At 41.5% G+C, this 287,026-nt stretch overlaps 1 protein-coding gene across 1 annotated transcript; it reads right to left on the bottom strand.

The window, feature by feature from the left end:
- Positions 1–72,607: 72,607 nt before the first annotated feature.
- On the bottom strand, positions 72,608–211,704 carry LOC124605896 (arylsulfatase I-like). The gene is made up of 9 exons (XM_047137843.1): positions 211,652–211,704; positions 206,305–206,437; positions 190,121–190,280; positions 188,537–188,772; positions 174,560–174,809; positions 164,787–164,944; positions 146,582–146,717; positions 142,177–142,335; positions 72,608–73,083 (listed from the first exon to the last, which is right to left on the bottom strand). Exons 2-9 carry the CDS (start codon positions 206,422–206,424, stop codon positions 72,608–72,610), a joined length of 1,695 nt encoding a protein of 564 aa, XP_046993799.1. The 5' UTR covers positions 206,425–206,437; positions 211,652–211,704.
- Positions 211,705–287,026: the final 75,322 nt, after the last annotated feature.

The following is a 287,026-nucleotide window of genomic DNA, read 5'->3' on the forward strand; positions in this document are numbered from 1 at the left end:
ATAATGATGCAAACCGAACTTGGCCGCAGAACCAGAGGCCCAGTCCGGACCGGCAAAACAGTGATAGGTATGACAATAACCGACCGCCACCACAAAATTCGCCAATTGCGCAACCGTGGCGGCCGACGCAACACAACGTGCACATAGTGGAGGTCAGTGACACAGAGCAGCCACGCCCATCCACTAGCAATAATTCAACAAACTAGATGCAGCCGAGATACGCTCTCCATCGTCGGCTGAGGTTTGGAGTGAGAGCAGCCCGACACAGAACAAAACACCGAACAAAATCTGTATCCTTAGGTATAATGACGGGGTACAGATGGGAGATGAATTAATAACTGAACCATCCACGTGCATAAAGGAGCACAAAGACAAAGTACAAGCGATAATAGAGATCAAAATTAACAATATTGATGTGCAAGCGGTCGTAGATACAGGTGCTACTGTCAGTGTTATGAGTATGGACTTATTCAAAGTACTGGGGAAGGAAAGGCGTATGCTGACTTTTCCCGTGAATAATTGTAAAGTCACTGGAGCCATAAGTGCACAGCGACAAATAATTAAACTCCAAGTGCGGGTAGAGATGTATGTAGGGGATGAAGCCATAGCGTGCTCATTCCTGGTAGTAAAGGGTTTAAAGGTAGCCTGCATTTTGGGGGTAGATTTTTTAAGAGAAAGGGACGCAATAATCGACCTTTCTCGGGGAAAATTAAGCTTGATGAATGCTGGTAGGAGAATAGAATTGTCCATGCTCAGATCTGAAGAGGTACCTGTACCTAATTGTAACGCTATTAACATAAGGTGTAGGAATCAGTGGATACTACATTTAGACAATCATTGTCTAGGTCAGAATCTCTATTATCCTGACGTACAAGATGATCAATTAAAAGCAAATGTGGACGCACTTGTGAACAAAGTATCACAGTCCGAAAATTTGAACTCTATGCAACAGCAGGATTTGGTACAGTTATTATCTAATTATGCAGATGTATTTTCAGAACGACCAGGAATTGTTAAGGGATATCAGTACAATATCGAGGTAAAGCCTCACAAAACTTACTGTCGAGCCTCATACTCCATTCCTTGGTCCAAGAAGGAAATAGTAGCTAAAGAAATAAGAAAACTGATCGAGTGGGGAATAATAGAACCGTCTTTGTCCCCTTATAGTAGTCCTTTGGTGGCGGTAGCAAAAGCAGACGGACAGGTAAGGTTAGTACTAGATGCGAGAGACATAAATGAAATTATTGTACCTGTTAGGACTCATCCGGAAAATCTTGATGAGCAAATTCAAAAATTTCATGGAGTGCAATATTTGACATCTATTGATATGAGAAGTTCTTTCTGGCAAATCCTGCTCACACCCGAGTCGAGGAAATATACTGCATTTATATTTGGGGGAAGGAGCTACCAATTCAGGGTACTACCTTTCGGCCTAAATGTAAGTGCAGGAGTTTTTATAACAGCCCTCGACGCGGTTTTAGGTCCGGATTTGCTGCAAAGGGTAACAGTGTATGTAGACGATCTAGTGATTGCCACTGCCACCTGGGAGGAGCACGTAGAACTACTGAGTAAAGTCTTAGAAAGGTTTAAGCAAGCGGGAGTAACAGCGAATCTTGATAAATCCAAATTTGGACGTAATCAGATTAAATTTCTAGGTCACATAATAACACCACAAGGCATCAAGCCTGACAGCAAAAAACTTGATGTAATTCGTGGGTTTCCTAGTCCGAGAACTAAGAAACAGCTCAAAGCATTTATAGGTCTAGCATCTTTTTTTAGACGGTTTGTTCCAAACCAATTAATGAATAACGAATCTTTATTGACCCTGTTGCGTAAAAATGCGCACTGGGTGTGGACAGAAGAATGTCAACGCGCATTTGACGCTATCAAAAATGCCTTGGTGAACGCCAACATACTGCGACACCCAGACATGACAAAAGATTTTTGTATAGCGACAGATTCGTGTTCATACGGTCTGGGCGCGTGTTTATTTCAGTGGGACAGGAGCAACGACCCCACAACAATCAATGTAATCGGATTTGCCAGCCGCACACTAAACAGCTGCGAGAGAGCATATTCCGCTACCGAATTAGAGGCTCTTGCAGTGGTTTGGGCGGTAAAGAAATTTAACTATTACATCTATGGTAAAGAAGTCAAAGTATTCAGTGACCACCAGGCTTTGAGCTATTTAATGACTTGCAAATTATACCATACCCGCTTGCTAAGATGGAGGTTAGCATTACAGGAATATAAAATTAAAATCATGTACCTTAAAGGACAAGATAATGTTGTAGCAGACGCCTTGTCGAGGCTTCCACTAGGGCAATCCTCAATGTCAAATATTTTGGGACAATCGGAGGAATATCGAATACTATTAGTACAAGATAAGGTACATAGGAGGGACTTTTTACATATGTGTAAAAATATGTCCATATTGCAGGAAACTGATCCGATTTGGCGAGATATCATTAGTAAAATTAAAGAAGGAACCAATCTTAAAAGTGTTCAGAATTTCAAAATAGTAGATAATATTCTGTATTATAAAACAGGTGTGTCAAATGACCATGGAGTCGTGTGTATACCACAACAGGGTATCCCAGCTGTAGTGTGGCACACACATTTAGCATGGGGTCACGCTGGGATAGGCAAGACAATAAGGATTTTGTCCAAATTCTGTTATTTTAAGGGGATAAGCCAGCAGACTCGCACCATTATCAGGACTTGTCCTCTGTGCCAAAAAGCTACGTTTCAAAATAAGTCCACAAGGTTTGAACTGCATCCTATAGTGCCTCATCGACCACTTCAGTTAGTATCTATAGACATAGCAGGACCCTACCCACGAGCCAGGGGTGGATTGAAGTACATTTTAGCGGTGTATGACCTTTTCTCTAAATATTCAAAAATATACTGCCTTAAATCAGCCACTGCTCGTGGAATAGTTAAATGGTTAGGGAAGGAATATTTTACACAAGTGGGTAAGCCTGAAGCGATAATATCGGATAATGCTTCCTATTTTACAGGCCATACCTGGAAAAACTATTTACATGAACAAGATATAAAGCATATACTAATTTCCCGTTTTCACCCACAAGCAAGTTTAGTAGAGAGAACATTTGGAGAGTTAAATAAATTTTTCAGGTTATACATTGCATATAAACACACAAGATGGCCAGATCTGATACCTAAGTTTGTAGAAGTTCACAACGCAACCCCGCATGCTTCTACGGGGTATCCACCAAACGAGATTATAATGAATAATAATAGAGTTTTGAATGAGTGGCTGGCACCTTTGCCTAAGGTCCCAGTCATTCCTGAGCCTAAGGAAGAGAAGATAAGAAAAGCAGGGTGCAACCTTACCAGGTGCGCTCAGAAAAGGAAAGAAAAATATAATCGACATGTGACGAATAACCAAAAATTTAGTGTTGGAGACTTGGTACTCTTACGCAATCATCCTAAGTCCTCGGCATCCTTGAAACAGAATAGCAAGTGGCAATTGGTGTACAATGGACCTTTTAGAGTAGTAAGTGTGCCACATGCGTGTAGCTATCTCTTAGCAGATCCCCACTCAGGGAGAGTACGGGGACTGTATCCGTGTAAGGATGTAAAAGAATTCCTACAGTAAAAGACTAATAGTCCTATGTGGACACCACTCTTTTGTAGATAATGAACATTAATGATGTGTGATCTTTAGAGATAATGTACTAGTGTAGAAGTGTTTAGTTATAAGAATATGATTGACTTTCTCATGTGTATGGATATTTGTGTTATGTACTCTTTTAATTTGTGTTATCTAGAACATGCTCTAAATGTTTGCACAGATAATCTGATTAGTGCAATTATTTGTAGTGTTAAGCTGTGACAGAGTTCAATCAAAAAGAACATTTTAGTAATGATTAGTTAGTGTACTACATAATTTTCTATGTGCCCAAATTTGAAATATTTCTTGGCACAATCTTCTCTATTATGTGTATGTATGTATATATGTGTAGCTGTCAGATTGACAGATTCGAACCCAGAATAATATCAATAATATGAGGCCCTGAGAACTTTATTATCTAACCAATGTTATTAGAGAAAATAATGCACCCAGTAGTGACCCGAGGGCACCACGGGAGGCAAACTTGTTGCAAATTTATGTAATGCAAAGTTACGCACAAAGAAGCTTCAATTGAAGCATGTGCAGATTCAAACAGTAAAAGAAGAGCTAACCAGATACAGTCCAAGTCAATTTTTGCCTACAGAGACTACACTGTAGTTACGTAGGACGTTGATAGTAAAGTGTGACATGAGTCCAAAGGAGTTATTGAACAATATGCCTGAATCCGGCTGGAATGCACAAATAAAATCTACTCCAACACGAATATAGATGACCTTTGGGCAAACTAATACCAAATTTTAATACTTTGTTACCATGTACGCAAATATCACACCTTGGTAAAGAGTTACGAATGTGCTATTACAAAAAAAAAAAAAAAAAAAAAAAAAAAAAAAAAAAAAAAAAAAATTGCACAGCGGACATTGTAAATAAAAATAAAGGAACTTAAACAAAAGTGCAGTATTGTGCGGCAGAGACAGACAGTGACTGTTAAACCTGCAGCAATACGTCACGGAGTAGTTGTGTATAAGTGATAAAAAAATGTATCATCGCCGTGTGTGCAAATGGACAAGGAACTAGCACAACACGAACAGTGAACCGATAACGGACGGTGGATCAAGCTAGTGTCAAACTTTAACTCTTTGTGTGTCAAGGGACGCTAGGAAAGCGCATTGACTACAGAGATACATTTTGTCCTAAGGTGAAAACTTGCGTGTGACTAATGACAAGTCATGACATGGTGAAAAATATTGTGTGCCCATAAAACGTGTTACTGTGACAACGAAATATTGTGCAAACCTGACTAGTGAAGGCCTACTGAGTAATAACTGCCACTAACTGTGTGCGTTCTTTCCCACAGCAGGAAAAATGCCTATAAGGATAGTACACTGTTTCTGAACTTGTTGCATGTTTCCCGGAGCACTGCAAGAAGACGTCGCACGGGCGAGCGGATATCCAACGCGCATCCGGCTACATCAGCTATGCAGCGGCCGCAGCAGCCCGTAGCAGACCAGACAGACAGCCACGCCCCTCCGCGCCGTAGCTGTCAACGCCGGGGGCGGTGACCTACACGGAGTCAGCGCGCCGCGCCGAGCGCCGCTCAACAATCACTCCGCACCGCTCACCAAATACAGCATTATTGATTTTTTTTTATGTTCACATAAACTGAATAACATGTCAATGACTTCATTTCGATAAACATTGAACATTTACTACGTAGGACAAGTGACCTTGTAGTGTATCACACGAATAATAGTATCACACACAAAAAAACTTCAGTCGAACTGTATGTGACTGTGATATTGTGTAATTGTGTAACCGTTTGTGACGAACTGAATTTAATTCAAATGAATAACTGCATTTAATTCAAATGACCATGAACCAACTGGGATGGCTGGGCTCCGGCACAGTTTTGCCCAGGTTTCCTGTTTGCCTACGCCCAAATGGGGGAGCCATGAACTTATATAATCCTGGGACTAAATAAAAGAGCCATTCCGTAAAATATACAAGTGTAAAGAACGTTACTGGCACCATTGTGTCAAAGTGTAAAAACTCTTTGCCAAATGCTGCCAGGGGGCAATGTAACGTTCCCTGGCAAACTCACGTTATTAAAAAAAAAAAAAAAAGAGTTTATTTGTACCATATACGCCGCTCTGGGCAAGTTGTATATATCGTAATTATTGAACAAAAATATTACTGAATGTGGTGTAAAAGACATTTGGTATTCTCCTTATATTTTTTGTTGTAATATTTTTCTGTATTTAGGATAGGAATTTTTTCTGTATTTATTATGTGATTGTAAAATGTGTCAGTATTTGCGATAGCAGAGATATGTTGCCAGAAGAGAATAATATCGTCAATTTGCAAAGAAATGTTAATAGTCAGCAATACTATTTAAGCACAATGCATTATGTATTCTTTGGTCTTCTCTGTTCAGAAGTCATTGCGGTAGGACACTGTGAAAGAGTTTTTTACGAATGGGTAGACTTCTTTTGTCTCTGTCTGGACTTAGCCGCCATTAGACGATGCGTTACGAATTAATGTGAGTTGTATTGTTGTTTGATCTAAATATATTAGAGTTTATCAAAAGTGTGAATTATTTATGTAAATTAGCTTGCCCACGTCATCTATAAAATTTCTTTAAGAATTTTTCAGCATTTTTTAGCGGTGTTGCTGGGCTGTGCCGCGACCAACAATAGCAAACCCGTAAATCGGGAACAGATGCATAAAAATCAATGGTGAATTAAGAAATTGTTCTTCTTTTTCCGTGATCCTGTGGCTGATAAAATTTGAATTAATTATACGTTTGTGCATTCGTAGGCGGATAGCTAATGTTAGTTAACATTGAAATTTAAACAGTTTGGTTCTTTCAAAATATCTTAAATGTGTAATGAAGTAGGTTTGATCAGTGATAAATGTCGGCTTGGCAATAATTAAAACATTTTCTGCTAATAGAGGTAATCTTGTGTTCTATGGCTAGTGCCGGGATAAAATTCAGTAAAAATATTTAACAAAAAATCCACTGCATCGGGAAAGTGTATGCCAAGGCCGAATGATTTAAAGGACCCAATTCTCAACCTAATATTCTTAACCAGTTCATATGAGTTCACGTAAATATTATTTTTTCCTTAGATGTACGTAATAATTAAGTAAGTAAAAATTTTTTATTACCACACGAAAATAAGAGAGTGGTCCTACAACAAAGTTCGCACGAAAGAAAATTAACTTAAAAACAACAGATAAATTTTATTATTCTTCTTTAACGAAATTTCAAATCAATCCCATTCATTACGACCGATTTCGTTAAAAGGCGTACACATTTTCCAGGAAATTGAAGAAGATGACTCAACAGTAATTAAAAACATCGCATTTTCAAGCCGCATTCTGTCACCTGCTGAGCGAAATTATTCTGTTACAGAACTTGAAACATTATGTGTTGTATGGGCTTTTACGAGATTTCGGCACTTTCTTTATGGCAGACATACCACCGTCTACACAGACCACAGAGCGATACAATTTTTACTTTCGGCTAAGTTCACTCACGACAGGTTAAGTAGATGGAAACTGTACTTACAGGAATTTAATTTTACGATTGTTCACATTCCCGGAACACAAAATGTTATAGCAGACGCACTATCGCGTTCTCTGAGCAACAATCAGCAAGACGTGGCAACCAACTTCTGCAAAGCAATTTTCAGTGTCATGTACATTCAGCAAGTTGCATTTGAAAACTTTATTTCACCGTCACTACAGGACATAGCACAAGAACAAAATAAAGACAACGTGTGAAAGGAAATTAAACACCTTTGGCAAGATAAGAATAATGTTACGATTAGAAACCATTACACTGTACGCAATGACATTCTGTTTCGCCGCTCTCATCCTGACAGCAACAATTGGTTATTATGCATTCCTGACGAACTGGTTAACTAATTAATCTGGTACACTCATTTAAGTTACGCACATTACGGAGCACGAAAATGTTTTCTTATACTGAGACAGAACTGTTATTTTACCAACATGGAGAAACGTATACGACGAGTTTTAGCGTCTTGTAAAATTTGCCAGAAAGCTAAATCAGACACCACCTCATATATTCCTCCTTTATATCCCACTGTACCTGTTAAATTAAGACATATGGCCGCAGTAGACATTTTTGGTCCAATTCCGAGAACTAACAGAGGTTTTTGCTACATCTTTGTCGCTGTTGAGCTCACTTCAAAATTTGTTACTTTCACTCCGTTACGCAAAGCTACTGCTAAAACTGTTTCGAAAGCATTTGTAAAACATTTTCTATTTGATGTAGGGCATGTGATGAAAGTAATTTCTGACAATGGATCACAGTTTCGTTGTGGCATATGGACACGCATGTTACGAGCTAGAAACATTTCTCCGATTTACATATCCAAGTACCATGGTTCTTCGAACCCTTGTGAACGGTTAATGAAAGAAATTGGTAAGCTGTGCCGAATATACTGCCACAAAAGACATATTGATTGGGATACACACATATTCTCATTCCAAGATGTAATTAATTCCATTCCAAATGAATTCACTATGCTAACTCCGTCTGTTATACTGAAAAACGTTGAACCACCAAACAAAATTAAAGAATTAGTAAACTTCCCTAAATGTCGTCGACTAAGACACCACGAAATAATTGACATTGCGCTGAGCAACATCAAACGTGCCGCAGAGCGCCGGAGAAGACAGCAAAAACAGGTTTGGACACGCCGAGACTTTCACGTTGGACAGAAGATATTAGTGGGTACACACTATTTATCCAGCAAATTTAAAGGTAAGTGCAGTAAATTTGAACTTCTATACGCAGGTCCATATCGGATTCGCAGCATCCCTCACCCCAATGTTGTACACGTCGAAACTTTGAGAACCAGAAAATCGAAAGGCAACCACCATTGGTCAAATATTAAACCCTTTATTGAATGAAGACACTTTATGATTCGACACACTATGATGCCATTTACTAATGCAATTATATTCACATGACTAATTACTGATAATTATCGTATTTTTTCTTGGCAAGTGCCCGGCAAGGTAAGGTTAGCAGGTCGCTTTTCTTGTCGTTACACATTAGACCATGCACATTTTCCATTTTTTGTGTGTATATGATTGTATTCCAGTTTTGTTTGTATGCACTGTGAAATAGTTAAGATATAACACACACCAGTTGACTTTGACATTTTTGTTGCCCTATGATATCTCAACATCGTGACTGTTTTACATTTTTCTTTTTGCTGCTGCATTGTGATATTCTCTGTACATTTTGCCTCTGAACACTGTCAATGTCTTTGACATATTACGTTTTCTGTCATGTTATGCTGTATGGTTAATTATGTCACCATAAACCAGTCATTATTTAGTGGGTATGTGATTTAAATGCAAGACATTAATCTTTGTTCATCAATTTCAGAAAGAAATGATGCGTGTAAGAAATAAATTCAACAGAAACGGGAATTTCACCTACGGAACAAACGAAAGAAGATGCAATAACTTTATGAGGAAGAGTAAATGGATCAGGATTAACAAGCATTAACAAGAATATACTATACTCATCGTAGAATAGCAGTCTTAACTAATTTTTCTTTCAGAATACAAGGCGATTGATGCAGGCTGTCCACCACCGTGAGCGATGAAGACGTTATTATGGTCGCACTGTTTGGTGTACCTAGTGTACTGCCAAAATGAAAACATGGAACATTACTACGACAGTTCAATGTCTTGGCTACGCTGATAAATTCTGATGGGAAAAGAACTTCAAATTGTGTCACTTGGTGTTGTACTTCTGCGGAAAGATATGTACTTTCAGAACAGCTGTGTGCAATCTAAAGTGCTACAACCATGATGCAATCCTTCCCTTTCCTATCCTAATTCTTGTCACATAGTGAAGATCATTTTTTGCTAACATCATTTATGTTCATGGGTTATACATTTTTTCGATTTGCTGAACTCCAGTGCGAGTACACTTATGTCACTTGTCGACATGATTTTTTTTTTGTGATTATGTTTATTTGTTGTGAAAATGCTAAAGACATTTGTTCGATTTGTTCTGAAGTACAGTATATGTGCACTCTTGTCTTTTATATTGTATATACATTTTTATTTTGATGATATGTTGTGAACTACAGTGCATGTGCACTTATGTTATGTGTTAATATGTTTTCTACTGAACTTCAGACCTTGTGCGCTTTTCTCATTTTCCAATATGATTTGTACTCATTCTGTATGTTCAATACTTCAGTGCGTGTGCACTTATGTCATTTGTTACTCATTGTATATACATTTCGTCATTTGCTGATATGTTCTCAACTCCAGTGCAAGTACACTCATGTCACTTGTCAACATGATTTTCTGCCATTCTGTTTATTTGTTCTGAAAATGCTAAAGAATTTTTTCAGTGCGTGTGCACTTTGTTATCTGTTAATAATTTGTATATACAGTTTTCTGATTTGCTACTATGTTTTGTACTCATATCTTGTCTTTGTCTGAAATGTTTTGTACTTGGTGCGTGTGCACCACATTTAATTTATGTACTACATTTGAATATTCTGTAAATTGTAAAAATTTCTTGCGATGGCAAGTCCAAATGACTCACCATCGCTACCAAATTTTTGCTCCCCCCAGTGGAGGGTTATGAAACACGTATGTAACGTAGCAGCGATGGTGAGGCATGATAAAATCTTTGACCAGAGAGCCTTTTATCGTGGTTAGTCTGCGCTTGACCGCGCGAGAGTTGCGAGCAGCACTCTGTCGGTAGCAGTAGCTCAGTTCAGTTGCGTCTAGTAGTCGGTCGGTAGTAGTCGTGCAGTACAGTTGCGAGCAGTCTGTCAGTGGGCAGTCTGTGAGCAGTGCAGTATGTCGGTAGTAGCAGTCGAGGGCAGTTGTGTGTGAGGAGTCGGCGGGCGTCGACATGGCATTCTGGTCAAGATTCAGGATGAGGTATATTATTTTAAAATGCGCTCAGCTAATAATGTAAATTAACTGTAACTAATTTGTGCAATAATCGCCCCAATAATAATTTTTTACTTCAAAGCAATTTTTATAAAAGAACCTTTTAATTGAACTAACGATCTCCTTCCATTTCCTTTAAAGAAAAGTTTCAGTTAATTTAAAAAAAAAAATATTATTTGCGATGCAGTTCCTCCAAGCAGTGGCTAACAGTAAGAGCAGAAACCTGACATGCAGTTATACTGAGGTAAGAAATTAATTCTGATTTTTGCGCAGGGCCAAAGACCGATATTTCGGTTTAATTGAGTTATCATTATCACTGAGATTTTCTTATCACTGAATTGACTTTCGTTATTTTCGTGAGAGTTTACACCTTGAGTCAGATTGCGATACTCATTTTTATTGTCATTAAATTTAATTGCTAGGGAGGTTACTGTGTTTCAAAATTTCTCTGGGGAGCTTACACTTAACTTCAATGACCATTAGCATTCATAAATAATATTGTCTTAAAAATTCTTCGGAAAGGTTACAAGTTTCACAGGATTTTAACTGTGGTTTTAATTTCACGAACGACTGGGGTTGAAAAAAAATTGCCCAGGTAATTAAAAAGTGTTTTTCACCAGACGCATTTCACTTTTCTTCGTACAGTGTCTTATGCAGTCATTCTGGAAATCTGGATTAGCAGCCACAGTCTTCCGATGGAAGTTTTGTACCGAAGAGCCGCTTTTAACATCCGGTAAGTTTCAAGCACGGTAAATAGTTCCTGTAACAACGGGTTTAGTGACATGATCTCATTACTGCTTGAACTGCTTCCATACACCGATCGCTGCCGTTTCCATCAATGTTCCTTGAGTCTTTCAACAGCGAGACAATTCGTTGTATTCTGGTCAATGTAACACGCATAGAACTGTATTTACCCTTTTATCGAATCGTCACTAATACTTCGACACTCGAAATGGTGTGCTGTCCACTAACGAGACGATTGCAACTCTGAACTGACTTCTGCCAACGCTTACCTGTCGTATGCGTTGTCCCTCACCCCCAACTACAAAGAGACTTCCCCAGGACGAGGACGGCACTCAACTGGCTGTGACCTTCATCTTCCCTCATTGCATCTCGTAGATTTCATTCAATTAATGTTATTTTGGACATCCACAGTGCTCATTAGAGCCAACAGTTATTTAAAATTATTATCACATTTTTACTGATGTTTTACACTTATGCATTATTTTTATTTCTCACTTTACATTTAAGAATATTTTAGAATCTGAGAGCGCCTCAGCCGTATCTCTGGCAATCATCACACACACCGAAATGTGACATTATAGTATGAGTACTAGAAAGCGTTCAGCTGAAGTGTCACACTGCATCATACTTCGACACTGAAGCAACTTAATAACTGTTACTTATGCCCGCAGATTTATTCATGTATTTATTGATATAATAACGAAAAGAAAGTTATTCATGACATGACAAGTAAACCGATCCTTTAGTTTCTACTTTCAAAAAGTACAGAAAATTAACCCTTCTCATTGAATAGCTATATGAAAACTCTCAGTCTGACTTACTTACATTCGTTCTACTGTTCTTACAGAGAAACTGATGTTTCTAAAGAAATAATGCTTCTACCCTGGACAACGCACCATTATGAAGTTTTTAATTCTCTGGTAAGAAATGAGTTCATTTTGAACAAGAACCTTACAAAAACAAGCACAGCCAACAATTTTTCAAAGCAGAGAATCCTCACTTTTGCAAAGATGATGAACTTACTGTTCCTTGAAACTACAGAAGTACGTTATATAACATACACGGATGTCCTAAGAAAGTTGTGGGTATCGGTTACAACACAAAGAAAAGAAAAAACTGAAAAGTTCAGTATTAATTAGTCCCAAAGAGTAAAATGATATCATTACCATTAATTACACCGCAAACATAGACAAATCATGATATTAAGTAGAAACAAATCTGTAGAAAAAATAACCAGTATCACTTTGTACCAAAATTAGTTAAGCCTAAATTAGCAGATGCTAGGTGAAATAGGTGTCAGATAACGCCGAATAACAATTTAAAAAAATAATTGAAAGTGAATATTTTTATTTTGTTTTCCTCAAATAATGTAAAGGCGTTGTTAATGTGATGTTGCTAGTGAGATATTATGTAAGGTGTAATACTTCAGTATTTAACAAAGAATGAGACAATCAAGGAGTCAAGAAGTGTTTTAGATACACTTCATATGTCAACAGCCAAGAAATGCTCATATGTAATTATTTATTTACAACCAGCTTTTAGCTTCATATTGTAAGGGTGCACCACTCTAACATATTGTATGGCATCAGATATTTCAACAGTCTGTGAGAGGAAACGTTATTCTACAGGATATGAATAAAATGTAACCTTTATTCAGCGTAAGTTGCCTAAAGAAACTACTAAAATTCATCGCTCACTCTAACAATGCCATGCAAATAGCGCAGCTAACAACGAAGCGACGTAATGGTTATAATGTAAATGTACTTTCAGTCCACATTCCTAGTTTCAGAGTGTAGTTGCTGCACACAGAAATAGTCAGAGTGTATTTTGTATATGTGATGCATGAACGGAAGTTGGACGCTTCATTAACAAATAGCGTCTAAGTTAAAATTTTACTTCATTAAGATGACCTAGGCATTGTTCGAGCGCAATGTACGTAATCCATCAACGTATACGAGAAACACTTATAGTCACTATAGGGGATAAAGTGTAAGAGGAAGATGCACTAGCCGGCCGCAGTGGCAGAGCGGTTCCAGACACTTCGGTCTGGAACCGTGTGACATGGATGTGTGTGAGCACCTTAGGTTAGTTGGGTTTAAGTAGTTCTAAGTTTAAGGGGACTGATGTCCTCAGATGTTAAGTCCCATAGTGCTCACAGGCATTTGAAGCATTTGAAGAAGCACTAGAAAGTTAATAGCTCTTCTAAGATCATCATGAGGTACCTCAAAGTCCTTTATCACGTCTTGGAGCTTATGTGCTAATCTACAGGACGGCGAGTGGAGAATGGGCATATGGAAGTTTCGGTTGTGAGGGACGGTTTATAGTCGTACAGTGAAAGAATGTATCTGCGTTTGCTTCAGTCTGGGGCTACGGACGGTCCCTCCAGAATTTCTGTCTCTTTCTGTAGGTCAGTCACATAGAAAGCAGGTGATGGTGGTCAAAAGTTAAAACATGTTGAAAAACGAACAGTAAAATTTCAGGGCGGATACGGGGTAACATAAAGAGACTGAGGCAAGCGCAAGTTAGGCACGGGTAGGCGATAGGGTAGAATGTAAAACAGTTGGGTCCAGCCTAACTTGCAAGTGAGCCAAAAAAAAAAAAAAAGAGAGAGAGAAATTCACGTGTGACATGTGTCTCTCTGCAGACGTGCGTGGAAGGGAGACAGGTGGCCTCTCTCCCAAGCCTCCTGATTGGTTATCGTAAGAAATCTGGGCTATGTTGCGTCCTAATACGTGGTATGCACTGCCCTACCTTTTTGGCTCAGCTCGTGTAGCGGTGCTTGTACCTCACTACACTGTCCACTCACGTTAACATGACCATAATTCGGAAGCCTGGAGAGCAACCTTTTGCAGTGCGGAGCGGTGCCAAACGTGCAGAGAGAGAGAGTCACTAGGTTCTGGAAGGTACAAACAGGGTTGTGGAGCCGAGCCGGCTCCACTGCCGTGGTCAACAGCGATAGGTTGTAAGTAGGCTGTTTAGGTTTTTATGTTGGTAACGCCACGTAGCGCTCTGTACGAAAATCATTGACTGTGCTGTGTGCAATCTGTGGCTGGTTGACGATGCTGAAATATTCGCTATTGCAGTGCTGGGCAGTTGGATGCGAGCAGCGCGTAGCGTTGCGCAGTTGGGGTGAGCCGCCAGCAGTGCTGGATGTGGGGAGAGAGATGGCAGATTTGGAGAGCGGACGGTCTGGACGTGTGTCCGTCGAAAAAAGGAAATTTGTAAGACTGGATGTCCTGAACTGATATACGTGGCGCTACCAACATAAAAACCTAAACACCCTACTTACCAGGTTTCTCGGTTGACGGTCCATGGCGCAAACAGCCCTATCGACGCAGTCTCACAGATTTTCGATTGAGCTAAAATTTGGGGAACTTGGTAGCCAGGGGAGTATACTAATCCTGGTGCTCTTCAGACCGAGCGAGGTGGCGCAGTGGTTAGCACACTGGGCTCGCATTCTGGACGACGACGGTTCAATCCCGCGTCCGGCCGTCCTGATTTAGGTTTTCCGAGATTTCCCTAAATCGCTCCAGGCAAATGCCGGGATGGTTCCTCTGAAAGGGCACGGTCGACTCCTTTCCCCCTTATTCCCTAATCAAAAATGGTTTAAATGGCTCTGAGCACTATGGGACTTAACTTGTGAGGTCATCAGCCACCTAGAACGTAGAACTACTTAAACCTAACTGACCTAAGGACATCACAAACATCCATGCACGAGGCGGGATTCGAACCTGCGACCGTAGCGGCCACGCGGCTCTGGACTGAAGCGCCTAGAACCGCTCGGCCACACAGGCCGGCTGTAAGGGCATAATCACAGGTTTTTTCGACGCCATTCGAGAACTCATAGGAGAAGAAGAATTGAAAAACGAGGCAGAATTTTTCCCACTTGTACTTGTGATAAATGTTACATTCCAAGTTCACTACTGGTCATTAAAATTCCTACACCACGAAGATGGCGGGCTATAGACGCGAAATTTAACCGACACGAAGAAGATGCTGTGATATGAAAATGATTAGCTTTCCAGAGCATTAACACAAGGTTGGTGCCGGTGGCGACACCTACAACGTGCTGACATGAGGAAAGTTTCCAACAGATTTATTTTACACAATCAGCAGTTGACCGGCGTTGCCTGGTGAAACGTTGTTGTGATGCCTCGTGTAAGAAGGAGAAATCGATACTATCACGTTTCCGACTTTGATAAAGGTCGGATTGTAGCCTATCGCGATTGCGGTTTACCGTATCGCGACATTGCTGCTCGCGTTGGTCGAGATCCAATGACTATTAGCAGAATATGGAATCGGTGGGTTAAGGAGGGTAATACGGAACGCCCTGCTGGATCCCAACGGCCTCGTATCACTAGCAGGCGAGATGACAGACATCTTATCCGCATGGCTGTAACGGATCGTGCAGCTACGTCTCTATCCCTGAGTCAACATATGGGGACCTTTGCAAGACAACAACCATCTACACGAACAGTTCGACGACGTTTACAGCAGCATGGACTATCAGCTCGGAGACCATGGCTGCGGTTACCTTTGACGCTGCATCGCAGACAGGAGCACCTGCGATGGTGTACTCAACGACGAACCTGGGTGCACTGATGACAAATCGTCTTTTTTCAAATGAATCCATGTTCTGTTTACAGCATCATGATAGTCGCATCCGTGTTTGGCGACATCGCGGTGAGCGCACATGGGAAGCGTGTATTCGTCGTCGCCATACTGGCGTATCACCCAGCGTGATTGTATGCAGTGCAATTGGTTACAAGTCTCGGTCACCTTTTGTTCGCATTGACGGCACTTTGAGCAGTGGACGTTACATTTCAGATGTGTTACGACCCGTGGCTCTACCCTTCGTTCGATCCCTACAATACCCTACATTTCAGCAGGATATTGCAGAACCGCATGTTGCAAAGTCCTGTACGGGCCTTTCTGGATACAGAAAATGTTCGACTGCTGCCCTGGCCAGCACAATCTCTAAATCTCTTACCAATTGAAAACGCCTGGTCAATGGTGGGCGAGCAACTGGCTCGTCACAATACGCCAGTCACTACTCTTGATGAGCTGTGATATCGTGTTGAAGCTGCATGGGCAGCTGTACCTGTACACGCCATCCAAGCCCTGTTTGACTCAATGCTCAGGCGGATCAAGGGCTTTATTACGGGTACTGATTTCTCAGGACCTATGCACCCAAACCGCGTGAAAATGTAATCACATGTCAGTTATAGTATAATATATTTCTCCAATAAATACCAGTTTATCATCTGCATTTCGTCTTGTTGTGGCAGTTTTAATGGCCAGTAGTGTAAAACCCAAACGTCATTACAGTATTTTCTTTCATTGGACGATTCCCACTTACCATTAAAATAACAGCGTATTGCCTGTGACACAAAGTTCAATAATTTAGCGGTTAACAATTGGCTTCGAACACACAGTAAAATAATGGAGTCTACATGTCTAAGGCCTTCTTTCTTTGTCTTGAACTCTGTCAGAAGTATCCTACATTAATGATTTACATCATTCTTCTCTAACAGACTAGTAAGAACGACAGCTATATCTAGCACTCTTTAAACTGTTCAGTAGAGAAAAAGTTAGAACTACGAATGATGGGTAAGAGATGCTGGCGATTTTTTTAGTAAGACTGCTGGTTGACGCCTAAGACGTCGAATAAAATGGTACATTTAAGTGCATGGCTCACACCTAATTATGCAACCACATGCCACACAACACTGTCCTGTGGATTACCGCCGTGTCAGACGCCTGCAGTCGACTCAACTCCCCTTAACTGTGACATCCACTGTAGTAATAAGGGCATCAATATCACAGTATATAGCCGGCACTAGCTTTCTTCCGCGACCCGCGTGACTCTCATCAACTTCCTGGTAATTATACAGCAGGCACCCTTTGTATGACCAACGCCTAACGCTCTTGGCCAATGCCAATCTGGCCTCTACCATGATGTGTTTTTTAGTACAGCGTATCAGAGCCTTGACAACAATAGTGAGACCGATTTCGACCTTCATGACACTGTAATGCGTGTGTGACGCTTCTTTTAATAAATCAAAACGATCTTTAAGGTCCTTCCACTGAGAAACTCTGTTTTGTTTATGTTCTTGTTCGCTTCTTTCTGGAAATAATGTATTGCTGTTCATGTCTTCTGCGCACATTCTTGCTTTCAGCATGCACCATCCCTCAACGGGGTGCTATAAGCCGATGGTACCTATGACGCTCTGTGCACCTACCGTGGAATCTACAAGTCGTCTGCCCGATGTATGAAAGGTCACACCCGCAGGGTATCTTCGAAACCCGAACTGTGATGCTGTCTTCTGTGGAAGGCGGAAAATCACTTTTAATTTCGATGAGTATCCGTTCCGTTTTTGACGATAGGCTTCCCGCGTATGGCAGGAAAGCCATGCGTGTAAACCTCTTTATATTTTCTTCAGCACTCCTTATTCGTAGTTTTTTTTCATAGTGGCATACGTATTTGCTGTGGAGAATATACGTTTTCTTCAAAAGCTCTCTGTAAGTGTAGAAGCTCGTCTTGTAAACTGCTCGCGTCACCAATGATGTGTGCTCTGTGAACCAAAGTTCTGAGTACAGTCATCTTCTGGGACTGGTGGTAGTAGCTATTTTCACATAAATGTAAATCCACATGCGTCAATATCTGTTGTACCGCATGTCCCAAAGTGCCATAATATTTGCACTAAAGTATGACATCAAAAAATTGGAGTCATTCCTCTTTCTCGACTCCCTTTGTAAATTGCGTTTTTCCATGGATGGTTTTTCAGATAACTTATAAATTCTTGTACATCATCTACATGTAGTAGGCACACTGCAAAAGTGGCGTCAACATACCTCCAAACTACTGGGGGTTTCAAGCTAGCAGATTCCAGCACTTTTCCTTAGGTCCTACATAAACGAATCGGCCACCAACGGCAAGAAGCGACTATCCATGGGACGCCATTAGTCCATTAAAGAAATTCAGTATTAAATAAATTAGTATGTCGATGTCATAAAGTGTTTGTGCTAAACTAAAATCTCTTCCTGAAAACGTTTGACAGTAAGACATAGAGATTCCGATGGAGGAAACAGTGACTAAGGACATCACTTCAGGTCTGACAAATAAATCAGAACGGTTCATTTTTAGTGATTTAAGGTTTTCAGTGAAGTCCGCTGAGTTGCATATGTGACGAGCATATTTTCCCACCGGAGGTCTTAATAACGCGAGTAAGTCGTAATTTAGAGAGTCAGTGTTACTCACTGTTGGTCGCTTAGGAACATCTTTCTTTGGACCTTTGAAGCCCATAAAGCCTCAGAGGAGCTGCACAACTTGATTTCAGCCTTCGCCAACTTCTGGTGGAAAGGGGAAGGCACTCAGAAGCAAAGGACTCAGCCTTACCACTTGATTGGTGACTTAACAAGGATTCAGCAGATTAAGTAAGACATGAAACTTAACAGGCTGTTATGAATGCTCGCATAGGCACAACACAAAAAAGAGTTAAAATACGTAAACTGATTCTTTCGTCACTTTTTGGTAGATCAATTTCATAATTATAAGTGTCCTACAGTATTTATTTCTCTCGTTTTCCTGTTTACAGTTTAGTTTTGGAAGCTCGGGAAATGAATAAACAAGTAGCACATAGACCACATTTAATAATTAATGATCAAATATAGCTCAGCACTTCTCAGATTCCAAACTTCACATAATGCTCAGATTTTTACAGTTCTGCCTTTACTGTCTACCCCATTCTACTCCACCATTTTCCCTATATTTATTTATTTTATTGTGATTGCCTATGTACTCCGGATATTCGGTTGTTTTATTATATGTACACATTCAATACAATAGAAGAAATTCTGCTCACCATTGATATATAACTAAGCTTATTTTTTCGATGTACAGTTTCAAATCCACCTTTTACACTGCTTTTGTTTCTACTTCCCCTGTAATACCTAATAATTATCCAGTACTCTTGTCTTGATATTAATTTTATTTTATTTCGACTGTCAGTTTAATTCAAATTATGGTACAGGGTATTACGTTGTTTTGGTACGTGCACATTTTCTGTTCTCTCGAACTTAAAACACTCACTCACTCACTCACACACACACACACACACACACACACACACACACACACACACACTGCTGCTTCGGAGTTTAGTCTTAATGTTTTTCTCTGGTTTGTTCGCTTCACAGTTATGTACCTTTTAAACTGTAACATTTTCAAATACAATCACTATTGCACTGCCAATGATGTAATTTATTCCACATTTTCATTTCATTTTCCATGTTTATCTTTCGCGATGTTGTGCATCGGTATTACAATCTTATTGACAAAAATAGCTCAAATCTGACGATGGAATCGTAAGCCGAAACTTATTTGTACTGCAGAACCGCCATGATTACTTCCAGCGACAAACGTATGCTGTAAACTGTATCCATCTGTGTAATTCTTGTGAGGTGTTTTCGTGTTGCTTTTTGGTGGACGTCACGAGGGAATCCCGGAGTAATGGCTGCTCAGACTCTAATGGAGTGCCTGTGGAGACTCATCTCGTGCTAGACATTATGTAAAGAGCTATTTCGTCGAGCTTAACAGGAAGCAAGTAAGACGCCGAATGTCGTCAGACGCTGAAGTGCTGAGACCACTACAGCCGCCAAGGTAACACCAACTTATCCTGTGGCCACATGCTCTTCTGTAAGTCGCCACGAGACATTCGCTGAGTGTGGAAGAGACCCCACAACAGCAAAGCGCTGTTGCATGTTGGATGTCTCACGGATCTTGATGCGTAGTTAGCTCCTCGTGTTGGAACTGCAAGGCACAGAGTAGCTGTCGTACAGGTGAAGCATTATCACCTCCATGGAAGAACAATTAATTATTTTTCGTAACTCTTTTGTCCTGTTTTGTATCGCGAAACGGAAGTAAACCGATGCAGTTACTGAGGATGTCTAAACAGATTTGCTAATGGAAGTAACGCAGAATACACTGAGGACGTAGGTGACATAAGTGGTAAAAATGATGAGTAACACGTACTTCTATTCTGCGAATATAAGTAAAGAAGATTCGTTTTTATCACTTTCTCATGTTTTGTAGCACCAACAATAGTCACGTAGTTGTAGTCTGTAATAAAGGTACTTTTCTGCAACACTTTTGTACTACCATCACCAATTAAAAAAAAAACAAGAAACCCGTTAAATAGCACTTCCGAAATAAATATATTCCTGCATTGACGTCTGTGGTAGTCGGCTCAGTAGATTTAATTATTGGAAAGGACGGTACGAGAGACAACTTTTGTAATTTTCATAGAAAGTTAGAAACTTGAATTTCAACACAAATTTCATTATTTTGTTTTGGATGAGTAGTAGCTTTGAATCCTAAGACTTTTACGTAGGAAAAGACAGTCCTGCTTCACACAGACAAGAAAAAAATTACCATGTAAAACGTTAGAATTTCACTTACATTACTGGTTAATATCGTATGGAGGTATAAAGGGACATAATTCTGTTCTTTATGGCACTGTCCCTACAAAACTGAGTAAACTAGAAATTGATTAGACAGTGTCTCTAGGTATTCCTGTAGACTAACATGCATTATGAGGAATTATCTCACTTAAATTTTCAATTAGACTTGAATTATCTTGAATCTAGTGAATTTGTGACTGACTCGTATTATCAGAATGATAACTAAATTATACTGAACGTTTCTAAAGTGGTATGGTGTTTAATATCAGAATGTACCATCAAAAATGACTTAGTTTCCTTGCCAGTGTATTTACGTATTTCATTAGTAACACAAACAGCAGAATTCTTAGAGACAACCATCAGTTAATGGATAAATAATAATGATGACACATTAAATTTATTTACTCGTAAGCACATACTGCTACAGTAAGAAAAGTCAGCATATAATAGTTAGGAATACTTTCATGTGTAATAGCAAACCTTTTCTAAGGAATATGTATCAGGATCATATTTTGCACAAATAGCAAATAAAGGACATAGTCATCAGTTGTTCTAAAACAACAGCAATCTATTCAGTCGATGCGAGACATACAAGTTAAACTGCAATTGATAGCAAGATATATACATACCCCCATTTACGAAAAAAGCCTAGATGTTCTTCACTTAAAAAATCTAAGCAAATCCGCCTTTGCTTAACATACTGCTGAAGATGATCATGAAATAACCGATACAGCACACGAGCTGCAATTTTTGCATCTGGCTAACAAAGACAAAACAATTTACGTACTACAAGACATACATATCTATTGCTACATGTTTTTTTCGCGTAATGACGTCCTAAATGAACAAACAGAGTTACATAATAAAAATTTTCTAAGGAATTTCCATAGTTCTTCTCACAACCTACAACCTACATCAATTATAGGGGTGGTTAAAATACAATAATAATATTGACAGCAGTAATAATAATACAATATTCCCTTCTGCTTCCCTATATGACGGCTTAATAATGGCGGATAATGTAAGTCACTTACTTCATTAGCCCAGTATAAAATGTTAGTCCAAAGTGTCAATCAGTTAAAATATTTATGGTAGTACTTACAGTGAAAAAATCTGCATCAAATTAGAAACTTTCAGTACAATTAAGTTACCATTCGCTCAGTGCTTGTTAGATACTGTTGCCCTGGGCTGCATTGTAATGCTAATTCTAAAAATTATTTTCATTTTCTTGTATCACGTCAAGCTGTTTATGAAAATAACATCTCATTCTCAATGACTCAAAACACTGCAGCACATACATTACAAAAAATTTGAATTAGTGCCTATATTTTTTAAACTATTGTTTTATTTTTCAAGTAAATACCAAAAATATTACAAACAGTTCTAATAGCGACGTCTTCTGCACTCAGTTACATTTAAGTTTCTATTTTTTCTGTGCCTCGCAGAACCATCATGTTCTTCTTCAGTATCTAAGGATAGACGTCCATGACACTTTCTTCCAGTCTTCCGTAGCACCTTTGCTCCATCTCTTTAACGTCGTGGTAGAAAAGTTCACCATGCATTTCACTATAACGTCTCTGATTTTCGTGGAAGTAGTCAACGTGTGAGTGTCTAGTAATTATTGAGTTTGAAGACCTACAAAAATTCTGTCTTTCAAATTTTCTCGAGTAATGAAGGAACATTTCATAGAAATGCTTGTGGTTGAGGTCTTACAAACAGCATCAAAATAGCTCGCTTGATACACAACTTCGGCAAAAAATGGTGTTTGTGCTCTAAAAGCGGCTCATGCAAGATGTTTTTATTACCAATCTCAAACGTTTACGTTTCAGTACTTATTCTCTGCCCCGTACACTAGTCACATGAAAAAGAAGGTATTTTAGTGTACACAGCTTGCAATCATAATAAAATTGCTCTAACTATAATTAAAGTAAACGTTATTGCATTATGAAAGAACTCTAAAGATGATACAATAAAATTAAGAATCTTTTTGAAATCAGCAGTTACTCAAGAATGTATACTTATTTTAAATCATCTGGTATGATGCAAACAAATGTTACCAACACTGTGGAATTACCCAAAAACCACTGATAGCATGAACGAATCTACATAGTCGGGTACTGGTACTGGTTTAATGTGGCTCTCCTGTCCTGCAGGTTGCCAGTTAGTCCCTTCATGTCAGCGTAACTGCTACAGAACACACATCATCATAGCTGCGCCTTGTGCACTAACGGACCATTCCTGCGGTTCTTGCTCAGTACCAGTCATTCAACTACTGTTGTCACCAACAACTAATGTCGTAATAAAGGGTGGCGAAAATAAAACTGGACCGGAAAATGTTGCACTTTAAGACAGGCAAACCATCTTATGCCATGTGCTTTTAACTTCCTGGGTTACGAAATATCCGGCTACAATTTATCTTTCTAGTTATACTTCTCGAACGAAATACCGAGATATTTCGGTGCATTGAGAACATCTTACTTGTTTTGTTGTCAAAATGTGCATCTAAATTTTCTTATTGTGAAATAATTTAATAATTGCCCCTAGACAATACTGTTTTCAGTTGATACATTCAGGAAGCAGGAAACCAGTAAGTTTGGAAAGGATGTTGAAGTTGAAGAGCAAAAAAAGTCTTGAGGTTAACATTTGTCAGATATGGCGAGGGCGATGGTAGTTACATTAAAATGGATAGTGTCTTGGAAAGAGTGTTTAAGACGAATATTAACAAAATGAAAAGAATGATACTGAAATGCAGTTAAATTTAAACGCGCGTTTCTGAGGGAATTAGCGTAGGCAATTAGGCACTAAGTGTAGTAGGTGAACGTTCCATTCAGGTAATACACTACTGGCCATTAAAATTGCTACACCAAGAAGCAATGCAGATGACAAACGGGTGTTCATTGGACAAATATATTATACTAGAACTGACATGTGATTACATTTTCACGCAATTTGGGTACGTAGATCCTGAGAAATCAGTACCCAGAACAACCACCTCTGGCCATAATAACTGCCTTGATACGCGTGGGCATTGAGTCAAACAGGGCTTGGATGGCGTCTACAGGTACAGCTGCCCATGCAGGTTCAACACGATACCACAGTTCATCAAGAGTAGTGACTGGCTTATTGTGACGAGCCAGTTACTCGTCCCCCATTAACCATTTCAATTGGTGAGAGATCTGGAGAATGTGCTAGCCAGGGTAGCAATCGAGCATTTTCTGTATCCAGGAAGGCCCCTACAGGACCTCCACCATGCGGTCGTGCATTATCTTGCTGAAATGTAGGGTTTCGCAGGGTTCGAACGAAGGGTAGAGCCCCGGGTCGTAACGTCCACTGTTCAAAGTGCCTTCAATGCGAACAAGAGGAGGCACGTGGCACGTGGCACCGCATACCATCACGCCGGGTGATACGCCAGTATGGCGATGACGAATACACGCTTCCAATGTGCGTCCACCGCGATGTCGCCAAACACGGATACAATCATCATGATGTTGTAAACAGAACCAGGATTCATCTGAAACGATGATGATTTGCCATTCGGTCACCCAGGTTCGTTGTTGAGTACACCATCTTAGGCGCTCCTGTGTGTGATGCAGCATCAAGGGTAACCGCAGCCATGGTCTCCGAGATGATAGGCCATGCTGCTGCAAACGTCGTCGAACCGTTCGTGCCGATGGTTGTTGTCTTGCATACGTCCCCATCTGTTGACTCATGGATCGAGACGTGGCTGCACGATCCGTTACAGCCGTCCGGATAAGATGCCTGTCATCTCGACTGCTAGTGATACGAGGCCGTTGGGATCCAGCACTGTGTTCCGTATTACCCTCCTGAACCCACCGATTCCATAAACTGCTAACAGTCATTGGATCTCGACCAACGCGAGCAGCAATGTCACGGTACGATAAACCGCAATCGCGATAGGCTACAATCCGACCTTTATCAAAGAGGGAAACGTGATGGTACGCATTTCTCCTCGTTACAGGAAGCACTACAACAGCGTTTCACCAGGAAACGCCGGTCAATTGCTGTTTGTGTATGATAAGTCGGTTGGAGACTTTCCTCATGTCAGCACGTTGTAGGTGTCGCCACCGGTGCCAATCTTGTGTGAATTCTCTGAAAAGCTGATCAGTTGCATATTACAGCATCTTCTTCCTGTTGGTTAAATTACGCGTCTCTAGCACGTCATCTTCGTGGTGTAGCAATTTTAATGGCCAGTAGTGTACTTACATAATTCTAATACAATACAATATTCACACTTTGCATGTGTCCTTCTTTCATCCTTCAGTCTCTCCAAAAGACTCACACAACCAAAACAGGAAGAAATAATGATTTCCGAAGAGTTTTTAAGTGCGTCACAAATTTGTGGTAATGAAACTATAAGAAATTCCAGAAAATTAGATTATCTGAACCTATACTCTTGATTTTACTTTCAGTTGATACTATAGATGAATAAATTGTGCTCATTAACTCAGATTTCACAATGCTAGGACGGTTGTTATGTGTTTCAGGTAAATATTTATATCTTCAAGTGTATTGAAAGCATGGACTATCAGCTCAGAGACCATGGCTGCGGTTACCCTTGACGCTGCATCACAGACAGGAGCGCCTGCGTTGGTGTACTCAACGAAGAACCTGGGTGCACGAATGGCAAACGTCATTTTTATGGATGAATCCAGGTACTGTTTACAGCATCATGATGGTCGCATTCGTGTTTGGCGACATCGTGGTGAACGCACATTGGAATCGTGTATTCGTCGTCGCCATACTAGCGTATCACCCGGCGTGATGGTATGGGGTGGCATTGGTTACACGTCTCGGTCACCTCTTGTTCGCATTGACGGCACTTTGAACAGTGGACGTTACATTTCAGATGTGTTACGACCCGTGGCTCTACCCTCCATTCGAACCCTGTGAAACCCTACATTTCAGCAGGATAATGCACGACCGCATGTTGCAGGTCCTCTACGGGCCTTTGTGGATACAGAAAATGTTCGACTGCTGCCCTGGCCAGCAAATTCTCCAGATCTCTCACCAATTGAAAACGTCTGGTCAATGGTTGCCGAGAAACTGGCTCGTCACAATACGCCAGTCACTACTCTTGATGAACTGTGGTATCGTTTTGAAGCTGCATGGGCAGCTGTACCTGTATACGCCATCCAAGCTCTGTTTGCCTCAATGACCAGGCGTATAAAAACCGTTATTACGGCCAGAGGTGGTTGTTCTGGGCACTGATTTCTCAGGATCTATGCACCCAAACTGCGTGAAAATGTAATCACATGTTATATGTAGTATAATAATAAAGCATGGGCAGCTTTACCTGTACACACCATCCAAGCTCTGTTTGACTCAATGCCCAGGTGTATCAAGGCCGTTATTACGGCCAGCGGTGTTTGTTCTGGGTACTGATTTCTCAGGATCTACGCACTCAAATTGCGTGAAAATGTTATCACATGTCAGTTCTAGTATAATATATTTGTCCAATGAATACCCGTTTATCATCTGCATTTCTTTTTGGTGTAGCAATTTTAATGGCCAGTGGTGTATATTCGTGATTCAAGTTGTTGAAATGGCTCTAAGTGCTATTGGACTTAACTTCTGAGGTCATCAGTCCCCTAGACTTAGGACATAACACAGCCATGCCCGAGGCAGGACTCGAACCAGCGACCGCAGCAGCAGCGCTGTTCCGGACTGTAGCGCCTTGATCCTCTCGGCCACAATGTGCGGCTATATATGCATGTGGAAGTTGTTATGCAGTAGGGGATTTTTTTACGTATGTCCAAGTGAGACTGATTTCGTAAAAGGCAACAAGAAAGGGCGTTGAGTATAAAATTTATTTGTAATTGCTTTTGTGCAAAGGAATCTATTCTATTTAGGTTAAATTCTATTTAATTTCAGGATTACGAATTAGGGTAAATTACTTTTGGTAATGTGATTGGCTGACATGGATATACCGCGAGTATAGAAGTACTCGAGATGATTTGATTGTCTGCTTAACATAATACCCAACACGAATTCAGGATTTCCAGGGCGTCTGAGTAGGGCTCGCGCCCCAGTTCTATGAGTCGATATAGAGTCGCTCGGGAGCCGTCTTCTGGCAATCTGGTAATCGATCACGCTGATCGAATTTGTATAAAAATGGAGAAATTCGTGCGTTTCATCGGTTCTTGTAACGTTGGCGAAACGCGGCTACAATACTGAGTATTTTGTGAAAGTTTGAGGTCGGGGAGTGGTTTATTTTAGTAGATATTTGCGTGTAAAAATTTCGTATCGTAGATAAACTCTGCGTAGCGCGTTTCGTGTAGATTACGAGACATCATGGGGAGCGCTTCTTTAAGAAGAAGCCTATAAAACGACTCGCAAGGTGTCGTGGGTCAGTGGCCGTTTAGCATGTTCAAAATATCGGATCGGACTAAACATCTTGTGGCTGCCTTCGGGTGTGAACCAGAGACAGTCTGAAACATTGCATAATGATGTCGGGATATTAAATACTGGCTTGATAACTATTGTACGTGTTTTAAAGACGATAAACCAACTTAAAAGGAAATGTTTTCAAACTAATTATGCAAGGCTCGATGGTTTAACTAACTTTCAGCTACTACCCATGGACTGAATTTATGTGGCCTTTGTGTGGTAGGTATTTAGTAGAATTTTCGTCAAAGCTGCTTTTATCAGCTAAACCAGTATCTACCATAGCAGAGTGAAGGAGCAGACAATCTGAAGGCTATTCAGGTTGCTGGAGACATATTGCTTAAAGAATATTAGGATACCGACCCGTCCAGCCGCAGCTTTTTCACCAGATCTTAGGTGAAATCTTTCCAGACAGATGGATAGGCAGGCGAGGTCCAACACCGTGGTCGCCACGTTCGCTAACAACACCGTGGTCGCCACGTTCGCTAACATAATCCCTCCTGACTTACGGTAAGAAACAGGTGTTGAGTTCACCAGTTCCTGATGTACAGACTCTTACGGCACACGAATGCAAGATGCCGTGGAGGCGGTGACGGAAGAGATGTTAACAAAGACAATTACTTTCGCTCACATCTACATCTACAAGACACCGCGAGCTGTGTTCTGAGGGTGCTTTATGTGCCATTCTCATTTCCCCTTTCTACTGTTCGACACACAAATAGTACAAATGTAGTGTTGCGATATGACTGACGTTATTCCTTCGATCGCATGATGCATTATTGTGAGATATGTCCTTCTGTTAACGGTTATCGGATGTCTGGTAACCATTATAGGCCTACCAATCATTAAGAAGGATTTTTATGGTTATCCGTCTTATGTATGGGGATTTGGCTCTAGCTTGTGTTGAATCTCGTATATTTGGATTGATTCTCTTGGTGTGAAGATTTTTCCTTTTAGTGTTGATTACCAGACAAGTAGTTCATGTTTCTGTACTCGTTTATATGTACTACGGAGGTCCCCATGTTGTCACTTCGATGAAGGAACAAGCCTCCCTTAGGCAGAATCTATACTTGACACATTATCATCTTTCATTTATACGAGTCAGTACTATCATCCAGTTTCGTCCTAACCATTTGATGGGCCTTTTATTCAAAGTTTTACCTCCCACTCTCATTAATGTCCGTAGTATGAACAGTAATTGACCCGTCGATTTGAATTTGTTTCTTCGTTAATATGGATAAATAATATCATAGATCGTTCTCGTAAGTGAGTATATTTAAAATAGTAATTTTATACAAGAACACGTTTATAAGGATAGGAGAAATGAGAGAGTGCTTTTGGTATAGTGATGATATAAATGTTAGACTTTAGTCGTCTAAGTAAGTGGGTGATTAGGCGTTTCATTGGTTGTTGTTGACTTATGTCAAACCTTGACTAGATTATGTACAACAATATGAGAGCTATACTTTGTATATCTTACTGTGTACTCTTCTTTAGTAATTAGTTATTAGAGGAACTACAAGTGTTTTACATAGCGATGAAGTGTTTTGACTGGAAACACCCTGTTTACTTCTATTTGGAGCACTGTTACGTACTTGATTGTTTTTCTTACTAATGCAGGCCTATTACAATTAGATTGTTTTAGACCTTGGTTACGACGTTAAATGAGGCACCGACATTGAAATGTTACGTTTTGGTGGCATGTTAGCTTAAGTTTCTACTGTTGGAACGAGTAGATTCATGAAATGGCTGTTTTTGATGAATGCCGATATGAAGAAATAGTTCACTAGTTGCGTTAAAAATTGTTTTTTAATGCAACAGGTGTGCTGATTCTTCACATGAGACATCTTGTCTATTTGGAATCAAAATTCATTAATCAGTAGGCGTCTTTGCAATTTGAACCACTATTTCAGGTAGCCTTTGATATAGACTACAGAACATTGCGCGAGATGAACGATTGGCGGTAAGCCTGCGTGTGGGCTCGAATCTCGCTAGTTTTATCTTGATGTATTTTTCGCTAGATATGCGTATGAAGAAGTTCTCGAAACTTCAAGAATAAACCATATCGCAATGCAGAACTCCTGTTTTGCAACGTCTGCCACTTGAGAATGTTGATCATCTCTGTGACACTTCCGTGCTGATTAAATGAACCCGTCAAGAAACGCGTCACTGGTCTTTGTATATTCTCCATTTCATTTATCAGTCCTATCTGGTAAGGATCCCATACTGACGAGCAGTTTCCTAATGTTGGTCGAACGAGTGTTTTGCAAGCCACATCTTTTTTTGTATGTATCCAGATGATTCTTTCATTGAATTTCAGTCTGGCATCTGCCTTAATCAAGATTCATTGTATGTGGTCGTTCCTTTTCAAATAGTCTGTATGCACATTTCTAGGTACTTTATGGCAGTAACTGCTTGCAGTAATTATTGTGTAATTTTGTTATCAAACGATAAGAGTCTTTCTTACTATGTATTCATAATACCTTAGTTTGTGTTGAGGGTCAGTCACCATTCCGTTCACCAAGTGACGATTCTCTGCATGTTTCCCTGCATTTTGCTACAGTCTTCTACCGTCTGGACGTCTCTGTACACAATAGAATCATCCACAAAAAGCCTTATCGAATATCCGACATTGTCTGCTAAGTCAGTTACATACTTATGGTGAAAAGTAATGAACCTATAACACTCGCGTGTGACACGGCCGCAGTTACTTTTACGTCCGAAACTTCTCTCCATTCAGAATTACATGCTGTGGTCTGGTTGCTAGGAACTCCTCAGTCCAGTCACAGAGGTGGTCTGATATTCCATACGCTCGTCTATTGTTCATCTGGCGGCAAAGCGGGGCAGTATCAATTACCATGCAGAAGTCAAAGAGCCCGGCATCTACCTAGTAATCCGTACCTACTGCTTTCTGGATCTCGTGGGCGAACAGCGCGAGCTCGGTTTCACAAGATCGTTGTTTTCGGAACCTGTGTTGGTTCATACAGAGGAGATTTTCGGGCTCCATAAATGCGCGATCATAAAAGGACTTCCAGATTTCTGCAAGTGACTGACATCACGGATATAGGGCTATAGTTTTGTGCGTGTCTTTGACGATCCTTCTCGAAGACAGCAATGATCTGTATTCTTTCCCGTTAATCAGGAACGCTTCGCTCCTCCAAAGTCATACGGCACACTGCTGCCAGAACAGGAGCTATTTTTCTTTCGCATACTCTAAAGGGAATCGTATTGCTATCCCGCCAGACTCAGTGATCTTCCTTTTATTCAGTTTCTTTAGTATCACATGGTCACCTGTTTGGATATTAGCCATTTTGGCTTTTGTGCGACGATTTAATAGAGGTTCTACAGTGCGGTCTCCCTTTGTGAAACAGTTTCGAAAAGAGACATTTAGTATTATGACTTTTTCTGTTTTGGCCTCCTTTTCACTGACCTAGACTTTCTAAGGGTAACAAACAGAACACATCCATGAAAAGGTTTATGAGTTAGGTCACCATTTGCAGCACACCACAGGGTTATACCTATCATAGGCCCTCAGAAATAAATTACGACCAGGGAAATACTTTGCGCTCCCTGTATATAGCCTAACCTACTTGTTTTTCGTCAAAGCGAGGACGTAATTGGCGTTAGCGGGCTCAGCGTGTGGCTGGGGACCCGTATGGACCGTCTGCGCTCCACCGCCGGTGCAGTGCCAGCACAGTGGAGCAGAGTAGAGTGGAGTAGAGTAGGCTACAGTAATGCGCTTACCCGCGGCCGGCCCGCTGACGGGCTGCTGAGTGCTGCCCCACTGTGCGGTGTCGGCTGGATCAATCATGGCGGCGCCGGCCGCCGACCGCCGGCGGTTGACCGCCTCATCCGATTTGGCTGCGTTTCCAGCCCTCGTGGCCCGACCGCGCACCCTGTATACAAAGTCTGGCAGCACGTATTTTGGTGGTGTGACGCACTGCGGGCAGAGCAGCAACAAAACACTGTCCTCGTTTCTCTATAACCGTGGCAACAATTCTGTTCAGTTTCCAGAGTTTAAAATCCACATTTATGTGCATACTGCGCAAGTTACGGTACCGTGAATAGCTGAGTGTACCATGGACTACGACTGCTGATTTCCTTACATGCCACACTCGAAAAAGGAGTGAGGTCAGAACGAGTCCCTGTTTGCCCCCGCTGACGGCAGTAGAATCGTTCAGCAGTCAGTCGCAGCGCTCGTGTGTGGTCTGGCACTATCAAGTCGAAGGAGAGGGTGATCAATGTCTGGGTGAAATCTTAAGATTCGATACTCGATTAAAGCAAGTGCTTTATCACGCACCGACATAGTTACATTACGTACCACCATGGCTACAGTTCGGAGCCCTCAAGCGGAAGAGGGCTGCCAAAACGCATGGGTGAAAAGCAAAGATGTAGAATGTTAGTAAGATTCGTTTCATTTAAAAAATTATAAGAGTTTTCGTATAGTAAATCGGGAGGCATTGTTTCCCAGCACGCTCTCGTATGTAGGTAACACTAGCTATTTCCACGAAACACCTGTCTCTGGTGGACTCTCACCGTCGAGGACAACGTACTGCGTACTGTTACATAAGAAGTCTCAGAGCCTATCTGAGAATTTATTCCATATAGTACAGTCGGTAGTGGGACACCTGTCAAGCGTTGTGGAAACAGCTTGTTGTTAAGCTCCATTTTGGCTGAATGAGATTTTCACTCTGCAGCGGAGTGTGTGCTGATATGAAACTTCCTGGCAGATTAAAACTGTGTGCCGGACCGAGAATCGTACTCAGGACCTTTGCCTTTCGCGGGCAAGTGCTCTACCAACTGAGCTACCCAAGCACGACTCACGCCCCGCGCTCACAGCTTTACTTCCACCAGTACCTTGCCTCCTACCTTCCAAACTTTACAGAAGCTCTCCTGCGAACCTTGCAGATCTAGCACTCCTGAAAGAAAGGATATTGCGTACACATGGCTTAGCCACAGCCTGGGGGATGTTTCCAGAATGAGATTTTCACTCTGCAGCGGAGTGTGCGCTGATATGAAACTTCCTGGCAGATTAAAACTGTGTGCCAGACAGACAGCACTTTCCCGCGAAAGGCAAAGGTCCCGAGTTCGAGTATCGGTCCGGCGCACAGTTTCCATTTTGGATGTTCAGCAGGGTTTAGAAAATCAGTTCTACTTTTTCCCCGTCCCAGACACCCAATTCACCTGGAAATGCAAACTGAGCTTCGTACAACTGCAGAATTACTTGGTCCTACTGAGCAAGGTGGTAGGAGAATCTCATGTCAAGAGCCGCAAAATAAGAGAGCGATTAGCATTTGAAATGTAAATCATCTTAGGAACGCCGTTCTCGAGCATATCGCTTCTGGAAGAATCTTGAGGGGCTCAGTTGGTCATTTACTGTAAAAGCTCTCCCTTCGGCCTCCAATTTAGGTGTAACTGCCTGTTCTGATACCATCCACCAGCGACGCATCAGACAATCTCACTTTGAGTATTCTAATAAACGTGTGGCAAAGATATCGCCATTTAAACACGTATTAGTTCGATAGTTTCCTTGAGGGCCCTCCATCTGTTTGCACCAAATTGACGTCAGTCGTAATAGCATGGTAAGGAAAGACGTCCCTACCACTGTAAATAGTTTCTCATGTTAGGTGGCTTGGTTGCACGGAGGAACATTAGAGGTTCATCACAGAGCCAAGTAGCGTCAGGCAACAGCTACTTAAAAATGATGACGTCACACGCCAGCAACTATTTACAACAATTTATTAAGTTACTGATATACGATTCACAAGTGCTTAGCATCAGTGTGAAGATGATGCGTGGCGATAGTTCGTTCTTCACTTGAACAGGTCTGCCTCCACCTCTAGTCCAGCCCAGTGAACGATAACTCCAATCACTTGCAGAACGCTCGGTGTGGCCCGCCGTTGTGGCCGAGCGGTTCTAGGCGCTTCAGTATGGAACCGCGCGACCGTTACGGTGACAGGTTCGAATCCTGCCTTGGGCATGGATGTGTGTGATGACCTTACGTTAGGTTTAACTAGTTCTATGTTCTAGGGGACTGATGATCTCAGATTTATCCCATAGTGTTCAGACCCATTTGAACCATTTTGCTCGGTGTGTCTCTCTTTGCTGCGACAAGTCCTGATGCTGCCTTGATGTATTGCTCTCGCTGTCTTTATACCACATCTTCTATTATCTGCGTCTGGCGGTTGGATGTCCACGTGGGACGTATATATGTGACGTCAGCCGGCTGCATCAAATAGTGCTTGTCTTGAGACGCCCTCTCTGGAGAGTAGCCGTAACTCATTTCCTGCAGATCTGGAAGCATCTGGGCGCGTTGCTATGCAAGGCTGTGTCTCGTGTCCTATATAGGACACAGCACTCCACAGCTGGTGAAGTGTTTTTGGAGTCAGTCCATATCGTCTTCAGCAGTCACCTTCTGGTGTTTTGTTCGTACTACATGTCAGTTTCCACTGCGGGCCATTTTCAGTCACTTAGGTACAATTACTGACTAAAACGCCAAATAAATAAATAAATAAAACAAAAATAAAAGTCTATGACGTATCGTTGGTCTCAAGGTTCCGTTTCTCAAATGGTAAATATGGAATCCTCATGGGATAACTTTGTTGTCTATTCGTCTGTTATGACTCCTTTTTCTCAGGAACGGGTAGAGGCATCAAGGTAAAATTTATGTCAAATACTAACGTCTAAACTCGCTTGGTGGCATACAAACCTTAACCTTCTAAGTTAATCCAATGAAAAGACACATTCATTTGTGTCACATAGTTTGATAGTTTGATACTCGCAAACTCTCTCATCAAAATCTTTAGGTGAACTATACATACACATAATTAATTTCTAAAAAATCAGTCCTAATGCAATAGTCGGTTTTTTTCTATGTTTTTATTTATTCCATACCCCTACAGACTGAACGAGCTACGTAGTTCTCACGCAGTATTCAGACAGGGACTTTTCAAATATCAGGTGAGGTGGCAGATGGATGGACTGAGTCACAGTTCACAATATTTCGGGGAGTACATTCAGTTCCGACATTTTCCTCAAAAAATAAGCGCAGCACCCTGAAAACGTACGTGAAAATCAGTGGATGGAAGCTCTTTTCTCTTCAATTTTAGGACAGTATATCTCAGGTAGAAACATCTGAAACTAGTGTACGTGTATTTTTTTATCCTTAAAACAATAATGTTGATGTCTTTCTCAATGCGGATATTGTACCGGCGTTATTCTTTCTTACCCTACAGTTCTTAGCCTACACTTTCTATAGTACAATGTAGGTTATTCCCCGACGCCTTAAAACATGTATCATCGATAGGGGATCTCAAATTGATTCCATACTTGTACGTTTCCAGAAGCCTTTTGACAACTTTCTTCACAACAGACATCCCATCAAATTGCATCCCTGCGCAGTTGTGCGACTGTATTTGTGATTTACTGTCAAGAAGTTCACAGTTAGCAGTAATCGACGGAAAGACGCCGACGAAAATAGAATTGATATATGGCGTTCTCCAATGGAGTCTTATAGGCCTTCTACTGCTACTAATCTGTATAAAAGATTTAAGAGACTATGTGAGGAGCCCTGTTATACTGTTTCAGATGATGGCATCATTTACCGTCTAGTACAGACATCGGAAGAATCAATTACAGAGTGACTTAGACAGGATATCTCTATGGTGCGAAAAGTGGAAAGTCACTCTAAATAAGAAAAAGGGTGAGGTCATCAGCATGCATGCAAAAATAAATCCGTTACATTTTAGTTACATCATAAATAACAGAAATCGGTGAATTCAACTAAATACCTAACAATTAATGTTACGAAGAACGTACATTGGAAAGATCGCATAGTGTTGCGGGGAAGGCAAACGAAAGACTGCATTTTTTTTTTCGTAGATAACTTAGAAGATGCCCCAAATGAGCTACGGAGACTGCCTGCGCTATGCTTGTCCATTGTCTGCTAGAGTACTGCTGTGCAGTAAAGGATACTTAACGGAGAATGTCGAGAAAGTGCAAAGAAGGGCGTCTCCTTTTAGTATTATCACAAAATAGGGGGTAGGGTGCCACGGATACGATCCCTATAAAGAACTTGTTGTCTGAATACCAAAACATTTTATTGACGCCAACCTACTTGTGGAGCAGTGATCATCGTGAGAAAGCAAGCGAAGTCAGAGATCACACGGAAAGATTTTTTGTGTCCTCCTTGCTTCGTCCATCATACGCTGATCAGCCAGAAAATTATGACCACCTACCCAACAGCCGGTATGTCAACGGATAACAATGGCGAAGCGTCGTGGCATGGAAGCCGTGAGGCTTCGGTAGGTCGTTGGAGGGAGTTGGCGCCACATTTGCCCACACAATTCACCTAATTCCTGTAAATTCCGGGGAGGGCCGAGGAACTCTGACGACACGTTTAATTACTCCGCAGATGTGGTCGATCGGGATCAGATTAGGTGAGATGGGGGCCAGCATATCAACTGGAACTCGTCGCTGTGTTCCTCAAACCACTGCATTACACTACTGGCCTTGTGACATGGCTGAAAAATCTCGCTGCCATCGGGAACCATGGTCGTCATGAAGGAGTGTACGTCGACTAAATCAGAATGCTTTACTGATACGACGTCATGGTATCTTGCACGAGCCCCATTTGACCCATGGATGTCCACATGAGTGTTCCACAGCGCATGATGGACCGCCGTCAGCTTCTCTCCGTCCTGCAGTAAACGTGTCAAGAAGCTGTTCCCCTAAAAGACGAGGAATTCGCGTCCTCCCATCGGCATGATGGAGAAGTTATCGGGATTCATCAGACAATGGAACACTCTGCCACTGCGCCAACGTCCAATGCCGATGGTCCAGTGCCTGTTCCAGTCGCCGGCCGGTGTGGCCGAGCGGTTCTAGGCGCTTCAGTCTGGAACCGCGCCACCGCTACGGTCGCAGGTTCGAATCCTGCCTCGGGCATGGATGTATGTGATGTCCTTATGTTAGTTAGGTTTAAGTAGTTCAAAGTTCTAGGGGACTGATGACCTCAGATGTTAAGTCCCATAGTGCTCAGAGCCGTTTGAACCATTTGAACCTGTTCCAGTCGTACCTGTCGACGTCGTGGTGTTCACGTTGACTCATGGGTAGGTCGTCAGTTGCGGATCACATCGGTAAGAGTGTTCAGTGCACTGTGTGCTCAGATACACTTGTACTCTGCGCAGCATTAAAGTCTGATATTAGTTCCGCCGCAGTTCGACGTCTGTCGAGTTTTACCAGCCCACCCTACGACGTCCGACATCTGTAATGAGCGGTGGCTGCCCAACCCCAAGAGGTTTATACCAAATAAATTGACAAACGAAGGAGCTGATCCTTCTTGGCACACAAAATGGGTTTCAACACTGTTGCAGAAACAACGAAACAAACATGCCAACCTTAAATAGAAGCAAAATCCCCAAGATTGGCGATCATTTACAGAAGCTCGAAATTTAGCGGGAACTTCAATGCGAGATGCGTATAACAGTTTCCACAACGAAACTTTGTTTCCAAACCTGGCAGAAAATCCGAAGAGACTCTGGTGTTATTTGAAGTATGTTAGCGGCAAGAAACTATCAATACTTTCTCTACACGATGGCAATGGAAATACTATCGATGACAGTGCTGCCAAAGCAGAGTTACTAAACACGGCCATCCAAAATGCCTTTACAAAAGTAGACGCAGTAAATATTCCAGAATTCGAGTCGAGAACAGCTGCCAACATGAGTAACGTAGAAGTAAATATCCTCGGAGTAGTGAAGCAACTTAAATCACTTAATAGAAGCAGTTCTTCTGGTCCAGACTGTATACCAATTAGATTCCTTTCGGAGTATGCTGATGCATTAGCTCCATACTTAACAATCATATACAATCATTCACTCGACGATAGATCCGTACCCAAAGACTGGAAAGTTGCATAGGTCACACCAACATTCAACAAAGGTAGCAGGAGTAATCCACTAAATTACAGGCCCATATTGTTAACGTCGATATGCAACAGGATTCTGGAATATATATTGTGTTCGAACATTATGAAGTGCCTCGAAGAAAACAGTTTATTGACATACTGTCAACATGGGTTTAGAAAACATCGTTCCTGTGAAACTAGCTCTTTATTCACATGAGGTGCTGAGTGTTATTGACGAGGGATTTCAGATTGATTCCGTATTTCTGGATTTCCGGAAGGCTTTTGACACTGTACCACACAAGCGGCTCGTAGTAAAATTGCGTGCATATGGAATATCGTTTCAGTTATGTGACTGGATTTGCGATTTCCTGTCAGAGAGGCCACAGTTCGTAGTAATTGACGGAAAGTCGTCGAGTAAAACAGAAGTGATTTCTGGCGTGCCCCAAGGTAGTGTTATAGGCAGTTTGCTGTTCCTTATCTATAATCGATTTTGGAGACACTCTGATAAGCCGTCTTCGGTTGTTTGCAGATTACGCTGTCGTTTATCCACAAATAAAGTCACTAGAAGATCAAAACAAACTGCAAAACTATTTAGAAAAGATATCTAAATGGTGCGAAAAGTGGAAGCTGACCCTAAATAACGAAAAGTGTGAGGTCATCGACATGAGTGCTAAAACGAACTCCTTAAACTTCGGTTGCACTATAAATATGTCCAATCTAAAAGCCATAAACTCAACTAAATAGCTAGGTATTACAATTACGAACAACTTAAATTGGAAGGAACACATAAAAAAAGGTTGTGGGAAAGGGTAACCAAGGACTGCGTTTTATTGGCAGGACACTTAGAAAATGTAACAGACCTATTAAGGAGATTGCTGCACTAGCTTGTCCGTCCTGTTTTGGAATACTGCTGCGCGGTGTGGGAACCTTACCAGAGAGGACTGACGGAGTACACCGAAAAAGTTCAAAGAAAGGCAGCACGTTTTGTACTATCGCGCAATATGGGAGAGAGTGTCACAGAAATGATACAGGATTTGGGCTGGAAATCATTTAAAGAAAGGCGTTTTTCGTTGCGACGGAATCTTCTCACGAAAATCCAGTCACCAACTTTCTCCTCCGAATGTGAAAATATTTTTTTGACACCGACGTACATAGCGAGGAACGATCACCACGCGATAAAATAAGGGAAGTCAGAGCTCGTACGGAAAGATGTAGGTGTTCATTCATTCCGCGCGCTATACGAGATTGGAATAATAGAAAATTGTGAAGGTGGTTCAATGAAACCGCTGCCAGGCACTTAAACGTGATTTTAAGAGTATCCATGTAGATGTAGATGTAACAGAAGTGGCCCATATTCGATTCCTGGGCGGGTCGGAGATTTCTCCGCTAGGGTACAAGGTGTTGTGTTATCCTTCTCATAACTGGCATTGGTTGATCCTGGGGAGGGGCCAAAAAGCGAGGCCATCGGTCCAATCGTATTAGGGACGGACGGGGAAGGAAGTCGACCGTACTCCTTCAATGGAACCATCCCGGGATTTGCCTGAAGCGATTTAGGGGAATCATGGGAAACAATCACGATGACCGGACGCGGGTATGAACCATCGTCCTTACGAGCACGAGTCCAGTGTGCTAACCACTGCGCCACCACAATGGATACAGTAATGTAAAAGATATATACCTTCCGCTTTTTGCTTCCACCCTACCTTGTGTCCTGAAGTAGGGATGATTAAATCTTCATCCGACCATTCATATTTGGGCTAACGGTGGGTGTAAGTGAATACTGGGGTTCTTCCTTTGAAAGGTTCGGTGACGATTTCATCCCTTGCCCCGTTATAATTTGAATAATGTGTGTAATGAACCTGTCATTGACGGCACATTAAACTTTACATTTTCCTTACTTCTGTAAGCAGAAAACACCTCACCGCGGCTCTCATACATTCCTTGTCGCGTCCGGTAACGTAGTGCTGGCGGTCGTTGCTTTTACAATATACAGGTTTACGATAGCCGTATCTATGCCAGGCGACTGACACGGAGCACGTCTGTGTACAGCAAAACACGAACTAAATGCTGGGACGTGCCCTGATCAACTCCACTTTGCAGACACTTACAAAGTTGGCTGTGTTGAGAAGAACACACTGCATTCCTCGCGTAACAGCGCAACGCGTCCTATACGGACGATGTCTCAAACTTTCACAGCTGTCGTAGACGTGTCTCAATAATTAACAAATGACGCTCTGGTGTATTCGACCGCCGCGTCTGTGTCATGTATTCTCGCACTTGGACAGAAATCTATAGCAATAGAGCACAATTTGAATTCTAAAATTTGCCTTGCGCATCTCTTCGGCATCGATCGAGGTCTCTCACTACGCGATTCGAATCCATTCTCAGGATTCGCAGCATGTTACATTATCCCGACCGTTGTAACAGCTCGAAAGTGGTAGTCACCACGCATCCTCGTACAACAAGCTGAATCACACAGAATTTTTTTCCATATCCTGTGCGCAGTGTCTATCAGATCGAGAAGAGGGAGAGCACCAGATACACCTCTCTCTTCATATTTCGCAGAACCTTTGCAACTTCTCTCATATCGAGAGGATATGTCGTGTAGTGTAACAGCATAAATTTAAAGAAATGTGGGCGCGTGACCTGGAGCACAACCACCTATCATCTACGAAACATTTATACTGACAGTTAACGTTCAACTTGTCGTATGTCTTACGTAGTCTTTTGTTATACTTTGCAATGGAAAAATGTGTTTTCAGTTCTTAAACAGTGTGGTATCGTCTACAGGACTAGTTAGGCCACCCTCTGTCTTATGCGAAGCTGTCTGTACTAAACAGCACACGACAGATCAAAGCCAGGCGGGGGTTAAGGTTTGGTTGCTCAAAGGCACAACTGAAAATTAAATTGTGTGTTTCGGGTGAAATAAACTGCTACCTTTATTTGAGAGTTCTTTTGCCGTGAACACCGAATACATATGTTATGGTTTGCTAACGACAGAGGAATAGTTCTGTCAACACGCTGTCGACCGGTGACACCACATTGATGTCGTGTACATAGTACCGCTCATTGGCCGGCGACACCACAGTGGTCTCCTGAGCATAGTGTCGCGCAGTGGCCGGTGACAGCACTTTGGTATCTTTGTCATTCTATTGGTGTTTTGTTTAGGTAACAATAACTTACATAGGTCAACAAGTATTTTGTTTTTATAAGTACTTGTGCACTTTCGTCGTGGCAGATGAAAGAGACGATACGACTTTTTACGATGAATGCGCGGGTGTCATGTTTGACGTTCCGGACGACTTCGACGATTGGGTAGAAGACATTGGATATCAAAAGTGGAGCGGAATCGTCGGAAGACAGTGAAATACGTCCAAGAAGAATTCGGTGAAAGCTACGGTTGCCAACTGATTCGGATGAATTAGACGAAGAAGACAGACTATGCTTTATTGAGGACCAATAATAAATTTGAAGGATCTCCGGGTCCACACATACTTTCCAAAGATACTCACAGCGTCGAGGATATCGTAGAATTACACATCGGGAACGATCTATTTCAATATATTAGCAACGAAACCAACAATTACTACTGTCAAAATTGCACTTGAAGGAAAATGGAAAAAAATGCCAAATTTGTCGACGTTACGGGATCCGAACAAAGAAAATGGTTTGAGCTTGCTATCCATATGAGAACTGCAAAAAAGCAAGGATCGTTGGTTACTGGTCAACAAATCCGTTGATAGACACAACGATATTTCGTAAAACGATGTCCCGCAACCAATTCAGGCAAATATTATCATTTTTACATTTTTCCGACAACAACAATAAACCGGATAATGCCGACCGGCTTTTCAAAATGCCATTTGTAATTGATTAGTTTTCCAAAAAGTTTGAAGAAACGTTTAATCTAAGTCAAAACATCTCAATTGATGAAAGAATGATACCGTGGCGTGGACAGTTAAATTTTAAAGTTTACACTGCGTCGAAAATTACGAAATATGGCATACTCATTCGGATGCTGTGTGATTCGAGTACGGGATACATTTCCTCATTCAAGATATATTCTAGCGCTGGATAACCTTTAGCAAAAGCATTGGTGCAACTATTGACATCTTCTTATGGGAAGTGCCATCTCCTCTACATGGATACTTTTTATAACGGTGTAGAACTTGGAGAGAAGTTATTTGAAAGGAAAAGTCGAGTTTGTGGTATGATACGGAAAAATAGAGTATTTCCGTAAAAATTAAAGCGGGCAAAAGTCAATGTGTTTGAAGCTTGTCATCAACTCGCACTGAGGACCCAGATAGGCAGATCTGGAGTTGCGTTTGATAATATAATCAAGCCATATGAAGAATTGAGAGATATTTATAGCACTGGTCGACCTGTAAAAAGCGTTCGACCATGTGAAATTGTACAATTCTGAGGATAATAGGGGTTAGCTCTAGATGACATTGCTATCCACGGTGAGACTGAAGAGGAATTACTGGACTTCTTGAATAAAATGGACAGTATAACGATAACAGAAAAAAGGGCTGAGAATACACTGGAGAAAGACGAAAGCAGTGAGATGAATTTGTATTAGTTATAAACTTAACATCAAAATTGGAGACAACGAAGTTGTCTAAATTGAGGTATTCTACTATCTTGGAAGCGAAATGACGCAGGACGTACGAAGACTTGACGACACAGAAAGTCGAGCAGCACTAGGGCATTCCTGAGCAAGATAAGTCTGCTCGCATTAAACATTAGGCCTTAATCTGGGGAAGGCATTTCTGATAATGTAAGCTTGCAGCACGGCATTGAATGGTAGTGAAACATGGACTGTGGGAAAAACGGAACTGAAGAGAATGGAGGCGTTGGAAATGTGGAGCTATAGCAACGCGCTGAAAGTAGGTAGACTCATTTCCTTCAGAAACAGCGAGGAGAGAGACATGCCGGAAAGAAGTGGCACGATATGACTTCCATGGTTGTTGGAAATGCAGAACGTAAAAGCTGCAGGGGAAGACAGAGATTATAATATATCCAGCAGATAATTGTGGATATAGGGTGTAAGTGCTACTCTGAGGTCGCGCTAGCTGATTCCTTCAATACGCAGCAGATGGGGGACAAAACTTGGAATCAGTATTTAGAAGAGGCGAACAAATTTTGCTGTCTCGGATGTAAAAGTGGACAAAGAAGGAAGGTGTACGGAAGATATGGTGAGTACCGCAGAAAATAAAAGTACCGTCTGTAAAATTAAATAGCTGGTAACTTGCAAAATTGTAAACCTTTACGCTGGCTCCATCTTCCAGCATGATCAGTTACCTTCATGCAGCACTTTTGTTGTTATGGTCTTCAGTCCAAAAACTGATTTGATGCAGCTGTCAGTGCTACTATAGCCTATGCAAACCTCTTCATCTCTAAATAACTGCTGCAGCCTACATCCTTCTGAATCTGCTTACTGTTTTCACCTCTTGGTCTCCCTCTATAATTTAACTCCCACACTTCCTTCAACACTAGATTAGTCACCCCTTGATGATGTCTCAGAATGTGTCCTGTCAACCTATCCCTTATTGCAATCAAGTTGTGCCACAGATTTGTTGTCCCCCACCCCCTCGCAACCCCTTTTCTGGTCAGTGAATAATTAATAGTGATCAGTTCTGATCAGTGAATAATTAATATTAAAAGGATTTACCCACCTAATCATCGGCATTCTTTTATAGCACCGCACTTCAAAAGCTTCTATTGTCTTCTTGTCTATAGTGTTTATTGTTCATGTTTCACTTCCATACATTGCTACAATTCACATAGATACCCCCAGAAATGACTTCCTAACACTTAAATCTGTAATCAGTGTTAGCAAGTTTCTCTTCTTCAGAAATACTACACACACATACACACACACATACATACATACATACATTAATTCTTGTTCCATAGATCATGAATACCACATTTCATAACGTTGTGGAACATGTCACTTTAACATAAGTTTTCTTTACACAAAATACTTAATTAATTTTTTTCCAGTCACTACTTCATATTTAAGAATTCAACTATTGAGTAGTAGGAGTTTTCATTCAGAAATTCTTTTAATTTGCCTTTAAGTGTTGTTGGCTATCTGTTACACTTTTAATACTATTTGGCAAATGACCAAAGATTTTTTTTTGTGGCAGCATATTTCACCCCTTTCTGTGCCAAAGTGAGATTTAATCCAGAATAGTGAATATAATTCTTTCTTCTAGTATTGTAGCTATGCACTTCGCTGTTATTTTTGAATTGGGATGGGTTATTGATGACAAATTTCATAAGTGAATATATAAATTGCGAAGGTACTGTTCCTTAAGTAAATGTCTGCAAGGTGATCTTGATTGGGATCTAGCTATTATTCTGATTAGACCTTGCCGTTGGTGGGGAGGCTTCCGTTCCTCAATGATACAGATAGCCGTACCGTAGATGCAACCACAACGGAGGGGTATCTGTTGAGAGGCCAGACAAATGTGTGGTTCCTGAAGAGGAGAAGCAGCCTTTTCAGTAGTTGCAGGTGCAATAGTCTGGATGATTGACTGATCTGGTCTTGTAACATTAACCAAAACGGCCTTGCTGTTGTGGTACTGTTACGGCTGAAAGCAAGGGGAAACTACAGCCGTAATTTTTCCCGAGGGCATGCAGCTATACTGTATGGTTAAATGATGATGGCGTCCTCTTAGGTAAAATATTCCGAAGGTAAAATAGTCCCCCATTCGGATCTCCGGGAGGGGACTACTCAAGAGTACGTCGTTATCAGGAGAAAGAAAACTGGCATTCTACGGATCGGAGCGTGGAATGTCAGATCCCTTAATCGGGCAGGTAGGTTAGAAAATTTAAAAAGGGAAATGGATAGGTTAAAGTTAGATATAGTGGGAATTAGTGAAGTTCGGTGGCAGGAGGAACAAGACTTCTGGTCAGGTGAATAAAGGATTATAAATACAAAAACAAATAGGGGTAATGCAGGAGTAGTTTTAATAATGAATAAAAAATAGGAGTGCGGGTAAGCTACTACAAACAGCATAGTGAACGTATTATAGTGGCCAAGTAGACACGAAGCCCATGCCTACTACAGTAGTACAAGTTTATATGCCAACTAGCTATGCAGATGACAAAGAAATTGAAGAAATGTATGATGAGATAAAAGAAATTATTCAGGTAGTGAAGGGAGACGAGAATTTAGTAGTCATGGGTGACTGGAATTCGACAGTAGGAAAAGGGAGAGAAGTGAACGTAGTGGGTGAATATGGATTGGGGCTAAGAAATGAAAGAGGAAGCCACCTGGTAGAATTTTGCGCAGAGCATAACTTAATCATAGCTAACACCTGGTTCAAGAATCATAAAAGAAGGTTGTATACACGGAAGAATCCTGGAGATACTAAAAGGTATCAGATAGATTATATAATGGTAAGACAGAGATGCAGGATCCAGGTTTTAAATTGTAGGACATTTCCAGGGGCAGATGTGGACTCTGACCACAATCTATTGGTTATGAACTGCAGATTAAAACTGAAGGAACTGCAAAAGGTGGGAATTTAAGGAGATGGGACCTGGATAAACTGACTAAACCAGACGTTGTATAGAGTTTCAGGGACAGCATAAGGGAACAATTGCCAGGAATGGGGGAAAGAAATACAGTAGAAGACGAATGGGTAGCTCTGAGGGATGAAGTGGTGAAGGCTGCAGAGGATCAAGTAGCTAAAAAGACGAGGGCTAGTAGAAATCCTTGGGTAACAGAAGAAATATTGAATGTAATTGATGAAAGGAGAAAATATAAAAATGCAGTAAATGAAGCAGGCAAAAAGGAATACAAACGTCTCAAAAATGAGATCGACAGGAAGTGCAAAATGGCTAAGCAGGCATGGCTAGAGGACAAATGTAAGGATGTAGAGGCTTATCTCACTAGGGGTAAGATAGATACAGCCTACAGAAAAATTAAAGAGACCTTTGGAGAAAAGAGAACCACTTGTATGAATATCAAGAGCTCAGATGGAAACTCAGTTCTAAGCAAAGAGGGGAAAGCAGAAGGGTGGAAGGAGTATATAGAGGGTCTATACAAGGGCGATGTACTTGAGGACAATATTATGGAAATGGAAGAGGATGTAGATGAAGATGAAATGGGAGATACGATACTGCGTGAAGAGTTTGACAGAGCACTGAAAGACCTGAGTCGAAACAAGGCCCCGGGAGTAGACAACATTCCGTTAGAACTACTGACGGCCTTGGGAGAGCCAGTCCTGGCAAAACTCTACAATCTGGTGAGCAATATGTACGAGACAGACGAAATACTCACAGACTTCAAGAGGAATATAATAATTCCAATCCCAAAGAAAGCAGGTGTTGACAGATGTGAAAATTACCGAACAATCAGTTTAATAAGTCACAGCTGCAAAATACTAACGCGAATTATTTACAGACGAATGGAAAAACAGGTCGAAGCCGACCTCGGGGAAGATCAGTTTGGATTCCGTTGAAATGTTGGAACACGTGAGGCAATACTGACTTACGACTTATCTTAGAAGAAAGATTACGGAAAGGCAGACTTACGTTTCTAGCATTTGTAGACTTAGAGAAAGCTTTTGACAATGTTGACTGGAATACTCTCTTTCAAATTCTAAAGGTGGCAGGGGTAAAATACAGGGATCGAAAGGCTATTTACAATTTGTAAAGAAAGCAGATGGCAGTAAGAGTCGAGGGACATGAAAGGGAAGCAGCGGTTGGGAAGCGAGTGAGACAAGGTTGTAGCCTCTCCCCGACGCTATTCAATCTGTTTATTGAGCAAGCGGTAAAGGAAACAAAAGAAAAGTTCGGAATACGCATTAAAATCCATGGAGAAGAAATAAAAACTTTGAGGTTCGCTGATGACGTCGTAATTCTGTCAGAGACAGCAAAGGACTTGGAAGAGCAGTTGAATGGAATAGGCAGTGTCTTGAACGGAGGGTATAAGACGAACATCAACAAAAACGAAACGAGGATAATGGAATGTAGTCGAATTAAGTGGGGTGATGCTGAGGTAATTGGATTAGGAAATGAGACACTTAAAGTAGTAAAGGAGTTTTGCTATTTGGGGAGAAAAATAACTGATGATGGTCGAAGTAGAGAGGATATAAAATGTAGACTGGCAATGGCAAGGAAAGCGTTTCTGAAGAAGAGAAATTTGTTAACATCGAGTACAGATTTGAGTGTCAGGAAGTTGTTTTTGAAAGTAGTTGTATGGAGTGTAGCCATGTATGGAAGTGAAACATGGACAATAAATTGTTTATACAAGAAGAGAACAGAATCTTTCGAAATGTGGTGCTACAGAAGAATGTTGAAGATTAGGTGGGTATATCACGTAACTAATGAGGAGGTACTGAATAGGATTGGGGAGAAGAGAAGTTTGTGGCACAACTTGACTAGAAGAAGGGATCGTTTGGTAGGACATGTCCTGAGGCATCAAGGGATCACAAATGTAGCATTGGAGGGCAGGGTGGAGGGAAAAAATCGTAGAGGGGGACCAAGAGATGAATACACTAAGCAGATTCAGAAGGATGTAGGTTGCAGTAGGTACTGGGAGGTGAAGGAGCTTGCACAGGATAGATTAGCTTGGAGAGCTGCATCAAACCAGTCTCAGGACTATAGACCATAACAACAACAATACGTTAGAAAGAGTTTCGTGAATATCTATGCTTGCAGCACAGTTCTGTATGTATGTGAAACATAGAGTGTGGGGAGATTATTAGTCAACTGATTTGAAATTTTCAGTTGTGGGGTAACAGATGTCTGATTCTTAGCTACGCCATGGAGAAGTATGGGAATCAACTCCGAAAAACTCTCTCCGAAATTCAGTGACAAAATGCAGGTAATGCTGAGGTAACAAACATTTTTTGTCAGTCGGGTCACAAAGGAACGCGCAAATATAGGCAGGTAAAAGTTGCTAGAAATTCTTGTGTCGATAAAAGAAATCCAATGAGGGGAGTATACAACAGTTACCACCGCATTACGTGGTGGAAACATGCCGAGAACCCGAGAAAATGCTGATTCTAGATAAAATCGATAAGGGATGAAGTTTATATTTAGTCAGTCGGCGACCATTATGTTGTGGTAACAGAATGTGTCACCGTCGCACTTACACTGAAATAGGCATCCCTGTCACTGATAAGTAACTGAAAAAATTAAAAATAAATAAGTCACCGGTTCATATTCCATTTCGGGTTTACAGCGAGTACTCTTCAGTATGGCCCCTTACATAGCTTCCATTTACTAAGAATCTCTCGCCCAGCACAAGTTCCAAGCAACTGGAGAAAAGCGCGGGTGACTCCGCTCCAAGAATTCTGTAGCCTTCAGATAATTTTCGGGATCGAGGAATAAGTGAAACACGAAGCAGAAAGCTCTGAAATATACAGCGAGTCAAGGGATGTCTATCAAAAAGGTTGATCAGACGTCATAGCATGGAGAGTGTTCATTGCAGTCGGCCAAAACATTGCCTCTAGTGAGGTTGTCCTTGAGCACGACTCTGAAGTTATCTGGATGCGACTGACAGGCCTAGCTGAAATGAAGTTATCGTTGGATGTTTTCACCAACCACCCGATTCCGTCATGACAGTTTTAGAATCATTCAAAGAAGTCTACGCAGAGTAGAACGTAATCACCCAGATCGTGCAGTATTTGTTAGAGGTGACTTCAACGTACCAGGTGTAGACTGGGACATCTACAGATTCATAGTAAGCAGTACGGAGACAGTCTTGCGAAGCACTTCTGAACATGTTTTCCGAAAACTGGCGTGAGCAGTATGTTCGACATCCCACACGCACTGTAAACATCACAGACCTTGCAGCTGCAAACATACGTGGCCTTATGACAGTGTCGTATCCAAACATGGATGAGTGATCATCATCATGTCGTCATAGCGACGATGGTTACTAAAGATAACAAATCAGTCAAGAAGACCAGGAGAGCACATCTGCTAGAAGTGTAGATAAGGAGTTGTCAGCACTCATTTACACTATGAACGGACATAATTTACTTCCAGTGTGATGAAAGTAGAGGATTTTAGGGGAAACGTTAAAACGGATTATAAATCGCATTCTCCACAAAAATGTGCCGAGTAAGTGGATTAAGGACAGAAAAGACCCATCGTGATTTAATTACAAAATCTGGAAAATACTGACGGAAAATAGACTGTTCAAAAGAGAACGCACAAATGACGACAGTAGAAAGTAAGTAGATTTTCGCGCGTTTGTAGCAAGATCGATGTGCGAAGTACACAACTATCAAATCTTAGGTGAGAACCAGAGAAAATACTGATCCTACGTAAAATCGCTAATCTATTCGACAGCTTCTACTCAGTAGTTCGTTGAAGAATTTGGTATGGTAACAGGAGACAGTAAATGGAAAGCTGAAATTTAAAATTTCGTGTTTAAAAATCGTTCACTCAGGAAGATCGTACAAATTTATCGTCTTTCTACCATCACACAGACTTCCGTATGGAGGACTTAGTAATAGGCGTCCCTGGCGTAAGGAAGCAACTGAAAGGGATCAAAACAGATAAGTCGCCAGGTCTGATCTTATTCTACAGTACGTTTGTTTGCACGGCCACCCTCCGCAGCAACTTTTAAAATCGGTTATTATTGGTTTTCCGTTTTGAGCTTACCGCAATTTAATTAAAGACAGTTACACCGCGCGCATTTCGCTTTTATTTATAAAGCGTCTTCCGTGTTTTTTATGGAAATTTGGTGTACTTGTTTGTACATTTATAGTTGTTTTAGGTTTAAAACAGTGTTTTATTTATAAAGTTTGTGTGCAAGTTACTTTCGGTGTTTCTTTACACATTCACCAAACCAGTGCATCTTCTGTCACTGCTAGCAGCGGCTGACGTCGAAAAACTTCAATTCAGGTATGCACTTGTCAGTTTTGGTCTTTCTGTAGTATCTCTTGCACTGCAATATTTACGCTTCACGTTCGTAAATTGCACTAAAGTTATGTGGGTCAAGGGTCAAGGTGGTTGGTAGAGGTAGCACCTTTGCTTGGGGTTGACTCAGTACTGGTCCTCACCACCCCAGGGATGAGCAGAGGAGGTATGCAAGACCTTTGCCTCTGAGGAAGCTACGTCCAAGACCGTCCGTGCGTGGTGAAGAGCCACATCCTACACGAGGTGACCCTGTTAACGCAGAACACGGCGGATCTATAGGAGAAAACCTTGAAAAAAAATCTCACATTCCAAATCCTCAATGCGTCTGTACTCGAGTCGAGCGGCAGCGAGGTCAGCGTCTGTCCATCCAGTAGGTGCGGCTGTATTATATGCTCCAGGAACTGACAATCCCTGATTCTAAACACCCAGTGGAAACACTGGACCAAAACTTACAAGCTATCATGATTCGTGAGAGTAATGACAGAATTACCCCAGGTGGTAACCAATCCACTCGTCGACAGACGACAACTGGGTTTTCGGATTCTGGGGAACCCGGGCCATCACGATCAGAGTTCTCAAGCAAACTTCGTCCCAAGGTTCCCATGTACATTGGTACCTTTAACATTCAGACCCTAATTCAACCTGGAAAATTACACAACTTAGTAACAGAGCTAGACCAACAAAAAATTAAGATCTTAGCGTTACAAGAAACTAGATTCACGGATGAAAATACAATAGACTATGGAAACTATCGCATCTTCAAGAGCAAGACTGACAAACGAATTGCCAATGGTACGCCACTCCTGGGCATGGCATTTGCGGTGCACAGAAATATATTAGGCTCAATTAGAGAGGTCTCTTCCATAAATAATCGCCTCATGACCATGCGTATCCAATGCGCCAACAAGAAATACACATTGATAAATGTTCATGCACCCACAAACATAGACAACAAAAAACGCCAACTACAAACTGAAAAATTCTGGACTAAACTTGAAGATGTCATGGCCAAAATTCCCCGGGATGATATCAAAATCTTAATGGGAGATTTCAATGCACAAATTGGCAGAGAGAAAGAACACCAAAAAACTGTAGGAAAATATCCAGCACACAGATTCACCAACAGAAATGGACTGAGATTTATTGAACTATGCCACCAAAATAATCTAAAAATAATGTCTACATGTTTGAGAAAAAAACCTAGAAAACAAAAGACCTGGAGGTCCCCCATACAAGAGATCGGCGAATATCAGATTGACCACATTGCCATCTCCTATTTCGTACAGAAAGAGATCCATGATGTCCTAGTCCGCAGAGGGGCGAACATTGACTCAGACCATTACTTAACACGCATTAAAGTGAAATTCACCCCAAAAAAATTCTATCCGAAGAAAACACACATGATGAAATTTGACACACGAACAATGAAAGAAACCAATCTGAAGGAGGAGTGGGAAAAGGAACCAGCTGACTCTTGGGAAAAATTTCGAACAAAAATTACAAAGAAGGCAAAAGAACTGATCCCATTGAAAAAGAACACAAAACACCCCTGGTGGGACTCTGGATGTGAAAAAGCGCTGGAAGAAAGAAAGAAAGCCTTTCTGAAGTATAACAGTAAAAATTCCCCAGAAAATCTAGATCACTTCCACAACACCAGAAGACAAGTGGCAAAAACAATCAGACAAGTCAAGAGGAAGTACCTCAAGGAACAGTGTGAGTCTATTGAAGAAAATTTCCGTAACTATAATGTACGAGACTTCTGTAAGACCTTTGCTGGGAGAATCAATGGATACGGCTCACGAAATCTATGTTTCAGAAAACCAAATGGAAAACAAGCGCTCACAAATTGGGAAAATTGTGAGGAGCTGGCGAGATACTTTTCCGGACACCTCAATTGCCCTGAACCTTCTTCAAGATTCCCTCAAGAAACTGCTGTCTACACAAATCCAGAATCCCCACCACCTACACTAGAGGAGATCCAAAGACATATTCATAGACTGAAAAACAACAAGGCATCCGGAGAAGATAATATCACTGCAGAACTACTTAAAAATCTTGGACCAAATTCCCTCAAAGAACTCACTCAAATCATCACAGACATTTGGCAGACAGGAAAACTACCAGAAGATTGGAAATGCGCCCTAATTCATCCACTGCATAAAAAGGGAGACATGGCAGATATAAACAACTATCGAGGAATCTCCCTTCTCCAAGTCACTTATAAAATCCTCTCAGCTTGTCTTCTTCAACGAACACAAGAACAACTCGAACACAGTATTGGTGAATACCAAGCTGGCTTTCGTCCTCACCGATCCTGTGCAGAACAAATTTTCAATTTGAAGACAACACTAAAATACAAAGCAGTCAGAAACAGTCCGATCATTTGTTCCTTTGTTGATTTCGCAAAGGCTTATGATTCAATCGATAGGCAATCTCTCTTTATTATCCTTGAGGAGCTAGGACTCGATCCGAAAACCCTAAACCTTATCAAAGAAACGCTCACAAACACAACTTCTAAGATAAAATTCCTGGGTGAAATATCAGAGCCCTTCCTGATCAAATCCGGCGTCAGACAAGGTGACGGCTTGTCTCCACTCCTCTTCAACCTTGTCTTAGACAAAGTCATCCGAGAAGGGGGAAAAGAACTGAAGAATCAAAATTACTGGAAGCCTATACAACTAGGAAGATCGAAAGATGGTATTAAAATTTCATGCTTGGCATTTGCAGATGACGTGGCCATTCTAGCAGAAAACGAGACCACAGCAATTAAACAGATAGACATTCTCAAAGAATGTGCCGAAAAAGTTGAGCTACAAATTTCCTTCCAAAAAACCAAATTCATCAGCTCAAAATTTGAAACTCAAAAACTGACTACAAAATATGGACAAATTGAGAGAGTTCCATTCTTTAAATACTTAGGCGAGGTCCTAGAACCCACAGGGGGAGAGAAAACTGCACAAAAAGTTCGACTGCAAAAATTGAAAAGAGCATACTGGAAAACCCACAACATCTACAATAAAAAGTGTCTCTCCATTCACTCAAAAATACCACACTACAATACAGTAATCAAGCCCGAAGCACTATATGCCAGCGAAACACTCACACTCCATAGAAAACGCGACCTGGAAGGCATCCTGAAAGAGGAACGCAAAATTATCAGAAAGATTCTTGGCCCAAAAAGAACTGAAAATGGATGCAGGTTACAGTCTCGGAAAACTACAGAAAAATTATCTAACCTCGCCGCAGACATCCGGAAAAGAAGACTAAAATTTTACGGTCATATCCACAGACTCCCAACACCCAGACTCTCCCACAAAATTTTAATATACATTGAAAAATTGAAAACCATACCCTGGATAAAAGAAACCAAAACAGATCTAGCAAATGCACAAATAAATTCTTCAGAAATTATAAACAGAAATGTATACAGGCAAAAAATCAATAGTTGGAAAGTACAACCCGAGAATGAAGTTTGCAAGAGACAGGGGACAAAATGGACAGAGGAAAGAAAGAGAATTCATGGGGAAAGAATGAGAGAAGTTTGGAGTATTAAAAAATTGAATCGGAAAAGCTTTGTGTGATCCGTATGGGTCCAATCGCACATAATAATAATAATAATAATATGTGTATTTCTCACACTGCACAGTAACAGTGCTTATGTCTGTTCGTTTGTTTTCATTCACGTTGTGAGTGTTGGAAACTTGTCGAACTACATTATTCTAATTCCTAAGCATATATGTGTGTGTTTGTGTGTGTATGTATTCTAATACATAAGACATTTTCAGTAATTTACACTAACTCTATCTCTCTGACACACACACACACACACACACACACACACGAGTAAAAAAAACCCATGTAGTGTCCCAGGTTGGCAACACTCACAACGAGAACAGAAACAAACGAACAGACACAAACACTGTTACTGTGCAGAACGAGAAACACACATAACTTCACTTCAGATAAAAAAGGGAAGTGCAAATAATGCAGCGCAAGAATGACTGCAGAATGGCAAAATCTGTCAGGTGCATACGCGGCTCGAAGTCTTTCGAGGTCAACCAGGGAAGGAGGAAAGAAGAAGTAGCTTGGAGAATATGTAAAGAAACACCGTAAATAACTTGCACACAAACGTTATAAACGTAGCGCTGTTTCTAACCTAAAGTAACCACCAGTGTACAAATCTGTGTCTCCAGTGTGCAAAGTAACAATGCAAGATGCTTTATAAATGGAAACGAAACGCGTCTAGTGGAATTCTGTTTCATTAAACTGCAGTAAAGTCAAGACGCAAAACCAGTAACAACTGAGTACTCTACAATATTGGCCCATTGTACTTATCGCGAATCTCTCGCCAATCACAGAGTCCCAAGCGAGTGGATAAAGGCGCAGGTGACTCTTATGTGTGTAAGAAGTGTAAAAGAATTGACCAGCAAAATTACAGACCAAAATCATTAACACTCGTTTTCCGTAAAATACTTATACGTGTTCTCAGTTCCAGTACAAGAAAGTTCCTTGAGAAGAAAAAGCTTCGGCCCAAAACTCAGGAAGTATTTGGAAAGTACCGCTCGTGTGGAACTCAGACTGCCCTTTTGCCTTTTTCTAGCATTATATCCTGACATCATAAATGAAGAGCAACAGACAGATTATGTATTTCTAGATTTAGGAAAGGAATTTGACGTAGTGCACTACTGGTCTGACCACACGGAATTGATTCTCACTTGTGTGAGTGCCTCGAAGACATGGTAAATACTGTTATCCAGTACGCTGTCCTCGGCAGCAAGATTTCGTCTGATACAGTGATATTGTAGGAGTGCTCCAGTAGTGTGTTATAGGAGCGCTCTTGTTCCATACATACATATACATTTCATATGTGCATATTCATATTCAGTATGTAGACGCTCTTAGATGTGTGAAACTGGAGAGCATCACTTGTTTCGCAGTTTGGTAACACGAAGGTCCGTATTAGATAGCAAAAACAGATAAATTATGATTTCCAATAGTGAAATTTGGCCGAAACTACTAATGTGATTTTGAAGAATGAAAATACACTGAATTTGTAACCTTTAGAACTACAGCAGCAGCAGAAGTTGTTATAGTTCCATTTGAAGAAGGAAAGTTAATATAGGTATCTCTGTAATTAATTTGTAAATCAAAAGAGACTATACGTCAGTTTGCAAAATCGTCTTCACAGTTATTTAGGGTAAACCAGAGTTACGACATCTTTAACGGCACCGGTAAGATCTGAAGTAAGCAGCTCAACAGAATCAGCCTCTATAAATCTTTCGATAAACGTGTGGAACCTTACGCTCAAGATCGGCTATATCACCCGGCAGCCCGCCTTCCTCGTGGAGAATTAAAAAAAGCGAAAGAAAGAGAGACAACATTGACTCCACCTTTGAATGATGATCGAAAACAAGTAAAGGTAATGCGGTCTCGATTTAATGTTTAAAGTTCAATATTTAGCTTAGAATCTTAGAATATTAAGGGGCACAAGAGAACAGTCAGTGTACATGATTTCGATCATCAACCGAAGAGGAGTCGAGTGTTCCTCTAATTTGTTTTGCTTCTCGCTTTTAGGCAAATCATTTCACAAATAATTTGACCGAACGTTTTTCAGCTTTCGTTTTCAATTTACAAACTTTATACAAGAAGCATGAAATGTTAATGTATTCAAATGTCTATCGTTATTCTTTTATTTACTTAATCATCCTGATTACTTTCGGGCAGTTACATATTTTCTTGGTAAAGCTGGACATCGTGGTGAAATTCCCTGGCAGATTAAAACTGTGTGCCGGACCGAGACGTACTCGGGGACTTTGCCTTTCGCGGGCAATTGCTCTACCAAGTGGTTAATTTGCCAGGAAGTTTCGTATCAGCGCACAGTCCGCTGCAGAGTGAAAATTTCATTGTGGACATCGTGGTGCTAAATTCAATACCCCATTCGTCCATTCCTTACTCTTCTCTATGAAAAGTGAGAGAAAAATAAATTGTGTAGTTTTTAAGGAGTCTTGTTTTCACTGCGCTCGAACACTTGCACAAAAAACTTGTTGTTTTACCAGGAGGATTTCAGAATTATTTTGCCCAAGTCACGTACGTACCAGAGACGAACTAACCTTAACAGACTCTCGAGTCGCCTCGCTGACGGCTGCAGCAGGTGGCCGCTGGGCCGTGACGTCAGACGCGCTGAGCGGCTTCGAGGTACTGGCGCCACTGACAGACACTGCCCGCTGTGCGCCGTGACTTAGGGCTCCCCCGGCGCAAGTGGCGCGTGACTTGCTCGAGACCAGCCGATAACTGCCTGTGGCGGGCAGCTGTCGCGTCCTCGCTCCTGTAGCCGCAGCACGTGTCCTGACGAGTTCGGCGATCACATCCGGGAAACGACACAAATATCTGTCGGCAGTCAGTGCGGACGAAACCTCATCTCGCCTCTTTCGCCACTCCGTTACACCGCCTGACCGCTGGTTTCCGGCGCTTCGCAACGCTCCGTGAGCTGTGGAGCTACCTCCTCGTTGCCAGACCCGGGCCGACGGCCTTCGTATTTCCTACGCAACTATTACGCAACGTTGCGAACTGAAGGCCTGCAAAGTGTGTCAACACAGCCGCCTTTACGTCAGAGAAGCAGAGATTGGGTGACCTACCCAACTGCGGTGGGCGGGGGGGATGGGGATGGTGATGCGGGGGGGGGGGGGGGGGGGGGCTGGCAGCATCGTAATATGCTGCTCTACAGCCCACAGAAAAGTTAAAAAATATAATGAGAATATAAACAAACAAGAAAAAAGGCGATAAAACGATGTCGTTACAATAAAACTGTGAAATGGCGGAAAGTTGTGGAATTTATAGTATAAAACACTGCAGTGACGATGCGGACCAAGACACACAGTAAGTACACAGGCACAATTAAGAAAAGCAAGGCGACAGTCTGGTTTCTGTTCGCACGAGATAAAAACAGAAGCAGCGACAGTATGGTGGCTGTTCGCAACACTGCTAGGGGACGCACAACACTGAACAATCACTTAAAACAGTTAAAACAGCACTATACAGCTGACACGGTGGCTGTTGGGGGGGGGGGGAGGCGGTGGGAGATGGAGGAGCCGAACCAATGAGGGGGAAAAGGGGGGGAGGGGTAGCGGAGTGTTGTCACGTTCTACACGTCTATATATACTGTGCACAGCGCACCAGTTAAATACTGACCGGCGATTTGCACACACAGACTACTCTTCAGAATGTAATTTGTTGTTCTTATAGGGCTCTTCAGTCCGAAGACCGATTTGATGCCTCTCTCCACGCTGCTGTATGCAGTGAGAGCCGCCTCATCTCAAAATAGCTGCTGCAACCTACATTCATTTCAACCTTATTGCTGTATACATCCCCATAGTCCCTCTACAAATTTTATCCCCACCCCTACCTTTCTCCAATGTTCCCTCCAGTTTTACTAGACGATTTCTTGATACCCCCGTTGGTGTCCTATGACCTGATAGCTTCTTTGTCCCATACATTTCCTTAATTCCAAATTCCCATCATTACTTCGTAATTAGTTATGCGATTTATCCATCTAATCTCCTGCAATATTCTATAACAATACATTTCTAAACCTTCTGTTCCGTTCTTGCCTGAATTGCTTCTCGTATAGGGTTTACTTCCGGTAAGGCTACACTCCACATAAATGCCTTCAGAAAAGACTCGCTGACACTTAAATTTATATCTTAAGTTAACAAATTCCTATTCTTCAGAAATGTTTTTCTTGCTATTGTAAGTCTGCATTTTAAGGGACGATCTACACCGCACTTAATCAGTTATTTCGCTGCCTAAACAACAAACACATCTATTTTACCGAGCCACTTTCTAACCTAATTTCCTCAGCACCGCCTGATTTAGTTCGACTACATTCCATTACCTTTCATTTACTTTTATTAGAGTTCATCTTACAATCTGTTTCCAAGACAGTATCCGTTCCGTCCAACTGTTCTTCTAAGTCTTTAGCCATCTCTGATAGAATAACGTCATTGGCAAACCACAAAGTCTATCTTACTTCTCTCTGAATTTCATTCACTTACCAAACTTCTCCTTAGTTTACTTCACCACTCGTTAAATCTACAGATTGAATACCGTCGGGGACAGACAGTAACCTGGTCAAAGTTCCTTTTCAATCACTGCTTTCCTCTTACGTCCCTCGACTATTACAACCGCAGTGTGATATTGTACAGCATATAATTTACCTGCGAACCTTATATTTTATGCCGGTTACCTTTAAAATTTCGTAGAGTGTACTCCAACCTACAAATGCAATCAACGTAAGTTTGCCGTTCTTCAACTTATCTTCCGAGACATGTCTTATGGTAAGTATGGCCCAGTGTGGTCCTTCGTTTCTCGGGAATCTAATCTGATCTTCCGCAAGGTTGGCCTCTGCCAGTTTCCTCACTCTTCTATAAATCACGTCAGTATTTTGCCACCACAACTTATCCTCTGTATAGCACGTCAATCGCATTTTGAATACTCTTCGCACACTCTGATAACCCTTCACACTGTAACATGTTTGAATCCACATTTCGTCGTAATAAAACACTGTAACTTTAATTCTGATCCCCATGTTCATCGTAAGACTTTGCTGTAGTAATCTATTTTAATTACGTTGTCTCGGCCACATACCTAATGGCTCGATTACTCAGACACCTCTTAAGACCAAATGCCACGGTCGCATCATTTTTTCTCAGAGACTTCTTTGCAGTCCGGAGTCCAGTTCAGCGTGACGGAAGTTGTGAAGTGTTCACAACGTTGATCCTTCTCACGTCAAGGACATTGTTGCCTAATAACACATTTCTTCTTATCGTAAATGCGATGTTGATTGTGTACGCCTGTCTCCATATTATTTCTTGGGGCACGTAAGTGAATTCCACTCCTCTCACATCCTATCCTTCCTTTCATAGTTTGCACACACTCGACTTACCGACGTTCAACTTATAGCTTACGGATTTCCGCAATTTTCACCTCCTATTAGGCGATAAGTTTACCGACTTTAACTGTAAGTCCCAGGCACTACCCACGAAACATTTTCTGCAATTATTTTCCATGTTTCCGCTGGGAGGCGACGCCACGTACCGATTTCAGCTGGAACATGGATGTACACTCTCACGTGGCCGAGGTAGTTCGCACTACGGCCGGTTTTGCGATTTGTTTTCCGAGTGATAACTGATTTCTGCTCCAATTTGTCGGCAGGTAGAATACAGCGCCCAATTATGGATTGGGAGCCGTCTACGAAGAGAAGTCATTTGCTCAGTGGTGTGTTGGCGAATGAAAGAGCGAACACCATGATGATCCAAGTTGTTCATTCTTCAATATAATTGTCAGTTTATGGCCGCAAGCAGTATATTACAACATCAATTCGAACGGTTCATAGCTTGTGTGAGCACAGCGCTACAAGTTTCGTACTTTCGTCCATTATTTGACGGGTTACTTGCTTCACTCTAACTCAAAACACATCTGCACACCTGAATGTGTTCTCTGTTCTTTGTTTAGTGACCGACTAGTAGGAGCAACTGATGCTGTAAGTACAATGTAATGAGGAACATCTTTAAATTTCACCCGAAAAACTACAAACCACGACAGATCTTGAGCAAGTAACTTCTCGCGTTGTGCGGATATATTTTTTCTCGTCTTGTTCAGTGGTGTCTTAGGATACACACCTTTTTTGTATCACACTGAAGGTTTTCGTGGGCTCAGATCGCACAGTCTGTAACAAAACCAGTTATTCGAACTACTTACAAAAATAGAATTAACTGAGTCTCTATGTCAGTCAACGGCCTTGTCGCAGAGGTAGCACCGGTTTCCGTCAGATCATCGAAGTTAAGTACTGATCGGCTTGGCTAGCACTTGGAACGGTGGCCATCCGGTCCGCTGAGCGCTTTTGGCAAGTGGGGTGCCCTCAGCCCTTGTGAGGCATATTGACAAACTACGCACAGAGAAGTAGCGGCTCCGGTCGGGAAAACTGATAACGGCCGGGAGAACGGTGCGCTGACCACATGCCCCTCCATAGCCGCATCGAGTGCCGCCTATATTCTGAGGATGACACGGCGGTCGGTCAGTACTGTCGGGTCTTCCGCAACCTTTTAAGACGGAGTTTAGAGTATCCATTGGTTGACCTCAACTAGTCTTGTATGTTATGATGTGTCCTTTGCTTCATTAATTACGCGTTGATTTATAAAGGCCTTGTAAAATAAGTAATGCAGTGAATTTAATTCACTATTCGCAGCGCGTATTGACCACCTGTTCTTTCCAAAAGTCAAAACACTTTGTTACTCATAAAAACTTGAAGCTATAAAATAAAGAACTTACGTTTCAGCGACATTAAGTGTAGTTATTCATCAACTTCTTTTGCTACTACTGAGAGACAACGCAGTTTCAAGCATTCAGAGTGCCAATATCATTTAAACCAACATTATCGATGTAAACACATAAAAAACTGACAAAAATGCACGTCCTCGTCAGCTGTCCACTTTTATTTACTACACTGAAAGCGGCTCTTGGCCAGCCATAAGTAAAGCCGAGGCTGCTATAGGCTCACGCACACGCCTAGTTCTGTCGGACATCAACTTCCATCCATCTAAGTTTGAAATTACTTGTGGTGCCGAAAAGAACAGTAATAACTTCAGAAACTGTTTTAAATACTTTAGAATAATCGGTGTCCCAGTTTTAAAATTTTGGGGAAGGATATCGTACACAGATAAAGTCAGAGAAATAATATTAAATACATGATGGGCTTTGGTAGCGATAGAAACGGCAATGGGTTCACGAATAACTTTAGATTTCTTAAAAGTAACGCTTCAAATTCATTAAAAATTTATAGTACACAAGCGTCTGCTGCTTGTAGACGTTCACCTGGACTTTGGCAGCGATTTCAATGAGGCTTGTTTCTGAAGTGTTGTGTCGATGATGGCTGGAGGAAATTGGTATCCGTCGATTTCGCTATGAGGCTGGTGACTCCACGTTAGTCGTATCCCAATTGTATGTGGTGCTACGCTCACTATTCTTTTCTGTGAATTATTTTCAGAACGTCGATATCGTAGTGTTTCAATATTAGTATTGTCACGTAGAAGAAGTTGTAATTAGACGACTGACGAACACTTTCACTTACCGAAAGCTTATTCAGCACTTGCTCATACAAGAGCGGGGAGCGAACTGTTTCCGGCCAGAACACATACAGTATACGAGGTGCAGCTAGAAAAAAACCGGACTGATGCTGGAAAAAACATTTATTTACAGTTATTTACAATTTAATGTTATCTCTTTCAATGTACTCTCCTCCTCGGTCTCTACATCGCTCCATACGAATTTTCCACTGTTCATAGCAATGCTGCAGATCATTTTCGGTAAGTCCATACAATACTTCCGTCGCTTTTTCTTTTACTGATTCAACAGTCTCAAATCTAGTTCCTTTCAAAGCTGACTTGACTTTACGGAAAAGAAAAAAGTCACAGGGGGCCAAATCAGGTGAGTAGGGTGGATGATCTAAGATGGGAATGTTGTGTTTTGCCAAAAACGTCTTCACTGACAACGCACTGTGAGCTGGGGCATTGTCTTGGTGAAGGATCCATGACTTTTTTCTCCACAAATCGTTCCGTTTTCTCCGTACTCGCTCACGTAGGGTAGCCAGGACGCTAATGTAGTAATGCTGATTCACTGTTTGTTCCTCTGGTACCCAATCAATGTGCACAATCCCTTTGATATAAAAAAAAACAATCACCATTGCCTTGAATTTCGATTTTGACATTCGTGCTTCTTTTTGTCGTGGAGAACCAGGAGTTTTCCAATGCATAGATTGGCGTTTAGTTTCGGGATCGTAAGTAAAAAACCACGATTCATCGCAAGTAATAACATTTTGTAAGAAGGTGGGATCACTTTCAATGTTTTCCAGGATGTCAGAACAAATCATTCTTCGGCGTTCCTTCTGTTCAATTGTGAGACACTTTGGAACCATTTTTGAACACACTTTGTTCATGTTGAAACTTTCATGAAGAATCTGCCTAACACTTTCCACTGATTGTTAAACGGCGATCTTGTCGAACAAGTTTACCGATTTTTTCAATGATTGCATCAGTTTTTGCTGACAATGGTCTGCCAGTGCGAGTGTCATCACTGGTGTCTTCGCGGCCATCTTTAAATCGTTTAAAACACTCAAACATTTATGTTCGCGATAAACAATCATCGCCGTACACTTGTTGTAACATTACAAACGTTTCACTTGCAGATTTTCCTAGTTTGAAACAAAATTTGATGTTAACACGCTGTTCTTTCTGTACACTCAACATTTTCCGACGCACAGACAAAACGTCAACTACTTAAAACAGACGCCACGGGCAGACTGAGTGCAGGAGGCAGATGAAACTCGAGCAGTAGGCGGAGCGAGAGTCACGTGACAGGCCACGCGACTTTCAGCCTTATTGCATTCGTTTTATTGTTTCACCAGTACTAGTCCGTTTTTTTCTAGCCACACCTCGTATATGCATCTACAGAACATTCCAGTACAATGATTCTTGACATTTGTGGATACTTCTAGACTGTGCCCTAACCAAATATAGAAATTAAAATAATACAGTCCAGGAGAGTTTTGAACTCACGACCATTTTTTGTAACTGTTTAGTAACATTACCACTACACCACATGGAGTATCCCGAGGCTGCCTAATGAGCGAAAAGACAAAACATCCGTTCTGAAGAAAGTAGGCGACAACGATGCTTGATACCGAGACAGTGAAAACTAGCACCACAGCAACAGCTACCACCAAAATAGGTACAGCTTTAACCACAACAGCAAGGGCAACAACCAAAACAGTGATTGTAAGATGAGATGTGCTCAACTAGAAACTGAGAGGAGAGGATGAGGTGGTTGTCGCGGAAGAGGAAATCGATATTGACGAATGTAGGAAAATTACCGTTCAGAAAACGGAGATCCGGCAGTAATGGGACACACTGGTGCGGAGAGCAGTACGCGACTCCGCATAAAAAACAACGTTACTGTAGCTTTAACATAGAGTGCTCTGTAGCCTGCAAAGAACGAGCGTCTAAATATGGGCCGTTTCTAGAAACAATCAGTGTGCATCAATAACAATGCGAGGGTAATGAATTTCGTGGACAGAGTAAATCAAATGCGGTAGTGAATGAAATCAGAGGTGGTGTTGAACCTACATCGGATGCGTTGCGCTTGAGTAGTACTGCGGCGCCGATAATGGGTCGGTGTCCAATAGCGAAGAAACGTGTTGTCGTTTTTAATGAGATATGATCAGCAGGCAAGGAGAAGGAACGTCTAATGCAATTAGGCAAAATGTTTGGTTGGTTAGAAGTTGTCAAAATTTAAGAAATAACTGAGACTGACAGTTGAGGATAATTCACTTTGTTTCGCAATGAATGTGCACTTAAATAACTAATATTAATATTCAATGATTATAAAAAAGAAACGGCAGTGAGATTTTAAGGATTGTTGTAAATTACAGTATTTAATTTCTGTGTGTAATCTTAAATTTCTGCTCTCATTTCCAAAATATGTAAAAATGTTATGTAAAAGTTAATCAGTAGTTACGTAATGATAGTTACATGCTAATAAGACATATTTTGCTTAACAGAAAATATTTGTTTGAGAAGAATTACAATACGGTAGTAGAAATATGGTCAGTAGGCATTAGGGCAGGCTGCATAAAGCTATTTATTGTGCAAACTGAGTGCCTAATTATTAGCAATCAAATGCATGTTCATAGCGCAATTTGCTTTACTGATTTCAAAACTACATTTATTTCATGTTGCTAACTGTGATATTGAATTTAAGCTCGAATGAATATTACTGTGCCGATTCCTGCATGATTTTCTTGCAATTTTTATTAGAAAAATACTTTTCCGAGTTGATTAGCAACCATGATTCCTCACATCATGAGCTGACGATCGTGTTGTATGACTATTCCTCTCTAAACTAAAAAACATTTAAGTTCTTTCTCTGAAACTCCACTAAAAACATCATTCCTTCTATCATTTGACAAAACTCTTTCAACGTGCAATAACGGTTTCGTTGTAACTGATTCTAATTTATTTATTTACTTTATTAAATTTATTCTTCGGAGCCGATGCTTTTTCCCAGACAGCAGAATCATTTCGAAAACGTTTATCAATTACACACCAAAAAAAGTTTTGGATCACCCCGATTCCCAAAACTGAAGATAGTCGTTGACTGTGGATATTGTTTCACCGGCACAGACCCTTTGACTGTTTAGAGATGTCACTAAAAGCGCCCAAAGATGTAAACAACGATGCATGAGCAGCACCTATTAGACGGAGGGGGTCCGATAGCCGATCAGTTCCAGTCATTCTACCAAGAAGAAGGTACATGGCTCGTGTTGTCTGTAGCTCAAACATACCCTGACGGTCAATGCCGCGTTTCGATCGTGTCCGAATTGTTACTTTGTGCCAGGAAGAGTTCTCAACACTGGATGTGTCCAGGCGTATCGGAGAGAAACAAACCGATGTTTTTCTGACATGGAGGATATACAGAGAGACAGGAACTGTCGTTGACATGCCTCTCTCTAGCTCCCCACGGGTTACTACTGCAGTGGATGACCGCTACCTACGGATTATGGCTAGGAGGGACCATGACAGCAACGCCACCGTGTTGAATAATGCTTTTCGTGCAGTTACAGGACGCTGTGTTACGACTCAAACAGTATGCAATAGGCTGCATGATGCGCAACTTCACTCCCGTCGTCCATCCCGAGGACCATCTTTGCAACCATGAGACCATGCAGCGCGGTACAGATAGGCCCAATAACGTGCCGAACGGACCGCTCCGGATTGGCATCACGTTCTCTTCACCAACGAGTGTAGCATATGCCTTCAACCAGACAATCGGCGGAGACTTGTTTGGAGGCAATGAGGTCAGGCTGATCGCCTTAGGCACACTGTCCAGCGACTGCAGCAAGGTAGGCGTTCCGTGCTATTTTGGGGTGGCATTATGTGGCCTCAACGTACGTCGCTGGTGGTCATGGAAGGCGCCGTATTGGCTGCACGATACGTGAATGCAGCATTCGTCTTCATGGACGACAATTCGCCCCCACCCCCCGCCCCCACCCAATCGTGCACATCATGTGAATGACTTCCTTCATGATAACGACGAATAGAGTGGCCAGGACGTTTTCCAGATATGAACCCTATCGCACATGCTTGGGATAGATTGAATTGGCTTTTTATGGACAACGTGACCCAACAACAACTCTGAGGGATCTACGCCGAATCGCCGTTGGGGAGAGGGACAATCTGGACCAACAGTGCCTTGAACTTGTAGATAGAATGCCAAGACCAATACAGGCATGCATCTATGCAAGAGGACGTGCTAATGGGTATTAGAGGTGCCAGTGTGTACAGGACGGAAAACCCAGTACCAGCTCAAAAGTAACCACGCCCAGTTAAACTAACCTCCCCACTGAGAACGGTTGTTGGCTATCGTCAGGGAACGGAAGATATTTCCAGGTTCGAAGTGGTGTCTGTAACCAGTTGAGTCAATGCTGAATTTATGGTTCAAATGGCTCTGAGCACTATGGCACTAAACATCTTAGGTCATCAGTCCCCTAGAACTTAGAACTACTTAAACCTAACTAACATAAGGACATCACACAACACCCAGCCATCACGAGGCAGAGAAAATCCCTGACCCCGCCGGGAATCGAACCCGGGAACCCGGGCGTGGGAAGCGAGAACGCTACCGCACGACCACGAGATGCGGGCTACTGAATTTATGAAAAAAATATAACAAAAAAGTATCAAAACGCATTTATTCTCCTGAAAGGAAAACATGAAATATCGCACACAAGTTTACAACATTTGAAGATGGCTTCCACATACCACACGCCAATGTTTTCTATATTCTATGAACTTTTCTGGGGCATATACATCGCATTAGACTGCGATCTATACCTCGACCCTGTAATGACATAGCGGGCAGAACTGTTGCGATTTCAGAAATGTTTACCAGCCCAGCTTCGGTACAAATCACCTAATTTAGACTCTCAGTCTGTTATGTAGTCATCGGCAGGCACTAGCTTTGGGAAAGTTCCGAAATAGTCTGCCATCTGAGATGCACCGCCATGCCGCCACCCTCAGGTCTTCTCATCAGCAGTTGCAGGATGCGTCCTGAACTGAATCTGAATTCTGCCGGCTTGACACCTTTCCATCACCAGCTGGGTGACTTTCATTTCCGGCTTGTCAGAGACTGGAGTTCGGTCATGTGCCGTCTGTCCTGCTAGAAGTTCACCACCTGAGCAAAAGGGGCAGGGCAGATGCCCCAAGGCATGCGCTGTCCATCTGCTCATTGGCCACGTGGCACCATTCCTGAGTCGGATTTGCTGCCGCTGTGTTGATAGCAGCACTGTGCCAAACTGCCGCTATTGGGTGAGGGAAACGTAGTGCGCTGTTCTATGGGTGGTCACTGCCGTTGCCGGCAAGCATCATCAGCTGTCGGCTGTCTCTGGAGCTCCGTTTTCGTCGCTGTGTTTCTTTCGAAATGAAGAATTCTTGATTCACTGCTGTTGGTCCACTCCCCGACACCTGCCACCACGCCACTACAGCCCTAGCCAAGTTTGTGAACAACGTCATCCTGACCTATCCCAGCCAAAGCATCACCCACTATATCGGTCACTCAACTGGCCTGCTACAGATTATCATCAGGGAGAAGCTATAAATCTTTTTCACTCCCTTCTCAACTACAGCGTCTCTTTCATGTTCTTAGACTCTTTTAATAGCAGTCTTATTTCTGTAAAAATTGTAAACAGCCGTTCACTCCATTCTTTTTATCCCTGTTGCCTTCAAAATTTCAAAGAGGGCAGTCAGCCACCATTGTCCAAACCTTCCTTTTTTATATACAAAAAAGCTATAAACTTAGATTTGTCTTTCTTCAATCTACCTTCTAGGAGAAGCTGAGGATAACTATTGCACGCGTGTTTCTACATTTGTCTGGAACCTACACCGATTTTTCTCGAGGTTCATGTCTATCAGCTTTTGCATTCTTCTGTGAGTATTTCGTGTCAGTCTTTTCGAACCATGAAACTCACGGCTGGGCAGCGTTCTCACCCGTCAGCATCTGCCTTCTTCTGAATGGGAATTATTACATTCTTCCCGAACTATGAGTATGTTTCGTCTGTATCATGTACCTTACACACCAGGTGAAACGGTTTTGTCGTGGGTAGGTTTCACAAGAACACTATATTTGTGTGGTAATGTCGTATACACAAAGGACCTGGTAGAATTTGTCACAGAGCATCATTTAATCACTGTCAAAACTTGGTTTTGCAATCATGAAAGAAAGTAGGACACATGGAATAGACGTGGGGAAACTGGAAGGTTTCAGATTGTTATACTATTTTAGGCCAGGAGTTTCGAAAACTGGATTTTAAACTTTTCCAGAGGAAGATAACGACTCTGATCATAACTGTTTGGTTATTAATTGTGGATTAAAACACAGAAACTGCAAGAAGGTAGCAAACTGAGAAGACGGAATATGGGCAAATTGAAAGTACCAGAGGTATTTGAGAGTGTCAAAGGGAGCATTAGGAAAAGTTTCAAGGAATCAGGGGCAAGGAATAAAATAGAACACGAATGGATAGATGAAAAAGGGAACCATCAGAAAATCGAATAGTCCAAAAGAGGACTAGTTGTAGAAATCCCTGGATAACTCAGTAAATATTTCATTTAATTGAGAAAAGGAGAAAAAATTCAGCAAATAAAGCAGGCGGGGAGGTGTACGGAGGTCTTAAACATGAGACTGACATAAATTGCAAAATGGCTAAGAATAAATAGAGGAAAAATGCAAGGCTATAGAAATATGTACGTGGGGGGTATCGACAAAAGCTTTATTTATAAGAAAGTATATTTTCGACTGGAACACCATCACCTTCAAAGTAGTCACCTTGTACGGTACTATCGTGCAGCCAGATTTTCTGCCGTTGCTAAAATATATTATTGAAGTCTTCTTTTCGAAGCGTACCAAGAACTTTCTGCGATTTGCGCTGGATCTACGCAACGGTGGCAAAACGATCACCTTTGACGTTAACTGCAATGATCCTCGACGTGAAGGACGGGTCATCGGCGGCAAGCTAACTGAGGTCTTCGCATACTTCGGCGCAGTGTTCCTTCTGGTCCCCCATGAGCTGCCTGTGGACACACTTGGCAGCAGTAAGTCATATCTTGAAATCGCACCTGAAGATTATATGCACTGTTCCGTACGACACTCCCACAATGGCGGCAGTGTTGTGTATTGTTCTACGACGATCTACATGCTCAGGTGGCTTATTTTGGCATGTTACAGAGCTACTCTCGGAAGTTTCTGTTACTCCCTAGCAAGACAAAGTGGAAGACAGAACGCGCCTAAAGGAAAATCAAAGAAACATTTGGAAAAAAGAGGAACACCAATTGAGCCGTACTGCGGCTCGCGTTGATGCTGTTTGTAGGTTTGCGTCCTCTCTTGGAGGCCAGACGGTATCGTTTAGTTGCATGCTTGCGAATGTTTGTCTTCTTTTCGCGTTGACTGGCGCCACTCGGTTTTGCAAGCGTGTCCTGTCCGCTAGTAGCAGCAGTGGCGGTTATCGGTGTGAAATAACTGTTGCCCTATCTTTGGGGCGACGTCGTTGCTCTTTCGTGGCGTGTGAGTGCGCGAGTTCAGTTGGCGACTCAGGAGGAGCTAAGTCTGAACAGTGCCAGAACACGCCAGGACCGCTGGCGGCACGCATGGACTGCCGTATGGAAGGACTGTGGTCACAAGGATGCACGACCTCGTCGTAAACCGAAATCAGCAAGCCTTAAGATGAGTGCATTTCAGTCCAAGTAGAGGAACCTCCACCATTGTGATATCTCGCCATTCTCCAGTGACTTGGGTTCGTGTTGCTGATCGTAGTGTCGCATGGCGAAGAGCAGCGAGTGGAGTGCTTGGGGGAAGGCGGATCTGATTAGCCTTCCTCGACTTCTTATTACTATTTATTGCGTTCAACTTGTTACAAATTGTTAAGTTCAACCAGCGGTAATTTTTCTTGCCTGGTGGCCGCTAACACCCCATTTATCTACAATGGGGGCCGGTCGGTGATTCTTCTACTCTGGTGGTAGTGATTACTTTCTCGTTCTGGGCACTCTAAGCACAGCATTCTGGGGACGTAGTACCGGGTCTGGCATATTATTTCATCGTTGCATTTGGTTTATCGGACGTCAGGTAGCTTCAGCAGGATTACCATTAGTCATTCGTTACACTGACACTAGTCTGAGTTATCATCTTGTTAAGTGAATCCAACTCTTGGCTGCATATCTCATCGCTCCCGACAGTGTTTGTTGCCAGACCTTCTCAGAGGTCGATTCCTGGAGCACCGTCTGTGGCCCCTTGCCTTGTAAGACACGTGTGCTTTAAACGAGGTCTGGTGGCCAGTAGTTCAGTGTAACGCTCATTCTGTCCACGCCTTCTGCGGGTATAATCTGCCTAAGTACCCATTAAGGAATTTATGTACTGAACCTTGGGTTTTTTTATTGTATTATTTATTACAATATCTTGTAATGCCTACATTAAAAGTTCTATATGCCTAGTTAATAGTTCTGGTCGCCTTCTGGAATAAATCTAACAGTTTAGTGTTCAGTGGATGCTAAGGGTTGTCTTACAAAGTTTACCATCATCTTATTTCACCCGTTTGGTGGTCAGTTGCTTGGTTTTCTAATTAACCTTTGCTATTGTATTTGCTGTTTTACAGCAGGTTTCTAAATTTTTTGTATTATTGCCGTTCCTGGGGTGTAAAGCCTTCAGCCGTGATTGTAGTCATTTGCCTTAAAATTCTAATTTGATATTTGTATTTTAGAAGCAAGCCTTACAACCTTATTTGCTGCCATCCCTGAGGTCTGATGTCTTCTGCTGTTTGTGCTGACTCGCCTTTAATATTTCAATACCTAATTTGTAAGTTCCAGCGATTTTTAAACAATTATTAATTTATTGCCACTCCTGGCGTGTGAGGCCTCCTGCCCAGATCACAGTGGCTTGCTTTTAAAACATTATCTGCTGTATCTGTACTTAATGGTGATTTGCTAAATTGTGAGTCACTGAAAACACTATTATTTACACAGTTGTTTACTCCTCTATTAATAACGTGCGGTATTTTTACTTATTTAGAGTCTGGAATTACTGGTTTAAAGTAAATTGTGTGTAACTGTAAAAGGCATCCATTAGTAACGGAGTACGGCCCTGTGCACAATCGTAACCGAATCCCGCCTTCCCTTGACTACCAGGTTGGCAACCTGCATGTTACAGAGCTACTCTTGGAAATTTTTGTTACTCCCTCGTAATACAAAGTGGAAGACAGAACCCGCCTATAGGAAAATCAAAGAAACGTTTGGAAAAAAGCGAAAAATCTATATCATAAGCTCAGAAGACAAGCCAGTATTAAGCAAACAAGGGAAAGCCGAAAGGCTGAAGGAGTATATATAGGGTGTATCTAATGGAAATAAACTTCATGAAATAGTACTGAAAGCACCGAAATACCAAGGTGGAGACGGGGCGTTGGAGCAAACCTCTATTTTCACGAAGTGCATTAATAGATACGAAGCCGCTCGATTATGCGTTGCCGGCCGGACTGGTCGTGCGGTTCTAGGCGCTACAATCTGGAGCCGAGCGACCGCTAATGTCGCACATTCGAATCCTGCCTCGGGCATGGGTGTGTGTGATGTCCTTAGGGTAGTTAGGTTTAATTAGTTCTGAGTTCTGGGTGACTGATAACCTCAGAAGTTAAGTCGCATAGTGCTCAGAGCCCTTTGAACCATTTGATTATGCGTTATCTCCCTTTATCTCATTTTCCAAGAATAAGATAAACCAAATTTTAGGTTACTGTGTATGTATTTCGTATTAATTGTTACATATCAAATTTACCGCACTAACCAATTTTCAGAATTCAGATAATAGAAACAGCGCAGTGAAGGAGCAGGTTGCTGTCAAGGAAAGTAAGAACAGTAAGAAGTTCATGTTGAGACATGTTCAGAAATTGTCATTGAGTCGAATCTGGAACTTTTATTAAGCGATACTTAATGGCAGGTTAAGATTGTAGGCGGGACCGAGACTCGAACACTTGAACCGCGGATTTACTTTCAAAATCTTCTCTTAAAGAATTTACTTTATTTGCTAGCAATTCATGAAGAACTTTAACACATTTGATCACAATATGTGAGGGTGGAAGTAGTTGCCAGTGGATTACTGATGAAAACCAATTTCTTTCAACAAATGGAAATTTTACTCCTAAAAACCCTTTCTTTAAAAAAAAAACAGATTTAAAAATTGTAATCAGGAAGCACCGTCTAAATATCAAGTTACAAATATTTAGAGGCAGAAATAACAATTTTTTTACAGTATGAGTTTCCGGGCTGAGAACCTTGCCGCTGCCTTTTAACACGGCCGTAGTCACGACCGCTCACAACAAGTTTTGAAAGACTACACTGGTGCAAATCTGCAACATACCAGATTACTTTAAACTAAAAATTTTAACAACTCACACAAACACATAAACTATGCACCCCGGTCTTAGGCGCTGCAGTCATGGACTGTGCGGCTGGTCCCGGAGGAGGTTCGAGTCCTCCCTCGGGCATGGGTGCCTGTATTTGTCCTTAGGATAATTTAGGTTAATCAGTGTGTAAGCTTAGGGACTGATGACCTTAGCAGTTAAGTCCCATAAGATTTCACAAACATATGCACCCAGTAGGAGGGATGGAAATGATACAAAACACTCACATTAAAGAAATTACTTGCCACCGAAAGTGCAACTTGCTTTTAAAAGAAAACTCTTACAGTGGAAGGGTGGCAACTTCACATACTAAAATGACCATATAAATAAAAACACATGAAATGCAGTCTTACATAAAATGTTCAAACATGCTCTACATTACACATATACCGCCTGTCAAGATGATAGGCAAGATAAAAACATATTTCTGGAATTCGGCCTTTACACCTTAAGCAGTAAATTCGTGAACACCGAATCCGACAAACATGACAGAGGCATTTATTAACGTACGGCAGACCGACAGACAGACTCTAACTGCCTTACAAATGCGGACAAAAGACAGGCGAGCAAGCTGGCGACGAGAGACTAACCAAGAAGACAAGTAGAATTTAACAAGGAAATGAAACAACATATCACGACTTTTAATAAACTGCGATGTCTGGCGAAGGCCTGGCACAGCACGCCCAAAACGCTCTCCCGAACCGTCCGCTGCCAGCCGCTTCAACGGACGCAGGAAGGCGCGCCGATCTCCCGTCTCACGGCGTCGCAGGTCGCGCAGGCCAGACCGATGTCGTCGGTTGACTCCTGTTGCTCTCGTGTCGACCGCGAAGCCACTACCCCTCGCTATACGCCGAAGCCCACTGGACTAACGTGGCGACCTCACATGCGCCGACGCTCAAGACGGACGAGTCATCTTGTGTCTCAGTGCTCGACCAACCAACCGATCGACCCAACCGCCAATGACCATTGCCTGAACAAACTCGAGCAGACTAGTGGCATAACACACACTAGGACTCCGGACGACTGACAGACACTGACTGCCCCACACCGACCCGGCTGACCAACTGCCTAGACTCCCCCCTGGCGAGCTCATAGCGCCCCTTAAATGCACGTGAACAGGCAACAGTTCCCCTTTCCCACCAGAGGGAGACTCCGAGGCTGCGATTGCCACAGCGACGCCAGCGCCAGAAACGGAGGGCGACTGCTTCACACTGCGCGCTCTTCAAAACAGCAATTTTTACCACGGCTCACACTGTGTTTCACGGAGTAATACTGCTATTCACTAAGCTGGGATAAGTTCTTGTGCAAACATTTAGCAGTATCTTACGTTATTTCGTTGATGTCTAGGAAACCTTAACTTGAGACCCACAGTGGTCTAATGTTGCAGGACCTGAAGGGCAACATCACTGAACAGTAAAGCATCAGACAAGACCAAATGGTCGATATCGAAATCTAGGTGTTAGTGACTAATCTCCTCATGTACGTCAGCTGCATTGCGTGCATGGTGTCTGTGAAACTTGGATGATGTACAGAACTACTAGAAGGGGCATGCCTTCCTGAATGGTTACAGCACCCAACAGACGTTTGGGCTGGATGAAGGAGAAGCGCCATCTCGGTAGAGGCGAGAGGTAATGACATGCCGATGATAACTGCCTTTATAATCTTCATTTATTACAGACGATGCAATGACAAAATAAAACAGATACAAAGCGTAGTGCACTTGAGTGTATGTTAATAACTGTAAAATGAACCTGCTGTTACCGAGTACTGGTTGTTATAATCAACGCGCAGCTACTCATATTGGTCCAGTGTGGTCTGTAATAGTAAAATGTCAGCGAATTTTGGTAGATATGCTACGGTGATAATGCAAGACGGATTCACACAGGATAAAATTTAATTCCAACTTAGACCAGCAGGAGTCAATCTTGCGCTGCAAGTGCAAGGAACACATATAGAAATATTTCCAAATATAATGGATTAGGAATGGGACGTAGGCAAAAGGTCAAACAAGTGAGAAATTTGTAATGTTGATTTTATTAGTAATCACCACAAGCGTGATAATAGTTTGTAGTGCATCATGTAGCATCCTTATCTCTCAGTCTACGACATTGCAGAAGGAGTGGGAGCTGTCAGCATTGCACGTGCTCCACGGCACCCAGGTGTAATTCCAGCGCGCAGGGTCCGCTATGTCTGGGTGGCTGTTGGACTCCTCCTGGGGCGTCAGCTGCTGCCAGAATTCCTCGAGCCTCTCGAGCAGCATGCTGAGGACTTCCTCGGGAACCTCCACGTCTCCGGCCTCGCAGGGGTCCTGGGTGATGTTGTAGACGCAGACGTCAGAGCTGTTAAGAAGCTGGCAGAGTGGCGTTTGCGGGCGGTCCGGACAGGACACGGTGGCCTGGGCGCGCAGCCGCAGCATGTCCTCAGGAGAGGTGGACCCTCCCAGCACGCTGGACACCGCCTGACCGGCCGGGCTGGCCAACACCTGCTGTGGGCCGTAGGCCGGCGTGGAGCGGCTGTTCTCCGCGCCACTTGCGCCCAGGTAGCCAGCACCAGCGGCGTTGTTCTGGACTCCTGTTTCATGAACATAAAACACCCATCTGTTAAAGGAGTTGTGGAAGGCTCTACTGAAGTGCGGTGGATCGACAGTGCTGGTATCCAAAGGAATGCGTATCAATAAAAGCAAGTATTATTAATTGAATTTCTTACTGAGGCACCACGTGCTAGCTGTTAGACGATGTAGGCACTGGCTGCGTGAGCATCAGAAATACTTGAACACACAGCAAGAAATTTTCACCACTTTTTTGCCACGTATAGGTTACAATAACCCGCAAACTACGCCAGCATGCGATAACTGTGTGTGGTGTGCGTACTGTAAGACCTTCGGTACACACACCATCAGATTATTTGACTTGTCGCTCTAACGAAGTAGGCGAGTGTCAGCAATATGTCTCGTGGTCTTATCGAGGCGTGTTTATCGTGTGCCGTTAGGTCAGACGACAGAAATGCCACTTGCACGCTTAGAGTAGCAGATTGACGGTGACCAACTTTAAACAGAACTTGACTAATTTTCACACACATTTATTAAAATAATAGAAAACATTGACACTACGTAACTTGATTCTGGATTCTGTTTACAATTGACAATCTGAAGTTCCTTTGGTCTTGGTACGTTAGTCTTATGTTCACATATCTCTAATACTTGACAAAGTGTCTATACATTTCTCTTCATGGCTGTGTACAGGAATATGATAATCTTATTAGGTGCAGACTGAAACTTGACTATAGATTGGTACAGGCTAATACAGACTGGTGCAGACAAATGCAGACTAATGCAGACTCGTACAGACTAATGCAGACTGACTAATCGAAGGTCTGTACACTCTTATAATACCTCGAGCGTTCAGGTATCACTGCGCGAGTGTGATCCGCGAGGAGAAAAGGTTCTACGTTAGCAACAATCTCAATGGCTGCGTTACATATTAATACACGGATCGTCGGAAGAAGAATTTGGTCCTTCTCTCAGACAGCGCAATCTCGTAGTGCGGAGACGGACGAGCGCTGCGCCTGCGCTGTTGTGCTTAGCGGGGCGCGCTCTAGTGGAAAGTTGTGTACGCGCTGACTACGCGGAACTATGTACACAACACTATGTCAGTCGCCCCTGTCCGAACAGTTATAAATATACCAAGACTCACTATTGTGCGTGGAGGAAGAGCACACTTCCTGGGCCAGTTATACAGAATTCTATGCCGACAGTTTACAGCGTGCAGGCTGTCAGCAATGCAGCTATGGATCCATTCTGCGGCAGGGCTTCGCCTGTAGTGACGCAATCATGTTGTCAACGTTTCCGTGAGGTAGGCAGGTACGAACGTGTACGTCCGTCCCCATTAGCTCTTACATATTTGACTAAATGGAGAACTTGTTTCTCGTTTGTCCCGCAACAGTTGTCTGCCGAACACGAAGCAACAATGACGAAAACTGTCGCAGATTGAACTGAGTGGAATTTCGGTCAATCAACTTTTGTGCCAGACGTAACCGATGGTTGCTACAAGTGCGATCCGCCATTGGGTGCGTAAAGGCGCGGATGGCACTCTTCAGTTGTCCACATCCCTTAACGATAAACATCCAGAGACGCGTGTCATCAAACTTTGGATCAGCTATAAAACAAACCTTCCACTACCGAATTTAGTTTCTTTATAAACTTTCACTTGGTATATTGTTTCCAAGCAAACCATTAGAAGATGATTACGATGATGTTTGGTTTGTGACTCGCTCTACTGCGCGGTTATCAGCCCCCATACAAATTCCCAACCTTTGCTGAGTCCAATCTCGCCACTTCCACGAATACCGTTAGAAAGGAATAAAGCTAATATCATTTATCTTCAGTTTTGTTTTTAATAAGGTGCCATTGTCGTGACCTTTCAGAATCGTATTGTAATACACCCAATGAGAGATCAAGCAATGTCAGTAGGTATTTGGTTGGATGACCAGCTGGAAATTTTATAAAAAGTGAGACGGCTACCAGTTCATTCGTTGTACATGACGAGAATGTTTCTTTCTTTCGAACTTTGGTAACAGCCAACTATCTGCAGTGTACGGCATCTACTGATACGATAAGGCCTATCCAAGAGTAGTCGTCCTATGGCCCAAACTGATTCACATATACACACCAAACGATGTCGAAGATAAACAATATTAGTTACGTTTTTCTTCACTGTGGCCACGAGTGTAGGTTTTTCTTACCCAAATGCTTTCGCTAACAGGAGCGAATACGAGACATTTTTTCAGCTAAATGAGGTTCTTAACCGTAGAAGTTCTACTACGGATGTACGCTATTAAAGATAAAAAATGCAATACAGTTTTCGAAAAAGAAGAGGTACCGAAATTTGGAAGGAGTATTCAGTAGGTATGAGTACAGGACCGGTCTTATATCAAGTTTACTGGTAAGCAGATCCGATGTCGAGTCACACAGTTGGGATCCAGCGGCAGCTGATTAAGGAGAGTCACCGTCGCTGTTGTGTCACGAGAAATAGAAGTAGTAGGAGCCCCCTCCCTCCACTCTGGACCAGTGAGGAAAGTGCACCCTTTTCACACTTTCATCTTCTACCACTGGAACACTTGCGTTCAGAGGTTACCTTGCAGCTGCACAGAATAGGGAGATTTTTAAATCTCGTTAAACGACGTCACTTGAGTTAAACCACGTCACACTAGCAGATGTCACAATCAGATACGCTAGTACTCTCATTTTGACGTATTTTCCATGTTTTTCGTCGTTTCCTCAATTTTAAATATTTTACACGAATTTCCTTTTTTTATGACAGGAGACATTCTGGGCCGAAGGGAGGAGGTTTCACTATTTCTTTATAATTCGTTTCTCCTGGTCTCTCTGTTAATATCAGTCCTACGTGGCAACGGCAGAGACCTCACTACATACATATGCAAAAGTGCGCTGTTCCGCGTATTTTTCCATATTTTCCGTAGTTTTCCCAATTTTACATATTTTTCACATTTTTACCTATTTTGCTCAATCTCGCAAGACTGTTTCCGGCGTGACGCCGACGTCAACATGCTCTCCCTAACAATCGCAATGCAGCATTCAAAAATGGCTCCAAGCACTATGTGACTTAACATCTGAGGTCATCAGTCCCCTAGACTTAGAACTACTTTAACCTATCTAAGGACATCTTACACATCCATGCCCGAGGCAGGATTCAAACCTGCGACTGTAGCAGCAGCGCTGTTCCGGACTGAAGCGTCTAGAACCACTCGGCCACAGCGGCCGGCAATGCAAAGTTAGATATCACTGTCAGTGAGGCACATCTCGCCATCTGGGGGCACCCTGATTGATAGAGAGATGCCGAGACTGTTTGTTAATAACAACACATGTCATTTGAGGACTCTCTGATTAATATTACGAGGCACCAGCAGACGCCGCTGCTAGGCTGTTATGTAATTTCCGTCAGTTTAACGTATTCGCCACTTTTTTTCTCACTGTACACAATGATGCGCGTTATGTGTGAACTCTGCGCCGCAGCGTAACACTAAACCACATCGCGTAGTGTCGATATCATGACGTAGTCAGCCTTTGTGCCGATTTATGTCTCAATACTAGTGTGTGATATCACAGTGTTAGAAACGAATATATTGGTAGGGACGCTATAGGTAATCCAACACATATTAAGAAAGTTTTGCATCACCTCGGTTCCAAGAGTTCCGGAACCTATACAGAAAATTGGAATGGAGATCAACATAAATATCGTTTCCGTCCTTTTTACTGCTCAGGAGACCCACACATTGCATGTTATACCATCATACAGTGAGACCTTCAGAGGTTGCTGAACACACCGGTACATGTAATACCCAGCAGCACGTCCTCTTGCATTTATGCATGCCTGTATTCGTCGTGGCATTCTATCCACAAGTTCTTCAAGGCGCTGTTGGTCTGGGTTGTCCCACTCCTCAACGGCGATTCGGCGTAGATCTCTCAGAGTGGTTGGTCGGTCACGTTGTCCATAAACGGCCCTTTTCATTCTATCCCAGGCATCGATAGAGTTCATGTTTGGAGAACATGGTGGCCAGCCTAGTCGAGCGATGTCGTTATCCTGAAGGAAGTCACTTACAAGATGTGCACGATGGGAACGCCAACTGCCGTACATAAAGACGAATTCCACGGCAATATGCTGCCGATATGGTTGCACTATCAGTCCGAGCATGGCATTCACGTATCGTAGAGCCGTTACAGCGCCTTCCATGACTACCAGCGACGTGCGTCAGCCCCACATAATGCCTCCCCAAAACAACAGGGAACCTCAACGTTGCTGCACTCGCTGGATTGTGTGTCTAAGACGATCCGCCTTACCAGGTTGCCTCCAAATACGTCTCCGACGATTGTCTGGTTGAAAGCATATGTGACACTCATCAGCGAAGGGAACGTGACGCCAATCCTGAGCGGACCATTCGGCATGTTGTTGGGCTAATCTGTACCGCGCTGAATGGTGTTGTGGTTGCAATGATGGACCTCAAAATGGTTCAAATGTCTCTGAGCACTACGGGACTTAACATCTCAGGTCATCAGTCCCCTAGAACTTACAACTGCTTAAACCTAACTAACCTAAGGACATCACACACATCCATGCCCGAGGCAGGATTCGAACCTGCGACCGTAGCGGTCGCGCGGTTCCAGACTGAAGCGCCTAGAACCGCTCGGCCACGATGGACCTCACCATGGATATCGGGAGTGATGTTGCGCATGATGCAGAGTATTGCGCACAGTTTGAGTTGTAAAGCATTATTCAACATGGTAACGTTGCTGTGAGGGTTCCTCCCAGCCAAAATCCGTAGGTGGTGCTCATCCACTGCAGTAGTAGCTATTGGGCGGCCTGAGCGAGGCATGTCATCGACAGTTCGTGTCTCTCTGTATCTCCTCCATGTCCGAACAACATCGCTTTGGTTCACTCCGAGACTCCTGGACACATCCCTTGTTGAGAGTCCTTCCTGGCACAAAGTAACAATGCGGACGCGATCAAACCGCGGTATTGACCGTCTACGCATGGTTGAACTACAGACAACACGAGCCGTGTACCTCCTTCCTGGTGGAGTGACTGGAACTGATCGGCTGTCGGACCTCCTCTGTCTAATAGGCACTGTTCATGCATGGTTTTTTTGCATCTCTGAGCGGGTTTAGTGACACCTCTGTGATACATAATCCACAGTCAACGTCGCTCATCAGTGCCTGGAACGAGGGTGATGCAAAACTATTTTTGATGCATGTATGTAAAAATATTTACGTATCTGTCCGATTTGGATGCCTGCTGGTGTCACGTAATATTGAAGTTAAGAAATAGAACTCAAGTGACGTGACTTAATGTAATATTGTTATAAACAAATGAGGACATCATTTCCTAATGTTGTCCAGCTGCATAGTAACCCCTGTGTCTATGTACATGGATTTTGATGTTACTTGTACAGAATAAGTGATATGGCATGACAGATGTACTTAGAAGAAAAGAACGAAAAGTCTTTACACAGACGTAATCTGCCGAAAGGAGGAGTTGTGCCCAGTAGATACAGGAGGGCCACTGGTAGCACATTCGCCTTGCTAGTGGAACGATAGGACATTCTACAGAGATAAGACGTATTTGCCATCCTTTGATTAGTTCTACGTGTACATGAGGGAACTGTAAAGTTACTTTATTACGAATGGTGTGGAAGTCTCTAACCCAATACATACTATTTGCAATACATGTGTATTTGTAATCGTGAAAAATAGTTGGTTTTGGCGTAAAGTGGTATCATTTCATAATAGTAACACATTGATTGCGCACTGAAAAAATATAGGCAAATCATGCGACGTTTGCTGATGAACGATACGAAAAGGCTCTCTGTTGCCGACACGAATAGCACATTTTTTATCTATATGACTTAGATTAGCTCCTAATACTATTGCTTGGTGTTTCTCTAATTTTATAACCCTATTTATGGTACATTTAAATTTAAATTTTTTTTTCAACGAAGTGTTTTTTTCGATGTAGTGGTTTCGTGGAGAATGAAATCATGCTGTCAGTGCTGATTCCACTTTCGTCCATATCGACGAAAGATGTATCTGCCATTCTGCGAGATCCTCCCGTCGTAGGCAACCGGTTGTTTTGCACGCAATAATTTCTCAAATAATTTACAGATTTACTTTTTGAAACACTGCTGGATATTTGTCGTAAGTAAATTAGTATGCTTTAGAAACATATTGTTCCCCCTCTCCCAATTGGAAAAGGGCCTATAATGGTTTATAAAACTGTCTTGTGATACATTGTCGTAAGCAAAGCAGTATGGAACATTCTAGTGAAAGCAAATCTAAGAATGCAAAGAAAAATCACATTTCTGGTCTAGAGGGTTGGTTGGTTGCCGTATAAAATAAATTATGCCTTCCTGATACGTATGGGAGAGGCCTACAAGTCGAGCAGATCTATTAAAATGACCGAGATCATTCCGCAGTTTGTCTAATGCGGGTAATTAACACTAGCTCACATGGAATCGATCGTGTTGACTTTCCTGTTTATGGATCCTAATTTTGAAAATATATTATATTTTTTAGCTGGATGTCCACGTGTTATGGAAGACTATAGCTTTAAAGAATTATTCGGTAATGGTAGAATGTAATACGGTGTCACTCTACTTAAAACCACAGGGGCTCTAATGGTCTATAAAACTGTCTTGTGATAGATCCGATAGTAATGGAACGCTGCGAACGTTGTCATAGCAATTACTTTTTTTTTTTATCCCAATCACGATAGCAAACATGACCGAAGTTGCTGTCTTTTGACTCTGACCGTTTTCCTCCTAGTACTATTGACCTTATAAAATCTGACTGTACATATAGACTTTGCAACCATCACTCTAAGAAATAGGAGGCTCCTGATTTAGGCTTCGTTATCAAATACATCGTGCTGCCGGAGTTCTAACGATACAGTATGTGATCAAAAGTATCCGGACACCTGGTTGAAAATGACTTACAAGTTCGTGGCGCCATCCATCGGAAATTCAGGAAATCAGTATGGTGTTCGCCAACCCTCAGCCTTTATGACAGCTTCCATTCTCGCAGGTGTACGTTCAATCACGCGCTGGAAGGTTTCTTGGGGAATGGCAGCCCATTCTTCAAGGAGTGCTGCACTGAGAAGAGATATCGATGTCGGTCGGTGAGGCCTCGCACCAAGTCGGCATCAAAAACATCCCAAAGCTCTTCTATAGGATTCAGGTCAGGACTCTGCGCAGGCCAGTCCATTACATGGATGTTATTGTTGTGTAACTACTCCGTCACAGGCCGTGCATAATGAACAAGTGCTCGATCGTGTTGATAGATGCAATCGCAATCCTCGAATTGCTTTGCAAGCACGAAGGTGCTTAAAACATCAATGTAGGCCTGTGCTGTGATAGTGCTACGTAAAACGACAAGCAGTGCAATTCCCTCCAAGAAAAACACGACCACACCGTAACACTACCGCCTCTGAATTTTACTGTTGGCACTAGAAATGCTGGCAGATGACGTTCACCGGGCATTCGCCGTACCCACACCTTGCCATCGTAGCGCCACTTTGTGTACCGTGATTCGTCACTCCACGCAACGTTTTTCCACTGTTCAATGGTCCAATGTTTACGCTCCTTACACCAAGCGAGGCGTCGTTTGGCATTTAACGGCTTATGAGCAGCCTCTCGACCATGAAATCCAAGTTTTATCACCTCCCGCCTAACTGCCATAGTACTCGCAGTGGATCCTGATGCCGTTTGGAATTCCTGGATAGATGTCTGCCTATTACACATTACGACCCTCTTCAAATGTCGGTGGCCTCTGTCAGTCAACACACGAGGTCGGCCTGCACACTATTGTGCTGTGTGTGTCCCTTCACGTTTACTATTCACTATCATATGGGAAACAGTGGACCTGGGGATGTTTAGGATTGTGGAAATCCCGATTACAAACGTATGAGACCCAGTCACCTAGCCACGTTTGAAGCCCGTGAACACCGCGGAGCGCCCCATTATGCTCTCTCACGACGTCTAATGACTACTGACGTGGCTGTTATGGCATCTTCCATTAGGTGGCAGCGCAGTGCACCTAATATGAACAACGCATTTTTTTGGGGTGTCCGGATACTTTTGATCACATAGTGCATGTGAGAGGTGGATTCGTGGTAGAATGTCAACATCCCAACATCTGATGATACTGTTCTAATGAGCGCAAGTATGGATTGATTCTTGTTAATAGCACTGAAAGCAGCAACTCACAGTAGTGTAATCCCAATTAGTTTTAGTTCAGTTTTTGTTCCTCTGGCTGTTAAGGGTCTCTGCTAAGCGGTACACTCTGTCATCTTTATCAGTCCGCAGCTTCCGGTGATACCGGCGGCGGCTGTGCGATCCTCAGCTACTGTTTCACCTATCTCGTTGTGACAGTGACGGTGCTAGTTACAAAACAAAACCAGTTGGAAAAGAATTCTGCACCTTTCCTCGGTGACTCCGGTCTTCTATCAGTTTCCGTACGATTTTTGCCGCGGTTACTTGGAGTCAGTGAGACGCCCTTCCCCTGGGACGTGCGGGAGAGGTGTGTTTCACGGCTCTCTGCAGGCTCACAGTGGTTTTTGCAGAAGTCGCGATCCTAGCTCGACAGCGACACACACCTTATTGTCATAAACATGATGCAACTGCACAGTTATCAGGTACCTGCTACCATTTTTTCCGACAGTCATTGTGTGTGTGTGTGTGTGTTGTTCGCTATTTTTTAATCATGTAAGTAATTGCTCCTTGGAGGATACACCTATCGGTATACAGTGCTTGATCTCCAAGGTCACTCTTTACAGTATCATGACGACGGGGAATCTATCTACGAATTTGTAACAGATTCTCTGCCTCGTTTTTGTGTGGTAAAATCGTATATGTTTATTTCCACACCTGCTTACGTGTCTTGTTGTGCCGTAATGTTGCTAGAGTTACATGTCTGGCAAATTTCGCCTACAGTAGTCGTAGAATTGTATTTGGTAGCTAAGCTTTTCATCCCGACACAAACTGTAAGTAAGCTGTTTATGTTTTCTCTATGTAAGTAGGCTGTTTATGTTTTCTTATTGGCAACGTTACGTAGCGCTCAATATGAAAATCACTGGCTGTGCTGTGTGCAGTCTGTGGCTGCTTTGCATTGTTGTAATACTCGCCATTGTAGTGTTAGGCAGCTGGCTGTGAACAGCGCGTAGCGTTGCGCAGTTGGAGGTGAGCCGCCAGCAGTGGTGGATGTGGGGAGAGAGATGGCGGAGGTTTGTAATTTGTCATGAACTGATATATATATTATGACTTGTGATGATATGAAGGTAAATACATTGTTTGCTCTCTATTAATATCTTTCATTTGCTAACTATCCCTATTAGTAGTTAGTGCCTTCAGTAGTTTGAATCTTTTATTTAGCTGGCAGTAGTGGCGCTCGCTGTATTGCAGTAGCTTGAGCAGCGAAGATTTTTGTGAGGTAAGTGATTTGTGAAAGGTATAGTTTAATGTTTGTCAGGGCCATTCTTTAGTAGGGAATTTTGAAAGTCAGATTGCGTTGCGCTAAAAATATTGTGTGTCAGGTTAAGCACAGTCCTGTATAATTGTTGAAAGGGGACGTTTCATATGGCGACCCTGCCAGGATTCGAACCTGGAATCTTCTGATAGATAAACTTTTTTATTACATCAGTGACATATGTTTACGCAATTACAGAGTTGGATTACTTCACACTTACGAAATTGTATTTTGTCTGTACTGTGTGAACCGTTTATATTTTTTTTGGAACCATTGTGATACTATGAGAGCTTTGAATGATGTATTTGGTATGGATTCATGATTTTTAAAGTACGTTTGAGGCAGATGACACTTTTGACATGAGCAGAGAATTTTTTTAATTATTGGAGGAAGCTACGACGTTTTTGAGATTTGACTGAGGTGTTATGATGTTATTTTTACGACGACGATGTGTATTATGCTGCTGAGGTATGTTTATGATTAATAGGCTGATGCTATATGAGTTATTTGATTATGATACTTATCTGTTATGATGCAATATTGAAGAAGTGTCGACGAATAAGGTAAGGAGTAATGAATAGTGGTTAGGGACGCTGACTTGTGAAAAAGGATGTTGGAAACCAAGAATCGTACTTTAAGAGTTATGAAATGTGTGTGTAAATGCGTGACTGTATCACAATGCCGGCGAAAATTTTTTTGGACACTTATATTTATAGGATTTTGTTTCTACAGATTTGCAACGCTAATTCTTGACCTGTGAAATATTTTTATGTGAGACTGTCACTGTAGTGGAAACTGCTGTCGTAAATATTTCCGTAAGAAAGTTAAGTGACCACCTGCACGTAATGCGTCGTGGGCACACAGCTGTGTCAAACACCTGGAGAACAAGCCATTAGGGTTTGCCTTTCCGGAAGCACAGGTAGAAAAAAAAAGGCAGGCCTTTAACCTCGCCATTGACATTCCTTTAGAGAAAATATTTCAAATGCGACACCCTCATTACTTCCATTAACCTTGCTATTGACATTTCCTTGTTGAAAGCATACTGTGGAGCCCGTAATTTATGATATTTACTGAAATGCCTAATGAAATGACGAGAAATATTTTTACATCTGCACACCTGATTATGACAAGCTTCTTTCTACGAGAGTTGAGAGAGTTTCTACTAACTTATGAAGTGTCACATGACTATTGAATGATATTTTTATGCTTTGCTTTTCATAGTTGCTTATTTCATTTGATATCTGGTTTCCAGCTGTGTTGCAGCATTGCTTTTATAAAATGAAATGCATTTGCTAATGTGAACACTTTCTGTCAACAGATCTATTAAATAATTATTTTATGATCCACATTCTTTAAAAAAGGAGCACTTGGAAAGGAAAGAACAATGAGAAGGAACTAGTAACAGTAACACATAATTTTCTTTTCAAGTACATGGTAATATTTCCTTTTACAATCAGTTGTTGTGGTGCACCACTTTAATTACATAGATATTAAGATGTGATAATACATTTCCCTTATCTGCATTGTTATCTTTAGTGTACTATTTTTTCTGCTTGAGCTATGTCATGTTTTGATATAAGTTATTACATTTGCTGCTGCTAGCTTTGCCAATCTGTATTTTTTGTCATTGCTGCTTGTGTTAATTGTTTTGTGCTGCTGCATTGCCTCGTTACTTAGTTTAGCATCTGAGCTCAGTAGATTTAAGTTAGCTTAAGAGGGGGTAGCCTCTAAGAGAATGAGTTGCGATGAATTGGAAGAAATGCATTGAGAAAACAGGTTTAGGTAGGATTTTCTTGGAAATAAATGATGAGGTAAGATAATGGAAAATAAAAATGAGGTAAGAAATGTGTGAACATATAAACACAAAAAGCATGCTTAGTTAGAATTTTTTTTGGTGGAAACAAAGGATGAAATAAGAGGAAAGATATATGAAGTTTTGGGTTGGACTGCAGTACCAAATGTTACACTGAAAACGAACCCTGTCCTTTCCTATTGGTGTTATCCCACTATGCGTTTGTGTACCCTTGAGTATTTGTTTTCTTCCTGTCTCTGTGTACTGTTTCATAGAATTTTTTTTCTCTTCTAATACTAAGCTATATTCACTATGAGGAGGAATACTGTTATCCTCAAATATAAGTTGCATTAATAATATGTTGTAAAGTTGTTTACAATTCTGTTCTGTTTCAATGGTCATGTGTGAAATTAATGTTTCGAAAACTATTCTCATTATTTTATGTATGTACTTATGTCACTATTTTTGTAACACTGACGTATATGTCTATTTCTATTCTTTTGTAAAGCCCCTATTACTACAAATGTTATCTATATTGTTATGTTTTTAATGATGTATTGTGTACCTTTGTTATTGTATTCTCATGTTATAAAATTGTAATTGTTACCAGTTCTTCAAATTAAGTAACATTTCACTGCACACGTTTCTGTTGGTCATAGTACATGGACAATATGTGAGAAGTAGGGACTGATAGTGTTTGCACGTGTGTTAATAATTCAGCAAGGGACTGGATAACAGCATTGCTGGTTCTAAGGACAATTCCAAAAACGTTGTGAGTGCACAAGTGGTGGTTTATGGACTTGCTATATTCTCTGCAAGACTCTTCGATGGTGATTGTGCACCTGCACATTTGCAACAGATGGCTGCTGGCCGTCTCTACAAGGACTACAGTGGGTCTACATCTTTGATGGCCCACCAATACCGTAATCTCTACCAGGACTACAGTGGGTCTGCTCTGTGATGACCTACCTACCAATATTCATCAAAACTTCGACTGACTCTGCTGTGGGTTTGCTCTGTTGTGGACCAATACTTGTCTGCATGTCGAGAGTCAGCACTGTCTTTCCGTTGGAAGGACAACACTACTTCTTCAAGACTGCATGGAAATCCACTACTTCTGTGTGCATTTTCTTTTACTGCTCAGACTTTGAGAAAAACACTGCTATTCTCCTGTTATGTACGATTAGGACTGTCTTTATGGACTGTGAGAAAATTTGAGCTTTTGACCAACATAATATCAATAAGTGTGTGCATTTGATTTCTTTGTTATTGTAATTATGAAAAATTTTATCAAATCATTATTGGCCACTGCCCAAAAAAAAAATTTGTAAAATTTTTTGTGGGGAGCATGGGGGCTATGTAAGTAAGCTGTTTATGTTTTCTCTATGTAAGTAGGCTGTTTATGTTTTCTTATTGGCAACGTTACGTAGCGCTCAATATGAAAATCACTGGCTGTGCTGTGTGCAGTCTGTGGCTGCTTTGCATTGTTGTAATACTCGCCATTGTAGTGTTAGGCAGCTGGCTGTGAACAGCGCGTAGCGTTGCGCAGTTGGAGGTGAGCCGCCAGCAGTGGTGGATGTGGGGAGAGAGATGGCGGAGGTTTGTAATTTGTCATGAACTGATATATATATTATGACTTGTGATGATATTAAGGTAAATACATTGTTTGCTCTCTATTAATATCTTTCATTTGCTAACTATCCCTATTAGTAGTTAGTGCCTTCAGTAGTTTGAATCTTTTATTTAGCTGGCAGTAGTGGCGCTCGCTGTATTGCAGTAGCTTGAGCAGCGAAGATTTTTGTGAGGTAAGTGATTTGTGAAAGGTATAGTTTAATGTTTGTCAGGGCCATTCTTTAGTAGGGAATTTTGAAAGTCAGATTGCGTTGCGCTAAAAATATTGTGTGTCAGGTTAAGCACAGTCCTGTATAATTGTTGAAAGGGGACGTTTCAAAACATATCTACACAATTACGAAGATTGCAAGAGGTGATACGTGCCAGAATTAAGTGTTGATACGTGCGAGAGATATCGCACAGGCAGCTTAACAACTCATGCATCGAAGCTACTGATAAGAATAATATACAGAAGAACAGAAAAAAATGAGGATGTGCTAGATAACGATCAATTTGGCTTTAGAAAAGGTAAAGGCACCAGAGATGCAGTTGTGTCGTTGCGGTTACTAAGGGAAGCAAGACTACAGAAAAATCAAGACCCGTTCGTAGTATTAGTGGACCTGGAAAAAGCATTCGTCTGTGTCAAATGATGACAAATGTTTTAAATTCTGAGGAACATATGAGTAAGTTATAGGGAGAGGAGGGATAATATACAACATCCACTAGAGCCAAGAGGGAATAATAAGAAAGGAACACCGAAGTATTCGGATTAAAAAGGTAGTAATACAGGAATGCCGTCTTTCAGCCGTAATGTTCATGTATCGAAGAAGCAGTGTTGGAAATCAGGGAATGGAATTAAAATTCTGGGTGAAAGGACATCAATGATAAATCTGTTGATGACATTGCTATCCCTAGCTAAAGCGCAGAAGAATTACAGGATCTGCTGAACAGAATTAACTGCCTGATGAGTGTAGAATATGGATATAGAGCAAGTGTAAGAAAAACGAAAGTAATGAGAAGTAGCAGAAATGAGAACAGCGGGAAATTCTCCGTCAGGATTGCTGATCACGAAGTAGATGAAGTTTCGGTATTTTGCTACCTACGCGGCGAAATAACCCGCGACGGATGGAACGTGGAGGACGTAAAAAGCAGAAGTCTTTAAAAGGCAGAGCAGCAAAGCACTGGCAAAATGGGCATTCCTCGCCAAGACAAGTCTAGTTGTACCTATCAAATGTACGTGTCATATATATAAGCCTTAACATTTGGAAGAAATTACTGAGAATCTAGGTTTGGACTCATCATTGCATGGTAGTGAAACATGGAGTGTGGGAAAACCGGAACAGAACAAAAGCGGATGTATCCGACATGTAGGGCTGCAGACGAATGTTGAGAATTAGGTGGTCTGGTAAGTTAACAAATGAGGAGGTACTGCGCAGAAGCAGAGAGGAAAGGCATATATGGAAAACACTGACAAGGAGGAGGGAGAAGATGATGGGACAACTGTTAAGACATCAGGGAGTGACTTCCAGGGTACTACAAGGAACTGTAGAGGGTAAAAACTGTAGAGAAGACAAAGATTGGAATAGATCCAACACGCAACTAAGAACGTAGGTTGCAAGTGCTACTATGAGATGAAGAGCTTGGCACAGGAAAGGAATTCGTGACGGACCGTAATAAACTAGACAAAAGACTGATGACAAAAAAATAATAATAAAAAATAAAAACGTTGCGGAGGAGGGTGGCAGATACGTCTGTTGCACCAGTTCCTTTCACGTCTGAGGGATACGCATTATTAACGCAACGAAAGTTTTCGTAGCAAATACAGTAATGTGTCAGGTGTCCAGCGTGTGTCCTTGAAATTCTGTGGATCTGTCCAAATTACATACCATACAAGGTTTATAGTAACGTTGCTCATATTTGCAGGTTTCTTTTATTATGACATTAGATCAGAGGTATAAAGGTTGGAGGGTAATGGATGGGAATATGTTTCTGGTTGTTGCGAATAGAAAGGACGGTGGGGTGGGATGTGCTTGGCGCTTAAACTGTTAGCAACGTTTATGCATAAAGGAGTTGACAATTTGCAACAGTTTTTGCTGTTACGGTGCATCCTTTCCCGGGACAACTGAGGGTTATTTGTAACAGCTGCTATGTGCGAAGTGATTACACATGCATTGTGGAGGTTTCTCTAGCACGCCTTGGGAGATAGCCTGCCGTAATGTTAAACACGTGGATCTTTCTGATTCGGTACCTGATGGCCTCGATCGTACAAGAAGTTCCGTACCGTATCGGTATTATCCAGGAAATCCAGGTAAGGAGATCGTCTTCATTTGTATGAGTACCAGGCTTTGATATTTCCTCCAACGCCTTGGGATGCGTCTGCCGTTATTACAATTGGCGGCTGATATCTTGTTCGTCAATGTTATGCACCAACCGCAAATTTCCCTGTAATTGCTGGGCGCTGTGTCCGGAGTCATCAGCGTTCGCGGCTACACATGCACACGTCGGAATTTGATGGGGATGGCGTACCCTCTTGCGACGACATGATTTTCTCTCCATATAGGTGTGCTACATATACAATATCGTTGTTTGGAGGTATGAGAATAGTAACTACGACTTCACATAACTTAGTAATGTAGTATGATAATTCTTATATAATATCGTGGCTTGTAGAATTGTGTATATCACTGTTTATATCAACGTGTTCGTTTCTAACACTATGACGTCATACACCAGTAATAAATCGGGGCCAAGGCTGACAATTTCATAACATCGACAGACGTGGCTTGACGTTGTGACACAATGCGATGCAGTACTGACACTCAAATCGCATGATTGAGTACAGTGGGAAAGACTGTGGAGGGTAATTACATAACAGCCTAGATCTAACATGTCCTAGTGCCTCGAAATGTTAGTCAAATAGTCTTCATGTGACGTATGTTATTAACAAACAGACTCTGCCTCTTCCTATCCTTCATGGTGCTCCCAGTTGGGGAGATGTGCCTCAGAGCCTGTGGTATCTAATTCTGCATTGCTATTGCCTGGGAGAGCGTCACGAAGTCGTTACATAATTGGACACAATACGTAAAATTGGAGAAACCACGAGAAGTATGAAAAAATACCTAAATCTTAAGAGTACTCACATATACAGAAAAACGTACGACCAAACTTTCAGGAAACATTGCTCACACACAAGGAAAGAAAATATGTTATGTGGACATGTATCCGGAAACGCTTACTTTCCATGTTAGAGCTCATTTTATTACTTCTCTTCAAATCACATTAATCATGGAATGGAAACACACAGCAATAGAACGTACCACCGTGACACTTTGTTACAGGAAATGTTCAAAATGTTCTCCATTAGTGTGCATACACGCATCCACCCTCCGTCGCATGGAATCCCTGATACGCTGATGCAGCCCTGGAGAATGGCGCATTGTATCACAGCCGTCCACAATACGAGCACGAAGAGTCTCTGCATTTGGTACCGGGGTTGAGTAGACAAGAGCTTGAAAATGCCCCCATAAATGAATGCCAAGAGGGTTGAGGTCAGGAGAGCGTGGAGGAGATGGACTTGGTCCGCCTCTACCAATCCATCGGTCACCGAATCTGTTGTTGAGAAGCGTACGAACACTTCGACTGAAATGTGCAGGAGCTCCATCGTGCATGAGCCACATGTTGTGTCGTACTTGTAAAGGCACATGTTCTAGCAGCACAGGTAGAGTATCCCGTATGAAATCATGATAACGTGCTACATTGAGCGTAGGTGGAAGAACATGGGGCCCAATCAAGACATCACCAACAATGCCTGCCCAAACGTTCACAGAAAATCTGTGTTGATGACGTGACTGCACAATTGCGTGCGGATTCTCGTCAGCCCACACATGTTGATTGAATCGAGGAAGTACAGTACATACTGACGAAACTAAAATGAGCTCCAACATAGAAATTAAGCGTTTCCGGACACATGTCCACATAACATCTTTTCTTTATTTGTGTGTAAGGAATGTTTCCTGAGAGTTTGGCCGTACCTTTTTGTAACACCCTGTATATCGAGGCGAGGTCTTTTCTGGTGCCACGTAATATTGTTACTAACAGATAATACTAGAGTAACGCATTTTGTTGTAAGCAAAGGCATACTACCTCTCCAGAGAGTGTAAATAGTAGAACATATGTAAAATTTGGGAAACTATGAAAAATATGGGAAATACATCAAAAAACGTTTTGCATCACCTCGGTTCCGAGAGTTCCGGAACCTGTACAGAAAATTAGAATAGAGATGAACATAAACATCATTTCCGTCCTTTTTATTGCTCTTGCGTTGATGCATGCCTGTATTCGTCGTGGCATACTATCCACAAGTTCTTCAAGGCACTGTTGGCCTAGTTTGTCCCACTCCTCAACGGAGATTCGGCGTAGATACCTCAGAGTGGTTAGCGGGTCATGTCGTCCATAAAAGGGCATGTTCGATAGCGTTCATGTCTGGAGAACAAGCTGGCCACTGTAGTCGAGCCACGTTGTTATCTGGAAAGAAAGTCGTTCACAAGAAGTACACGATGGGTGCTCGACTTGTCGTCCATGAAAACAAAGGCCTCGGCAATATGCTGCCAATATGGTTGCACTGTCAGTCTAAGGATGACCACCAGCGGCGTACGTCGGCCCCACATAACGTCACCCCAAAACAGCAGGGAACCTAAACCTTGGTGCACTCGCTGGACCGTCTGTCTAAGGCGTCCATCCTGACCGGGTTGCCTCCAAACACGTCTCCGACGATTGTCTGGTTGGAAGCATACGTGAGGATAACGTGATGCCAATACTGAGCCGTCCATTCGGCATGTTCTTGGGCCCATCTGTACCGCGCTGCATGGTGTCGTGGTTGCAAAGATGGAACTCGCCGTGGAGGTATGGAGTGAAGTTACGCATCATGCAGCGTATTGCGCACAGTTTGAGTCGTAACACGAAGTCCTGTGGCTGCACGAAAAGCATTATTCAACATGGTAGCGTTGGTTTCAGAGTTCCTCCTAGGCATAATCCATAGGTTGCGCTCATCCACTGCAGGAGCAGCCGTTGGGCGGCCTGAGCGAGGCATGTCATCAACAGTTCGTCTCTCTCTGTATCTCCTCCATGTACGAACAACATCGTTTTGGTTCGCTCCGAGACGCCTGGACACTTCCCTTGTTGAGAGCCCTTCCTGGCACAAAGTAACAAATGCGGACGCTATAGAACCGCGGTATTGACCGTGTAGGCGTGGTTGAACTACAGACAACACGAGTTGTGTACCTCCTTCCTGGTGGAATGACTGGAACTGATCGGCTGTCGGACCCCCTCTGTCTAATAGGCGCTGCTCATGCATGGTTTTTTACATCTTTGGGTGAGTTTAGTGACATCTCAGATACAGTCAAAGGAACTGTATCTGTGATACAATATCCGCAGTTAACGTCTACCTTCAGGAGTTCCGGGAACCGGGGTGACGCAAGAATTATTTTTGATGTGTATACATAAAAACGATAATACTTACGTATCGATATCTGCTGGTGTCACGTAACATTCACGTTATGAAATAGAACTCATGTGATGTGACGTAACGTAATATTGTTATAAACAAATGAGCACATCATTTCCCAACTCTGTCCTGCTACAGAGTAACCCCTCCGACACAAATGTCCCAGATACAAAAGATGAAGTTGTGGATGTGGTGCATGAGCCTCAGTGGTTCAGAGGGGAGGTTATAGGTTCCCACCATTTTTGTCTCACGTGACACAATCACCTGTGTGACTCCTGTTGATTATTTCCCGGTTGTTTCTTCCCCAGGGGCAGGGAGTCTGAATAGCAAAGAGCCCCACGTGTGTAACCAAGCAGTAGATGTCCTTATCAGTAATCTTGAGGTAAGATCGTTATCTCGGCTTGTACCGGTCGTGTATTTCCTTTTACTAGGAGAAACTTTGAAACGGCGAAGAACAAAGAACAGTAAAGGCTGAACGACGAAAATATCTGAACGTAGATCACTTAGTTGCACCGCCGACAGACAGTGGACGCAATAAAAACACTTACCATAGAAGTACTTAGACATGGAAGTGGAGAACTTGAGATGACTATACGGAATCTCGTTCCTAACATGTGGAATGAAGACAGAAAGGTGAGTCTTTCACGGACGATGAATCATAGTGCAGGAATGGCAGAGGCATCTTACCAGTTGTTGAAGATTCTCCAGAAAAGATTGGAACCATATTTAAAACAGGTAATAGATGTGAAATAAATGGCATTTATTAAAATTTAATGCATCACTCATCTGATCTCATAACATTATACTGAGAATACAACCAAATAATGGCAATTTATTTGTTGATTTTTAGAAAGCTTAAGACAATATAAACAAAGATACGTAAGAAAATGTGAAAGTTCTGAGTAGAAATGAAGATTACAAATGCTGTACAGATTTACACCCGACGGCTCGAAAGGTATACAGAGATAGAAACAGGAGCCAGGAAAGGATATCGAATATCATCCCTCTTATACAGCATAATAAAAAAGGAATAGACGAAAAAGTTTTGAACGGAATAAAAATTAATCTAGCTCCCTTTAACCAACGATGTAGCAATAACGGCTGAAAATCTGGCAAGAAATTCGTTAGAGGTAAGTGAGAAGAAAACACAACTCATGAGGGTGGAAAGGCATTATAACAGGAAAAGACGGGATGCCCTGAGGATTTATAACCAAGTGCTTGAAGAACGAGATGAGTTTAAGTATCTGAGATTTGCACTAATCAACAGAAATTATGACAAACGATAAATAGAAGCGGTGATTATAGCGGCATCCAGAGAGTCATTGCTACTCAGAAAATTAATATCATGAAATTCTTTTCAGAAGGAATCGAATAAGAGATGCATAAAGCAATAATGAGTCCAGTGTTACTACCACAATGGACAATAGAGAAGTATACAGACAAAATGGTAAACGTTTTTAAAAATAACATGTTGTGGGAGATGCCTGACCGATTTGTGAGGAAGGAGAAGCGTGAAGAAGAAAGAAGGTGGAAGTCATGGAGAAATAACGAACCAGATGTTGCAGAACCCAAGGCAAGGATACTCAGATGGGCAAGCTAGGTCTATAGAAGAGGGGAGAGATCAAGAGGGACTTTTTCCATCTTAAAAATTTTTTTTGTTTCTTTTATGCCTACTCTCTCTGCTTACGTATCAGGTATAGTTTCTTAACATTTTTGAAGTTGTTAGACGTTTTAATTAGATACTAAGCTGCGCGTCAGCGTAGTAATATTGATGATAATAATAAGAGTAGTAATAATGATTAAATAACGGTAAATAAGAATATACATATAGATATATGTATATTCGTTGCGTATTGTGCATCAGCAACAATGAACTATATGATTAAGTTTAAGGGAATAGAAACTAAAAATTGAAAAACAAAATGAATACCAGACAATTGATTTTTAACTGCGTGAGCCATTTTTATACTATCTTCTAAATAAGAGTGTTATGGGCAGAGAGGAAATGTTGGAATGAATATTCTCTTACGAAAATATAAGTGCAATTATACACACCGACGAAAAAGAAATATCGCAACGCCAAGGTGGAGTTTGGCGGCATAAACCGAAGTTGATGGGCGTGTTTCTACTTCTGAAAGATGATGTCTATTCAGGTTTCGCGCCAGTGGCATAGTAATGGTACTTCTAACACCGTTATGAAGATGCGAATCATGTTTGTTTTAAATACACTCTGTAAGGATCGTGAGTGCTAGTTATCTTTGGCACTGTACGTGTTGAACTGATGTTTATTTAAGAATTCCTTTAAGGAGACAAAGATGTAATCACACTATGTGATCAAAAGTATCAAGACACCTCAAAAAATATGAGTTTTTCGTATTAGGTGCATCGTGCTACCACCTACTGCCAGGTACTCCATATCAGCGACCTCAAATAGTCATTAGACATCGTGAGAGAGCAGAGTGAGGCACTCCGTGGAACTCACAGACTTTGAACGTGGTCCGGTGGTTGGGTGTCACTTGTGTCATACGTCTGTAAGCGAGATTTCCGCACTCCTAAACATCCCTAGGACCACTGTTTCCGATGTGGTAGTGAAGTGTAAATGTGGTGGGACACGTACAGCACAAAAGCGCACAGGCTGATCTCACTGTTGCCTGAGAGAGACTGCCGACAGTTGAAGAGGGTTGTAATGCGTAATAGGCAGACATCTACCCAGACCACCACCCAGGAATTCGAGACTCCATCAGGATCCACTGCAAATACTACGGTAGTTAGGCGGGAGGTGAGAAAACTTGAATTTCATGGCCGAGTGGCTGTTCGTAAGCCATAGATGACTGTGGTAGATGTCAAACGACGCATCATTTGGTTCAAATGGTTCAAATGGCTCTGATCACTATGGGACTTAACACCAATGGTCATCAGTCCCCTAGAACTTAGAACTACTTAAACCTAACTAACCTAAGGACATCACACAACACCCAGTCATCACGAGGCAGAGAAAATCCCTGACCCCGCGGGGAATCGAACCCGGGAACCCGGGCGCGGGAAGCGAGAAAGCTACCGCACGACCACGAGCTGCGGACCATCGTTTAGTGTAAGGAGCGTAAACATAGGACCATTGAAGAGTGGAAAAAAGTTGCCTGGAGTGACGAATCACGGTACACAATGTGAAGATCCGATGGTACATCCAGTCTCGTTAAACAGTAATATTTGTTTGACATGCACACAGAAGAGCAATTGCTACGTTGCATTATCATATTAATGAAACAGGCAATCACTGCCCATGGAAGTGTTTTAATTTGCTTTCTAGTATCATTATGCTTTTACACAGTTACTGATTCTCAGACACACCACTGTACCAGTTACAAATCTCTCAGCTAATCCCGCGCGTTTTTCAGCGAAATAGCTGTGTTTCTAAAAAATTCTTTCTTTCTACAAATCGACGTAATAGTTTCCGCTTTTAATTTCACTTTACAACATGTTCTTCCTACTAGTTATGCTTGACACTGTTGCGCGCATCCGCTCCGTGCTGGAGTTCGACACCGACCCCTCTCCTCTCGCCGGCGGAGGTTCGAGTCTTCCCTCGGGCATGGGTGTGTGTCTGTTTGTCGTTAGAATAATTTAGGTTAAGTAGTGTGTAAGCTTAGGGACTGATGACCTTAGCAGCTAAGTCCCATAAGATTTCACACACATCTGAACGTTTTTTCTCCTCACACTATGATGGCGCGTGAACACTACTGCGGGGCAATGCTGCCCTTACTCGCCGAGACAATGCGCCCCCAGGTAAAAGGCGCGCTCGACTAAGAAAGTTCCAGAGACCAGTGTTAAGTAAGAAGAACAGAATCTAAACGAAAAGAGATAGTAGTAGCAGTGTTCTTCACGGCGCCACGGAATTCTTAGTTTAGTTTATAATGATGAAACATATTTTTTTTCAATTTTTTATATTTGTTCCTACCCTGCCCCAGAAATAACACTCGAAATTTCACACCTGATATTTACTAATTTTCAGTAAAATAATTCTTTTCATGTAATACAATAAATAAGAGACATTATCGGAGATTTAATTCAGTAGTTACCTGTAGATGAAACAATCGACTCGTGTGGGAGATTTACTGCCAAAGCCGTCGTGAGAAAAATGACGGAATATTAACCAACAACAACCCATCTTATTGTCTCCAGGATACTGGAAGAAAAAAAAACCATTCAACGATTGGTATGGTTGATCGTAATGCGTTACGTGTTCTGGGGTATGTTAAAGATAATGAGTAAGAACTGTTGCTAACAGTAACAGGCATACCACCATATGTGGTAAAGGCTGCCAAGGTGAGCATATATATTATCCTAAGGCAGTTTATATGACTTACGTAGTACAAGACCTTCGCCGTTGGCAGAGGACATTCGAGCGAATTTTTCAGAAATAAATGCCTTGATATCCCCTACGAAAAAGAAAACCGTGAAGACGCCACGAAGACTGAAAATATTAACTGGTATCATATCCCTGCGGTTGTGGAGCAGCTGAATGGGTTGAAAATAAATAAATCGCCAGGTGCTGATGGGATTTCAGTTCGGTTTTACAGAGAGTACTCTACTGCATTGGCTCCTTACTTAGCTTGCATTTATCGCGAGTCTCTTGCCCAACGTAAAGTCCCGAGCAACTGGAAAAAAGCGCAGGTGACGCCGGTATATAAGAAGGGTAGAAGGATGGATCTTCAAAATTACGGACCAATATCCTTAACATCGGTTTGTTGCAGGATTCTCGAACATATTCTCAGTTCGACTATAATGAATTTCCTTGAGACAGAGAATTGCTGTCCATGCATCAGCACGGCTTTAGGAAGCATCGCTCCTGCGAAACGCTACACGCCCTTATTTCACATATCTTGCGAACCATGGATAAAGGGTATCAGACGGATGCCATATTCCTTGACTTCCGGAAAGCGTTTGACTCGATGTCCCACTGCACACTCCTAACTAAACTACGAGCATATGGGATTGTTTCCCAAATATGTGAGTGGCTCGAAGACTTCTTAAGTAATAGAACCCAGTGCGTTGTCCTCGATGGTGAGTGTTCATCGGAGGTGAGGGCATCATCTCGAGTGCCCCAGGGAAGTGTGGTAGGTCCGCTGTTGTTTTCTATCTACATAAATGATCTTTTGGATATGGTGGATAGCAATGTGCCGCTGTTTGCTGATGACGCTGTGGTGTAATGGAAGGTGTCGTCGTTGAGTGACTGTAGGAGGATACAAGATGACTTGGACAGGATTTGTGATTGGTGTAAAGAATGGCAGCTAACTCCAAATATAGGTAAATGTAAATTAATTCAGATGAATAGGACAAAGAGTCCCGTAATGTCTGAATACTCCATTAGTTGTGTAGCGCTTGACACAGTGAAAGGTGGCTACACTGAGCCACAGCGCCAGAGATTGCGCCAAAGAGATTTATTCCGCCGCCTCCACTGGCAGTGCTTGTCGAGATGTGGCAGTAGTCAGTGCTTGTTGTGAAGTAGTAGGAGTCATGTCGTTGTTGAGATGTCGTCGTAGTGAGTGCTTGTGCAGATCTTGCTGAGAGGATATTGATAGCTGTACTATTTGAGGCCATGTTTTATGCAGTTGTTTGATGGGCTAGACAGCAGATGTTGTTCGAATGGAGATATTGTAATGATCAGAGTGCTTTTCGTCAATATATATGAAGGTAAAAAAATTCCCTTTTTTTATTATTTCAATGTCTTAAATAATGCGTCATTACAGGTTCAGTCAACAAAGCATCTAGCTTGTGTTCTTGTATTAGAGTGAAATTCTCGTTTCCTTACGCAGTTATAGTATTTCTATTTTTTTAAATTGCTTCAGTGTAAATGGTGTTCAAAATATCTTGTCTTATTGACGAAGAACCATGCCAGATGTGTACGTTGAATCACACTTCCACACACAGAACAATTACACTTGTGTTTTGGTTTCGTAGGTTTTGTAGTTGCTGGGGACTTAATTAATTAATCGTGTTAACGGAAATTTTCCTTCATTCTTTGTTGTTGTTCTATGCAGTCAGATTGCGTACAAATACTAGTCAGGGCCAACCGTTTACGAGACTTCGTAGTCGGACAGACAGCTACTAAAATTTAAAAGAATTTGCATTTCATATTATAAATAATTAAGCCCCCATGCACGTGGCGACCGCTGCTTCGGATCGTCCCTTGGAATTCTTCTGATTGTAAAAATAGCAGACAGTAGTAGTATTGTTGAAGTAATTTGTAGTTTAGTAATTGTAGTCTATATTGCATGTTTAAATTTGGCAATTGTCATTCTTCTAATGGTATTTTTTTGCAGAATTTAATTTTTGTTGTCTTGTATACGGGTTTGACAATTTTGTGCAGTTAGGAAGATTTCAATTGTTCGTTAATCGTGTTTGTGTGGAAGCATTTCTTGTGAATGGTATTGTTGGAGATAAAGTCTCATTGTGAGTAATTTTCGTATAGTGACGAATTTTGTATGTTTTGTAAATGATTACGCGATCTATTAAAAAGGCAAAAATGATGAATAGTCAGAATAACGAAATTGTTGACATGGCGAACTCGCCAACACAGGAGAACAGGATGATGAATAATGAAGTGGGAAACAATTTAATAAGTCGGGAAAATAGTCCGGAACCAATTCAAAATTTTTCACAATCAAAAAATTTTCAGAATCCGAGATTAATGACAGAAGATTCTGGAATAGTATCGAATACAGATAGCTTCACGGCTATGTCGAAGGAAGCTGGTTTTGCGGGAAATATTAGGGGCGAAAAGAATTTTGAACCAGTTAATATGGAGCAGTTAATGGGTGCAATATTAAATTTGGGATCTGAATTAAAAACAGTGGGATCACAAATAGGAACAATTAAAACAGAGATGGAAACAATGGAAACACAGTTAGGCTCACGAACAGGGACATTTTTCAAAAACATGAAAGATGAATTAAAGAAAGAAATTAGAGAAGAAGTACAACCGATTTTGAATGCTCACAATAATAGATTAATTTCAATAGAAATCAGACAAAAGGAACAGGATAGAGAACAGGAGGAAAGAGATCGTGTGATAGTACAGAAATTTTCAGAGTTAAATTTACAACGTGCACACGATAAGGAAGAAATATTTGAGAGAATCGAGGAATCCGTACCAAATGACAGAATAAATAACCTAACACAACAATATGAACAGTTAACTACCACATGTGTTAATACCGAAACCCGAGTCGCAACACTTACGGAAGACGTAAATAAACAGAAAGAACAAATAGGTGATTTATCGGAAAGAGTTGAGGAGATTTCAGATAAACTGACAAGTCTTAGTTTAATTGGGGGCAGAGATTCAGATGATACAGCACCATTGCCATTTGCAGAAACCGAAGAGTATCAGAACATAAATAAACATGTTGAAAATCAGGGAAAATTTAATGAACGCATTAAAAGGGAAGTTGAGGCATTACGAAAGCAAGTCAAACTAATTGAAGGCGAAATCGTAGGAAAAGACAGCAGAAGAAATTTAGAATCACAGATAGCAGAGGACTTTGAAGAAAATAATTTATTTCATTTACGGGATGCAACAAGAGAGCGCCAGGCGCGCGAACTTGACAATAATCGACATTCGGACTGGGACAGACGAGGTAGGTCTTTGTCGCCACGAGGAGAAAACTTTGACTATAAACACCTTTTAACTGTTCGGAAATTTAAGATCTTTCGCAATTCTAAGAATGACATACATCCATGTTCATGGTTAGATCAATTTACATACGCACTTCCACCAAATTGGCCACTAAGTCACAAACTAGAAATTATGTGCGGCTATTAATGTCCTCAGGGGATTCTACACTAAGTGAATATGTGCCGTAGCGTGCATAGGGCCCCGAGCTGTAGTGGCGCTATTTCCCTTTTAGTTTTCTGCACCGCTGCCTACTCTTTTACTATCCTTTGCATCTATCAGAATAACTCTTCAACTATGAATCTATCTAGAAAGTCGGTAAAAAGTAACCAGATATGACTATTTTACCCAAAAGTGATTTCGGAAATTACCATTTGGACTTACTATATCTTCTGCAGCATTCATTCGTAGTTTAAACGAAATCTTTCCTGTTTATCTTCGTGGCAATATTACTTCATATGTTGACGATATTCTTATTGCTAAACATTCTTGGAGTGAACACAACAAAATTTTGGATTCATTATTACGTATCTTTGCAAGAGTTGGCATTACAGTGAACTTGGAAAAATCTGAATTTGGTCGTTCTCAGGTGAAATTTCTCGGTCACATTATTTCTACAGAAGGTATTCTTCCTGATCCAGAGAAACTAGACGCTATTCGTAATTATGCTGTTCCTACCACAAAACGTGATGTTCGTAGTTTCCTTGGTGTTTGTAATTTTCTTAGACGCTTTGTTAGATTGGACAATTTGGCCACACCTCGTTTATGTGAACTATCTAGAAAGAATTCCAATTGGTGTTGGGATGAGGAAGCTCAGTCAGAATTTGAACAACTTCGTGATGCTTTAGTTGCTGCTCCACTTCTTTCACATCCGGATTAATCTAAAGATTTTTGTTTGGCGACGGACTCATACAAAGGTCTAGGTGCACATTTATTTCAAGAGATAGAAGAAAACGTCGTTGTAGTACAGAAGACTATTGCATTTGGAAGTCGTGTTCTCTCTAAATCAGAAAAGAATTATTCGATTACGGAACTTGAGGCTTTGGCTGTTGTATGGGCTTTCACAAAATTTCGGACATTTTTGTTTGGCAGACATACTAAGGTTTACACCGATCATAGAGCTCTGGAATTTCTTATGTGAACAAAATTAACTCATGGCAGATTGTCACGATGGGCGCTGTACCTACAGGAATTTTATTTTAGTATTGTTTACATACAGGGTTCTTCAAATATTATTGCTGATGCTTTATCACGTGCACCTATGGGTTTGAAACAAAGTGCTGAAGAGGACTGTAAAGAAAACAATTATTGTTTGATGTATATTCAAGGTGTTGCGTTTGAGAATTTTATTTCGTCTTCGCTCCAGGACATCGCTAAGGAGCAAAATAAGGATCCAATCTGGAAGGACCTTAAGGAGAAGTGGAGGAGAAAGGAAAGTGTAGCGATCACACAGTATTATCTAGTTCGCAATGATATTCTTTTTAAACGAAAATCGGTCGACAACTCTGTTTGGTTAGATTGTATTCCTGATGGGTGGGTTAATAAATTGATTTGTACACACATTTCAGTTAGGCACACTTTGGTCCCAGAAAATGTTTTCATAAATCACGAGAAAATTGCTACATCAGTAATATGGAAAAACGTATTCGATCTGCTCTTGCCAAATGCAAATTATGTCAAAAGGCTAAGCCGCCAACTATTTCTCACAGAGCACCGTTGTTTCCTATCATTCCAGCGAAATTAAAGGACATGGCTGCAGTCGATTTGTTCGGTCCAGTGCTTCGTTCTACTAATGGTTTTGCGTACATTTTGGTAGCAGTGTAATTGACATCAAAATATGTGTGTTTTACACCTTTACGCAAAGCAACAGCTCGTTCAGTATCTAACGCTTTCATCAAATATTTTCTTAAAGAAGTGGGTCATGTTGATAAAGTTATATCAGATAATGGATCACACTTTCGCTCTAAAATTTGGCTTCGTACTCTACGGCGTCGTAAGATTAAACCAATTTTCATTTCACTTTTTCACCCTCAATCTAACGCTTCAGAGAGATGGATGAAGGAAATCAATAAATTGTGTCGACTTTATTGTCATCAGAATCACAGAACGTGGGATCAGTATCTTCATATTTTTCAAAACGTTCTGAACGAACTCCCTAATGATTCAACTTCTTTACCGCCTATTCTGATATTAAAAAACAAAGCACCGACACATCGCATTTCAGAAATCGTTCCTTTTCCGCCTACACGGAAACTGCGGCATTCTGAAGATGTCAACCTGGCTCTACAAAATATTGCATTTACGGCTGCTAGAAGAAAGAAATCAGCTAAGCGTCCTGGTCGTTTAAAAACCTTGTCAGTTGGTCAAAAGGTGTTAATTAAGTCTCACCGTTTGTCTCACAAAGGAAAAGGCTTGTGTCGCATATTTTTTCTGCTTTATAACGGTCCATACAGAGTTCGCAAAATTATTCATGATAACACTGTCGAAGTAGAAACTCTCAAATCTCGACGCTCTAAAGGATTACATCATATATCAAACGATAAAATTTTTGTGGAATGACATACTATTGAGACATCAACAGTTATACGTAAACACACGGAGAATGCAAGGATACCGCGCCGTGTTCCGGCGGCGGCACATACTCAAAGCAACAGTCAAGTCTGCGCGCCGCACAAGGCAGTCGTTAACCGTAAACAATTACTTCCTACGTCACGCGCCTACATCTGATCGAGCGCGCAGTGCGAATGCACTGACAGCCGTAAACAAATACACAGTCTAATTTCTCCGATTAAATTCAGTATAAAGTTATAGTGACTTGATGAATTATGTTATTAACGTTCAGTATTTTTCAGGATACGGTTCTATCAAATACTTAAGAACTTCAGGTAAATTCTGTGCGTGTCCGACGTAAAGACGACTTGCTATCGAGAAAATTTCAGGAAGAATGTAATTTCGGAGAAGAAACCAATAAACGAAAAAGGTAACTATTAATTGGGTCTATTTTTCAGGTAACATACACTCCTGGAAATTGAAATAAGAACACCGTGAATTCATTGTCCCAGGAAGGAGAAACTTTATTGACACATTCCTGGGGTCAGATACATCACATGATCACACTGACAGAACCACAGGCACATAGACACAGGCAACAGAGCATGCACAATGTCGCCACTAGTACAGTGTATATCCACCTTTCGCAGCAATGCAGGCTGCTATTCTCCCATGGAGACGATCGTAGAGATGCTGTATGTAGTCCTGTGGAACGGCTTGCCATGCCATTCCCACCTGGCGCCTCAGTTGGACCAGCGTTCGTGCTGGACGTGCAGACCGCGTGAGACGACGCTTCATCCAGTCAAAACATGCTCAATGGGGGACAGATCCGGAGATCTTGCTGGCCAGGGTAGTTGACTTACACCTTCTAGAGCACGTTGGGTGGCACGGGATACATGCGGACGTGCATTGTCCTGTTGGAACAGCAAGTTCCCTTGCCGGTCTAGGAATGGTATAACGATGGGTTCGATGACGGTTTCGATGTACCGTGCACTATTCAGTGTCCCCTCGACGATCACCAGTGGTGTACGGCCAGTGTAGGAGATCGCTCCCCACACCATGATGCCGGGTGTTGGCCCTGTGTGCCTCGGTCGTATGCAGTCCTGATTGTGGCGCTCACCTGCACGGCGCCAAACACGCATACGACCATCATTGGCACCAAGGCAGAAGCGACTCTCATCGCTGCAGACGACAAGTCTCCATTCGTCCCTCCATTCACGCCTGTCGCGACACCACTGGAGGCGGGCTGCACGATGTTGGGGCGTGAGCGGAAGACGGCCTAACGGTGTGCGGGACCGTAGCCCAGCTTCATGGAGACGGTTGCGAATGGTCCTCGCCGATACACCAGGAGCAACAGTGTCCCTAATTTGCTGGGAAGTGGCGGTGCGGTCCCCTACGGCACTGCGTAGGATCCTACGGTCTTGGCTTGCATCCGTGCGTCGCTGCGGTCCGGTCCCAGGTCGACGGGCACGTGCACCTTCCGCCGACCACTGGCGACAACATCGATGTACTGTGGAGACCTCACGCCCCACGTGTTGAGCAATTCGGCGGTACGTCCACCCGGCCTCCCGCATGCCCACTATACACCCTGGCTCAAAGTCCGTCAACTGCACATACGGTTCACGTCCACGCTGTCGCGGCATGCTACCAGTGTTAAAGACTGCGATGGAGCCCCGTATGCCACGGCAAACTGGCTGACACTGACGGCGGCGGTGCACAAATGCTGCGCAGCTAGCGCCATTCGACGGCCAACACCGCGGTTCCTGGTGTGTCCGCTGTGCCGTGCGTGTGATCATTGCTTGTACAGCCCTCTCGCAGTGTCCGGAGCGAGTATAGTGGGTCTGACACACCGGTGTCAATGTGTTCTTTTTTCCATTTCCAGGAGTGTATTTCCACTTAGGTATGTACTTTAGACGTAATTTGCTGCTCGCGATTACGTGATTTATACTTTGTGTTTACTGATTTTGGCAATGATTGATTAATGAACAGGGTTATGTATAATATGCATTGCTTGGCTGCACTGCTTTTTCACTGACGTCATATTTTTTTTTATTATGTGCCTGCTGTGCTTATTTATTTAAATTATAATTGTCACCTGATTAATTGTGCTGATATGGTTATGTATGTAAGTTATACTTTGTGATTTATCTGCTTGCACCTTCATGTTTACTTATTAAGATTACGTATGAACATTTATTTGCTTATGCTGATATGATGCTAATGACCTGTTTATTATGTAAGATATATATTTGCTGCTTTGTGTATGGATTGCATATTTACACATTTCTGTTTTGTTGTCATAACTACTCTTTAATTTGGTATATAGAAATGCTGATATACTGGGTACAAACATAGAGTTTGGGTCACACTAAGGTATTAATTATAGATTGTTCGCTTGGCAGAGCCTCGTTGTAGGGATTGTGCTGCATCCACTTGTTGACAATCTGCTCTCCACTGGTATATTTACTCGCTATTGCATGTTTTGCTTACGCCCAGTGCCTTATATTTTAAAGATAAGAAAATGAACTGCTATAATTCGACGAACGACATTAGTACAAGAAACTTCATAGAAGTTACATGAGCTGGAGGTTTTATGGAAGCTGTATAAATTTATGCTAATAGGAAGGAAGCTAACGACATGACATACCAACACTAGGGTTAGATCATTGACAGTCATTACGCTGCATTCTTCGTAAGCAATTGAAATAGCAAGTGACACTTGACACAAGAAATACTCCACATGTTTGCTTCTGTTTGCCATAATTTTTGAAGTGGTGTACACACTGTGAAATATTACTATCATTCACACTCAGAACTCGTACTTACTTACAGAAAGTTATTCGAACTAAAGGCTGTTAGAGGTCATGTATGCATTTCTTTTATTTAATGATGGACAAGGTAACCAAAATGTATTTTATAATTCATAATGAGTAGAAGATTTGGGTCAGATGGATTACACAAAGGTTGTGTGTGGACATTGTGTCTTCGGATTGCATGGGATGATGAATTGAAGTTTGCATTAGGATTTTATCTGTACTTGTTCGAGGAAACTGATTAGAGGAAAGAGTTGTTATGGAAGTGAAATGATATTGGCAATAAGGTTTATATGTATCGACGTATTGAAGAGGTATTATTGAAGTATTGAGATTATGTGAAGTTGATGATTATTGGAGTTTTGGTGGAGATGGGGTAAGGTAAATGATATTGATGATAAGATTTATATGTATCGATGTAAGAGGTACTATTGAAGTATTGACATTATGTGATGCTGATGATTATTGGAGTTTTGGTGGATAAGAGGTAAAGTAAGTGAGGAGCATATATTGTTTTGTTGGTTTATATGGAACAAGGAGGATGAAGATGGCAGACTAGAACACTCAAGTGGAAGGAAGATTGTCTACACACACACACTTTGTTAAATCACTAAGCAGTATATACTTTTTTTTTTTTGGAGAGAGGAAGTATTTGCATATCTTGGTACACTGACAGTTGTTCAGCAACCGTACATTTTGATTTGGCTTGGCAAACATTGGTCTTCACATGATGACTATGACTTTGACTAACTATTATTGACTGTTATACATTGCTGCCACTACTACTTGATACACATGATGAACATCAAATTTTGACGGAATTGGATTCACACAGTTAACGCTATTCAATTACACAGTAGCACTAATGTGGACGAAAGATGAGTGAGTGTGTTTTGTGTGTTTTCCCTTCCTAATCCCAGATAATTGGTACCGACCTATCTCCTAAATATTATTTTACTTGTTTGTTGTGGCTTGCACTGACACCCATAAATATTATGGGTTTACTGATATTTGTGTATTTGTAATAGTAATATGACAATTATCTGATATCATTTGTGTGTTTTTTATAATTTGTATGTTTAGTGTAACAGCATTGATAATAATTTTGTAAAAGCAATTGTGTGTGCATTCAAACTGTTGTTCTCACCTGCACCTGTTCAACATTGATGTGTGACACTTAGAAATGTTTAATTTCTGCTGATGAACTGTGTGATTAGTGACAGTGAATATTATGACTGTTACTTGCACCTTTTCTACATGATTGGTGGCACTAGGACATGTTTAATTTCTGCTGATAAACTCTGATGAACTGTATGATTAGTGATAGTGAATATTATGGACTGTTACTTGCACTTTTTCTACATGATTGGTGCCACTAGGACATGTTTAATTTCTGCTGATAAACTCTGATGAACAGTGTGATTAGTGATAGTGAATATTATGGACTGCTGTCTGCACCTGTTCAACATTACTGGGTGTCACTAGTGGAACTGCTTCTACTGAAATGTTGTCACTTGTTGCTGTCTGCACCTGTTCAACATTGCTGGGTGCCACTAATGGAACTGCTTATACTGAAATGATGTCACTTGTTGCTGTCTGCACCTGCTCAACATTGCTGGGTGCCACTGATGGACTGCTTCTACTGAGATAATGTCACTTGTTGGTGTCTGCACCTGTTCAACAATGCTGGGTGCCACAGGTGGAACTGCTTCTACTGAAATGAAGTCACTTATTGGTGTCTGCACCTACTTAACATTACTGGGTGCCACTGATGGACTGCTTCTACTGAGATAATGTCACTTGTTGGTGTCTCCACTTGTTCAACAATGCTGGATGCCACTGATGGACTGCTTCTACTGAAAAGATGTCACTTGTTGGTGTCTGCACTTGTTCAACATTGCTGGGTGTCACTAATGGAACTGCTTCTGCTGAATGATGTCACTTGTTGGTGTCTGCACCTGTTCAACATTGCTGTGTGTCACTAATGGAACTGCTTCTACTGACATAATGTCACTTATTGGTGTCTGCACCTGTTCAACATTGCTGGGTGCAACTGATGGAACTGCTTCTATTGAAATGATGTCACTTGTCGGTGTCTGTATCTACTCAACATTGCTGGGTGCTACTGTTGGAACTGTTTCTACTGAAATGATGTTACTTCTTGCTGTTTGCACCTGTTGAGCATTGCTGGATGCTACTGCTGGAACTATCAACTAATTGTTTTTTGAATCATACAAAGCATTTTATGTGAACATTTGTATAATCTGATTTTTTGTGTATTGTGTAAACTATTATGTAAAGTCACATGTATGAAAGAATTTGTATTGCTTATTGTATTTTATATATTAGGTTATTGAAAGGTCAGTGCAAAGCCAAAATTTTATCTAATTATGTGATATTTACGTATTAATATTATCTTTTATTTTTGTCTGTATTTTTGTGGACGAATTTGGTTGTATTTTCACCACCAATGCTGACAAAAATACCATCAAATTCTGGCCCGTGGAGGAAGGGCATATGAAAGGTGGCTACGCTGAGCCACAGCGCCAGAGATTGCGCCAAAGAGTTTTATTCCGCCGCCTCCACGGGCAGTGCTTGTCGAGATGTGGCAGTAGTCAGTGCTTGTTGTGAAGTAGTAGGAGTCATGTCGTTGTTGAGATGTCGTCGTAGTGAGTGCTTGTGCAGATCTTGCTGAGAGTATATTGATAGCTGTACTATTTGAGGCCATGTTTTATGCAGTTGTTTGATGGGCTAGACAGCAGATGTTGTTCGAATGGAGATATTGTAATGATCAGAGTGCTTTTCGTCAATATATATGAAGGTAAAAAAATTCCCTTATTTTATTATTTCAGTGTCTTAAATAATGCGTCATTACAGGTTCAGTCAACAAAGCATCTGGCTTGTGTTCTTGTATTAGAGTGTAATTCTGGTTTCCTTACGCAATTATAGTATTTCTATTTTTTTTTAATTGCTTCAGTATAAATAGTGTTCAAAATATCTGGTCTTATTGACGAAGAACCGTGCCAGATGTGTACGTTGAATCACACTTCCACACATAGAACAATTACACTTGTGTTTTGGTTTCGTAGGTTCTATAGTTGCTGGGGACTTAATTAATTAATTGTGTTAAAGGAAATTTTCCTTCATTCTTTGTTGTTGTTCTATGCAGTCAGATTGCGTACAAATACTAGTCAGGGCCAACCGTTTACGAGACTTCGTAATCGGAAAGGCAGGTACTAAAATTTAAAAGTATTTGCCTTTCATATTATAAATAATTAAGCCCCCATGCAACAGTCACATCGATTAAATATTTGGGCGTAACATTGCAGTGCGATATGAAGTGGGACAAGCATGTAATGGCAGTTGTGGGGAAGGCGGATAGTCGTCTTCGCTTCATTGGTAGAATTTTGGGAAGATGTGGTTCATCTGTAAAGGAGACCGCTTATAAAACACCAATACGACCTATTGTGGAGTACTGCTCGAGCGTTTGGGATCCCTATCTGGTCGGATTGAGGGAGGACATAGAGGCAATTCAGAAGCGGGCTGCTAGATTTGTAACTGGTAGGTTTGATCATCACGCGAGTGTTACGGGAATGCTTCAGGAACTCGGGTGGGAGTCTCTAGAGGAAAGGAGGCGTTCTTTTCGTGAATCGCTACTGAGGAAATTTAGAGAACTAGCATTTGAGGCTGACTGCAGTACAATTTTACTGCAACCAACTTACATTTCGCGGAAAGACCACAAAGATAAGATAAGAGGGATTAGGTCTCGTACATAGGCATATAGGCAGTCATTTTTTCCTCGTTCTGTTTGGGAGTGGAACAGGGAGAGAAGATGCTAGTTGTGGTACGAGGTACCCTCCACCACGCACCGTATGGTGGATTGCGGAGTATGTATTTAGATGGAGATGTAGGTGATAGATGATACTCTTTACGCACAGAGTCAGTCCTCACGAGATCGGGAACATGGAACGAAGCAGCTCTACACACTGAGGTGACAAAGCTCGTGCGATACGTCCAAATGTTTCTCACCTCCTTTCGTCTGGCGTAGAGCAGCAACACTATCCATTGGTGCCTCTGTAGACGCCCATAATAGCGAAAATGTTAGCGGTACAGGAACGAACTGACTTCTCGATTGTATCCAATAATTTCATGTCGGGCGATATCTCGGTGGCCTAATCATTCGTCCGAATTGTTCAAAATGATCTTCAAACCAGTCGCGACCAATTATGGCCCTGTGATACGGCGTATCATTAAGTCAAAGAATGGCTTGGTCTCCATGTAGCCGAACATAACCATTTCCTGTTGCTGAAGATCCAGTCATCGTAACAGAGTACCCAGTCCATTCTATATAAAGACAGCCCACACCATTATGGAGCCACCACCAGCTTGTACAGTGGCTTATTGGCAACTTGTGTCCATGACTTCGTGGGGTCTGCGCCACACTCGAACACTACCATCTGCTCTTATCAGCTGAAACTGTGACTCTTCTGCCCAGGTAACTGTTTTCCAGTCGTCTAGGGTCCAACCGATGTGGTGACTAGCCCACGAGAGGCCCTGCAAGTGACGTCGTGTTGTTAGCAAAATGTCTCGTGTCGGTCGTCTGCTGCCATATCCAGTTAATGCCAAATTTCGCTACATTGCCGTAACGGATGCGTTCGTCCTAAGTCCCACGTTGACTTCTCCGGTTATCTGACGCAGTGTTGCTTCTCTGTTTGCACTGACAATTCTACGCGAAAGTCTTTGCTCTCGGTCGTCAAGTGAAGGCTGTCGGTCACTGTGTTGTCGATGGTGAGAGGTAATGTCTGAAAACTGGTATTCTCGGCAAACCCTTGACACTGTGGCTCTCGTAACATTTAATTCCGTAACGATTTCCGGAATGAAGTGTCCAATGCGTCAAGCTCCAACTGCCATTTCACGTTCAAAACCTGTTAATTCCAGCCGTGTGTCCATAATCACGTCGGAAAACTTTTGACATGAATCACCTGAATACAAATGACACCTCCAACAATGCACTTCCCTTTTATACCTCGCGTACGCGCAATACTAATCCATGTGCAGAGCCATTAGTGGATAGCTGGTTCAACTGGCTGTGAGCACTATGGGAATTAACTTCTGAGGTCATCAGTCCCCTAGAACTCAGAACTACTTAAACCTAACTAACCTAAGGACATCACACACATCCATGCCCGAGGCAGAATTCGAACCTGCGACCGTAGCGGTCGCGCGGTTCCAGACTGTAGCGCCTAGAACCCCTCGGCCATTCCGGCCGGCCTTAGTGGATAGCTGCAAGAACACATTTATATTGTACAGTGCTAATTCATCAGATTTCTAGTCATGTGAAGTAGAAGACCTTGGATAATATGTAGGTAGTCTCTAATGTTAAATTCCTGATATCCTGTGTTCCTTTTTCCTCTTTCCAGTTGTAGGTTTCGAAATCGCGAAGTTACTTCAATAGCCTTGTCATCTGACGCCCCATTTTGAATCAATTTTATCCTCCGTAGCGGAAGGACATCATTTGTTGATCATGCTGAACACGGCCCTTTTATATACTAATAGATTAGACTAGCAGAGCTTGATCCGATGTACTCAGTCCACCGTTGTCAGGATATTATCGGTCATTAAATAGATGAGAATTAATACTCTTCAGTATTTGTTTGCAGACGATAGTATAGACTGAACATTAATTCCATTTAAGTTGGATATACGTTTTTCTGGATGTGGTATGGTATTGTTGTCGGTTCGTAGTCAAGCGTACAGAGCTTGCAACTTCGGAACATACGAAACTTTCCACTACTCAGTTAAATTAAATGAAAAAAAGAAAAAAAATTGACGCTGACCCATATTCGAACAACATGTAAACTTCTTGCGCTGTGCGTCATATTCCGCTAGCCACGATGATAAAACGAAGCACGAAGATAACGGATAAGAATCAAAAGTGTTGCCTCCACATTAGTAAGACAATGATGAACATGTTGCTAGTGCAATACTACGTATGATCAGATTTCTTGATAGCAAAATTTCCAATAATTTACAAAATAAATAACTTCAATCCTACTCAAAAACAATCTCATTCAAATTAAATTATCCTGAAAGGAATAAAAGCTAATTTATGGGTCGTAGTTTCCAAGTTTCGCAGCGTATCTTATAAATGTGTCCTCCCATTCGCTCCTGTTGAAGCCTTCACACATCTAATTTTTCCTGGTATCTACTAGGGAGTTGATATGCTGATTGTATTTCCCATTGTAGGATGTTACGAATCTTCTAATTAGTAATGATCCATTCTGCAAGTCCTTGGCCTCCAGGAACCCATGGTGTTGAGTTTTTGTAGTGCTTGTGTACCTCTTTGTGAGGCCGCTGTTGACGTGGTGCTGACGCATGGAGTGCGCCCACTAACGACGGTGCAGCTTAGCCGCATTCCCTCAGCTGACGCGCCACCAGGGAACGCGGCGTGGCACAGCTGTCCCCGCGTAAGCAAAACGCCGACTGCTTGTTTACACAGTCGGCGATGGCCAGAGTCAAGAGTCACGTACAACGTCTGTTCACGAGAGAAGTATTTCATTTCAGGTACTTCGGCACTTTCTTTGTAGATACGAAACAGAGAAACACCGACATTACCACGAATGTCACTCCATGACCGCCACGTGTGCCGCAAAATATATTAGTTGTTTAGCGGAACCATTTTCGGCCGTTTTGACAGAATTTTACTACAAAATTTCGAATGGACACGAAACGAAACGAATTCTACGATGAAAACACAAGCACACAACGTGCCACTGCTTCCGAAGTGTCCACGCACCGATTCACGATCAGTTTCACGCATTAACGAGCACGACAAAACGGATACATACGGAAACTATGGAACTGATTGTCAGAAGTGTCCGGTTTGGGCTTGGACGCGCCAGTCGGTGCCGACCGACTGCCGTGTCATTACCAACACATGACGTCATTTGGATGCGATATGGAGGAGCGTGGGGTCAGCCCGACTCTCTCCCGGCCGTTGTTGGCTTTGCAGACTTCGGAGCGGCTACGCCTCATCCAGGTAACTCGTAAGTTCCCTTTAAAAATATTTCAAATGTGTGTGAAATCTTATGGGACTTAACTGCTAAGGTCATCAGTCCCTAAGCTTACACACTACTTAACCTTAATTATCCTAAGGACCAATACATACACCCATGCCCGAGGGAGGACACGAACCTCCGGCGGGACCAGCCGCACAGTAAGTTCCCATCACGAAGCTTATTGGACCTCATTTCACATCTCCGGACAAGGAATATGTGGATGGCTCTTACGTAATAGGCCACAGTTTGTTGTCCTCGATAGCAAGTGTTCGTCGGAGACAAGGGTATCGTCTCCCAGGGAAGTGTGATAGGAGCGCTGTTATTGTCTATATACATACATAATCATTGTGCGGTTGTTTCCTCATGATGCCGTAGTGTACAGTAAGGTGTCGTAGTTGGTGTGATGAATGGCAGCTAGATCTAAATGTGGAAAATGTAAGTTAATGCGGATGATTCGGAAGAACAAATCTGTAATTTTCGGTTACAATATTACTAGTGTCCTGCCTGAAACAGTCAAATCGTTTAAATATCTGGGTGTGACGTTGAAACACGTATGTAACGTAGCAGCGATGGTGAGGCATGATAAAATCTTTGACAAGGGAGCTATTTATCGTAGTTAGTCTGCGCTTGACCGCGCGAGTGTTGCGAGCAGTACGCTAGTAGTAGTCGTGCAGTACAGTTGCGAGCAGTCTGTCAGTGGGCAGTCTGTGAGCAGTGCAGTATGTCGGTAGTAGCAGTCGAGTGCAGTTGTGTGTGAGGAGTCGGCGAGCGTCGACATGGCATTCTGGTCAAGATGCTGAATGAGGTATATTGTTAATGTAGGTAACCATCAGATAACATAAAGATTATTTATTGTAATTAATTTTCAACAAGTGCCCCAATAATAATTTTGATTTCAAAGCGATTTTTAACAAAAAAATCATTTCATTGAACCAACGCTTTCCTTCCATTTCCTTTAAAGTAAAGTTTCAGTTAAATTTCAAAAAAAAAAAAAATATATATTATTTGCAATGCAGTTCCTCCAAGCCGTGGCCAACAATAAGAGCAGAAATTTGACATGCAGTTATACTGAGGTAAGAATTCAATTCTGATTTTTTGCACGGGGCCAAAGACCGATATTTTGGTTTAATTGAGTTTACATTGTCACTGAAGTCTCATTAGCATTGAATTGACTTTCATTTTTTGTGAGGAACTTATACTTGGGTCAGATTGCTAATTTTTGTTTAATTGTCATTGTCAGTAGATTTCATTGCGGGAGGTTACACTTGGCTCCCATTTATTATTATATTTTTTATTTAAATATTTCTGTAGGGACGATATTGCTTCTTGGCTCCAATTCTATTAAATATTGTCACATTTTAAAAATTTTGTGGGGAGGTTACACTTGGCGACACCCAGTCCAGGATCGTATTTCGTTGAGAATCTTTTGAAAAACAGTCAGATATCTGCTCTTATTTGCTTAGATATAATTAGGATTTGGCGCAACGCTTTTACTAATCTTGTGACTTTCTTTCTACAGGTCAACGGCAATTCGTTTGCTCTGTTGTATTAGTGATTGTTGCTTTTTGCATATGTGCTTAATTGTTTTGTGAATATTTGTGACTATTGCAAAAATGCCGCGAAAGACTGTGAATAGTGTGTCGCGAGGTATTATGAATGAAATTAACGACTCAAACAACTTTACCGATAGGACATGTGACACGCAGTGTAATGATAACTATCCTGCGATCACTGACAATCAGTGCGTTCCAACCATTAATAATGATGTAGACCTTAATGATGAACAAACGAACTCAATTGTCTCGTCTGTTAATTTGACGACAATTGATGACGCGGGACGCTCTATTGTAATGAGCGCTGCCGAGCTTAACACAACCGATTTGGAAAATTCAAGTGACGTACAGACAAATTTTTGCAATGAAAATAACCAGGATATTCAAAGTACGACGGATTCATTTAATCTCGAAATAGTGACTGACAGTGTAAATTCGACTGGCAAACCTTTTTGTAAATCTCAGAATAACCAAATGGTTACAGAAAACGAGACAATTCCAGATCCACCACTAAACAGCACAGAGAATATAAACGCTAGTTTTGACTTGGTACGAATTATGAGAAGTTTGCTACAACAGCAAAGTGAGAAAATAGACAACAATTTCAAACAACAGAACGAAAAACAAGACAAACTTAGTGAACAGGTCAAACAACAGAACGAAAAACAAGACAAACTTAGTGAACAGGTCAAACAAGATAACGAAATACTCAAACAACACTTAAATGAAAAATTAGATGACAATTCCAGACAGCTTAGTGAACAAATTAGAGCCGTTGCTGCGCAGTGCCATGACACTAAGGAACAGTTGCGCGTGGAAATTGAGGCTTGTTCAAAAAAAGGCAGCGAAGAAATTAGGTCTGTTGCTCAGGAATTAAGGGAAATGCAAACAGCCACAACTAAATTACTTAGAGACGAAATTAGCGGTGTCGCTAAACAATGCTCTGAAAAGGCTACACAATTACGCGACGAGTTTAAAGCAATGACAGCAGAACTTTCGCGCACAATGGATGAAAAGATAGACGCGAAATTCGAACAACAGAACACTCAGATTGACGAACGCTTTAATCTTCATATACAAAACAGTGATACGCATTTCCGCAAATTTATTCAGGATCAAAATAAAGTCAAACGTCAAGTCATGGAAACAATCACTGCACAAAGACAAGAAGACAAACGTAAAATGTTCGCGAAAGCGAAGACGTATGTAGACAATAATATTACTACAGTGTCCGACAAAATTAATACCATAGAACAGTTGAACGCGGAATTACGTGATGAAATTTCTGATCTTAAATCAAAAACAGATACACACACAGTAAATATTCAAACAGTGACAGACAGATTCGAACAATTAGAACTAACACAGGATTGCGATGTCATCAAAGCTGATGTTAAAAAACTGAGCGAAACTACACGTAAGTTGCAAAGACAGATTAATGCGTCCGATTCTAAAACCGATGATCAGGCAAAAATACTGACTGAAAAATATGATGAATTAGCCAGTCGTATTGATGCTATTGAAAGTAATAATGATAACAAATCAGACGATACTTCACCGGTTTCATTTAATCTGACACCTGAATTTCAAAATTTACAGCAGACAATTAATGAGATCGATTCGTCTAATAACACGTTGCGTAGAAAGTTATCGAGTTTACAACAAGAAGTAACAGAAATAAAAAATATTTCAGTTAATAACTCAACACAGCAGACGCCACTTTGCGAACATTTGTCAGAGTCACGCAGCGCGTATCATGTAAGCAATTTACAGAGACTACGAGACGTAAAATCCGAAAAGCCACGCGACTTAAAATCTGAAAAGCTATGCAACTTGAAATCCGAAATGACACAGACAAACAGACTTTCACACAAACCTGAACGTGTTCTCAAACTGAGTGACGAGAACGTAGATTTCGAGCAATTTGCATTTGTAAGAAAATGTAAGGAATGCAGAAACTAGCTTTGAACCAGATGCGACAATTTGCTATTGTATATTCATCAGCATTACGTATTATGCAGAAACTGGAATTAGCAAGAATACAACAATTTGCTTTTGAATTTTTACCGCTATTGCGTGCAACGCAAAAGCTAAAATTTATTTGCAGTGCGTAATTGACCTCAGGGGATTCATTACGCTTTAATGAATATGTGCCGTAGCGAGCATAGGGCCCCGAGCTGGAGTAGTGCTGTTTCATCTTTAGTTTTCTGCACTGCTGCCTTCTCTTCTACTATCCTATATATCTATCAAAACTGCTCTTTAACTATTGCTCTACCTAGAATTAAGAAAACCCGATGTGACAAATTTTTACTGAAAGTGACAACATTCTTTAGGCACCCCAAAACCAGCGTAATTTTAATTAGAGATAAAATCGTAATCATCAGTATGTGTAAAATTATTAGTAACAGGAACCACATTTTTGTAACAGTAGATGTTTTTTTTCACCACAATAGCATGAAAGTCAGCCGCTTAGCATACCTAACCAACAATGCAGTCTACAAGGTCAACCAGGCTTTAATGTTCCGCTGAGTGCACGTATAGTCCCAGATCCAACAAATAGTAACGCACGACAGCAAGGAAACAACTACGTACAGAGAAGACAGTATTTCAATTCCTATCGCAATGCACCGTATAGGAATGACTTTCACGACAGACGTAAAAACAATGAGCATAATTACCAACATACGTTTAATAACAGTCGGTCTTACCAGCGACAAAGTAATCAACAAGAACATATTCTCATGAATGAACCCGACAGTAGGTATCATCCAGAGCGTAATACGTCTGGAAGAAGTAATAGAACAGTTCAAATAGTAGAAATGCCACAGAATCCTCCTAATAATAATAACACGTCAGATAGAATCTGACTAGATACTACACAGGACGCATCTTCCAATAACACAAGCACTACCTTTGACACGCAAAATGTTGTTCACGAAAATGTAATTACTTTTGACGACATCAGACACACTCTTTTGCAGGAAAGACCAGTTGTTCAGAAAACCATTTCACATCCTGTCATCGAAATTAAAATTGGTTCATCGAAATTTTCATTAGTAATCGATTCCGGATCACCTATATCAGTAATAAATGAAGAAACTTTTAACGAGTGTAACAAAGAGAATACGTATCCGACATTACCATTAGGCAAAACAAAAGTGAAAGGAGCAGTACCGAGTAAAGGAGTAGACGTTAAATTACAGACGCATTTATCATTTTGTATTGCAGGTCATACCTTCCACTCAAATTTTTGGATTGTTCCTTTATTGACAACAGACGTAATTTTAGGTACGAATTTTCTGGTACAACACGACGCAGTTATTGATTTTCAGAATTCTTATTTAATGTTGAAGGATGAAAATATACAATTTGCTATAGAATTTCAGCACTCACTATCTGCGGAAGAACAACCAATTAACCGCACAGAGGTCATTTCCGCAACACGTAACATAGAGTGTAATCCCACATTGTTCACGGATACGTACGTACACAACTATAATACTCCAGACGAAGCTGACTACGACGTAATACAGATGATTTCTGATAAGGTTAAAGAGAGCAGTGCAAATATAGACGACGAACGCACGCAGCTATACAAAATTCTTTTACAGCAAGCTCCAGTTTTCGACAACATTCCTGGTACTATGTCCGGTTTTATGTATGAATTTCAAGTCAAACAGCACGACACATTTAAAGCAAAGCATTATCCCATTCTATATATTCACAGAGAACAAGTTAAAAAAGAATTGCAGGATATGCTTGATCAAGGAATTATAGAACCGGCAGTTAGTCCGTACATAAACCCGATACATATTGTTAAGAAAAAAGATGGCTCACTTCGCCTTGTACTTGATTCACGTCACATTAATGACATTATTATTAATGAAACAGATCGACCACAGACACTAGAGGAACTTCTACAGAAATTTCACGGTACAGCTATTTATTCTACACTAGATTTGAAATCGGGATTTTGGCAAATTCAACTTCATCCGAATTGTAGAAAATATACAGCTTTTCTCTGTTTTGGCGACTGTTATCAATTTTGCAAATTACCATTCGGCTTAACTATTTCTTCAGCAGCCTTTATTCACGGTTTGAACACAATACTTCCGACAGAACTTAAGGACAGAATTACGACGTATGTAGACGACATTCTTATCGCAGAAGCTAACTGGTCCGAACACAATCTGATTCTTGAACAACTGTTACAAACTTTTCATGCACAAGGACTTACAGTTAATCTTAGTAAATCGCACTTTGGCAAAACTTCTATAAAATTTCTTGGACACGTAATTTCAGCAGAAGGTATTGCGCCTGATCCGGAAAAACTTCAAGCTCTACGTGACATTACTGTTCCTACGACAAAAAAAACAATCACGCAGTTTTTTGGGCTTAATTAACTTTTTTCGTAAATTTATTCATCACTCTGCTTTAGACACACCCAGATTATGCCAATTAACAGGTAAAAACAGTATTTGGTCTTGGGATAAGCAAGCACACTCTGAATTCATGAACCTGAAACATGCTCTGTTGAATGCACCACTTTTATCGCACCCAGATCTTACCAGAAATTTTTCCATTGCCACTGACAGTTCCAATACCGCTTTAGGCGTACACATTTTCCAGGAAATTGAAGAAGATAGTTCTACAGTAATTAAAAACATCGCATTTGCAAGTCGCATTTTGTCACCAGCTGAACGAAATTATTCTGTTACAGAACTTGAAACATTATGTGTTGTATGGGCTTTTACGAGATTTCGGCATTTTCTTTATGGCAGACATACCACCGTTTACACAGACCACAGAGCGATACAATTTTTACTTTCGGCTAAATTCACTCACGACAGATTAAGCAGATGGAAACTTTATTTACAGGAATTTAATTTTACAATAGTTCACATTCCCGGCACACAAAATGTTATAGCAGACGCACTATCGCGTTCTCTCAGCAACAATCAGTAAGACGTAGCAACCAACTTCTGCAAAACAAATTTCAGTGTCATGTACATTCAGCAAGTTGCATTTGAAAATTTTATTTCATCGTCATTACAGGACATAGCACAAGAGCAAAATAAAGACAATGTGTGGAAAGAAATTAAACACCTTTGGCAAGATAAGAATAATGTTACGATTAGAAACCATTACACTGTACGCAATGACATTCTGTTTCGCCGCTCTCATCCTGACAGCAACAATTGGTTATTATGCATTCCTGACGAACTGGTTAACAAATTAATCTGGTACACTCATTTAAATTACGCACATTACGGAGCACGAAAATGTTTTCTTATACTGAGACAGAACTGTTATTTTACCAACATGGAGAAACGTATACGACGAGTTTTAGCGTCTTGTAAAATTTGCCAGAAAGCTAAATCAGACACCACTTCACATATTCCTCCATTATATCCCATTATACCTGTTAAATTAAGACATATGGCCGCAGTAGACATTTTTGGTCCAATTCTGAGAACTAACAGAGGTTTTTGCTACATCTTTGTCGCTGTTGAGCTCACTTAAAAATTTGTTACTTTCACTCCATTACGCAAAGCTACTGCTAAAACTGTTTCGAAAGCATTTGTAAAACATTTTCTATTTCATGTAGGGCATGTGATGAGAGTAATTTCTGACAATGGATCTCAATTTCGTTCTGGCGTATGGACACGCATGTTACGAGCTAGAAACATTTCTCCGATTTATATATCCAAGTACCGTGCTTCTTCGAACCCCTGTGAAAGGTTAATGAAAGAAATTGGTAAGCTGTGCCGAATTTACTGCCACAAAAGACATATTGATTGGGATACACACATACTCTCATTCCAACATGTGATTAATTCCATTCCAAATGAATCCACTATGCTATCTCCGTCTGTTATATTGAAAAACGTTGAACCACCAAACAAAATTAAAGAATTAGTAAACTTCCCTAAATGTCGTCGACTAAGACACCACGAAATAATTGACATTGCGCTGAACAACATCAAACGTGCCGCAGAGCGCCGGAGAAGACAGCAAAAACAGGTTTGTAGACGCCGCGACTTTCACGTTGGACAGAAAATATTAGTACGTACACACTATTTATCCAGTAAATTAAAAGGTAAGTGCAGTAAATTTGAACTTCTATACGCAGGTCCATATCGGATTCGCAGCATCCCTCACCCCAATGTTGTACACGTCGAAACTTTGAGAACCAGAAAATCGAAAGGCAACCACCATTGGTCAAGTATTAAACCCTTTATTGAATGAAGACACCTTATGATTCGACACACTATGATGCCATTTACTAATTTTTTTACGACCACTTATGCAACTATATTCACATGACTAATTACTGATGATTATCGTATTTTTTCTTGGCAAGTGCCCGGCAAGGTAAGGTTAGCAGGTCGTTTTTCTTGTCGTTACACAACAGACCGTGCATATTTTTTCAGAGACACTTACGTATTTTATGACTAATTATGCAATGTTATCTAATGACATGTTAATTTCGTTACATTTTTCTCCATTAAAGTCTTTAATTCTCGCCTCTATACAAGCTGAACACAACGAACGTCACATTTTGTCTTTTTATGTACGATTGTTTTCAGTTTTGCTTGTATGCACTGTGAAATAGTTAAGATATAACACACAGCAGTTGACTTTGACATTTTTGTTGCCCTATGACACCTCAAGATCGTGACTGTTTTACATTTTTTGCTGCTGCATTGTATTATTCTGTGTACATTTTTGCATCTGAACACTGTCAATGTCATTGACACATTACGTTTTCTGTCATGTTATGCTGTATGGTTAATTATGTTATCATAAACCAGTCATTATTAAGTGGGTATATGATTTAAATGCAAGACATTAACCTTTGTTCATCAATTTCAGAAAGAAATGATGCGTGTAAAAAATAAATTCAACAGAAATGGGAATTTCACCTACGGAATAAACGAAAGAAGATGCAATAACTTTATGAGGAAGAGTAAATGGATCAGGATTAACAAGCATTAACAAGAATATACTATGCTCATCGTAGAATAGCAGTCTTAACTAATTTTTTCTTTCAGAATGCAAGGTGATTGATGCAGGCTGTCAGACAGAACTACACATCTTAGTTTTAGTGATGAAATATGCTAGAGATAAGGAATAGTTGTATAATGAGTAATGAAGTGATTTTTGCAGATGATAATGAATGCTGATGAATAATGATGAAGAATATGCTGTTATGAATAATGAAGTTTTTCTTTACAGGTGATGATAATAATGAAGTTATGATAATATGGATAATGAAGTGATTGATAATGAAGTTTTTTTCTTCACAGATGAAGATAATGTTGAAGTTATGTATTTAAGCTATGTAGTTATTTAAGTATTTGTTGCAGTTTGCTTTGACAGCAGGCGTTATATTGCATAGTAAGATGACGGAAAGTTTTGGAAAGCACAGCTATGGAACACATTTTTATACACATTTCACTACCTGTTAATTCGAAGTTCACTACTTTTCAGCATAGTGTGCGCTTCTTCTTTCAGGTCAATAATCCATTTTGTATTTTTTTCCAGGAGAAGCTTTTCATGATACTTACTAAACCTGTTACTTATTATACCTGTTCTAGTGCTTGCATTTTTATTTTTTACCCATTTGTGTTTATCATTTATAAATGTGATCACATATACTGCCTTGTTACATAACCTTGGTACAGCTGACTCATGACGAATGACGTTACCTATCCTCATTTGCAGCAATAGGTTAAAATCAAATAGTGTTATGCCTCAGCAATTAATTATCGATCCCAACGCAATGCATTGCTAACAAAAAAATGTATTACCAGTCCCAAATAGTGATACCAGTTTGAGAAAGTTCTGAGTAATGCTGATCAGCTCTGAATAGTATGTCACTTCAGTAATGACTTCTTAATGATACAAAAAAAAAATTTATAAAATAATGCTTTGTAACTGGCCAAGGACTGCCACTGTTTATTGTAATGAGACTACTTATAATGCCCAAGATTGTTAATGCTATGACTGTAATTAACTGATTTTTAATATTGACTTCATAATGATCTGAATAATACTGAATGATGAACTATGTTTTATTCTATTCAATTCGTGCTGGCCACTGAGTGCCAATAATTAATGTCACTCAATGAATTATGTTATTAATTATGCCATTAATTAGCTCTTGTTTTCAATGTTGATACTTTGTAACTGGAAAAGAATGTGATTGTTTAATAATGCTTTGTAATTAGGAAAAAGCTAATGATTCTTACTATATTGAAATGACAAATGATTAATTAACTATGCCATACTTTGCAACTGGAAAGGAATGTGATTGTTTAATAATGCTTTGTAATTAGGAGAAGGCTAATGATTAATACTATATTGGAATGACAAATGATTAATTAACTATGCTATACTTTGTAACTGGAAAAGAATGCGATTATTTAATAATGCTTTGTAACTAGGAAAAGAAGGTTACTGATTCTATGTAAAACAATTAATGAAAATTTTTCTGTAATACTACATACATGGTACAGAAATGTTCAATAACTGGGCTATGAGTGCCGCAAACTACTAATGAAGAATGGTATGTGACTTAATGTCCTTCACCTTATGAGCTAACTACCCTGAATTACTGCAATGTCGATTTGTCCTGTCTATCCTCATGATCATGGAGCACTATATTTGGTTTTTGCACTAATTATACGTTGGTGTGCCTTGTAAGAGCGTGGTGTTGACACGACATGCTGTCCACCACCGTGAGCGATGGAGACGTTATTAGGGTCCCTCTGTTTGGTGTACCTAATGTACTGCCAAAATGAAAACATGGAACATTACTACGACAGTTCAGTGTCTTGGCTACGCTGATAAATTCTGATGGGAAAAGAACTTCAAATTGTGTCACTTGGTGGTGTACTTCTGTGGAAAGATATGGACTTTCAGAACAGCTGTGTGCAATCTAAAGTGCTACAACCACGATGCAATCCTTTCCTTTCCTATCCTAATTCTTGTCACATAGTGAAAATCATTTTTTTTGGTAACATCATTTATGTTCATGGGTTATACATTTTTTTTTCGATTCGCTGAACTCCAGTGCGGGTACGCTTATGGCACTTGTCGACATGATTTTTTTTTGCCATTATGTTTATTTATTGCGAAAATGCTAAAGACATTTTTTCGATTTGTTCTGAAGTACAGTATATGTACACTCTTGTCTTTTATATTGTATATACATTTTTATTTTAATGATATATTCTGAACTACAGTGCATGTGCACTTAGGTTATGTGTTAATATGTTTTCTACTGAACTTCAGTGCCTGTGCACTTTTCTCATTTTTCAATATGATTTGTACTCATTCTGTATATTCAGTACTTCAGTGCGTATGCACTTATGTCATTTGTTACTCATTGTATATACATTTCGTCATTTGCTGATATGTTCTCAACTCCAGTGCGAGTACACTCATGTCTCTTATCATCATGATTTTCTGCCATTCTGTTTATTTGTTCTGAATATGCTAAAGAATTTTTTCAGTGCGTGTGCACTCTATTATCTGTCAAATAATTTGTATATACATTTTTCTGATTTGCTACTATGTTTTGTACTCACATTTTGTCTTTGTCTGATATATTTTGTAGTTGGTGCGTGTGCACCACATTTAGTTTATGTACTACATTTGAATATTCTGTAAATTGTAAAAATTTCTTGCGATGGCAAGTCCAAATGACTCACCATCGCTGTCAAATTTTTGCCCCCCCAGTGGAGGGTTATGAAACACGTATGTAACGTAGCAGCGATGGTGAGGCATGATAAAATCTTTGACCAGAGAGCCATTTATCGTAGTTAGTCTGCGCTTGACCGCGCGAGTGTTGCGAGCAGTACGCTAGTAGTCGTCGTGCAGTACAGTTGTGAGCAGTCTGTCAGTGGGCAGTCTGTGAGCAGTGCAGTATGTCGGTAGTAGCAGTCGAGTGCAGTTGTGTGTGTGAGGAGTCAGCGAGCGTCGACATGGCATTCTGGTCAAGATGCTGAATGAGGTATATTGTTAATGTAGGTAACCATCAGATAACGTAAAGATTATTTATTGTAATTAATTTTCAACAAGTGCCCCAATAATAATTTTGATTTCAAAGCAATTTTTAACAAAAAAATCATTTAATTGAAACAACGATTTCCTTCCATTTCCTTTAAGTAAAGTTTCAGTTAAATTTCCAAAAAAAAAAAAAAAAATATTATTTGCAATGCAGTTCCTCCAAGCCGTGGCCAACAATAAGAGCAGAAATTTGACATGCAGTTATACTGAGGTAAGAATTTAATTCTGATTTTTTGCACAGGGCTAAAGACCGATATTTTGGTTTAATTGAGTTTACATTGTCACTGAAGTCTCATTAGCATTGAATTGACTTTCATTTTTTGTGAGGAACTTATACTTGGGTCAGATTGCTAATTTTTGTTTAATTGTCATTGTCAGTAGATTTCATTGCGGGAGGTTACACTTGGCTCCCATTTATTATTATATTTTTTATTTAAATATTTCTGTAGGGACGATATTGCTTCTTGGCTCCATTTCTATTAAATATTGTCACATTTTAAAAATTTTGTGGGGAGGTTACAACGTTGCAAAGCGATATCAAAAGGAACGAGTATGTGACAACTGTGGTATGGAAGGCGAGTAGCTGACTTCGGTTTACTGGAAGAATTTTAGGGAAGAGCGAGTCACCTGTAAAGGAAGGTATGAGAAGTTAGGGCTCATACGGAGGCATATAGGCAATCGTTTTTCCTATGCGCTGTTTGCGAGTGTAACAGGAAAGGAAGTGACTATTAGTAGTACAGGGGATTGAACCCCGTACTGCCGCATGGCGTTTATCGTGTTGACCACTCAGGTATGGAGGCCGTCGAAAATAAGATGAAGATCAAGAGGCACACGATTTTCAGATACTTGGAAGAGAGGATGCCAATTACAAAAGGCTGCGGAGGAGGCTGCTTGAGAATGTCATGAACAGACTGCTGTCTCTGATATCAGAAAAGGAAGTGTAAGGATGTACGTGTTGCTCTGTGGCAGTAGTACAACAGCTAATTCTCAATGCACGAGAAAGACTACAGTTGCTTTTTAGTTATAGATTAATACTGAAGAATGTAGGCCCTCCATATTGACACGATATGTTGACGCATTTGTATTACAGAGATGCGTTGCAATCTATGCGTCGTATTGTTCTCTTTAGTAGTGGTCAGTCTTTTCACCTGTCTGATGAGGCAAACAAGAGTAAGGACTCGCACCCTGTGTCCTCAGTTATCAGTTGGATGTATTGCAATCTCTGTCTACACCTGCAGGTTTTACGCTCTGTAGCTTCCTCCAATACCATCAATATTATACTCTGATGTCTTAATAAATGTCCCGTCGTCCTGTTCCTTCTCCTTGTTCCTTTCTTCTTGTTAGTTTCTTGGTTCATTCTGTGGACACCTTCCTCATTCTTTCTGTTATCAGTCCACCAAATTTTCAACATGCTTGCTCATCACCCCACTTCAGACGCTTCGATTCTCTTCTTTTCTAATTTTATGGAGTCCGTGATTTACTGCTGTACAATGCTGTGCTCCAAATTAACATGATCAGAAATTTGTTTCTCAGACTAAGGTCGCTGTTTGATAATAGTAGATTTTTTTTTTGGCTGGTATTCCTGCTCTGTTTATCCCAATATTCTTTTTATATCTTACTTGTTCTGTCACACAAGTGTTATCTTGCCTCCTATGTAGCAGAATTCCAACACGTAGCATACATTGAGGTCTCCAATTTTGACGTAGATTTTGTCGCTAATCATATTTCTGCTAATCTAGTTTTCTATCATCTCTGTTCGGTTTATACTTAATCCGTATTCTCTGTTGATTAGACTGTTCATACAAACTCCCCAGAAAAGAACATTATTGAGAATATCTGGGATGACTTGCAACGAGCAATTCAATACGTCAACTAATTCTTCTTAACTTTGAAACTTCTTTACTCAAATGAGTGTGGCTGCACTTAAATTCCAGAATGACTGAGAAGATGAAACTCCTACGATAATTGATTCTGAAACAGCTGAGCAAAACTGAACGTACTGAAGCTACTTTCTCTTTACGTTTTCTTATCATCTCAACACTGACCCACAATATTCTACCGCAACGCAATCTGACTGCTAAAAAAAAATTACAACCTTACCTCAAGTAATTAATTAAAAAGAATGGCCCTGACCAAAAATAACTCCTAGCATTGAGCACTTACCTCACAAAAATCTTCATTACGCGAAGTACTGCAATACAGCGAGCTTCAATACTGTCAACTAAATAAAATATTCTAACTTCTAAAGTCACTAACTTCTAATAGGCATGTGGTTAGCAAAGGAAAGATTTTGTTGCAAAACCAAATAATCTATTTTTTACCTTAATAGTGTGACATCCAGTTCAAACACGAAATTAAAGCGTCATTGACATATAGTACAAAGGTATATAATCACGAATAATATTCAATCTCCAAGTCGAACATGTACAGATCGTTAGCCTACGCTAATACTTCAGGCCTCTACCCCCCCCCCCCCCCCCTTTCAATGCTAACTTCTCACATCTAACATCCATCACTGCTGGTTGTTCACCTCCAACTGCCCAATAGTACTTCCATCACTGCTGGTGACTAACTTCCAGCTGCCCAACACTAGTGGCGATTAACTTCCAACAACGAGTCCAACCAGCCACAGAGTCTCTTACAAAGAAATCGCAGTCATAGATCCAATGCAAAGTGCTACACAGCGCTGCCAGCACAGAAGCAGCCCACTTACAACCTGTAAATTATGGATAAAAATGCTATTAATGAAAGTTGCCATTGATACCCTTCCACCCTGAATTTTAATACCGTTCTTCAATCTTTCTTATATTTACGTCATTGATTCACCGTCGTATAGATCAACAGCAGGGTGAAAAACTATATCTATTCTTCTACCATTTTTAATCCAAGTAAATCCATTTTTGGTCTTTCATCCTTTGTTCCCTCTTGGTTCTTGTACGTATCACAAATTATGAAGCTTTCCCCATAGATTATTTCTATATCTCTTAGAATTTAGAACATCTTGCACCGTTTTACACTTCCGAAAGCATTTTCCAGGTTGACAAATCCCATGAATGTGTATTGATTTCTGTTAAGTAGTGTTTTTATTAACAAATGCAGTGTCAAAACTGCCCGTCTGTGCCCTTAAGATTCAGAAAGCTAATCTAATCGTCATCTGATACTTGCAAAATTTTCTTTTACAGTCTTCTGTATACACTAAAGAGCCAAAGAAACCGGTACACTTGCCGTGTAGCGCCCTCGCGAGCACCCGGAAGTGCCGCAACACGATGTGGCATGCACTTGAATGATGTCTGAAGTAGAGCTGGAGGTAACTGACACCGTGAACCCTGCTGGGCTGTCCATAAACCCGTAACGGTACGAGTGGGTGGGGATCTCTTCTGAACAGCTCGTTGCAAGTCATCCCATATATTCTCAATAATGTTCTTTTCTGGGGAGTTTGTATGCCATCTGAAGTGTTTAAATTCATATTAATGTTCCTAGAGCCATTCTGTAGCAATTCTGGATGTTTGGAGCGTCGAATTGTTCCGCTGGAATTAATCAAGTCCGTCGGAATTCACAATGGATATGAGTGGATGCAGATGATCAGACAGGATGGTTATGTACGTGTCACCTGTCAGAGTCGTATCTAGACGTATCAGGGGTCCCATACCACTCCAACTACTGAAGCCTCACACCATTACAGAACCTCCACCATCTTAATCGGTCCCCTGCTGACATGCAGGTTCTATGGATTCCTGAGGCAGTCTCTATACCAGTACACATCAATCAGCTCCATAGCATTTGAAACGACACTCGTCCGACCATGCAACATGTTTCCACTTATCAACAGTCCAACGTCAGTGTTTTCCCGGGCGCAGCGACCTCGGAGATTAGATATATATATATATTTTTTTTTACCAGGATTCCCGATATTCACGGTACACTCGTGAAATGGTCGTACGGGAAAATCCCATCTTCATCCCTAACTCGGAGATGCTGTTTCCCATCGCTAGTGTGCCGGCTATAGCACCACGTTTAAACTCACTTAAATCTTGATAACCTAGCATTGTAGCAGCACTAACCGGTCTAACAATTGCGACAGACACTTGTTGTATAAAGGCGTTGCCGTTCGCAGCGCTGTATTCTACCTGCTTACATATCATCGTATTTGAATACGCATGCCTATACCAGTTTCTTTCACGTTTCAGTGTATTATTTATATCTACAGCCTGGATCTATCAGCCATAACGTGATTATGCGATAGTTCTGGCTATTGGAATGTCTGGATGATATTATTCCAAACGCCTGATGGTATGAAACTTTCTGACAGATTAAAACTGTGAGCCCGACCGAGACTCGAACTCGGGATCTTTGCCTTTCGCGGGCAAGTGCTCTAACATCTGAGCTACCGAAGCACGTCTCACACCCGGCCCTCACAGCTTTACTTCTGCCAGTATCTCGTCTCCTACCTTCCAAACTTTACAGAAGCTCTCCTGCGAACTGGCAGAAGTACAATTGTGAGGACCGGCCGTGAGTCGTGCTTCGGTAGCTCAGATGGTAGAGCGCTTGCCCGCGAAAAACAGGTCCCGAGTTCGAGTCTCGGTCGGGCACACAGTTTTAATCTGCCAGGAAGTTTCATATCAGCGCACTCTCCGCTGCAGAGTGAAAATCTCATTCTGGAAACATCCCCCAGGCTGTGGCTAAGCCATATCACCGCAGTATCCTTTCTTTCAGGAGTGCTAGTTCTGCAAGGTTCGCAGAAGAGCTTCTGTAAAGTTTGGAAGGTAGGAGACGAGATACTGGCAGAAGTAAAGCTGTGAGGGCCGGGCGTGAGACGTGCATCGGTAGCTCAGATGGTAAAGCACTTGCCCGCAAACGGCAACGATCCCGAGTTCGAGTCTCGGTCGGGCTCACAGTTTTAATCTGTCAGAAAGTTTCATATCAGCGCACACTCGGCTGCAGAGTGAAAATCTCATTCTGGCCTGATGGTATGTCTTTAGTCTCATGTATAACACATAAAAACCGAAATAGTCACTTACATGCCAATCTCGCAGTGATTTCTCATTTATATGAAAGCCAGCCTTCTGAAGTTATATTAAACTCTCACTCAAATATATCGCCTGTGCCTTCTATATGGACCTCCAGACGGCTTCTATGTACTCTTTCTACGTGTCTTCCTCTCTTCAGCGTTTAACAGTGCAGTAGCTTTTAGTTTTACTGAAGGACCCATGAGACAGCAATAGATTGTGCCTTATTGTGATGGAACTAGGTCTCCTTCTCTCTTATATTTTTGGAGAAAATTCTGCTGAAGACGGAAGAAAGATTATGGTGTAACGGCCCTTCGACGGCTGCGTTAGTGGTGACGGAGTACAAACCATGGTTTGGAAAGGATGGTAAAGATATTTATTGCACGCGTGTTGAAAGGAATCATCCCGGTATTTTCTATAGAGAAGAGTCTGTACTGCCATTCCCCTAGATGAGAATCACATATCTAACCAATGAGATACCTCCCTCAGTGGAAATCGGCGGAATAATAGTAACGTAATTCGGAGAATCATAAAAAGAAGGTGCGGTATTCGCTTTGTAGTTGTATATAGGAGACGAAAGTTTCTAATAGATATAATGGATTAGGATCTTTAAGTTACAAACTCTTTGTAACAATAAGCACATAGCCTATTGATTTTTTATTGTGTTTTTGCCTTCGAGCATTCACTCCTTCAAGAATCAACTGCTTCTCTTATTAAATTATTTAAATGTTCAGTTTAATTTTTCTTATGTCACAAAGTGATAAATTAGTGGATAATGCAATTCAATTTGCTGCATTTTCCATAAATCCGAGATTGATTTAGATCATCTGATCGATTCCAAAAAGATTGTTTCTGATGAAAAATAGTTTGTGCGTGATAACTTAAAGGGTATATTATACAAATGGCCAGGTGCGATTAGGATTCATGCACTGAAAGTTCCTTACAAAATTAATTTTGTATATAATTTATCCATTCTGGGAGTCGAGGGAACTGGAAACTTGTGGTAAGCTCCTATGGGACCTAACTGCTGAGGTCATCGGTCCCTAAGCTTACACACCACTTAATCTAACTGAAACTAACTTACGCTAAGGACGACACACACACCCACGCCCAAGGGAGGAGGACTCGAACCTCCGACGGGGAGAGCCGCGCGAACCGTGACAGGAGGCTTCAGATCGGGAGTCTACCCCGAGCAGCGGGAGTCGATGAAATCGATTATTTTTGTTCTCTATGGACAAAGATGCTCTTAAGATGTCAGTCCCAGGGATGCCAAGTGTTTTGAGAACGTTTAAATCAGAAGTCGGAAAAACAAATGACAAAAGAAGTATTTTTTCGTCTAATGTAATTAGGAGTTAACTATTCCTGATACTTCCCTTTACTTGTACTGTGAGAGCTTGCCTCTTGCCAAATTTCATGATTCTTGGTGAACGTAAAGTACCCTATAGATTTTTATAAGTGAGTTTTGAGTATCAAAATATGTGACATAAATGGGCGTATCTTTTGATCGCATTGACTGAGAATAAAAATATTTAACACCGGCAAGGGGCCACGTGATATTCACGCGTTCGTGAGAAAAAGGTCTCTGTACTTCTGTAGAGACAGATAGACAGACAAGAAAGTGATCTTATGAGGGTTCCGTTTACACAAGTTCACTCACAGATCCCTAAAAATTGAGGCTGATGTATCGTAATAGGTACATCGGCCTCTGTGCACTGTGGTTGTTTTTGTTGTTGTTGTAGTCTTCAGTCCTGAAACTGGTTTTTATGCAGCTCTCCATGCTACTCTATCCTGTGCAAGCTTCTTCATCTCCCAGTTCCTACTGCAAACTACATCTTTTGGAATCTGTTTAGTGTATTCATCTCTTGGTCTCCCTCTACGATTTTTAACCTCCACACTGCCCTCCAATACTAAATTGGTGTCCCTTGATGCCTTAGAATATGCCCTACCAACCGATCACTTCTAGTCAAGTTGGGCCACAAATTTCTCTTCTCCCCAATCCTATACAATACCTCCACATTAGTTATGTGATCTACCCATTTAATCTTCAGCATTCTTCTGTAGCACCACATTTCGAAAGCTTCTATTCTCCTCTTGCCTAAACCATTCATCGTCCACGTTTCACTTCCATACATGACCACACTCCATACAAATACTATCAGAAACTACCTCCTGACACTTCAATCTATACTCGATGTTAACAAATGTCTCTTCTTCTGAAACGCTTCCTTGTCATTGCCAGTCTACATTTTATATCCACTCTACTTCGACCAACATCAGTTATTTTGCTCCCCAAATAACAAAAACTCATTTACTACTTTAAGTGTCTCATTTCCCAATCCAATTCCCGCAGCACCACCCGATTTAATTCGTCTACATTCCATTATCCTTGTTTTGCTTTTGTTGATGTTCATCTTAAATCCCCCTTTCAAGACACTGTCCATTCCGTTCATCTGCTCTTCCAGGACCTTTGCTGTCTCTGAGAGAAATTCAATGTCATCGGTTTTTATTTCTTCTCCATGGATTTTAATTCCTACTCCGAATTTTTCTTTGGTTTCCTTTACTGCTTGCTCAGTATACAGATTCAATAACATCGGGGATAGGCTACAACACTGTCTCACTCCCTTACCAACCACTGCTCCCCTTCAATGCCCCTCGACACTAATAACTGCCATCTGGTGTCTGTACGAATTGTAAATAGCCTTTCGCTCCCTGTTTTGTACCCCTGTCACCTTCAGAATTTGAAAGAAAGTATTCGAGTCAACATTGTCAAAAGCCTTCTCTAAGTCTACAAATGCTAGAAACGTAGGTTTGCCTTTCCTTAATCTATTTACTAAGATAAGTCGTAGGGTCACTACTGCCTCACGTGATCCAAAATTTCTATGGAATCCGAACTGATCTTCCCCGAGGTTGGCTTCTACCAGTTTTTCCATTCATCTGTAAAGAATTCGTGTTTGTATTTTCCACCCGTGGCTTATTAAACTGATAGTTCGGTAATTTTCACATCTGTCAACACCTGCTTTCTTTGGGATTGGAATTATTATATTCTTCTTGAAGTCTGAGGGTATTTCGCCGGTCTCATACATCTGGCTCACTAGATGGTAGAGATTTGTTAGACCTGGCTCCCACAAGGCTGTCAGTAGTTCTATTGGAATGTTGTTTACTCCCGGGGTCTTGTTTCGACTTACGTGTTTCAGTGCTCTGTCAAACTCCTCAGGCACTATCATACCTCTTATTTTATCATCATCTACATCCTTTTCCATTTATATAATATTGTCCTCAAGAACATAACCCTTGTATAAACCAGGCAAATGGAATACAAACGTCTCTGTACACTATTGCTTGAAATTATCCGTCCCTTTTCATGGTGACCTTTCTGCTTCCATTTGTTTTATCAGCGCCGGCCGCTGTGGGTAAGCGGTTCTAGGCACTTCAGTCCGTAACCACGCCGGCGCTATGGTTTCAGGTTCGAATCCTGCTTCGGGCATGGATATGTGTGATGTCCTTAGGTTAGTTAGGTTTAAGTAGGTATAGGGGGCTGATGACCTCAGATGTTAAGTCCCATAGTGCTTAGAGCCATTTTGGTTTATCAGCGTTCTTTCTGTGGTTAAAACTGAGTATTGTAAATCTGTGTTAAGTAAATATTTGAACGTGAGCTGAGGAGATTGTATTACCATATTCCAATTCCAATTGTTTCCCAGCAAAGACGGACTTTAGTGCGACAACCAAGCAGGACGGACGTTTTCAACCCACCGGGACGGCACGTTGTGATCGGCAGGACGCACTAACCGGCTTACCGGCTTGTTACAGAGACCTGGGCTGATGAGCAAGCGCGCATGATGAGTTAACGAGCGAGAGGGTGGTCATAATTAACGTAACGGGACTACGACTGCAGCAAATGCTCTACAGAGTTAATACGACTGGACTGTTCCACATGCACGGCAAGGCTTGGTCAAAGTTTAAATTTGATTAAATGATCCAATGTAGTCATGTTAATTGAATCTCTTTATCTGACCTTATGACTTCCTACAAAGCCATTTAATTCTGGTACTCAAAGTTAAAAGTGTCTAATCGAGCTGTTGTTCGGAGTCCACGTTAACCTGCAGGTGCTCTATAGCTGAGGGGTAAGTCAGCTGAAAGGTCGCAAGAAGGCAACAGCACACTTCATGGTTCAAATGGCTCTAAGCACTTGTTAACATCTGAGGTCATCAGTCCCCTAGACTTAGAACTACTTAAACCTAAGTAACCTAAGGACACCACACACATCCATGCCCGAGGCGGGATTCGAACCTGCTTCCGTAGCAGCCGCGTGGCACGCTTCATCCATTAGCATCGTGGCTAATAAGGAACATTGGTATTTAAACGAGCCTTAAGGTTGATGAGAGCTGTACCTTAATACCGACTGTTTCACAGAATTAACTGAAAGTTTATTTCTTTTCAGAATGTTAGTTTTAGCAGTACTGTCTTTTTTACATCACTATGACTGTCTGAAACTTGCTTAAACCTATCCGTAACCGAGTTGCTCTATGTCGAATTTTAATACGCCAACTACACTGCACTATCGTAGTTGGCCTACCGTTATTTGTCCTTAACGTTGATTTAAACTATTAAATTAATCTTGATTATTTGTTTATGAATGTGAGTATGTTATTACGATTGAATAAGTTAACGTAATTGTTTAAATTTTGTTTAACCGTTTGAAGTGCCCAATCGGTACATAGTTAATCCACTAGTTATTGCTCATTCTTCCTATACAGCGTGTTGCGCAACATCTGTTATGGGTTTCTGGGGGTTGTAGATGAAGTTGATATGAGGAACCCATGATCACAAATGTAACGTTTGGATGCCAATGGTATTCAATTATAGCGTTATAGTGGATACACAGCAAGCGGCCGTAGGATGAATGTCGAACGGTACGTGATACCACTACTCAACATCCCCCCCACCCTCGTTCCACTCGCAAATACAACAGCTAGCCTCAAATGCCTGCGCTCTAAGTTTTGGCGCAATAGCGGGTCCCGAACTGAAGGCCGCCACCCCTCCCCCCCTCCGCCCCCCCCCCCAGGGAACCGCCCGGCACTACCACTGATCACTCCAGCCCACCTGCAAATACAACGACGCCCCCATTCTCGCAGAATCGCCCGGCAGCAAGCCTCAAATGCTCGTACCCTTAATTTTCTCGATAGTGCCTTCTGCATGGAACACTGCCCTCTCCCCAGGGGCTCACCCTGAGTTTCCGAAGCATCTCCGTAACACACCTCCTGTTCGAACCTGCCGGCAACATATCTAGCAGCTCTCCCCTAAATTGCTTCGATGTCTTCGATCTCCTCTGAATTGCCCCAATGTCCTTCAATCCGACGTGGCACAGATCCCAAACACTCGCGTAGCACTCAAGAATAGGTTACACCAGCGTCCCACATGCGGCCTCCTTTACAAGTGATACACTATTCCCTAACATTCTTTCAATAAACCGAAGTCGACTCTATGCCTTCCTTACCACAGTTTTCACATGCTCATTCCACCCTATATCGCCTTGCAACGTGACGCCCAGACATTTAAACGACTTGACTATGTCATCCTAGACACTACTAATACTGTATCCGGATATTACAGTTTTTTTCTTCCTACTCATCCGCATTAAATTACATTTTTCCACATCTAGGGCTAGCCGCCATTCATACTCCAATTGGAAATTTTGTCTAAGTCGTATCTTCCTAGGGTCACCCAACTTTGACACCTAACCCTGCACCACGGCATCACCAGCAAACAACGGCAGATTGCTGCCCATCCTACCCGCCAAATCGTTTCTGTATACAGGAAGTAACAGCGGTCCTATCACACTTCCCTCTGGCACTCTTGACAATACCCTACCCTCAGAAGAACATTAGAGGACAATATACTGGGTTGTATCACTTAAGATGTCTTCACATTTCTGTGTATTCCATATGCTCGTGTCTTCGTTAACAGATTGCAATGGGGCAGTGTCATATTGTTTCCGGAAATCTAGAAATATGGAATCTGCCTCTTTCCCTTCATCCGTAGTTCTCAGCATATCATGTGAGGAAAGGGAAAGCTGAGTTTCGTACGAGCGATTTCTAAAACTATGCTGCTTCGTGGACACAAGGTTCTTAGCCTCAACAAAGGTTACTATGTTCGAACTGAGAATATGTTCAAGGATTCTGCAGCAAACAGTGATACTGGTCTGTAATTTTGCGGGTCCATTCTTTCGCCTTTCATTCATACTGGACTAACCTGTGCTTTTTTCCAGTCGCTTGGGACTTTGTGCAGAGCGAGAGATTCACGATAAATTCACTCTAGGTTTAGAGGCCAATGCCGTAGGATACTCTTCGTAAAATAGAACTGGGATTCCATCCGGACCTGGTGATTTATTTGTTTTCAAATCTTTAAGCTCCTTTCCTACGTCAGGTAGTCAGGTGAAAGTGGTGTATGACGTCATAATTTTAGCAGATACTGGCGACGAAACCCTCTGTTTCCAGTATGAGTACATGTCTTGAAGTTGGACATCTGAAAGAGGCCCGACTCTTAAACTTACTTTATATCCAAACGTTATATTTCCGAACTTAATTTACTTATCAAAATTGTATGTACCATTTCCCCTTTATCGTCCCTAGAAGCCTGTAACTGGAACTGGGAAACACTGTTTATGATGTCCATTTGATAGCAGGTTTTTCCAAAGTGTGTGTGTTTTGCAATGAGATTACTTCGTGTTCCCCAGCTGTGCTGAAGAGGTGAACCTCAGTAGCAACACAGGCGCTAGAGGCCTTGCTGCCGTGCACCCACAAAACCTTATCATGATCGATATAAATGAGTTCGAATATATTTGTATAGGATTCCAGTTCTACTCCACAGAGAGTGTAACATAATTTAAAGCGTTTTCTTTGCTGCAAATTTACAAATAGATATGTTTGCCGCGAGAGCGGCTCAGTACACACAACTGAACTTAAATCTGCTAACGATTACATCACATTGTTCCGCTCTCATGAGTCCTGTGTGCCTGGCAGTGAGGTGTGGCGTTGATGGCGAAATTGATATGGGACCTTCCCCAGTATATGTGGGAGTTATGTCTTAATTATGTTTGTGGAGGGAAGATGGCAGTAATTTTTATGTGTAGCCTATAGTGTTGTGTCATTTTTGTTGTTGTGTGTTTACGATAGAAGAGATAATTGTAAGAAAATAGTTCCGATCACATCATGTTCTGCGTATCAAGTGTAACTTCCGATTCAAGATGCTTTATGACGCATGTTGCCATGCCCTTTTTTAAGACGGCCGGTGTGTCCGAGCGGTTCTAGGTGCTTCAGTCTGGAACCGCGCGACCGCTACGGTCGCAGTTTCGAATCCTGCCTAGGGCATGGATGTGTGCGAAGTCCTTAGGTTAGTTAGGTGTAAGTAGTTCTAAGTTCTAGGGGACTGATGACCTCAGATGTTAAGCCTCATAGTGCTCAGAGCCATTTGAACCATTTCAACCCTTTTTTGATTCTCATAAATTTGGTAAATATTTGATATAAAAATTGTTTTCATTATTTTGATGAATGTAAACGTCCGAGAGGTATGTAATCATGAAAGAATTTAAAAACCTCTGACCACTGTGTTGTTGTCTTTGTATTAAGTAATCTATGGACTATCAGTGGGTAAAATAAGCTAGTTGCTGTTGATTAGTTTGCGGAGAGAAGTTGCTTATAGCCGCACATGGTCAAAGTTTGGTGAGTGTTGCCCATTATGCCTAAATAAGAGTTTTCCAAACTATCTTTGTATAACTGTGAACCACAAAGAGAAAATGTTACTAAAATCTGTGAAATTATTTCAAGAATATACCAACAAAGAAAAAACTGAAATGTGTTAATTGTTTTGACTACAATTGATACAACAAGATCCTGCGAACTCCTGCAAATCCAAATATTCTGTCAATATTCTACATGTATGCGAGAAAGAAGAACCCCCTAGACTTAAACCAAGACAAAAAGCGAAGAAGAATTTTTCCATCTAAGTACCAGTTATTTTGATCAATCAACACTTCTGAACTCCCCATCCAGCATTTTTTTTTCAGTGCGCTGTTACATAGGACGAAGTACATATCCGGAAAATCAGCAGAGACATTAATTTGAATTAGAAGCAACGGAATCGATCGCTTCGATCGACCCTGACTACACATTGAGGAGATTTAGATTATCTAAGCATAAGAACATCTTGCACTGTATTATTCCCCTTCACAAGCGTTTCTGTCACTCTTTTCATGAGGAGGTTCTTTCCGTAGTAGGAAAAAAGTGACTTTGGGTAGAATATCTCTTAACAAACAGATATCATTATTTCACAAAATTTATTATTTGCAACAACAACCCACACTGAATAATCAAGACACCAATCAACACGTAATACGATAATATTACTGTAGTGATAATAATTACTGTATTGTAGACGAGTACCAAAACAGAAACTACTTACGGATCTTACGACTGCACTCCCTTATTATACCAACTAGACTGCGTAACAGAAATATCTAAACTTGGGTGACTGATGATAGCAATGAATTCGCATGGGCAATAGCACATTAATTACTACACTTCCCACGTTGTTCACACTGACAAAGTAAAGATCGTTCAGAAGTATCTAGAAATGAATCAGTAAAGAGATGCAACTTCTGTCAGAATCAACGTGATACACATTAATCAATAAAGACTGGCACAAAATCACTCAAATGAGAGACACCTGTCGAGGGCACTAGTTCACCTCCACCGTGTGCGAAGCCATGTGCTTGTCCACAAGCTTCTGTCGCAAACTAACGATTTACCGAAATGAAATAAAAACACTGCAGAACGTTCTAGAAATCGAATCAAATCAATTTCTCTTAGTATAATAAGATTTGTCCACATTGACAAAAGTGTAAACATTTTAATCAACAGGATGAGTCACTAACTGTTGCCACAAAGAATAGCTCCAGAGGTATGATAGGAGCTGAAAAGTTAGTGGGGCAAAAGTTGCATGGAACAACGAGGGCCATAACATGGCCTGGGTTTTGTGTTGGTAGGTGGGGTTGCATCGGAGATATGAAGGTCAACCTTTTTTTTTTTAATGGGATGCTTTAGTTTGGTACTCATTTTCTGATAGCGGCTACTGAGACGAATCCAATGATGTGCAACAGTAAGGTCTTTGAAGGTCAACGAAGGTCACAAAGGTGGCATGAACGTCCATTTACAGAAGGTGTTCGAAGTGATGCCCAGTGGTATTCTTTATCACACCGAAACTTATCGAAGCACATGCCCTAAGACTTTCCTCTCGCATATCTTCAGGTGTAGTTGGAACGTCATTATAAACAATGTCTTTCGCGAATCCCCACAAGAAGAAATCCAGAGGCGTCAAGTCTGGGGAACGAGCCGTCCACGACACATCTCCGCGTCCAATCCAACGATTTGGGAATTGTCTCTGCAACTCACTTCTATCCATCAGCTATAAATGTGCCGGACACCCATCGTGTTGATACCACATATTGTACCTTGTTCATAAAGGCATTTCTTCCAATAACAAACCAAATGTTCCTTGCAGGAATGTGGTGTACTTATTACCTTTAATATTTCCTTCGATGAAACAGGGGCCTATAACTCTGTCCACCAGAATCCCACACCATACATTCACAGACCAAGGTTTTTGATGTGCAACTTGCCGCAGACAACATGGATTTTCAGTTGTCGAATAATGCATGTTAACCAAATTAACATTTCCATGGTTCGCGAATGTAGCCACGTCAGTAAACAATATCAAAATAATAAATGTGTCATCCCTCTGATTTGAAGTTGATCCCATCGGCAGAACTCAATGCGACGCATACAATCCGCACCAGTAAATTCTTTGTGAATACTGTAATGGAAAGGATGATATTTTTGACGATGCAGAGCACGAACAACACTACTCTGGCTCATGCCAGATTCCCTTGCGATTTGACGCGAACCAACACATCTCGAACCACAGTGACGAGTGTACCATTTTGCGTTTACTCGATAGTAGCTTTCCTTTGCCGAATATGTTTCCCATTCGTTAAAGATCTCAATTTATCGTACACATATTTAAAAGTACGACGTGTAGGTTGAGTACGTTGAGGACATCTTTCAGTGCATAAGTCTCTAGCTCTTCCTGAACTTCGTTGGCATTCTCCATAAATGAGAAGCATATCGACTTGTTCTTCGAAGGAATACGTCATTCACATTCGCTTTATTACACGATACTAATCTTACCGTTCCTATTAGTGCTGTATTGCGAAACCGTCGAATGGTGTTTACATGTCAATAGCACTTAATATGGATACGCCGTATTCGGCGAATATTTACTATTTGCACTATATACGAGAGAGAATTGTCAGAGCATATGCTTCGGTAAGTGCCGAAGTGACAAGGAATAACACTCAATCCAATATAAGATGATTGCAACACTGCATTGATACCAATCGTCACTTCGAACACCTTCTGTAAATGGACGTTCAAACCAACTTTGTAACCTTTGCTGACCTTCGAAGACCTTATTGTTACACATCATTGGATTCGTCTCGATAGCCGCTATCAGAGAATGAGTACCTAACTGTAGCATCCCACTTAAAAATCCAAAGTTGACCTTCATATCTCCGACGCGATCCCGCCTAGCAACAAAGAGAAACGTCATATTATGGCCCCAGTTGTCCCATGCAAAATTTGTCCCACAAACTTTTCAGCTACTATTACGATTTCGGAGTTATTCTATGTGGCAATAGTTAGTGACTCACACTGTATATTTCGAACTAACAACAGGTCTTACACGCTGTAAGATGGTAAATCAGGCGATAGACGACAGAGAGCGCCTTTCTTGCAAGTATGAGCGCAGGTTGGCTCGAAAAGCCCGTTGCTAAAAAGCGGGAGCCGGCCTGATCGGTCAAGAAAAAACGTCCTAGCTACCAGCATCATAAAGAGGGAAACACTCTCATTCGTGGATAAAGAAAATTAGGAGCCTGTTGCGGAAAAATGTAACAGGATCGATACTATGGCAAACTCTACACAATAAAATCTTTGCTCCTGTCATTAGTTGACTCAGACACACAACCTCACAGAAATTAAGCAACCAGAGAGTATCTGTGAAACTGGAAAGGAGGGGAGAAGGAAGTTAGTCGATACATGAAATAAATATGCACTCGCACGCTGCGCATTCCCTTCACGAGACGTAAGGACACAGAGAAATCGCATGTACTGTTTCTGTACGAACATCATTTAATATGAATCTACCGCTAATGGAAGTCGACTTCCACAGTCGTCTTTTTCAGTTAACGCAGAGCTGCCAGGTACTGAATCTAACGGTTCCGCAGAGCACAGACCGTCCACGATCGGCTTTCTCGACCAACCCTCACCTTTGCTAACCTATGGACTTTCACAGCTTGAAAATCTTACAGCTTCTTACGAGCTTTACAGCGTCATGTACTCCACTAAACCTTGCGTCCTCATTCTCCTGATCTACGCGTACCGTCTACCGGTTGATATAAACCCTCCTCTCCTCAGATTCTTCAACCACCTACACATCTATATTTATGTCTACAACTTCACTCCGCAAATCATCTCATGGTGCATGACATACCCTGTGTACCACTGTCATTCGACCCCTTTCCATGTTCCAGTCGTGAATGGTCCATGTGAAGACGGATGTTGGTAATCCTCTGTGTGAGCTGGAATCTCTCTCATTATTCCTCGTTTTCTTTTAACTTTTTCACTGCCCTGGTGATAAATATCGGTAAAATAAATATTGCTCTGCACTAACTTGCGACCGCTTTAACGAATGGGCACGTAAACTCCCGATTTAAAGATCATTTTGTTAGTAACAACGCTTCCCGTCGACAATAGGCGTCACTTGAAAGAGTTAATGAGCAGTATAACTTGAGAGATCTAAATATCTCGAAAATGATTCTTTGAACGATAAACGTTTTCTAGACGACAGTAAATATTAGTAAAGGGGACATTTGGGGTGTGCTACTGCTGGCCATTTCCTACCACCCCGTCCAATGTGAGCGCGGTCAACTTTGTATACCAGGATTCTATCCCAGAAAATACGTATGAGTTACTTTACTGGTACATCGCACTGTAGTCGTCAAATATAAAGTGTGCATGTTTCTGGGTTGAAGAACCTACGCATCTGATTCTAAATTCCATTTCCGATGTAAGTGTGAACCTATGTGTTCTGAGGACTGGTACAGATGCTCAAACGTTACGTCACTGTTTCAAACGTGTCTGTGCAGTACAAATACTATTAATATGGCCAGACATGGTCATTTCTGGGAAATGAGCTACTTGTATGGTAACTTAATTTCCTGTTCCCTACGGGACTGATTGTGGTGAGTCCCTAAAACATCGGAATAGTTGATTTGGGTGGTCGCCCTCGAATCCTGCCATCACGGTGATTGATTTCGGTATGTGTTTCCATCCAACCGCCGTAACTGTTGCGCTGGTCGCTATGCGGCTACTGGCAGAGTGCAAACCACAACCACTGTAATAGTGTAAAACGTCCATAAAGTGTTAGTGTGCCGCGCGGGGTGGCCGTACGCTCTAGGGGACCGATGACCTTAGCAGTTTGGTCCCACAGGAACTTACCACGAATTTCCCAATTTTCCATGTGTTAGTGACTGGCGCACCTGCCATGGATACCCAGCTACGTCAAACAACACGGTGGTGAGAAGCTACGGTACTCACCCATCCGAAGCACTCCAATGAGGAGAGGCAAAGAGACTCGCCGATATCGAGCGTCCCGATGGGAACAAAAAACTTATTACGCCCACGTTCGTGGTCCTGCATCACGCTAAACGTAGTTGGTAAGCAGGCACTGTAACGTCTAACGATGAAAAGTAAATTTCAAACATATATATCAACCATTAGAGGACGAAAATTCTTAATTGCGAAAACATATACATTTGATATCTCCCGATTACAGCGCCACCTACCACGAGTGGAAAAGACTGGCTTGAGTAAACTGTAGGTATTGCTTTGCGTATAATCCGAATATGCAATAAAATGGGGGTTCCCATTTTAAAATACAAAGCTGACCCCGCCCACGCAGGAGGTGGTCAGTTACACGACACACAAATGTTCTCTTTAATGACACTAACTTTTCACTTAGAACGTATTGTTTCGTACAATGTTATGACGATATCGAGATATTTAGTTTTCTCAAGTTAAAGCAAACAACATTTATATTCATGTGATGTTATGTGTTCTTTGTCTTTTTGTTGCGATTGTAATGACTTTCTCTATTGTGCTGTGCGCAGTTTTACACGTTTCCCGACAAACAGACATGTGGTGTTATAACTTTTTTCAGCTAAAGGCAGATACCAATCTGCCACATCATCTCGTCCGCTCTTGGCGTTGTAAGGTATTTTTTTATTGTAGTGACAATACTTTTCAGTCATGTTCCTTCCATTCAGAAGGCTGTTGAACGCAGCGACTGATATATTGATTCGTAAATAATAAATTTCAGCTATCAGTCGCCTTTTTCAAATTTTATTGGCAGATCAAGATTTCAGCTAGAAACTAGCCATTCTAAATGCACTATCATTTTTGATCAATGCATGTAATGCCTGTTGATCGTTCGTCGTCCACAGTTCATTGAATACTACTCACGCATTTATCAAAAATGATAGTGCATTGAGAATCGCCAGTTTCTAGCTGAAATCTAGATAAAAAAATGGTTCAAATGGTTCTGAACACTATGGGACTTAACATCTAAGGTCATCAGTCCCCTAGAACTTAGAACTACTCAAGCCTAACTAACCTAAGGACATGACACACATCCATGCCCGAGGCAGGATTGGAACCTGCGACCATAGCGGTCGCGCGGTTCCAGACTGAAGCGCCTAGAACCGCTCGGCCACACATGCCCACAAATCTAGATCTGCCAATAAAATTTAAAAAGGACGACTCATAGCTGAAATCTATTATTTAAAAGTCAAATACTGTTAAGTGTTCAGTAATAGCGTGGCCGATTACTCACCTTTCACGAGCTTCCAGTCGCCGATGCGAATGGCACCGTTTCCGACCTTCTCGTCTATATTAAGCAGCACCTCTGTTCGTGGAGATTCAGCGTTAGTGACGAGAGCGTCCCACAAGTTGACGCCGTCCAGGTCTTCCGGAAGTGACGACACATTTCCTCCTGCAACAATGTGTACCTGATGTGACTTGTACTGAGAAGTGTTTGCTTAAGCAGAATTGTTGTTTAGGCTTACTTCTTGTCATATTTCCCACACTTGATTCTTGCTTAGCATATAGGTTAAGGTTATCAGTTCCACATACACTGTTTACTTTATCTTAGACCTTCTATTCAATTCTTCTAAACGGCACTTCACACCCACTTGGCTCCTCATGCAGTTCTGTTTCTTCAGGGAAATGGAGGGGAGACTGTATTCTATCATATGAGTGGTAAGAGGAGATCCACCACGATTTCCTCTGAGATACACCCCGTCTTCCACAGACATGCCTCAACATTTTCTTTTTTATTTCTTTTTCATTTCGTTCTTATCCCGTCCACGTACTTTTTAAGAGAGCAGTCAATTCGCGCGCCGCTTTGGTGTCTCGGATGCGCTGCACTGCTAGCGGGGAAACTGACTGTCGTCCGGCCTGCACGGCAGCTGGAGGGCTTTTCTGATGAAGGTTACTTCCCCACCACTAGCACTGCTCGTTCTTCAGTATACAGACATCACGCACTAGTCGTATCCTCAGGTTTCCTCACGAACTTCACAACTGGGCAGCTCGGCCTATAATGAGCCAAAATGTTATGCTGTGACTAAGCCATAATATAAAAGACATTTCGCTTTGGCCAGAGGAATATTGACTTGATACTCATGAGGCACAGTTGGCATCGCCTTGAAGTTCCTACTCCGAATCGCTTATTGCTGGTAGAATATTCTGTATATAATCCAAAATTGTGTTTATTGAAGCTCTTTGATAACTGACGGTCCCTCTGAGTACATCAAAACGGCGGATGGCTTATGGACCACTGCCCAACACGTTTGCAGCTGTGAAAAAGCGCACAGCACCGTCTGTCTGTACCAATGGCTGGAGAAATGCTCTTAGAAAATCTCATAATTTAGTGGGATTAACAACATTCAGTTGGACGAATGTTTGAAACGTCTTTATCGCCACATGTAATTCCATTCATGGGCCCACATGGAGTACATTAGTACGCAATTAATCTTCCACCCAGGCCAAGCGCTCGGGGATGTTTTGGGCAACTGTTTATTTCTTTTTCTCACAGGAAACACGAGTAAACAATGCTATTTTTTTCAGTACGATAATTCTCACTAACCCCTTTTCCTTATTTAATCTAAATATCTGATCGTTTTTGGTTCAGCTTCAGTTGTCTGGATTCACGGTGTCATTAAAATGATTGATTGACTTCCTGTATGGAAGCACTCTTGAGTAAAGGGTAAAGGAAGGGGTAATGCAGAGGTTACAGGCCTGTTGCAGAGAGGGCGAACCGTCTGTCTAAATGAAAGATGCAGCGAAGTGCCAACAGTGTCTACTCTACTGGTATCTCTTTCCCCAGTGGATGAATCTCACAAACATGGCAGGTCTTATGAAGAACAGTTCTGGAGGAATACAAACACACATGAATTTCCATATGGGAAAGTTTTCAGGAGAATAGTGTTATATGCTGGAGAATAATAAAGACAGAAACGTAAAAGTATCTAGATTCGAAGTGGAACGTGCAGTGTAAGAACGATGAACAGTGGTGGGGGGAGAAGGGGATAAAATGCAAAATCAGTGAGGATGTACGAAAGTAAAACTTTGGAACTAAGTCAGTTACGACTGAGAAGCGAAGAAGAATAAGGGGAACATAATGTTATGTTCAAAGGAGGAAACAAAAACGAAAATTAGTTTAATGTATAGTGTATCCCATGTAGATTGAACACCCCAAACAACTTTTCGTCCGGAAGCAAGTGAAAAATGTATGAAGAAAATGTTGTTTAGCTATGAGCGGACGTTGACCAGCATGTCCGAATTTCTCGTAACTTCGCTCGTTACGAAGATACGAATAGCTGTACGACTTTTTAAACGGCAGCCTATATTTCTTATCTCGAAATCTACTTCATCTTAATTCTCTTTTCTTTTTCTTCTTTTTCGGCAATCATTCTTCCCACGCGCTGTTAGTGAATGATACAGCTAGGGAAGGTGGAGCGTGGAAGGGGAATGGAAGTCGTTGGTACTGGATGTAACCTCGGCCACACGCTTATAAACGGCTTCTGGTTATATAAATGCAGTTGTAGACATTTTCCATGCGTTTTATCTGGATTATAATATTATAGCGTAGTTAATCATAGGCAGTATAAAAGAATGAGAAAAATACCGTTCTGGAAAATAATGCTTCATTCACAGTATGACGAATTACGAAGTAATTCTCAAGATATGTGGGTAAAGAAAAATATTGGAAATGATGAATATCAGGAAAGCATATTCAGTGGGACGTAAAGTGTGAAGAAGTTGCCTCCAACGAAAAGTTTCGAAGTTAAGATTGCAGTGGAGAGAGGAAGAGGATAAAGAACACTCGAATTCTGGATGTCATTAACCCTCCGTTACTCGCGCGAAAATTCGTGACATGGTCACTCGCGCCGATGACTGGTGTCATCCCCAAAGCAAGCGCTCTATTTGTTTACTTTGAACGGTCTTTATGACTGGATTTATGATTTTTTAATTAATTCTAAATATAATAGATTTAATATTTGTACAAAGTATAATATATTCTAACGACTGAAACAGTTTGACCAATCGAAGAACAACAACTGCAGCTGAATTACTGGCATTACATGGTTACTCTTGTTGCTTACAGACGTACGGTTCTAAATTCAAAGTTCAAGCTGTTATTACATTAACCAAAGCAAACACTTTTAACCCATAGTTTGCTGATTTGATAGGAATATATTGCCTGAGCGGGCAGTTTCCTCTAAATGCCAAAAGCTGTTCGTCAGCAGTAAGATATTCACTCGGTGAAAAATATTTTTGGCAATTGTTCGTGAATAGTTCAAGTACCCCTCTGTTAGCTTTGGTAGCAGCCAACTTGTCAATCTCTCTGCGAACACCTCTATCACGGATATTATAAAACCGCAGACATCTCAACAGAAACCTGAATCGGTTTTCACTTATGCATAATTAACATGATTCAAGTCCGTTTCCCTTTGATTAATCCCACAATTTTGATACACTCTTCCTAGAACATCTCAAAGATCCACATAGATAAAACAATGAAAGCTGTGAACTCTATCTCATCTGTTTGTTTAGCGTCTCTTTCCCTAGAGAATTTAGCAAGAACTTAATTGAGGTATATATTAGTGCATGTTGCGATAGCGCTTATTATTTTTTCATCCAAGAACAAATTCAGAATTTCTATTTCTGTCTTTTTTATACGAGCTTGATTTTTTAGTCCGGGCAAATGCGTAATAAAACTACAAGATCTGCTTCCAACACTGGTAGGATATTTATTTTCCCTTCGTTTAGTTATTCAATCTTTCCCTAAAAAATGCATACTCTTGAGTTACTTCTTCCTGTGACCTATATTCATCATTCTCTGACACTTACTGTTCTGTTCCTGAATCATGATCGCTTTCATGAACAGAATCCTCACAGTCTGAGTCAGCGCTATCACTGTGAGCATCTTCATCACTCAGCTCATTGAACCATTCCGATCATACATTAGGATCTCTCCTAAACTCTGTCCGAGGTTTCCTGCCTTTGACATTTCTCCCACAATTTAAAAATAAAGAGAATACTAGGTAACACGGAAGGTAATGGCAATCAGTTTCAATACGTCTAAATTTACGCACATGAAAGATCGATTGAATCTAGGACAGCAATGAAGTAATACAGACTTTCCTTGTTTCAGATTATGGCAGCAGAGCTCACGCGGATGACAAGTGTCCTCCAGACTATAATAATGTTTCATAAACAATGCATCTTCCGTAACTGAGATTCAACAATGATTGGAGCTAACAGCCGGAGAGTTAACAGAAGGGCACTGAAAATGGCGCGAACTCAATCCAACACGGTCAGACAAAACTGAGCGGGAAAGTCATGTGGATGACGAGTGTCATCTGCGCGATCAATGGAGAGTTAAAAGCGGAAGTAGCGTGCAGAAGATTAAGGAAGAAGCACATGATATAGGAAAGTGGAGAGCGTCCAATGGGTACCTGTCGTAAAACAGATACACTGAACGAAAATAGCGGCAGGTGGATGGTGGTATAATTGTCTGCCAGTGTGGAGTCCAAGAAAGCAACTTCTGCATAACTGGCGCCCAACGTGCAGTTTACTGAAGCAAACCACAGCGGTACGGGTGTCATCTCAGCGTTAAGCTCTGTCTTATGTGCGATGTCCATGTTGGTATGCTTCTGCCGCAGAGCGGTACCCACCTGCAGCAGCGTAGAACGTGGGCAGCCAATCGGTGACGTGCATCAGCTGGTGGGACACTCTGGGCGTGTTCTGCAGCAGCGGGCTCCACACCAGGGCCGGGGATCGCACACCGCCTTCCCACAGCGTCGCTTTCAACTGGAAAGGACCACATGCACTCATCACTACAACTTTTATAAGGCCCAGTTGTAACTTGCATGATAGGAAATCGAAGGATCGTGGGATCCAATCCCTCCCTATTGGACCACCAAATTTTCAGTCTGGCTTCAATCTAGGCTTTACCTCTCAATTAAGGCATCAAAACCCAGGAGTTTTTTTTTTTTGGGGGGGGGGGCGGGGGGAGGGGGAGCCCCAGGGAAAGGAAAAATAAATATAGTGCTGTCGAGTGTTCCTTAGGAGCAAATGATTTCAAAGTCGCTATTATGCAGGTTTTTAACAGTGTCGCTACAGTAACACTTTTATGGATCTTTTTCCTAAATATTAAAAGCTTTCCATACCCCAAGAGCTAGGCCCCTACAAACAATCGTGTAGGCACAATTGGCTCTCACAATTGTGAAGATTCGGCAGGAACTACCGGAGCTTCGAATCGCACGTTGAACTACATGTCCTCTTTTGCCAGTAAGGCTACTGGGGTGGCTTAGTGACACATACGTAAGCCACTGAAGTAGTTCCTACTGAAAGACACACAACAGATAGTTGATCCAGACTAAATTAATATTATTACCACACGTGCAGCTCGCCTTTACTCTATCTCTTATGACAATACGAACAAAATCATAAACGAACATGGCCTCATAGAGTACTCACAGTACAGAATTACGCATTTTAGCAGCTTGACGAGGAATGTCGTTGATAATTTGCTTCCACTTGGAGCTTAACCAGAGAGTAATGGTATTGCACATTATACAACCTACAAGGATCCTCCATCGCCCATCAGTGAGCGAGGGCCGCGCGGTATTAGTCGTGCGGTGTTAGGCGCTGCAGTCATGGACTGTGCGGCTGGTCCCGGCGAAGGTTCGAGTCCTCCCTCGGGCATGGGTGTGTGTGTTTGTCCTTAGGATAATTAGGTTAAGTAGTGTGCAAGCTCAGGGACTGATGACCTTAGCAGTTAAGTCCCATAAAATTTCAAACACATTTGTACAAGTGAGCGAGGGTACATGTGTATAGCAACTCAGAGGCTAAGAAATCAGACTGTGAGAATGTGAAACAAGAAGCGTAACACTCGTTGTGTGATTAACAATGTGACGGTCCTCTAAGTAAGTAATAACGCTACTGCGATGTGCAAAAATGTTGCTGAGCGACAGAAACTGAGGGACAGAAACTGTGTTAATATTGCTTAAAATACATTGTAGCAAGAGTGACACAGTAATTCGTCACGATGGGGAATACAGTTCTCTGCTCTAGCAGCACACGTGTTATCAATCAGTAAATTAAGGTACCGTTCCTATTATGGATATTGGTTCCAATGATGCGGATGGTTGCTGCCGCTATTGCAGCATTAAAGAGCCGTTCCCACGATGCGGCTGTGGCAGTTGCTGCTTAGGTCGGTATTAGGCCTACAGTATCATATTTCTTTGACAACTGTACCACAATTGCATTGTGTGTGTATTTTGAAGAGCAGTGGACGGAAAAAACGAAACATACTGGGGTGAAGCACTGGATTTACGTCAAGATGAAAAAAGAAGTCAGCAAATTCTTTTACGAGAGCTGAAAGCGGAGGACGTCAAGGCTCATATAAATTACTTACGAATGAATGAGAGCGCATTTCAGTATTTGCTCGGTAAAGTGGGTCCTCATATTACAAAACAGATTCAAAACCGTTATATGTCCACAAGACGGGCTCAACATAAGAATGCGATTTCTTGCTACAGGAGAGAATTATTGTAGCTTACAATACAGCACTCCAATATCACAGAGCACATTAACCAAAATAATTCTAGAGACGTGTGTAAAGATATGAAGGAGGAATATCTGAAGGTAAATAAAAGTTCACTCTCGACAATATGGGCAATAAAACTATTTTAATTTTAAATAATTTAATTAATATTTGTTCTAACAACTACAACCTTAATGAAAAGTACGAAACAGAGTTCAAGAATAGACAAAGTAGAATGGAGAGCCAAGAATTTTTAGAACCTTTTTTTAAGAATATTTCCTTCTCCTTTATTCCGGCTAGCTGAAACGCTGCATGAATGTTTTCAGGTGCAGAGGTGAACGGCTGTATCTGTGACTGTGGATTTGAAGTCGCCTGCAGAATATAGCAACTTCACATCAGCACACGATTGCTAGCGTGCGTTGTGCCTCTTGCTCACCCCCCACCCGAGTCAAAGCAAGATTATCAAAAACAGTCGAAGGAATACACGAAATAAACTTTCCAACCCAGTTCACAAATACGCTACACACGTCAAATAACTGTAGCGATGCCAACACTCCAAGTAGTACATTTTAAATTGCATAGAACAGAAGATGGACTACTTTTACTACCAAATATACGACGAAACCCTAGATTTGATTTTTCTTTCTTTCTTTCTTTCTTTCTTTTGACGAAAGGCGAGATTTGACAGAGTTCTCTATTACACTATCAAATTTCTTTGACAAAAGTATTTGACATATCAACTTTGACACAGAAGGATAGAGTAATACCGTCGATAGGAATCGATCCACATGCTTTCCGGATCTTAAAGTCAATCGGGGATTACAAAACATGGCGCTTTTAATAATTGTTTCAGAACATAATAACTAGTATGCTTCAAGATAGCTCTCTTATTTCGGGTTTATATTGAGTGATAACGTTGAAATCTCATGACTAACCTTCAAACTAAGACGCACTTGACATTTTTTGATCTGAAGAATGTTAGAAATGTGTAATCATATGGTCACGACATTACTGCTCACTTTTTTATACACTGCGACAGCAGCACGCCAAGAAAACGCACAGAAAGCTACACTCCAGAATGCGACAGAGATGGCAAGGTTTTGGCTCGCTAGCCATGCCAGGGCCCGAGTGCCAAAGCGCTCAGCTTCGCTTCAAATTTCCCCCACCGCCACGCCTCGGTCTCTGAGCGAGAGGAGGGAGAAGAGAGGAAAACAGCCGTACTGCCTATGACTTCAGTTTGTATTTCACAGTTCACAACAACATTGCTCGCAAACAAAACAAATTTTCAGAATTAATTAAATATTTTTCATACTGTGAAGAGAAATATAATTTTCATCTGGTACAACGTATCGGCATATGGGCAGACGCAGATAATTTCACAGGGTTTTGCTTTCAAGATACCATATAATCGTGAATTATTTAGTTCAATAGTAAAAAAGTCTCTTTCACACAGATATGTAGATCGAAATTTTGTAGCACTTTTGCAAACTCTTTATGGAGACTTGGAAAATCTACGTGAGAGAAGCAATGGACACATTCTCGCCGGTTTGACGTAAAAAGATTTCTAATTAAAACTAGAATTACCTTGTAGGTCAGTCAGTTACATCTGCACATGCCCAGAGTATCTTCCAACTGAAACTGCAAACGGTCTCGACAACAGCTCGAAAACAGTCGTAAGATTGACAGTGTCATCAAAGTCTTTATAAAACTATCGTTGTAATTCTTGCGAGGCCACAATGAATTCTTCAGACATCGCGCTTTCTTTAACGCCAGCGAGCTTAGGGAACTGGATTGTCTTTGTCAGAATGTGTCCGTTCTACAACGAGATTTTACTATTTCAATGCATCTCCATCAAATCAGAAAGAAGTTACTTTGCAATGTCTTACTGTGGGCAGCGTGTAGTCAAGCCCACTTAAATTACGAAGTCTGCAGTGCATTCCGGGTGTCCTGATTTTCATTCCTAGACTCTTCTCTCCTTCATATATACAAGAATAGTGGGATTTAAATCTAAAAATCGTTCGAGGCATATCCCTTGACTTAAACGACGTGCTCTGCAGTAATATCTGAAGTTTGCGTACTCTTTGTTGATTTACACTGGCCGGCCGGGTTTGGCCGAGCGGTCCTAGGCGCTACAGTCTGGAACCGCGTGACCGCTACGGTCGCAGGTTCGAATCCTGTCTTGGGCATGGATGTGTGTGACGTCCTTAGATTAGCTAGGTTTAATTAGTTCGACGTTCTAGGGGACTGATGATCTCAGAAGTTAAGTCCCATAGTGCTTGAGGCCACTTTTTTTTATTTTCATTGAAAATTGTAGCAACTGAAAATCGAATAATGGGAAAGACTTCAGGAATGTTACTATTCGTACCACCAATGTCTTCAAGTGCTTCATGCCTGCAAATTTAGCACAAAGTGTTTCTTGATAAACAGAACAATGACTCCCGTCTGTCGAGCGTTGTAATTTTTTCCCCATCCTTTTGTCATCTAAAGGTTTAATTTATTTCTGCCTGGTACTATAATGACGTTTCGTACAAATAAGAAGTACCTACGGCTTATGCGAAATGAGAGTTCTTATCACTCTCTCTGTCATTCATTTTAAAGGATTGTGACGATAGGTCGATAGATTGCCACTTTTTTTACAAACAGTCACTGGAACTGTGAACGTGCTTCATAATACGAACAAATAGAGAATTGTAAACAGTGCTGATGCAAAGATTCTGTCGAACTCAGAGAGTTGTGCCGACCTCAAAATGCTGCACCCCAGTGCTAAACGACGATGTGCACTCTTCCGGATAGTCCCGAGAAGGACCGAGTGAAGCCGAGTGACAGGACGGGACGTTGTCTTCACGCGAGAAGTTTGGCACTCCGTGGCCCACCCAGGAATACGATATCGAATGAGCGGAAACGTATCATTTCTATCCATTTTTGTGACACAGTGTTTACAATAGAGAGCGTATGTAGTGCCACACGAATCGGCGGTAACCAGAAAAATGGCAGTTCACTTGTATTTATTTAGATTCCTATGGACTTTGAGGGTTGTAGAGTGGTACATTACAGCACAGTTTATTTACGATTTGCTTGTAATCTTCAGATTTTAACTGAAGAATTTCGTTATCTCTTAAAACAAAAGAATTGTCGGTAGTGAACAGGTCAACAGCCAGAGAAAGAATACACTACTGGCCACTAAAATTGCTACACCAAGAAGGAATGCAGATGATAAACGGGTATTCATTGGACAAATATATTATACTAGAACAAACATGTGATTAAATTTTGACGCAATTTGGGGCATAGATACTGAGAAATCAGTAGCTAGAACAACCACCTCTGGCCGTAATAACGGCCTTGATACGCCTGGGCATTGAGTCAAACAGAGCTTGGATGACGTGTACAGATACAGCTGCCCATGCAGCTTCAACTCGATACCACAGTTCATCGAGAGCAGTGACTGGTGTACTGTGACGAGCCAGTTGCTCGGCCACCATTTACCAGACGTTTTCAGTTGGTGACAGATCTGGAGATTGTGCTGGCCAGGGCAGCAGTCGAACATTATCTGTATCCAGAAAGGCCCGTAAAGGACCTGCAAAATGCGGCCGTGCATTATCCTGCTGTAATGTAGGGTGTCGCAAGGATCGAATGAATGGTACAGCCACGGGTCGTAACACATCTTAAAGGTAACGTCCACTGTTCAAAGTGCCGTCAATATGAACAAGAGGTGGCCGAGACGTGTAACCAATGGCACCCCATACCATAACGTCGGGTGATACGCCAGTGTGGCGATGACGAATACACGCATCCAATGTGCAATGACCGCGATGTCGCCAAACACGGATGTGACCATCGTGATGCTGTAAACTGAACCTGGATTGAAACTTGCTGGCAGATTAAAACTGTGTGCCCGACCGAGACTCGAACTCGGGACCTTTGCATTTCACGGGCAAGTGCTCTACCAACCACTTGCCCGCGATAGGCAAAGGTCCCGAGTTCGAGTTTCGGTCGGGCACACAGTTTTAATCTTCCAGGAAGTTTGATATCAGCGCACACTCCGCTGCAGAGTGAAAATATCATTCTGGAAACATCCCCCAGGCTGTGGCTAAGCCATGTCTCCGCAACATCCTTTCTTTCAGGAGTGCTAGTTCTGCATGGTTCGCAGGAGAGCTTCTGTAAAGTTTGGAAGGTAGGAGACGAGATACTGGCAGAAGTAAAGCTGTGACTACCGGGCGTGAGTCGTGCTTCGGTAGCTCAGTTCAGTCAGCCTTCGGCGGCGCAGCGGTTCGGACGGTGTTTACGTCCCTGCCGCACGTCTGCGCGAGAGATGTTTACGTTAAGTGTGTAGCGGTGTGTCGTGGTATACATAGACCGAATCATGGCCTTGTCGTTCCGCAAATCGACACTGAAATTTAGTTTTGTTAACGAATATGCTCGACCGAAGTCTTAAGCGATCGAACGTTATTTACGGGACGAGGTGAAAATCGAACCTGACGTTCTAGTTGGAATACACTTATCTACAGTCAGCAGCGTTGTCTATGTCAAGCTCATCAATGAAGCGGCATGTGACGAACTACTACTTCGACACCGACAAGGACTTCGTTTCTGTCATTCGGACGGGAATGTTGGAGCGGTAACAGTTGAACACGCCGGCATGGGCCTCCGAACGATCAACGAAGGTTATTACAGCTGCCACGGGATGATCCACCCCTCACGCCGCATCCGACTGTGCTCCCCATGACTTACGTCGCCGCATTACGCGATGACGTGGGCCGCGAGACAGACGCGTAGCAGAACACACAGGCAGCGGCGGATCGTGGCGAGCCACAGAAAGACGACGTTGTGCTGGACCGCCTGCAGCAGTCACAGGACGCCCTCTCTTCGGTTCCGCTTGCGGCCCCTTCAGATAAGGCACTTGGAGACGTCGATAATACAACGGCGAACGATTCCGACGACCCCAACGAACAACTGCAGACCATGGTGGCCTCTGATTCCGAGGCTCGGCAACGTAAACAGCGATCACCAAAACGCCGGAAGCAGCGCCGCCTCATGGTGGAGAACGACCACTCTGATCTAGCAGACAATTCTGAGAAGTTTACGGGTACAGAACAGATGACCATGGATACAGCCTAGCGTGGATGCAGCGGTGGCCAGCGGGACGGCGGTACGACCTACCGCTGACGATGCTCCAGACACAGCGAAGGAGCTCGATAGACGGCAACAGGCTACTGAGGAGGCTACGGCGCCTGCACCGCACGGCAACGATGGGACACTAGGGGACTGGTCAGAAGAGCCACCCCCGTGGGGGACATATGATGCCGGAGGAACGGCTCCCACGCACTCTCCCCGTGTAAGACCGTCAGAGTGCACGGAATAATGACAGACAATATGAGGGGACAGCGGGGGACGTTAGTAAGACAGCAGCCTATGTACGGAAGAATTAGCGAGCGTACGGTACCTTATCTACGTTGACCGCCATGCAACAAGTTTATCGGATAGGGTCTGTTAACATCAATAGCATTGGGACGCCGGTAAAAATCAAGATGCTCAGTGACATGATAAAGGCTGCGGATTTAGACATAGCACTATTACAAGAAGTTCGGGTACTTCCCCCCTCGGAGTTTTACGGTTACGACATTTACTGTTCCCCGTGTGACGAGAGAGGCGTTGGCACAGCTATACTATTAAAGGAAGGGATACATGCAGACGAAGTAGAGTACTTGCCTTCTGCCCGTGGTACGGCCTTGACTATAGGTGGAATACGTTTGATCAACATATACGCACCGTCAGGCTCGGATAAGAGAAGGGACAGAGCAGATTTTTACGCCCATGAGGTTACACCGTTGATCCAGGGACGATACGATGGTTGCATACTCGGCGGAGATTTTAATTGTGTGCTCGACAGAAAGGACCAACAACCTAACTATACTACTAGCCAAGAACTTAGGGAGCTGGTCAACGGGATGGAATTAGTCGATACATGGGACCTGAAGTATCGCAACCAACCAGGATATACATTTTTTACTAGCCACTCCGCGGGCCGTTTGGACCGGATCTACGTTTCAAGGGCGTTAGCAATGTCGACGGTGGACGCAGAATATGGCCGACAGCGTTTACAGACCACGAGGCATATATTTGTACCGTTAACCTTGATAGACAGCAGGTGTGGAGACGGAGGGGTAATTGGGAGATGAACGCCTCCCACCTGCGGGATGCAGAATGCCGACGCATGGTGGAGGACGCGTGGCATAGCTGCCTCCGTCGACGAAATGCTTTCGGTTCTGTCCTGCAGTGGTGGATCGAGTGCGCGAAGCCAACTTTACGGAGGACGTTAATAGGTTACGGGAAGTAGGTTTCTCAATGGCAGCGCACGACCACTGAGTTTTACTTTACGGCTCTCCGGGAACTGTTAGCTCAACCGTCCACGGCCGTCCACAGAGTTAAGGCGAAGCTGGTACAACTTGCGACGCAGAGGATGGCAGGTACGATGATACGCGCGAGGTCGCAGGATTTCCTGCCCAACGAGGTTCCCTCGATGCATTATGTGATAAAGGAAAGACGAAGAAGACGCAGGAATTTAATACATGAGATCGATCACGGCAATGGCCGTCGTTTTACAACACAAATGGGCATAGCACAGGCATTCACGGATCATTTTAGCAGATTCTATGCGAGCAACGGGGAGGGTCAGAGGGAGCTGGGGAACGTGCTGGAAGAGATCCCAGACGCGACGAGTGTGAACGGGGAAGCGGACGGGTTATCTGAAATTACGTGTGAAGAGCTGGAGGAAGCGATTGCACGAGGTGCTTGCAACAAGTCCCCAAGCCCAGACGGATTCCCGTTGGAATTTTACCGTGCCTTTTTGACCATTATGACACCGATGTGGCTATGTATGTTTAATGAGCTTCTGCGGCGAGAACTACCGGTTCACATTCAATTCACTGAAGGGCTCATGATACCGATACCGAAGCCCCGTGGTGGCAAACGGCCTTGAGATTATCGCCCCTTGACCCTCCTTAATAGTGACTACAAGATCTTCATGCGCATCCTGGGAAGTCGTATCAAAAAGTCGCTGGAGAATTGAATACATGCCGACCAGACTTGTCTTGGCGGCATCAGTACTATCCACACAGCCTTGGGAGACTATAGTGACGTCGTCGCCCTCGCGGCTGCATGCCGCCTCCGGGGGGCGATGGTTGCAGTAGATTTCCATCATGCTTTTGATCGCGTGGATCATGTGTACCTCGCGGCGGTGATGAACAGGATGGGTGTCACGCCATTATTGACCAATGCTGTGATGCGGCTGTTGCACGGCGCCAGATCAGCAATGGTGGTCAACGGAGGGAGAACTGAGTATTTCAAGATGTTACGATCAGTGAGACAGGGTTGCCCCTCGTCGATCCTCCTTTATGCGATCGCCTTAGAACCGTGCCTCGCAGACCTTCGCCGCCGTCTTACCGGGATCTCCCTACGGCATTTGTCATTCAAATGCAGAGCATACACGAATGATATTGTGTTCCTCGTACGGAATGAGAGGGAGACTCAAACAGCACTGGGTTGGCTACAGACGTATGGGATGGCAGCTGGAAGTGTGGTCTACTACCGAAAATCACAATTCATGCATGTGGGGCGTGGACTAGAACCAGGAACGGAAGGACCCTTACCTGCGGTGGAAACCCTCCGCTGTTTGGGTATCACCTTTCATAAGGAGACAGCGAGAACGGCTGCAGACAACTACCGAAGACTGTTACTCAGAGTCCGAACGGCAGTACGACTAAACAAACGCCCTACGGTCGATGGATACGCTGCAGCGAGTGTTCCTCGTCAACCTTTATCTCGCGCCCATGATGTGCCACCTGACACACCTTCTCCCATTGACGCGCACGATGGCTATGAGGATTCAAGCGGCTTTTGGGTACTATGTGTGCCTGGGACAACTCTTTAAGGTACAGTACAACACGCTTACCCTCCCAGCGCGAGAGGGGGGCGTTGGATTAGCGAACGTGCACGAGAAGGCGCGTGCCATGTATATTAATACTATGCTCAAACGGTGGCGCAACAGGAATCACTAGCTTACGGGGACGATCATCGAAGAACTCGTACCAACATCGCATCTTCCTCCAGTCAGTGTCGGCCATATATCGCCCCCTTTAACGTATGTGCGCCTGTTCATCGTGGAACACAGCTACGTTCGAGAGCGTTTACCGACGACCCGACAGTCGACATCGAAGGACGTGTACCATCTGCTTCTTCGACAGATCGCCCGGAATAGGGTGGAACGCAAACATCCAGCTGTTAATTGGCACGTGGTGTGGCGCACGGTCCACCACCCCCACCTACCTATATCAGTCAGATCAACATGGTACATTGTCGTGAACCGAAAATACCCTACAAATGATAAAAAGTACGCAATACATTTGGCAGATTCGCCCTTGTGTCAGCTATGCGGCGTGCTGGATACGGACGACCATCGGCTGGTCTGCGGCGAGGCATTGGCTGTCTGGACTCTCGCAAGAAAGATAATAGCGTTCATGTGGCGCACTATCTATACAGCAGTCTGTTGTGACATAGTATTTTCTCCAGAGGAAACGTATTTTCCGCGTCATAAGACGAACGCAGTGGCGTGGATCACAGGTATGACGGTCCATTACATCTATAGAACGAACTTACTGAACGTCCTGGATTACTGGTAATACTTGCAAGATGGACACACAAAACTATTACGGCTACAAAAGTACAAGGATTGGTACGCCAATTTCCTAGTAACGGTTTTTGCGGACCCGCCATATATTTGGGGTGTGCCAGGTGCGCAAAGATGAGCGGCGGTGCTTTCGTTGTGAAGCCGACCAAGTAATGTGATCGACTCAGAACACTATGCGAGTGTGCGACCTACGAAAAACACAGGCTTTAACAGTTAGCAAATGGATGTACTTCAAAATTTGTTTTCATATCCATAAATACTTTTCTTTAGGGTGCCGGAAGTGGCCCCACTTTGATTTTGTTGTTATTTCATACTGCATGGTAGGACGGCAGCGAGGTTCCTTCCAGGACAGTTATCATGTGTCAGGACGTACTATGTTTATTTTGTGAATAATAAAGGTTTCTCCTACCTTCCTTCATATAAAATAAATAAATAAAAACCCCTCACTCCCAAAAAACAAAAGATGGATAGAGCGTCTAAAAAAAAAAAGAAAAGAAAGAAGGTAACGTGCTTGCCTGTCAGGTGCATGCTGCCTCTGTTCGCTTTTCGAGCTCCGCCGAAAGCCAGATTTTTAATTGTTTTGTGGCAGAGCTACAAGCAGGCATAGAGAAAAAGAAAAAACAAAAAAAGAAAAAAAGTTGGTAGAGCACTTGCCCGCGAAAGGCAAAGGTCCCGAGTTCGAGTCTCGGTCGGGCACACAGTTTTAATCTGCCAGGAAGTTTGGTACGAGTTTGTTAATGGATAGTGAGAATGGATCGATTAGTTCTGGAGCTCGATTGCGAGATCGACTTGACTTAGGTGGCAGGCGCCATGGGCAATGGATGGGAGACCACCTAGTCACAACACCAAAAACGAGGGTAGAGGTTATTTCGTTACGTGAGGAGTATGCAGTGTTCGTTGTGTTTGGAATTACATGACGAATTCTTTATCCACCGGTTCCTACGAGGAAGCATAGAGAATGTATCATGGATTATAATGGCACGTTGACCTTTAATGGAAGCTGTCCTGTGAAATTCTCTAAAGTATACACGAATAAGGGCAAGGTTTTGTGATTTTGTTGCCAGTGTGTATCACGTAGCGACGTTTGTGTGGCCTATATACGTGTACAACGTGTGTATGTTGTAAATCGGTGTTATAATAGATGATTGCTATAGTGGATATAGATTTCTCCAGAAATGTCGTATTGACCAGACGTTTACGTATAGTGCGCTTCCACGAATTTGGTTGATGACACTCTTGTAGCAAACTGTATCGCCGGCCGAAAAGTAGTTTTTCTGTAGGGTGTTGGGGACAGAAGTGGCCTTACTTGCAATCCGCTGGCGTGTGCTGTATGTCTCTGGTTCAGATGAGCTCTCTTGTATTGACAAATACTAGCACCGTCTGAAACGTTCGTACAAGAAAGATAGGTATATCGTTGGTTCCATATTATGAGTGAAAGAGAAGGGCTACCGACGGATTGGCGAGTGCTGGTCTCCGAGGAAACGTGCTCGGCCGGAGCCAGGGCTCTGCAATTCTACAACTAGCCCCTTCCTTGAGATCATAAATTACATTAACTAACTGATGCACTGAAAGTAATTGCATTGCTTATGATTTCGTGCTCTTCTTAATAGTTAATGAATATATTTCTTTAGTACTACGAAATTAAGTTTTATGGAAGGGTGTTCTCTGGTAATTATGTTTGAGAAGCGGACCATATAAGGGACCATATGAACTATGTACCTTAAGCATTTGCTTTGTGAAACTGAGAGGACTGTGTTGGTTCCTTTTCTGTTGATCCTGTTATTACTGAATGTTATATTTTTACTTTTGGATAAACAGAGCCTTTGAACTCTATTAAGCTGTTATTATGATCAATAAAATTAAATCCTTAAAGCCTCAATTTTAGATCAGTGTGTTATGTCTCTGGCTCTAGGATATGATTCTGAAGAGGTTAATAAATATCATTGCCCTTGTTTGAATTGCAGAGTGCCTTTAATTTCACGGAATGGCTGGATGTGAGAATCTTCCGAGAAACCGCATCCGGCCTGGCCGGCTAAACAGACCCCGACATTAATCCACGAGACGGATTCCATGCAGCGTAGGCTCTTATCCCCGTAGCCCAAAAATGGCGCTTTAGCCGGTTCGGCTATCCTCCTGGGTCGAGATTCTCCATGCAATGACGTATATAGTTTATTTGTATGTCATGTAGTTTTCACGGGGCCGTCTTCTGGAATCCTGGAGGTTCTTATGAATAACCCTGTAACCTCCACCAGACCTCGTAGACGAGACCGCTGGCGCACACCTCTGTGGTAGAGCTCAGCTTCGAGGCAGTCATTTCGAATCCAGGTTGTGGACGAAATTAACGCCAGCGCTATGTTTCATACTCCATACTGCACTCCTGGAAATTGAAATAAGAACACCGTGAATTCATTGTCGCAGGAAGGGGAAACTTTATTGACACATTCCTGGGGTCAGATACATCACATGATCACACTGACAGAACCACAGGCACATAGACACAGGCAACAGAGCATGCACAATGTCGGCACTAGTACGGTGTATATCCACCTTTCGCAGCAATGCAGGCTGGTATTCTCCCATGGAGACGATCGTAGAGATGCTGGATGTAGTCCTGTGGAACGGCTTGCCATACCATTTCCACCTGGCGCCTCAGTTGGACCAGCGTTCGTGCTGGACGTGCAGACCGCGTGAGACGACGCTTCATCCAGTCCCAAACATGCTCAATGGGGGACAGATCCGGAGATCTTGCTGGCCAGGGTAGTTGACTTACACCTTCTAGAGCACGTTGGGTGGCACGGGATACATGCGGACGTGCATTGTCCTGTTGGAACAGCAAGTTCCCTTGCCGGTCTAGGATTGGTCGAACGATGGGTTCGATGACGGTTTGGATGTACCGTGCACTATTCAGTGTCCCCTCGACGATCACCAGTGGTGTACAGCCAGTGTAGGAGATCGCTCCCCACACCATGATGCCGGGTGTTGGCCCTGTGTGCCTCGGTCGTATGCAGTCCTGATTGTGGCGCTCACCTGCACGGCGCCAAACACGCATACGATCATCATTGGCACCAAGGCAGAAGCGACTCTCATCGCTGAAGACGACACGTCTCCATTCGTCCCTCCATTCACGCCTGTCGCGACACCATTGGAGGCGGGCTGCACGATGTTGGGGCGTGAGCGGAAGACGGCCTAACGGTGTGCAGGACCGTAGCCCAGCTTCATGGAGACGGCTGCGAATGGTCCTCGCCGATACCCCAGGAGCAACAGCGTCCCTAATTTGCTGGGAAGTGGCGGTGCGGTCCCCTACGGCACTGCGTGGGATCCTACGGTCTTGGCGTGCATCCGTGCGTCGCTGCGGTCCGGTCCCAGGTCGACGGGCACGTGCACCTTCCGCCGACCACTGGCGACAACATCGATGTACTGTGGAGACCTCACGCCCCACGTGTTGAGCAATTCGGCGGTACGTCCACCCGGCCTCCCGCATGCCCACTATACGCCCTCGCTCAAAGTCCGTCAACTGCACATACGGTTCACGTCCACGCTGTCGCGGCATGCTACCAGTGTTAAAGACTGCGATGGAGCTCCGTATGCCACGGCAAACTGGCTGACACTGACGGCGGCGGTGCACAAATGCTGCGCAGCTAGCGCCATTCGACGGCCAACACCGCGGTTCCTGGTGTGTCCGCTGTGCCGTGCGTGTGATCATTGCTTGTACAGCCCTCTCGCAGTGTTCGGAGCAAGTATGGTGGGTCTGACACACCGGTGTCAATGCGTTCTTTTTTCCATTTCCAGGAGTGTATATCACGCTATACACACACCCAATATAGTCACCAACATGAAAGAGATTCACCTCAGGCGCAGCTCTCACAGAGCACGCGGAAATGGACCATGCTGTGTGGAGGTTGAAAACACTAGCCAATTAGCTCAAACAATCCTTCCATGTCTTCCAGACAACAGCGTCATTTGACACTTTATTTGTATCATTATGTTCAACACTGGGACAATATTGACTGTATTTTGGCTAGAAGAGGCTAACCAAGAAAGAGAAACAGTTGTTTGGGTTTATAGTAGTAAGATTACGCAAATCATAAGAAAAACGAATCAAATGTCCTGTATATGGTTGAGACGCCCGCTAAACCCGCTGGGCAGAACAGGTAATAGGATTGTGGAAAGGGCCAAGGGTTGAGGTCAGTTTCTGCTTCTAATTGTCTTTTATTGTGATTTAGCAACTCTTTCACGGCTGAAGACCTCCAACAAGCAATCTTAACAAGATAAAAATCAAATTTACACAGCAATAAAATAATTCAAAAAACTTACGCAAAGTGCAATACAAATGGCTGAGGGCCACAATTTATTTACAAAATTTTAGAATATATTACCATAGATCCTTAAAGGCAGAAGGCTAACGAGAAATCTTAAAAAAAATTCAATTATGATAGCAATAAAGCAATTTAAAACCCAAAAGGCAAAATATGCAAGGTGCAATGGCTGAGGGCCACAATTTAACTTCAAAACTTCATAGTATATTACCACAGACCTTTAAAGGCAGAAGGCCAGCATGTTTAACAACAGGAAATCTTAAAAATCAGCACGATGAAAGGCCAATTGAGATAGCAGTAAAAAAATTTAAAGAAGCAGCATATGCAAGGTGCAATACCAACGGCTGAGGGCCACAATTAAACTTCAAAATTTCAAAATATGTTACCATAATCTTTAAAGGCAGAAGGCAGCAGTGTTTAAGCTTGGAAGATACATTTAAAAATGAATTTGGCAAAATTTTAGAAAACGAGCAAGGAACCATAAGCCTAAAATTTAAAATAGCTGACAACAGATAATTAAACACCGGTGGCACTCAGAAAGCCTCCACGGAGGTCGGTCTGCGCTCGTTCACTTAGGTGAGACAGGTGGTGAGCCCAACTATACTTGATCCGCTGGAACCCAGCCAGAGGGCAGCCACGGACCGACCGACACAACTTGCTTCCCGTCAGTCAGTACATGAGAACCCCAACTGGCAATGTTACAAACGTGATAATCTACAATGGAGTGTGTATTATCTGTCAAAATTACTCAACATGTTGGACAGCGACAACAGGTGAGGAAAGGACGCTACCTGAAATTACGTTACTGGCCAGGGCAGATAACCAGAACACTAACGGCCACAAGACAGAAAATTCCACTGGTGCACCAAAAATCGTACTTGACCAAAATAGTTAATTGCACCACTTGGCGGCTAAATCTCAACATTAGAACCACTCGGCACTGCTCACCGCAAAACCTCCGCAACAGCAAACCACCGAAGCGAACCACCACAACATGAATAGACCTGGCTTGGGTAAGTTGAAACCACTACTCAACTTTGACGTCCTGAGTCGGCGAACCACGAAGCTCGTAGCGATCGGACAGCTCCACACACGCTCCGAGACTGCGCAGGGACTGCCACGGCCCCAGCCGACTGCACCACATGGAGAACTTCCCTCACCCGCAACAACCGACCGACTCCCCTCAGAATGCCGACAACATCTAAAATAGTCTTAAGTGGAAATAACGCCACTACACACACAACCCTACAAACACTTGCACGAACAACCGAACGATACCCAACAGTAAGTAAGCACACATGATTACAAATCGGGAGTCGATGCACACGCACACACACACATACACACACACACACACACACACACACACACACACACAGTCGAGTCATGAACGATCGGCTAGCCAAAACGCTTCGTCCGGTAGGACGACCGACCGACGATCCACCAAGACCGTGGCCCGGCTCAAGCGACGCGTTGTAGCATTGGTCGGACGAGGCATGTCGACGTAGACCTCACTGCCCCAACCCGACTGCACTAGTGCCGCATTGCAACTCCCCGACTGGCAGGTCCTGACTGCGCTCCAGACGCGATCCAACTGACTAGCAGGACCTCGTAACCCAAACTCCTATCCGAACTCACTATCCGAACTGCGACCAACTCCCGACAAGAACTGTTTACGACAGACAACTAATGGGAAGCAATAGCAGTCAAACAAAGATACTACGAGAGGGGATATATCGATGCTCGCTGCGAACGCCGCTCACAGTCAGGCAAAGGAGCAACTCAGTGACAGCAGTAGTTTAAATTAACGTTGTGAGGTGGAAGTACGTTAAAAACAGGGTGTGAAATACATCATTTGGCGGGAACACGAGCCACGCGCGGCTCAATGGTGTTATTAGTGTAGGTATTATTTTTAATTTTCCTTATTGTACTGAAGCTCACAGTAGTTAATAATTGTGGGCGATGAAACTGGCACACGTAAAGGATGTTGGAACAAAGTACACTTTATTCTGAGAGCTGGTAGTATGGACCAAAGGAAGCCAAAAATGTTCAGTAAACAAGGGCGCTAGAATATATATATCTTAAAGCTGTGTGCACTTGTTGATCTTCACTACTGTGTAACACATATCTGCAAGACATCTGCTTTTACGAGCTATCTACAGAATGTGAGGAGACTTTCTTCTATTATTGTCCATGGATACAGCAAGCAGTAAACGTCGTTACTTTTCTACTGTGAACGGTATTCACAGTTCTGGGTACGCACAGCACATACGTTAGTAATAGTGGAACCAGTTTGCGATTTGATTAGTCCGTACAATTATTATACATTGGAATATTATCTTTCCACTTACCAGTATAGATGGAGAGGTGTTATTCCACATGGCTAATGGCAGACATCATCTTCCGTTATGATCTGGAAAATGGGAACCTAATATGACCTTATATTCCACCAAAGAGGTGGACTGATGCAAGGTACATTCAGTTCTTATCAAACGACTTGCCTGTCCTGCTACTTAAGGTATTATAGCAACAACAGCTTTGGGCGTGTTTCATGCATGATGGAGCACGAACCTATTTTCCCCATAATATTCGAGAGCACTCCACACGTACAGTTAATGACAACGGATTGGTTGGGGAGGCCCAGTACGTGGTGCAGAGTGTTTCCTCGAACTTAATCCCCTGTTTCTTGGTGTCAGAGACATATGAAATCTCTGCTGTATGCAAGCTCCACTGATGGTATACAAACGCTACATAAACACGTCATTAATGCCTGCCAGCGCATCCGTCAGCAACCTCGAGGTTTTCGGAGAGTGCGTGATTCCCTAAGAAGTCGGACAGAAGCACGCTTTACTATGAAGGAACACCTCCATTAGCGATGGCTGACAAGCGAAAGTAGTACGTAATAGCAAGCTGATCACAATAGCAACTCTGCTGTTTCACACTAGCAGAATAATATGTTCTCATTTGCTTTCGTAATAGCAACGATCTTTCAGTAGAAGAGATGTGTTGCACAGAGGCGAAAATGAACAAGTGCTTACAGCTCTGAAGATGTACATTTTACAGGCCATTTTTATTAGCCTTTCTTTCTTGTTTTAGTTTTCTTAAAAATGGAAAATTCTTTTATAGCTTCCTGTGTAAGAAAATACTAATGCGAATCATTTAGTAATGGCCAGAACTGCTCATCTTTCATCGTTCATCAAAATCTATTTAAAATCTATTTGTTCGTTCCTCTTACTTGACAAATACGTTGCAAAATTAAAGATGACATACGCAATGCAGCCACCTGTTGCGGTGCTTGGAATTCACCTACATAGAAAATCTCTACTTACGCCTCTGAAGGGGTAATTGGAACCCCAGTTGGCGGTTTTGCCCGTTGTGGGCGCTCCGTTGTCCGGAGTGAAGACGATGATGGAGTTCTCCAACATTCCTCGGCTCTGCAGCGCCGCCACCACTCGGCCCACCGATTCATCCAGTTTGGACACCACGCCTGTAACAGGAGAAGGTGCACAAGTCGCGGGTCGCCGAGATCTGTATCATATTATTCCGAAGCCCTTTGTTCGACGCATAACGATCGACAGTGGCTGTCACCACCCTTGACAAATAAAACTGTTTTCAGGCCTCGTATAGTAAATATATTTGTTGATCTGGAAAAGGACTGAACAGACATCTGGTGCTGTAATATCCCTTACTGGCGAAACAAGTGAACATCTTTTGGTTTCCGTATCCATTTGCCTTTCCCCACGCATCTGGTAAGTTAATTAAATTTCCACATCTCTTCCAAAACATTCCTTTGACCTCATAGATCTACCGCAATCTTGAGTCCCAACACGCTATAGCCTCCTATTTTCTTGAGAACAATGGCTGCTGCCATGCCTCTGTCGCTATGTCCCACATTCTCTCTTTTTCCACGCACTCCATATCCTTTCAGCAGGGACTAAATGTGCAGTGTGGACCAAAACTGCGTTTAGGCCGTCCTTGGACAGCGTGAGTTCCAAGGAAGCTGACGAAGTATCCACCCACCATCGCCGCCACTCTCTTCTTCGCGGCCCTGCCACGGCTCCACCTGCCACAATCCGAGCAACACCCGCGCTGAATGCGCACTGCATTCCTCACTGCATTCCTACTCATTTCCTTTTCTACTCAATCACCTTCCTTTTTCTGACCGTTGATTCATTTCCAGCCACAATCTACCCTGAACATCCGATGCCAAATGAAGTCTTTAACCCACCCTTTCCTCGCCTGGCCAGTGCCACACTCCTATCCCAAAACCTGCATCCCAGCTGTCAGTTCCTTTCCACAAATACATCCCCCAATCTTTTCAGTCTAGCGTCTTCCCATATACGTCCCATACGTCAGTCCCGGCTCGCACTTATCTAGAGGCTATATCACGCCATCCTCATTTTGATTTAGAATATACCAATGTGACCACCTGCGCCTGATATTTAAAGAATCAAATTCACTATTGAACTCACTTGTAAAAAATCAGACACCTGATAACTTTATATATGCGTTAATATGTATAATATTATCGTCAAGTTAGTAAAACCTAAACAGTGGTAGCAGTAAAGCATTAATAAATTAATTGCGTGATGCTGAAGCTTTATGAGATGAACGGCGAAAACACAGTAAGTGACAATTTTTTTTTCCTTTTATGGTTATGTGAGGGTTGACGAACAGAAAAAGTTGGGAAAATATTTGAGATTTTATGTTAACTTCGTTGGAAGTCGCTTAGTCCACTCATTCTCAAATACTGGATGAATGTAATCTGGATAATTTATGCGCCATGAGGTACTCCGTCTCGGGACATTTACACAATTAAAGGTGCCCCTGACAGCCTTCTTTCATGAGATTATTACTTGAATCGATTCACTTTGATTGATTTAGTTCGGTAAGTTTCCAGTCTGCTACTTACTCAACATATAGTCATGCCTTGGAGGAAGTTCACGTAGGGCATCAACTTTAACGATTTTATTTCCTTTTTATTTATCACACCAGCATCATATGTTACTCCTGAGCCATAATCCTAAGATTGGATAGCTCTGCAGTGTATCAATGTGCGGATGATCGAAAGTGCAAGTGCGATCATAGGTTAAAATAGTGTTTTTGTTCTTGTTGTAGAGACGTGGGAACGTTTGTTTTCAGATTTCAAAGCTGGATTGTGGCGTAACCGTTCCGTAGACAACAGTTTGTCCCACTCTTCTTGGGTGTATATCTTACGAATAGTTAGCTGTGGAAATATCCACTATCCCTGCTCCGCATTGTCGCATCGAGTTGGTTTGCACCTCGAGATAGGAAGCCAAACGAACAGAATTCCAAGGAGGGCTGCTTTTCCAAAGCAGCAAGCAGCAGCGATTTCAAATGATTGTACACATATATTAACGTCTGCCGCATCGCAAATGATGTCCATGTTGTTGTTGTTGTTGTTGTGGTCTTCAGTCATGAGACTGGTTTGATGCAGCTCTCCGTGCTACCCTATCCTGTGCAAGATCCTTCATCTCCCAGTACTTACTGCAACCGACATCCTCCTGAATCTGCTTAGTGTATTCATCTCTTGGCCTCCCTCTACGATTTTTACCCTCCACGCTGCCCTCCAATGCTAAATTTGTGATCCCTTGATGCCTCGGAACATGTCCTACTAACCGGTCCCTTCTTTTTGCCAAGTTGTGCCACATTCTCCTCTTCTCCCCAATTCCATTCAATACTTCATCATTAGTTATGTGATCTACCCATCTAATCTTCAGCATCCTTCTGTAGCACCACATTTCGAGAGCTTCTATTCTCTTCTTGTCCAAACTATTTATCGTCCATGTTTCACTTCCATACATGGCTACACTCCATACAAATACTTTCAGAAACGACTTCCTGACACTTAAATCTATACTCGATGTTAGGAAATTTCTCTTCTTCAGAAACGCTTTCCTTGCCATTGCCAGTCTACATTTTATATCTTCACTACTTCGGCCATCATCAATTTTGCTCCCGAAATAGCAAAACTCCTTTACTACTTTAAGTGTCTCATTTCCTAATCTAATTCCCTCAGCATCGCCCGACTTAATTCGACCACATTCCCTTATCCTCGTTTTGCTTTTGTTGATGTTCATCTTATATCTTCCTTTCAAGACACTGTCCATTCCGTTCAACTGCTCTTCCAAGTCCTTTGCTGTCTCTGACAGAATTACAATGTCATCGGCGAACCTCAAAGTTTTTATTTCTTCTCCATGGATTTTAATACCTACTCCGAATTTTTCTTTTGTTTCGTTTACTGCTTGCTCAATATACCGATTGAATAACATCGGGGAGAGGCTACAACCCTGTCTCACTCCCCTCCCAACCACTGCTTCCCTTTCATCCCCCTCGACGCTTATAACTGCCATCTGGTTTCTGTAAAAATTGTAAGTAGCCTTTCACTCCCTGTATTTTACCCGTACCCCACCTTTTTGCAATTTCTTCAGTTTTAATCTACAGTTCATAACCAATAGATTGTGGTCAGAGTCCAAATCTGCCCCTGGAAATGTCTTACAAGTTAAGGAATTTGAAAGAGAGTATTCCAGTCAACATTGTCAAAAGCTTTCTCTAAGTCTACAAATGCTAGAGACGTAGGTTTGCCTTTCCTTAATCTCTCTTCTAAGATATGTCGTAAGGTCAGTACTGCCTCACGTGTTCCAACATTTCTACGGAATCCAACCGAGCGAGGTGGCGCAGTGGTTAGACACTGGACTCGCATTCGGGAGGACGATGGTTCAATCCCGCGTCCGGCCATCCTGATTTAGGTTTTCCGTGATTTCCCTAAATCAGTCCAGGCAAATGCCGGGATGGTTCCTCTGAAAGGGCACGGCCGACCTCCTTCCCCATCCTTCCCTAATCCGATGAGACCGATGACCACGCAGTCTGGTCTCCTTCGCCAAACCAACCACCACCAACCACGGAATCCAAAATGATCTTCCCCGAGGTCGGCTTCTACCATTTTTTCCATTCGTATTCCCGTTAGTATTTTGCAGCTGTGGCTTATTAAACTGATAGTTCGGTAATTTTCACATCTGTCAACACCTGCTTTCTTTGGGATTGGAATTATTATATTCTTCTTGAAGTGTGGGGGTATTTCACCTGTCTCATACATATTGCTCACCAGATGGTAGAGTTTTGTCAGGACTGGCTCTCCCAAGGCCGTCAGTAGTTCTAATGGAATGTTGTCTACTCCTGGGGCATTGTTTCGACTCAGGTCTTTCAGTGCTCTTTCAAACTCTTCACGCAGTATCGTATCTCCCATTTCTTCTTCATCTACATCCTCTTCCATTTCCATAATATTGTCCTCAAGTACATAGGCCTTGTATAGACCCTCTTAATACTCCTTCCACCTTTGTGGTTTCCCTTCTTTGCTTAGAAATGTGTTTCCATCTGTGTTCTTGATATTCATACAAGTTGTTCTCTTTTCTCCAAAGGTCTCTTTAATTTTCCTGTAGGCAGTATCTATTTTACCCCTAGTGAGATAAGCCTCTACATCCTTATATTTGTCTTTTAGCCATCCCTGCTTAGCCATTTTGCACTTCCTGTTGATCTCATTTTTGAGACGCCTGTATTCCTTTTTGCCTGCTTCGTTTACTGCATTTTTATATTTCCTCCTTTCATCAATTAACTTCAATATTTCTTCTGTTACCCAAGGAGTTCTACTAGCCCTCGTCTTTTTACCTACTTCATCCTCTGCTGCCTTCAGTACTTCATCCCTGAGAGCTACCCACTCTTATTCTACTGTACTTCTTTCCCCCATTCCTATCAATTGTTCCCTTATGCTCTCCCTGAAACTCTGTACAACCTCTGGTTCTTTCAGTTTATCCAGGTCCCATCTCCTTAAATTCCCACCTTTCTGCAGTTTCTTCATCTTTAATCTACAGTTCATAACCAATAGATTGTGGTCAGAGTCCACATCTGCCCCTGGAAATGTCTTACAAGTTAAAACCTGGTTCCTAAATCTCTGTCTTACCATTGTATAATCTATCTGATACTTCTAGTATCTCCAGGATTCTTCCATGTATACAACCTTCTTTCATGATTCTTGTACCAGGTGTTAGCTATGATTAAGTTATGCTCTGTGCAAAACTCTACCAGGCGGCTTCCTGTTTCATTTCTTAGCCCCAATCCATGTTCACCTACTATGTTTCCTTCTCTCCCTTTTCCTACTCTCGAATTCCAGTCACCCATGGCTATTAAATTTTCTTCTCCCTTCACTACCTGAATAATTTCTTTTATCTCATCATAAATTTCTTCAATTTTTTCATTCTGCAGAGCTAGTTGGCTTATAAACTTGTACTACTGTAGTAGGCGTGGGCTTCGTGTCTACCTTGGCCACAACAATGCGTTCACTATGCTGTTTGTAGTAGCTTACCCGCATTCCTACTTTTTTATTCATTATTAAAACTACTCCTGCATACCCCTATTTGATGTTGTGTTTATAACCCTTATTCACCTGCCGGCCGAAGTGGCCGTTCGGTTAAAGGCGCTGCAGTCTGGAACCGCAAGACCGCTACGGTCGCAGGTTCGAATCCTGCCTCGGGCATGGATGTTTGTGATGTCCTTAGGTTAGTTAGGTTTAACTAGTTCTAAGTTCTAGGGGACTAATGACCTCAGCAGTTGAGTCCCATAGTGCTCAGAGCCATTTGAACCTTATTCACCTGACCAAAAGTCTTGTTCCTCCTGTCACCGAACTTCACTAAATCCCACTATATCTATCCATTTCCCTTTCTAAATTTTCTAATCTACCTGCCCGGTTAAGGGATCTGACATTCCACGCTCCGATCCGTAGAACGCCAGTTTTCTTTTTCCTGATAACGACGTCCACCTGAGTAGCCCCGACCGGAGATCCGAATGGGGGACTATTTTACCTCCGAAATACTTTACCCAAGAGGATTCCATCATCATTTAACCATACAGTAAAGCTGCATGCCCTCGGGAAAAATTACGGCCGTAGTTTCCATTTGCTTTCAGCCGTTCGCAGTACCAGCACAGCATGGCCGTTTTGGTTAATGTTGCAAGGCCAGGTCAGTCAATCATCCAGACTGTTACCCCTGCAACTACTGAAAAGGCTGCTGCCCCTCTTCAGGAACCACACGTTTGTGTGGCCTCTCAACAGATACCCCTCCGTGGTGGTTGCACCTACGTTACGGCCATCTGTATCGCTGAGGCACGCAAGCTTCCCCACCAACGGCAAGGTCCATGGTTCATGGGGAAGGATGATGTCCATAGTGAAGTTGAAAAATTGCTGAGATGCTGTATCAACTGATATACGTCATTTTTCTGTACGTCATATGATCTGAGTCAACTCATGTTTAGAAGGCCTGGAGGTTCTTAATACACGATCAATGTTAGCAGGTGAAAATTTATGCCAGACCAGGACTCGAACCTGTATATCTCGTTTACCGCGAGTCGTCACCTCAACCGCCTTTGCCGTCCTATCATTCTACCCAGACGACTAAAATTCTAAGCCTGGGTAGGTAAGTGATAGCATGACGCGAAGTTGTGTTTATAAGATAACGAAAGCGACCTAACGTCAGTAGTAGCATCACCTACCCATTAAGCCTTTATTCGCAGTTCCTTGTTCCTGTAGGATATCGGGGGTGACGTGCATTTTCAATGAAAGACAGGATCTCTGGCAGTCATTACCACACACGCGTGCACACACACACACACACACACACAAAATAATTTGCATCACCCCTGTTCCCAGAACTCCTGAAGATAGACGTTGACTGTGGGTACTGTATCACACACACTGTCCTTTTGATTGTTCATAGATGTCACTAAACCCGCCAAAAGATGAAAACAACCATGCATGAGCAGCGCCTATTAGGCGGAGGGGATCCGACAGCAGCCGGCTGGAGTGGCCGAGCGGTTCTATGCACTATATTCTGGAACCGCGTGACCTCTACGGTCGCAGGTTCGAATCCTGCCTCGGGCGTGGTCGTGTGTGATGTCCTTAAGTTAATTTGGTGAAAGTAGTTCTAAGTTCTAGGCGACTGATGACCTCATAAGTTAAGTCTCATGGTGTGCTCAGAGCAATTTGAACCATCTGTTCGGACATGGAGGAGATACAGAGAGGTAGCAACTGTCGATGACATGCCTCTCTAAGGGCTACTACTGCAGTGGATGACCGCTACGTACGGATTATGGCTCGGAGGAACACTGACAGCAACGCCACCATGTTGAATGATGCTTTTCGTGCAGCCATAGGATGTCGTGTTACTACTCAAACTGTGCGCAATAGAGTGCGTAATACACAACTTCAAGCCTGACGTCCATGGCGAAGTCCATCTTTGCAACCACGACACCATGCAGTGCGGTACATATGGGTCCAACAACATGCCGAATGGACCGCTCAGGATTTTCATCACGTTCTCTTCACCGATTAGTGTCGCTTATGCCTTCAACCAGACAATCGTCGGAGACGTGTTTGGAGGCAACCCGGTCAGGTGCAACGCCTTAGACACACTGTCCAGCAAGTGCAGCAAGGTGGACGTTCCATGCTGTTTTGGGGTGGCCGACGTACGCCGCTGGTGTTCACGGAAGGCGCCGTAGCGGCTGTACGATACGTGAATGCCATCCTCCGACAGATAATGCAACCATATCGGCAGCATATTGGCGAGGCATTCGTCTTCATGGACGACAATTGGCGCCCACATCGTGCACATCCTGTGTATGACTTCCTTCAGGATAACGACATCGCTCGACTAGAGTGGCCAGCATCTTCTCCAGACATGAACCCTATGGAACTTGCCTGGCATAGATTGAAAACGTTGTTTATGGACGACATGAACCACCAACCACTCTGAGGGATCTACGCCGAATCGCCGTTGAGGTGTGGGACAATCTGGACCAACAGTGATTTGATGCACATGTGGATAGTATGCCACGACGAATACATTCATGCATCAATGCAAAAGGACATGCTACTGGGTATTAGAGTTACCGGTGTGTACAGGAAACTGGACCACTACCTCTGATGGTCTCGCTGTATGGTAGTGCAACATGCAATGTGTGGTTTTGATGAGCAATAAAAATGGTGTAAATGACGTTTATGTTGATCTCTATTCTAATTTTCTATACAGGTTCTGGAACTCTCCTGTCTTGCACTCAGGATGCACATCACGCCCGACATGCATTATGTACGTCTGAATCATTGGCTTTATCATAAACGAAAGCGTCTTTCCAATTCAGAGAGCAGCTGTTGGGGTAAGTAACTATTTATGCTGTGAAATTCTTCGTAGCACACTAATGACTGTAGTAATTATTCCCCTTCATTCAGTATTTAACAAATAAGGAATACTTCTTGTAATCTGGTTTCGCAGGACAGAGTGGATGAGGTTGTGTAAAGGGGCCAAGGTCAATTACTGCTAGTTATGCAAGAATGCACACAACTTTATTCCTTAAACCAATGCACAGTTTTCTCTTTAAAACAACAAAGATCACTTCACGGCTGAGGGACCAAGTAACTTCTCCCGAATAAGTTTGAATGATTGCCTTTAAACACCAAGACTTAGAGTAACGGCTGAATGTCTTACTTAAGAAAAATTACAGTACCTTCTCGGCTAAAGGACATCGTTGTTTTCAATTTAATTTTCTACTGACACCGCATTACAGTACAGTCGCCTTAAATGTTGTTGAGAGAAAGGTAAGTGATAGCATGACGCAAAGTTGTGTTTATAAGATAACGAAAGCGACCTTAACGTCAGTAGGAAACATTTGCCGTATGATGACTATCAGAAAGTGACACCATTGGTCCTCATGGTGAAAGCCGACAACATTCATAAACCAGCGAAGATTGTTCAGGGAACAGTGGGCAATGCAGGATATTTTCAAGACACTATCAAACTCACTCCGCTGCGGTGCCTCGCCAGGAATACGTGCTTATGTGCAGAGGGATGACAAAGTTCATACCCCTTCAATATGAGGCCGAATTTTGTTTCGTTAGATACATTATAGAGTTGATGAGACTAATTTTCGTCCAGTGTGTATTTCCTGCAATATCTTCACTGCTTTCGACCACATGTAGAAGTACTGTGGAACCTACATTGACATCGAACATATCTTGTCCCCAGTCTCTAGAGCTACTGCATAGAAGCAGTATTTGAATAGAAAGCTATACAAGGTACTGAGCTTTTCGTTGAAGGTAGTCTCCCGTATGACCCAATGACTGTTAGTACACAGCGCACAATGTCAGATTGACTGCTGACTCTCAAGCACGTTAATTAACTGAGAGTGTGTATACAGCATGATTGAAAATGGAGCAACCACGTAATACTAAGAGCAGGAAAGCCGGATGCCAGACTAAGATTCATTGGAAGAATCCTCAGAAAGTGTGGTTGGACATGTACTTCGGTGACCTCTCTCACTCTCGGAGATTTTGCTAGTGGGACTCAAAGGATAGAGTGAAGACAGAAAGAAGAGCGGAAAGCTTCAAAGAGGTGCCCACTGAACTCTAATGCCATGTGCTAAAAGAAAGGCATTGCGCGTCATGATGCGTTTAACTGTTAAATTTTTGAGGGTGTATGCTCCTAAAGGTGTCAGCCCACATACTGATATTTTCCACGTATATTTTGCAAAGTGATCATGAAGGTACAATTAGAGAGATTAGCTTATAGACAGTCGTTCTTTCAGTGTACCATTCGCGACTTCACATGAAAATGCAGTGAATCCCAGCTCTACATGAAGTACCCTTTGCCATACACCGTAAGGAGGATTACGAAGTATAAAATAGGATTAACTGGTCCTTCGCTTCCGTTTTAGCACTTTTTACTTTGTACAAGCATTTAACATGCTAAAAAACTTGATAAAGCCAAGATCACATAAATATTTCTTTATTTACAGCAACCGATTCGACAGACTTTGCTGGCATTTTCAGGTCTTCAAATTTTTTACAATATTTGTTTATTCTGACTTTCTAAGACCTGAAGATGACAGCAAAATATGTCGAAACCGGTTGTTAAACATTTTGGCGTTATTGTTTTTTCCCCACGTAGAGCAGATCGCTTCATCTCGTCTCTCGACGTGATAAGGATCAGGTTGCGTTTAACAATTAGAGCTAGCATTTATGAAATCCACTTTATCACCCCACCTGCGTATATGCGCCTGTTGGGGTCCGATATGTAGAGGAACTTGTTGATGGTGTCCTGAGGCGCGGTGACGGGGGCGGCGGGGTCCCCCGAGTGGCAGGCCTGGTGCGCCAGGTACAGGAAGAGCGGCCTCTCCGTGTCGTGTTCCAGGATGAGCCGCTCCGCCTCCTCCGTGTAGACGTCGGTGGAGTAGCGGCCGGCGTGCTCCCACGCCGTCGTCAGGTTCTTCCACAGGATGTAGCCGTTCAGCTCCTGTAAGAAATAAAGTCACTACACTCGTACGGTATTGTGATGAACTGTGTTGGAGCCTGAGCTCCAGGCAGGCATCAGCAACCAAGTAACTGATAATGCGGGCCAGCCACCAATGTAATTCTACAGCTAGCTTCTGTAATAGTATCGACGTAGCACCCTACATGGCGGCGTTTTGGCGTCAATATTTGGATGAGTAGCACGCGTTGTAGCGCAACGGGTCAGGCTGCAAGGAAATTGTCCCAACACAGACCAAAGCAGCATTACTTCGGCGTCGTGCACTGGACGGTCATCTGCCAAAACTTATCAAGAACGACCAAGGCACACCAGCTTTTCTACGAACAGTCAGCTAGCCATGATGATTCTGGGCTTCGAGTGGGATCCGTAGGGTTGAGGCTGCTCAGTCGCCACTGTCACTCAGCACGTCAGTTGGTCTCCAACCGTCTTGAGTTCAGCTTGGGCTTACTGCAAGTGTCTGGTAGGTGCATGCCTCTACCAGGCACCTATGCCAGGCATTGGCCTTGCGCAACAAGAACTGACACGGTAAGTGGTCAGCAAGGAGGTGGTGCCGAAGGCCATGGTGGCGCTGCAATAGTTTTACACCGTTTGTGGCGTCACTGACTACATAGCAGCCACGACAAGCACCTGGGACACAATTGTAGGTGTGGTGTATGGAAGGTATTAAGTAATCGAAAAAATTTTACTGATTAGTAAGGTCAGTGAAGGAAGCAGATTGGTGTAAAGAGTACAATGCGGCCTCCCGATGGGAGGGAGTTGTCTGACGACGCGGCTGGGGAAGATATCAGAGTCGATATGGAAGACATAAGGGACCCAGCATTACGAGTTTAACAGAACTTTGGAAGACCTGAAGTCAAATAAGGCAGAAGGGGTGCCTAATCCTCCTACGGAATTTATGAAATTATTATGAGGATTTGACAACCAAGCGGGTATTGAAATTGGTGTACAGAACTCATGAGTCTGGGGATATACTATCACACTGTAGAGAAAATCTCATCCACAGTTTCCGGAAGCTATCAAGGGCAGGTAAGTGGAGATCTATCACACAAACAGCTTAATGGCTCAGGCAAAGAAGTTGCTGACGACCATTATATACGGAAGAATGTGGAAGGAAAGTTAGGATCTAGCTAAGGATCATTCACTGGATTTCAATATTCCGAGATCCACAGTGTCAACAGCGTACCGAGAGTACCAGATCTGAGGCATTAACTCCTACCAGACATAACGCACTGGCTGACGGCCTACGCGTGACGACTGAGAGCAGAGGCGTTTCCGTAGAGTTGTCAGTGCTAAAATACAATTAACACTGCGTGAAATAACCGCAGAAATCCGCCAGAGTACTGCGGTGAAATTTGACTTTAATGGGCTATGATCGCAGGCGACCGACGCTAGTAGTTTTGCTCACAGCAATACATCGCTTGCAGTGCCTCTTCTGGTATCGTGACCATATCGATTGGACCCTGGACTACTGGAGAGCCGTGGCCTGGTCAGACGAGGTCCGGTTTCAGTTGGTAAGAGCTGACGACAAGGTTCGAGTGTAGCAGGGTCCACACGAAGTCATGGATCCAAGTTGTCAACTACGCACTGTGGAAGCTGGTGGTGGCTCCAAAATCATGTTGAAAGATATGTCAGGCCTGATTAGGGTAGATCCAGAAAATAAAGTCGGTAGTTGCCAACCACAAGGTGGAATGAGTATAATACCTTTGAATAGGAGGATCTTCGATGGTTAAGAGACCCGGGCGCGCTCAGTAAAAAACGGGGGAGTCGCAGAGGAAGCAAACATGTGGTGACAGCGTTAAGGTAGGACTAGCGCTGTGCAATTTACACTGAGCAGACTTTAGCACGTAAATGATTTCAAAATTGTTTCTGTTAGATAATGTTCAGAGTTAGGATTTGTATGTTCAATGTTTGACGCAGTAAGCGTTTTGTCAAATTTTGTTGTAAGAGTGATTCGGACTACAAAAATGTTGGAAATGGTAGTTTTGTGTATGACTTAAAATTTTAACAATATATATATTGAGATCAACGTTTTGTTTAAATCTAACAGCCTGAATCATAATCCACATTCTTTGCTTGTATTGAAAATGAAAATGAGTACTAAGGAAAGTTACCTACCAATGAAAGAACGTAAAGGAAATGAGGCCTCTATGCAATGCATATGTGCAGTTCATGGTTTTGAAATCGACAACTGGTCTTATTCATGGCAATATATAATTTCATTAATTAAACATCAGGGTCACTAGTTAAATCTTCAGTACCATCTTAATGCCATTGCACAGACGGCATTAGTCTCTTAAACTTGATTGCTGATTCAAGTACATGTTTCACTACCGGCAAAGTGGAGGAGAGCAAGAAACAAGTTCGCAGACGCAGTCAGATGCAGGTTTGTTGAATTATTAATTTGGAACAATTTTATCTTTGATACTTTCACTAATTGAAAAGGAAACAATTTTGCTTAGATACGTTCACTTTTAATGAAAAATTCATCTATGATACTTTCAGTATGAGCTATGTTTACATGGAATGGACTGGATGCCCTGGTCCAGCTCAACCGATCATTGGCTTGAAATGGTTTTCTTTGGCTACCTGGAGACCATTTGCAGCCATTCACGAATTTTTTTCCCCATACGACGATGGAATTTTTATGGTTGGCAATGCACCACGTCAGAATATTCGACTGTGCATGACATTAGTACGGCCGTTACTTTTGTACCTGGGCAACTTTAGCAACAACTGAAGAAGCAATTTGTTCGTTCGAGAGGAAGGTACTTCGAAAAATATATGGACCAGCCTAGAATACCATGGAAGGTAAATGGGAACAGAAAACAAAAGAAGACCTTTACCAGCAGTAGGGAAAGCCAAACATTGGCCGAAATTTGGAGCAGAAGAGGCTACGGTGGTTTCGCCACATCTCCCGAGCCGGTGGATCCCTCCCTAACCCCGTTTTCCGTTCCCAGTCTGCTGGGAGACGCTCAAAGGGACGACGGCGGACGCGATGCAAGGATCGGATACTGGCGACACTCAAACAAGTGAATCCGACAGCGGTAGAAGATAAGGCTGGGGACCGACAACGACGGACCGCCATCTGCAATAAATGTCTCACATACTGAGATTGTGACTGACTGTTGGTTTTCTTTTGTTTTTGTAATGAGTACGTTTGCAAATTTTTATAGCGTGTAGTTTGTTGTATTCTTTTTATTTTGTGGTTTTCGCCCTTTTTTATTCTGCTGTAGGACTTAAAGGCCCGTAGATGGAATAAATGATGATGATGATGATGATCATGATGATATACATACAGAGTCTCGGCTCGCCATAGCTTTGGAGAATGGCCACTACAGTTTAACATGGAACTCTGCAACCAGAACTGGTCAGCCCGTAACACTGGAGAACCCAAGTGGCTAATGCGCCTTTGAAGGATAGAACAGGGTTTGAATTTTATTTTACCTAATTTTTACGGGCTTAGAATGTTTATTTTTAAGATTTGTTCATATCAAGTGTCCCATAAGTGTTAAAATACGTAAAAACCACTATTTACTCCATATGGGTCGGCGCATTTGGGGGCTCGAATGCAGTCGATTTAGTACATATGTACTACAGTACTTACCGACGTAATTAGGGTCCTGCTAGTTTCGAATAGTATCTTAGATGGTAATTTGTATCAACTAAAATACTATTCTCAACAAGATTTCTGTTTGTAACGTGATTTGTTTGTGGTAAACAGTCGGAAAGCACGTGCTTGTTTCTCGTCATCGTAACTTGTCAGTTCACTTGTTTTTTATGCGAAGCAAAACATGAGAAAAAGTTCAAAAAGTAATCCCAAGGGTACAAAAAACACTTCGATTCGTAAGTGGACGCCACTTAATCGATATAGATCTCTCTACGTCGGCGAAATAAAAGGCCAGCTGTACGGTGCTGGCATTAAAGATTTGTTCAGTTTCAGTATTAAAAAACAGAAGCTGTAACTTTAATTGCTTGTATTTTCTAAACAACATTGCTCAAGTTGGCGGGAGCTATATAACTCATGAAGTACAAGTGCATTTACATAATATCTTTTTGTAACACGTGCGTCGGCGTTTAGTCTACTGTAGTTCGCAGAATTTTTGCGCTATATTTTAATTTCGAGTGTTGGTGTAGGTTTTTATGACCAATGATTCTTCTTCCCAAAAATATTCTTTCAGAGTGCCACCATTTTGTTAAGCTTTGCCTACATACTACGTTAGACAATACTATTAGTTCCAAAGCAGATTTTGAAATTTTGTTCTAGACTGATATTTGTGGCGTTCAGAGCTACCATCAACTGTCCTCCTATTCCGCGAAGGACTCGTCGAAGCCGTGCAGTAGCCTCTGTTTCTATTACTTAAAAAAGTACATAATTCAGTCTTACAGGTGTAATAGTAAAGATCTAAAGTCAGTTTTGTGATTTGTTTGTTATTTTATTGAAACAAGTGATGAATATCGGTTCCAAAATCTAGCGTCATTCTCGTTACCTCTGTTGCAGTTGGAAGGTAATCGACGTCTGCTGTGATTATAGGGATTTCATTGATCAGTAAAAACAGGAAAAGGGAATAACGTAGTATAGAATTTGACAGGAACGATGTAGTAGAAGCAGCAAATTAGATACACATTTGCAATTTCAGAGATTCTAATTTGGATGACGACAGTCAAAGTCGTTGTAAAAGATCTTGTTTATGCAATGTCAGGCCTACTAAAGGTAGTGCTATTTTATGTCTTTCAGATTTTATTCTCACCATTTGGCGGAAAAGTGCGGTGAGGTTTAAGTGAAGTTTAGAAGAAAGGAAGTATTCAGCTGAGTTTGGACATTTACGTGGGGATACGGGAAAGTAATGCCTCAGAATTTGTTATTCTGTTCTCAATATCGGTTGAGGTATTACATGCGATGCACATTATTAGGTCAACATTACCGCTTTGTCGATGCAAGTTGCAAACCGCTGCCGCTTCAGGGTTCTGAACTGTAGCGTGTATCATGGCAACGTGTAACCTAATTGTGTCGGTTAGTGAGAAACAGCGCGCTGAAATCGAGTTTCAGACCACAGAAGAGGTGCCTCGAATTGAAATCGGCAGAAGAATGAAAGCCCTGTATAGTGATGATAGCGTCGACATCAGTAGCGCGCAGCGTTGGTTTTGTTCATGCTAGCAATCACGTTAACGGTGATGCTAATATTAACATGTGTGTCACAGCTGAGAGTGGGCGACTGTGCACGGCAACCGACGAGACTTATTAGCATCGGGTTGATGGATTCATCAGAGCCAGTGGTAGGCTAACACAGCCACAGCTCTCAGGTAAGTGTGACAGATCACAGAGGGTGTGCAGAAAACACTGTGCGTGGTGGGTGCCTCGAATGCTCACTCGTGACGTGAAACAGAGGTGAGTGGGCATATGTCAACTATTTCTTTTACGTATTAAGCGTGAGGGTAATTATTTACTCAACAGTGTGACAGGTAATGTAAGCAGGGTTCACAGTTTTGAGCCAGAAAACAAGAAAACGTTGATGAATGGTGGTCCACCATAAACGATCGCCAAAGCCAAAAAAAAAGTTCAAGGCCATGTTAGCAGCAGGCAAAGTCCTGCTAACAGTGTTCTGGGATGTTCAAGGTGCAGTGCATTTGGAATTTATGCCTAAAGGCACCACCTAAAATTCTGCAAGGTACTACGAGACCCATAGAAAACTGAAAGCGGGATTTCGAAGAGTATGCCCGCAAATGGAGCACCGTCTTCTTCAGCATGACAATGCCAGATGACACTCGAGCGCTGCGACGTCTGCAGCAATGCGACGACTTGGATTGGTTGTCATCGACCATCCTCCGTACCGTCCCGACTTGGCACCTTCAGTCTTTCACTTGTTTCAGAAAGTTAAAGAGCGCCTTCGAGGTCTTCAATTTGGTAGCGATGAAGCAGAGGAAGCAAACGCGAGATTTGCCTCCGTCAAGAAAGTTAAACATTCTATAATGACGCTATCTGCAAAGTGATCTCTCGTTGTGAGAAATATGTTCGTCGCAAATCTGTATGTGCCGATAAATAAATATGTAGACACGAGGAATAAAGTTAGAATGTTAATAAAGTTCGTCATATTTTGTAACCATTAAGAGATATTACATAAAAAATTCGGAGTCATTACTTTTCAGCACGTCCTCATATTAATGCACGAATGTCGGCCAGATGCTTTCTGATTTCCAGGGCTTCCAACAGGCTGAGTTTTGCCCTTGGTCGGCTAAGTGAAGGACATGTGGCTCTGGCTAGTAGCTATGACCATCGCTCTGTACATGCTCAGCAGATGTGGAGTCAGAAATCTGCAACCACCTGCTGTGTTTACTTTGAGCAAATCTAGTTGATATCTCTCTTACTGACCGATATAAAACTTACAATATTCGCGATAAGTAGATCTGAACAAGAGTAACTGCATGAAAAAACGTAGTGATTTCCTGAATCCCACATACCTCCAGTCTTTCCTAAGGACCCTACTATGTTTTTCAAAAATGAGTTTAAATGTGTTAACAATTCTGGCAGAAGTCTTTTTTTCAGATTTTTGAAGAAAACCTTCAAATTAACATAAACACAATGCGTCCTACACTGTATTGGCTTCCAAAACTACATAATCAAGATGTACTAATAGGCTAGTTGTATCATCATTCACTGATCCATGTTACAAACCGGCTAGTAGTTTCGACACTTTATTTAAAAGTAAGCAATAATCAAAGCATGAAACTTCAAACCCATTAGACGTCGTAATGCCACTTCGTAATAAATTAGTGGCCTTCGATGTCTGCGGTTTGTTTCCCGATATACCAATAATGCCGATACTCTAACAAAGTTGGTGTACAAGTCTAATGTCAGCCCTGTAGAAATGAATGACTTACGACCGGCCACTCAGACAGGCTTAGCAGAAACCTGTCCCCAGTTCCAAGGGATGCTATATAAACACACACCTTAGCCATGGCGTCTTGTCGTAGACCAGTTTTTGCTCAAATGTTCATGGGCAATTCCAAACCATATTTTTGGAATAAAGAAACTTTGATTGTAAATATTACATAGCAGTACAGATATTTAAGTGACATACTGTGTATGTGTATGCGCACTACAACACAGCTCAAGACATTCTGTCATAACTTAAGACGCTCAACATAAAAATATTTATATCACAATGTAGATTGGCTAGAAATTTATAAAATCCCAAGTCCTAACCACTCACATCAATATACAAACATACTTTTTCACAGTTTATAGGAAAACTACAACTATAGACACAATAATATCTTCTTGATCGCAGCACACAGCAACACGCACAAAATACGTATCTTTCCACTGAATCGAGCACTGTTTCATATCTGTTACCATGTCCGAAGCAGATTTCAGAGGAAAGTTAGATATAATACAATTTATTGCCCCAACCAGTCGCTACAATCCTGTCCAGATTCTCCACATTTTGCGTAAGAAAAAGAAAACTGAAAATTATATCCCTCCTCTACTGTTTCTCGCTGTTCCCTCCACTGTCTGCAAGGACAGCTAGTACGAAGTGCAACGAAAACCCAGAAATCCTGCAGCTATAAGATTTCCTACTATATGCAGAACATAACAATACACTGCATTTTCACTTGCAAAGGTGAAACCCAATTACTAGCCAACAGTAGGGTTTTCAAAATTGCTTATCCCGACTGTGATCAGTTTTATATTGGTCAAGGCTACCAGCCACAGCTCATACCTAAAAAAAAAGGTCGAAAACTCAACCCCTTGGTTGCCTTGGATGTCAGAAACATTTGGCCCACAGTCCTGATTCAGTGTTAAATGATAAACAGAGTTCAGTACTTGCCATTTCCTAAACCTAACTAAAGTCACAGCTTTCTGATGCTTCTCACACCGTTTTTTTCGTTTCAGTTCCTCCATTTCCCTGGATTTATTCATTTTGTTGTGACTGCCTATGTACTTCTGTTGTTATAATTGTTAGTCACATCTTTTACACTGTTTCTGCATCACTTTCCATAAGTAATACCTCTTCCAATTATTTTTTAGTTCTCTTGCAAGGTACTAATTTATTTCGTTGCAATTGTTAATTCAGTTTTATTGTTATTATATGGATTTTTTTCCGAATTTACTGTTTATGTTTCCCATGTTTTCTCTCTGTGTTTTCATGGATCAACATTTTACCTTTTTCATTCTATTACCACTTCACGGTCAAAGTTTACATTTAGTGCGTATGCGAGCGTCAGTCTAGATGAGTCATGTTTTCCAGTATTGTTTACAAATACTGTAGTTTTTCGATGACGATCGTCATTTAAAGTCTGATGATTGCGTTCTAAGCCGAAATTCCGGTTAACTAAATAAAATAATGCTGTAGGACGTATACAGTACTATGCTTTTCATTTGTAACTTCTTTCCTTACCTCTGTCTTCATCTGAAGCAAAATTTTTGAGAACTGACAAATGTTAACTGTGAGTGAGTGCCTGCGCGAGCGTGTGTGTGTGTGTGTGTGTGTGTGTGTGTGTGCGTGTGTGTGTGTGTGTCAGTTTTGTTTGTATGTCTTCTGCACATAAGAACACGTATGAAATATACTGTTGTTCATGATAGCACAGGTATAATATAAACCACAGGTATAATTTAAACCTTTTAGCCATCTTTACGGCAACAATCTCATCAGATTACAGTATCACCTCTGAGAACCTGGTACCTTTCCGATTTATTAGACAAATAATGCTCAAGACAAAATTTTATTGATTAGACAATAAGAAACTGTTCAATAGGTCCAGATATACATATATTTGCTGAGGTACATATTGTTTACATATTGCCCTCTATTCGACTGTTTTTCTGTCCTTATTTTTAGTTATCGTGGCTTCGTGCGTTTCCAAAATCATTATTATTCCACTATTATTATAGTCGCATTACACTATTGAATATTGCGTTCCACTTTCAGCATTACTACAGTACTGTATCCGTATCAGATTGCATTTAAGTAAATACCGTATATTTTGCTACAGTTGCTACTGGTTTTAGTGAAGTTCATTGACGCATTAATAACGTTTTAGCCAATGGTAATTAAGAGATATTATTAAATCTAGGTATTATTGATACTTCGACCACCAATGAATCAGTAAATGAAATACAGTATTGACAATTCTTTGGTGATTACGTTGATAAGAACGTGTACTGGAAGTACCATGTAACTCATACTCTTAAACTTTCAAGCTACACAGTAACCTCACTGTAGATATACTTGCTTATGAGGTTTGTTGTCAACAGTCAATCATTTTTTAAAATGTGCAGTGAGATTCAGTAAAGGCTTTCACTACCGGATGTCTTAGATGCTGGTGATTATTCCGGTTTGTTCGGTCGTAGTTTATGAGACTACCGATCGCGTGTAAACAACTACCACTTTTTCGGAATATCTACGTCACTCTCCGACGTCCGGCCCGTCAGTCGGCAAGTATAGCGTCCGCAGTGAAATAATACGAACAGACTTAAAAAACAGTATTTCTAATGAAGAGACATTTAAAAATTGAATAATATACATTGTTCTCATGTACCTGTAAAATAATAATTTCACTGTGTAAGTTTCGAGGGCAAAGAAATACAACAAAATTGTGGTGTCACCGCCAGACACCACATTTGCTAGGTGGTAGCTTAAATCGGCCGCGGTCCATTAGTACATGTCGGACCCGCGAGCGCCACTGTGTGATCGCAGACCGAGCGCCACCACAAGGCAGGTCTCGAGATACGGAATAGCACTCGCCCCAGTTGTACGACGACTTTGCTAGCGACTACACTGACGAAGCCTTTCTCTCCTTTGCCGAGGGACAGAATAGCCTTCAGCTAAGTCCATGGCTACGGCCTAGCAAGGCGCCATTAGCCTTACATGGTTGGATAGTTATCATATGAAATGTCTCAGCAAGAAGAACGATGTATACAACAGGGATAAATAAAAGTTAAGTATTCGAGGAGCTGCATACTTTTCTTATTAGCTTTCACTACTTATCCTGTTCCAGAAGTCACGCCCGTCTGCGTTAGATAGCGTGCATAAAGGCCTCCTCTATCTACAAGGTGTTGGCACATTTACCAACACATCAAAAATGATCTAAAGTGACGACAAGATACGCTCTTTTGTTAATTTTTTAGTCCTCTTCACTTCTTTTCCTGTCTTGGTTGCGTGTAGACGGACATCTTGCGAGTGCTGGCAAATGTAAGTATATCTGTACTAATTAAGCAGATAATGTATTGATTTAATATTATTGTTCACTTTTAATTTGTAAGAGGTGATTCCGGTTTCATGTTCGCCTTCCTTGAATTAACCTGCATTCGATTAATTTACAGTGCAACAATCGCAGCGGCGGATGCAGCCAACGACGCCATTACGTGGCGATATTAACTTATAAAAATTAGCGGAAGCGAAAAACTCGCCCGCTATTAACATAATATACATTTTTCTCCACAGCCGCCTGACGTTGCAGAAAATACGTAGTTTTAAGATTCTAATTTTCAGTAGCACAGCCGAGAGCCAGAGCCAGGACTGCGACTAAGATACAATGGTTAAAGGAGGTAAGAAAAAATACCCTCGCGCGTGTGAGGGCCGCAATTGTAATGAATAACTACAGATTTTTTGCTTTGAAGTGAACTGACTAGCCGAGGAAATTAATATGAAAAGTTCATTCCATTGTTCAACTTTTATACTCATGTTTTAAGATTCAACGAGTCTAATTCCACTGAAGATCAATATTGTTAAAAAAAGAGAACTTCACAAAAGCGTTTAGTTGTAAATCAAAATTCAATGAAGTATCATTTTGATTAAGGCCCACCACGTAAGTCGGCAACAATAAACATTACCAATAAATAATATATTAAATTACGACCACCGACGGACGCGAGACAAGACTCAGCGGAACCAGCAGCAGCTCTGAAGATGTCTAGCACAGCTGTGGATGATACTTTAGGAACGGAAAAGTGTCGTGAATCGCGTCTTCAGAACACGGGATATAGCCCGTCACGCCCCGTTCCCAAGCCCCTCTCATTATGTACTCCAATCGCCCGATTCTTTCTCTGCAGAAGAAAAAATCATATCCCACTTGACACACACCGCATATGAAAAATTAGGAAACTCAGTGAAACGCTTGAATATGGTGCTATAAGTTTGTTGATAAGAGAAGGTTTCGTCAATTTCACCGCCAAGGCCTACTGTCTACGAGACAGCTAGGTGACCAAAATATACAGGCACCTATTTGTAAAAAACAATATGGGGTTTGTCAGCCATTCACATTATGACGTCTTGAATGCTGGGAATACTTTCAATGCGGTGTCTAAATGTCTGTGGAGAAAAGCAGGCCATTGCTCATCAAAACCACAGACCAGTGAAGATGGCGATGGTGGACGTTGGGTTCTGGGGTAGTGCACTGTCTAACTCAAATGATGGAGTTTTCCATTTGGATCAGTTCGGGCCTCTGGTTAGGCCAGTCCATTTCGGAAATGTTATTGTCCACAAAACATTGTGTCACAGATGCTGAGAGGGTGCATTGTTATGCTATACAGTCATCGTCTCCCACGTGTTCCTGTACTGTAAGCAATATGCAGTACGTAAATTGTGTTCACATCCTTTCTAATTAAGCGTTTTTAAGCACAATAAGGGGGACACTCCCAAACCACGTAAAACGCTGCCATACCGGGATACCACCTACTTCCTGCTTCACAGCCGGCTGTTGTTACCGAGCGGTTCTAGGCGCTTCAGTGCGGAACCGCGCTGCTGCTACAATCGCAGATCCGAATCCAGCCTCGGGCACGGATTTGTGTGATGTTCTTAGGTGAGTTAGGTTTAAGCAGTTTTAAGACTATAGTACTGATGACCTCAGATGTTAAGTCCTATAGTGCTTAGAGCCATTTGAACTATTTGAACCCAACTTCACAGTTGGCTCTACAAATGATAGGAAGCATTGTCCTTTTGGCATTTCCCAAACTCAAGCCCCGGACAGCTGCAGGGTATAGAGTGATTTATCACTCCAAATCACTTGTTTTAAATTACCCAGCTCCTCAAGTATCGCGAAGCTCTGACTTCAAAAATGCTCGGTTTATAAGGAGCTGCTTGACATTGTACCCCGTTCTTAGTAAGTCCCTATGGACAGTCATTGTGCTAGCTGGACTACTGGTAGCTGTTTCTACTCATGAATGATTAGTTCTGATGATATAATGAGAAAGTTTTACAATGACCTACCCTCCGTTACACTCGACCCTTTCTGTCTGAGATCTACCTATACTTACTTAACTGTCGTTGTTCCTTCACGCTTCCACTTCACAGGCTCATCACCAACATCAACTTAGGCAGCTGTAGAAGGTTTGAAGTATCAACTATGGAATTTTTACTCACGTAACATCTGATGGCTGGTCCACTTTCGAAGTCACTGAACTCTCCCGACAGAGCCGTTTTGCTGTTACCATTTCTCTACTCACAATACGGCGGTACTCCCCACCTCATTTTCAATGGTGGACATGGCCTATCGTGTTTTCTAGTGACCAGCTCCGCGTTCTATAAGCGTGTCTGTCTGCTTTCGGTCTGATAATACACTAACATACGTTATCTTTGTCAGTTAAGTTACTGCACTTTCCCTAATGAATTAGGATTGAATGATAGGTTGAACAACAAATCACGGCTATTTTTTTTTTGGACAATATGGTTGTGGAGGTGAAGCAGCGATTAGTATGATTAATCAATTATTCAAAAAAGTCTTAATCGCATTTATTATTATTATACCGCCAATCGGTTTCAACCCCACTTATAGGAAATCTTCTGGGCGTTTCCACCATTGGTCGACTGCTGGTGGTGTCACACCTGTCTACATAACCACACCAGCAGTGGACCAATGGTGTAAACTCCCAGAAGATGACCCCTACGTCGTGTTTAAACCGGTTGGCGGAATAATAATAATAAAAGCGATCAAGACTGTTTTTGAATAATTGGTAAATCACGGCTACCTTCCCAAAAAAGTTCCAAAGTGATACGGTAAAGCTTGGAAGTGCGAGGCCTGTTCGGAAAGTAAAGTCCGATCGGTCTCGAAGTGAAAAACCACAGCGAAAATCAAAATATTTTATTCGTAGCACTTAGCCACACCTTCCAGCTACCTCTCTAAATAGTCGCCGCTCCGACTTTCCTGTACCCTCGTCACAGAAAGCAGTCGCCTGTGCTTTCCGCCAATTCTCTACGCTGGTCTGCCTTTCGTTGTCTGTGCCAGAATGTTGTCTTCTTACCCAGCGGTTTATGTGAGCAGAGATGAACAACGGACGGAGTCAATTAAGGACAGTATTGTGGGTATCAAACACTTAGCACTCCAGGAGCGTCTTCATTGCCCCAGCAGAATGCGGCTGAAAATCGTCTTGAGGAAAGAAACGAATGACATTTATGTTATGTGAGCTGCATAGCTTCAGGGGAAATATCTCAACAGATCCACATACTTCCTACGTGATCACTTTTCTCTCTAAACTGAAAAGGGCGGCGTGAAGCGTTCCACAGGCACAATGAAGACACTGTCCACCACATCTGTGCAAATTTCCATCGTATTTTCACGGTGGTTTCCATTTCGCGCTTAATCGGACCTTACTTTCCGAATACGCCTCGTAATATAATGGGTGCACCGATTAACGGATGATCAACGATCATTCGTTTCACAAAAAAACATGGGGACTGAAAGTTGTGTGAATTGACAGGGAAGATATTTCTACCTACCTTGCCGTCGGGTGTAGTCTGGACGATGAAGTCGAAGTAGCCGATGGAGCCGCCCCAGTGACCCAGGAAGGAGTCGAACCCGCGGTAGGTGGGCGTGAGCTCCACCTCGTGGAAGCCCAGGTGCCACTTGCCGACGGCTCTGGTGACGTAACCGAGCTGCTTCAGGTAGCCAGGCAGTAGCATGCCGTTGGGTAACCCGCGACCCTCGTGCTCGTCCATAGGGGTACCCTGCTCACCTGTTCAGTGCACTAGTGGTGAGATGGCGTTATGAAGCACTGCAGTTTATTTTTAACGTCAGACATGTATAGGTACACTTAAATTTCTGTTACCTACACTTTAAGACAAAAAAGCGTCGCACCACGGAGGAATTAGCTAAAGTGGGCGGAAATTGGATGATGTGATGAACGCCTACCGACGAACAAATGATTACAGTTTCAATAATTTGGATGACTGATTCAAGATTAAGAGCTTAACAACGCCTAGGCCCAACTCTAGCCCTTATGCAAGCAGCTATTCGTCTTGGCATTGACTAACAGACTTGTTGGATGATCATCTAACGGTAACTGGCACATTAGATCGTCAAAATGCCGAGTGGCTTGGACAGATCCTCCCACAATGCTCCAAAGTTCTCATTTGTGGAGAGATCTGTAGAACTTGCTGGCCAACGAGGAGTTTGACAAGCATGCAATCAATCAGCAGAAGCTCTCGCCCTGTAAAAGCGTGCTTTATGTTGCTGAAATATCTGCCCAGGCTTGTTTCGACGAGCAACAAAACAGGGCATATTGCAGGCGACATTTGGCTTAGTATCCCACTGCTGTCCAGGGCGTTTCCGGAGATGTCTTTGGCCTCGAAACTCATTGACTGTAGTAGAGTTGCCATTAGTGATGAGTCCCGATTAGAAGTTAGTCCCAATGACCAGTGACATGCCTGCAGACGCTCTGGTCAGCAGTGCCATACCAACGTAACTGTTGGCCGTCATATTGCCCGGTTGCCAGGAGCGTTGGTATGAGGTGCCATTTCATTTCGTAGTAGGACCTCGTTGGTTGTCATCTGCACCACTCTTGCAGTATAGTGATACGTCAGCGATACTCTATGCCCCACTTTGTTTCCCTTTATGGAAAGTCATCCTGGGCTTACATTTCAGCAAGATACTGCCTGCCCGCGTATGACGACAGTTTTCGTGCTTGCTAAACCCTACCTTAGCCAGAAAGGTCACCAGATCTCTCCCCAGTTGAGAAGAGTTGATGGATTATGGACAGCACTCTCCAACCAGCTCGGGAATTTGACGATCTAACATACCAGTTGGACAGACTTTGGCACGATATCGGTCAGGAGGACATTCAACTGCTCTCGCAATCTACGTTTAACCGGATAACTGATTTTATATAAGCCGGAGATCGACCATCATGTTAACGTCCTGCTCAGTTGCTGAAGCTCTTTCTCTTCAAAAATTCGTCCAGTTTTCTGAAATAGTAAACATCTGTTAGTCTCCATATTTACATAACATCTTCCGATTTCCGTCCCGTTTGGATAAATCTTTTGTGGTGTGTCTTTTTTTTGTCTTAGATTCTACATATTGCTCACCTGTGCGTATAGGGTACTTTCCCGTCATAAAGGCGGCTCTGGAGGGTGTGCAGATTGGTTGAACATAATGGTTGTTCAAGATGATCCCATGGTAAGCCAATGCGTCGATGTTGGGTGTAGGAATTTGTTTGGAACCGTGAAAACTGACATCATTCCAGCCCTAAGAAACACAAAGCAAAAGGTAGTAATTTAGATCTCACTGTTACTGTTTTGTGTAGTTAAAGATTAGCTGAAGTGGATCACAGCAGCCTTATATATATATTTTGCACTTTGTGTGATTTTCTGCTGGTTTACACCATGGGACCCAGAGAGGATTTTGAATGTACCTGTGGTGTTCAGCCATGTGAGATGATCCTTGGTCCTTAAAAACGCCGAACAAAGCATTGGGTCACTCTCGCGACCTTATTGACTCAATGAGCAGTACAAATAATAGATAAAGTCCACTTCATATTTTTGAAGTGCTCCAAGCCAACTAAATACAAGAACGAAACGACAGTTTCATAACATTATTAAATGTCACCCTTCCTCATACTCATCCTCAGGGCATTAGGTGTACCTTACACACACATTACCTCCACTTTCCAACTCACACCAACTTCCTGTTCCAACACTCTATCTTCCACTTGCCTCCTACAGTTCCCGATTCTCTGTGTCCATCTCTAGTTCCCCCCTCTCTGTCCATCGCTAGCGTTATCTTTCTCTCTTTACATCTCCTCCTCCCCCTCTTTCTGCCACCCTTCTCCTCACTCGTTTCTGTACATTTCGTCTTCTCTCTGTCTATCTTCCCCCTCCCCTGTTTCTGACCATCTCCTTCTTTCCCCTCTCTCTTTTCATCTCATCTTCTTTCTCTCTTCATCTTCTTTCCCATCCCCTCCCTCTGTCTGTCGATGTCCTCCTCCCCCTCGCTCTATATATCTCTGTACATTTCGTCTTCTCTCGGTATAGCTTCTCACTCTCTCTTTCTCACCTCCTCCTTCTTTTCCCACTCTCTTTTCGTACTTCTCGCTTTCTATCTCCCTACCCACCTCCTTCCTCTCTATATCGATGTCGTCCTCCTCCTCTCTCTGTATATCCCATCTTTTGTCTATCTCCTCCTCCCTTTCTCTCTCCATCTCCCCTCTCACTATCATTTCCTCCCTCTAAAGCTCGCCTTCAGCCGTACACGTCCACTCAATTCAATGTGGAACACATTACAAAGCCTTTCATTCTCTCCCCATCTTCTATGGGAGTTATTTAATTCTTACCCAATGGACCTCTTTCCAGACAATAAGTCGTATATGCACCAAGTTTGGTTGAAGTCGAGCCACTGGTTTAGGAGGAGATGTGAAAATATGTGCACACATACGTCCAAATATATACACCATATGTAAAAGGTGGACAAATGAAAGTGGTCTGGACGAGAGGATACGGCTGGACGTAAATGTACTGTATGTATATAATCACACTCCTCCACGTGATCCATACGGGTTCAGAGCGTAGTGTGCGCTGTGTCAGTGTGAGTGCAGCAATGCAAGGGGGACGATGCTACTAACAATGGAGCAGTGGCTGTTCGTTGTGGAAAGTTATGTGAAAACAAAGTCGTGAAAACGGTGTGGTCAGCCGTTTGCTAAGAAGTTTAATGGTGTCAAAGTGACAGCAAGTAGAGTTTACCATGCAAAGCCTAGTCCAAAAATGGCGTCAGACGGGCTCTGTTTCGAACAAGTCAGAAAGACACACTGTAATGACACCAGAATGACATTTTCTCTCTGCAGCGGAGTGTGCATTGATATGAAACATCCTGGCAGATCAAAACTGTGTACCTGATCGAGACTCGCTCTGGCAGACAGTTTTTATTCTATCCGGAAGTTTCATTCTGAAATTTGAAAGCTAGTGCCCAAAAATGCCAAGAGATAAAAGGTGGTTATCTTCAGCATCTGATGTTGTGAGGTTAGCACTCTGCTGAGTTTCTTGGTACTCTGGAGCTCTGTTCTCCAGGCCACTTTTATTTGCTCCACCCTGTATACACAGCCGGAAAAAGAAACAGCAACACAAAGATGGAGTTGTGCGATAGGAACGAAAGTACAGCAGGTTCGCGTGTTTCTACATCTGAAAGATGATGTCTGTTCAAATTCCGCACCTGTCGGTAACGAGTGGTGCTAGTAATGTGACTACGAGTATAAGGATGCTAATCAGTTTTAAATACAATTTGTAGTTGTCATGAGTGTTAGTTACCTTTGAGATTGGACGTGACGAGTTCGCACTAAACCAGAATGTCTTTAGGGTGACAAAGACGCTATTATCAGTACCCCACTGAGCTTGAACGAGGTGGTGTAATAAGACTACGAGAGGTGGGTGTTCTTTCTGCGGTACTGCAGAAAGACTTGCAGGAATGTAGTAATGAAGCTGACTGCTGACAACAGTGATCAAGAGAGTGTGCAGTCGCAAGAAGACTGGGTAAGGGTGGCCACGTGGAACTACCGACAGGGAGAACTTGGTTCTGGCATTTCGTCCTGCATCTGCGGCAGTAATCTGAGCACCAGTTGTCACCACAGTGACTCAACGAACTACTACAAATAGATTACATGAAGTATAGCCCCGACCCAGACGCCCTGTAACGTGTATTTCACTGACAACCAACCACCGCCGTTTTCAGCTTCAGTGGTGTCAAGCAAGAGCTTATTGGAGAACAGAGTGGAGATCTCTTGTGTTTTCTAACACAAGTTAATTCCGTGTCGGTGGCAGTGATGGTCAAGTGTTGGTTACAAGGAGGTGAGTTGAGGGCCATCAAATAACCTGCCTACGTGCCGGACACATTGGGCCTACACCTGCAGGTATGGTCTGGTGCGCCATTTGGTATGACTGCAGGAGCATTCTCGTCGTTACCCTACACACCCTGACTAACTTTGTACGGCGGTCTGCTGATTCGACATGTTATGCTGCCATTCATGAACAGCATCCGAGGGAGTGTTTATCATGAGGATAACTCTCACTCACATTCCGAAGTTGTAACCAAACATGCTCTACAGAGTGCCGACGTGTTGCCTTGGCTTGCTCTGCCACCAGATCTGTCTCCAGTCGAGCAAAAATGTGGTATCATCGGACGACAGCTTCAACATCATCCACAAAGAGCATTAATCGTTCATTTATTGACTGACCAAGTGCAACAGGCATGGAACTCGATCCGAGAAACTGACATCTGGCACTTGTGCAACACAATGAACGCACATTTCCATGCTTGCATTTGAGCATTCGAGATCCTGGCGGTTACACTCAGGGGCAGTGGCAAGGGGGTGGGGGGGCTATGGTGGCTATAGCCCCCCTTCCCCTCAATGGAGTATCATTTTACACTGCATAAAATTACTTCAGAAATCAGCCAACATATTAATATAACATATTCAATCACTTGTTTTTATTTATCCAGCAATATAGGTTGCAATGTATTTCAAACACATTTTAACAAAGGAATAAGAGCGACAAATAGCTTACTATCTAAACCAATAAATATCATTTAACTTAAAATTGGCGTCTTATTATTTATTAATATACACTGGATGTATATTTATGTACGAGTACTACTTACAATAATCAAGAAAGCTAAATATACCGGGTATGCATACCAACACTTAAATTGCTGACCCCAGACACAAACTTCGAAATCGCCGGACTTCTGGGTCAAATCATATAATTTTCCCGGGCACACACGTTCTGTAGACACTTTTTACCCTGAACTCCAAAACTGTTACCAAAAACTACCTTAAGCAACACCAAATTTCACCAATATGTCGGTGGAGGACCGCAGCTCTCCTTTTGTTAAGGGATATTCCATTCCCCAAAACCCCTCCCCCACCCCACAATTAGCCCCCCCCCCCACCCCTTGACCGACTTCTAGACCCACCCCTGGTTACACTGGTTATTAATTGAGCAGCATTTCACATTTGCGATTGCTTATCTCAGGTTTACATTAACCGGTGATCTTTCAATGTTTATCTCTTAAATATGTTACCTAGATAAATGTATTACAAAATTTCATTGCTCGGCATCAGTTACATTTTGACGTTGTGATCTTTTTTCCATCAGTGTACACTAACGTTAACCCCATAGCTTCACCCATGTATTTATTTGACACATGTGTTCAACAGACCTCCTCCTCCCCTCTTTGTGTCTTTCACCCTCTGCTTGTCACGTTACCCTCCCACCCCTATCTGTCTTCCCATTTTCCCTGCCTTTGATCTCTTCCTTCCCCTTTCTTTGTTCATTTCTTCCACCATCTCTCTCTGACCATATTTTTCCTCCCCTCCGCCTTCTGTCTTTCCAACTTTGTCCCCTCCTCTTCCTTTTGAACCTGCCCACTACCCCTTTATATCTTCCACCTGCCCTATGCATCACCTTTTCCAACTGTCTCTCACTCCATTTTCCCACCTGTCGCTCTACCCTCCGCCCGCCCCCTATATCAATCTCACCCTGCCTCTAGCCATGCTCACTGGTACATGTTGCACCTGCAGTACAGTTCAATAAAGCATGCTGAAGGTACCTCCACAACACACCTGTTGCCTGGGACTTGAAAGTCATTTATTTGCTCCCAGTGATCCAGAGATGGACTACATGGGAACCTGTAGGCAGGCATACCTGTCATAAAGCTTCTGGTCGTCTATGTGCAAAAACCACGTCATTGCCCTTCAGATTTGTGCCTGCCATCAAAGAAAAAAGTAATATACGCCCTGAAACATTTTGTGTGAACTTGCACCATTGGTCATTGCTCAGAGACTGGGAACAGCTGGTCTAGTCTGCTACCATTCCACGTGTAGGCTGCCACTGACATAACAATACAAATGGCTGTGTTTATAGTGCTGTGGCAAGAAACTGTAAACTGCTGATGAATGGGTTAGGATTATGTCCTGAAATGAATTATTATTCGACACGAAATTAGAAGGTCAGCGTTGGCCGTAATATTGATGATAACTAGACACCAGTGGCTATGAGTTTCATTTGTACACCACAGCACTGAAGATGATCAATATATGATTGAAAATCGATTTTGCTATCAATAAACCATCAATATTACGGCCAACGCTGACCTTCCTTCTAATTTCACGTAGATGGTCGTTGTGTACACAGCACTCCATGAAGCCACCAATCAATAAACTGGACACGACTCTGGATGTGCATCATCGCCGAGTAAGGTGCTGACCTGGAGAGAAACTCCTTTCGTCCAATGTTTTGGAGTGGCACAGCAGGGCTACTCCACACGTCATATAGTTGGGCGTCATGTTGAGGTATTATGACTTCAGGCCACTGCAGGTAGTGACTGTGGGAAATCAGAAGGCAAAGAGTATGTCACAGAGGTCCAGCACTCTCAAGTGTTCCCTCAAGCGACACTATCGTTATGGCACTTTTCAGCATCAGAATGGTCATCCACAGGGGTCGTGTGTCTCCATGAACCCTCTAAGTAACACTGAGATACGCCTGTGTCAGGATTTTCTCCAGATCCAGAACATGTGTGAGACAAGCTTAGACATGAACTCCACCCCACCTGCAGTATCAAGGATATCAACCATTCACAAAATTCGTCAGTCAGCCTGCCTGAGAAAAGCACAGAACGGTTTTATAACACCCACCCCATCCAAATAAATTTATGGATCCAGGCCATACTCACAAGTGGGTTCTTGCTGCGAAATTCTTTGTAAGGCTGACTAGATACTGAAATCACTGAAATAATAATACATTCCTCTTCAGTTCGTGAGGTTTCATTTTGTTTCTCCTCTCTTCCTGGGTACTTCTTTTGTTTGGTGCGGTGTATATATTTAGTCAGGCACTTACCTCAGGACCTGGTTTCCAATGGGACTTCTGAAATATTATGCTGTGGGATCATACAGACATAATACATGTGTCAACAAGTATTGTGTTAACAGCTCTCGGATACTGTCTCTAAGATATTAGGACGCAGTATGGCGGAGACATATCGCTGTGCCCTCAGAATTCCATGAAAGACTGACAGATCTCGTTTTGTTTCCACATTGGTGCAAATGTTGTAGTTATCTGCAGTAAATCCTTTCGTCTTTTATTTTGCTTTCTCATTAAAACCGTAACTTTTACAGAAGATTTTGTCTAATGGTTTGAGTTTTGTGCCCATATCGAGTGGGGTATCCATATATACCATCGCCATCTGTGCCTATACAGAATATAAATTTCCCAACATAACTGGTAGCATGTCATGTGGATTTTAGAAATTGTGAAACAGAATCCCTATTTGTATTTGTTTTAGACTTCATTGTTAATTAATGGCCCATAATGAGTAATTGTGATCCTGTATAAAGGTATTTTTATCTAACAGAGCACCTTTCTACCAAACTGTGCTCCCATGTAACTGCTCTCGCGATTCCTTTCTTTCTCCTACACCACGTGCTTAACTATTCTCACCTGCCACAGGTGGTGCATGATTCCATCGCATGTTAACGTACTTGACTCACCACACATACTTTGAACATTCAGCAAAACCCGCTGGTATTGTCTTCATACTATGTGTTTTTTAATAGCTAGAGGGGAGTTGTCGAGCCGGAAACCTAGTAGCAAATTCACCAACGAAGCCATCACTCTTTACTTATAGTCTCTTAGCAAATGCTCAGTTAAAAGTTTCCCGTTTGTTCTTAAGTTAATTGTGTTAGTTGTGAGCTCATGAAATGGTCCTGGATGTTACTAAATATAGAAAAAGCAGTTATATATACACCACACAGACGGTTCGTGTTAGGAACTCCACTTAATCTACATACTCTTAGCTGCATATTCTATAATTAATTTTCTAGAATAAATGATCATTCTTACAAATATTCATTTCCCGTGATAGTAGACGCTGTCCCATTGAGCTTATATTGCGAAGGTTAACTGTTGTCGTCACATAAAACATATTCGCAATTAAATGGAAAAATCATGGAAACGGCTTCTGCAAATTACAAATATTGGAACTTATAGTTGAATTTATAGACGATAGTTAGCTCTCAAATTTTAACGTCATTAATGACATCTTTCAATTATTCCCATAGTCAGATTCTTTTAAAACATAAAATAAAAATAGAACAAAAAATTACATAAAAGCAACAATACATGTTTTTTTTCAGATATGTTGTAGCTCGTATATCGAAGACAAATGGAGAAAATAGAAGAAGATTCAGAATACAAATAAAAGTAGGGGTGAAATGAGGTATTACGTCTATCCTAACTCCGTCCCACAGTATTACATGTGTAGTACCGAACTCATGATTACTCACTTGCGGGTAGCGTGCGTGCAGCGGAAGACACAGTGAGTAGAGGATGGTTGCTTTCACACACACGTATATATACACACACACACACACACACACACACACACACATAAACACACATTCATTCATAAATATTTCTGTCAATTACTGTAAATAAAATTCTGCGTCCTCACTAAATTCCACCATTCTCCCTCTCTCTCTCTCTCTCATACACACACACACACACACACACACACACACACACACACACATACACACACACACTCAGTTATAAACACGAACACATAAAAGTCCTGGTTGTTAGGTTATATTAAGAAATTACAGCTGTATACATAAAGTTCCATGTGTCAAGCTGAAGATGTGAATGACACCTGGACACTGACAGACCGATCGGAAAATTTTTTCTACTACGCTTTACTCTTCCATTACTTTCTCATGCAAAGCACTGCATATGGAAGAATGGAGAGCTTAATACACTAATCAACCAGTACATTATGACCACCTTCCTAATAGCCGATATGCCGACCTTTTGCATGGATAACAGCGGCGACGCATCACGTCATGGAAGCAATGAGGCCTTGGTAGGTCGCTGTCGGGAGTCAGCACCATATCTGCACACACGAGTCACCTAATTCCCGTAAATTCCGAGGAGGAGCGATGAGTTCTGATACCATGTTCGATCATATCACAATCTACCAGGTTCAGAACTGGCAACTTTTGGGGCCAGCGCATCAACTGGATCTCGCCGTTGTGTTCCTAGAACCATTCCATCACACTCCTGGAAATGTAACATGGCGCATCGTCTTGCTGAAAAATGGCATTGCCGTCGAGAAACTTGATCGTCATGAAGGGATGTACGTGGCCTGCAACCAGTGCACGATCTCCACTGGACCCATGGATGCCAATGTAGGTGTTCTCCAGACCATAATTGAGCCCGCCGCCAGCTTGTCTCAGTCGTGCAGTACAGGTGTCAAGGAGGTGGTCTCCTGGAACACGACGGTTTCGACCACTCCCATCAGCATGATGAAGAAGTTATGGGGAGTCATCAGACCATGCAACGTTCTGCTACTGCGCCAACGTCCAGTGCCGATGACAGCGCCGGCCGCGGTGGTCTAGCGGTTCTAGGCGCTCCGTCCGGAACTGCGCGACTGCTACGGTCACAGGTTCGAATCCTGCCTCGGGCATGGATGTGTGCGATGTCCTTAGGTTAGTTAGGTTTAAGTAGTTCTAAGTTCTAGGGGACTGATGACCACAGATGTTAAGTCCCATAGTGCCCAGAGCCATTTGAACCATTTGAACCGATGACAGCGTGCCCATTTCAGCTGTAGTTGCCGATGAGGTGTTATTAACATTGGTACATGCATGAGTCTTCGGCTTTTTTTTTTTTTTTTTTTTTTTTTTTTTTGGTCATCAGTCTACTGACTGGTTTGATGCGGCCCACCACGAATTCCTTTCCTATGCTAGCCTCTTCATCTCAGAGTAGCACTCGCAACCTACGTCCTCAATTATTTGCTTGACGTATTCCAATCTCTGTCTTCCCCCACAGTTTTTGCCCTCTACAGCTCCCTCTAGTACCATGGAAGTCATTCCCTCATGTCTTAGCAGATGTCCTATCATCCTGTCCCTTCTCCTTATCAGTGTTTTCCACATATTCCTTTCCTCTCCGATTCTGCGTAGAACCTCCTCATTCCTTACCTTAACAGTCCACCTAATTTTCAACATTCGTCTATAGCACCACATCTCAAATCAATTCTCCTCTGTTCCGGTGTTCCCACAGTCCATGATTCACTACCATACAATGCTGTGCTCCAGACGTACATCGTCAGAAATTTCTTCCTCATATTAAGGCCGGTATTTGATATTGGTAGACTTCTCTTGGCCAGAAATGCCTTTTTTGCCATAACGAGTCTGCTTTTGATGTCCTCCTTGCTCCGTCCGTCATTGGTTATTTTACTGCCTAGGTAGCAGAATTCCTTAACTTCACTGACTTCGTGACCATCAATCCTGATGTTAAGTTTCTCGGTGTTCTCATTTCTACTACTTCTCATTACCTTCGTCTTTCTCCGATTTACTCTCAACCCATACTGGGTACTCATTAGAGTGTTCATTCCGTTCAGCAGATCATTTAATTCTTCTTCACTTTCACTCAGCAATGTCATCAGCGAATCGTATCATTGAATCCTTTCACCTTGTATTTTAATTCCACTCCTCAACCATTCTTTTATTTTCATCATTGCTTCCTCGATGTACAGATTGAAGGGTAGGGGCGAAAGGCTACAGCCTCGTCTTAAACCCTTCTTAATACGAGCACTTCGTTCTTGGTCGTCCACTCTTATTATTCCCCCTTGGTTGTTGTACATATTGTATATGACCCGTCTCTCCCTATAGCTTAACCCTCCTTTTTTCAGAATCTCGAACAGCTTGAACCATTTTATATTGTCGAAGGCTTTTTCCAGGTCGACAAATCCTATGAAAGTGTCTTGATTTTTCTTTAGCCTTGCTTCCATTATTAGCCGTAACGTCAGAATTGCCTCTCTCGTCCCTCTACTTTTCCTAAAGCCAAAATGATCGTCACCTAGCGCATTCTCAATTTTCTTTTCCATTATTCTGTATATTATTCTTGTAAGCAGTTTCGATGCATCAGGTGTTAAGCTGATTGTGCGATAATTCTCGCACTTGTCAGCCCTTGCCGTTTTCGGAATTATCGGACTCATATATTCTACACACCAACGCGAATAGTCGTTTTGTTGCCACTTCCCCCAATGATTTTAGAAATTCTGATGGAATGTTATCTATCCCTTCTGCCTTATTTGACCGTAAGTCCTCCAAAGCTCTTTTAAATTCCGATTCTAATACTGGATCCCCTATCTCTTCTAATTCGGCTCCTGATTCTTCTTCTATCACATCAGACAAATCTTCACCCTCATAGAGGCTTTCAATGTATTCTTTCCACCTATCTGCTCTTTCCTCTGCATTTAACAGTGGAATTCCCGTTGCACTCTTAATGTTACCGTCACTCAAACTGGAATAACTGTAGCTTTAGTGCAACTATGGAGAATGTACGACAAAGGGTGAAAAAACTAGTGACAACCCGCGAAGGTAGATACGGAGCAGCAAGATTAACTGGAATATTTCATTTCGAAAGTAGTTTTATATTTACTCGTATAGAAACTTTAGTTAGTATTGAATTAAATTGCAGTAATGTAGTGTTCGAGGAGCTGGTAGCAGTAGGATCCCGATTTTAGATATTTTAAAAACTTATCTTGTAGACCTTCATTATGAATGTAATACAGTAAACAAGTTTCCAGGAAAGTAGATACCGAAAGGTTGTGTCATCTTAATACTTCACATACTTACGAGGATAATAGGGTTGATTCTTCAGCTTTCACTGTGAATATCAGATATAACATTCGACTTGTAACAAAAACACTGGAGACTGAAACGGGGAGTGAAACAATCTTGTCTTAAAGAGCTAACCACTGATGATTACCGACAATGTATACTGAATTCGGATGTGGAACCAACTGTGCCGAATATTGTCAATCCAAATATTGTGTAGCTTGCACTGTTAAGCGGAATAAGTTTTTATAACATGAAATGCGTGCGGAAACGTTCTCAGTACTCGGATCACAATATGACAATTAGTCCTTGCATATAACGTGTAATTGAAATCTCAGAGAAAATCTGATTTAGGCAGCTATAACCGTATATCAGGTCATTGGAACTTAATTCCTCTTAAACGTCGATCTTCTTCTACTTCATCTACCGTGCGTTAGGTGCGTTAGGTCTTGCTCAGCGTGTTGCCGTTACATTTGGTCCTTCCATCTTTTTGCTGGTCTTTCATCCATTTATATCTGACTCAGACTTTTCTGTATCATTAAGGAGTCTTAGTATATAATAACTAGAGTCTGTCTCCTGCGCACATTAGTTTCAATTCTGCCTGAAAAGTTACAAAATTCTGACGTAACTTCCTGCCGCCCTTAGCCACGATAAACAGAAAGTGGTAGTTTCAGTTTTATAGCCAGGTTTATTTAAAAGATTAAATAAAACACCCTGAGTCAAGTACAACACATAATGAAATAAATGAGAGACAATATGAATAACAAGTTATAAGTTTCTCAAGCAAAAGTACAAGGATAAACAGAAACAAGAAGTACAGATAAGTTTGTAAGCTTACCAGCCTGTTCTTCCATTTCCTCTTAAATTAACCGCAGCTTGCGCTCCTCTGTATTATTCTGTCCCTTATATATTATAGTATAATTTCCTATACCCCTAAGATTTTTCGTCTCGTTTTTGGTTTCTGTAATGAATGCTATTTCACATCTTATCTCTTCTAGCATCTTTTGCAGTTCCTGTTCCATTGTGGCTATCTCTCCGATACACCAAAGTCCTTCATTTTCTTTTACCGGCCCGTTATATGGGTTTCCATCCGACTTTTTCTCTTATGCAGCCTGCCAGTAATTTCTGATTTCGACTGGTCACCTGACGAAGGCTGTGCAGGTGTAGTTGGAAGTGGGGCTGCAACTTTACGGCCTTCCACTGTGCCTGATTCCTTTCTAAGGGTTTAGTCCACAGGGAGCTTCGCTAAGCCTTTAGAGTGCCCTTCCCACCTCCGACGCGTTTCATCAGTAAAGTGCTTGTAACTCCCGAACTGTTGCTCTCAACACAAGAGAATGAATGTGAGGATCTTCATCTTTGTGTACACTCCGAACACAAATTCGTAATCAAAATGATTCATCATGACTGAACACAATTTCTCTTGTCGGACGACAGTAGGTAACAGTTCGACCTCTCGCCTGCGGGAGCGGCTAGAGTCAACAGACTTCTGCGTGTCTTATCTTGCCCGGCCAATCACCTGAGCTGCACCTCGTAGCCTATCTATCAGCCGGTCTGAAGCAGTCAGTTATGTACGGTTCATCGCACTCGGGACACGTGTGTCGTACAATACTTCAGGTACGACCCAAGCGCTGTGGCGAGCGTTGTTGACATCTTTACGCAAGAAAAATGTAGAATTTTCTTGGACATGCGTATAAAGGCAGCTCACAAGCTCGACTAATATCTTTGCTCACTCCTGGGCTTTTAATTTGGAATACATGCATTCACTTTACAAATGGAACTCATTCATGTTAAATAGTCTACCTTGATAAATAATACATACATTTTAGATGTAGAAATATCGTAAGTTACAGCAGTATTGTCAATACCTTTACGTATTTTTGCAAATAACAGAGACAATTTAGATGTGGAAATAACACTGTGACATTCAGTTTGAGAGTTGCAAAATCCAACTCTGCGGCGTACGTAATGAATGGCTCTTGCATTATAATGGACGTGTACGTGTGGTGTGTGTGTCTGTGTGTGTGTGTGTGTGTGTGTGTGTGTGTGTGTGTGTGTGTGTGTGTGTGTGTGTGTGCGTTTTTGAAGAGAGAAGGAAAAAAAGAGAGAGAAAGGGAGAACGAGAGAGAGAAAGACAGACAGAGACGTATAGAGAGAGAGAGGGGCAGAAAGGGGGACAGGTAACAAGCGGGTGTGGCGTCGTAAGAACGGTACTAGGTACGGCTGATGCTAAGAACATGTACCGTGGCCCGAAAACTCCATAGATATGTTACTAAGTGTCATCAATGTGTGACTGCTTTGATGCAGCCCGCCACGAATTCCTCTCCTTCATATGAGAGTAGCAATTGCAGCCTATGTCGTCTATCATTTGATGTATGTATTCCAAGCTCTACCTTCCGCTAGAGATTTTACACTCTACAGTACCCTCTAGTACCATGGGAGTTGTTTCCTGATGTCTTAACACACGTCCTATCATGTTGTTCCTTCTTTTTGCCAGTGTTTTCGATATATTCCTTTCCTCATCAATTCTACAGCGAACCTTCTCATTACTTACCTTCTTGATGCGTCCTATGTTTAATCTTCTTCCGCCGCACCACATCTCAAATGCTTCGACTCCCTTCTGCTCCGGTTTCCCCACAGCCCACGTCTCAATACCACACAACGCTGTGATCCAAGCATCCCTTCTCAGAATTTTTTTCCACAAATTAATACCTATGTTTGATCCTAGCAGACATCTCTTGACCAGGAATACCTTCCTTGATAGTTTGCTTTTAATGTCCTCCTTGCTCTGACCGCCTGATCTACTTCGTGATCACCAATACTGAAGTCAAGTTGTTCGCTGTTCTCACTTTTGCTACTCCTCATTGCTTTCTCCTTTTTTCGATTTACTCTCAGACCATATTCTTTACTCATTCCATTAGCCAGATCCTATAAGTCCTCTTCACTTTCACTGAGCATGACAATGCCCTCAGCGCATCTTATCAATGAAATGCTTTCACCTTGGGTTTTTACTCCATTTTTTAATCTTTCCATTAATTCTGTCTTTGCTTCTTCAATGTATAGCTTGAACAGTAAGAGGGAAAGACTACTTCCCTGTCTTACACCCCTTTCAATCCGAGAGCTTGGTTCTTGATCTTCCAGTCTTATTGTTGCCTCTTGGTTCTTGTAAATATTGAATAGTATCCGTCTTTCCCTATAGCTTACCAGAATTTTTATCAGAATTTCGAACATCTTGAACCATTGGACAATGTCCAACGCTTTTTCCAGACTGGCAAATCCTACGAACGTCTCTTGATTTTTCTTCGGTCTTGCATCCATTATCAGCTGCAACGCCAGAGTTCCCTCTCTGTTGCCTTCAGCTTTTCTAAGGCCAAACTGACTGACATATATCACTTACTCACTTTTCTTTTCCATTCTTCTGTGTATTATTCTTGTTAGCAACATGGATGCGTGAGCTGTTATGCTGACTGTCGAAATTGTGTGGATGAGTTTTTCAGAACATCAGATGGAACTTCGCGTCTCATAAGTTCTTTCTGTGTATTATTCTTGTTAGCAACATGGATGCGTGAGCTGTTATGCTGACTGTCGAAATTGTGTGGATGATTTTTTCAGATCAGATGGAACTTCGCGTCTCATACGTTCTTCAGACCAACATGAATAGTCGTTGTGTTGCCATTTCCCCAACGAATTTTGAAAGTCTATGAAATGTTATCATTCTCTTCTGCCTTATGCGATCTTAAGTCTTCCAAAAATGCTTTTAAAATTCTGATTCTAGTACTGGATCCCCTATCTCTTCTACATCGGTTCCTATTTCTTGTTCTATCACGTTATCAGACAAGTCTTCGCCATGGTATAGGTCTTCAATGTGCTCTTTTTTTCACCTATCCGCTCTCTTTTCTGCATGTAACAGAGGTATTCCCTTTGCATTCTTACTATCCTTGCTTTTAGTTCGACCGAAGGTTGTTATGATTTTGGTATATGCTGAGACAGTCCTCCTGACAATCATTTCTTTTTCGATTTCTTCACATTTCTCATGCAGGCATTTCGCCTTAGCAACCATGCATTTCCTATTTACTTCATCCCTATGTATCTTATATTCCTACATTCCTGAATTTTCCTAAACATTTTCGTACTTTTCTTTTAACTGTGTTTTCTTCCTAGCTTACGTGGTTGCCCTTATTAGAGAAATATGCCTAGTGAACTATTCCTTGTCACAGTATCTAAAGCCGGAGAGAATTCCCAGAATATTTCATTATTCCTTAGTACTTTCGTACCTCACTTCTTTGGGCATTGATTCTTCCTAATTAGCATTTTAAACTTCGGCCTACCGTTCGCCATAACCAAATGGTGATCTAAGTCTATATCTGCTTCTGGGTACGCCTTACAATCCAGTATCTGATTTCGAAATCTCTGCCAAACCCTGAAGTTGTGTAACTGAAAACTTTTCGTAACTTCCGGCCTTTTTCAAGTTCACCTCCTCCTCTTGTGGTTCTTGAACAGAGTATTCGCTACAACTAGCTGAAGTTTTTCGCGGAACTCAATTAGTCTTTCTCCTCTCTCATTTCTAGTACCAAGCATATATTCTCCCTCAATCCTTTCATCTACTCGTTCCAATAAAAGCTTATTCCAGTTCCACGTGACTATCAGATTTTCCTCCATCTTCACGTAATGAATTGCCCGTTAAATATCTTCGTACACTTTCTCTGTCTTTTCATCTTCGGCTTGCTGTCGGCGTTGGTTTGCTGTTTTTTCTGATGCGAACAACCCTATCACTGAACTGTTCACAATAACTCAATCTCTGCCCTACTTTCCTCTTCATAACGAATCCTACTCATGTTATACCATTTTCTGCTGCTGTTGGTATTATTTTGTAGTGATCTGATAAGAAATCCCTGTCTTCTTTCTGTATCACTTCACTGAACCCCACTATATCTGTATTGAGCCCTTGCATTTTCTTTTTCAGCTTTTCTAGCTTTCCTACCACGTTCAAACTTCCGACTTTCTATGGCCCGACTCGCAGAACATTGGTTATTCAGTCTTTATCTCATGGTCACCTCCACCTTGGGAGTCATCTCTCGGAGATCCGAAAGTAGGACTAGTCCGGAATCTTTTGCCATCACGACACTTTTTCGATTACAGGCCACATGTCCTGTGGATACACGTTACGTGTCTTTAATGCAGTGGTTTCCATTGCCTTCTGAATCCTCATGTCGTTGATCATTGCTGATTCTTCCTCATCTAGGGGCAGTTTAACATCCACCGGGCAAAGAGAGTGCCCTGAATGTTAGTCTGATTCTCTGCCCCCTGCGACAATGCCGCTGGCTGAATGAGGGTGACTTCTTGTGCCTGAAGTCTTCGTTCCCCATTGCTTGATGGTTTTTATTCAAAACGTAAGCGTTGGTGTGGTGCTAAACCGGGACCCCTAGACAATGAGTCCATGATGTAGATAATAATATTGTTCTGTTCTCTGATAGTAAGCAAGAAGATCAGAATGCGTTGAATGGAATGAAACCTACTGAGAGCAGTGTATGAAATGAGAATAAACGAAATAATACGAAAGCATTAAGAGGTAGCAACTCGGAAATCATTATCAAACAAGCTTTTGACACTTACCATATCATCAGCGAGTATGAAAATGATGTTGGGCGGTTTCGTATCAGCAGAGGAGGAAGTCGCCAGCAAGCATGCGAATGCTAGGAGTAACACGGTGTGCATGTTTTGCGAGCGCTCCATCACAGCACAAGAACTGAAAAAAGACGTTTTCAATAAATCTGAACTGTCCGATATCCAAGACGCTTCTAAATTCATTTCTTTTCAATTCCTTTAAAGTTATTTTTAGTTGCCTGCTCGAACTACACTCTAGCATAAGAGAAATTTGGGACTTGATTTGACTTTTTACTTTTTTTTCACTTCTTAAGAACATCGTGTATCCTGTAGAACGGAAGCAGCCTACCTGATCATTGTGTTCCACTTGGTAAGATGTCATTTTGGAATGTGGAGACGCGCAACAAAATTTAAATGAATGTGAGTTCGGTCTCGAACTAGGAGAACGTGGGAAACCACGTTGCGATACACACATTAGCAAGGAATCAAATAAGAAGCAATGGGTGTATTTGTTTTAATAAAAGACTATACCATTTGCCATTTCTTACTTTCACTTTGCTTATGTACGCAAGGTGATCATAAAAAATGCCGCATACTTTGATTGGTGGTCGTACTCATCGAATTATGAAAAATAAATCTAATAAGCATGGGACTGGAAACGCATATTGTCCGAGATAAACGCGTGTTTGTAGGAAGGGCTGCACGACGCTTGATTGCGGACTTCCTCCTCTGCTGATACGAAACTGCCCAACGTCATTTTAGTCGTTGCTTTGGTGCTTCGTCAAATGTGTCAGGAGTGTATTGTGATGTCTTACTCTAGTTCTGTATCTACCACTAGGCGGTCTGCAGTCAGTTTTGTGGTTCGAGTCCTGTTGCAGGTTACACTAGTTTTCGTCGCGTTTTTGGTTCTTATTGTACAGTACTGTAAGCACTGGGTACGCATCATTTTGTTTTACTTCTTTTAAGCGCTGATTCACTTACGTGGGTACTGTTATTGCGCAGTTTGTAAGTATAACTGGTGTAGAACATTTACATTTTATCTCTTCCACCACTTTTTAACAATGGAAGCCTACTGCTTCTCAAGTGAAATGGTGGATATATACTCTGCTATGGTTTTGCAAATGGACGTAGTCTACGAGCGCGTACCCTCTGCTGAAAAATATCCACAGCACAGAGTGCCATCTGATAAGTTGTTCCGAAGACCTTCCCAGCGTCTGAGGGACACAGGTACTCTTGCACCTCGGAAGTGACAATCGAAGACCCCACACAGTCTGCACACGTGCCATGGCGGAGCGTACACTACGTTCGGTGGAAGAAACCTTTGGGACCAGAGTGTGACGGTTAGCAGCAGCAGAAGGCGTTTATCACTCTCTTGTCTGTGGGAAGGGGGGGGGGGGAGGGGGGGTAAATAATGAATACTTGCTGTACCCATATCATCTACAGCGCGTTCAGGCCCTAAAGCCACAGGATCATCATGGAAAAGGGCGATTTCGTCAACGGCTGTTTCAGAAGTGTGCTACAAGTCCACTGTCCACATCCAAGATTTTATTTACCAAGGAGGAAAAGTTCACAAGAGATGGTATTGTGAATTTTCATAACCAGCGTGTACAGGCAGATGTAAATCCCCAAGCAATTCAGGAAAGAGGGCAGCACCACCGATTCTCAACATATGGGCTGGCGTGCTTGGCAATGAATTAACAGAATCATATGTGCTACCACGAAGGTTAACAGAGGCACACTATGTGGACTTTCTTATTAATGTGTTGCTTACCTTGCTGGAGGCTGTGTCATTGGAACAACGAAAACAAATGTGGTTCATGCATGATTGCGCTCCAGCACAATTTCGTCACAAATTGCGCATAGTCTGAAGCAGATATTCAGGACAGCTGGATTGGTCGCAGGGGCCTGCTTGTTTCCCAGAATTTTGGTTATGCAGACACTTGAAGCAATTGGTCTAAGTCACACCAATAACCGATAAGCAGACACTACAGGTTTGTGTCCTCAATGCGTACAAGAGGGTGTACAAGATGTGCGTCATTCCTTACGCCAGAGGGTGGAGGGGTGCATTGTCATGAATAGACGCCACGTTGAACACCTCCTGTTCCTGTAAACACATGTTTATCGCAGAAACTATGCATTTTCGGACCCGTGTTTCCTGGACTTACTCAGAAAGTATACATACTCAGAAAGTATACATTTCCCTACCCACGTTTACCGGACTTATTTCTCTTGTTTCGGCGACTACTACCGCCTCTCAAAGCATTCTACACTTTTTTTGAACAACCACTATACACTGCCTAGTCTCATTAAAGTCACAAACCGTCAAAAGCCTCAGCAACCACCATTTGCAGCCCGTACCGCTGTGGAACATGCAGGAGGAAAGCCAGTGAGGTTCGGGAAGGTATCGACCGGGATATGGAGTCACACTGACTACAACGAACGTTCATGTATAAAACGCTGCTACTTCTATGTCTACCGACTAACTAATTATTAATGCGGAAACACTGACATTTTTCAAAATATTTCTATTGCAGTAAATCTATATCAACTCCAGAAATATATTTTGTATTTACTAAAATGCAAGCTAACATTGAAACAATAAGATAATAAAAGTAAACCCGAAATATGTTATTGAATAAAAAAACAACAGTAAGAATTTTTAAATAATGACAATTGTGGAAATGCGTGCAAGCACGATACAAATAAAATAAGAAAATTTCTCACATGGGATTTATAAATCAAAGGAAGTATGTGAATAACCGGAAGTATCTTAATTTAAATATTGAATTACTTCCAGAATAAGTTTTTGTCTATGGTGTTAGTCACAAAATTCCACATGCTACTTACCCATTTATTTCAAAATTAGTGATATAATAAATACAACAAAATTTTTACTACTAGGTTTATTACTAGTCAGAAGACCTGTCTTACCTATTAGTAGATTGATACTGTATTGGGTTTAAGACAATTTTACGGTTTGCAGTACATTGGACACGAGAAATATAGTAGCCTGAATTCGATACAACCTCAAATATAGAAAATGGTAACCTCCTCCTGCAAATATGCATGATGACTGACGCAGGCTCTAAGTTCTTCGAGTAAAAGAAATCCTCATCATTATATATATAACTTCTTACAAAAACCTCCCTAGATTGTGTTTTAAGAACAAATTCGATTCTGAGAGCCACTGTCGCTCTTTCAAATAACTATTTTGAGCACTACTGACAAAATGGATCGGGAACAGCCCAATTTGCATACAAGTTGCGCTATGAAACTTTCCAGAATGCCATGCATACTTCATCCTTTTCTATTAACGTTTTCTCCAATGTTTCTGGCAGAACCACGTGCTAAAGACACAATTCTCATAAGGGTCAACGCTAGATTTACTTAACTGCAGAATTTTAAATGTTACTTCATTTATTATCAATGTTCAAATCGTCTAATACTTTTACATTTGCTTCTGATTTCATTTGCATCATCCATCATTACTCTCCAAGAGTGAAGAAATTTAACATCACAGCTATTTTTAACAAAAGCCTCAAAGGCATTAACTGCATGTCATGCCTTTAGAGTGAAGTTTTTAACGTGTCTACCATGCTGCAATCTAGCGATCTTTTTGAAGGGACATCGGGCTTGGAATTGCTTCAGTTATAATTAATATTAACGTAAATTATAACGAATTGATGAACACCAGCGCACAATATGGCATAGTAACATAGTAAAGTGCAGCTCCCTCAATACGTTACGTCTGATTACACTGTGCTGATCCTGTGGAGTAAATGCATTTGTTGCCTTTCGGAGAATAGCAGGTTACCTGACGAAACATCGGCGCAATTTGAAGACTTTTCCTGACCAATTCGAACTGTCTGTGTACCGTAGAAAGCTTAGAATCCCTACCGGTATGACTGTTTTGTGGAACAGTGTTGGACGTGTATTTTCGTTACGTTGTGTGAGATTGATCAACAAAACAAGCAGCAATAGCGAACGCAGGAAAAATAAGTCTAACTGACGATATAAAAAGCTTACAATGAGCCCACAATCTGTCAGATAGTTTCAGACAGTTAATGTATATTTGTGTTATCATAGGTTTGCCACAGAAAATGACACAAGTAAATTCGATAGGTGCCACAAAAAAAAAAAAAAAAAAAAAAAAAAAAAAAAAAAAAAATCAGTTTCCAACAACAGAGTATCGTAAAGAAACAGTATTACCTTGCATCCATCTTAAGACGGAAACTCTTCCTCTGTACTCACGTCTCACGACTGAAACACGTAGCAACTATTGTAAATAAAAGTAATTTTAAGAAACGTGGAAGAAAATGTGCAAATCAGTCATCATATATTCTGCTATTCGTTTGGCTTAATAATATACCCTATCCAATTGAAAATCTTTTGAAGTGCAAAATAGTATAGAGCATATTTCGATAAATGTATGAAGTGAGATAGATAGGACACGCCTCATGATGAAAGATTTGAGGTTATGTTTATCGGAGGCACAATATTCCAACACAGATGTACCTTAGAGCAACTTACTGGGACCAGCATTATTCTTATTTTGCATTAATACGTTTACAGCATTAGACGTGGAATAAAAAGCTGAACTTTTTGAGGACAGAAGCGTCACACTCACTAAGAAAACGCCTGACCAATGAAGGAGAAATAAAATGAAAACTACGAACATATGTAAATGTAAAAAAAGTAGACAAAAAACCCAAGAAAATAAGGAACGTTAACAATACGTGCATTTGTAAATCGCTCGACACCGAAATGCAAGCTGGATAAAAATGTCTTATCGCCAATCAACAAGTTATTAAGAAAAATACTATTTAGAATCATGTTGCTATGTTGCTATTTTCAACATTGTCAAAATATATCGCATAATTTTGGAAAACATGAGATCCAAAGCAATATTTAAATTTTCAGTATTGGCAAAATATATGGCATAGTTTGAAAAATATGAGATCATCAGTTTAAAATAAATATTTAAATGCGATGTTGATTCTGAAGCATATGCTATTTTCAACATTGTCAAAATATATCGCATAATTTTGGAAAACATGAGATCCAAAGCAATATTTAAATTTTCAGTATTGGCAAAATATATGGCATAGTTTGAAAAATATGAGATCATCAGTTTAAAATAAATATTTAAATGCGATGTTGATTCTGAAGCATTTCCTCAAATGTTACAATTTGTAGATCGCCCCTTGATCGGTATATCTGTGGAATATAGTAAATGTGTAACAACCTGATTAATTCACAACTATTCTAATTTGCTGGTCTTCGGTTAGCAAATCTAATAACATTTCCCAGTTTATAGAAAGACCAGGCTGTAGCCGTAGTTCTGAAAGCAACAAACCTTGAGAGAGGACGTGACGTAGCGTGACCAGACGACTGCTGTAGTGGCTCAGACCTCCCCCCGCACCGTTCGGAACTTAACTGAGTGAGACTCTCGTGGCTATATCTGTGGCGGCCACTTCACGGCAGCCTCTTATCTCCTTGCGTCAATGAGCTATGCAATCGGGAACCCACTGACCACAAATCGTTCAACGGAAGCGCCTGGAGTTTTCAAACCAGTCCACTAGATTTTGGACCTTTGACGTTTCTTCTGAATTCATGATGAAGTGACATCACTGAGACTCCCTGAATCTCTCTTTAAATGTGGAAAATACTGACATGACTTGCGTTATTCAACGGGTCACCTGAATGCATTTTTTCAATCGCGATAATAATTTATTACTAATTTCCAATCACACCACATCAGGTTAGTGACAAACTCAGTACTGAAAGAGGACTGAGGAAAGAACACTTCGTATCACCAAAGAGACTTTTCTCATCAGATATGAAGGAATTTTTCCTGTTACTGAGTGGGATACAACCGGAAAAATATAGTTTTCAAACAGAGTGTAAAACCACTATTGACTTTGCAAACGACAGTGAGCACACTATTAAGATGAAAAGACAAAATAAATCAGCTGCGCTTTGTGTAACTGAAGACAAAGATAGGTAGAAGAAACAAACAGAATGGAAGAAATTGCATGGAGTGATTGTCGCAAACCAAGTAAGGCTTGAAATGTGTGTCGAACGGAGAGTTTGCAATAGAGTACATTTTCACATTTGACTAACAAAATATAATTTGGTACACTACTGAGATAGGAAAATGAAACTCTATGGAATAGATAAATAAACTACATTTGGTGTACTTGAAAACAAAGGCTGAATGAGTAGTAAAACAAATATACTTAAGAGTGAAAATCAGCAGGAGAGCCTTCGTCAAATTAAGTAGTGTTTCCAAGGCTATGATTACGGTGCGCCTGGGAGATACTAAACACAGGAATTATAAAAAGAAAACAAAGAGCAGCTGAGCATCTAATGAACGGATTCATGTTGTAAATTATTGAGAAGGCCAAGTAAACACCGACATTTGTTATGGCAAAGGTTTTAGTCTAAGACGTAATCATCGAAGCAGTGGAAATGGAATTGGGTAGAACATAAAGCCAGGTAAACTAAGCAAGTTCAGTGTGAGATTACGAGATATGACAAAAGACTTAGATGAGCTACAGAAAGTTGAGTAGATTACAACAGGTGCAGAACTAAATCAGTTGAGCATCGCGTAACACTGTAATGGATGCAAAAGTAGAGAGAATGATTAAGTCTGTTACTGAAATTGTTCATGATACACTCTTACAAGTAACGACAGACTGTAACCACATTGTGATTGCATATTCATTCTAGTTTCTCATGAAGTCTTGTATCTGAGTCTCACTTAACTACTTATTTTTCACTACTCCAATTTTACAAGAATTTTTTTTTTCAGTAGGTACGTAATATAGAATTTATACAATTCCTTCTTACAGTTTTTTAAAGCCAGCTTGCCCATAAGCTGTTAAGGCAGTTCGTTGGATAATATTGTTGTCGTCGTCTGGCGTACAGGTACTAGCCATATGACTGTTCCTTTTTTACAAATGTTCTAACCATCGTTTCCTTCATCGGCCTAAGTCTCTCCTTCGGTTTGTGCCAGACTTCAACATTTTCTTCCGTAGCCTTTCATCTTTCACAAGTTGTTTCAACCTTTATCTGCACGTATTTATTTCCTCATTAATAACATGTACAAACTCCTTTCGAACATCTTCATCCTTTATTAAATCTCTTTGTGTAGCACTTCACTGTCCTTAAAATCTCATTTCTGCTGCTTGTATTTTTCTGGTTTCATCCTTTTTATTTATCCACTTCTTTGCTCCTAGCAGCAGAAATGGTCTCACCATAATTTCATAAAATGTGATCTTTGTACCTTTTTCCAGTTTTTATAGTGCAGTGTTCTGTTTATTGTTGTACATATTTCTTGAAATTTGTGGACGCTTCCAACTACACCATCATCATAATGATAACTCATATCGCATCACAAATTTTTGAAACGTGACGTCTATTCAATTACTTTATTATTAATCACTATTTTGGTTTAGCCGGTGAACTACTAACGGGAGTTTGTTTTTACCTTCGTATATTATTTCTTTATCATCTGTGAGCAGTAAAGCACTTAGTTTAATGTATTGACCTAATTTAACTAACTAATGACTATTTGATTTCCCCTTTATAATGACGTTATCAGAGTAAATATTAAAAAGAATGAGTGAAAGGAGGAGGCCCTGCCTCGTTCTTTCTCATTTGTTCTTTTGTTTCTCGTATTTATTGCTATTTGTGTTTCACGTTATAAACATTTCTTTGCCCTTATCAAGAGAGATGGATAGCATCTGTCATTCATAATCGCCCATAATTTATTTGGATCAACATCATCAACGACGTTTTCAAATTATATAAAAACGACGTGTGTCTTAAGTATAATTCTCTTTTTTTCTGTGACTCGTTTTATTATAGTGATACTCACGAAAGTCCTTTTCTAAATCCACTCTGACGTTCTTAAACAACCGCCTCAGCTAAAAATGTTATTCCACTTTTCAATATTTTTGAGTAAGCGTATATGTCACGTCCAACAGACGAACTTCTCTTAGTTCCTACATTCGATGCTATTGCTCTCTTTGAACAAGGAGAGAACTTCAACCTTGTTACACGAGCTTGGGAATTTACATCTTTGCCAACACGCAGAGAGAAGAGGTAATAATCAGAGTTGAAAGGAGTTTTCTGTGTATTTCATTAGCTCTGCTTTTACTCAATCTATTCCTGCAGCTGTACTATTTCCATTTATTTTGCTTGTTTCTATTTTTCTTCATTACTAAAAATATTACATTGTTTCTATGTCCGTCAAACAGTCACGTATGTCTTATAATACTCAACTGACAAATCGAACATCTTCCTCATTTAGGATCCCACTAACAAGAAAGAGATTCTATCTGGCACTTCCGTATGTATGTACCATACGGTGAGAAAATGACAAAATACCGTACCATATGGGCGTTACGAAGATAGCCGACGGCAACTGTGCCTATGAATGACTGTCAGGACACTGTCTGTTAATATGCGTTACAAGGACTCTCACTCTTCGGTGAATGTATATTGGAAACCAGTTCGTCTCCATAGCAACGTCATTTGCAGAGAACTCACCAGATGGTAGAATAGAGTTTTGTCAGGACTGGCTGTCCCAAGGCTGTCAGTAGTTCTAATGGAATGTTCTCTACTCCCGGGGCCTTGTTTCGACTTAGGTCTTTCAGAGCTCTGCCAAACTCTTCACTCAGTATCGTATCTCCTATTTCATCTTCATCTACATCCTCTTCCATTTTCATAATACTGTTCTCAAGTACAACGCCCTTGCATAAATCCTCTATATACTCCTTCCACCTTTCTGCTTTCCCTTCTTTGCTTAGAACTGGGTTTCCATCTGAGCTCTTGATATTCATACGAGTGGTTCTCTTTTCTCCAAAGGTCTCTGTAATTTTCCTGTAGGCAGTATCTATCTTATCCCTGGTGAGGTAATCCTCTACATCCTTACATTTGTCCTCTAGCCATCCCTGCTTAGCGTTTTTGCAAGTCCTGTCGATATCATTTTTGAGGCGTTTGTATTCCTTTTTGCCTGTTTGATTCACTGCATTTTTATATTTTCTCCTTTCATCAATAAAATTCAAAATTTCTTCTGTTACCCATGGGTTTCTACTAGCCCTCGTCTTTTTACCTATTTGATCCTCTGCTGCCTTCATTATTTCATCCCTCAAAGCTACCCATTTTTCTTCTACTGTATTTGTTTCTCCCATTCCTGTCAATTGTTCCCTATTTCTCTCCCTGAATATCTGTACAACCTCTGGTTTAGTTTATCCAGGTCCCATTTCCTTAAATTCCCACCTTCTTGCAGTTTCTTCAGTTTTGATCTACAGTTCATAACCAATAGATTTGGTCAGATTCCACATCTGCCCCTGGAAATGCCTTACAATTTAAAAGCTGGTTCCTAACTCTCTGTCTTTCCATTATATAATCTATCTGAATTCCTTTAGTATCTACAGGGCTCTTTCATGTATGCAACCTTCTTTCATGACTCTCGAACCAAGTGTTAGCTATCATTAAGTTATGCTGTGCGCAAAATTTTACCTGGCGGCTTCCTCTTTCATTTCTTAGCCCCAATCCATATTCACCTACAATGTTTCCTTCTCTCTCTTTTCCTACTCTCGAATTCCAGTCACCCACGTTTATTAATTTTTCGTCTCCTTTCACTACCTGAATAATTTCTTTTATCTCATCATGCATTTCATCGATTTATTCGTCATCTGCAGAGCTAGTTGGCATATAAACTTGTACTACTGTAGTAGGCGTGGGCTTCGTGTATATTTTGGCCACTATGCATTCACTATGCTGTTTGTAGTGGCTTACACGTACTGCAATTTTTTTATTCATTATTAAACCTACTCCTGCATTACCCCTATTTGATTTTGTATTTATAACACTGTATTCACCTGACCAGACGTCTTGTTCCCCCTGCCACCGAACTTCACTAATTCCCACTATATCTAACTTTAAACTATCCATTTCCCTTTTTAAATTTTCTAACCTACCTGCCCGATTAATGGATCTGACATTCCACGCTCCGATCCGTAGATATCCAGTTTTCTTTCTCCTGATAACAACGTCTCCTGAGTAGTCCCCTCCCGGAGATCAGAATGGGGCACTATTTTACCTCCGAAATATTTTACCCAATCGGACGCCATCATCATTTAACCATACAGTAAAACTGCATGCCCTCGGGAAAAATTACGGCTGTATCTTCCCCTTGCTTTCAGCCGTTCGCAGTACCAGCACAGCAGGGCCGTTTTCGTTGATGTTACCAGATCAGTCAATCATCCAGAATGTTGCCCCTCAAACTACTGAAAAGGCTACTGCCCCTCTTCAGGAACCACACGTTTGTCTGGCCTCTCAACAGATAGCCCTCCGTTGTGGTTGCACCTACGATACAGCTGTCTGTATCGCTGTGGCACGCAAGCCTTCCCACCAATGGCAAGGTCCATGGTTCATGATGTATTGTTGTTGTGTTTTATACTGATGTCGACAGCATTTTAGGAGTACAGTGAATGACAAAAGGAATATCTTAATTTTCATTGGCATCGGTGTCATTAGAGGTCGAACGCCATCACCGAGTGGACAAGAGTTAGAAAAGAAGTCAGCGGTTCCTGAGATACTGCAACCACCTTGGAATTCATCAGTGAATAATCGGCAAATGGCTGGTCGGCACATGGAAGTTGTTCCTTCCCAGTAAGAAGCCAGGGTTACTTCCTGTTATCAGGTTTCTCCATGTACAAGCTTCTTTACCGAGTTATTCACCAAACCATTTAATGGATAACAGTCATTATTATTATTATTATTATTATTGTTACTGTTATTATTATTATTATGATAATATATCTACTATAAACAATTTTGACCCTTCAAAGCTCCTTTCATTAATAAGTGAGAAATAAAGACAAATGTCATCTTCAACAGACAATATCTGAATATGTGCTTCTTTTGGTCATGATAAGTCCACCTGGGATTCTACACATTTAAATCGAAATTGTAAATTGTTAGGAATTATCGGGATATGGGCCTTAAAATCTCTCCCACCTTCACCACCTCCCATGAATATTTCTGTCTCAATGATGTTGCGTTGGAGGGAAGTAACTTTAAGCCTCTGTGAGTGATGGGACCTGAGGAGCGAGATAATACATGACGCTGTAAATCATACTTACGTCGCACTCCACTTTCAGAAGGTGTGTCCGAGGAGAGTGTTAAAATGTGATGTTTTTCAGCCACAACAAGTCTCGCCATATGGTCTTTACTGGAATATCTCCTCATTCTTTTAGCCTTCCTGGTATATTTTGAAAGACTCGACCATTTTTTTGCCATTAATATTTATAAAACAAAATGCAATCAAAATGTAATGAACAGGCACACAAATCACAAAACAAACTTAATAAATTCTTTTTTTTCTGGCAAACAATACAAATAAAGTCTATGGAAAGAAACAAAGCAGTGTCGTTTAGTTTTCAACACACAAAGTGAAATCAGTAGATCAATATATCATACCTAAGTACATTCAGTGTTCGTTTGTATTCATGTAAATAAAATTACTGTGATTGATTTTGTCACCTGCGTAAACTTCAGAAAAAAATCTCTCAGTGAGTTAAAATGTGGAGGTGAAGAAGGAAGGGAGGTGGCACTACTGACTATAGCTGTAAGTCATTTTGAAGCCAGGGTGGGCGCGTCTTTTCGGCATTATAAGTAGCCCAGAACAATAGGAGACAAATGTTTACGAGTGCTTATTGTTCATTATTTTCGTGCTGTGCACGCAACAACTGTTTCAAACACAAAAAATAGAGAGATTACATGAATAGCATAGTGTTAAGAAGGCAGTTTCGAAAGTTTTTCTGTTCTAGAACGCATATTTGCTGTAATAATACAACCCAGAGCGACGTCTTGGAGAAGTCTCACCGCGGTGAACTATGGAGTATGAACGCAGTGAACCTAATGTTTAGAGGTAGTTAAAGCGGCAGACATCAGCTTCATAGTTGTGACATAATGCCACGTTCCATCTTTTTTTACCTCCGTGGTTAAAAAGAACTAATAACGCCATCAGTTGGTACTTTGGAGCATTACGAATCTAACAGCGCTATTTATCCGTTCTTGCGTAAATTCCGCCATGATGATTAAACGTCTGAAATACTAAACGGAACAGACGATTTTAGATGAAACTTCAGATTACGACATTTTTTCTGTGATCTGATGTTGATGAAATTAAGTTGTTACGTGGCACCAAGCTACACTCAAGTTGCTTCTGAACTGCCACGAAAATTCGTCTAGTATTTTTGGAGACTAGCATGTTTAAACAGACAGACAGAGAGGTAAGAGGTTTTCACAGATTTGGTATTGGCACAGATATAGATATAGAACTTCTGAAACTATGCATAAAAAATATGATGGTTCTTTTACATTCCTACAATGACTTCCAATATTTTCATATGTGGTATTCTCGTTACTCACATTCTTTATGACTAACAACCTTGTTCTGTTTGCGTTAGAACCAAATTCTGTTGCAAGTAAGAGGTCTTGAATTTGCTCTCCTGAACCAATTCCCGGTGTGGCCTTGTGATGTTGTGTCAGTAGTGGAGTGGCCAATAAAAACAAACATATACAAAAAGTAACACATTACATGTTTATTTACACTATGTACACTTAAAACTTGAGTTATACATACCAGTGAATCCCGTCGGTCCTTCTGCGGTGCTGAGTTATATACATAGAGTGTAAAATACTTGGTTTATGAAAAATGGCCTTGAATGCGGGTACACACACAGGATGTTCGGAATTTCCCGTTACAGACTTCTGGGAGTTGAAGAGCGGAAATGAGTACATAATATTTTGAATAAGAACTTATGTCCAGAAACACATCGTCTCCATGCTATTAAGGTTTGAAAACATGTATGCTAGGTAGGTATCCAAAAGGGTAGTCAGGGTGGGGGCTGGTTACATCGAATCATCTGATGCCATTTGACGTCTGTCTGTGAGCTTTACAGCAACAGGGTAGGGTACACGATTGCACAATACGCTGTTATGGCCCCTCTGAATGGCTAAGCTCATTTAATGGAAGAGCTACTCGTTGCCTTTATTAATATCGTTCTCCACAACGTCAGATTCCACCATATACCCCCTTCACCACAGTTATGCAACAGCTTCGAGAAAGGGTACCTTCACAGTTGGAAGGCCTGACTGTGGTGATGCAAGCATACGACATATACCCGAACTGGAACAGGGTGTGCTACCTCACGTTGAAGGGAAACTGTCTACGAGTTCACGAGCAATGTCTTTGGCTAATAATGGGTAGTAATGAAACAAGTGATGTACTGGGTCACTCCCAATAAATTGCATGGGGGCTTAATTATGTACAATGCAAATAATTTTAATTTTAGTAGCTGACTGTCCGATTACGAAGTCTCGTAACCGGTTGGCCCTGAGTAGTATTAGTACGCAATCTGACTGCATAGAGTAGCAACAAAAAATTAATGGAAATCTCCGTTAACACAATTAATTAATTAAGTCCCCAGCAACTATGAATGCTACGAAACAACAAGGCACAAGTGTAACTGTTCTGTGTGTGGAAGTGTGATTCAACGTACATATCTGGCACGGTTCTTCCTCAATAAGGCAAGATATTTGAAATTCCATTTACAGTGAATTAATTAAATAAAACTGAAATACTATAATTGCACATAAAAACCAGAATTACACTCTAATACATGAACACAAGCCAGATGCTTTGTTGACTAAACCTGTGACCAAGAGACATTCTTAGTTAGGAAATTTAAAAAAAATAAAAAAAATGTTTTTTACCTTCATATATATTGACTAAAAATACACTCTGATCATTACAACATCTCCATTCGAACAACATCTGCTGTCTAGCCCATCAAAACAACTGCACACGACATGGCCTCAAATAATACAGCTACCAACATCCTCTCAGCGAAGCACTAACCACCACAACTTCTGAACAAGCACTGCCAGTGGAGGCGGCGGAATAAAACTATTTGGCGCGATCTCTGGCGCTGTGAATCAGTGAAGCCACCTTTCAAAATTACACGTAAAAAGTGGTCGCGTTACCAATATGTTTTCAAATAGTTGTAGCATGGAAATGTTACGTTTCCAGATATGGGCACCAATTCAAAAGTATCTGCTCACTCTTCTCTACGAGTCAGAAGCTTTCAATGGGAATTTCGGTGTAGATAATACACTGAATGCTAATAATGTTTAATATCATCAGTGCTGGAACAAAGTTCATTCTGGCGCAAGTTATTTGTGCGGCTTGCATACATTCAGGGGCAATTTATTCATCAACTCCTTCCCTGAATCAACTGTTAAGCCAACTGAATTATAATACCCTGTGGGTTGATTTGTGACCCACTAGGGATAAGTCCTTCTTAGAAACCCCCCCTCCCCCCCTCCTGTACCTGTCTTCGAAGTCTATAACCAACTCACTCATAGGAGCACGCTTTTGATATCAAAATAATCGACTAATTAATGAAATTTATCAGTTAGTTGCACCTCAGCCTGTTGGAAACCTGCAGGCCTCCCCACACCACCACATCCCCTACCTGCAAACTGGTAGGAAAAAGACTCAGTCCGTGCTGAGTGCTGGAGAGGAAGAATCTCACAACTTGAAATTTAAATAACCATCTACTGGCGTAACAACATATTGTTCAGTTGAATTTGTAGACTCTTTATTAATGAGATTGTGGAAGACAGGGCACCCACTATTAGGGTAGAGCTCACGTCTCCTCCCCCACCACCTCTTTCCATGATGTATCAGTAAGCACTGAGAAACGGAATGAAGTGGGATATTTTAACCGTCGTTTCGGGTCACCCGCAATATTCTTTATGTGCGCTTTTATTTCAATTATTGGTTTAGTTGGTTTAACTTAGTTCCTTATTTCCTCTTATCTTTCCTCTCCTGAAAATCTGGAAAACATAAATATTTCGTTTGAAATACCACACGAGAGCAAGAGTCGTATTATGAGCGATATCTCGCGGAAATTTTTCATCGTTATCTACTCCACGTGAAATCTCTTTAACCTATACTTGCTACGCAGATCGTTCGGCACAACTGTGAGCTATGTTGTTTGATGAGTCTGGATGATAGGTCCAAAAATCTAGCAAGTTAAAGTTTATTAATTTGGAGATAACCTCTCGACGAATTCTGACTGTGGAAAATGAATGTTCGCACTTTCGTTCAAAACTTCACCTGCAGGTGATTTACATCTAATAATATCTGTACTATGATAATTAACTAACTTCGGTATGGAGATATACACATCTTGAATACCTGATGTCAGTCATTCGATTTTATCTTGTCCATACAACTATTTGAACATTTACTATATACCGTAATGGCGTCTTACAACAACATGATCTCTCTCCTCCTCTGACACGTCCGATCTCTACATTTCCTTCGCAAAGAGTCTAGCAGACAAATCTTTGGTTCGTAAGACACAGAGATGCGTTCGTAGCATGGAACGTCCGATTCTCGCAGTCGGTATATGCTGTTCACCACAATATCAATTCGACGTGCAATAATCAATAATTATGCATACATTAATATATCGTATTTCCTCTTTTCTTTCCTCACACAACGTAGCGCCAAAATTACAGTGAACAATCACTACTGATTTACTACAGTATCACTGAGTGTACTTTGGTTGTGGCGGCTAATTATTTAAATTTGACATGTAAAAGGCTAATGTGGCCATGGGGTTCCGGTCAGAATAGCCTTCCAACTCGGACAATGGTTCCTATGCGAAGGCGTGGAAACCCTATAACAAGGCTAATTTAGCCTTATGTTCCACCCACAAATTTACTAAAATTATTGAACATTTTACCTGACAGATCTGAAACTTTCTTTATATAATGTCATCCTGAATTGGTGGAGCACATATAAACAAATGTGAAGATAATAGTGGTAGCGACGTCAGCACGATGTCTAGTGGAAGGTGCAGGGTACGTGTGGTGAGAGACAGATGACGACCCTCTTGCTAATGTGTGTGGGGTGGTTGGGAACAGCGTTGATCCTCAGGAAGAAGAAATGCTGGATCATACCCTCCTATGGCCATTCACGGGGCAGTGATGTGTGAACATGTAACATACCCCAGAACAAGTATCATTACTAATAGTTACTCATGGGAAGGAGCTGTGAGAGAACGGGTTAGTACATATACTTTTCATTCTCAGTCTACTGGTCTAAATTCAGAAATTTGGAGGTAGTAGTACTCAACTTTAGAGCTCAAACTCGGGTAACCTTTCGTCTCATTTACTAATTTTTGTCTTTATATACTTACGAATATCAGAGTACACTCACGTGATAACACAGCCTGGTGATAATTCCCTTTAGTTCTATTTTAATGAAGCACAATAACCATATGTGCCGCACTTGAGTATATCTTTGCTCTCTAGCACACAGATAATCACTCTTGAGACTCTTCGCTAGTTCCTTTTTATGATACTGCACCAGCACGTGTTAATAACTTATTTTGCACCTGGTAACACACAATACTTCACTGGAAGTTCTTTATTGTTCATAATACACTTCACTAATCCGCACTTCTTTCAGTCTTCAAAACTAATTCTAACTTTTACAGAATTCAATTACAATAATATTTACTACTTCCGAATCTGCATAAATTAAGCTCAGTCTGTCCGCTTAACCTGGTTCTCATAATTCTTCTTTAAATAATGAGAAAATATCAGACACCCCACGACGGTCACACATATGTAACTCAACCTGTTCCAGCATTGTCCCTCCTCATATTCTCATTTGTAATCTATTTCAACCACATTTCGTAAAATCTCCACCAAGTAAACTGACTTTTGTCTTAAAAATATTTAATCATCTGTAGTCATATGCCATTGCCTTTAATATATGCAGTCATATGCTCTTGTTGTGTATTTTCTTGTGTACCTAATACTAACATTTTCATAAAAAACTGAAACAGATATCCACTAATAACTAAAGTCCTAACTGAAATTAAGAAACATCATAATTACCTTTGCCTTAGTAAAACTAGAAGTCATTTTGTCGAAACAAAACATATCTATTTACATAATCACTATGAATAATCTAATGCATTTCTGTTGACGAATATGCTAATTGTTCATGGTTTCCTCAAAACTATTGAGATATTATATACATCTTGCTTATTTCGCATGGCAATAGGTTCGCATATGTGTTTAATTCACGAAAAACCCTCACAGTCGGGTTCGCGCCCGTATAATATTTACATGACTCCACCTGTATACGGTAAAATTTGTAACATTGTCCGATAATACCACGTTCGGCTTCGAAACAAGCGGAATGTAGACATTGAATAGACGATTCAGAATCGGTAGTGCTGCAGCAGTTTTCATTGGAAGAATTTAACATATTTGGTAAATACGTCCAAGAAACCTACAATACATTTACAGCCTTCTTTAACCTTCGGTAACGGTCCACAGATATCGACCGATAAAGTAACTAGTGGTTTTTCAGGAATGATCGAATGTAACAGGCCTTTACTACCTGTGTAGTTCGATTTTTGTTTTTTGACATATTACTCATTTTATCAGTACTCTTCTTACTGTCCTACCTAAGTCCGGGAAGTAACAGTTGGTTCTCAGTTTGTTTGTACATCTCGCAACACCAGAATGTCTCCAAGTGTTGTAATTATACGTTATTAACCTCTCCACATATTCTTCGGGTATATACACATGCATTAAATAGTACATCATTCACTACCTTGTAGTACTGGCTTATTTCATCTTGTAAGAGTTCCGAGCAGATGTAATTTCGATGTATTGCTCATGCGCTGCCTGCGATATGCAAGGTATAAGAGAATCTCTGACCAGAGAGCAGTGTTGACTGTAGTAGGAACTGTGTAGCTGTAGCAGTAAGTTGTTGCTAGTCTGGAGTCTGCTCTGGTCTGGTATGGTGTATCGTGTTGGCTGGCCCGGTCACGGTGCAGCGATTCGGAGCCTGAGTGTTATTGTATAAGGTAAAAAGCAGCCTCGCGCATATGTATTAATGTTATCTCAAGTCGCACGTAAATGTTTTAAAACTCTCGTAATAATAATCTTCCTCATAATAAGTAACTTTTAACAACCATTCATTTCAATTTAAAGAATTTACTAATTTCTCCCATCCATGATCATCCCGATTACTGCAATAGAAAAATCAGTTGCTTCCTTTCATAAATGACAGATAGGTCGGCCAGCATTGAACAGAGGTGTGCCAAAAAAAATCAATTGTAAGAGCAGATATATCCGGCGACTTCATTGAGGTAAGAATTTTTCCTTTTTTTATTCAGAATGATCTTTCAGGGCCACGACGCAGCACTGCTGTCGTCCAAAATTTACCAGGTTAAATTCACAGTGAATTATTGAAAAGTCATAAGTGACAATTTAGTTGAGAGATTAGTTTCATTGTTTTATTACCAGGTTACTGAATTTATTTTTTAATTGGGACGTTAGACTGAATGAGAACGACATAATTATAATTTTTACTGTTGAGAGGTTTAGGAATTATTCTGTTTTGAGGTTACGCTAACTGTGAATGAATTTTGAGCTTAGATTAAATCACAAAGATTTTTGTGTGGAGGTTAATGTGAAAAGAATTTTGTAGGGAGGTTACAAATGAGAAAGAAATTTTGTGGTGAGGTTACACTAAATTAGAATCATATTCATATTTATATTATTTATTTAAATTATTGTGGGGAGGTTACACTTGGCGACAACCGGCCAGGATCGTATTTCTTTGTGAACTCTGAGAAGTAGTCATATATCCGCTCTTATTTACTTAAATGTAGTTTGCATCTGGCGCAACGCATTTACTAATTTGTCACTCTTTCTTTCACAGATCATCGGCAATTTATTGCTCTTTGTTGTAATTGTATTTGTTCCATTTTTGCTTCGTCTTTGTTTCATTTTGTGCTTAATTTTTATTTGTGATAAATGCCGCGAAAAACTGTTAACAGTACACCGCGATGTGCAATGAATGAAATAGCCGACTCGCATAATTTGACCGATCATACTAGCGACAGTCAGTGTAATAGTGATAATTCTCTATTTACAGACAATCAGTGCGTACCGACCACTAGTAATGATTTTAATTCTAATGATGAGCAAACAAATTCAATTGTGTCCTATGTTAATTTAACGATAATAGCTAACGCGGCACGTTCCGTTACAATGAACGCTGTCCAGTTTGACACGCCTAATTTGCAAAATTTACGTAGCGAACAGATAATTGTTTCTAACGAAGGTGAACAATGTACTCAAAGTACGTCAGATTTATTTGATTACGAGGTAGTGACTAACACTGCACATCCAACTGGCGAACCTTTTCAAGAATCAGAAAATGACCAAATGATTACACAAAACGTGACAAATGCACATACACCATTACACATCATAGAAAATAGAGTCGCTAGTTTTGGCTTGGATCAAATTATGGCAGTATTACTACAGTCTAAGACAGAACAAGACGACAATTTCAAACGACTTAATGAATCGAACAAACAACTTAATGAAAAACAAGACAAACTTAATGAAAATTTCAAACAGTCGAATGAAAAACACGACAACCTCAATGAACAGAATGAACAGCTTAGTGAACAGATTGCAGCCGTTGCCGCGCAATCTCATGATACTAAAGAACAATTACGTGAGGAAATTAAGGCTTGTGCTAGGAACAGTAGTGAAGAAATTAGATCTGTGGCACAAGAATTAAATAATACACATGCAGCCATAACTAAATTGCTTAGAGATGAAATTAGTGCAGTCGCTAAACAATGCTCTGAAAACGCAACACAGTTACGCGACGAGTTTAAGTTAATGTCAGCAGAACTTTCACGCACGCTGGATGCGAAAGTAGACGCGAAATTTGACCAACAGAACAACCAAATTGACGAACGTTTTAATCACCACCTACAAAACAGTGAAACGCGTTACCATAAGTTTATACAGGAACAGAATAAAGTAAAGCAACAAGTCATGGAAACAATTACTGCACAGAGACAGGAAGATAAGCGTAAATTGTTTACGAAAGCAAAAACATACGTAGACAACAATATTGCTACAGTATCAGACGAAATTAATACTATCAAACAGTTGAACACCGACTTGCATGATGAAATCTCCGATCTTAAAACAGAAACAGACACACACACACATTAGACTTTCAGACAATGACCAACAGACTTGAAAAGTTGGAACTAATACAGGATCCGGATGCCATCAAAGCAGACGTTAAAAAATTGAACAAAAACACACGTAAATTACAAAAACAAATTAATGCTTGTGATACTAAAAACGATGATCGGGTAAAAGTACTGACTGAAAAATATGATGAATTGGCTAGTCCTATTGACGTTATCGAAAGTAATAATGACACCAAATCGGATGATACTTCACCAGTTTCGTTTACTCAAACACCCGAATTTCAAAATTTACAGCAGACAATCAGTGAGATAGGTTCGTCCAATAATACATTACGTAGAAAATTGCCAACTTTACAGCAAGAAGTGACAGAGATGAAAAATGTTTCAGCCTCCAACACGGCACAGCATACGCCACATTCCGAACATTTCTCAGGTAATTTACAGAGAGTACGTGACTTAGATTCCGAACAGTCACAGACAAACAGACTAGGATACAATCATGACCCTGTACAGACATTCAGAGACGAAAATTTTGATTACAAGCACTTTCTATCCTTGAGAAAATCTAAGGTATTTAAAAATGACAGAGCACAGGCAAACGCTTTGGACTGGATACGACAATTTGCTTTTGTATTTTCTCCAGCTTGGCCTGTGATGCAGAAACTAGAACTGGACTGGATACAACAATTGGCTTTTGAATTTTCACCGGCATTTCCTGTAATGCAGAAATTAAAATTTACTTGCAGCGCGTAATAGACCTTAGGGGATTCATTACGCTTCGATGAATATGTACTGTAGCGTGCACAGGGCCCCGAGCCGTAGTAGTGCTATGTCATCTTTAGTTGTAATGCTGCCTTCTCTTCTACTATCCTTTGTATCTATCAAAACAGCTCTTCAACTATCGATCTATCTAGGATTAAGAAAGAGTAAAGAAAACCTGATATGACAAATTTTACCAAAAGTGACAGTTTTCTTCAGACACTCCCGAAGCGACAAGAACTACCAGCGTAATTTTAATATCAGACAAAATTTTAATCATCAGTACGTACAAAATTTTCAGCAGTCACAAACACATTTTTGAAACAATAGAGGTTTTTCCCCACAACAACAACAAAACCAGCCGGTTAGCATACCTAACCAACAATGTAATGTGCAAGGTCAACCAAGCTTTAATGTTTCTACACCTACACGTATAGCGTCGGCTCCGCCAAATAGTAACGCACAGCAACAAGGAAAATCAGTACTTACAGAAAACACACCATTTTAACTCATATCGCAATGCACCGTATAGAAATGACTATTATGACAGACGTAAAAGCAATGAGCACAATGTTCAGCATACGTTTAATAACAGTCGGCCTTACCAGCAGCAGAATTATCCCCAACGACAGATTATCATGAATGAACCAGACAGTCGGTATCATCCCGAACGTAATACGTCAGGAAGAATTAACAGTACAGTACAAATAGTTGAAATGCCACAGCATCCTCTAGCAAATAACAGCACGTCAGATAGAATTTGACTAGATACAGTACAGGTTGCATCTTCCAACAACGCAAGCAATACTTTTGACACACAGAATCTTGTTCACGAAAATGTTATTACCTTTGACGACATCCGAGACACTCTTTTGCAGGAAAACCAGTTATTCAAAAAACCATTTCCCACCCTGTCATTGAAGTAAAGATTGGATCATCCAAATTTTCAGCAGTAATCGATTCTGGATCACCTATGTCAGTTATAAATGAGGAAACTTTCAACGAATGTGACAAAGAGAATACCTATCCTACGTTACCATTAGGCAAAACTAAAGTAAAAGGAGCAGTATCTGGTAAAGGAGTCGATGTAAAATTACAGACACACTTATCATTTTGTATTGCAGGTCATACGCTCCACTCAAATTTTTGAGTTGTTCCCTTATTCACAAGAGACTGTTATTTTTGGTACGAATTTTTTGGTACAACACGACGCAATTATTGACTTTCAAAATTCCTATTTAATGTTAAAGGATGAAAATGTACAACTAGCATTAGAATTTAAGCACTCTTTATCTGCAGAAGAACAAACAATTAATCGGACAGAGGCCTTTTCTGCATCACGTAACACAGACTCTCATTCCACATTGTTCACAGATACCTACGTACACAATTATAATACTCCAGATGAAGCCGACTATGACGTTATGCAGATGATTTCTGATAAAGTTAAACAGAGCAGTGCAGATACAGACGACGAACGTACTCAACTACGCAAAATTCTTTTACAGCATGCTCCAGTTTTTGACAACGTCCCTGGTACTATGTCCGGCTTTATGTATGAATTTCAAGTTAAACAGCACGACACATTTGAAGCCAAACATTATCCCATTCCGTATGTTCACAGAGAACAAGTTAAGAAAGAATTGCAAGCTATGCTTCACCAAGGTATTATTGAACAGGCAGTTAGTCCGTACATAATCCCATTCCATATTGTTAAGAAAAAGGATGGTTCACTTCGCCTCGTTCTTGATTCGCCTCACATCAATGACATTATTATTAGTGAAACAGATCGCCCTCAAACGCTAGAAGAACTTCTACAGAAATTTCATGGTACAGCTATTTATTCCACATTAGATTTGAAATCGGGATTTTGGCAAATTCAGCTCCATCCGAACTGCAGAAAGTACACAGCTTTTCTCTGTTTTGGTGACTGTTACCAATTTTGTAAATTACCGTTCGGTTTAACTATTTCTTCAGCAGCATTTATTCGCGGTTTGAATACTATTCTTCCGACAGAATTAAAGGCCAGAATCACAACGTATGTAGACGACATTCTTATTGCAGAAGCTGACTGGTCTGAACACAATCTGATTCTTGAACAACTGTTATAAACTTTTCGTGCACAAGGACTCACAGTTAATCTTAGTAAATCACACTTTGGCAAAACTTCCATAAAATTTCTTGGACATGTAATTTCAGCAGAAGGCATTGCGCCTGACCCGGAAAAACTTCAAGCTTTACGTGACATTACTGTACCTACGACGAAGAAACAACTACGCAGCTTTTTGGGTTTAATTAACTTTTTTCGTAAATTCATTCGTTACTCTGCTTTAGACACCCCTAGATTATGTCGATTGACAGGTAAAAACACTATTTGGTCCTGGGATAGCCAAGCACATTCTGAATTTGTCAATCTGAAACAAGCTTTGTTAAATGCACCACTTTAATCACATCCAGATCTTACTAGAAATTTTTCCATTGCCACCGACAGTTCTAACACCGCTTTAGGCGTACACATTTTTCAGGAAATTGAAGAAGATGGTTCTACAGTAATTAAAAACATCGCCTTTGCGAGTCGCATTCTGTCACCTGCTGAACGCAATTATTCTGTTACAGAACTTGAAACCTTATGTGTTGTATGGGCATTTACGAGATTTCGGCATTTTCTTTATGGAAGACATACGACCGTTTACACAGATCATAGAGCTATACAGTTTTTACTTTCCGCAAAATTTACACATGACAGATTAAGCAGATGGAAACTTTATTCACAGGAATTTAATTTTACAATTGTTCACATTCCCGGTACATAAAATATTGTAGCAGACCCACCATCCCGTTCTCTCAGCAACAATCAGCAAGACATCGCAACCAACTTCTGCCAAGCAAATTTCAGCGTCATGTATATTCAACAAGTTGCATTTGAAAATTTAATTTCGTCGTCATTACAAGATATAGCACAAGAGCAGAGTAAAGACAACGTATGGAAAGAAATTAAACACCTTTGGCAAGATTGGAATAATGTTACCATCAGAAACCATTACACTGTAGGCAATAATATTCTGTTTCGCCGGTCTCACCCTGACAGCAACAATTGGTTACTATGCATTCCTGACGAGCTTGTTAACAAATTAATTTGGTATACTCATTTAAGTTACGCACATTACGGAGCCAGAAAATGTTTTCTTATACTGAAACAAAACTGTTATTTTGCCAACATGGAGAAACATCTTCTTCTTCTGTAGTGCTCAATCCAAGGATTGGTTTGCAACAGCTACAATGGCAGCTTGTCTCCATTCTGTGCGTCTTTCAGCTTTTCTCTTCATTTCTTTATAGGTGTTAAATCCCACATCTTTCACGATTTGATCCAGTGCCTCAGTCGTGGTCTTCCTCTTGGTCTTTTTCCCTCGACATATCCCTCTATGATTGTGTTCAGGAGTCCTTAATGTCTTAATAGATGGCCTGTAAATTGCACTCTTCTTTTGACAATGAAACTCCAGAAGCTTCTCTTCTCACCTGCTCTTTCCAGAGCCACTTCGTTTGTGACCTTGTCGATCCATTTTATTTTGAGCATGCGTCTATAGCACCTCATTTCAAAAGAATTTAGCTTCTGCTGTTCCTCTGTCCCGAGAGTCCATGTTTCACACCCATAGCATGTCACACTCCACACATATGATTTCAAAAATCTTTTCCTGATTTCAAGGCTGATGCTCTTAGATGTTAATATGTTTTTCTTCTTGTTAAAAGCAGCCTTTGCTTGAGCTATTCTACTTCTCACTTCTGCCTTGCTCCTTCCATGCCTGGTAATATTACTGCCCAGATAAGTAAATTTATCAACTTGTTCAAGCAGTTCATTGCCTACATGAACTTGGACTTACACTTGATCTTCTTTGTCGCATGCCATTACTTTTGTTTTTGCTTTATTAATTCTCATATTATATTCTTCACCCATAACATTATCCATTCTATTCAGTAGGACTACAAGATCCTTCTTACATTAATGCTTTTGGATTTTGGTATCTCTTTAGTTGTCCCCGCCCGGAGATCCGAATGGGGGACTATTTTACCTCCAGAGAATTTAACCAAAGAGCTTTCCATCATAAGCTGTTGATACTTGGGATACCCGCCCGGGTCTTTAATGGAGTGGTTTCCCGTTGCCTTCTCTATTCTATGCCGTTGGCCACCTTGTGGCTCCTCCGCCTTTAGGAGCAGTTTCCCACCCCAAGGGCAAGAGAATGCCCTTCCTTCTAGCCTCTCATCCGCCCTCCTAAAAGGCCGTTGGCACTTGATACAAGGTAATCTCCTTATCCTGGGAGATTTCCGGCTCAGTAGAAGTATAGGTTGGAAATGGAAGACCCCTAGCCCTCGAAACCTAATAGCGTCAGGGTCGGGAAAGAACAAGAGTTGGCCGAGGGTGGCCAAATAGGAAAGATAAAAGTGAGGAGCCTGGCATAAGTAAGTGGAAGCAATGCCAGGACTTAGCTCATACGGAGAAACGTATTCGACGAGTTTTAGCGTAATGTAAAAATTGCCAGGAAGCTAAGTCAGACACGACTTCACACATTTCTACGTTGCATCCCATTGTACATGTTAAATTGAGACACATGGGCGCTGTAGACATTTTTGGTCCGATTCCCAGAACTAGTAGAGGTTTTTGCTACATCTTTTTCGCTGTTGAACTCACTTCGAAATTTGTAACCTTCACTCCGTTACGCAAAGTTGCTGCTAAAACTATTTCAAAAGCATTTGTAAAACATTTTCTATTTCATGTAGGGCATGTATTGAAAGTAATTTCCGACAATGGACCACAGATTCGATCAGCGTTATGGACACGTATGTTACGAGCAAGAAACATTTCTCCGATCTATATATCCAGGTATCACGCTTCTTCGAACCCTTGTGAACGACTAATGAAAGAAATTGGTAAACTATGTAGAATATACTGCTTTAAAAACATATTGATTGGGATACACACATACTGTCATTCCAGGATGTAATTAACTAGATACCAAATGAATCTACTATGCTATCTCCGACTGTTATACTGAAAAATGTTGAACCACCTAACAAAATTAAAGAATTAGTATCCTTTCCTACATCTCGTCGACTACGCCACCATGAAATAATTGACGTTGCACTCAATAACATCAAACGTGCCGCAGAGCGCCGGAGAAGACAGCAAAAACAGGTTTGTACACGCCGTGACTTTCACATTGGACAGAAGATATTAGTACGTACACACTATTTATCCAACAAAGGAAAGAGTAGATGCAGTAAATTTGAGCTTCTATATTCAGGTCCATACAGAATTCGCAGCATTCGTCACCCCAATGTAGTACACGTTGAAACTCTGAGAACCAGAAAAAGTAAAGGCAATGTCTCCAATATTAAACCCTTTATTGAATGAACATACTTTATGATTTGTCGCACTGTAATGCCACTTGCAGATATCTATATGACTACTTACTGATGATTATCATATTTTTTCTTGGCAAGTGCCCAGCAAGGTAAGGTTAGCAGGTCGCTTTTCTTGTCGTTATATATCAGACCGTGCACATTTTCCATTTTTTGTGTATGTGTGATTGTTTTCCTATCGAAAGTAGAATTTTTGTCTGTATGCACTATGTAATCTTTAAGATATAACAAACACCAGTTGACTTTGACATTTTGCCTTATGATATCTCAACATCATGACTATTTTACATTTTTTGGCTACTGCATTATGATACTCCGTGTACATTTTTTGCACTTGAAAATTATCTATGTTTTTGACATAATACGTTTTCTGTCATGCTATGCTGTATGCTTAATTATATCACTAGAAACAAGTTTTTATTTAATGGGTATATGATTTAAATGCAAGATATTAATCCTTATTCATCATTTTCAGAAAGCAATAACGTGTAAATGAAATAAAAAAGACAAACCACAGTGGATCACTATGAAATGGGAATTTGACCTTCGGAGTGAACGAAAGAAAATGGAATACCTTGTGATGAAGAATAAATGGATCAGAATTAACAAGCATTAACAAGAATATACTATACACATCGTATGATAGCAGTCTTAACTAATTCTTTTCTTTCAGAATACGAGGCGATTGATGCAGGCTGTCAGACAGAACTACACATCTTAGTTTTAGTGATGAAATATGCTAGAAATAAGAAACTCTATACTATGAATAGCTGTATGAAGTAAATGGTAATATGAATGTGAATAATGAAGTGTCTTTTTTGCAGATGATAATGAATGATGATGAATAGTTATATGAATAATATGCTAATATGAATAATGAGGTTTTTCTTCGCAGCTGATGATAGTGATGAAGAATATGCTAATATGAATAATGAAGTTTTTCTTTGCAGATGAGGATAACGATGAAGTTTATATATTTAATGTTAGTAAAAAAATGCTATTTAGTTATTTAAGTATTTGTTGCAGTTCGTTTGGTCAATATGTCTTATATTGCATGGTATAATGACTGAGTGTTTTGGAAAGGACAGCTAGAGTACATACATATTGAGTTCACGTTTCATTACCTGTTAATTCGAAGTTCACTACTTTTTTGCATAATATGCGTTTCTTCTTTCAGTTGAATAATCTATTTTGTATTTTCTCCAGGAAAAGCTATTGATGAAATTAATGTGCTATAAGCAGTTAGTCATTAAACCTGTTCTACTACCTGCATTTTTTTTACCCATTTATGTATGTCATTCATGAATGTGATCACATATACTCTACTTGTTTCATAACCTTGCTACAGCTGACTTATGACGAATAACGTTACTAATCCATATTTCCAGCAATAAGTCAAAAGCAAATGTTATCATGCCCCAGCAATTAATTATCGATACCTATGCAATGCATTGCTAGCACAAAAAAATGTATTACCAGTCCCAAATAATGTTACCAGTTTAAAAGTTCTAAATATAATGCGAATTTCTCAAGATGTTTTCTAACCATAGACTTTGAGTAATAGTTACAGTATGTTACATTTTAAATATGTCCTATGTCACTTGAATGATGAGTTCTGACTAATACTGAATGATGTTTTCTAACCACAGACCTTGAGTAATATTTATAGTGTGTTACATTTTAAATTTGTCCTATGTGACTTGAATGATGAATTCTGGGTAATACTGAATGACGTTTTGTAATAATGCATAAATGCTATGCCAATAATTTCTGTAAATAATAGTTTTGTTATACTCTATAAATGCTATACCATTAATTAACTCTTGTTTTGAATGATCACTTCTGAATAATGAATAAAAATGGTTTGTAACTGGCCAATGAGTGCCAATGATTACTATAACTAGATGAATTATGTTAATGCTATGCCATTAATTAACTCCTGTTTTGAATGATGACTTCTGAACAATGCATAAAAATAGTTTGTAACTGGCCAATGAGTGCCAATGATTACTATAACTAGATGAATTATGTAAATACTATGCCATTAAATAACTCTTGTTTTAATTGATCACTTCTGAATAATGCATAAACATGGTTTGTAACTGGCCAATGAGTGCCAATGATTACTATAATTAGATGAATTATGTAAATACTATGCCATTAATTAACTCCTGCTTTGAATGATGACTTCTGAACAATGTATAAAAATGGTTTGTAACTGGCCAATAAGTGCCAATGATTACTATAACTAGATGAATTATGTAAATGGTATGCCATTAATTAACTCTTGCTTTGAAGGACCACTTCTGAATAATGCATAAAAATGGTTTGTAACTGGCCAATAAGTGCCAATGATTACTATAACTAGATGAATTATGTTAATGCTATGCCATTAATTTGCTCTTGTTTTGAATAATGACTTCTGAACGATGCATAAATATGATTTGGAACTGGCCAATGAGTGCCAATATTTAGTGTAATCAGTCGAGTTATGAATAATGTTCTGTACTAATACATACATAGTACAGAAATGTTTAGTAACTAGGCAATGAGTGCCAACAATTACTCAAATCGGTTGATAGACTAGTGTAATTCTCAATGATGACTAGCGTAAGACTTAATGTCCTTCACCTTCTGACCTAATTACCAGAAATTACTGCAATATCCGTTTGTCCTGTCTATCCTCATGATCATGGAGCACTGTATTTGGTTTTTGCACTAATTCTACGTTGGTGTACCTTACAAGAATGTGGTGTTGACACATCATGGTGTCCACCACCTTGAACGATGGAAATGTTATTATGGTCCTACTGTTTAGTGTACCTAATGTACTACCAAAATGATAACATTGAATATTAATACGACATCGCAGTGTCTTGGCTACACTCATTCATACTTCAGGGAAGAGAACTTCAGATGGTCTCACTTAGTGTTGTGCTTCTGTAAAAAGATGTGGACTTTCAGTGCAGCTACGTGCAACCTACTGTGCTACAACCATGATGCAATCCTTCCCTTTCCTTTCCTAGTTCTTGTAAAATGGTAAAAAATATATACAGTGCGTGTGCACTGTATGTCATTTCTAATATGTTTTATACTCATTGCATATACATTTTGTCGTCTCTTATACATACAGTGCGTGTGCACTTTATGTAATTTGTTAATATGTTTTGTACTTATTGCGTATACATTTTGTCATTGCTTGATATGATCTGTACTCAGTGCATGCGCACTCTATTACATTTCATGTTCTGCACTTATATATATATATATATATATATATATATATATATATATATATATATATATATATATATATATATAAAGTAAATTTTAGAAAAATTTATTGTTCATGGCAAGTCCAATTGACTCACTATCGCTGCCAAATTTTTGCCCCCCCAGTGGAGGGTTATGTAAGAGGTCCGAGCAGATGTAATTTCGATGTATTGCTCATGCGCTACCTGCGATATGCAAGGTATAAGAGAATCTCGGACCAGAGAGCAGTGATGACTGCAGTAGGAACTATGTAGCTGTAGCAGTAAGTTGTTGCTAGTCTGGAAACTGCTCTGGTCTGGTATGGTGTGTCGTGTTGACTGGTCCGGTTGCGGTGCAGTGATGTCGGAGCCTGAGTATTATTGTATAAGGTAAAAAGCAGCCTCGCGCATATACATTAATGTTATTTCAAGTCGCATGTAAATGTTTTAAAACCCTCGTGATAATAATCTTCCTCATAAAAAGTAACTTTTAACAACCATTTATTTCATTTTAAAGAATTTACTAATTTCTCCCATCCATTATCATCCCGATTACTGCAATAGAAAAATCTGTTGCTTCCTTTCATAAATGACAGATAGGTCGGCCAGCATTGCACAGAGATTTGCCAAAAAAAGTCTATTGTAAGAGCAGATATATCCGGCGACTTCATTGAGGTAAGAATTTTTCCTTTTTTTATTCAGAATGATCTTTTAAGGCCATGACGCAGCACTGCTATCGTCCAAAATTTACCAGGTTAAATTCACAGTGAATTATTGAATAGTCATAAGTGAGCGACAATTTAATTGAGAGGTTAGTTACATTTTACTAATTAATTTTGAGCTTAGATTAAATGGGAACGAATTTTGTGGGGAGATTACACTGTGAAAGAATTTTGTTTTGAGGTTACACTAAATTAGAATCATATTCATATTATTTATTTATTTAAATTATTGTGGGGAGGGGGTTACACTGAATGAGGATATTTATTTATATTATTTATTACAAATTATTGTGGGGAGGTTACAATCTTCTAATTTCTGTCGAATGTTTACCCACCTTGGATCACTTTGTTGAGTTGCGTCATATCTCCACATAACTTTAAAGAGTATCTTCAGTTTACCCGATCTCTCATCAGTGATATCGCAAAATCGTTTTCATTTTCATCCGAGATGATGCCTTCGTCTTATCCTTCTGGAAGACGAGATAACGCATCTTCTATCATATTCTCCTTCCCTTGGATATATACAATAAGAAATTGGTATTCCTGAAGATTCTCCATCCACCTTCCCAATCTTGGGTGTAATAGGTTACAGGTTTGTAAAAAGCTAAGAACTTGATGGTCACAATATACTGTGGTTTTTGCTCCACATAAATAATAATGAAACATTTTGAACGCCCACACTACTGCAAGAGCTTCCTCTTTTGGTTAGTATAAGATCTTTCGCAACTTGACAGTGTTCTACTAGCGAAAGCTATTGGGCAAAAGGTGGGCTTGCCATTTGTTATTCGAATATAGAACAGACATACATCCAAACCAACAGATGAAGCGTCAGTCATTAATCCAAATTCGACTGACATATCAGGATGATATAGAAACTTTACATTGGACAAAGCTTGCTTGATGGTTTCGAATGCTCATTGATATTTCTCAGTCCACTGCCAATGCACATTCTTCGTTAACAAATTTAATAATTGCCCAGAATTCGTTGATTGATCCTCAATGAATCGACGAAAAAACGATGCAAGACCTAGAAATGCTTTTAACTCCCTTTTAGTTCTAGGAACAGGAAAACTTTTTATTGCACTGGTCTTCTTTTCATCGTGTAAAATACCTCATGAATTTATCAGATGTCTTAAGAATTTTATTTTCTCCAATCAGAAATGTGACTTTTGCTGAATTGCTGTTATTCCCACACTAGAAAATCTCTCTAATACTCGTGTCACTATATTTACATTTTATTCCCAGTTATCTGTAGCTATCACGATGTCATCGACAAATAATGGTGACTGACTCCTTAGTTCAGGTCCTAATGCTGCATCCGATGCGGATATGAATACCTCTGCACTTATATTCAAACCAAATGGAAGAACCTTGAAATGATCTACTGGTGTATACAAATGCAGTATACTTCCTTGAATCTTCATCTAACTTGGACTTCCAGTATGAATCATGCAAATCAATTGTTGTAAAATACTTCTCTCCATTGATCTTTTGAATCAGCTCATCTGTATTTTCTGTATGAGTGCATACGTGTACAATAATTGTTTTAATTACACCAGCATCGAGTATTAGACGTACTTTTCCACCTAGTTTTGGCACAACGAGATTGTTTGAAGGTTCAATCAGACTCCGTCTAACATCTACTGTAATTCTTGGTCGACTGCATTGCGTTTTTTCCAAGGAACGGAATAGAAACTATTACAGTATGTTCTGTGTGGCTTGACATTCAGATGATATGTATAACCCTTGATGATTCCTCGTATACTTGCATAATAGAGCAGGCAATTGTGTCCTTTGCTCTTCCTTAAGGTGCTCTGGCTCACTTAACTTCTGTTGTATCCTTTTGGATACTTATACTACTTTTATTATTCTAATCGAACTTGTCTTGAATTGGCGGCTCTCTTTCATTAATAATTGTGACCTTGCCCCTCGGCAGTATCTTCCATGTTTTCCCTTTTTCCATAGCAAGTCTACCTGGGCTATGTCTCTGTCGAATCAAAAATTTACCTTCCCAGTAGAGAAGTCTAATTTTGCGTCTTTCTCCCGGATAGTACCCAATCCAAGAATAGAGTCGATGTTATCGCTGCATTTCCTAGATTCAATTGTAGCGCCGTCTGCATTCTCACGTTTTGAGATCGCTTGCCAAAAGCTCCTAGTGTCTTGCAGTGTTGGGCAGGAAAAGTTGGTACCGCATTTACCAATGCGCCTGTATCCAAAACTAGTCACTGGAATACCCTCTATTATAAGTTTAATTGCAGATATGGGTTCTGATAAGTATTCTTCTGTACATTCGGCTATGTCAGCACGAAGCTCCTCTTGTATTAATTTTACCTCGTTGTATCTCATCATACGAACTCTCTGCCCACAGCCCCTATGCATTTCCTCGACCGCTCCTCCGGACCACGATTCGGTCGGAATTAGTTTTCCGAGCGCGAATCGCACCCTCTCTCATTTCTGTTATAACTGGTGTCTGTTGTCTCCAGTCATTATTCATTGACACACAAGACTGATTCTGTCTGTTATTATTTTGCCAATTAGTAGTATTCGGATTTACTTTATATCCTGGAGCGCACCATCTGTCATGTCTATTCTGTCTGTTTTTTCATATCAGAAATTATTCCCTTTGCCGCTACGTTGGTTAAGATGTTGGTCGTAATTATGAAAGTGCTGCAGGGCGTGACTTGCATTTGTTTCTCGAATCAGCTGATTGCTTGCACACTCGCCTGCAAGTACGTGCTGTGTCTATCTGCTGTTGCCTTAATGTCTTCTTGGATCAAGTCAATGGAGCCCAAGACTAATGTTAATTCTTCTAAATTCTCCTCTGACGCGTGTATTTTTTTCCCCTCACGTATCAGCTGGAAGACTCGCCTTCAAATTCTGCAAAATATCCTTATGCGTGATAGGCTCATCCCAGTATCTTGCTTTGTTTAAATACTTCTCAGAGTATTGCCACACATTTACAGTTTTTGCACAGGAAGTTTCCGGGTTAAATATTACTTTCCTAAATCGCTCTTGCATGCCACGGCACCAATATTTAGCGAGAAACGCCATCTCAAATTCCTCGTAAGTTTCGCACGTATCCATCATGTCCGAGACCCCTAACGCACCGTCACCTTGTACAGCACCTGAAACGTAGATAATATCTAGCACTTCATTCCATGCCCTTCGTAATACTCCACGACATCCTCGTATGAATACAACCGGTTTTTTTTTCGGTCACGTGGGAACGGCTGAAATTGTCAATGCTTCAACAATTGTTCTTCCATTAGCATCGCAGCGTAGACATCATTGTCTTGTGGCACTGCATGCAATCCGTCGTAATTTACGTTACCCACAGACGAAACATGTCCGTTACCCAAACGTGATTCGTGTCTCGATCTGCGTTCGCTCTCTTCACGCAGCTCGTTTCTACAATCTTTTACTGCCCCTCGAATCTGTTCCACATCTTCCGAAATATTTTCAACAGAATGGGCTCTTTCGTCCCATTGTTTGATATTCGCTTCTCATTGTTCTCTTACTTCCTAAATATTCTCTGAAATTGGTAATCTGTCAATAGTCAGTTTGTTTACCGCTGCTTTATACCTTCCTCTACACATTGCATCACTTGCTGTTTTTCGCAGATGCCCGTTCGTCTAGTTTAGGTAAGAAATCTTGTTGGTGCTTTTTGAAATTTAATTGCATTCAGAACCTATGCTAGTCACACTTTCTGTTAACTCTCATACGGAAATTTCTACGTCGTCCTGCTTCGATCTAATGGTTTGTATTTCTTGGCTAATCTTTTGAATTTCCTGAGGAAACTGCTTTTGCGTATTTCGCAATTCCGTTGTCTCATTTGAGATTTGTTGTTGCTGGCTAACTGTTACCTGAATTGCAGCTGACATATTTGTTTGTTTTTGACACATGTCTGCTAGCTTCTGTGGTACAGTTCGTAACACCGCTAACATACGAGTATCAGTTTGCTTTTGTGATACTGTTTGTACCACAAATGCCATATCAGCTTGTTTCTGTGACATGTCCGGCACCACTACTGACATATTCGTTTGCTTTTGTGATACCGTCGTTGCAGACATAGATAAAAGTCTCAGCTGTTCCAAAATTAAAGTTAAAGGATTTGTCTCCTGTTGAGACAAGAAATGTAAGAACAGGTAGCTACAGCAAGCATAAGCTATAGGAAAAATGAAAATAAGAACAGGTAGCTACAGCAATACTCCAGACAGCTACTCCATCAGAATACCAATTTTTAACCCTGACCATTTCCAACCTATATGGTTTGATTCCAGGCCCTTAGATGCTTTCCTGCCACCGCATTTTACATTAGGCGGAATTTAACAGTTCAGTTGTTACCATGGCACACAGAATTATGACATTGTATAGTGTGCTATTCACGTGTTACACTCCAGCCACGCAATTTCTGACTTACATCCACCCTTGTACCGCTCCCCTGTATCATCTAAGAGTTTTATTTTCTGGAGCAGCTTGTCACAGTTGCTTCCAACGTATGGCCATTATCAAGGGTCTTCCTATAGCATTGCTGCAGAAATGGAAAGAGTCTCTGACATACTAGCTGCCAGGAAGGTGGATTTCCGATATGGTGGTGAATATATGTTTGAAATTAAGTGTGAGCTATAGCGAAGAGCATTTTAAGAACTGGCAGCTACTGCGATATTTGAGACATCTGCTCCATCAGAAGAGCAAGTTTTAACACCAGCCATTTCCGACATGTATGGTTTGATTACAGGTCTTAAATGATTTCTTGTTTTTTTCGTCTAGCATTGTTACAGCCATCACATTGTGTTACCCATGTAGGAAACATTGTTCCTCTGGCCTGAGAGGCATGAACTTGAGAAATTTTCCAAGTAGATAGTCGCTAAAGTCACCACAAAAAATTGAAAGTGTTCGTCAGATGGGCTTCTTCTACCAAGAAACTTCAGATCAATGAAGCAGACATGATGAATCAGGGACATGTAATGCACCGAACAATTGAACCACATACACACAGACAGGCAAACTCAAACTCATATTGTGCGTATGGCAGGGACGTAGGGAGACATGGATTGCCCTCATGAGCCTCACCTGCCCTGTACCGTATAATCATCTACGACAACTGGGTGCAGTACTACACTGCACTATCCGATGTATTACCCAAACTGAAAAAATGTCAGGGCACAGCACTGCAGTCTACCAGCTGACTAGAGCACTGTACCACTCTGTGCCTCGAATCTTCTTGGGGGAAGCAGAAGTTCAACTGATGAACACTTTCAAATGTGTACGATGCGTTCAGCAGTCATCTATATGTTAAATTACTCAAGTTCATCTCTGTCAGGCCTAAAAAATGTCCCCTCTATGGGAATTAAAATGTGATGGCTGTAGGAATTCTAGGCAAAAACAACAAGAAGGCATCTAAGGACCTCTGATTAAAAATGTATGTTGGTTGATGTCAATAATTATTCTTCTGATGGAGCACATGTCTGTAAAATCGAAGTAGCTGCCAGTTCTTACAATTCTTTTTTCCAATAGGTTATGCTTATTTTCTTTGAATTTCAAACATCTGTCCAACACGTCATCGGAAATTCACGTTTCTAGCAGCGACTCAGTCACACTCTTTCCACTTCTGTAGGAATGAGATAGGAAGATCCTTGATAATGGTCATATGTTTTCTGTATCAGAAATTCCAGGAACTTTCAGGATTACCCATAAAAGTGTGGATGTAAGTCAGAGAGACCATGCTTTACCTAAGTGGTCGAAATGTCACACGTGAATAGCACGCTATAAAAAGTGATAACTATGTCTGGCATCGTAACAATTGAACAGTTAAACTGCAGGAAGTATCTAGAGACCCGCAATAAGACCATAACGGCTGGAAATGGATGACGTCAAAAATTACGGTTCTGGTGGACTAGCTGTCTGGAATATTTGTTTTTCCATAGCCTACTCTCGTTTTCTTAGAATTCCAAGCGTCTAGTCATCACCTCATCGGAAATATAACTCCCTGGCAGTGACTCTGTCTCAGACTGTTCCAGCTTCCGTAGCAATGCGAGGGGAAGAGCCCTCCACTAAAAACGAACCTGATTTTTAATCTCTGGTTTATAACTATTCAAATGGACTATTCGCCTCTGATCCCGTCCAAATCCTAGAAATACGGAAGTACATCTTCATATTTTAAAGGCGCAAAGACTGTTCCATAAAATATCGGGAGTGCAGCCGCATAAATTAAACTTCACCTTCTTCTTATTCTTCTAATATTTCGGCTGAATACCGTCCAGCCATCTTCAGAGTGAGCCGAGGTGACTTAAGCCATCGGACAGAACCACTGTGCATGCGTCCACGGATACATAAGGCACCAGAGACGCTGATCGGCGGCAAAGAGGTACGACATATGCAAAGAATATCTACGGCTGAGCAGTCGATCCACACGGTGATATCGATGTATCACTGTGAGCTGCACTGTCGTGACGTATTTGTGATTTAAATATGGAAATTGCCAGATTCCATGATTTGTCTAAGCTGACGCCGCTATCTTTATTAAATAAATTCGTTGCCAACCGAATTTCAGTTGCTTCTTTCACTACCGAATTCCGGAAATATGAAGTTGAGGCTAAAATTTCGACTTTATCGCACACAATAGAGTGCCCCATGTCAATACAGTGCTCCGCCACCGCACGTTCATTAGGTTGTAAGAGCCGGCTGTACCTGCGGTGCTCTGTGCATCTCTCCTGGACTGTACATGTCGCCTCTCTGATGTATGAGCGGCCGCACTCGCAGGGTATCTTATAAACCAGGCTTCCGAAGCACCAAATCATCTTTAATGGAACCCATGAATGCTGCCGTCTTTGGTGGAGGGCGAAGAATCGGTTTACACTTTGCGTTTACTGAGGATCCGTCCTGTTTTTGACAAGAGGCTTCCCTCGTGTGGCAGGAAAGCCATGGATTTAAAACTTTCCGTGTCTTCTTCCACTTTTCTTGTACCCACTGTTGACTTCATTTGTGGTGCTTTACGTATTTGCTGTGGAGAGTAAACGTAGGCTTCAAAAACTCAACTCAACCATAGATCTAATTCCACTCATATGTCATACATCTTTGGCGCCGATCAACGTCTCTGGCGCCTTGTGTATCTGTGGACGCATGCGCAGTGGTTCGGTCCGCTGGTTTAAAAGAAGGGAGCAAGTGCTGGAGCGTCAGTCACCTCGGCTCACTCTGAAAATGGCTTGACAGTATTAAGCCGAAATATTAGAAGAAGAATTTATGCGGCTGCACGCCCGAAATTTTGTGGAACTACACAGAAATGCATTTCAAAAATCAATAAGGGACACATACCGGGTAGAGGACTGTAGTTTTAATGGAACATTTATTGGCAATGGAAGGGAGTGCCTGTATTTAAGTAGCCGTGAAAGTCGTTTGGGACCTATTTTATTACTGGGTATTTGTTTCTTCATGTGCAAATTACATTCGAAATCAGAATGGAGTCTACATGCATGCACAGTATATAACATGGAAGACTCTGTTGTTAGTGGAACATATGTTAATGGTCGCAGGGCTTACACCAAGCATCACCATCCTCAAATATGTTAGGGGATTAAGTCACATGCATGTCATTTCATTGCACCGCCGGACTGGTGGGTATTTTTTTCTTCACAAGCAAATTACGTTTCGAAATCTGAAAGGGATTTGTAACAGCACCTTTGATAATAGTGAGAGGGAGCACCACACACACCATGATTTCACTTAAATAGCCCTCACAAACGTTTGTTAATTATGTTATAGACATCCGACTCCATTGCTTCGCTGGTTAGGTTGCATTGCCATCATAAGCCTAAAACATTCTTCATGGAGGTATGTGGGGTGGAAGACTCTAGTTTTATTGGAACATTCTTTGATGCAGCAGGAGGAGGAGGAGGAGGAGGGAGTAATACGCAGAGTATAATTGTACATCAACAGCTCTCACTGACGTTGGGAAACCATGGGACTGTATTTCTAAAATAACTGTTTTTTGTATGCTTTGAATTCCTCATTTATTGCACGCAAAACCTGTTGGAGTAGGTATACTATCTTGCAATGGACACTCATTGATCTTAGAATTACAGAATGACCGAAATCACGAACAGCACATATCGACCTTAACGCTTCCACTATCTTAAGTAAAACACTACCACAGATATACTCACGCTCCACTACAGCGCATATCACTTCCTGTAGTCAAATGTGTTAATGCCACTTTGCTGCTTTTGAAATACGTCAGCTGACCCTCCATATATATGTCAGTTTGCTGCACAGCATCTCCACCGCTTCCACCGGTATAAATATTTCAATGATTAGTGTATTGGAAGCAATGTGATACTGTTAGACTTGTATTATGAAAATCTGCTGCATTTGAAAGCAGGGTAACATACTCTCAGGAAACTTTGCTATTAACAGCCACTTTAACGCAATTACATTGTCGTATTTCTAAAGCAGTAATAATAGGAATAGGATAAAGAAGATTAGCACACGTACAGGGGGAAATTTACTATCATTCGACTGTAGATCTTACGATTCTGAATTTATTTGTGCAGTTCACGTGTACTATGCATGGTTGTGACTTTCCTCCTGTACGTTAGTGTGCTATTGTTCTCCTTGCGATAGCTCTCTACTTATTCCGTAATGGGTGGAAAACTAGACAGCCTTCTAACTAATGGAACAGTCCAGTCAGAACTGGCGGGATTTCGAGAGAATAAGCATTAGTCTGTAACGTGGTGGGGACATGTTTCACTTGTCGAAATCAGAGCAGGTGGCTACCTCGCCTTTGGGAAACCCTGAGACATTTCACATAAGCGTGTGTACAGGTTGTCTGGCGACTACAGCATCGCTATCGGACATACAGTTGGCTGTGCATCAACTCTTCAGCTCACTTGAAATTGGAACTGGAGATATCTATCAATAAACTAAGATAATAGGATACATATCGAAGACTACAATATTCTTTAGAATATGGCGGGTGAGAGATACAGTGACAAGAGGGGAGTTGAGGCATGGGCGCTGTACCCGCTTCTTCTAAGTGTTGTGAGCAGACATATTACAACCTCTCACATACGTCTCACAAAGTGACTGCTATGTGGGAATTAGGGGCTTCTATGAAGACTTTTACGGTGAGGCATTCAACAGCTAAAGTTACGTTTTTGTTTTCTCGATAAATAAAAGACACCATTCTTCAGTGAGTTTTTTGTGCCTATAGATGGATGGAGTGACACCTTAACAGATAGACTAAATTTACATCTACATCTATATGCTTACTTCGCCCAGTCATTGTCGGTTTGTGACAGATGGTACCCTGTACCACTACTGGGCATTTCGTTTCGTATTCCACTCGCAAGTACAGCGAGGGAAGAAATTCTGCTTATATGCCTCTGTACGAGCGCAAATTTCTCCTGTCTTATCTTCGTGGTTCTTACGCGAAATGCATGTTGGTGGCAGTAGAATCCTTCTGCAGTCATCTTCAAATATCGGTTCTCGACAGTGCTTCTGGAGAAGAATATCGCCTTCCCTCTCTGGATTCCTATCCATTGGTGGGAGCCAATAGGAATGTTTCTCCAGGGCTGTATTCTGAGTGAAACCCCAGTCTGCAGGGTCATCCACGTTTGGCGGTGGCTGCTGTTCACATACGGGTTGGAGGCGGCAGCAGGGACAAGGGGCGAGGCGTTTTGGGGGTAGAAAAAATCCAACTGCCCCCAAAGACCGACAGGTCTCAGCAAGCTCAATTCATGACTTACTTCAGCCAGCTTGATGAGGCAACTGCCAGACAGAACGAATCAGCGTTGGACACCTTTACCTTTTTGACGATGGTTACCACTCATTATGGTATCAGAGGAGGTGGCTACCTCGCCTTTGGGAAACCCTGAGACATTTCACATAAGCGTGTGTACAGGTTGTCTGGCGACTAATCCGATTGCAGAAAGGAACTTACTCACCATGCATAGGGAGCGCCATGAGTAATTTATTTAATTAATCAATCAATCTGATATCCACTACATGCAGCCCGGCAGGTGGAAGTGAAGGGAGAGTACTACAGAAATGATTCGCGAGTTGGAGCGTTGATCAGGCGTTTCTTCGTTACGGTGGGATCTTCCAAAAAAATCTCAATCTTCCACCTACACAGGGAGAGATGGCCATCATAATCAGCTATTTTTCAGAATTTATGAAGCGATACATAGGATTAACACGATATTTACAGCTCGTGGGTGTTTCTACATTTTGTGACTATGTGGGTGACGCGGCATTTACTAATTTAAGAGCGTTCATCAGAGTGAGAACATGCGTTTAGCACTCTGCCATGAACCAAAAATGAATTTATTTTGCTAGTCGTGTGATGCAAGATATAACAAATACTGAGCTTAAAGAGCAGATTTCTTTTTATCTCATGAGAGAATACTTACAGGAAATAGGGATTGTACCACACTGTTATATAGGATTCTCACAACAAATAACAGTACTTTAGAAATGTGAAAACACGAGTATGCTCCAGTTTCTTCTGTCTTCGAAAATAACTCGTACAAATGGGAGAAATGTACATTTTGCGCGAGAAATTCGTGGGCAGGGGCAACAAAATCTCCGTTTTGGATTGGGTAAAGTGGATTTTTTAAACTGAGGAGTCTATGCTGGAGGTGAAATTTCAATTAAAACCATACGTCCAAGCTGCACCTGCCTGTCTCACAGTGTGCTGCAGGCAGTGGGACTGGCGCTCATGGAGTTTCCACCGACCGTTTTAATTACAAAGAAGAATAATTATAAGGTGGTGGTCAGTGTTTCAAGCAGTCTATTTGACTTACACATTCCAAATATTGTTCCCTTATCTTCTCCTGTAATTTGTTAAACAGTTAATTTGATAGGGTAGATCAAATTGACTATTTCTCATCTTTTTGATATCGCAATTGCGCCAGCTCTCACTTTGAACTCATCAGTAGCCAACAGGAAGTAATCTGAGGAAGGATGAGAACCTCTGCCTGCAGGTTTGAACGTGTTGGTTCATGCAGGTATTCACACAAAGGGGAAGTGTCCATTTGATAGGACAGAGACAGAAAGTGAGTATGGAATTTCTTGATAAAATGAATGCCGCCACCTGATGCTTTGTTCGGGGGCTGGAAGAGAAAATAGAGATCCCTTGGGAATGTAGGCAGATCACCTCAGTCTATGGATTTGAGGTGCAGGTGTTAAAACAGGAAGTAGCAAATTGAGAGAGGGTGAAGATTCTTACCCAGTATTCAATATGAAAAGATGCTGACTTCCAGTCCATGATTGGTGCTATTTAGTACCCTGATCAATAATTCAAATGGTTCAAATGGCTCTGAGCACTATGGGACTCAACATCTTAGGTCATAAGTCCCCTAGAACTTAGAACTACTTAAACCTAACTAACCTAAGGATATCACACACACCCATGCCCAAAGCAGGATTCGAACCTGCGACCGTAGCAGCCTCGCGGTTCCGGACTGCAGCGCCAGAACCACACGGCCACCGCGGCCGGCTGATCAATAATTAGGACATTGGGTGGTTTAGATATTTGTGGTTTACAGATGCACACGCTCAGCATGTGGAACTAGAGTGTAAGTGGTGACCCTACCACATTGGTGTGCAGATGTACTTGCCTGGCACCTGGTGCCCAGCAGCACCCAGACAATCCAAAACGGCGGCTAATATTGTCACACTTCCTTACATTCTCAGTTCTTACAGTTATCACATAACGGAAAGTGGGGGCGTGGGGTGCAGATGTGAGACAAACATTGTCTTTTGCCAATTGATTACAAAAAGATATGGAAACTGAACAACATATTATTATGTCAACTGACACTGATTTAAATCTCGTGTCGTGAGATCGCTCATCTCCAGCAGCTCAGCGGAAATTGAGCTTTTTCTTGCCAATTTGCAGATGGTGGCTTTGGGAAAGTGGAGGCGAGGGCTGGGGTATTTCCTGGAGGAGAAAGGAGAAGCTAATAGATTAATTTAATTAATTAGTCCTTTAATTTTATATCAGAAGTGTGCTCTTGGAGGGGGCATTGTTGGAGATTTCCCAGAGAGTTGGGGGAGGAGGAGGGGTTGGGGTTGCTCAGAAGGATGTATTATACCCAGGACGTCATAAATCAACCCCTAGCAGGTTAACATAACTGTAGGTCAAATGGAGGGAAAGGGTGTAATTTGGCCCTAAATGTATTCCTGCCCATCAATGTATGCAACCCACACAAACAATATGAGCCAAAACATACTTTTTTCCACTTCTGTCGTCATGCTACTTTGATGTAATTTGGTATTGAGTATTAATGTGGTTAATTCTACAGATGCACTAAATCTCGGCTGGTGAAGTTCTGAGTACAGCTGCTGAAAAGGAGCATCGAGCATTATGGTCACGTGATTGTAGCGTCCTCTCATGGTGTGTGTGCGCGGCACCTCCCATCTGAGACAGAGAACAGTGGAAGAGCGAGCACGCCACGGCGATGTACTGGCGGGAGGTTCAGAAGTGCTATCTGTGTGGCTAGCTGCGTGCGGGCGACAGAGATTTACAGGTACTGCATCTGCCAGTGCACGCGCCAGGAATCTTTCTGAATGAGGACCTACCATAGCTTTTCAGTTGTTATTTCACTTTTTCACTGCTAATAGGTATCCAAGCGACAGCATGCGTAACATAATATGTTCCAAAACGTCGCGCTTATAAATGAGATTTTTCCGTGGCTCATACCTTGGGTTCCATTGGTACCGGAAAGGTAGGGAAAAATGGCTGAGTGCACCACACTTGCCAACAGCGCTCGGCAGATCCATTCAAGTACTAGCCAAGTCCAACAGCGCTAACTTCCGTGATCTGACGGGAACCGGGGCAAGGCAGTTACTAAGAACAAGAGAAAATTTATTCTTTGAGAAGCTCAGTAATATGCTTCTTCCAATTTAAGTTCTCATTAGTATACACACCAAAAACTTTGGAGCATTCTATCCTATTTACTAAGTCCTGCTCTTGTGCTGCATCAATTGTTGATATGACTATCTGTTATGCAGAACTAATTGTACTGCGTTTTTTCAAAGTTTAATGTCCACTTTTAGAGAATTACTTAACAATTCTTTGGGAAATATCATTTAAAAGCTCTTCTGTTGCTTTCACTCTAATAGGATTTATTGTAACACTAATATCGTCTGCAAAAAGTACCAATTCTGCTTGTTCAATGTTAAGTGGAAGGTAATTAACATCCATAAAGAATAGGAGTGGACCCAAAATTAGACCCTGTAACATTCCCTTTGTGATTTTCCACCACTCACTAAAATTTTCTACCTTTCCGACATCGTCTGAATTAACAGCACAATATTTTTCATTCTGTATGTTACGTAAGATCCAAACCAGATGTGTGTAAAGACATCAGTTCCATAAAATTAATGTTTTTCTAAGAGAGTAACATGATTACGCAATGAAAAGGTTTCGAAAGATCACAGAAAATGCTGACTGACGATATATTATATTTAAGGCTTGTACTATTTGGTGAGTGAATGTATAAATAACACTCTCCATCGAGCAACTCTTCCAGAATCCGAACTGTCATATAATAAGTAAATTGTTTTTTAACTCTGTGCCGCGTGGGATTAGCCGAGCGGTCTAAGGCGCTGCAGTCACGGACTCTGCGGCTGGTCCCGGCGGAGGTTCGAGTCCTCCCTCGGGCATGGGTGTGTGTGTGTTTGTCCTTAGGATACTTTAAGTTAAGTAGTGTTTAAGCTTAGGGACTGATGACCTTAGCAGTTAAGTCCCATAAGATTTCACACAGACACATTTCCAACTCTGTGTTCCTCTGCTCTTGAGTGCATTCAAACATTTTGAAAAAGACGTCTGTACGTAAATCGACCGGTAATTGTTCAAGTCTCTCTTTCACCTTTTTTGTGATGTAGTTGAACAACTGAATATTTTAAATTGTTTGGAAAAATCCCCTGTTCCAGTATGCATTGCATACATCACTAAGGACATTTCTTATTAATTTGGAGTAACTTTTCGGAGTTCTGTTTGGAATTCCATCAACCCCTTCATGAGATTTTGTTTTTATAAATTTTATAACTGTTTCAGTTTCAAAGAAAGATGTTTGTGCCACTTCTAGTTGCTGAAAGTCTTATGAAGTGACATTTTTAATATATTGTATGGCTTCCTCGACTGAATCATTTATTCACATATCTGATGCTACGCTTATAAAGCGGAGTACTATGAAATAAATTGAATTTTGCATTAGCACCTCTTTCCTCATTTGTCTCATCCCACACAACCTCTTGTACATTACTCTTGAAATATTGATTGCTTTTCTTATTAATAAGCCTCACTGCCTTCTGTGAACCTGGCTCACGCTTGTAAGGTGCCATACTGTTAATTACATTTACTGTGCATCGTGATAAAGTAGTCCATTAGGAATAAGGTACACATTATTTCTTTCAGGATGGGAACTGTCTAAAAAAATGACATCAATCAGTGTTGTATTATTTTGCTGCAATCGAGTTGGATAACTGACTACTGAAATTAGACTGAAGCAACCAAATAGTAGTTCTAATTCCTTCCCTTATCTTTTAAGAAATCTTCACAGAAATCTCCGCAAACCACTGTTCGTTCTTGTCTGACAGGTAGCTCAATATTGTTTCTAGATTTCTTATAACAGCAGAAAGTTTCCTAGAGGGGACCTGTACTGCGTTACCATTACTAGAGAAGTAGTCTACAGTAACATCTCAGAAGCACGGGCTTCTAGGTTCTTATGAACACAAATACTATTTACTTTAATATTTTTTACTTTGTGTCCAACTTTTATATATATTGCAACCCTTCCAGTTTCCTTCTTAACTCTAGACGATACTAACGCAAGTCTATAATACCTAATTTTATATTTCTCTGTACCTGTGCTTACATCACGTTCAGAAAGGCACAGAGCATATATGACTACGGAATTTGACTCCTAGGCATAAAATAAGCTTACCTAACTTGTTTTTCAACCCTTTTGTGTTCTGATGATGCAAATTAATTTTATTTTTCTGTAAACTGTTACCGTATTACTCTGATTTCCTGCAATACTCTCTGTATCTAACCTGAATCTAACCTAACAAATAAATGTGCCTCTTTGATTCCAGATATCACAGAATCTTTGTATGCTTGTGGCCTCAGCTAACCTTTCCTTCCCCTACTACTCAGGTGCCGCCAGACATGGTTAGTGTATCCCCGTCTCCCAGCCGCAGCAACAGGCACGGCACAGAATACAAGAGAAGTAAATGTCCAATTGACATCCACATCAATTGCGGAAATAACGTATAGAATTTTAGTAGCCGAGCTGAGAATTGATACACCGCCGCACACCCACTTACTTACGGTATTAGTGTTTGACAACGTGAATTGGTATTAGGAGCGCACCAGCACCCAAGGCAGTGAATATGCGTTTCTAATATTTCTCTACTCATATTGAAGGCATGTGACAGATTACATTCATTCAAATATTTTGCCAGTGTTGCTATAAACGCCTTATTTTGAAATTCTGTGGATACTAGGAATGAAATGCAGCGCACCGACGATTACATACATCGTGCATAGAAAACAATCTGCAGTTGTAAGAGTCGATGGACATAAACGGGAAGAAGACGTTGACGCAAGGTTGTAAACTGTTCCCCATGTTTGTAAACCTGTTCATTGAGTACACAATAAAGGAATCCTAATACAAATTACTAAATGGCGCTGAAGTTCTGGAAAATAAATTTGAAGGAAAGTGAAAAAGTGCGTCAAATCTTGAAGATCACCCTCTGATTTTTACCTGTGGACGAGAAAATGAGGTGAAGTGGTAAATAATAAGTATTCTACCCACGAAAGTCATAGATTAATCGTTATGCTTATTTACATTCAATGGATCTGTACAACTGTTTGTTGTACAAACAGTTGTAACCTAGAATCTTTATGTTGCTCGCCTGCTCCACTCTTTAAAAATTTCGTTTACGACGACCAGTTGTGATAAAATCACAGCATAACCTCACCGTAAAAAATATGTTAGCCGCCACTTGAAAGAATACACTGGTCGATTGTGACCGTCCACTGCTGACGTAAATCATGGTAGCGAAGTGCTGGAGATGTGCCAGTCCCTTATGGAATTAGCGCTGTAAGATGGGTTGATATCTAAAGGTTGTAACTGTTATAAGTGCAGATATTTTTATGTCTGAAGCCTTAACGTGTACACACATTAGCGTATTGGTCAGTGTATTCTCTATGTCGAACAGTCTTCCCACAAACGCGTCCCAAACTTTACGACCCGGTGTTTTTTGCACGTCCATAACTGCACCTGTAAGTGGACTACGCCTGTCAGTGTAGACTACCCATTTTGCAATCCCACATACACAATGCAGCATCTGGCCTACCGATAGGGGGAAACAAGCATTAATGGCCTGCTCTTGCCACATGTACTTGATGGTACCAACCAATCTAAAATCATACTGTTCCTAACAGCTGTAATTATTAGCCAGAAAATGACGTAAATACTCATGTAATGTTGTTGAGTACACTGTCCTGTCACCAACAGAAATATCTGCACATACATTCGCTACAAGCTGCATAAGTGAGAAAATGCAGACACAAGCTATCATGTTTGGGCGTGACCAAGAACACTTCAAAGATTGAAGTTACCCGATGTGTTGGTGTACCGATGACGACTGACCAACGCATCTCCAAGAATTAGTATACCACTCACAGCCCTGCAGCACGACAAAAGAACAGTGGTTGCGAAGATATCCTAAATAACAGCAAATGGGCAAGAGTTTCAAGCCTTGATAATGACAAGTTCCAAACGTGAGAGGACAATCTCAATCAGTTTCAGAGCGAACAGTGCGAAGGATATTGTCTGAAATGAGCAACTGGAGTCGAGTTTCTCGCAAAAAGCCATTACGAAGAGCACTGCATGGAACTACTCGTTGTCAGTGGTCCAAACAATATAACATCAGGAGAGTAGCTGACTGGGGGCGTTCACAATGGTCCGGCGACTGACGGTTTGTCTCTTTTTAGCTTATGCGATAGGTCGAGAGCCCTAATTGGACGTTTCAACCACAGTGTGTGTGGAGAGTATAGTGAGACTGTAGATGGTTCTATAATCTGTTGGGGGTGTTTTCTGAGTCATTATTTGGGCTCGCTCATTCAGTTTACGGGGAATATGACTCTTCATTTCAGCGTTATCGGTGACCAAGCGTTGTAGTCTCTTTGATACCTCACAAGGGAACACTCACAAGTGCCAATAAACGATCTTGATGAAATTTGGCAAGTGTATAGATGGTGTAAGATATTACAATACGTATTACTTCGTTCGTGGTCAGTTCGACTTTTAAGGGGTAAAACGCTTCCGGAAGGTAATTTGGTGTTTTGGGTTTTAGAGGTAATAACTTCGAAACGATTATATATAAACATGCCTTCATATAATAGTTGATATCTAATTAATGTTCTTCAAAACTATGTACTCAACTTGTATCACATCCATTTCGTTTCACTGGTAAACCATGGCGAAGATAAGTGATTATTTACTAGCGACTGAAGCTTGAATGGATTATTTCTCAAGTGGAGATTGGCATCATACGATGGCTGTCCAAAAACTTCCGGATCTTTGTCCACAAAATTTTTCTACACTTAACTTTTCCTTATTGTCTTCTTCGAAACGCTCTCCATCAAAATTGATACACTTACCCCGACCCCGTTTCCACTTCGAAAAGCAGTCATGGTAGACTGTTGCTGGCTCGCGTGAAGTAATGTTCTATTATCTCGTCTATCGTTGCAAATCTTCGGCCTTTCGACTGCGTTTTCAACTTGGGAAATAAAAAAAAAACTCCGCAGGGGCCAGGTCTGTAGCGTACAGAGCATGTGGTAGCACAGTGATTTCTTTTTTTGTGCAATAGTCACGCACCAACAGGGATGAATGTGAAGGTGCATTTTCGTGATGCAAGAATTGTCTCGCCATATTTCTGGCCGTTTCCCTCTCACATTTACTCGGAGGCGTGGAAAACGTTGTGGCGTTCGCTGTGTTATTCAGTGGTTTGGTATTTAACTAATTTGTAAATGAAAATGATAATCTTACTTTATTACATTGAGTAATTACTAAATAATTTTTCTCCCGGATAAAGATGTGGTCATGTTGCTAAAGGACTCCAAGTTTACGTTGTGTTAAAGTGTTGTCTGTAAGTAATGTAAGTGTCACTAAATAACAATTCTATACAACTATTGATTATGATGGAAACAGTTATCTTCAGCAAAATGATCATTAAAACCACCGAATATCAGCCGCGCACAACACTGACGTATGATACCTGAAACAATATTCTTCGCAACTCGTGCGTAATTAATTTCGGCTCCATACATCAGCAAGAAAAGTTTGTTATATGGATCGTGCTATGAGCACTGTTTTTAATTAACCAATCTGATTGGAATTATTTTCATTAAAATGAGTTCGGGACCACCGGTGTACATTTATTTTTACACAATTATATTACCTTCGGCATTTATGTCTGCAGAGTTGCGTAATTTGAATTTGCCGCTGAGATAATTGTTAAGATGGCGGCAGACAATTGATAGAGACTTTCTATTGTTAGAGTAAATTTTCTTTTTAATAGGATAAGTATTTGAAATGCTTATTGAACTTTACTTTCATACTGTGCACTATTTAGACTAATTTCCATCAAGCAAACCTTCGACATTTTCGTAAGAAAAACAGATAAAAACGCGATACAAATCGCTGCGCTCCTTGCAGCAGAAAGATATAATTAACGCAGATAATGCTTATTGAGGGAAGAATTAAAGTTAGAAATAATTATTCACTCGTATTTATAATAATAATGAACTCTACTCTCAACTAATAACTAACAAATAATTACAATTTCTCAACAGACCTCAGTTTGATATGCGTCTTGCATCCGCAACCTACAAAAGCCAACCAACAAAAGGCAAAAACAAAGGAACACAAACACAGATCATTAAAGGAATTTACAATTATTATTGTCTTTATATGATACACATCGATATGTCCAATTACATCATAACATATTACATAAATAATTAATATTTAGTTCACTGTTTTTTCATATGTCGGATGGATAGTGTTTATAACTGTTAGAGGCATAATTTGCTCTCGTCGCACTGTAGCTAAAATTTATCTCTTGGATGTTACAACGTCCAGATAGTACCATCGATTAACAGTTTGTCTCTGTAGCACGAATTCATTATGAACTAATTCTTCAAAATAAAATAAAAATGAAAACTATCAGCATGGCTTTGCCATTTGCCCTGACCTGACGAGCGTTTTTCGGTCTTGGAGCACCTTTCCCGACCCATTGAGAAAACTAAACCTTGGTCTCAAATCATAATCGTAGATCTACGTCTCGTCACGTTACGATTCTCTTAAGAAACTTCTCGTTCTCATTTGCGTGATCCAAAAGCTCTTCACATACTGCGAAGTGAAGTTCTTTCTGGTCTTGACTCATGAGTTTTGGGACGAACGTGGCAGCAACATGATTCATTCCAAGCTGCTGTTTGTGAATTTCATGATATGATCCAGCTGAAATGTTACATCTCTCTGCAATCTCTCGGACAGTCAGTCTTGGATTGACACGCACAGTTTCGTTGACGTGGCTGACACGAGTGCCGTCGGCAGACGTCGAAGGGCGTCTGAACGAGGAACACCTTAGATTTTGGTACGGCCATTTTTAAACCGTGTGAACCATTCGTAATACCGAGTGCGGCATAAGCAATTATCAACGTAGGCTTTCTGTATCATTTCGTGTGTCTCTGAAAAAGGTTTATTTGCATTTCACGCAGAATGTGCCGTCTCGAAATTTGCAGACTGTGCGACACAACGTTCTACTCAATACAGCACAGAAAATTAACTGCCAGACATACAGCAATGAAACTTCCGGACCTTAAGCTTTAAACACAGACCAGTGCAGGGATGCCAACCGGATTTCGCTCCTACACGCCACTGGCCCGAAATTACGAAAGTTCCGGTTTTTTTGAGCGAACCTAATCCCTCAACGGAAATAGACCTGAATGTCATCCAGTATCGAAAGCCTGATACGTTCCACGGCTGTACAGTAGATGAGACGTATCGTAGTTCACCAGTTTGTTGACCGATTCCTCGTTCATCCATAAGAAATTGCTGTAGTCTCGTGGCTATGGCGCACGTTGTCCTTAACATGTTAGTGTCGCCGTACGTAGAACGCCTTCAAATCTAATTTTCCACTCGTCGCCGCTTCCTCTTGCTTTTCTTTTCGTGGCACCTAGGGACTACAGCGAGTTGGACATCGCTGAACGCTGACACGTTCGCTACGAAGGCAGAGTTCTGGCTGATAAATATTTTACGGTAATACTGTGCCGTTCTTGGCCTCGTGTTGTCGCGCAACATATTCACACAGCATTATTGCACAATAAATATTCACCATGCTGTCACGTTGGCACAGACTTCGCTGGATCGGCCGTGCATTTCAGATCTGAGCGCTAGTAAGTGTGTGGTCACAATGTAGCCGAGTGTACGGTATTCGATCGACATTCAATGAAATACATTTCTTTTTGTCATCAGTCTTCTGACTGGTCTGATAAGACCCACCACGAATTCCTCTCCTGTGCGAACCTCTTCATCTCAGAGTAGCACTTGCAAGCGAAGCTCTCAATTATTTGCTGGATGTATTCCAAACGCTGTGTTTCTCTATCGTTTTTACAATCTGCAGCTCTCTCCAGCACGAAGTGAGCCGTGCTGCGGCTTACGTTGGTGCTGTGTGTAGGCTTCTGCCAGACCGTTTCGTTAAGTTAGCGTGGTTGCGCTGTTTTCTTCTCGTGTATACTGGCACCACTCGGTTTCGTAAGCTTTTCCTGTCCGCTCGTGGCAGCAGTGGTGCTTATCGATATGTGGATCTGCTGCCTGTCTTTGGGGCGACTTCGGGATTCTTCCGTGTGGTGTGAGTGGGGAGTTCGGTTGGGGACGCAGGAGCAGCGAGGTCCGCGCAGGGCGACAACACGCTGCGAGCGCTGGCCGTGTGTATGGACTGCCAGATCGATGGACAGTGGTCACGAGGGTGCACGACCTCGTCGTAGACCGGTTCCTGCATATCTGAGTTCATTCCAATTCGCGTGGAGAAACCTCCACGATTGTGAAATCTCGCGATTCTCCAGTGCCTTGGGTTCGTGTTGCTGTTCGTAGAGTCGCCGAGACGAAAAACACCGAGTGGTGTACCTGGGGAAGGCGGATCTGGTTAGCCTTCCTGAGCTTCTAATTACTATTTACTATTTTCAGCTTGTTTCATTGTTAAGTTCAACCATCGGTAATTTTTCTTACCTGGTGGTCGCTAACGCCACAGTAACCTGCCCTGGGGGTTAGTGTATGTAACGGCAGCGTACATTTCCTCGCCTTGCCGCCGCTTCTTGATAGTATGTTGGGTGGCGTTCTTCTACCTTACTGGTGGTCATTCCTTCTTGTCCTGGGCGCTCTAAGCACAGTATTCTGTGGGTGGAGCCCAGTCCGCTGGTTCCGGTTTTGGCGTGTTTTACATCTTGCATTTATTTCGTTGAACGTCAGGTAGCTTCACGAAGAATATCATAAGGCGCTCGTTAGACTGCCACAAGTCCGAGTTACCATCCTGTGATCTGAATGCAACTCTTGGCTGCCTTTCTCTTCGCTCGCAAAAGTTTTTTGGTGTGACCTACTCAGGGGTCGATTCCTGGAACACCGTCTGTCACTCGCCCTTGTGTTCTATTTTATTACTGTATTATTAAGTTACCATCGTTTGTCTCACCGGTTGGTTGATATGTTGTTCGTTTTTTTTAAAAACTAACATTTGTTATGCCATTCGCTACTTGACAGTATATTTACTACAATCTTTATAACTGTAATTTTGACGTTAAAAGTCCTTCAGCCGTGATTGTGGTTACTTGCTTTAAAATTCTGACTGCAACCACATTGGCTCGTTTTCAAAATTTATTTTCTGTCTGTATTTTATGTATCCCCCCCCCCCCCCCCATGAACCATAGACCTTGCCGTTGGTGGGGAGGCTTGCGTGCCTCAGCGATACAGCTAGCCGTACCGTAGGTGCAACCACAACGGAGGGGTATCTGTTGAGAGGCCAGACAAACGTGTGGTTCCTGAAGAGGGGCAGCAGCCTTTTCAGTAGTTGCAAGGGCAACAGTCTGGATGATTGACTGACCTGGCCTTGTAACAATAACAAAAACGGCCTTGCTGTGCTGGTACTGCGAACGGCTGAAAGCAAGGGGAAACTACAGTCGTAATTTTTCCCGAGGGCATGCAGCTTTACTGTATGATTACATGATAATGGCGTCCTCTTGGGTATAATATTCCGGACGTAAAATAGTCCCCCATTCGGATCTCCGGGCGGGGACTACTCAAGAGGTTGTCGTTATCAGGAGAAAGAAAACTGGCGTTCTACGGATCGGAGTGTGGAATGTCAGATCCCTTAATCGGGCAGGTAGGTAAGAAAATTTAAAAAGGGAAATGGATAGGTTGAAGTTAGATATAGTGGGAATTAGTGATGTTCGGTGGCAGGAGGAACAAGGCTTCTGGTCAGGTGACTGCAGGGTTATAAACACAAAATCAAATGGGGTAATGCAGGAGTAGGCTTAATAATGAATAGGAAAATAGGAATGCGGGTAAGCTACTACAAACAGCATAGTGAACGCATTATTGTGGCCAAGATAGATACGAAGCCCACACCTACTACAGTAGTACAAGTTTATATGCCAACTAGCTCTGCAGATGACGAAGAAATTGAAGAAATGTATAATGAAATAAAAGAAATTATTCAGATTGTGACGGGAGACGAAAATTTAATAGTCATGGGTGACTGGAATTCGAGTGTAGGAAAAGGGAGAGAATGAAACATAGTAGGTGAATATGGATTGGAGCTAAGAAATGAAAGAGGAAGCCGCCTGGTAGAATTTTGCACAGAGCACAACATAATCATAACTAACACTTGGTTTAAGAATCATGAAAGAAGGTTGTATACATGGAAGAAACCTGGAGATACTAAAAGGTATCAGATAGATTATATAATGGTAAGACAGAGATTTAAGAACCAGGTTTTAAATTGTAGGACTTTTCCAGGGGCAGATGTGGACTCTGACCACAATCTATTGGTTATGACCTGTAGATTAAAACTGAAGAAACTGCAAAAAGGTGGGAATTTAAGGAGATGGGACCTGGATAAACTAAAAGAACCAGAGGTTGTACAGAGATTCAGGGAGAGCATAAGGGAGCAATTGACAGGAATGGGGGAAATAAATAAAGTAGAAGAAGAATGGGTAGCTTTGAGGGATGAAGTAGTGAAGGCAGCAGAGGATCAAGTAGGTAAAAAGACGAGGGCTAGTAGAAATCCTTGGGTAACAGAAGAAATATTGAATTTAATTGATGAAAGGAGAAAATATAAAAATGCAGTAAGTGAAACAGGCAAAAAGGGATACAAACGTCTCAAAAATGAGATCGACAGGAAGTGCAAAATGGCTAAGCAGGGATGGCTAGAGGACAAATGTAAGGATGTAGAGGCCTATCTCACTAGGGGTAAGATAGATACCGCCTACAGGAAAATTAAAGAGACCTTTGGAGAGAAGAGAACCACTTGTATGAATATCAAGAGCTCAGCTGGAAACCCAGTTCTAAGCAAAGAAGGGAAAGCAGAAAGGTGGAAGGAGTATATAGAGGGTCTATTCAAGGGCGATGTACTTGAGGACAATATTATGGAAATGGAAGAGGATGTAGATGAAGATGAAATGGGAGATATGATACTGCGTGAAGAGTTTGACAGAGCACTGAAAGACCTGAGTCGAAACAGGGCCCCCGGAGTAGACAATATTCCATTGGAACTACTGACGGCCGTGGGAGAGCCAGTCCTGACAAAACTCTACCATCTGGTGAGCAAGATGTATGAAACAGGCGAAATACCCTCACACTTCAAGAAGAATATAATAATTCCAATCCCAAAGAAGGTAGGTGTTGACAGATGTGAAAATTACCGAACTATCAGTTTAATAAGTCACAGCTGCAAAATACTAACACGAATTCTTTACAGACGAGTGGAAAAACTAGTAGAAGCCAACCTCGGGGAAGATCAGTTTGGATTCCGTAGAAACACTGGAACACGTGAGGCAATACTGACCTTACGACTTATCTTAGAAGAAAGATTAAGGAAAGGCAAACCTACGTTTCTAGCATTTGTAGACTTAGAGAAAGCTTTTGAAAATGTTGACTGGAATACTCTCTTTCAAATTCTAAAGGTGGCAGGGGTAAAATACAGGGAGCGAAAGGCTATTTACAATTTGTACAGAAACCAGATGGCAGTTATAAGAGTCGAGGGACATGAAAGGGAAGCAGTGGTTGGGAAGGGAGTAAGACAGGGTCGTAGCCTCTCCCCGATGTTGTTCAATCTGTATATCGAGCAAGCAGTAAAGGAAACAAAAGAAATATTCGGAGTAGGTATTAAAACTCATGGAGAAGAAATAAAAACTTTGAGGTTCGCCGATGACATTGTAATTCTGTCAGAGACAGCAAAGGACTTGGAAGAGCAGTTGAATGGAATGGACAGTGTCTTGAAAGGAGGATATAAGATGAACATCAACAAAAGCAAAACAAGGATAATGGAATGTAGTCTAATTAAGTCAGGTGATGCTGAGGGAGTTAGATTAGGAAATGAGGCACTTAAAGTAGTAAAGGAGTTTTGCTATTTGGGGAGCAAAATAACTGATGATGGTCGAAGTAGAGAGGATATAAAATGTAGGCTGGCAATGGCGAGGAAAGCGTTTCTGAAGAAGAGAAATTTGTTAACATCCAGTATTGATTTAAGTGTCAGGAAGTCATTTCTGAAAGTATTCGTATGGAGTGTAGGCATGTATGGAAGTGAAACATGGACGATAAATAGTTTGGACAAGAAGAGAATAGAAGCTTTCGAAATGTGGTGCTACAGAAGAATGCTGAAGATTAGATGGGTAGATCACATAACTAATGAGGAAGTATTGAATAGGATTGGGGAGAAGAGAAGTTTGTGGCACAACTTGACCAGAAGAAGGGATCGGTTGGTAGGACATGTTCTGAGGCATCAAGGGATCACCAATTTAGTATTAGAGGGCAGCGTGGAGGGTAAAAATCGTAGAGGGAGACCAAGAGATGAATACACTAAGCAGATTCAGAAGGATGTAGGTTGCACTAGGTACTGGGAGATGAAAAAGCTTGCACAGGATAGAGTAGCATGGAGAGCTGCATCAAACCAGTCTCAGGACTGAAGATCACAACAACAACAACATTTTATGTATGTTTGTTAAATTTTTTAATAATTGCCATCTTTGGCGTTAAAAGGCCTTCAGCCATGATAGTGGTTAGTTGCCTTTGAAATTCTGATTGCGACCACATTGGCTTGCTTTTCGGAATGGTTTACTGCCTGTATTTTATGTAAGTTTGTTTAGTTTTTAATAATTGCCATTCTGGGGTTAAAGGCCTTCAGCTGTGATTGTGGTTACTTGCCTTAAAATTCTGATTGCGACCTCACTGGCTTGTTTTCAAAAATTATTTACTAAAATAAATGAGTGAAATTGCAAAGCAAACAACAGTAATTGATTCGGGCCCCATCCACAATCGTAACCCAATCATGCCAACCTTAATCACCATGTCTCACCATGCAACTGCGATTCTTCAGAAAACCTCCTCGTTTTGTACCCTACCAGTCCACCTAATTTGCAAAATTTTTCTGTAGCACCACATCTCAAATGCTTCGATTCTCTTTTACCGTTGTTTGCCCACGGCCCATGTTCCCCTACCATACAATGCTGTGCTCCAAACCTACATTCTCAGAAATGCCCTTTTTTCCAGTGCTAGTGTGTTTTTGATGTCCTCCTTGCGCTGATCGTGATGATGTTTCTTGCTGTCTACGTATCAGAATTCCGTAACTTCGTGAACACCAATTGTGATATTAAATTTGTGCTATTTCTTATTACTTTCGTCTTTCTTTTACTCTCAATCCATATTCTGAACACATCAGACTGCTCATTCCGTTCAGGAGATCATTTTCTTCTTCTTCATTTATACTGAGGACAGCAATGGCATCTGTGAAGCTTATCACTGACATCCTTTCATTTTGAATTTTAATGCCACGCACGAATCTTTAGTTTATTTGATTGAACAGAAGAAGTGAAAGATACATCCCTGTCTTACACCCATTTTAATGCGAGCACTTCATTCTTGGTCTTTCACTCTTACTGCTCGGCTTTGGTTCTTGAAAATATTTTACCCGTCTCTCCCTATAGTTTATCCCTATTTTCCTCAGAATTTCGAACATCTTGGACCATTCTACACTATCGAACGCTTTTTCCAGGACGTCAGATCCTATGAAACAGTCCTGATTTTTCTTAAGTCTTGCTTTCATTATCAACCGCAACGTTATATAATTACGTCTCTGGTCCCTTTGCTTTTCCTAAAGCCGAAGTGATCGTCATCTCACACAGCTTCACTTTTGTTTTACGCAACATTAATTTGTTTTCTTCGATAGACTCTGCCAGCGTCCTGACACACTAAATTTGGACGGTGAGAGATTGGTAAGTTTCGTTCAAGAAAACAGTTTCTTCAATCCTGAGGATGAAAAATATCATAAATGGAGGCAAAATGTTAATCGGATTAACAAAAATAACAACAGCAGCAAGAGCCAGAAACGTTACACTCGAAATAGTTAGATTTAGGTGGAAATACCAATATCAGAACAATATTGGGAAGATTAGACTGTGAAAATGATGATGTTAAAGATTTTGATTGTGGTATATATGATTGGGATAGAATGAGAGGAAGAACAACATTCATTTAGCGTAGCAAATGGATATACACGATATATCATACTTGCGTAGGAGGAAGACATACAGAAAGACAATAAGACAGCCTTACAAATGCACACTATGTAATGCGTGTCACAGAAATGTGGGGATTCTTTGATTGCAGTCATGAACGGCACCGGCTTCAGCCTGCCATCCGTTTCCTACAGGATACAGAGCGGCCATCAGCTGTCAGGGAGGCCTCGTGCCGATGTCACACCAGGGTGAGTCCTATTGGAAATCTCGATGAAGTCTTGTTAGCCTCATAGGCCGTAGCCGAGTAGCATTTCCGTAGGCTCCAGGTTTTCACTAAGTGTTTAACGTTTCTCCAACGGACATCATTTAATCCACACAAATTATAAAAATAGATGTACATACGCATGTGTCCATGTTTGTATGAATGCATGTCGCTATGTATGTTCCACATCTTCCTCTACACCACTATAAAGATATACATGTCATTTGCTGTCTGGAAAGAGTCACTGTGGGGGAAGAACTAACCACATTTGTAAGGAGGGGGGAGGGGGGGATGGGGAGATGAAATAGCAGAATAGCTCATTACACGAGAATACCCATCCATTAGTCATCCAATAGTTGAGAATGAGAGCACATAGGGACTTGTAACAAACCTTATACATAATTTAAAACCTTTACGAAACTTTTATCGCTGACAACCGCTGTAGAATGTTGAAAGAAAGTTATGACTTACCGTATTTTCACTGTTCAAGCGGTGAGACTCCAACACGAAGGTAAACTTTACAACTAACAGCCAACGACCTTGCCGCAGTGGTGACACCGGTTCTTGTCAGAACACCAAAGTTAAGCGCTGTCGGGCTGGTCTACCACTTGGATGTGTGACCATTCGGTCTGCCGAGCGCTGTTCGCAAGCAGGGTGCACTCAGCTCTTGTGAGACGAACTGAGGAGCTACTTGATTGAGAAGTAGCGGCTCCGGTCTCGCAAACTGACATATGGCCGGGAGAGCAGTGTGCTGACCACACGCCCCTCCATATCTGCATCCACTGACACCTCTAGACCGAAGACGACACGGCAAACAAGTCGGTAACGTTGGGCCTTCATGGCCTGTTCGGGCGGAGTTTAGTTTTAGTTTGCAAGCTAACATTATTCGCGACACATTTTAAGGCTGGTATTCACATACACCATTCAATGTACCAGAAAAATGCATAATTCTATGACATTTATTTCAGGATATATGACGTCATAAACACAAGGATGAGTGAAAAACTACTTCATGGAAGACATTTAAATTTATTGCATCGTTGCTACTAACTGTATTCGCAACACTTTTCGCCGACGGTACGCACACCTGCCGCTGAATGTACCCACCAGAAATATATCATTTTACGACACACAGTTCACGAGATACGACGTGTAGACATTCAGTTGCGTGAAAATGAAACTGCACGGTGAAATTCGCTAGACATTACTGGTGAAATAGGTGTACAAATACGCGTGAGATACGTGATATATATTTGACATGTGCATATGCGGGCAAAGTGACAAGTAAAAAGCTGATGCTAAAACTGTGGAACGATATCGGTTATACTTGGTAGACATATTAATAAGAATCTGGAAAGAAATACTATAGGGATAAGGACTACAAGCCTCCTATTGGCGTGAGTGTGATGAGGTGGAGACAGAAGGAAAGAAGGGGAGACGGACAGATGGCGTAGGGGGGGGGGGGGGGGCGGGGAGGCAATGGACACAGATCACAGATAGAAGGATGAGGAGATGGACCAACAGAAAATTGGAATAAATCCGTACTTGGGCAAGGCCGGGTACTCATCTAATTGACTGTAAGTTTCAGGGAGATTCTCTAGACCAGCGGTCATCAAACTGAGGTCCGCGGGCCACATGGAGTCCAAATGGCGTATTTGAGCAGCCCGCAGGTCTCAGCCGTGATCTATAATAATATGCATCTACGAATCAGTAGCCGAATCTAGAGAGGCCAACTAACATTGAGAGCTACTTAAGAGTGTTGTTTCTCTCCTCGGTAACAAACAATAGTACTTACAGAAAAAGTAAAAGCTTAAGATGTGGCTTAAGTACCGCAGCCACTGCGGGATTAGAGAAACGAGAGGGGATATCTTGTGGTTTGTCTTGAAGTAGGAACGATTCGTGGATGTGAGTGCCTCGTACCGTCCAGCTACTACGGTATCATTTTCTAATGAAAGAAACATGGATTGGTGAATGTGCATTATAGAGACAGTCATCTTCAAAAGCGGTAAATATTTTTAGCAAGAAATATGCAATTAAATTAAGGCTGTTGCAATACAATGCAATGCATGGAAGATAAATGACATTAATCATATGTAGTCGACTTTCCTGATACATACTGTGTCTCACTTTTATCTGCGATAACGATGTAGGCTGAAGCAATGAATTGGAATTTGTTACAAGCTCCAGGTTTCGAACCCCAGTCTCCTATTTACAATGCACATGCGTTATGTGTAACAGCACACTGGTGCTCCAGGTACCACGCCTGCACTGACTGCCCTAGAAAGACAAGTTGCGACATAGTTGCGAATTGAACAGTGACTCGAATACAGAAGAATTTTACTTTACTTTATGTCAATGGTTACAAATCTTTTGTCATCAGAATACCGGTTTCATTCTATAATGACCATCTACAGATCTGCAGCAAAATATGGGAAAAACACAAATACACTAGCAGATTGTCTACAGTTTAAAATAATAAAATAGACCACAATGTAAAGTATTACTGACATACTTGTGCCTAGTAAGTCGGAGAAGTGCGTCGAATCATAGTGCTAACACAAACTGAATACTGCATCTGCCTAATAAGGAGCGGACGCAGGTTCGAATAACGGCGCTCACACAAGTTTTAGGTCACTGCTTTACCCTACATCATAATAGTAAAAATTACATTCACAACATTTGTTATCTCATCTCATATAGTATAATGAATTTAAATATATATACAATTCCTGTTATTAATCAATTAATCATCTGCTCATACAGAAACACAACACTTGATCAGGGAAATAAACTGACATAAGTTTATGGACACTGAGGATGTCAGCAATCTGAAAAAAAAAGGACAGCTGATACGAAGAGTTCCGAATGGTGCCGATTTTCAACGATCAACACTTGGGGTCTGGTAGCCTACTTATTGCGCCCTTACTATAGCTAGTCTCTTGGGGATTCATAACGTACTAATTTGTGCAGGTTACCAATTAGTAGAAAGACCGCACAAATGTAGCCCCATGTGCGTTCCCACAGTGTAAATGTATGTTAGCCAACAACAGCCCAGTACTGTAGTAGGATCTGTCGCTGTAGATAAACGTGCGTGTTATCATATGTCAGTTTCGCCTACCATGGAAATAGGGTGTGTATTAAAAATGAGATCTGCGACGTCTGGGACGTGAATGAAAAAAATAAAATACCTAGCCTGAAGTTCTATAGAAACTCCTGATGTGCAAGTCTCTATTAGGCATGCAGAACATGTTTCTTCAAACTGAAGTAAAGTAGAAAAGTCTGAGAATGGCTTAATGGTATTTTTGCACGTATGAGGTTCCACTCACATTCTTTATTAAAATTCATAAATGGGTGCAATAAATATAAAGCACTTGGTCGCAATGGTGAAGAGCACGGCGTAAGCTACATAAACAGTGACACTGCCAAAAATCTACTCAATATGTGCAGACTTTCCACAAGACAACGACGATTTAGTAATTCATATATTTTTTGGAGGACTCCAAGTGTTTCAAGCGCTTATATCAAAAGACTCTGAAAAACAATCCATGGACAGCGAAACAAATAGATCAGATCCTATTTTCTACATAGGCGAGCCACAGATGAAAATGGATATTCGCAGGAAATTTTTTAGTAAAAAAACAAGGTTTAGAGTTTCTTAAATATTCGTAATCATAGATCAGAGCTGAGATACCTCGTGAAAATGACAGTTGACCAGTCTCTTTTTTATGAGACGTGTATTTGTGGGATAAATCGGGGATATATCTCGTCGAAAACGTTTTGTGCAACATTTACACAAACAGTTATTCCAAGATAAGGAACAACTGCGTTGTTAACTACAGCAGGCCGGCCGGAGTGGCCGAGCGGTTCTAGGCGCTACAGTCTGGAACCGCGCGACTGCTACGGTCGCAGGTTCGAATCCTGCCTCGGGCATGGATGTGTGTGATGTCCTTAGGTTAGTTGGGTTTAAGTACTTCTAAGTTCTAGGGGACTGATGACCTTAGCAGGTAAGTCCCATAGTGCTCAGAGCCATTTGAACCATTTTTAACTATAGCAGGCAAATTCATTTACATTTTCAGAATAAATGCTTATTTCTATGTAGTGGTACTTACTTCTCTACTTGGTTTCTCTCCTTGAACATTTGATTTTTAATAGTGTCTGATGTGAAGCATGTATTTTTTGCAGAAGATCAAGCCCCTAAGCCGCATATCTCACGAAACCTCGAAAACCGAAGCGAGTCGTGGACCTGTACGTAATTTTTGTTTAATATCACGGAAGATGATATGTAGTCTTTATTTCCATTTTCCGGTTCCTCTACAGTCTGCAGCTCACCATAGTCGGCCTAAAATTCACAGTATATGACGTTTTATATGTTAAATCGGCTTGCGAACTGCTAGTGTCAAAATCATATGCCTGCGGGCTGTTCTCTGTCTGTGACGTCCGAGTCCTCCTTTCATGTAAACCTCATTCCTGTTCATGCCTCTACCACAGGCAGCCTTAATGAAAAGCTTCCCAACATCGATAACTGTAAATGATGGGGATGGCAGCATCAGTATAAAACGTTGACCGCAAGAGACGTACGTAATGTAGTAACTGTGACACGTTAATTGACTGTATAGAATGTCTCTAGAGATATTGCAGCCCCATTCCAGAGTAGGTCAGAGAAGGTAACGTTGAGGTCTGGAACGAAGTCCATTTTCTAAGTCATCAAAAATGTGTTTAGTCGCCGCGCGGGATTAGCCGAGCGATCTAGGGCGCTGCAGTCATGGACTATGTGGCTGGTCCCGCCGGAGGTTCGAGTCCTCCCTCGGGCATGAGTGTGTGTTTGTCCTTAGGACAATTTAAGTAGTGTGTAAGCTTTGGGACTGATGACCTTAGCAGTTAAGTCCCATAAGATTTCACACACTTTTTTTTTTGTTTTGTATGTTCAGTCGGGGCTCGGGGCTATAGGCAGGCCAATTGATTTCAAGACTATTATTGTCCACAAAAAATGTCTTCACTGGTTCTACTTCATGACAGGGTCCTTTTTCATGCTGACACAAACAACCATCGTCTCCTAAATGTTCCCTACTGTTCACAGTACGAAATACTGTAAATTGTGTCCATATCCTTCCGTATTTGGCGTTATCTTAAACACAATAATCAAGAGCACACCCTAACCACGAAAAATAAGCCAATCCTGGTAGACGAACTATGCATTTCTTAGCACTCTACTCACAATACAGTACCCCCTAATCTCCTTTTACACTGAAGGATCTGCCTCTCGGGATATAAAGTGGCCAGTTCCGTATTACATTTGTATGACAGGATACCTTTTCTCAGATACTACTCTGGGAAAAAACGAAATACATCTGTAAAGACGACGTCGATTTTGATCCCATGATGACATCTGCCACTTGGGGGGATGGTGGTTCACTAAATGTGGTTGCCTTTGTAGGTTACGAAGTAATAGGCGACGGAAATGTTTATTGCGGTAGGTCACCATACTATAAACATAGTTTATTGTGTTATTATCCAAAGAGTTACAGCAAAAAGATACAATTTTTTAAATGGAACCATAGATGTTTCTATCACGTGGGCTCATTGACACAAACACGATAGTTTAGATACCCCACAGAAAGAAATCTAATGGTGTTAAATCGGGCGACCTTGCGGGTCATGAATGAGGACCATGCGCCTCAACCACCTTCTTCAAACATGTTATTTAGGTCTTCCACAACAGCACATGCAGAATGGGCTGGGTGACCATCGTGCTGCATCCACATATGGACTCTCGTGTGTAGACACACACGTTCATGGAGACCACCGAAACTGTCGACTATAAACGCGCGATATAGCCCACCTGTCAGTTACCTGCGAAGTAGTGAGGACCGATGACTTAATCCCCAGGGATTCCACACCATAAATTAATAGACCACCTACGTTGACGGTCGACGGGTTGTCCCAACCGAGGAATGTCTGCGGGCCAGTAGTGCACATTATGGCGATTCACTGCACCATAATTTGTGAACGTGGACTCACCAGAGAACATGACACCTCGTAAAGACTTCAGCGTGAAATTACGCATGGCCCATTCACAAAATGTAACTCTCGCACGGAAATCGTTCCAATGCAGCTCCTGGGTCAATGACGGGCGGTACGGATGACTCCTGTGGCCGTGTACTATACGCCACACAGATGTGTGACTGACACCAGCGACTGCAGCAACCGCTCGTAAGCTGACATGAGGATCTTGGTGTACTGCAGCTAAAAGAAACACCTCCGTCTCCTTACTTCTTGCAATTCTTCGTCTGTTACTGCGGCGCTTTACGAAGCTGCCTGTTTCCCCAAGTCGTTGTTCGGCACGCAAGAACGTAATGGCTGCCGGAGCTCTTCGCCTAGATATCTCACGGCGCACGCCATGTCTGCTTCAGTGGCAATGTATCGCCACCCGCCGAGAATCAGCAACATGTCAACGTACTCTTTGTTCGTGTATGCCATCTTCATCCGATGTCAGTAACTGTGGTATACTGAGCCCCGTTTGTTTATGTGGCTAGAACTGTCAGGTACACAGCCGTGTGCAGCGACAGTCGGCAGTCTAACAGAGCTTCGAGGAAGCTTCTCGCTCCGTGACACCGGCGACGTTACATCCCGGCCGCGCCACATTTAGAAGGCGCATTGCGTTATGCGCAGCGTTTGTGGTATCTGCCCCTGGCACTTTGAAAGGTTGTAACTCCAAAACTAAAAGTGATAAGACTGTAATTAGAATTGATGTGTTCACAGCTGGTGTTACTGATTGCAGTGCATGGTAGAAACAACTATTGCTCCGTTTAAAAAATTGTATATTGTTACTGTAACTCTTTGGATAATAACTGTGGTGTCACCGCGAGACACCACACTTGCTGGGTGGTAGCTTTTAAATCGGCCGCGGTCCATTAGTATACGCCGGACCCGCGTGTCACCACTGTCAGTGATTGCAGACCGAGCGCCACCACACGGCAGGTCTAGAGAGACTTACTAGCACTCGCCCCAGTTGTACAGCCGACGTTGCGAGCAATGGTTCACTGACAATTACGCTCTCATTTGCCGAGACGATAGTTAGCGTAGCCTTCAGCTACGTCATTTGCTACGACCTAGCAAGGCGCCATAGCATTTGATAATTAATATTGTGAAGCTTGTACAGTAACGAGAGATGTACACCAATTGCGGATTAAAGTTAAGTATTCCAACAGCTACGTACTTCATTTGCTAGACTCAAATCCTTTAACTGTTCCAGACCTCACGCCAATCTGCGCGAGCTTAGAAGCGTTCCTTTCGGCCTCCTCTAGCAACACGATGTTGGCTCTTCTGCCAACACTACAATAACACAATAAACTATGTCCATAGCTCCGCAGACAGCGTAACGTATCTGATGGTGACCTACCGCAATAAATATTTCCGTCGCCTAACTTCGTAACTTACACAGGCAAACATCCTGTATAATAAAACTTCCTGGCAGATTGAAACTGTGTGCCCGACCGAGACTCGAACTCGGGACCTTTGCCTTTCGCGGGCAAGTGCTCTACCATCTGAGCTACCGAAGCACGACTCACGCCCGGTACTCACAGCTGTACTTCTGCCAGTACCTCGTCTCCTTCTGGTAACATCCTGTATAACGATTTCAATGTCATCCGTCAACATACAGCGTAGTGTCATTGCTGTATCTAACCATTCATCGGGAATGCTCACAGCCAGAAGGCTCAGTGTTGCACATACCTCTGAAGGAAGCAGGCAACCATGTTATGGAGACGCACTCGTGCTTGCTACAGCCAACTGAGCAAGTCTGAAAAGAGTCGTATTGTTGCCTTATGAATGGCCAGATAGTCGTTTTAGAGAATTGCCACACAGGCTGTGCTTGTTGCGTCAGTTGTGCAACGATGCTGTGATCACGTGAACATTCTCACACACGTAGATGAGATTCCGGACGTCCACACAGCACAGACGCCTGCCAGGTTCATGGTACTGTACAGGCATCTTTGGCCAATCGTATAGCTACCACAGCACAGGTAAGAGGGCTTTCGAGCCCAGACGTGTCAACTCGAACTGTTGCGAACCGGATATTAGCTGTGGGACTACTGGCGTGCACACCTCTAGCCCCTCTTCCACTTAGGCTACTGCATCCACGTGCACGGATCGACTGATACCGTCATAGGATCACTTGAAAAATGGAATAGCTCGCCATTGTGTTCAGTAATGAAAGCAGGTACTGCCTATGCACAAGTGATGGTCTTTTGTGCGTTCGACGTCGACTTCGTTAGCGCTGTCTCTTAGAGTGCATACATCCGAGTCACACAGGTCCCATCCCAGGTCATATTATGTGGAGTCTGATAAGCTATTTCCTCTTTGGTGTTTCCGCAGGGAATGATAGACAGCGCTCCGTCCGTGCAGAATGTTGTTAGACCTGTCGTTCTGCCATTCTTCAACAGAAGGTGATGTATTGCTCCAACGGGATAATACTTGCTCACACACTATTTGTGAAACTCAATGTGCTCTGCAAGAATTCAGCAGCTTCCATAGGCAGCCCATGGAAGCACTATCTCCGGACTTGTCTCCAGTCGAGCGCCTGTGGGATATCATGTAACGAGAAGTGGCGCGTGCGACTTGTCGGCCAACATGTCTTAACTACGTGGACAGTTAGGTAGGCGTTGCATAACGTATCATAGGACAGTATGTGACATCCATACGATCGACTGGATGCGTGTCACCGCCTGCATTGCCGCCCGCAGAGGCTACACCACGTCCTAATACTGTATGAGATTTTCAGCATTGGTCGATACCTGATGCCACATAACCGCTTGTGCTGTTGATCTGTAAATGTAATCATTTCATGTACTCCATATGCACTCTTACAACAAGAGTGTACAGACCTCCGATTAGTCAGTCTGCATTTATCCGCACCAGTCTGTACCAGTCTGCGTTTGTCTGTACCAGTCTATAGTCAAGTTTCAGTCTGGGCCTAATAAGATTACCATATTCCTGTACATAGCCATGAAGATAAATGTATAGACGCCTTGTCAAGCACCAGAGATAAGTGAGTATAAGATTAACGTACCAGTACCAAAGGAACTTCATATTGTCAATTGTAAATAGCATCCAGAACCAAGTTAAGTAATTTTTATGCTTGTTATTATTTTAATAAATGTGTGTGAAAATTAATCAAGTTCTGTTTAAAGTTGGTCACCGTCAATCTGCTACTCTAAGCGTGCAAGTGGCATTTCTGTCATCTGACCTAATGGCAGAAGATAAACACGCCACGATAAGACCACGAGACATATTGCTGACACTCGCCTCCTTGTTAGAGCGACAAGTCAAATAATCTGATGGTGTGTGTACCGATGGTCTTACAGTACGCACACCACAACTACGCTCGTATCACATTTTGCGGAATTTTCTCATGGAAGTCATCTCCCAAAATGTCCTTTACACCACTGCAATTAACAGGTGATGTCACTTTCAATAAATTTTGGTAATGTTTTGCATCATTTCTAAAACAGGAAAGCGAAAACTCGTATCACACGAGGAGAGCTGATAGCTGTAGTTGAAAGTGACTACCACGTTGAACCAAACTTTATCTACTCAAAATTTAGTGTACAGTGAATAACGAGCATTCCCTCTGAAGATATCGGTCACACAGAGATCGAGGGCCTGCAGTCGGATTTGGATTTACAAACGTAGCAAAGATATACACAGAGTTATATCACTTTTGTCGTAGGGGAAATACATGGATTGGTATGTATTCTTGACACACTTTATGGCTCCGTTAAAACGGAATATTTCTGGGAAGAGACGAGTGAGAATTGGAGAGAGGTGTCATCAACGGGTCTGCCTTCCTTCGCCATGTGTGACACTGTTTCCTATGCGAGGTAACGTGCGACGCTCAACTTATCGCGGTAGCTGGAATAAGGCCGATGACGTATGTACTAGCTACTGTCTACAGTCTCTCCATCTTAAGTGGTTAGAGATTAAATTTCTCACAAAGCGGTGTTGACTGGGCGGTGTCGTCCCGATAACCTACTTGAACCTAACGAAAGTCTCTCATGCTTTGATATTTCTGGGCTTGTTCCTAATTGCCAGTGTAACAAGATAAACACTTCATGGCACGAAAATTAAATAAAAACTATGCCAAGAGTGTGACTTACGTAATCAAATCATGTCAGCTTTCACTTATAATATTGAACACAACTCATAATCTGAAGAATAGTAGTGAATATGCTGATTGTCTGAAATGCTATGCATCTCTACTGCAAGCCTCCAAACAAAAATATTGGTAGGTAGGTCCAATAGAAACATCTAACACAGTTTCAGTCACAGAGTTATAGTGTTCACTTATTAGCGCGAAGAACCTCCAAAAACCTATAGTATATTGTTCATATATTTCAAGAGGTTGATTGTAGGACAGTCATTACCCGATGCATATTACCTACTACACTTATGAAACCCTGCGGTATTGGATACTATAGTATATTGTGATACATTCCAAATCACTATCATACGTCGATGAAGTAGCTGAGCAAGTTAATCTTACAGAAGTGTAAGAAATTAGATACAGAGCATAGGACTATTGCAGATGTCTACATTCTACATGATGTCGAAAGAAAACGTAATTCTTAACTTGAGTTAGCGATTTTTTTCATCAACATCATCTTCTTCTTTCTGAATTTATCTACACCATTCGGCGTATCTCGCATCCAAGTTTGCATCTTCTTCTACATCGCTATTCCTCTCCTTGCGGGACCCTGTCCTGCATCACACGCCTCACTCCGTCATTTCAACGTAGCCGAGTTCTTTCTCTTTTTCTGTGTCGTGGAGGTCTCCAGTGTCATAGATTAAAAGTTCGTCTTTCCTCTGGCATGCTTGGAAGATATCCATACCATGACAGCCGTCAATTTTCAGTTGTGTCAACAATATCCTTAGTAACTGCCATCTAGTTTCGTAGCAGTTCGTTTTTTGCTTTATCTCCACTTGTTACTTTACAACTTCGTCTTTAAAACTCCATTTCCACTGGTTTTAATTTCTGCTCATTGGACTTGGAGACTTCCCACAGTTCAACATCAAACTGAGGAATACTATCAACTATTGTTTCGTACATCTCAGTGTACAAATCTTTTGATGCAGTTATTTTTGCAAGTAATTTAGTGCAACTACTTAAACGCTACCTTTCCCTTCACTATTCGTTGCTTTATTTCTTTGTTGATTCCACTTTTATCCGAAATGATTGTCGATAAATATTTATATGATCTACTACACTTGTATTAGATTCATGATCAATAACGAGATCCCTTCCTGTATCGCCGACAACCAACTATTCAGTTATTGTAAAGTTAGTTTTCATACCTACCTCTCATATTCTTCTTTAAGCTTCCTTGACATATAAGACACATCTTCTTCTTCCTCGAAGAAAATGAAATTTATGGAGAGCAGGACGTCATCATCTACTCTAATTCTCATGCTTTATACTCCTTTTCCAATTTTCAGTGCCTGATTCAGACATATTTTGAAGCGAGTTGGGGTTAAGCAGCATACGTCTCATTTCTTCGGTAACCTCGTGCTTCTGTGGTAATATATTTCCAACTTTAACAAGATAAATATTGTCTGAGTTCTTTTCTATCGGCCTTCCTTGGCCAACGCCTACTTTTTTCGACTCCAACGGTATTGGTTTACGAAGCTCGAGGGTGTCTTTAATTTTCCTTCCCTATCTCCAACGGCGACGACGGTGGAGACAATGGACCTCTGTACAGTGAAGCAGCGTAGATTGTGATTAAAACACAGGGCAAGCCCAGAACGACAGTTTGTATAAAGGAACAAAAGCTTGATTAAAAATTACCTGGTCCTTCAAGTTGGGGGCTAGGCGTTGGACCTGCTTTAGACGACTAGGAACAGTTCAACCTACAAAAATCCGAGCGATCATATTTGTGCTTCTTATTACAATTTTCAGTCTACGTGACAAATATTTTAATTTTCCGCGCAACCAATGACTAATTTCGGCGGCTCCTGACTCTTAAATCACATGTACCATACACATGGCATATCTGTGGCCAAATACTTTGTGTCAGACTTTTTTTGTTCAGATATTGGGATGGTAATCAACTTTCGAGCTACTAATTCGTGCAATGTAAAAATTGAAGGCATTCGGATCCCATCGCTATGTTGTGGTCTTCAGCCCAAAGACTGCTTTGATGCAGCTCTCCACACTTGTCTGTCCCGTACAAGACCTTCTTCTCTGCTGCCCAAGTAGTATAATTCGCATCTTCTTTTAGGACCTTATTTGCAAACTGAATTGAACGAACACCTTATTTAACCACACTTCATTATTCTAACCTCTTTTCAAGACATTATCCAGTTCGTTTAACTGCCGATACACGTAAGCCCTTTTAACGACTGTGTCATTGGGAAATTATAACAGTTTCTGTTCATTCCCTCTATGATTTTTATTTCCATTTCCAAATATCTGATTTTCATTCTTCGTTGCTTGTTCTGTGTACAGACTGAGTTACATGGTAACAGGCTACAATCCCAGTTCATTCCATTCTCAACTAATGCTTCCTTTTTATATCTGGAATTCCAACATGCATGCACAGAACTACTTTTTGTGCAAGATCCAGGTAACATGTTAACACGCACAACCTCATACGTTCAAAGATTACAGGATGGTTACAATTAAACTTCAGCTACTTGAGAAGAGCCTTAAGAAATCGAATGACCGTAGGAGAATGAAACATTGTGAAAATATTTGTAAACGCATGCGGAAGAGAAATAACGAATAACCTTCGACAAAAATACATTTTAATTTTCAAGTGAGAGGGCAACATTTGTTAATTTCTTTCCCTGTTTACGTTCCAGGTTACAAATGTTGCCCAGTGTGACGACTAGCTGCATGCACGACAGCCTGGAACCGCACTAGACAGAGCTCGTGCATTAGCTGAAGGTTGAATACTGCGCCCAGCGTTCTCGGCCATGTCAACAGTAACGTTTTCAAGAATTTGTAGTGTACTTGCTTATCTGTCTCTCCCAGTAGGAATTGCCAAATTCTAACTTCCGAATCACGTTTTTCAACGTCGGTGTGGAAAGAGGACCTCTCTGTATTCCTTTGATTCTTCCATACTAGCGAAGAGAAGGAACACTATTCCTGTCGTTTCGATAAAGGATCTTTACGAGTAATGCTCTGCTGACCATGTCCAGACACATGTTGACCTTCTTAGGAACACAGATGCTTGTGATAACCCAAGTCGCCGTACCAGTAGCTAACGGCAAGTCGTGACACTAACACTACCAACTGTACAAATTCTCCAGCGCATACTCTGAACATCACATCTGTGATGTTGGATACCCATACTGTAAATAGTTTTCCATCTACACTGGCACAATTAGCGAAAGTTAATTTATAACACACTCCGTATATTGCAAGCATCGCTGTCAAGCACTGTTTTAAATCTACAAATGCTGCATAGATTATTCCTTCCACAACGAATATTATTAGATATGTCGTAGTGTTAGCATCTTTGCAACCCAAAATGTTCTTCCCCTGTATCAGACTCTATCAGTCATTAATTTCATCTGCTCTTCGTTCGTAGATTAGCATTTAGGAAACAAGGGCGTATCTAACTGATTATTCGATGGAACTACAGTCGATATCTGCCATTATTATTAGCAGTGTTATTACTGTGTTAATGAAACCTTGTGCTATTTTCCTGGTCTGGTATCACCTGCAGACCGAGTGGAACAGTTTGTAATTGTTTCAAGTATTTCAACAATTATCACGGAAAGCCACTTTTTCCAGTCGGTTTAACTTAGGTATTTCATTGCTCTGTCAGATTTATTTTACAGTATCATTCATCTGACCTTCGTCCCATCCTCTTCCATCTTCACTAAAGTTTTGTCAACTTCGCTTCTTTATAGGGCCTTTCCACACGTTTTCTTTCCACTTTCCAGCTTCTTACACTTTGCTTCGTACTTGCTTGCTATCTGAGTTCTTCAGTTCTCCTGTGTACGATACAAATTTTTACTATAGTTATGCATGTACGTACAGTTTTGTATTTCTCCTACAGCTGTACCCAGAATTCCATTTTCACTGCAATGTCTTTATATTTTCTCCTTTGACCTGCTGAATTTTATATGTCACATGGTTTTAAGGATTTGTGACAAGCCTTGTCTGTAAATGTAGATTTCTACCCTCCTGCATTTACTATATAATCTCCCAAAACTACCAACACATTTTTTCTTGCACTGCTTTGCTCTGTTTCAGTTAGTCGTTGCCTAATGCCCCAAAACAGATCAGGGAGAAAGAAATAATAGTGACCTAATGAAAATGAGTTCAGGTAATGTCGCTATATGTTAATAAGGTGGTTAGTCGTCTACGACATTAGATTATTATGCAGCCGTTATATCAGGTCTTACTGTGACCTTTGTAACACTTCTTTACGGTTACTATAGTACGGCGAGGAGAAGGACCGACGTAACTACTTAGGAGAACAATGCAGGGTAGCCAGTCATTCGGAAATCACTCACTGGCTATCCGTGAACCTACACATAATCTTGGAGTGCTACCGGTTCTAGGCTCATAGCTGAGGGCTCTTCTAATTACAGTTATATTCATCTTACAGGAACCCAAAAAAATATACACGAAAGACCTTCCAGAGGAGGGATTTTTCTTCTTTCTTGTGTGGATGTGTGCAAAGCGATCAATCGCCATATGTTTATAGTCATCACGGAAGAGTAAAATCTCAAATAGCAAACATATAAGGTCAAGAAACTCCTTGATATTTCATTCCGAAAATACTTTTCGCAGGATGTGAAAGAAATATACCTGGACATTCTGAAAATATGTTGGAAGAATCTTAATGTGTAACTCAAGAAATATGATTTGTAAGCCCATATAGTACTTACCATCTTTCGAGACATCTTTTTGGAACATATTTATGTATGAACCACAGCTTTTGCTCTCACACATTTTTTTGTTGCTTGTAAAATAATTCCTGCTAATTATTTATGTAGATCATAGGTACTAATTACTCAAAATACAAACAAATCAGAAGGTTTATTTTTTCTGTAAGTTCTTGACACTATTATCCGTAAAGCAGATTAATGGAGATATGGTGCTGTCATTAATTGTGGTACAAAAAATTTTTAACTATGATTATCAAAAATTTTGGAAATAAATGCAGGATTTTTCTTCAGAAAAGTATTTTATTTTCAAAGTTAAGTCACAAGAGGTGTAACTTTTTATTTAAGAATGTTTAAAGAACATGAAATAATTTAACTCTTGGGAAATACAAGTTACAGTTAAAACTTTCTTTTTCTATTAAACTTGCATGGCGATAACGTATGCCAGGTCCATATACATCTTGTGTCCTTCCTTCTCTTTTTCACACTTTTTATTTTTATTTTTGTTTCTTTGGTGGCTTCCAACACTGATTTTTCTGCTTCTAAGAGTCTGCTTCGGTCAATGACTATTAGATCTCTACGCATCTTTCATCAGTTCCATAACATTAAGCTTTGGTACTGCACCTTCATTGAAACATAGACCAGCATATAGCACACCTATTTTCAAAGTATGTAGTCCCACTAGAACAGTTTTTAGTATCCATTCCCATGTTTCGTTTGGATTTTAATTCCTACCATGTAATCATTTCTCTTGTGTCAGTAAAATTCTTATATGTAGGTTTTGTAGCTTCCATTATAGCTAACAGCAAAGGATGTTTATGGTTGCACGTCTCACCTCGAGTAACAGCCGTCTGGTATCCACACCTAGAGTCACTGCCAGTTGGGCAGAGTGCATGGCATAGGTTGTCATCTGTGGAGGATCTAGGAAAGAAGGTAGCCCATACTGCCATTTTCATTCCCCCTAGGTAAGTTTCATTTTGTCTTATGGCTCGTCCATAATAATACTGTAAACTGTCTATTTCTTCGTCTGTAAGCCTACCATGTCCACCAATCAGATGATTTCTTTCCCTTCAAATTCCTATTCAAGTTCCTCAAACTTGTATGTAACCTTTTCTAGACATCTCCAACACATTTCATTTTCTTCAATTTTCGTGTAAGCATAAGGTTTGGATTCACAAACTTTTTGGTACTGATTTGAGTCTCCATCTCCTAGGTGAGATGTATACATCATACCATTTTTCTCCATTGACCTGTGAAACATCTTCACAACACCTTCAGATTCCAGCCCTCCACTTTAACCGCTAAAATTAATCGAAGTTGTATGATTTTCAGTTTCTCTCGTACAGCCATGACAGTACTTGGTAATATACTCCACATCAATGACTTTACCATTGTCCAAGGAGGTAGCTGTCACTACACGGTTTAGGGAACTATGGCCTCTTCGTTGCCAGGATGCATCCAGGTCTGCAGACATAGATGTATTGCTGTCATTCGTGTCCACACTTTCCTTAACAGCATTTTTCATACTATCATTTGCTACTTTTTCTAAAGTCTGTAGAATAATTTTATTGTACCTGTCAAATATTGTAGATGAGGTAAGTCCATAAGAGCACAGATAATTTGTGCACTTGTCTACCCTTTGTCTATACACCTCATAGCATAAACATGTTTAATATTTGTGTCATACACTCTCTGTTTATTTACCGCGCAACTATAGCCATATTCGCTTGAATCACAAAAAATACAAACAGTTCTGAATTTTCATGCACAACCTCTTCTAGTACCTATTTCCTTAACTACCTCTACACCACTATAGCCACATTCCTTACACTGCAAAGCTTTACTTCTTAGTTCAGACATAGCAGAGCGTTCAACAATAACGCAATATTAATCAATATTTGGCATCTCTATATTATCAGCATTAATACTGTGAAGCTAATTGTCGAAATATTTCAGTTATACTAAGCACACGCAATAGTTGAAGCTGATTCAAGTGTTGTATCGCGTTGTGTTTCAGTATTAGCAGAGTTCATCCGTTTGGTGAACCGATTTCCACAAAATTGACGGTCTTTGACACTGAACTTCTTAATTCTTCCCATTGCTTTCAAGTGGAATAGGAAACTCGCGCACGTAATAAGAAACTCTCAGACACAATTACTTCGCTGTCAACAAAATATTCACACCAAACCAACAGCAAACAATGACTAATCTCTCTGTATAAACAAAAGATAAGCACCTGTAAAGCTTTCGCTGGTTGCCAACTTAAGGAGCTAAAACGTCATTAAAACGAAACCAATGAGAGCAAAACTTTATTTTTAACATAGCTGACTGTGTGCCACAGGGACGTCATGGTGCGTACACCCACATCAAAATTTCTATACTTTTGGTAATTTCTGAGGTCTATTTTTCTCGAAGTAACTTTTCTCGTTCAGAAAACTATAGAGAATTTTTTAAGACCAAAATTAAAAAATGGATTTCTTTTACAGTTATTCACGTAGAAGCCCCCTTAAAATATGTGACGAATGGAACAAAACATTAATTCAGCTCCCATTCCACAACGGAGACAGTTAGTATTCCAATAGATACAGAGGTATAACTTACAAGCTACGACTTAACCACAGATAGCTATTCCAGTGATCCAGTAGATATTTGCTTAATTATACATCCAGCCGCGGACCACAAATGTTTTTCAATCAAACTGTCAATGTCAGTCAACAATGTCTATCTTCAGACCTAAAAACAGGCATACAGAGGCAGCCTGGCGTACATTTAGTTGCTAACTAGCCGAGAAACCTGACTTTGCCCGAGTATTTATTTATTCAAATCTTCTATTAGTCCATCATCTATCTGTCCATCTCCTGTATTCCCTCTCTCTGTCCATTTCCTTTCTTCTCTCTCTCTCTATCCATACCCTCCTTCTGGCACGCTCTACCCAGTCTCTTTCTCTTTATCCACATCCGCTCCCTCTCATTTCTATTCATCCTCCCATGTCACTGCGCATAACTTCCAAGCCTCCACCATCCAATATCTCTGTCCAAATCCCCCACCCACACCCAATGTCCATCTTCTCCTATTTCACTCTCTGTTTTTCTACACTTCCCCTCTCTCGGACAATCTGCTCCATCCTCCTTCGTCCATCCTATTCTCCTCTTTCTACCTCCTCTTCCCCGTTCTGTCCGTCTCCTCCTCTTTCCTTTCTCTGTCCATTTTCTAACATCCCCTCTGTCTGGCCATTACCCCATCTCTATCTCTTTCCATCTCTTCCTCCTCCAGTCTACGCCTGTGTCCTCCTCGCTATTTGTCTATCTTCTCGTCCTCCCTTCTCACTCTACTTGTCGCACTCATCCCAATATGAAGCTGGTGTTTCTTACCGAAGCAGTATATCATTCCAGATTGTAACTAACATGTGTAACAAATTTGATTGAAAACGTTCCAAGTGCTTATGGTGAAGTTTTTGCCCATGGCTTTGCACGCATATGCACATGTCAAATATATTTCACACATATTTAACATATTAAGTGCATATTTCTACACTAAATTAATATGTATGTCTCATGTGTTTGGCCGTGCAGTTTCATTCTCGCTCAGCTTCATGTTTATGACACCGTATCTCCTGGGCCATGTACTGTAGATTAATACAATTTTGCAGGTACATCAAGTGATATACAGGGTGAGTCACCTAACGTTACCGTTGGATATATTTCGTAAACCACATCAAATACTGACGAATCGATTCCACAGACCGAACGCGAGGAGAAGGGTTAGTGTAATTGGTTAATACAAACCATAAAAAAATGCACGGAAGTATGTTTTTTAACACAAACTTACGTTTTTTTAAATGGAACCCCGTTAGTTTTGTTAGTACATCTAAACATATAAACAAATACGTAATCAGTGCCGTTTGTTGCATTGTAAAATATTAATTACGTCCGGAGATATTGTAACCCAAAGTTGACGCTTGAGTACCACGCCCCCGCTGTTCGATCGAGTGTGTCGGAGAGCACCGAATTACGTAGGGATCCAAAGGGAACGGTGTTGGACCTTAGGTACAGAAGAGACTGGAACAGCACATTACGTCCACATGCTAACACCTTTTTATTGGTCTTTTTCAGTGACATTACCATGGGGGGTGAGGTACACGTACACACGTGGTTTCCGTTTTCAATTACGGAGTGGAATAGAGTGTGTCCCGACATGTCAGGCCAATAGATGTTCAATATGGTGGCCATCATTTGCTGCACACAATTGCAATCTCTGGCGTAATGAATGTCGTACACGCCGCAGTACATCTGGTGTAATGTCGCCGGGGTTCCATTTAAAAAAAACGTAGGTTTGTGTTAAAAAACATACTTCCGTGCATTTTATTATGGTTTGTATTAACCAATTACACTAGCCCCTCTCCTCACGTTCGGTTTGTGGAATCGATTCGTCAGTATTTGATGTGGTTTACGAAATATATCCAGCGGTAATGTTAGGTGACTCACCCTGTATATGCCTACTGTCTCCAAAATGTGTTGTGAACAGAGTTAGTGGTAAAAAAGTAAAAAAAATAAAATAGTACGTCATACATGATGCGGCAATTTATTACGCATCTAAGTGTTTATGATGTCGTGTCTCCTGAATTATGTGTCATACACAGATATTTTTTTCTTGGTACATTCAGCAGAATAAGCGGATACCATCTGCGAAATATGCTGCAAACAGAGTTAGTAGTGAGGGTGCAGTAAATTAAAAAGTCGTGCACGATGCGACAGTTTCTCACGCATCTCAATGTTTATGGCGTCATCTCTCCTGAACTATGGGTCATAAAATAATACAATTTTCTAGGTGCATTCGTCGGCATGTGCGGATTCTGTCTGCGAAAAGTCTTGTGAAGAGAGTTGACAGAAGAGAAATAATAAATTAAAACGTGAAACGTAATGTATGAAGGAGCTGTTTTCCTCGCATCTCAATATTTGACGCCATAAAACGTCAACTATGTGTCATGGAATGATATATTTTTGCAGGTAAATTCAGCGGAAGATGTGAATATTATCTTCGAGAAGTATTGCTAGTAGGCGTAGTAGTAATGGGATAATAAACTTATTGTATGCTCCGGTAGTTTTGCATGCATTCACTGATTATGCCTTACCTTCTGAATTAAGTGTTATACTACGATGTAATTTTTCAGGTAAATTCAATGGTATACGTGAAAACTTCCGCAATTTGTGCGCTGAATACAGTTAGTAGTAAAAAATAAAATAAATTAAAACTTGATGCTTCATGTGGCAGTATTACTGTATGAACAGCGAAAGTGTAATATGCAGCGAGTTCTTTCTTTCACCATTTTGTGGTGATCGCCAGCGTGAAAAGATTTCGTTAATGTTTGAAATTATGCGTAAAGTTATTGCAAGTCGTAAGTACTCCCATTCCCAAATTCTGGATAAATAAATAATGGATATTCTCGCGTCGTGATCTAAACTGCTTTTTCACCCCCACCCCCCTTTGATAGGTGTGTAGTTGTTACCTCCACAATGATTCCTTACAGACAGTAAATGATATGTGTAACAAGAGTGGTTCATGTGGTATCACGCATCGGTGCCACTCCGTGGTCATCACAGTAACGGAACTTCAAGTATCGGTCTGACGATAAAAGCAGTATTGCGGGGTCTGTCTGGCGTGCCCAGCAGTGCAGCGTTCCAACATAGCCACACCTCCAGCGGCTCTGGACTGAGAGTTCACCCTGACGCCGCAGTATAGGATGCCCGACGGCAGCCACTCAACCCACTTGCACCAGGAGCCTCTGTGATCTGACGCCATCATTCCTGCTTGGGACAGCGAGCCTCATCCTAGTTGCTACTGTATCAACTGGAGTCTAATTCGTGCTCCATGATTAGTAATTAGTCTCTGTATGCTTGGAGAAATACCAATTAAGCAAATCTTCTGTTTGCTGTGTTAACTTGTTCGCTAAACATTTTTGCTCCTGCTTAAGTTTCCTACAACTACAGATGCTGCACCACTCTCTAGTCCGCCTGCCCTTACCATTGTGAACAAATCTGAATACAACAGCTGAAATTTGTATAGTGGTTTAAGAGGAGATGTGGAACAAACATACATACATGCACACACACATGTACATCCACTTCTATAATTTGCATGGATTACACAAACAATAACATTTTAATAAAATATTTCCATTCCCCAGTAGATCCGGTATACAACACATATATTGTCATTACATATATACATGGTACAGTCGTAATAATTAACCGTACAATCCATACAACCTTCGTCCAAAAGTTAGAAATTTTGTGTACCATGAACACGACTGCAACACACACGTTACAATGCGGTGCAGCAACGGGCGACGTGCCTGCTTTCTGGCACGCTAGATATCGTTGATGTACGTCAATTTAGATAATAATAATAATAATAATAATAATAATAAAGATCGTATGTCATTGGTGGCCGGAAGACCCCTGGCGTGGCGGTTCCCCCGGCGCTCCACAAGTTCTTTAACGCCACTACGGGGACTTGGGAGTGAATGAGGATCAAATCATGATGAAAGACACACAACACCCAGTCATATCGAGGCGGAGAAAATCCCTGAGTCCGCCGGGAATCGAACCCCGGACCCCCTGCGAGGGAAGCGATAACGCTACCGCAAGAGCACGAGCCGCGGACATAAGGTTAGATGATTTCAATAGATATATGTCCCGCGGAACTCAGCGCAAATAGATTTCAACGATTGTGCTTACATTTCGTATAGTAAAGTGTAACTAGGAAGAAGGTTTTGTTGCAAACCAAACTACTACTGCCAATGTACAATGTAGCTTGTTAATGAAGGAGAACAGGCGCATACACCGTGTCCACGCAGTCCACCCACTAAATGGGAGCCTGTAACAAGCTTGCGATTACGTGCAATAAAGTGAGCGAAAGCTATGGGACACAAATAGCAGTATTTTTCACATCATCTATTCATGAGCTATGGCTCAATAAAATTTTACTGGGATGGAGGCTGCATTAAAAATACGATATTAAGTATATATAAAAAAAATATGCAGTGCAAGCGTACAATGCATACGATGATTAAACAGAAGTCTGTAGCAGACTAATAAAGCAGGATAAAAACATTTTCTTTCTCCGCCCACATGTTGTGCCTAGAAAATCTGTCCACCAAACGGGGACACGCTGAAGGGTTCACAATTACGCGCTACAAATGGAAAAAAATGTCATTAGATATAACCAGCGCTATTGTTATATATGCCATGTATTCATATCAGTTACTTTCATACAAACCGAGAACTACTAAACAATACACCTCTTCCAGTTAAGCTGACGTGATACGGATAAATAACCAGCGTGCGGTCATAAATGATGAATGCAATTGGTGATGTGGGTACGATGTGCAACAAACTGTAACTGACCATGATGAATACTGGGTGACGCGCTGTAGTTACCATCTGTGTGCACTGCGGTGCGAACGTTTGATTGCTGCTCCGTCTTCTTGTTCGTTTTCCTTATATAGCGACCGAAAGACAGCTTATTTGTTGAAAAACAAGCCACCAACGGTGAACAGACGCTGGAAAGCAGTCCATAGTACGCAACAGCTTCAATGTGCAACAAAATATGTAGCATCACGTTACTTACGCAAACCATTTCTTGAGATTTGTTGTTGTTAGGGTTATCAGTTAATTTTCTTTCCATTATGATGGCATGTAGCCACCACATCTCCCCATCAGTAAGGGTGAACAACAGGTATGCTCGATGAGGAAGAAGGTTTTGTTAAAAGAATTATATTACTATTATTACTTACTGTTATTGCACAATGCAGTTCGTCACTGAAACATATGTTTTCACGCCGTTAATAAACGAGAATTTCTTTTCGTGTTACGGTGATTCAGATTCCAGTCTGGCCTCCTGATTTAAATCTATCGTGGCTTCCTTATATACCTGCTGCAGAACGATGTCTAATCTGATAGCATGGTTACAATTTACTACTTCAAAGTTCTCATATTGAATTCTCATCTCAGGCAAATATTCTCATTGTCACGAAAACATCTTTGTCACCTCAAGTACGCCAAGTGAAAAGACATGGCTTCACAATTCTTCGGAAACGTCCTTGAATACGATGGTGTGCCTCTGTTATCGTCTAGGGTGAAGACGGTTTAGATTATCGTTTCTAATGACCCCACGAGACACACCCTAATTTTCCTTTCTGTTTCTTTTTTAGATTCTTCTTCAGATTTGTTAACTGAAAACTCTATATCTTGCTTAACTACAAAATTTAGTTTTCACGTCACTATTGAAAAAATATAAGTAGAAAAACTCATACTGTGTTTGCGAAATGGTTTTGATTCTACACAGTTGCCTGTTACACATTTCATTTTTCTCTGTTGTCCTGGTGTTTAGAGGTTATGGAACAAGACTGTAAATGACTACATTAACTTAGTCCAAATGTTTGCAGCCCTTTATTGTCAATAATAATACATATGTAGTCT

The sequence above is a fragment of the Schistocerca americana genome, chromosome 3 (genome assembly GCF_021461395.2).
Source record: "Schistocerca americana isolate TAMUIC-IGC-003095 chromosome 3, iqSchAmer2.1, whole genome shotgun sequence".
Classification (NCBI taxonomy): domain Eukaryota; kingdom Metazoa; phylum Arthropoda; class Insecta; order Orthoptera; family Acrididae; genus Schistocerca; species Schistocerca americana.

Coding starts and splice junctions, on each gene's coding strand:
- LOC124605896 (XM_047137843.1), bottom strand. CDS start 206,424: ATGGAGCGCTCGCAAAACATGCACACCGTGTTACTCCTAGCATTCGCA. Junction 188,773..190,120: donor AAAGTACCCTATACGCACAG/GTGAGCAATATG, acceptor TGCACTGAACAG/GTGAGCAGGGTACCCCTATG. Junction 146,718..164,786: donor CCAATTACCCCTTCAGAGGC/GTAAGTAGAGAT, acceptor GGTCCTTTCCAG/TTGAAAGCGACGCTGTGGGA.